The 267,873-nt window shown below is 40.5% G+C and overlaps 5 protein-coding genes and 1 long non-coding RNA gene across 11 annotated transcripts in view; 3 read left to right on the top strand and 3 right to left on the bottom strand.

The window, feature by feature from the left end:
• Positions 1–312: 312 nt before the first annotated feature.
• On the bottom strand, positions 313–60,408 carry DNAJB6 (DnaJ heat shock protein family (Hsp40) member B6). Of its 5 annotated transcripts, XM_032688074.1 has the most exons (10): positions 60,313–60,408; positions 50,456–50,564; positions 49,614–49,723; positions 46,863–46,922; positions 46,442–46,552; positions 34,733–34,864; positions 33,713–33,857; positions 31,618–31,688; positions 9,911–10,117; positions 313–1,914 (listed from the first exon to the last, which is right to left on the bottom strand). In XM_032688074.1, exons 2-10 carry the CDS (start codon positions 50,518–50,520, stop codon positions 1,832–1,834), a joined length of 984 nt encoding a protein of 327 aa, XP_032543965.1. In that variant the 5' UTR covers positions 50,521–50,564; positions 60,313–60,408; the 3' UTR covers positions 313–1,831. The 5 variants fall into 5 exon arrangements, with proteins under 5 accessions (XP_032543965.1, XP_032543627.1, XP_032543792.1 ...); XM_032687736.1 differs by lacking the exon at positions 313–1,914 and having other exon boundaries at positions 7,632–10,117; XM_032687901.1 differs by lacking the exon at positions 313–1,914 and having other exon boundaries at positions 7,632–10,117; positions 60,259–60,369.
• A 10,986-nt stretch (positions 60,409–71,394) lies between these two features.
• Positions 71,395–145,273, bottom strand: UBE3C (ubiquitin protein ligase E3C). Its single transcript, XM_032687100.1, has 23 exons — positions 145,135–145,273; positions 134,936–134,989; positions 132,750–132,824; positions 131,903–132,049; positions 131,036–131,151; positions 129,424–129,581; positions 127,186–127,339; positions 126,196–126,416; positions 125,761–125,915; positions 123,552–123,739; positions 116,458–116,544; positions 115,660–115,817; positions 114,858–115,090; positions 109,746–109,850; positions 108,603–108,690; positions 105,092–105,189; positions 101,755–101,887; positions 100,305–100,552; positions 87,414–87,626; positions 79,315–79,503; positions 79,147–79,213; positions 78,175–78,305; positions 71,395–75,270 (listed from the first exon to the last, which is right to left on the bottom strand). The coding sequence occupies exons 1-23, from the start codon at positions 145,198–145,200 to the stop codon at positions 75,100–75,102; spliced, it is 3,255 nt and encodes a 1,084-aa protein (XP_032542991.1). The 5' UTR covers positions 145,201–145,273; the 3' UTR covers positions 71,395–75,099.
• A 42,507-nt stretch (positions 145,274–187,780) lies between these two features.
• On the top strand, positions 187,781–191,066 carry MNX1 (motor neuron and pancreas homeobox 1). Its single transcript, XM_032704921.1, has 3 exons — positions 187,781–188,393; positions 190,394–190,554; positions 190,652–191,066. Exons 1-3 carry the CDS (start codon positions 187,781–187,783, stop codon positions 190,985–190,987), a joined length of 1,110 nt encoding a protein of 369 aa, XP_032560812.1. The 3' UTR covers positions 190,988–191,066.
• An 11,070-nt stretch (positions 191,067–202,136) lies between these two features.
• Positions 202,137–217,311, bottom strand: NOM1 (nucleolar protein with MIF4G domain 1). The gene is made up of 11 exons (XM_032690339.1): positions 216,115–217,311; positions 215,217–215,341; positions 214,083–214,278; positions 211,753–212,076; positions 211,135–211,245; positions 209,867–210,034; positions 209,161–209,282; positions 205,248–205,380; positions 204,747–204,878; positions 203,934–204,043; positions 202,137–203,094 (listed from the first exon to the last, which is right to left on the bottom strand). The coding sequence occupies exons 1-11, from the start codon at positions 217,309–217,311 to the stop codon at positions 202,917–202,919; spliced, it is 2,796 nt and encodes a 931-aa protein (XP_032546230.1). The 3' UTR covers positions 202,137–202,916.
• Positions 217,312–226,694: 9,383 nt separating this feature from the next.
• On the top strand, positions 226,695–233,497 carry LOC116790946. The gene is made up of 3 exons (XR_004358563.1): positions 226,695–226,804; positions 228,481–228,605; positions 232,235–233,497. It is a non-coding gene; the product is annotated as an uncharacterized LOC116790946 (long non-coding RNA).
• Positions 233,498–238,469: 4,972 nt separating this feature from the next.
• Positions 238,470–267,873, top strand: part of LMBR1 (limb development membrane protein 1) — a 68,303-nt gene continuing 38,899 nt past the window's right edge. Inside the window, exons 1-5 of one of the 2 annotated variants that reach the window (XM_032688286.1) lie at positions 238,470–238,662; positions 254,142–254,214; positions 256,642–256,681; positions 259,061–259,200; positions 264,333–264,436. In XM_032688286.1, coding sequence (XP_032544177.1) covers positions 238,600–238,662; positions 254,142–254,214; positions 256,642–256,681; positions 259,061–259,200; positions 264,333–264,436 — 420 coding nt within the window. In that variant the 5' untranslated portion in view covers positions 238,470–238,599. The remainder of the gene's footprint in view (positions 238,663–254,141; positions 254,215–256,641; positions 256,682–259,060; positions 259,201–264,332; positions 264,437–267,873) is intronic. The other variant, XM_032688293.1, reaches the window with a different exon arrangement.

Below are 267,873 nucleotides of genomic sequence, written 5' to 3' on the forward strand. Positions count from 1 at the left end.
AGTTCACTGTTGTGCATTATTAGGGATGAATATTCCTTGCATGCCAAATGTGCAAGCTCTGATTGAAGTATATGCTCCTCATAGTGATGTTTCCAGCCAGAAAGAACCCTCATTTTCCAGTATCAGCCATTTGATGCAGAGAATGGAACGAGCTGCTCGTGGATTTAACAAAAGGAATTACCTGGAATGCTTGTGGGCATTGTGTAAATATGGACTCTCCCCCTTGTGCTTACAGCCTAAACTTTAATGGAAATCAAACACAGACAACTGATGCCAGCTGCAGTCTACAATACAGTGCAAGAGGACAAAGTATAAAGGCAGATTTTCTTTATTTTTAAATATTAGTAACACTGCACAAAAAAAGTGGTACTTAAGTGACAGAAAACTGGTACTCAGTCGTATTTGATAGTAACCGTAATTTACATCCCCTAACAGAGTTCACAAACTCTAAGCTTGCAGAGGGTTACATGGGGTAATTGAAGCTAAACCATTCAGATACCAGAGACACCAGAATTTGTTATATCAAACCATGCTAAAATGCAGACTTGACTTTCTGTTTAGCTTCTCTCTTACACCATTATGTGCATTCCTACATCTTTCAAATGTTAGGACGAGTGAGTTTCTCCAGGAATTGTGGACTTTCAATATTGCCAGGTTTAAGGCTGTTACATCAACAACGTATTGGCAAGAGGAAGACAAAAGGAACAAAACAAAACCATAAGCTGCTAACTCCTACCTGGAGGTTAAAAAGAGGAGACAACATACTGACAAGAAACATGCAGGTAAATGCTAAAGGCAACAGAAGGGCTCTGTACACACTGAAAGGTTAAGAGAAGCAATGTGTCATGCACATGAGACAAGCATGGGAAGCAAGGAAGTCATCTTGCCAGAAAATACGTATTTCTTTTAAATCTAAGATATCTTTTCAAGCTAAAAAAAAATTAGTCCTGCAATAAAACTGATGTAAAATGTTTTCATACATAAAAGTATAAGTTCTTTGCAGAAACAACTGGATAAAATCTTATATGGATGCTGAAAAAATGTTTATTATCTAAAGCCTACTCAGCAGAAACAAAGAGCAGTTTTAAAGCAGCACTTGGATCACTTGTCTCTAGGTTCTGAAAATAAACTTTTAAAATAAGGAATGATTTCACTAAATTATTCATCAGGAGTCAACTAAGCTTAAAGAAATCAGTAGGAGTACATACAGGAGGCCATCCTTACACTATGCTTCTTAAAATCAGAGGATATAACCTCAGGATACAGCCTAAAATGTAGGAACACTTTAATATCAGGGACAAAACTGCTCAGCCTGGGGGGGGGAAAAACAAAACAAAACCCCAACCATAAAAATCTCTTATTAAGCTTGCATAAATTACCCTATAAGAGCTCATGTCTCAGTCCCATTCCCAATGACATGACTGAACAGGACTCCTCTTTTAACAGGCCTGATGTTGATGCCACCGACCAAACAAAGAGGCATTTGCACAACCCTTTATCTCCCACAAGACAAATAACAAGCACTAGAACAGAGTCGTTTTAGTCCCAGGGAAGGAAGAGGCAAGAAATTCTGTAACGCCTTCCAATCTTCAAACATAAAACACCCCTAACCTCGACCAGCCTCGTCCGAATTCCCTAACCTGACTGGCAAGAAAGCCACTCCGTGAAACTAAAAGGAATAACATAGTGCAATTTTAGTACAGTTTTAAACATGAGTCACTTCCTTGCTAGCAGTGTGAACAATCAAAAAATATACACAAAAGAGGTGCGCTCAAAGGTAACATGAAGTTGTCATTATTATAAAGGTATTGCCATAGCAGAGAAGTCCATTTTAGTAACTCCCTTTGGTTGACTTCTTCTTCTTCTGTTCCTCTCTCTGCTTCTGCTTCCTCCTCTTGCTGACTTCTTTGTATCCTGAGGAAACATGGCTTGTAAAACACTTTTCACAGCATTCATGGACTTTTCCCTCTAGCAAAAGCACATGTTCTCTGAATGGTTTAAGGAATATTAAAGAAAATGTCTGGCTTCCTAATGTATTGTTTTGGGGTTTTTTTTAACTACCATTTCCACTATATCCCCCGTTCTACTATACCCCTTACATAGGATAGAAAGAAAACACTACCAATCTTTGAAGTTTGAAAAGATCTGGAGAACTTTCAAAATACTTCAAAGCCATTCAGGAAAAGCTTCAAAATTAGAGCACATGCAAAACTAGAATAATTTTCGAAACGGAAGCAATAAATAAGACTTATACAGCAGGAGCTATTTAAGTACTGGCATTTCCTGCTCACAGTAGTCAGAGTTACCAGGATATTTGCATTTCCATTTTCAGACTAGGGAATACCAAGAATCCTGAGTAAATAAGAAGGTGCTCAGTGTTCACTAATATATATTTTCTATGCTGGTCATCAGCCTGCTCATGCTTAACTATGCACCACAGGTTATATTCTACTGCAGCTCCAATGGTGCATGAAAGCATTGAGTTCAAGCAACAATTATTTGCTACAGGTTCAGTAGGCACAAGCTTCCAGCCATGTGATCATCATTCCAATGGTTTATTCCCCCCACAATGATGTGTGAAAAACAGTTCTTGCTGTGCATCACACCTTTTCCTTCAAATTTGCAGTAAAATCCAACTTGCTGGCAGACTTGCACAGGCAGTGAACTGTGTGAACCACCACAATCTACACAGGTGCACTCATAAATCTAAACTGAAAGCCAGTAAACATTTCCCTCAGACAATCCTTCTGTGGTGCTTTCAGACAGCTGGAGGCATATTTTAGCTCAGTGGTGCTCTGCCACTGGGAATCAGCACAGTCCAGTGATTGGGGCCAGCACAGAGAGGATGAGCTGCTGCAAGCCAGCTGAGAGGCAGGGCTGGGAGTGAGAGGAATGACCCTGGAAGGGCACAGCTCTGCCAGTATGGAAATCTCTTTGTTCCCTCCATTTTGTCAGCAGGCAGGCAGAGATGGCCCTGAGGAAGCCGTGTCACCGTTGCACCTGGTTCTCCATCAATTTAGCATCAAGAGCAAAATTAAGATGGGAAAAGGAAGTGGTGGGAGGCTGGAGGAGCACAAAGCCATGCTGTGGCTGCAGTTTGCTCCTCATCAGAGCTCCTCCCAAGCGCAATTAGAGATGTGCCCACGGCAGATCTGCAGTTCTTCAGTTTAAGGTTAAGACTAGGGAAGAACCACGAGATAAGTTTTTTAGGCTAAAACTATTTAAGATGTTATCAAAGGCTTATGCATTAGAGGAAATACACTCCCTTGTAGCAAAGGGAAACTGTTCTAGGTTATCACTCTAGCTCCTACACTGTATCAACAGCATGACTTCACCTTTTGCAATCATCTGAGTCAAGAGGCAGGATACTTATTTAGAAATTCTGCCCTGAGTGATCAGCCTGCACAAAGTTAGAGTGGAAACCAGTTTTCTTGTTTAAGGAAGAGAAAACTGGCAGTGCTTTGCAGAATTGCAGATGACGCTGGGTTTTCCCTGCACCCTGCCACCCCCTGAGCTACAATCCTGTCCCTGGGGACACTGTGTGAACATGCACTCACTTAGAACCCATCCAGGAAGTTTCCTTCCATGTCAGCCCCTCAGTCACCTATACATCACCAAAAATAGGATCCCTTGGCATTCAGTTTACTGAGTAAGGCACCCATCCCAGAAGAGATCAAGCATCTCTCTGCTTTCCGACAGAGGTCAATGGAGGCAGAAGAGACATGCTGACTCCTGAGAATCAGTCATCCAGGGGGTGTTATTCAAAGGATTCTTCCCTTTACTGGAGGGAAAAACAGCGTCATATCAGCTGATCAGAACTAGTTCAAGTAATAGCTATGAAACAATAACACAGATATTTGGGAAAGGGTCATTAAACTCTAGCAGGTTATTAGCTTCATAATTTTTGCATTTTTCATTCTCAAAACACTGTTGGTATTTCTAAAAGGCTTCCACATCCAGGGATGATTGCATTTGATGCTGTTATTTTATAACATAATACTTTTTTTTTTTTGCAACAGTCCATTTTCTTCAAATATTTGAGATTTTGAAAGCAGTTCCTTTGAAAGCAACCCTTCCTTAAAAATACTGTGAGTCAATGTAAATTATGACTTGAAGTGAATGTCACATAATTCATTGTCTTATAAAAGAAACAACTCAAAAGTTAATGTGGTATGAAGATATTTAAGCTTTTGACAACATGGTCTCCTACCAGCCTTCAGAATGATAAGGGTGAAAAGTGGAAGTCTTTCAAGCTTTCTTTTATCACTGACACACAGAAACAGATTGGCCGAAGTAGAAGATAAGAAATACAGAGTATTCCTCAAGAGAAAAGTGCCAGGTCTTTTCTGTTTTGAGCCTGCTGTGATAAATAATTTCACTCTCTACCATTTCCTTTTCTACTCCCAGCTAAGAAGAAAGGATAGGTCAAACTTTGCCAGCCTGTAAGCTCCAGTGATGCTATGCTGGGTGATAACAGCCAAAAACCTGATCCAAACAAGTAAAGCAGCTCCTAACATAAATAAGAACTGCACACTAAAGATGTAACTCTTCGGTGCATATTTCACTCAAATACTTCAACCAGCACTAATTAAAAGCATATTTAGCTGCCTTGGTTACAAGACTAGCCCCAAAGTCATGAAACAACAAAATCTGAATTAGAAAGCAGCAGCCCCACAACTATTTGATCACCTTGCAGTGATCCTGTGTTCTGGCGAGTCGCCAGCATCACAAAGTGTCCATAGAAACTTCCCCTAGTGAGTGCCAGGCTGAACTGGCTTCAGCCAAACAGTCCTGGTCTTGGAGAAGGGCTGTTCAAATTTCCACCCTTAGAAGCAATTGATTGCCATCTCAACTCTAGAAATGCATCACAGGGTGGAGGGAGAACAGGTTGCTGAGAGCTTCCCCAAGCTGTGACGTTCGGAAAACAGATTCACTCAAAAGCAGATAGATATCAGCCTAACTTGGTATTTCTTGCTTTTGTCAGCTGCCAGGAGCAGAGATGGATGGAGAAAGAATCCACACCATCTGGAATTACACCTAGTTTACTACCTGCATAATTCTTGTCTAAAACAAACAGTAACAGCTAACCCACTCTTTCCATTTCATCCCCTTCTCTTCTATTTCCAGAAGAACCATAAGGAGCACAGAAGCTACTCCAGCTTTCATAAAGGTGCTGAAAGCTGAAAACAACTTCCAACAACATTTAGGTGTAAATCCCTCGACCCCCACTCAGCAAGGACCAAAACAAATTGGGAAGCCTCTCCGCTGTGTCCTAGATTGACTTTCCTTCTGGCTTTCTACCTCCCTGCCATCTGCACCTCCCAAAGTCACGAGTTTGTTCAGTCACTGACTGTGAAACTCATCACATTCTTGGGTGGCAACTGCGAGGGAGGCGTGTACATCGGGCGGCCGATCCAAAGGCACAAGTGTCCCAGGGAAAACACTCCTACCCAACACATTTCTGGTATCCTACTTCTTCCTGCCCTGCCTGACATCTGCCTGCTCCACCAGGATGCAGAGAGTAGCCATGGGTCTGCTCCACCTTCCTTCCTTCTGCCAGCACAGAGGAGCACAGGAATTAGCAGAGGGAAACAAGGTGTTCAGTCACAACTCACAATTAACATGCAGTATTGCTGCTTCTTGACCCACATCAGTCAGCAACGAAGGCCATGGCCTGATTTTTACAGAAGACCTGCAAAGGTGAAGACTTTGGAGGAATCTCATTCCACTTTCAGAGTGAAACATTGAGGTTGGAGGTGGGAGGGATTCACGCTTTCTGCTCAGGTCCCAGAGAATGTTTTCCAAGATCTACTAATTTTTTGCTAAGATTGTGGCCAGTCTTTTGCCTTCCTTCAAACCATGGAAGCAGTAATGGCCCCAACACTCACACAGAGCTTTAACAAGGCAGCAAGGCACTTTCAAGGTGGGTTATGTAGTGCTCTTTCTAATTTTCTGCTCTTAGAAATGTCTCTCTATTCAAAACAATAAATTGCAATTTCAAAGGCAGCTAGCTTACTTCTGAGCTGCAGCCACCCTCTGTTATTTCAGACTGACCACACTCACATATGCCATCATAAAAATTCACTCCAGATCACAGCTTCAGTATAACTTCAGACACGTGACTCACTCTGCAATTACAGCTTTGCACCACACTTTCACATCCCCTCCTTTCAGCCTGAGCCACTGCCCAGCACACACCACAACCTGACCTACTAATTCCCTCACCGCATCCGCAGCTCCTGCCCGTGCCACGGAGCATTGTGGAGAGGGAGCCTGCCTTTACGTAATGACCTGAGGTGACAAAACATCCCACCCTGTCTAGGTATGCTGCTCCACTGTTTAATTATCTGCACTGTTAAATCCAAGGGGCGAGTTCTCCAGTTTCACTGGCCAACCCAGTGATGTAATCCCAACTTTGATGTTTCAGGGGACTGAAAACTTCAGCAACTTGCAGGGGCCTTCCTTCATGCTTGCTCACCATGCTGTTTTCATTACCAATTCTGCCTAGAATTGCCTCAAGAACATACCAAGCCAGATACAACCTGCTTGCCTAGTAATAATAGGTAGGTAGTAGTATAGGTAATGCTATTACCGAGTAGATTTCCAAGGTTTTACTCCCAAATGGCAATCAAAAGCTTGCAGGGCTGTGCAGCCACAAAAGCCCTTCCACGTGCAACCCAGCTATCCTCGATGGGAAGCAAATGGGTAACGGGATGATTTCGTACCAGCAGCCAAAACACCATGCGTGAAGGCAGCTCTGGGCTAAGCCAGGGAGCAACCAGCCAGTCTCCAAATCCACCAGCCAGCCTTCCCACCCCCCGCTCCAGAAGAGTTCCCACTCACACACAGTTACAGCCAGGGGATGTGGAGCAAAGGGAGAGGGAACTCCATCTCTGCACCACCAGCATTCCTCACATATTAGATTTCCATAGAAAACAGTGGCTTTGCTTTCCTTTCTCTTTCCATTACATGCCCAAAACTAAGTATGTGATGGAATCATAAAGTAATTAGTTTGGACAACCAAGCAAATTGCTGTTACTAGTTAGTAAAGTGTAATTCAGGAAACCGCATGTTGGTAAAAAGAACAGAGACTGGATTAAAGATGAAATAAAGCACAAATAGCTCAACTTTCCAGAAGAGGAATCCATGCCAGGAAAGGATCAAGATTAGTTAAGCTAGCTCTGTTAGAGTGGTTTCCTCTTCACAGATGCCAGCAGATAAAAATGCAGCAAAAATGAATAATTAATGTTGTAAGTTGTAGGTTAATGCAGGCTATTTCATTCAAAAGGAAGAGCAAACCTTGCAATATTATCTTCCAAGTAATGAGATTTCGTATCATGTATTTTTCAGTATTTTAACAATTAAACTATTTCAGCCATTCTTGCTGGATAAAGGTCAAAACTCTCAAAAATGCAGGGCAGTAGTTTTTTAGGGGAAGTTACCACCACCTCCACCATTAATGGCTACCACCCCCATGTCTCTGCTGGCATTAATGTGACTTGGACACAGCTCAGATCCCCCCCGTCAGCCACGTATCGCACGATCAGGGAGCACTTCACTTGCAGTATCTGAATTATTATTGTAAAAATTCCTTGTTTGGAGCTAAAGAACTGTTGGAGATATGCAGCGACTTCAGAGCACAAGAGGTGAAGTTTTATTCTAAATGGCCATTACAAAACTAGGAACAGCTTCCAGAGCAACTTCCACTAAAACACGAAGTGTTAGATGGAGAATCAAAATAAACTCTAATTTTTTATTAAATACCCACTGTGATGACTGGAATCCTGACTAAGGAGAGGATTCATCTCACCTCTGGATATTGGATGACAGCCTGAACGAGCTGGCCAGACTTTCCTCTTGGGCACTAGAGAGATGCCACTTCCAGAGGGATTCCCCACCGCATTGTCAAAATTAAACCTATCCCCTTCTCCTTCATTTAAATTTCCTACAGACTTACAAATCAAAACTCAAACAGTCCCATTCCTAGGGCTGGGAAAAAAAAAACAAAAAACATTTCACTGTAGGTAAATCATTAATGACTGAGGGTTTGCTTGAGATGCTCCAACTGGGACAACATCTAAAACTGCTGCATGGTCCTGCTGCCAAGGGCCCCACACCAGCGGTGGCAAAACTATCTGATTTGAGGTGGAATAGTGCCTGGTTTGAGGCCATTGGACTTAACAATTTTCCACTGAATTGAGAGGTCTCTGGACCAAGGCAGAAAAAGATGCTGTTCTCCCCCAAAGCTGGCCCGTGTAAGCACGGCAGCTGTCGCAGTGATCGATGAGAAGCCAAGCGGGAGCGAGTCAGTGGTCTCTGTAATTACAGAGCTGTGCTGGTGAAGCCTCCTTTCTGGGCAAGGCAGTCAGCAGAGGTGAACACCCATGAAGGAGAAGGGCGTTACTGGCCAGGGCTCGTGCAAAAACTTCCCAAGGAGGGATTAAGACACTCACGTAGGTTTTTATGACTGACTCGACCAGTTCTTCAGCAGCCCTGTCCATCAGAGGAACAGCAGGCAAAATATTTAAATCAACGGTAAAATCTTAGTCTTACTTCAGTCAAGTTTTCCACCCTGAGTCTTTTATGGCAACTCACAATCTACTGGTAGAAGAGAGGATTTTGTGATTGCACTAATACTTCTGGAAATTAATTTTAATTGCAAACTTGTGCGTCTTGGAGCATAAATAAATTCACAGCAAAAAGTCCTAAGCAATCTTAAAAACTGCTCCAAAAATTGCATGGTGCATGTCAACCTCAGCTGCCCTTCAGAAATCATTGCAGAGTATTGCTATGATTGCAGAGACCCTCACGTCTCCAAAGGCACAGCCAAGGTCTTGTTTTGCCAGCTACAGACACAAGAGACCAAACCTGTAACCCTTGAGTAGGAGATTCAGGACACCAGCTCAGAGGTTACATTCAGGCCTCTGTAACTTCTTTTTTTTTAAGGAAAAGATTCAACTTCACCATCCTTAAAGACATCCTTCCAGCAACTGATCAGGAAGACATTTATCTAAACGTTTCTCTTTTTTCCACCTGTCATCCCACATGGTATTTTTAGGTCTTCCCTACAGAAGGCAGTGTTAGATTTAAAGGCTCATAAACACAGTGGAAGTTGGTGCAGCACTAGGAGTACGTGAGCGCCTGTTTTGGGGGACAGTGCATATTCTTCATGTGCTGTGTTTACCCTGAGGAGCCTCATGTGCTCACACTTCCCAGCACTTTGCCTAATTCCACACTACTGAGAAGGGCCCTTGGATTGGGCATCCAAGCAGAAAGGCATCTTCATGTATCAGAAAAACCTGTCCTGGCAGTCCTGGATGATCTTTGACCACAGGTTCCAATTAAATCAAGTAGTTATGAGGAGTCTGTTGTCCAAGATAGCCTCTGGACTACATTGCCAAAACATTACAGACTGGAAATAAAGGACTAATTACTTCCAAAAATAACCCAGACAATTGCCACGTTGCCACATTTGCCTGAACGGTCTTGGCCTTCTCTATTAAGATTTAGGTGCCTAAAATTGCAGCTTCCAGAAATAGTATCAAGTTGCTGAACTTCTCCTTGGACAAGGAAGCCAAGCACAATTTAAGTAAATGAATGTGCAAAGTACTGTGATGAGTTAACCTCTAAAAGGCCTTCACTTTTAACAACAAAGAGCAGAGGCACTTCGGCAGCACAACAATATTTGCCCTGGATCCTTAAGTATCCCAGGGCGTTAGTGAATCTAGGCTAAATGGAAGATCAGAGCTAAAGCAGGATGAAGGCACATAAGCTGCTGTTTATGATCTATCAAGGAGCTAACATTAAGTCAGTACACAGCACCAACTTCTTGCTTGGCTTTTTGTTTTTGGCTTCTGACTAGCTGATGGATCGTCCTTTGCGTGTTCCTCCCCACCATGCTTGTGCACACCTGATAAATGAAAAGGGGCCTCGAAGCTGCTCATGACCCGGCTTCTATCCTGTTCTTCCACCTCATCACTATTAAAATGAAAGGCATATCGGGGGGAGCTGGTAGGCTTGTGAGACTTCTGCAGGCGAGCGTTGGCCGGCTGGGAAGGCAGCGCGTGTTGTCCTCTCCGTCGGCACTCCTCAGCAAAGGCTTCTTCATCTGCCTCCCCTGAAAAAAGCAAAAAGTGCAAGAGAAGTGAGCTGCACACAAAATGCCCAAGTTTAGCCTGAAAAAAGAGAACCCCTCGGAAATGGGCTGGACATTAGGGATCACAAAACTAGTGTCTTGGCTGCGGTTAGCCACAGATATCTGCAGCTCAGGGAGGGTCTGGAGCAGAAAGCTCCATCAATGGCCTCTCACTACACTGAAGCTACCCAAAAAATCCACTAGATATGACAACCCAGGGGCCACTGTTCCCTTTTTCCCAAAAGACAGCATGAGGGAGCTGAGCACATGGCCCTGGACAATATTTCTGTCCTGTGCAGAGCATGTCATCTCATCCCACCTCACCTGGACTGTCTGCCGAGGGACGGTTGGCCCTGCTCAAGGAAAAGTTAAAGGGAAAGGAGGGATAAATACCCAAGCTGACTACAGGGGTGGTGGGAAACAAAGCCATTGTGGGTTCATTGTTGGACATCACAGCTGGAAGGATGGTGGAGACGTATGAAGGACCACATGAAGATGAGAAATCATGTTGAAGCTGTGAGAGGTAAACACAGTCCAGAGGCAAGGCAGGCACACACAGCACAGGCCAATGAACACAATGGAAATAAAACCCAATGTTTGCACCAACTGATATGAAAGATGAGGTAACTCCAGTCATACTCATGCTGTTTTGCAGATGACACTTTCCTTTGCTGCAGAAACCGTAACAGCACCAGTGCTGCAAAGCAGAGAAATCAGCTCCCGTAACACACATAAAACTCAGCAAAACCACACATTGAAAAGCAAACAGTAAGATACCAAAATGCCAACAAGACATTCAACTTGGAAAATAAGGGGCAAGGGAAAGGAAGAGGAAAAAAAAAGGGGGGGGGGGAAGAGTGAGAACAAAGGTGTGTACCACATTTGTTTCTTAAAGGCTTTTTAAAGTTTCATTAGTTCAATTACTTAAATACTTTTAACAGAGCTGATGAAATATGGCATCATTTTATTTGCATCAAAAGTGGTGTGTCACATTCTGGAAGTTTTTCCTGGGATGTGCCCGGCATCAGCTGCTTAGGGAGGGGTGTGTGCTCTCAGCTAATGCGTGTGCTCTTAGTTCATGGCTGGAAAATGCTTTGAAGATGGAAAAAGCACCACGGACGCAACACGGGACAGAGCAGGAACACCCACTTTGTGTGTGCACCAAACCACCGACACTCTCAAACACAACAGGTTCCATTGTCTTTACCTTGTAATCGTACAGGGGGAGAGGCTTCCAAGCGCATGAGGAAAAGGAGGCAAGGTATGTTTAAGAAGTCATTTCACAGTGCAGCGTGGGCACCCGAGGCCTTGCAGGAGAAGAGGACTCCAGGACGTGCCTCACATTCCCCTACTGTGTGTCTGAGCACCTGATGTGCTTGGGTATTATGCAGAGGATGCTTCTTCCCAGGTGATTAAATGCCCATCCCCGCCTCAGGACTCATGCTTTCGTGCCCTGGGGTCTCCCACACACTTCCAAAGCAAATATGACAAAATCACAAACGACAAGACAAGGATCTCTGGATTTAGACTGCCTGCATCCTGCCAGTGTAAAACCCGGGGTGTGTGGTTCTCCTTGCAGCAGGAGAGGGCTGGCAAAATGGTGATTTTCCCCTCACATGCGGTACAGTACTTCAGCTACGAGAAGAGGAGGTCAAGGAAAAGCTCAGAGAACTCCAGATGCAGAATTGCCATCATTTCCCATAAGAGGCTACAGGATTTTACACACTGTACAAACAGTACTGAAGAATGTATCAGGCTGCTGATACCAGGTCTATGAAGATAAACCAATAAAATTCCAAGAGTAAGGGAAAAAAGCATAGGAAACCCAAGTACATCAGTTGCACATACAAAAACGAGTCAAGAGTATTCACAAATTATAGTGCACCAGAAACAGGAGATCCCTCCCCTCCCACAGAAACACAAACTGCATGGCTCTCTTTTTGATGTGGAAGTCTTGATGTATGTTTAAAATTTATACTGGCAAACAGATGCAGGAATGGGAAACGTGCTGAGGCCATTCTTGAAGCTCTGTGTGTGTGCATCACAGAGACACCCCAGTCAGACACACTAACACAACTCCTCAGTACTGGACACAGGGAACCAGAGTGCCTTTGGAATCCTACAACATTTCCGTTGGAAGGGACCTTTAGAGCTCATCTCCCCCAGAGTCCAACCCCCCTGCAAGTGAGCAGGGACATCTTCAACTAGATGGGGTTGCTCAGAGCCCTGTACAACCTGACCCTGAATGTTTCCATGGATGAGGCATCTACCAACTCCCCGGGCAACCTGTGCCAGTGTTCATCACCCTCACTGTAAAACAATTCTTCTTTGTATCTAAATTGACCCTCCTTCACTTTAAATCCATTACTCCTTGTCCTATCACCACAGGCTCTACTAAAAGGTCTGTCTCCATCTTTCTTATAAGCTCCCTTCAAGTATCTAAACTATTAAATCCATCTTGATCATCCAACAGAGTCATTCAGTTTTCCATCTCCCCAAAGCAAAGACAAGTTTTAGTTACAAAAAGATCCCAAAAAATTGTCCAAACTTTTTCCCCTTTATGAGTTGTGGGACAGCAGGATGGCACCACAAATTAAATGGTGCAACACCATGTCAGCTGAGGTTCAAATACTGAATTGACTCCAGTGCTCCAGCCCCACAGCATCACCACTAAAAAGTGTTTAAACATTGCTAGAGCTTTGTCAGTGGTGATACTTGTCCTGGAAATGGCTTTTAAGAAGACAGCTGCTATGGAGGAGGAGGGGCATACCTAAGTTCAGAGCTGGAATATCCACCCAAGAAGCACCTTTCAGGGGTGCTCAGGCTTTAAACAGCCCTCAGTTCCCCCAACACCTCCTTCTTGCTGTCTACTGTGCCTCCAAGCCAGCACACTCACGTGAGAGCCTGGGCAGACACGCTGTGACCCCAAGCAGGGACTGACCCAGGTTAAAAATAACACTCTTTTTGCAAGCCTATGTTTAACCCAGCTCAGTGCCTGGAGCCAGCTCATCCTGCAGCCACCCCAGCTGGGGCAGGGAAGGGGGCAATTATCAGGGGCAGCTGGAATCAACATCCAGGCATTAAGCAAAAGATCTTATTCCACTAATGCAAATAATAATAATTAAAAACCTTGCAGCTATTTCACTTGCAAAAACAGTTGGGAGAAGTTACATTTCTAAGGGTTAATTCTGAAAATGAAGGATTCAGCATCACTAGTAACATTTAAAACCAATAATTACAGCTTGGTTGTCTGGTGCACCAAATGAACGGCAGCTTCTGAGGAAAAAGAAATGAACCACGAGCTGTGGCATCCTACAAAGCTACATTAGGACTAAAAGCTGCCTTCTGCTACAAGCAAGAAGGGCTGGAAAATAATTTCTCATACCGAAGCTGCTGCACGGAAAGGGGAAAACAGGGATCCTTCGAGTTGTAGCTAACCAGTAGAGGGCAATATTGCCTATCGCGAAGGTATCGTTATCAGAACAGCCGCTGCCAACCTGTATTTATGTGGTAATACAGCGATTTTACACGTCTAACACAAACTGGGAGTGCAATTCTTGGACTAGGTGGGCGCTCTGGGAGAGCTGCCAGCTACACCAATACATACTCCCGAGAAATGGAGAGAACACACAGGAGCAAAAACACTAAGGCAGAGATATCCCAGGTGAGGTGGGACAGGTAAGTCATGGAGCACTACACAGAGAAGCAGCCCTGCACGGGCCAGCATTATTATTTTTGTTTTACTTTTGAGTAACATCCTTGCATGTCCTCGAATTGAACTGAAATCCTACCAGGAATCAGCAGTAATTAATGGCAAGACAGTAATGGCAGAAATATGCAAAACAAACCAGGGTAAACATCCTGAGGATACTGAAACACTGATTTGCATTTGCCAGGTCACTTCCCGCACAGCAGGGAGTGGAGCCTTCATGGTTCCCGCACGGCAGCCCTCCTACTCACATGCTCTGTTCTTACACACCTCACCCAAGAAATAGATATATAATCAGGGTTTTCCCCTGTATTAGGAAAGAATTAGGTGCACTAGAGTTTGCTCCTCTGAAGGAAGACTTCCCGAGGCCACAAACACCACACAGTCCGCCCTGTAACCAGCACCAGGAGATGCAACTGGTGAGGGACATTCGGGTTTGTCTAATGACGGGACAGCTCCAAGCCAAGCTCCAGCCATACAGTTGTGCAAAGGCAGCTTGCAGGAAACTTACTCCATTCTAATCTTTCTTGAATGATGGCCAGCAAACTGTCTAATACTTCAAGGCTTTAAAGTTAAGGGGTAGTGTAAGCTCTGAGGTGTTCCCAATGTGGATTGAGAACATAGAGTGCAGAAGGAAAAAAAAAAGCTTTTCTTGACTTTTTTCCCCCCTTCTATTACAAAGGCTTGGAATTTACCCTGTGCCTATGGAGGGCACTGGAGTTTCTGATGACTCAACTACATCCGCTGCTGCCGTGGAGAGCTGAGCTGTGATGGAAGGTGAAATCAAAAGTGAAAAAAAAAAAAAAACATTTAAATACATTTATCTGAAGTCGATCACACTACGAACTTTGTTACCTGTTGATAAGGTTTTTCTACTGATAAACTTTTCCATTGTTACAGCAGTTCTGGTATTAATATCTACCTTAGCAGAAGATACCAGGGCTCTTCTGAGACTAAAGTCCAACATTTGCTGGGAAATCTCATGTTTTACAGGAACCCATTGGATCTGAGAACTCATTTTACAGACCTGTCTACAGGCCTGGATTATCCTGTGCTGAAAAGATCCTGGAGATTAACTGGATCTTTTATTTCTTCTCTTAAAAGCTCCATATCTAATGTTTTATAGCACAGAGAAAATATCAGGAGACCAAGTAACTCTACTAAAAACACAGAAATAATGGTCTAATTTGGGGGACCACACTCAAAAGCTGTTTTCAGAAAGCTGCCAAATCATCAGCTCTTTCAAATTTCTGTTGGAAATGAGTGATGCTCATTATAAAACACCAAGCCCAGGGTATTTTCTAAAACCACATGTGCACACAAACCCCCCTAATCCCTCCTGAAACTGTAGGCAACATGCTCAGCCAAGAAAATACTCCCTTCACCATTACTGGAGGCTATGTTGAGCAAGTTTTTCTGATTAATTGTTCTTAAACTTGTTTCTAAATGCCAGGAAATACAAATACTGGGACGCTTAACAGCAGGAGTTATAAAACCCTCTTTCAGCCTGTGCTCTCTTGGGTTTGCCAGGCTCGACAGTAACCAAAATTTGCATCAAGTCCTCTTTGGAAAATATCTCTGAGTTTGACAGTGACAGCCTTTAAAAATCTCTCTCCTGCTATTTGATGTGATGCTTACAAGAAAAAGCAGCCATTTTAAAATCCTCTGATTAAAAAAAATGCACATAGTTTTGAAAGCTGAAAGAGCCTGAAATCACTCAGAAACTATCCAGGGAATGCCAGAGCAGCTGCCCCATCTGCACCATCACTTCTAGGGCAGAGCTTTTGTAAACTATAAAGGGAGTTTATTTCAGCAGTGATGTTTATTAGCTAAAGCACAGGATGAAGGATGAGGTTTTGAGTTGGCTCACAGAAATCAGTGGCTTTCACCAACTATTGGCAATCATTTTCCTTCCAGAGAACTGCACATTCCTCAATGATACAGAGAGCATAAGGAGATTCAGGGTTTCTCAGTGTCTGTTTGACAGTTCCTTCCTGCAAAATTCAAGGAAATATTTAGCTGAAGTGGTGCACCCAGAGTGCTGAGCTGGTTAGAAACTGAAGATGCTGGCAGCTCTCGATCTGTACCCTCTGCAGAAACCTGCTGCCATGTCCCACCTCCTCCTCTCCCCATCTCCCATCCTGTGCTGGTTACAACAGCTCAGCTCTGCCAGCACGAACAGCACTGCAACTCAGATGTGCATTATGTCTCCCTGCTCCAACCCAAAAACTCATATTGGTTTTGGGGGGATTTGGGCTGGGCTTTCCCAGGGCAGGACCAGCACTACTATCTCCCCTGTTGTGGGAGGTGGGCATTTCCTGCAGGGAGGGGGGAAAATAAAAAATCCAAAAGTGGCAGGAGACAGTAGGGGAGATGGTGGCAAAGTCCTGGGAAAAAACAAGGGTGTGGGATTTGGGAAAAAGGACAGACTAATGGGGCACCTCTTGCAGTGCTATTTCTGTCCCAGGAGGGCATGGCTGCAGCACGTCCAGTGTCCGGGAAAGGGCAGGGCTCAATGCTTTCTGCTCAACACACACAGCAAACCTCTGCCCTTCTGGCTTTAAAAACTGGCAATGGGACTTGCTCCTTTTATTTCTGCCCTCGTATTCAGCTGCTCCAGTGCCAGCTCACACTGTTCCTGCCCAGCCATACCCGTGTGGCACAGACCCAGGGCAGGGAAAGCCCCGTGTCGGGTTCGCTCACCCTCCCTGCCCTGCAGCAGCTCCCGGAGAAGGCTCAACCTTTTGAGTTCTGTTTTTCTTTTTTATCCATCTGGATTTTACTTGCCACCCCCATACATGCCCGAGAACCCCACTGTATCCCGCGTTCAGCCCAGCGTGTACCAACACGAATCCTGCATTCCTGGCACATCCCAAGCTACCTCAACACAACATTTCACCACAAAGATGCCCCAATCTGCAACGAATTGGGAAAATTAAATGAGTTTTTAGCACATGCTAAATACAACAGTCCTGCAAAGGGGTACTTTGAGAGGAAATGTGATCATGCTCAGTGGCTCCTGGGGATCGATGGCTACAGCCACTCCTGCCCGACCAGGACAGGTGGCACCGATCTCTGGAGCATGGCATAGAGAGAGGAGCTGCTGGGAGAGACTGGAGTTACCTCATTGCTGCCAAAACTTACTCATCAGAAGATCTTTTAAAGCTCAAGGAATGGTCCTACATTATCTCTGAGGCCAGAGAGAAGGACAGGCTGAGCACATCCTGCCTATTGCAGCTATTTTGCTTCTGTGGAAGCACACCAGGGCATCCATACAGATTATACTAATTGCTCTCATCTTAAAGATCTGGGATGTAGGAAATGGCAGGAGGTAATATGAATCCCCATGTTTCCAGCAAGCAGAGAGATGACCCCATTTGCATGCTGACGCTCAAAGTGAATTTAATTAATTTTATAAGGCTTTATCACACAGGGGTGTTTTACTCGTTTCTGCAAGAATTTTGAAAGGAAATAAAGAACGAGGAATAAGCTTCACAGCTTGACACATATAAATACAAATTATGAAGATTTCAAGCTCAGAGTTTAAACAAATGGACCTGATTTTTAAACAGCAATTGAGATTACTTAAAAGATGATGCTTTCTGCATTTTTCAGGGTCATGTCAGAGGTCTACCCCAGTTTCCTGCAAGTCTCGTTGTACACCACTACATTGCAGACCCCCTTAAAAACCTGCACCAGGGGCTCCTACTCTCAGGGCTTCTCTCCCCAACAAATGCCTTTCACAGCATGTAGCTGAGATGGAGCTCAGACCACTGTACCTGTCTCTTACATGGCCCCTCTTCCTCCAGAATTGGTATCATTGACATGAAAATTCTTGATCTGGTTTGATATTTACAAGGGCAGATAGTGATAGGAGAAGGAGGAATGGCTTCAAACTGAAGGAGGGCAGGTTTAGATTAAATATTAGGAAGAAATACTTGACTGTGAGGGTGATGAGGCACTGGAACAGGTTGCCTAGAGAAGATGTGGATGTCCCATCCCTGGGAGTGTTCAAGGCTGGGTGAGACTTCGAGCAACCTGCTCTAGGCAGAAGGTGTCCCTGCCCATGGCAGTGGGTTGGAACTGGATGATCTTTAAGGTCCCTTCCAACTCAAACCATGCTATGATTACATGAAACAGAGGCTTTTTTTTTGCATCTCAATTATATTTCAACCTCAGACAGAAATCCCCGTGCGTTTCGTCTCTACCATGAGGAAGCCACGCAGATCAAGTTTCACTTTGAAATTGTATTTGAAGTGCAAACCAAAATCCTACTGAGGGAAAAAAAAAAAAAGAACTGGCCCTTATAATGAAACTTAATACTCACTACTAGAGGAAAAAATGAATAAACAAAAATTTCACAGCACAACTACATGCAGCCCTGCCAGGCCCTCCACTACGTACCCAGACACAAGGTGCCTTCCACCAGTGCTTCCTCTCTCCTTGTGCCTGAGCAGAGCCCTGGAGACCTTCGCATCTCTCATGCTCATTCTCCAGAACCTCCCAGTGCCAGACAAAACAGCTCCTTCACTGCCCTCAAAGACAAGACTTTGCTTCTTGCTTTCAGCCCTCCTAGAAGTTACCACCACCAGGTCAAGCAAAATTGGCTTCTAATTAGAAAACTCTTCAGGCAGCAAAAGCAGAGAAAAAGTGTTCTTGTACTTTCATAACAAACTCTTTATCTTCATAACTCTTAAAAACTAATGAGTTAAAGTATCAAGACGTCATCTTATATTCCCATTAGTGCTCACTAAAAGAGCATCTTCAAACAGTTCTGAGCAAGCCCTAATTTGTAAATAACACAGTTGTGTTACATATTTTTCCATTGATTTCAAGCTTTAAGCCAGTCTTCAAAATCTTAACGCACAGCAAACCAAGATTACCGTAAAAGAAAGATACGTAAAGAAAAAGCCAGGCAGTTAAATTTAAAACTAGAAGAATCTCATGAGTGACTTCAGAAAAATGTGATGAATGACTTCCCCAGCTGTTTTGTCAACACTTCCATAGTAATTTGGCAAAAGCACAAAATCACCAAGTTTATGTTTTCATCAAATGGCCATTAGTGCCGTTGAAATCTCACAGACCCGAGACAGTAAGAGCAAGCTCCACCTTTTATATTCCACTGTCCACACTTTTCAGGTTAATCACTTGAAAACTATTCTCCCTCCTACCCTGAGCCTTAAATACCACACTAAGGTTCTGGCACTGAGGGTTTCACTTATTAATTACAAAGAAAAAAAAAAAAGAGATACCTGCCCTCTCCAATTACACCCCCCAATGTGCAATTCATTCCTCATCCACCCTCCCTGCATTACTAGGACTAGGGCAAGCAAATCCCATCTCCCAGTGCCTGCACACATCCCTGATTTAAGTTACAGAGCTCCAGAGACCATCATCTTTTAACTGACCCCTAAAACAACATATGTCCATAGAAATAGGACATCTCTTCTGACAGCTCAACAGGTTTCAAAGTATTTCATGAACCTTCACCACAAAACTCAGTCCTGTTTCTGACATCTTCCTGATGACAGGAGCACCAAGTGATTAGTTGCTGTTCAATTTTTGATGCGCTAATGAGAAGTCTGAATTTTTAAAAAATAGTGTTTCAAGTTGACAGTCAATACTAATTTTGACTAAATACTCTAATTATGAACTTGTATAGTGGCCTTAAAGGAGACACAACTCTCAAGCTGCACCATTTTTGTTGTTTGGCATCTCCAATCCATCAGGGAACTCTCAAAGTTTCCAAACACTCTTTCCCACCCACAGTCAAGATCTTCAACCTGTGCCTTAAAACCCACCATAGTTTAGAAATGCAACAACTAATTTTTCAATTCCTATCAATAACTGAATGTTTATAAATGCAAATGTAGGCACACACATAAACACATATTTAAATACACAAAAAGAAATTGTTCTGTGCATGCTGCTCAAACTGAAGTTCTTACCAAAATGGTCAATAATGAGAGCACAGAAATCAACATTTTCTCAATTAAATGAAAACCAAACACCAAACCAGGAACATGACTACCATCCAACACTAACAATACTTACAATTCTCCTTTGTGCCTGGGAACAGTATCGTCAGTCAGTTTATATGCTCCTTCTGCAGAGGAGATCCAGTGGGAGCAGGGAACATTTTACCAAGAGAGCTTTGTGAGTTTTGGAAACAGAAGGAGAGTTTCAGAGGAGACATTAATACCTGCCTGGTGCACCCATTTATCCCGAGGAAGGTCACCCCAGACTTGCCCATGCCCAGAGCAATGGTTGTTCCCATCCTACGATGCTGCAATGGCACCATTCCACCTTCTCCTCTTTTAACACATCTCGAGATCCATGGCATGGAGCACCAAGGACAATAACAACCATTTCCAACCACAACCTCTGGGGCTAAAGCAAAAAAAGGGGGACCAGTATTTAAAAGCTACCACAAGGGCAGAGAAACTGGAGGGTTCTGCATTGCAGAAGGGTGCAAAGCACACCGGAATGTCCACTAGCTCTTGGTGGAGAGGTGGATGAGCCCTTGGAAGGGGTGCACCTACCAAAGCTGCACAACAGAAAAACAACTTGACACTTGAAGTTGCCTTAACGAGCTTTTGCTTAAAATCACCCAGTGTAAGGATGTACCAACATCTCCTGTAATTCTGTAATAGCAGGGAAAGCCTTTCCAAACATTTCAGTGACTGTCAGCCGGCTCATTATACCATGGTATAAATATTTGAAAAACTTTAAAAGCAAATCATCAAACATGCAGGTTTGAGCTGTTTAAACACAGACAACTTTGTACTACTGGCAGCCCATAGAGCAGCACCCAGCAGAGCTACCCCACCTCCTCCTCCCTGAACACCAGCAAACTCGGAACCTTCTCAGAAACACTTGCCAAGAGTTTTACTAAGTTTGAAGATGTCAAAACTTCATTTACACTACAGTGTTTCTCCTTGGCCTTGTGAATAGTAATTGTTCCCTTTGCAGAGTTGAAAATGTCCTGCAGTCAGCACTGTGACAACAAAAGGAAACCCAGAACAGACACACAACAGGTAGGGCTGATGCTCACCTACATTTGTTACCATGCAAGTCAGTGATTGACATGAACAGTCCCAGATTTTGCACATTTGAGAACACTTCATCACTTTCCAGTTAAAATTCTGACCTTGCCTGAACTGTTGGTATTGGACACAGCCTGCTATCCCTACAGAAACAATCTCCTTTTACAGTAATATTTAAAAATACGAAATAAAAGAATCATCAACTGTTTTTCTAAGAAAAAATTTGCTTAGTCAAGACTGAAGACTGGACTGGAAACAGAATTACAGCTGGCAAGGCAGTGACATCACCTTCCAAGAGATGGAATCTGTTTGTAAAAGCCTTCAAAGCACTGAATTTCACTTGAGAAGATACATCTCTAAATAAAACCACACTGTTGTAACACAAATATATGGACATTGATGACAGTTCAGCAAGGACCTGAATGAGTCCACCTCTATCCCAATATCAACTGAAAATATGGAAGGCCTACATTTTAAGGGAAGATTAGCCAGAACTGTCACAAAAATAGAAAACCCAAGAGGCTTTGACCTCTGTTAACAATTTTTCATCTAACCTACATTAAAGCTGCACTTCAAGTTGAGAGCTTGGCCCTGTGCCACTTACAGGTTCGTACTCAACACCAGAGACACCAGCAATTTGGGAAATTTTGCCACCACACCCAGAAAACACAACAGTGAACTGAACTCAGAGCCCAGCACGAACAAAGGGTTGGCTTTTGGTTTCAAGAGAAGCTGGGAGGCGCAAGGCAAAATCCTACTCCCCCTGCAAACAGCGCTTATAAAAGAAGTTTCCACTCTCGGAAACTATTCTGTCCAGGGCAACAAGCACCTCCCCTGCAACAGAGCACCCAGCATGGGCCTGCACTTGGCTGTTGTGATTTATTCTACAAAAAGGGTTACCAGGGATGTAGTCATCATCTCCTATAAACATTTCAGGAGCAAAGAACACACGTGATCTCAGAGCAAGTGCTGGAGGAGGGGGAAGAGTGGAAACCACGTAAGAGTAATCAATTAATCTTATGATCTCGATTTTGTTCATCAAGAAGAGCAAGGAGGTTTAAACACCTGCATCTTCTCAGAAAAAATGTTTTATTTCCCTGAGCTGAGCTTCTTGTTTAAGAAGTGATTACAAGAAGCACCTTCTCGATTAGTCACTGCATTAGAAAGCACTTAAAAGTCACTTTCTGTTCTGTAACACTTTTCAAGACAGAGTTATATATAATAAATAAATTACTAATGGCTACAAAACTGCTATTGGTGGGCTTCAGGACAAATTACACTACTTTCTTTTAACCTTTTTCAACAGGGCATTCTTCCAATTCTTTCGGGCAAATACTTTCAAGAAGGATCAAAAGTAGGGCAATAGCAATGTTTCAAAAATATTTTAGAAATTGTTTAGACACTCCCCCCCTTGCAATAGATCCTGAAATTTATATACCATATAGTAGTAGCTGAAATTGATATAACACCTCAAAAATATGAATATGCATAATAAAATACACATCATTTTCTTCTTACTTATTACTGGTAAAAACAATCACCTACTCATCATTTTCTACCTGCTTCTCAAAAGAAATCACTGTATCTAGCCTAGGAACACCTGGTGATGTCTGTTCCAGTGATGTAACAGGGGACTCGAGTTGTACAGCAAACAACACTGAATTTTCTAACTGAAATAAGTTCCGCACAGAATGCAACTCAAATCTTTGAAGGTTCTCAGAAAATATGGATAAAACTGATAGATTTGGTTTGCTTTGACAAGCTACAGCTCTGATACACTTAAAAAAACAACTAGTTTTGCAGCAGTTTACTGCTAACAAGCAGCCAATACACACAAGGTGTGCACTGGCTACACACTCTGCAAACTACAGAAATATTTCTGTCCGAGCCTTCTTTTAAGCCAGAAAAGGGCAGAGCAGTACAGCACGTACACTTGTTTGCTTTTCCATTAACAAGATTCCTTGTGTCACTACAGCTGGCCATGTCCACACTGGTGACTGGCAAAAGCCTTACAGTTTTCATTACTTGCAGAGAAAGAAGACTGCTCAAAGGCTATTTTAAGATCAGAATACTTAGCTCTCAAAATATGGTTAATTTGACCGTTGAAGAACTAAGACTTTGTTCCAGAGTTCCAGCACTCTCCAAGCAGGATACCTTCCCCAAAAAATTTGGAAGGTCCTTAAGAGATACCAGCACTTTACCATACAATAGCTTACATTTCGGTTTTGTTCCAAACTGTGTTTGACGGTTGTATGACCCAAGTGCTGCTGAGTTGTAATTCTAGGAATCTGCCTTTCCTCAAGTTTCTCTTTGAAATAAACTTAAAAATGCAGGCCTGGGTATATACAACCCCCAAAAAAGCATCCACAGACAGTTTTTTCACACATATAAGCCTTGTGGGACGCTTCTCTGGCTATTCCCTGTAGAACTATTTTTCTGACATACTGCAGTCTTAGGCATTTACCACACTACCAAAATTGATTTAATTAACACAAAAATACAGCTTTTTTCATCATAGTCATTCAAAACTCAAAATGCACATATTGCTACCCACGTAAGATTTAACACACACTAAAAATAAAAACTTTACATCATTAAAATGTTGCCCAGATTTAAGAAAATGAACAGTTAATTCTGTTATGTGAATCTTTGATGTGTCATTAACAAGAGACCTCCTAATCTTCATCTCAGGAGTTGACACTAGGCTGTCTCAAGCTCTGCAGCCTGTTGTTGGTGAGAAGACAGGAGATTTACAAGGGCTCACAGTAATGCAAATTTCAAATCAAATTCCCTGGGACAGTCATCACAGACCTCGCCCTGGTTCCTCCTCTTCACTTAACACACAACTTGTTCACTACAGTCAAGCAACTTACCTGCACAGATCCAGAATGTCTTCTCCCACATGAAGTCCACTCTTGGCACCTACAACATCCCAAACTGGATGCTTTAGGGCAACAGTCATCAAGGCTGCCCCAGGTGCACGTGGTGTTGTCTCCTCTCTTCCCAGCTCCCCTGCTTCCTCGGCACCTCCCGAGACACAAGGCGGTCCCCACATCACCAAAGCGTCCCCCAGTCTCAAAACCACAGTCACAGAATACGACATGTGCATTAACACTGACACATCAGGAAGGAAAGGGAAGAAGCCAAGACACAGACCATGAAGGAAGGCCTGAAGGAGCACTGTGCTCTGTTGCATCTCGGTCTGTGCCCCAGGTTCCCAAGCTTCCACTACTTCTCTGTAAAGCCCAAACACTCCCTCCTCACTAAAAGATATTTTTCAAAAAGCTGGTTTTTTTAAGACGCTGAAAGCCAGAGAAACTACTGCTCTTGGCAGCTTCTTCCAACAGTTAATCATCTATGTGTTAAAAATGTATGTTTATCTTCTCATTTGAATTTGTCTAGCCTGATACAAATATTTATACTCTTCTTCCAAACAAGGAGACCTTTAATATGCACAGTTTTTTCTTTCTGGTGTACACATTTTTTTAGAATCCAAGTGGAATTTGGCACACCATCCTCAGGCTGCAGAAGCACCTCCCCTGCCTGTGCTGGAAGGGAAACAAGACTCCAGAGCAGCCCAGAGCCTGGGCTGGCAGGGAACAGGCAGGGTGAAGAGGAGACAAGGCAAACGCCCACCCCTCCCGCATTCACTGGGACAACTCATGATCATGTTTTCCTGATGAGAAAGGCAAAGACCAATGGAAGAAAAAAGCCCTTGAAATTTATGTCAATAGCACAAAACAGGGTGCATTGTTTTCCTGCTTCTCCAACCCCAGAAAAGATGGTGGTAGCACTAGAGGTGTTTAACAAAAGAAACATTTTGGTGGTTGTCCTAACTCTGAAGGTGAATCTCCCTAAGAAAAAAATCTTCCACCTCTTTGCACTCACTCAGGAGCTCAGTCAAAAAACCGAGGTCAGGAGGTCTGTGAACACTACTCGTGCTTGCACGCAACACCAGGCACACCCAAAACAGCTCTAAGTGAATTTCTAGCCCTGTGCTGCTCTCCTGGACAGCCAGCTCCCAGTTTGTGTAGCACAGATGAATAACAAATGCTCCTCCGTTACTGAAGCGCAGTACATTCGGTGATAAGGACCTGCCCGTATTTCCCATAAGCCCCAGCAGTAAGAAATGTATACGTTGAGATTAGAGATTAATTCGGGGGGAAGGGAAGGGGGGGGAGTGACTACTTAGCAGGGCATGTCCAAATAACTCAAAGCACCAAAGTGCCTTCTGACGAGAGGCAGTGTTACTACAGAAAGCCTGGCCAGGGTCCTCTGAAGACAAAAGGCTCAGTCCTCAGACTGGCTAAGAGCAGCTGCAGGAAAGGCCCAGCCTTGGCCATGGGAGTTTTCTCCCTTTTCCTCCAGAAATACTTTCCTAGAGAAGTTCAAAGCAATTTTGGTCTAGCTTCTCCTGGAAGAATGACAGAGACTGACACTAAAGGTTGTGCTCTTTCACAAAAGCAAGGCTCAGTACACCATTGTTGAGTATGACAGATATCACAACAGGATGAAAAATTCAGATTTAGTTTCTGTAAAGAGTAAAAGGCGGCCTCCAACTACATGTCAAGGAAAGAAGTTTGCCAGAGGTGGCTGTGGTGACAGTTATGCAAATGTGTGATAAATTAGCAAATTAATCTTACTCCATATATCACTTACAAAGATTAACACAGACACGACATTTATTTCTGGAGGGAAACCGAAAGACTGATGGGGCTGCCCAGCCTCTCGACCAGATGTCTCAAAGCCTCTGCAGACCTATGACTGTTGATTTTTTTTCTGGGAGGTAAACTCCCCTCCTGGACCACAATTCAATCAAGCTTGTGACAGTAACCAGTATAGAAGATTCCAGAGCTACTGCTTTGCATCTTCAGGTGGCTCAGTAACACCTTCAAGTAACTCCAATTACAGACACAGCCAAAATAATTCTCTCTTCTGGCCATCACGAATGTGTGTTCCACAAAATGAATTTTATGACCCATCACCTAGGCTGGATTCATCTCCCATACTAGTAACTCAAATAAATTTACAAATAAGAAACAACGTAGAATATTTCACAGTTGACTTTTAACAGTCAAGAAAAGGAGGAACTGAAGTCTTCCGAAGGAACTGTCATTTGTCATATCACTTAACAGACTGGCATCCTTACTTGAGTTGTTACACACCAGGTGTATTTAATCTCAGAATTAACATTCAGGTGTCTGAAAGGATTCAGCCCTATTTCCGCTCCTGGTAAACATGGCACCTACAGGTTTGGTTTTTTCCCCGTTCTTTTATGAAATTCATTTGAAGTTGGCTGCATTGAAAAGAATAGCTGAAAGAGCTCTCATCTGTGATTCAGTAGTAAGGATAAATTATAGGGCAAAGCAAAGTTTTAAGAGTTATTACCGGAAGCCTCTAAAAATCTATTTTCTTGATTGTCAATTTTAAGTCAAGCTCAAAAATGATCTATTTTTAGTGAGTTTAAAATGAACCCAATATGCTGCAAAAGCTGACATTATTGTAAAAGCCAGAAAACTAAAGACACAATTCTACTTAATAGAATCCTTCTATTAGAACGCTTTACTTCTCAATTAAATATACTTTAATCCCCACCATGACATTTCAAAGCTGGTATCTTCTCAGGCAGAAGTCTTCCACTTCCTTTATTTAGAAGGTAATTAGCACTCGGGCCATCAGTGCAATCTATCTCACACCAGGACATCCCAGCTTTCAGAACTGGGCACTATCACATCCAAGCTGCTGCACATCTTTTGGCCATGGTAAGCATGACAGGGCACAGGGTACTCGTGTGGGTTTTTGATTAACTTTCTACCAGCTGTTGTAGGTAAGATAACACCTAACGCAGCACTGAATCTGCCAGAACAGAGTTTTCAGAGAAGTTCCAGTGAGTGTGAATCAGCAGTCAGCTTGCACAGGTTCAGGGTATGGCTCTGATCATCACGGGATTTTAATTATTTAATTATTAATTAATTTAATTATTTGTTAATGATGACAGCATCATCTCAAATGTGAGGTTCACTGTTTTGTGAAGGTATGACCTGTGTAGCAGGTCATCCGCCTTCCGCTCTAACCTTTCAGGAGTGCACTTCACTCAACAACCAACTCTAGCCATTTTTTCCAAAACCAAAGCAGACCAAGCTATAAACCCACTAGAATTATAAACTCAAAAGATATAGTTTGCAATGCTCACAAAGTAAACATGCTTCATTCCAACACTATTGCAACAAACGGACTATTTTAGCATTTCATGAGGAAGCTAAGAAGTTCTGTACCTAAGACAACCACTTGAAGACAAGCAATAACAACAAACCCAAACTGTTTGAGTACTATGTCAAGCAAGGCTGTGGTCACAATTCAGTCCCAAAGTAAACAAGACCAGAGGCAGCAGACAGTACAAACAAGCTTTCTTATGTTACAAAAAAGCAAAGTTTCAAAGTTTGGTTACTGCTGACTGGCAGATTACAGATGTCCATATTGCCACTACCCTGTGAGAACACCATGACTTATAAATAAACCTAAACACCAAGTCATCCAAAAATCACAACCAAAGAGGCAGGTTTTCCAAAAGACCTAAGAAATGCTTCCACAAAAAGGTTAACAAGTATTCTATTACTAAGTTAAAGCATTGCACTAACGCTGAGTACATCTCAAAGATTCTCTGACCATGAGCATCAGACAGCTACAGCATTCACTTTGCAACACAACCACCTTTAGAAACACTATCCTGTTACCACCACAGATTAAACTCAGGCAAAACGGGTAATAAGCTCACTTCTCAAGCGGAACAGAAACAGATTAATTAATAAAACTCACATTTCCAAAAATAAAAAATAAAATATAACTTTTATCACTGGACCATCTCAGAGATGTTCTGAAACGCAGCACAGTTAAATACAAAAGACAAACCTCGTTACACCTGACACCAAAACACTGGAGGCAAAGAAACAAAACAGCCAAACACAAACACTGACAAGAGAAATACAAAATCCTTGGGCTTAGAGATGATGCGTTTTTAAGTCTTTTACAATCTTGTTTTCAGCATTCTCACTCAGTTCATCAATTAATCACAAGTTGATACAACATCCATCTTACAAATGCTATGTACACGTGCTCTGCAGAGCAGCTTTGTCCCCTATACCACAGGACAATGCCTCTGATTCTCAACAAAGAAAGTATTGTGAGAACTGAGAACATCAAGGGCTGCAGCCATTTTAAAATGTGAAGCATTCTAAGGCAAACTCCCAAACTTGTTCAGTAAAGCTGAGTGAAAGGGGTAGGTGCCATGCAATCCAAAGAGAAACTTGAGTTAGTGTAATGCACTGAAATTACTGCCATGCACAAGGGATCAAAAAGAGGCTGCACCAGGAGAAAGCATTACAAAGTTATTGTGTCCAATGAACTTTGAAGCAGAGTATGAAAGAGTAAATGACTTAGCAGGTTCAAAAACTCCATCTTAGTTTTTCCAAACAACTGGAGGAAGCTCAATTTAAATGGGATAGTGTCCCTAAATATTCAAAATTAACCCTTCATGTGTGAAGAAATGGCACTTTTAATCCAACAGCACTTGGTTTTGAAAGCTGCCTCATCCCACCACAGATTTGATGCTTAGCATTTGCTAGAATTAAGAACTTTTTCCTTTATTAAGTAATTTTTCTTTTATTTGTACTATTTTGACCAAAACTGAAGTTTAAGGAAATTTGCTGTCCTTGATGATCCATCACTTCTAGTGAGCAGGTCTTGTATATCCATGCAAATTACATATTAGAAAGGAACAACGTAAAATTTTTTCAAAGCAACATAGTAAGTGGGTTTTCAAGAGAAAATAATTCAGCAGAAGAAATTCTGAATATATAATACATACTAGGAAGAATTTTAAATGACTTGACAGTAAACATAGAATGCAGATTTATTTTGTGTTTTAAAAATGAAGCTGGATGCAATAAGTTGCATCAAAAAAAGGAGTTGGATGTGGTGTTATTTCAAAAAACCAACTTATCTCCTGCATACTGAAAGAGATGGAGACCATTCGGTTTAGGTCAAGTGTAAAGGAGTCTTTTACATCTGGAACTCGAACTGCCAGTCCAACGATATACTTGGACCAAGACCACATAGCCACCCAGATCAACCCCCAGCCTATGCAAAGGCTGGTGTGTGGGTATCTCACTACTGCAGGAATCTCTACTGTCTAATTCTGCCTTCTGCTGACTCATTCCTTGTGTTTTGACAGCTTCTCTTTCTACCAAGAAAGTGCAGCACTGCCATTTTAGTGCCGCGTTTTGTCCAGCTCTGACAACCAGTTTCAGGGATCCAAGGGCAGAACAGATCTTTGCTGTCCAAAAGCACCAGATCTTGAGCACATTTACAGCACTCAAAGATTTCATCCTGGAACCCTGGTGTGACCTGTTTGTGGGTAACACTGTGAGAAGGACCACACTTTTCTAGGCAAGAAGATCTAAGACAAGCACGTGGATACCGATTTAAGACTAGCAGCTGTGCCACCCTAAATGTGTTCTTGAGTGAGGTAATTTAAATGTTAAAGATGATGACCTGGGATTAAACTAGAAGGTGAAGTTTGGCAGTTTAATGTAAAACCTATGGATATCCACAAGAAGGCATTCAAACTCAACTCCAGATTGTCCTAATTTTATTTGACTTGGTTAATCAATTTTGAAGCACTTTTTACAGTTTACATAATTTAAAGGAGCACACTGTGTCCTATAAATATAAATTAACATTTTTAATAACTCAAGACATCACAACAAAGCCAGATTTTAAAATAAATTGCCTGTTTAGTTATCTGGATCAAGAAGTAACATACATGGGGAAGGAAAAAACAGCATTAACAAGAAAACACTATTTAGTTCTAAACTGAGTTTGTGCTTCTACATCAAAAACACAACACTGAAGTAACAGAAACTCTGTAAAGAACTTGGAAAGGTACATAACTTCTTTAGTCCCAAAACCAAATCACATATTTATTTCTTCTTCTACATGTTATTTTGTTTGGTTCTATCAAATTAGCATTAATGGTAGAGGGACAAAAGTACAATATACTAACTTTGCTACAAATACGTATTCTGTTTAGCAGTTTGTTAGCTTGTTGGTTTGGCTTAAGTTGAAATGGTTTTCCTTCATAAAAAACAAGAGCAAATTTTTTCAATGTATTTAATAATCAACACACATTTGTTAGTACAAAGCAGATGGTGTTCAGCATGAAGGCATTAGGTGATCATTTGAAAACACCATGCTTTTTTTTTTTTTGTCTTTTTTAAACACTAAGCCACCCTGAAGAGTTTTGTGAAAGCCAGATGTTCAAAGCTGGTGCACAGATGAAAACTGCACATCAATGATTTATGCACAGAACTACCCAGAGCCTGGCAGCTGTTAACAAGTGCCATTAGTTACTCACATGCTTTCTCAGTGACACACCAAAACCAAGTCATCTTTCACTAAACTTTGAAAATCTGGTTTTAGCTACAAATGAACAATTTGCTTCACTCCATGAATTTAACAAAGGGCATTAATCCATCTCTTGATTTTTGGTTGAGGACTAAAAATAAGAGTGAGATACTATAATGCCAATAATTCAGTACAAATCTTCAAAGTAATTATTATTTGATCACAAAATGACAAAAAATCTTATTCAGAAAGACTCTTTTTGAGGCTTATTATTGATTTCCTGTGTATTTATGTTCAGTATGGATTATTTTTTGAAGCAATCTCAGAACGTAAAACTTTAGGAAAAAGTTTTTAAGCCTAGACCTACAATACTTGCATACTAGGGTAAAAGATGGAGTTAGAGAGTCAGCCCCTGAATGCTTCTAAAAAAATAAGTGCTTCAAATACAGGTTTAGAAAAGAAATTAAAAATCATGTTTTCAGTCACACTGGAGAAAACATCTGCAAAGAAAAAAGGCCCTCATCCTTAAGACTGAAGAAAAAGATGGTAAGGAAAAAAAAGTTTTCCCAAGTTGCCCAAATCACACACAGACACAAGAAGGTTACAAATGCCATTCATGAAAGAATGCACCACAAACATCAGCATTTATTCATTTTGAATTTTTTTTTAGCAAATGACAAAAGACTCAGCTCACTGGCTTCACTTTTGTTTACCTTTTGCTTACATTACACATTTAAACATTTGTCAAAACTTACTAAGTTGTCTGCATTCATGCACAACTAGAAAACATCCTTAATTTATTTAAACCAGAAATGCATTACCAGAAATGTATTAACATTGTTCACTACTAAACATTTAAAAAAAAAAAGAAAAAAAAAGTTGAAATTATTAAAAAGGTTATCCTGGAACTTTTAACTTCACAGCAGACTTAAAACTACTAATTGGCTCACATTTCAAATTGGAAAAAGCAAGATTCATGCTAGTGTTAGTGTACATCTCGCCCTAGCACTACTGAAGGATCATGGTTCACCTTGATCACAGATAAGAAAAGAAAAGTGCATACAGAAGTTTACAACAATTTTAAGGACAAAAAATGGTCCAATTGATGTGGTCCCAACAATTAACTCAAAAGTCTATGACAAATACGAGCTTCCGTGAGCTACTTATACTACTTAAGATTGAGTACCGATATACAGAAAGTTGAATTCGTTTGAAATCTTCAAAAAATGTTCCTGTCAATCCTCAAATGGTGGCTGTTATAGCTTAAAATTTCTGTTAAATGCGTGCGTTGAATTACTTGTTATCCAAGCGTAGCTGCTCCTTACCATTTATTGTTAGCGACCTTAACTGGCCATCTTCTTCAACTTCTACTCTCTCTTGTCCATTCTCAACAATCCTGCAGGACAAAAACACCATCAGCCATTTTAAAGCACTGCAAGCAGTTTCAAATACACACCAGACCTTGGTTTTAGATGAGGAACTATAACAGAGCTATAACTATAACACAACTGCCGTTGTCAAGCTTTTGTATTTACCAAAGCAGGAGCTGCAAAAAGTAACCATCTGCATTTTCCCACCAATATTGCTTATTTACAGCAGGAAAACTGCTTTCTGGAAGCTGGAATCCTCCAGTTTGTAGAGTCCACAGTTACAGCTGCCACCTCATACACTGTCACAGTTGTGCTGACACTATACTCTTATCTAGTACGAAATATTTTGACAGATCAACTGCACAATCTTGACACTGCATTTAGTCCCTACCTGTTTGTTAAATGTATAATATTCTAGATACAATCACAATTTTGCATGATGTAAGGGAAACTAGACAGTCTTTAACCCACTTTTCATTTTATCAGAGCAAGTAATCTGTAGACCTCCTATACGCCAAGTTTATGACCATCGTGTATGGTCCAAAATTCAAGTATCCCTGACTGGAAAAAAGGATTATTAAAGAGCTTTGTGGGTTTGGGATTTTTATCCTTCTTTGTTTTAGAAATGGGAAGACAAGGAATGTTTAAATTATTTTAATCATACTTAATTTATGCCTAAATTTTAGCCATTTGGGAATTCTCCCCTTGTGATTCAAATGAGGAAACCACACAGATGAATACAAAACTTTCTGGAGATCAGACTTGTTGAAGAGAATACACCCATATTAAAAACAGAGGGAACAGCTTCTTGCCTGAAGCAAAATATTACTCAGAGAAGATTTTCATTGGATATGCTGGGATATCAATCTTCTTTAGACTCAGCTGCTTTGTGGGCAGATATTCCACAAAGCAAGAGGACTTCTCAGAGATAGTGTCTTCCTAGACGTGGTTAACCACATTTCTTGCTTCTCCCCTCACTTCCTAGATATGGTAACAAAGATATGACCAGCAGCATACCTGATATAGTCTATTTTTTAATGTTAAAACAAACTTTTGCATAAACACTTTCTTTGGTCTCTCTCACATGGCACAACTCCCTCAAAACTTTTGAGGCAGTTTTCAGATTTTTCTGGAATACACTCACAGAAAAATATCATGACCACACCAGCATGTGATGACAGAGGCTGCTTTGAAGTGGTCAAGATGACGGGATCTCTTCAGTACAACAGGACACAGAAGAGCCTTGCACTTTAAAATATGGGACACAAGTTACTAGACAAAAAAATTTGTCCTTCCTTGCTTTTCCATGACTTTTTATTAAGTACTGAAATTACATTTAACTACTTGTTCAGTACTCCTATAATTTACTGATCATGATGTTCCATTTAGGTTATTCTATAGCTAAAAAGATTCGGGTTTGCCAAATGCAATGATTTCCCCATCACAAGCATGAAATAGTCAGAAGCTACACTGTGTTATTAATACTTGAAAGTTCACTTTCCAACAAACAGGAACACTTTTCTCCAAAGCAAGCTTCAGTTGCTTATTTCACTTAACAGACAGAATAAAATTAATACAAAGACTTCACTCTACCAATGAAAGCAAACTAGAGCAGATGTCAGGAAAAACTCTTTCATAATGCCTGCGAAATTAAAAGTCCTCCCAAACCCCAGTTAAAAGCTTCGCAATCAGCAGAAACCAAGTATATGTTTCCCTTCCAGAAGTTCAAGGTGACTGGGCAGACAGTAGACAGGGACCACAATAAAAGATGCAGCACTACACAGGATGTTCTGAAGGCCTGTAAGACCTCCAGCTACAGCGTTAAGCAACTCAATAACGCCGAAAAGAGTGAGAGAATCCAATACAGCATTTCAAAATGTTTTAAAGCAAAGAAATCCAAGTAATATAATGAACAGAACAACAAAAATAAAAAAAATACATACAGGTATCACTATATGCATGTGTACAAAGATGTAGTATATTTATATGCATGTTATAGCTATTTAAGTCTCTGCATATAGTTTCATAGAAATATATTTATATAACTTACCTCTTTGTAGTAATTTTTCTGCCATTAACTATTTTAGTTGAGGTTGATACTGATTTGAAGTTGCCCATCCCGCCACCACCAAATGACGAAGAGGAGAACGACGAAGTAATGCCCCCATGTCCCAGAGAACCAAACGAAGTAAAACCTGTTGGAAAATAAGGCATTTGACTAAAAATGTATTTTTGCATGACTGTGGGATCCAAATTTCTCATCCCTTCAGACTACATCCTAGCTTCAGGATGCCCTCGGTTGCATCAACACAGCATCAGTGACTAGATGTTATTAAACATCAGTGTGAGAATAAAAACCTGACTCTGGCCCCATCTATTTCTCTCATATGGACCCACAGGTCAAGTTCCAAATGCACAGCACTGTCCAAAAACCATTTGTCAACTCTTCCCCTGAAAAGGCATTCAAGCTTGTCTGCTGAATTCAACCACTCCCCTTTCTCTCCACTCAGGGTAAAGGCAGCAACTCTAATGAATCTGATCATCTGCTTTACTGCAGGTGTTGGGATGCCCTGAGCTGGCAGACAGAACTAGTCTTGTGTCAGTAACACCCCAAATAATCCCCAGAATCTTAACACTTAGATTCATTCTAAAGGATGCTGACTGCCAGCAGCTCTCAGCAACCTCTAGATTCCCAGGTCAGCATTCAAACTGGCCACCCCAGGCTAAGTAGTACCACGGGGTTCAGGCACACATCTTTTCAGGATCTAAAAGCCATCACACTCCCAACACCTAAAAGCAAACAGAACAAAAGCAATTCTAAAGCTATAAAAAACTGTAGCACCAAAATAAACACAGAAAGTATTACTTCTTAGAGGTCTGTTCACTTTCCATGAACTTTCAGGTAGCCCAAATACTGTACCTATAGTTTTATTTACATTTACACCTTACAGAGAGAGCTTAATTTAAAAAAACATGGGCCCAGAATTTCCTGAATGGAGAAGGCAACTTATTATATTGCAATCCTTTGTGAACCAAACCCACATTCCTTCTTAAATGTTGTGATATTTACCTGCGTCGAATGGAGTAAAACCACTTCCAAAAGTAGGGAATCCTCCGAAGGCAGAGAAAAATGATCCACCACCTCTGCTTCTGCTTCCCCTTGGACCCCGTCTGCCCCCAAAGAAGTCCTCAAAAGGGTCTTCTACAAAACAGAAGACAACATTTAAGAGGTTAGCATTACTGAGTGATTCTGTATTTAATCATTAGGGATTCTTTATTAAAAAAAAAAAAACAACAAACAAAACAACAAACCAACACTTCTTGTTACAGATAAAATTTTTTCTTTGAAATATTTGATGCTACTGAACTAACAGTCCCCCAAAGGTAATGCCTATGATCCTTCTGGACTAAATTCTGTTTCACTTTTGGACCTAAAAATAATTTCATATATAAAAAGTAGTTGATGTCCTTATTTTAGCTGTTTGGCATTAAAAACCAGTACACCTAAGGTAAAATATAGCACACAGCTACCTGAATTTTCTCACTTATTTCTATTCAAGATTGTGGATCACCATGATAGGTCTCTGAAAAGTAACTTCCAGATAGGTTATATTAATTATTGAAATATAAAAACAGCAGCCAGGGATTGATGACTCATAATCCTGAAGTGTTCCAAGTGTTAATTTTAGCACTTGCCACATTAGATACTTCAAACACGTATTCTGATGCACATTGAGGCAGCAAAGTACAGAGGTTTACACAAGGTGTCCCAAAGAGGCATTCAGTCCGTACCAAGCAGGAGGAAGAGGGGAAAAAACAGAGAAAGGGGGTCATGGATAAAATGCTATTTCAAATTCAAGTTCCACTGTTATGTCACTCAGAACAGCTGTTGTTCCATCCCCAGCAGGAAGACAATAGTCTCTTTCAAAGAAAAAAAAAATAAAAAAAGGTGGGGGGGTGCTACAGGACACAACATCAGACACCTACACAAGCAATCTTTATTTACTTTATCACATTTTCCTGAAAAAAGGAAAAATAATTATTAATAGAATTATCCGAAAACTGCGTTCTTCTAGTTCTCTTGAGACAAAGAACAACCTAAAAAACTACACTCATGAAACAGATACTCAATAAACATAATACTTGCATTAAAACCAGAGAAGTTTTAGTAACTACAACTACTCTCCTCATCAATCTCAGCTCTCCTAGAATCAGTGTTCTACAGTACCCATGATTTTACCGAGTTCTGCAAGTAGGGACTCAATACTGAAAGGTAAATAGTCTGAAACACTGCTCAGAATAAGCTCAGAAAATGCAGACCCTGGTGATGACAGCAATACCAGTATGAAAACAAGGAAAGATTTGTAGCTGCGTGACTGTTCAGGACCACAACTGACAAAGCAAAGGTCAGAAATGCAGTATTTATTCCACCTCAGGTACCCCCACAAAAATCCAAGCTTATTTATGACAAATCTCCAAGTTAATGCAATATGCATTATGCATCATTAAGTAATCAGTAGATAATAAAAATATATAAGTTACCATCTGGTTTATGTGCAATTACTTAAAGGTGAAACATCACAATGTATTATGTTGAACAAGGGCAGCCACTGAGGGTCAGACATACACACCCATCAGCCAAGACATAACAATGCCTAAACCAGTTAGAAAATAATCCTATCCCTCCCCTAGCTCCCACAGTTATTGAAACAACACAGGACCAAACGTTTCTCTTACATACCCTAGACAAGCAAGTGTAAGATTTTTTTTCTACCTCAGACTTTTTGGTTTGTAGTTTCTTTTTTATTTTTGTCCATGTAAAACATGGACAATATGAAGATGACCCACTAGTACTTTTATAAAAATTAAACCAACAATTTGGCATGGAAATATAGGAATTATTATAATTTCCAAAACAAGCACTATGCCAGATTTAAAAAAAGGCCATTTTGTCAGCCTAGCATATCAACTAGCAAATAAACCCACTGCAGTTAATTGTTTTGTAGTCCAATTTATTCTCATTGGAATGACTCAGAGGTTCACTATGAAGGTCATTCACTCACGTGTACAAATGATCTATATTATATTACTCCCACTGTTAAGCTTTCTATTTATAATCCAAATTTTCCTGTTACCTGGAGTTTGAATAAAAACAAAACAACCTATATCATGTAGGCTTCAAGTTTTTAATCCCCCCAGATATTAGCCTATTCTGCAAGTGAATCTCTCCTCCTCAGCACAACAGCTGCAGAAACACAAAGTTATTTAAGGGAGGATCACAGAAGCTCCCAGAGATCCCTGATATCAACCCAGCTTCCTAATGGATTATTGCCACACCAAAACCTAACCCAGGCCTGGACATGCCTTATTTGCCTCTGGCAACCCTGCACTCCAAAGAGAGAGGCCAGCACTTGGCATCAGCACGTGCTGCAGCCTCAGGTGACTGCTGTCAGCAGCCCTGGAATAACCCTCCAGTGCTCTTCCAGTAATTCTCTCCAGTGAGGTACTCGAACCACTGTCCCACGGTGGACTGCAGAATGCTCAGGGAGATGGATTAGGCAGAGACAGGAAAAGGGGTAGGACTTTTCGGGGAAAATATTTATTATTTTGACAGTCAGACAGGTACAGGAGGTAGAAGAAAAAAAGTGCCAAAAACGCTGAGGAGAGAAGGCAGCAGGAGGCTGCTGCACTATCATTTGTTGTATCAACCATCAAACACACATTAATAGAGCAACCTTACAGCTACTCGGACCCTGTTTATGCTTTTATTCCCTAAATCAGGATGATTAATAGCACCACTCAGTAAAATAATAACATTTCAGCCTTGTAGGTCTATTTTTGTGATTTAGCAGAACTTTTCCATCCCTGATAATCTTTTCACAAAGAAAGCTCTTTCCAAACAGTTCAAATGCAGGCTGTCGGGGTTTTTTAATGACTCATCTTATTATAGTCATTTTGGTGCTCACAATCCATTTTTTATTAAATGCTAGAAGCATATCAGATTAACAAAATTAAGCAATAAAGAAAAAAAACCTACACACACAAAAAAAGTCAAGGCCTTTCTAAAAATTGAAAATACTATATAAATACATCTTAAAAGCTTCACAAAACCAAAATGTTAAACTACTGTCACTTCAGAGTATTAGGAAATACTGTTTGGAGATAAAATCAGTTTACTCTAATCCAGGTACTATCAAAACCTTACGGGAGGACAGAGTTTTAGATTCAGTTTCAATAAAAATGTTGGAGTACATTTCTGAGCAGAACTTGTGGTGCTGTCAGAACAGCAAAGATCGAGAGAGAACAAAAGGCAAGAAATTTCAAAAAAGTCAGTGAGGCAGACTTCTAATCTATCAACAACAGCAGATTACATGAAACTTTTGGGGAAAAAGGTAAATGCTTAAGCAAAGAACTCATGGTAGCCTGTTACCAAAAAAAAAAAAAAAAAAACCAGACAAAAGGAAGGACTTCAGGACTCTTGCTCTTTGTTAGTAGGTAGGAAGACTGCAGTTACAGAAGTCAAAAAGTTAATAGCACTGGAACACAAAACTCCCAGCAACACAAAAGATTGTATACTAACAAACTTGTCTGAAAATAACTGCATTAGTGGTAATGTTTCCAAAAGAATTTACTTTCTTTAGAAAAATCTTCGCTAATTCAAATGCAACAACTGTGTTGTTCTCTGGGTAAAACATTAAAACCTGCTCCCTGCAAACCATGGAATCTTACCTTGCTTTTCTGTAGTCACAGAAAAAGAATTTCACCTCTAAACAGGTCAAATAACAAAAACACCACTGTAATAAATATCTCACTGCAGTTCAAAATAAGGCAGGTCATGATCCCCCCATGCTGAGGAGTCCTCAGCTCTAACACAGAGTCAGGATTTTCTCCCTTACAGTTAATTGCAGAATACTACTTAAAACATGTGATTGGTCTCCTTTCCTGCCTTGTGATCACTGAACCAAATAACAAGTTGCATTAATTCATTGATGCAAAAGAAAACACTGAGTTGTTACTTTCTGTTGCATCCATGAGCTAATCTGATTCACTACTGGCAAGACTGGTGTGTCTGAAATAGAACGGGCAGGAAAGCACCACACAATAGGGGAAGAGAGAGAAGGAGGCAAACCTCAAAACATCTCCATTTGAAGTACTCCACAATGCAGTTAAAACTGATGAAATTCATTATAGCAATCTAAGGCATTAGTTGAAATCACAATACATGATAAACTAGAAGTGTCACATTTCCTAAGGCAGTCACTCCTACCAGGACACTTGTATCCTGGCCCTGGTTTGGGGAGCTAGACACTAACATGCTGAGAAGAACATCTCCAGATGAAAGGAAGTTCAGCCACAACAATTCTTTGCTAGAGTTCACAGTGTGGCTGTAAAAGCAACTATACTGGTTACAAGGTAGGCAGAAGCAGAGGTGCTCAAGGGTCAAAAGCAGCGAGGGAAGATGCTTTCAGTCATAGAACATCACCATCCCTGACCAAAGAATCAAGCACATTCCACTGCAATACCATCATTCACCTCCAGAAAATGAAAAGTGTTGAGATAAACTGTGTGTTGTCAGCAGATGTTCTCACATGCACGTACTGCTGCAGGAGGAGATGCCTATAATCTTATAGGGACAGTATGCAAAGGAACCTTAGCCTGTAAAAACAGGCTGCCTGCTCAGGCACCACTCACTGGGCCACCTCCCCAGCCAGTGACTGTTCTCTCCTCTGTTCTTTGCCACCAGAGCCACGCTGCTGCCTCTGTCAGAACATGACACATGAGCTGAGTGCCTGTACTGCAGATGCAGGAGGGTGGCACTCGCTGCACCACAGAAGGATGTTGAAAGGCTGTTCAGCCACTGCATAAGGACACAGTCCAACTCAACTGTGCTGCGCTGCTGCAGTGTTTCAGTGAGCCACGGCTGCCTGCCCAGCATCCTTTCTTCATATCAAAAGCACACTGTAATGACTTTATAGATCCTGCCAGAAGAGAGTCTTAAATGCAGGTCTGGGCAAGGTGTTCATGCAAATGGCTACAGATACGATACCTACAATACAATAGAATTCTTGGAGTAGGTGTTCTCTATCTTGTCTATTTGAAAAAAATTTCAAAGATGCAGATTTGCAGTAAATACACACGGAAACTACAGCTCTAGAGTATACCCAGGCACTAAAAAAAACATACCATCTGAACTGGATGGGCCACAGAAACCTGTAAGCATTTATGCATGGAAATGTTTTCTTCCTTAACTTCAAAATAAGCATATTGTTGATGTCACTTACTCAGGAGACACTAAGACGCTGCTGCAAGCACTGTTGATTCACCTGCCTAACGTTTCAAGCATGGTCTTCGTAATTGCTCATTTTCATAAATTAGATGTCAAACAGATGTTTACCCCACTTATTAAATAAATTACCAGCAGAAGCATTTGAAAGTCTTTCTAATGATATATAGCAGAGACCTTAGGGTTAGTTATTTTCTAAAAAAATAAATAGGAGACTTAAAACATTACCTTTGAATGCCATCTACACAGTAATTACAAAGATGCTGGAGTTCAGTAATCAGCATTTCATATTTATCAAATGAATGCTCAAATGTTCAGGCATACCTTAAAAATGGAGGAATCTTCCATTACCACTGTATAACCTGCTCTCCTTGTGCTATGTTCAGCATTCTTCCTCTGATCAATTTTATCAGCTAGCTATTCAAGAAAAACAAATCAAACCATTTTCTTGGGGACTAACAACCTGAATGGCTTGGGATGCCCGAGACAACCTCTGGCCAGTGTGTTATCAAACAGCTTCTCAATCTATCTAATGGGACATTAGACAAAGATTAAAGTTTGAAGACAGACATGAAAATTTGGAGCAAGGCCTCCTCCTCTTCAGCAGGAGAAACTATGTATTAGTTTGACCACGGAACCACAGTAATACCTAATCCTGTTTGATAATACTGTCTGAGTGAGACAATATCTGTATTTCAAAAACCCTCTACAAACTTCCCAAGTTATTTCTGAAAAATTTAGAGTGGTAAGATGTGGACCATTCAGGGGATAATTATGATCTAAGACTTGTGGTTATGAAACAAAACTGTACATTCATACCAAAGCAACGTATGCACATGCAAATCTCTAAGTACTTCATAAATTGCACCGAAAGCTGCAAATTTATGTCAACAAAAACATTAATTACCAAGAAGACACTGTTGTGCAACACAGCTTTAACTGAAAGCCACCTCCATTTTCAGTTTTAATAACCCATTTTACTAACAAATACATTTTGCATTAGGACACCTAAACAATCAATTATCAGAAACAGGATTACATGTGAATTAAATCCATGATCCAATTCTTATGCAAATCTTTTGCTACAGCAAGAAAACTTTCTATCCATGAGACAAATAGGTTGATGAAGCTATCCCACTCCTGAAAAACATCCTAAAACACAGATCATGTAGAGGTTGCAATGGTTACTGCACATAGAATTTCCTCTTTCTTGTCTTGTGAAGATTCTTTAGCCTGGATACTCAAAGTAACTCACAGTACTTTTCCTGAACACTCGTGCTTCTTTTTATGCAATCAATATTACAGCACTCAATCTGCAGTAATTCTGTCCTTTGATGGAACCAAACTACATACCAGATAACAAGCTAGTTGACATTCTCTGGGACAAACATTTATATCTAGCTAGCCACATAAAGGTGTTAAGTTTAATTTTACCTTTCGTTTCCAAGACAGTAGATTTTTAAATACCACATTAACCAGGTAACCAGAATTCTCAAGGGAAAATTCCACAGAATGTATAAGGTTTATATGCATTATCTGGTATTAAATTAGTATTAAAATACATCATGAATCCTACTTTACAGTCTAAGAAAAACATTTAAGACATTTATAAATTACTATCTCCAAATGCACATTGAGAATAATAAAATATTTAGGAACTATAGCAAAACTGTCAAGACTACAATCTATGTTGAAGAGAGACTCCACAAACAGACTTATTTTGGACATCAAAGTCTAGAGAGGGCATCCATTGGGACCAATTTATCACATCACATCAGTAACACATTCTACCAGGGAGAAAAGTATGGTTCCTTGTGGGATTCATTTCAGAAGACATACAGGCACCTGAAGCAGTTTGAAATGCCCTGAAACATCATATAAGAGCTTCTACAAACAGCTGCTGGAGGATACTGGTCTGCTGTAGGTCCTGAGTTGTATTTTCTAGCCCATACAGAAACTACTTGGGCATCACAGACATACCTGGTAACAGTTGAGATGGTTTAGGGTGTATGTGAAGCTTAAAAGTCTAGAAGAGGTTAATTGACTCCTTAAGGAGTTGTCTGAAGTACTAAATGGTCTGTTGGGGAGTGTTATGATCTTGTTATCCACCTTCATCTTTCAACGTAATTCCTCACTGATATCTTCCAACATAGAACCCATTCTTGAAGTGAGAACCTGAAAAGCCTCTAAACCAAAACCAAGTCAAATCTTTAACAGCCTAGAAACAGTCAAGCATTTTTGCCTACACCAAATCACATCTATTTCTGTCCCTCACAATCCCTGACACAGCAGGTCTTTATTCAATACACGTCCATTACCAGTGGTGACATTGGGATCCTCCCCTGCTATAAGAACTGGTAAAGTACAGCAGAACATCCTTGAAAAGTTTACAAGTAAAATACGAACAAAATGCTAAATAGAACATAAATAAACCAAAGCAAGGCAAGCACCAAATACAAATGAAGCAGGATATAGTTTCAGTATAAAGCAAGCTTACTGAAAAGAGAAATCAATCCCTACATTAAGAGTAAACAGTCCGTTCTAATGTCAAAGGCCAGTCAGAGAACAGCAGGTGTATGGCACAGACAGCTGAATGCCAGACACTGGTATACCAAGGCAGTACTTTGCAATACAAAAGTAGTACTGCACAGGAAGCATCAACTTTTCTTCCTATCATAAGGATTAGCATCCATCCCTATGTCAAAGGGACTTAAAAACTATCACCAGAAGAGCTCACCAGGAATACAGACTCTGCTGTAACCAGGGGTCACAAAAAACAAGCCCACATGTCTCAAAGTTTAGGAGTTAACCAGCAGTCATAGTATCAGAGCAAGTTTTAAAAAGCACCCCTATTTTTACAAAGAATTTGCCTAAAAAAAAAGAGTGAAGAGAAACTGTGACTGTCTCCAGTGCAATACACAGCACATAACATTAACTCTGCTCCATTTGGAAGTGTTCAGAGCTGTCTTTAACAGTATTATAAATTTTCATTTGAAAAGTCTGAAGGGACTCATCAGTTAAAAATCACCACAGAAGTCTTCATACATTCTCCTCTTTTCTACAGATGAATAAAGATGCCTTTGTTTATAAAGAAAACTTACTGTAACTGCAATATCAGTGCAATACAGCTCAGTGGAGTTTAACAGACTCGATTCATAGCACAATTTTAGAAAACCTTCACATCCATAAATTTACAGGAATTATGCATATGAATGCTGCTCTTTACATACTCAATGGTAATCAGGATAGAGAGTCCCACCTGCATTCTGTGGGTTTCACTATGTGCCACTTCAAACTGCATAAAAAGTACAAATGTTTCAAAGTATTTATTCAATTTCATCTTTGATTCAACCAGTGTACATTTTTAGAAAATATGACCCCAGTCCTTATCCAGTTGCTTAGAATATCAATTATAACCTGAGTAGCTCCTTAAGAAGTCACTACTTCCACAGAAAACTCATCAACAAGTTGAAAACTCCTCATTTTTAGAAGACAAATTCACTTATTCTTCAGGGCAGAACTGTTCCACCAGTGTTTCAACACAGCAGAATCTACAAGGGCTCTAGTTCACCAATACAAATACTCATGCCATACACACAATTCTACTGCTTGTTTTAGGCATTATAAAATGCAATACATCGAGCTGAAAGCACCGATATTTTCATGCGGTACTACCTTAAATATTTCTGTATGTGTAAAGACAATTGCCAACATTTTTTATAAAAATCTGTGAAAAAAATGTTTGGAGTTACAATTTCCCATGTTAGAGAATGCCTTCAGCATCTTAAAGCCAAAAAAAAAAAAAAAAAAAAAGAAAAGGAAAAAGTGCTCATTTTGAAGTCTTATGACTAGAAAAATTTCAAGAGCTTAAGCTCAAAATCCAAAGCTCTACATAGGCTTTTAGGACTCTGGTCACTGACACTGCAACTATCCACATGAAGCAGAGAGACAGCTTAGAAACTATTACAGTTTTCTTTAGCTGGAGTGCACATAACACTGCTGACAGTGCCAGAACCTTACTGGGCAAGAAGCAGAGCCTGTGCCTCACTACTCATATCTTAAAGCTGACGATGACAGTGGTCAATACATGAAGTAGATAACCAGCTTCTGAATAAATAAATAAATTTGAGTATTAAGCAAGGGGGGTATGTTGTTAAGTCCACTGATGCAACAAGGTAAGATGTATCACACAGGAGAGGCTATAGCAGCTGCAACATCCCAGGAAAACTTTGTTAGCCATGGTACCTCCACTTGATAAGCGGGATAACTCTGTGCACTATGCTGTACAGCCTTCCTTCCAAGGAACCCAAAAGGTAAGTCCTCAGGTTTTTTAAGCCCATCACTGTTTTAAAGCAGAATTTAACTTCATGGCTTTAAGGTTAATCATGAACACTGACTTATTCAGAGATAGCAGTTAAATCTCCTGCTAGGGCTGATGAAGTAAATACAATCAAAACCAAGCAGGGTCCATGTCAGTCTCCCACTGGTAGGTAGAATATGCCTCACCTATACAATTTACTATAAAGATATTTGATTGAAAACCAACTATTTTATTTAATAGATCTTAAATGAAAAAGTAAACAGAAGTGCTAAACACGCTCTCCCAGCTCTCCTCTCTAACTTCCTACTCAACATCTTGCTCAGATTCTTCTAGGTTTTCTACCACTCAATCACAAAATGGCTGAGGTTGACAGGGATCTATGGAGTTCATCTGGTCCAATCCCCCGCTCAAACAGGGACACCTAGACTGGGTTGCCCAGGACCACATCCAGAAGCCTTCTGAGTATCTCCAATCATGGAGATTCCACCACCTCTCCAGACAACCTGCTCCAACGCTCAGTCACCCTCACAGTTCAATCATGCTACCTTAAATTCAGACAGAACCTCTGTGCTTCCATTTGTGGTCATTGCCTCTTATCTTGCCACTGGACACCACTGACAACAGCCAAGCTCCACCTTCTTTACATCCTCCCTTCCCAATGCACTGATGAGACTCTCACCCTGAGCCTTCTCTATACTGAACAATTCCAGCAATTCTCTCAAACTTTTCCTCAGGTGAGAGAAGCTCCAGTCCTATAATGATCTTAGTTGCCCTTCACTGGACTCTATCCAGTAACTCTGTTGCTTTTACTTGGGAGACCAGAACTGGACCCAGTACTCCAGATGTGGCCTAACCAGTGCTGAGATCACTCATCTCAACTGAAATCGTGGTTTAGTACTTTTTAAGATTTTTACTGCAGACAGTGAAGAAATTGCATCTTCCCAGATCAGAGCCCATTTCACTCATCAGTATTTTCCTAGATGCTTCCTCCAATCTGCCCTTTCCTACTTCTGCTGATTTCCCATTGGATCCAATTGCCCAAATTCTGCTGCTTATCCTCTACCAGATTCTTCCTCTAGCTACTCATCTAATTCCTCAACTAGCATTCTACTGCATTCAACCCCTTTTCTAATCCTTCATTAGAGTCATCCAACAGCTGATGATCCCTAAATAGCAAACCAGAGAAAGATATAATTAAAATCTGAGCTGGACTATACCCTTAATGCTGCCAAAGGTAAAAAATTACTTTTAAAAATATTGAAACATTTACATACATTATTATAGAAATTAATCAGTATCAGGAAGAACAGGAAGAAAGCTTTGTTTTTCAAGTACCCTTCTTGGAGTTTTCAGTATGGAACCTTCTCACAGTAAATACTGAACACAGGATCTGTTCTGCTTTATAGATCAGCACTTTGATGAGTAGAATATACACAGAGACTATGTAAGAACTCCAGCACCTCTGAAAAGACCTTCATTAGAGCAAGCAACATCACAAGTCAAAGGACCCTCAGCACCAGGGTAAAAAGATTACTTTGACAACTTTATCACATATTGCTTCCTTTAATGAGCACTTCCTAAATGAAGCATTGAGGCCTCAAGAACTATTTAATTTGACTCTTCAGGGGTTCTATACCCCAAGCAAACAAGTGACATGAATTTGGGAGAATGTCTAGATTATGTATGTAGCTGTTCTTATTCTGACACAAGAAAATCACTCCTGCTCTGACACAAGCCCACACTGAGAGCTACACTGTAAGTTATAGGTAACCTGCCCCGTTCAGAAGTTCTCAAAGCTTTATTTTTTTATTTATTTAGAGATCAAAAGAGATGAAACTCAACAGACTAAGTCTGCCCGCTCGAATTCTTGAGAGGAAATTCCAGTATATATTAGTTCCTTCCAATCTACAGAGACACAGCAGCCATGACTTCATGGTTTTGTAAACAAGGCTTTCCAACAAAACATGTATTGGCAAGCCATATCTGTTCTGTACTATAAAATCAGCCAAGAAACATGTATGAAACAAATACTTCAAACAGCATACAAAATACCAGTTGTTTACCTCATTTTCAGAGCTATTTCTAATAAAACTGCATTAGCTGTATTTGTTTTGTAAGCGTAAAGTTTTAGCCACACTTTAGCTGCATGTAACTAAAACCAGGGGATTACTTACCGAAGAAGTCAAATGAAAAGGGGTCCCTTCCACCAAAAAACTCCCTGAAGACATCATCTGGGTTACGGAATGTAAATCCAAAATCAAACGCATTATCGTGATGATTTCCACCTGCAAAAAAAACATTAAGTTTCAATTACTTTCACACATTCTTACTAACAAGAAAGTTCAGTCCTATATGGTATTTGAATCATTTAAAAATATAAACAATTTCTAAAGTTTCCCTTTCAGGTATCATTCGGGTTAAGTACACACAATATTTTTTACAACTGGTTCTCTTTATCTGTTTTTAGAAGATAACAGTAATACCTTTGACAACACAACTAGAAAAAAATGTAAAACAGTTGTAATCTCAATTTTTAAAGGATTGGAAGATTCCATCAGAATAGAGAAAGCAAAGAACTGCTGGTTGTCAACATACCTCCACCTCCATTTATTAGGCCTTCTTTTCCATATCTGTCATAGATGTCACGTTTTTTAGCTACAAGGAGAAGTTGCACATCATGTCAGTAAACAGGTACATTGATTGGGGAGGGGGGGGAAGGACTTAGCTGGTATTCTCAGTTAAAACACCTCCTCAAAGCTCATTTATTTAACAAAGATCTGGCATATAACTGCTGAATGTTTTTAATGAGGACTGCCAAAGCAATTTAGGTTCAGAAAGAACAGGCATTCAACTTCAGACTTACTACCATTTAGTTCTAGAAGCTCCAGTCCTGTCGTATCAGAAGAAGTTTGGTCTAAGGATAAACTTCACAAGGAAGTCTGCCCTTTAAAGGAATACTTTAAAACGAATTCTGCAGTCTTCTTCTTTACACAGGTACAAAGCTTTAAGGCTGTAAAGGACCTCTGGAATTCAACCTGCTACTCCACACAACAAAGCTGGTCAGATCTTGCCTGAATAAAGCCCTGATCTCACCAATCTGCAAGAAAAGACTCTACAGTTTCTCTGAAAAGCAGTTCCAGAGCTCAGGCATTCTCACTGTAAGCACTCTCTTCCTTCTATCCATCTCACAAACCTTGACCAATGCTTTTTTTGCTTTTATTGCACAAGAACACGCCCACAGTAAGAGAGTTATGAGAATGGAAGAATAGTGTTTATATGACTGACTGCAAAACCCCTAAAATTAACTTCTTTCAGCTTAATAATGGAGAATGAAGTGATGTTACAAAATGCCATGGAAGGATGTGATTCAAACTGCTTGCTCTCCATTATTTTAGAAGGCATAAAATGACTATAAATCTCACTCCAGACCACCCTTACAGTATCCACAAGAAAGGGGAGAAAAATGAGCTCTACATTACTGCATAGGATCAGATGGCACTGTTGGTACTGGAAGGGAACCTGAAGAGCTTAAAGAGGCAGATAGTTGGCTTACTTTGTTTGCACTGGTGTTGCAGTATCAGCCAAAAACCAGTCTGGGCATCTGATTTTAGATTCTCAATTTTATCATGCTTTTCCCACTGGAATCTCTTCAGTGAAAGATGTTTTAAAATTTAAATAGCATCACTGAAAGAACATGCAGTTACCTCAAACAGATGCTGGAAACTAAACCACTTCTGACTAACAGGAATTAAAATTTTATATAACGGTCATCATCTCCAACTAACAGAAACTTGCAATAGGTTCACACACACACACAAATCCCCAAAGCTTGTTTAATTACCCATATTGCCTCTCTAGAAAGCAAATTTTAAAGAAAGCAGGTTAACCTACTCATCAATATTAAAAGACGAACGCAGTTAAGACAGATAAACTGTCAGGAGCAGGAAACAGCAACCTGAGGGCTCACAAAGCCCAAAGTTCATCTCAAAATGCTACATTTTTGAAACCACAAGGGAAGTGTGTTCAATGATCACCCAATGTCAGTATTCTTTGCTTAAGTAACCTCTTACAAAACTGTTCTTCTGCCAAAAATCTCTCTTCATTCAAGCCTGTAATGATGTCACAAAATTTCATTGGGTCTGCAGAGGAGCTGACTGCCTCTTGACCACTGGGCTCAGGATTCTGGTATCACTGCTGCACAGATGATTGTTAAGACAGCAATAAGTTAGGATTTGGTCTCAATCCAAAAACTGGCAGCACTTTTAGATGTTCTAAAATTCTAGCAGTGTACTGTTTCCAAAGAACTTAAAGATCTGTATAACAACCAGACCAGTAACCTATTTTTATCTTGCTCAAAAAATTAGTTCAAGAAGGTTAAAGTACTCTAGAAGACAATGAACTAACGATAAATTAAGTTCTGTTTCTCCCATGTCAATTAAGTATCAAAACCAAGCAAAGAAATAGTGTGTACTAGACTGCAGCTCCATAAATCAGGCTGAACCCTGAGAGGTAATCTAGATGCCACTAGTGCTTTAAATATAGCTTTCCCATGCTCACTGTCTCAGGTGAAATCAAGGACACTTCAGAAATAGCATATAGACAGCTGCAGTCAATTACAGAGGAAAATAATCAAAGTAGCTTAAATCACTTTGTTATGATTCAGACTGCTTCTGCCAGAACACTGGCAGAAGTTAATGATACTCTTCGAGCAAACACATGGGTGAACTCTAAACTGCATTCCTGCACCACATGGGTCAGGCTAAGCACCTCTTTCAGAACAATTCAAAATAAACACCATCTTTATCACTATCTGTATCACAGTTGACTGAATTTACAGAACTCACCCAAATGCAATCTGAATTTTCAGCAAGGTTTACAGTATGCTTTAGTTTTGTCAAGACTAGTTTACTGCTACAAGAACTAGAAGCAGTGGGCCCAACAGTAGATACTTCAGGGTTGTTCTAGCCTGACTTATTGGATAAACACAATAATACCCCTACACTGATGGTAACACTGGCTTTCCCTGCTAAGATAAAATTAATCTTGGTATTTGCAGACTTCTCTTCAGAAATTTCTGAAGAGGGCCTGCCAGACACAGAATTTCAATTTTTACAATAAAACTAATTTGGTTACTCATCTAGAGAGATCTTGATATTTTTGTTTCAAAATTTCTGCTTATTCTGTCTTATCTGCCAGCTTCCTTCTCACTCTCTTTTGAAAAGGACGTAGTCAAGTTGGATAATAAACCAAAGCAACAATATCTCTTCATAGCATCATACATCAACATTTTCAGTCTGATACCCAGAATAGAGAAAGGCAATTCAAGAACCCTTTTAAAATACCTACCATCTGACAAAACTTCATAGGCCTCAGCTACTTGTTTAAATTGCCGTTCTGCCTCATCTTTATTGTCTGGATTTTTATCAGGGTGCCATTTTAGTGCCAACTTACGGTACCTAAGTGGAAGGAAAACAAAGGATATTGTACTCTGAAATGATGGAATATGCTATACAGATAAACACAAAATGTTTTAAACAAGTTGTCAGGAATTAAAAGTATTTAGAAATTCCCCAGTGCTTTGTATCTTGCAACCACACTGGTATTAACAGATTCTGCAGGCACACAAAGAACCACCTTCTCAGATATGCTTTTAAGAAAAAAGTGGTCTGATGTGCTTCAGTTATTTTGAAATTATTCCCGCACGTTTCTGATGATCAAAGCATAACATTCCAAAACATGTCTGCTGTGGGATTCTCCTTGAAGCTCTGTAATTATTCACTACTACAGGCAACCATGGGGAGCATCGAGAAGGATCTGGTACATGTGAAGCACCTGGTACAGTCAAAGTTGATAAAGCTTCGAGAACACACCAATACCAGACTGCGGTAGCATCTTATCATTAATGCCTTCTTTGACTGCTACACCTACACACAATTCCTATCCTCAAATGAAACATTTTAGGCAAAGTGTTCATAACTACTTAGAGGGGCAAAGCTAAGCTTGCCCTTAGGTTGGTGTGGAGCATTTCACACAGTCACACGAGATCACAGTTCAAATATCTGAGTTGACAAAGTAGCATGTGCAGGAATCAGCAAAAGAACAAGGGAAGGCAACAAAGTGCAGATCCAGAAACCATGTCATTATATTTGTTCCTTAAAATACATAACACACACACCAGTGACACTTACGCTTTTTTAATATCCTCTGCTGAGGCATGCTTTTGCACTCCCAGAACTTCATAGTAATCCACCATGTTTCAGTTGGTGTCTTGTTAACAACAGCTCAGTCTTTCAAGTCCTGTAACAACAACAACTTGTAAGCAAAGCTTGTCCAGTACTGTTACCTCATAAAAGTCAGGTAGGAGTCAGGTATCTTCTAGTACCAAACCTGATCTGAGAAGGACAAAATTCAAATGTTCCAAACCCCAAAAAATAAAAACGCTTTGTTTTAGGTCGACAGGTCAAACAATTACTTTAATTCTGATTTTTATGTTCTTTAATCCCACTGAAGCACAGTACACAGACACATGGGTAACCAGCAGTTCCTGGAACAAAATAGACTGAAAAGCCTGATTTAATCAATATATTACAAAGAGTATGTGGGTCACGGTTTTGATTATATATTAATAACTCTGAATGCAAAAGAAAGCATATATCATGCTCACCTAATGTCATCTATGACACCTATGTCATGTCTTAAGCATATATGAGCAGAAACAAAGGGTCCTTTCTTCCACATCTGCTCTTCAGAACATTATTTTCACTGAGATGCTCTCTTCAGAAAAGAAACGAATGTGCAGGTCTTGGAAACCTAAAACTCCACCTATTGATTCCAGTAAGCCTTTCTTGTACTCAGACCTCTGACAAAAAATTTGCACGTTGCCAAAGCTACTCAATACCCTTTACTTCCTTTATGTTTACCAACAGAAGTACATTGCCAGGCAAGGTTGTTCCAACTGCAAGGTTAACCAACCAACTCAAGTACAGAGCTACCTCCTGCTTCTTAGTATCAAAGAATAAAGTTTTCCAAAGAGTCCTAAGAAACCTACAAGTTAAAAAAAAATAAATTAAATACTGACAGTTTCTTGTCCATATTAGAGAATAATTACAAGAAACAGTTATATTAACCATTACTCCAACTAAATGAGGACTAAGATGAAAGAATCTTTCTAAAAGTTGCAATAATGTTTTATGTCTTCCTGCAAAGGCTTCTTCTCTCCATCACTGTAACAAGTCTCCATTCTGGCAAAAATTCCAAGCACCTTTCCATCTTACCACTGCTGCTGGTTCATTCCAAGTTTTATGAGCAAGGAAACACCGACATTTTCCACAAGTTATCAACTTGTTGCAGGCAAAGTCACACAAACACACTCAGAACATAACAATACAGCAATGTATTAGTCACATTTTCTTATCTCGTGCATCAAGAACAAAAATTCATTGAAATAACTTTTCCCCCCTCAAGTCATTCAGTGTTTTTCATTTTAGCCCACACAGTCTCATTTTCCTGTTCTTTCACACAAATGCTGAGAGTACCAAGCATGATGTAGCCCAGTGAAATATTCTGAAATTAATTTATTGTACTCATTTTACATATATCTTTCGACATCCTGGGATATAAACAGTAATGAGAGGTTTCCTTTTAAAATAAATTGGTATAGCTTCAAAATATGTTGTTGCTGTAGGTTAAAGCTTAATTAACTTTAATTAGGGATGTGGTTACACACACGTTTCCTCAAATGGCAAAACCAGTTTAAGAGATACCCTGCCATGCTGCCTCCCCACTCCAAACTACTCACAGAAGCAAACGTATTGGAGGAGCTATCTGTGTTTAAACTTGGGTGGTTTTAGCAATCTACTTAACCATACAGTCCCCACAAACACAAAATTAAAGTGCAGCAGGTAAACAGACCTCTCATTGACTTTGCCCTTTGAAGAAATCTCCACACCAAAAAAAATAGCAAGGGTATAGTTAATATTGTGACCAGTGTCAAAGGAAGTCGGGAGACATGAATTAAAATGAACATTAAGGACGCCAATAATAATATACTAATGGCAGGGTTCAATATGTAAACATACAGATTACCAAAAATATCCCAGAATATTTGCCATCAACTGGCCTCGCTAGTTTTGCTCTTTCCCACACAAGGACTAGAACAGCTCATGAACACAGAGGGGAAGAGCAAGGTCAGCGTGGGTTAAGTCTGTTATCAAATCCCACCTTATGAGCAATAGCACATATGGAACATATAGTTACAAAAAAAAAAAATCAGAGTATATCTAATATGAGTCAAGTTCAAGGCTACAGGTCAGAGCCCCTCCTAACAAGGATACCAGCAAACAGCAGGAAGCCACAAGACAGGAGCACAGACCATACCACTACGTATTTTTTCCATATTCTCCTTTTCTTAAATATAACACTTGCATTAGCTATCCTCTCAATTCAGACACCTATCTTAGAGGGAAAATTTAAAACTCAAGCTTCTAGCTAGAATAAGCATGTAGGAAAAGCAACCTACATGTAAAAAAATAAATCACATCTTTTCCTAGAGAACTCTGCGCACACTGGCAGTCCTACTGAATTCATCATATATTTAAATACTTTGCTGTTTGTTTAAAAACAATGCTGCAGTGTTGTTAAGTTCAGACTCAATACAGACATCAGTATATCCTAAATAACAGAAGCCTGAAGTTGGAAGCAAAAACCAATGCCGAGGCAACATGACCACCTCTTAACAGATGACTCTGGCCCTAAAAAGCAAAACCCTTCAAGAATAGAGGAATTATGCGTTCCAAAGAAATGTTTGGGGCTTGCATATTCTGTCTTTAGTGAGCATGTTATTGTTCAGTTTTTACTTGCCACTAATATAGAGTCTGGAATTAAGACAAGCAGCAGCTCTCTAAAGAAAGCAAATTGTTAATATTCTCCTCCTAATGAAACAGTCCTGTGACACTAAAGAGTTCATCTCCGATTTATTGTTATTTCTATCTGCCAATTACCATAAACCAGAAATTATACTGCTGAAAATTTAGTTATCATAGGAACTTTTTTCTTATATGTAAAAAGGTTTTAGCAATATCTACACAAAGAAAATAATCTGCAGCTTTTTTGTTCAGCTTATTTTAAAAAAAAGTGTCAGCTAATATTTAGCCCCCTGAAAAAAACCTGGATTTTTGCTCAACAGCCAACAAGACTGGGGAAAAAAAAAAAAACAACTGAAATCATCTACACTCAAAAAAACCCCCCTCTTCCCCCCCTAAGACCTCAACAATACTTGCAAACTAGAAAAGACCTCTGTCTGCAATCTTTTCAGGACAAAATTATTTAAAATATTTACTCAAGGAAACAGCCACCATGAGCCTTATAATAAAACAGAATATATGACCATCAACTTTGACAACAGAAGATGGCCAATTAAAAAAAAAAAAACAGTATTTTTAAGGCTAGCAGGAATCTGCATGGTGAAAATGCCTAATGTTTCAAAGAGGCAAAAAAACACCCAATTATCCTAACCAAACTGACATGACAAAAATCTTCTTCAACCACCAAATCTGTCAAACAATTCGTCTCCAAATATACAAGCAAGGCTCATTAATTAGGCACTCGGGAGCTTTTTCTGAAGCCAAAAGGAAGCCAGCCCACATTAGCTAATTTCCTGTCTCCATCCACACAAAATCTTCAAAGTCTCAGAAGAAAGATAAGCAAAAAATCTCCAGCTGAAAGAAGTTGTTTCATGGCCTTTGTGTTTGCAGTTGGTAGTTACTTGTGCTGGTAACTGCCCTGCATTTGCAGTGCACTATCAGCTACTCTAACTCCTTCTCTGGAGTATGAAAAGCAAACAGGCAAGTGTTTATGTGAACCAAAAGTTTCCATAGTTTATAGAGTTCTCAGTCACCACAGGAGAAGTCAGCTTTGTTCTGGCTTAGGGAGCAGTGGCCCTGAACACTCACACTGACTCAAGGCAACCGACAGGAGCACATGACCAGGCTGGACCCTCCTCGTACAGCACAGCCCAGAGCTCCACCAGTTATCCTGAAACCCAGCTCATAAACTCTCTTCACAGCACAGTCCTCAGCTACATAAAAGGCATGAGAAGCATTACAGAACACAGATATGTAGAGAGCCGTAAACTTTTATAAGATCAGATGACAAAGAAAAGCAAAGCAAGTGATCAGATGCACAACCAGAAGGGATGACAAAGCAGCACCCCTAACTAAATACGGAAGGGAAGAAAGTATCCAAACAAATTCTTAGAGCAGCCAGGAGGGAATTCAGACAGCAAGGGGCACGCGACCTTTGCAGTCAGCTTAGTCAGAAAACGTTATCTATTTCTGGCCATGAAGCAACAGGCAGCACAGAGAGTCCTGAAAGATGCCAGAATAGCTCAAGCTTTGTGACTAGTGCAGTCACCTGGAGAACCAGATGGAGTTCCAAACTCCTGATTCATGCAGTTCACAGAAGCAGCCAGTCATCAACATCCTGTGCAAGTCCCACAGCCATCCAGTTCCTGGTACCTGCTGCTTTCGATGAACATATGTAAAGGATTGCATCCTGCTGGCAACCCGGAAGGAATAAATACCCTGTTCTGACTCCCACTTCAGCTTGAGCTTGAATCTGACCTACTCAACAGCAACTGAGCAACCTAGAGATATCTCTGGGATGTTAACAGAGGATGCTCACACCCAAAGATCTTTGGGAATTGTAATCTCTGATTAAAAAATATGATTCTTCATATTCCAAGAGTTTTATTAGAAAGCAATATGTGAGCGGGATCTGATGAAATTTTACACTCCTTCAAGTATGCACACTACAGTCATGCTAGTGTTGTTGTGGATCCAAGGCCAGACAAAGAATTCCAACAACACACACACTTTCAAAGTTTTCTAGTATTTCTTCATTTGACTTTTACACAGCTAAGACACTTTTGCTAATCTTTTTATTATTTATAGTCCAGTAAATTCAGACACATATACAAATACTCTGTTTAGAAGTAACAAACTTCAGATGAAGTTCAGTCACTTGATTTGCTCACAAGCTACAGATTTCAAATGCAATCTACAAATTTTATTCACTTGCCTTATCTCTCTATTTTATCTATCCATCTAAAAGAGGGTAAACAAAGATCAACCATAACACTGTTTGCCAAGGCCTCTAGGACACATTTGTACCAGCAGCTCAAGGAGCTCTCATTGGCTTGAAGAAATCACTGTCTTTAAGAAACAGATACTGATTACAGAATCTGACTTCTGGTGCCTCCTATGCCCTGACCAAAGCCAAATCTCACACCATGACTCCTCAGAATGAAATACCGCTCAGGCAACAAACACATTTCACCTAGCACAACTCAGCAACACAGGAAGCCATACAAGTCCCAAAACCTCGGCCAAATCCCAAATAAAATCAAGATATCTATGTCAGTTCTAGCAAGAATATCTGGGATGTGCCATATGTAACTGAACTGAAGCCATGAGCAGTCTCTTGACTAAACTTGCAAAGATCCACCGTGTCAGCACTGTACAAGAGCTAAGACAAAAATGCCCACACTCTTTACCAGAAAATCTTTCTAAGAAGTTTAACAATTCTAAGGAACAAAAAGAAAGTTACTTTAATTCTGATGAGTGCAATAACAGAGCAAGAAAACCTGTATATGTTTTGTGATTAATTAATCTGAAAATACATTTAAACAAGGCATCAACATTAAATTCTTCCCCCCACTGATACCAGCACAGTGCGGTGCAGACTAAGGCATATGAAAAACCTCAGTAGTTTTAACTTGTGCTTACCTGAGCTTAGAAAAGCTGTCAGTTTAACTTCACAGGTTCCTGAAATTTATTGTTTCATGGAAAAATGTAAACTTACCATACAATTAAAATTAGTAAAATGTACTTAAATAGCCATGTTTATACTCATTATTTTAATACTACCACAGCATCCCCAGGAGATGAATCTAATCAAATGAACATTCCAAAAAGCTTAGTTTAAACTCATGCTCAGAACAAACATCCTGCTTCTATGTCAGAAAACAGAGTGGATTTGGTTACAGTTATTATTACACAAGAGCATGCAGTTCATACAGGGAAAAGGAAGCTGCTGCTTTTTTACCTTGAAGTTTATATTCCATTTTAAAAAAGCCAACAACAAGAAAACTCCACCGCAACCAAAAAGGAGACACCCGTACAAGGCTCCCTCACCCCTTAAGGCAAGAAGTTACAAAGAACTCTGTCCATTCCTCTCCTCCCCAAGGGCTGCAAGACACAGCTCTGACAAGAACTACGACTGGTCTGTTTTACTGCCTGGCACAAGGAAAGCCTGCAGAGGGCAACAGGTAAAAAAACATTCAAAACAGTGAACCATAACAGTGGAAAACAGAATAAATCCAAAACCTTCATCTGTGAAAGAAATGTCTAACAAAAACAGGGAAAGGGAGCTGATCAGTGAATAGGTCACCCTCATTCCCCTGGCTGACATTCTCCTGCTTATCCATCTATCTCTGAGCAGGCCCTAAATCGAGGGAGACTTATTCACGAGCTTTCCTTAAAGCAAAGGAACATTTTTCCAAAACACAACAATTCAGGTGTCCAAATTTGGAATTGTGTCACAAACATCTGCAACACTGGCACCCTCCTAAAACTAACCATAAAAGGCTACTTTATACAAAGTAAAAATATTCCTATCTTATTTTAAAAAATATATGATCTGCATTTGATTAAACAACTAAAAACAGTGAAAGCCTCAACCGAAAGATCAGGCCAAGAAAGTTTCAGCCAAATAATCACATGCAGTGAGATGATCCTTTAGAGAAAAGAAAATAGTTAAAAGTTTCTACACGCTTTCCCTGAAGTATTTTTGGAGTCATGATAATTTTATTTCAGACAAACAGAAAAAAAAAGTTTCATTAACGCAAAGAGCAAGTTGTTTTTCAGAGCACTGACAGGCTGTCATAGATTCAGACTACATTTTAAGGTAGAAAAATTCTAATTCTAATCAAAACAAATAAAGTTTTTATTAAAACTGTCTGCAATGTAGACAGGAATGACCTCACAGTTATTATATGAGCTTTAAGATCCTTGTTAGGTACTGAGTCCTCACTAATGTCAGTGGCATTTCGGTATTTTCTCAGAACAAATGGAAAGCATAAATGAAACCTACAACTAGTAACTGGAGGAGTGAAATGCATATGCATGAACTATTTCTTCCCTAGCAGTTAAATAAACAGAAGGAGAATAATGCTTTCGTTAAGCCTAAATGTAAGAAAAATCTAACATCCATTCAAATGTATTTCATTCAAAAGAAAAAATATAACTTAAACCTACTAATATCCTCAGTTTTATTTTAAAGCTATCTTGAAATAAACAATCATCATATGCAAGATCCAACAAGTTTTGACAAAGCTAAGTAATTTCTCACTAATCCTTGAATCCTTATTCCTTGAGTAAGACAAAGGAAAAGCTGTTGACAGAAAATGCTTTCAGGACGTGAGGCTGAGGAGGTTCTTTACAAATGCTATTACAGAAATGGAGCACTTCCTACTTAAGGAGCACAATGCTAGAACATTAAACCTCACACGACTAAGTTGAAAATTAAGGCAATGCATTCCCTTCAAAACATCCCTGTTTACACGGTAAGAAGCAGGAGGTGCTCCAGCCTGGAAGTGCAGTGCCCTGGTAGGACAAGCTGCCCCCCCTTCACAGCCGGCGGCACAGGAGCAGCTCAGGCTCACACGGGTGGCTGCGCTCGGAGCTCAACCCGGTGTGACATTTCAGTCGATTCCAGGCTGGAATTGCGACGCCTCTGGACTTGGGTACAACACAATCACCATCCTCATCCCTCGCAGACCTCACTGCACCAGTGTGTTAAGCACAGATGCAAAACAAACCAAAAACCAGGTATTTCTTTCCCCAGGACAGTCCACGCACTGTTAAGAACTACTACATCCTTGATATCATCATCCGTGAAGATTTAATATAAGTTGTTCCCTCTCTCCATATACATTCCAAAACTTCTAGTGGATGAAAGAAAGAATATAGTAGTAAAGAAATGTGTGTATCTATTAAATAAAAAAAAAAAAAACACAGTAGCAAAACACATTAGCCCTTTAACTAAAACTTCACTGTTACACAGAGGTGAAGCCTTGCATGTTTTCTCCCCATGTCCAGCCAAGATAAATTAGCAAACTGCATCAAACTAGGAAAGACAGGAAAAAATATCAGAGAGAGAGAGAGAAGCTACCTGGATAAGAACATGCTGTAGTCTGAAAGCACAAGTGCTAAAAACGCAGCTCTGATAGAGAACAAGGGGAACCCTGAAGTTTACAGATGGAGAAATTATTATTACTACTGCAATCTAAACAGTGCTGCCAGTAAAAGTAGCAATTTAAATTTCTCCTTCACTATCTGAGATTATTTAAGAAAATTTAATGGTAATTTAGCTTCCATTTCCAACACTCTCTTATTCTCCACTGAGAAGGCAGCACGGGAGCCAAGAGGAGGGAAAAAAGTTAGACCACTGTTCAGCTATAGTTAAAATTTTAAGGAAAAAAAAAGTAACCACAGAGACAAGATCTATAAATACATTTACTCACTGGTCCAAACAAATCTTCTTTGACAACATAATCCATCAAACTAAATGGTATTTTAACTACCAGGATCTTGATCATCAGCTGAACATAAAATCCCTAACTGGAATACAAGGATCTTCAAAGAGTAAACAAAAATTAAGGTCAGCAGGCAGCAGTGACTGCAACCTCTGCTGCAGGACCGGAGAGGCACAGCCTTGCTTCATTCCAGCTGTTCCCTCTGTGTCAACACCTTGTTCGTATCTCTTTTTGACACATTATACCCTGAAAATTCTGGTTTTGATCCCTGATTGACTATGCAATGTCACAAGCCTGGCCACGTGCACACTAGCACTGTTATGAACTTAGCTTTTACGATGTTACTGCACCAGTTTATTACTATCAGAACGCAAAACAAATTTGTTCAGTATTTTGAACAATCTTTGTTAGCACGGCTCAACCCTACAGCACCCAAGGAGAGCTCCGACAGTAACACAGCTCCGAGTGTTGCTGCAAACACGAACGGAGGTCATAAATCACTTCCCAGCCCACTGTCCCCTCTGAAGCCCAGCAAACACTGATGGCAAACCATATTTCTTACCTGCCAGTGTCAACTTTCAACTCGGCTCGGAGCTTGGAAACAGCGAGTTCAAAACAAGCAACCCGCTGCCGACCTCACCCACAACGAACCTCCCTCCTGATCCTGCCCTGAGTAATAAACACTGAGCAGAACTTCACTGAACTGCTTCTATCAGAGAGGAAAACAGTGCGTTTAGCTCGAGAGCATCAAGGCTGGAAAAGACCATCAAGCACTGTATCCCTTAAAACCACCAAACCACATCATCAGTGCCTCTTAAACACCTCCAGGGACGGTGACTCCACCGCCTCCCTGGGCACCCTATTCCAATGCCTGATCATCTCGAACAGGGGGAAACTGTTTCTGATACCTCACGAGCCCGTCCCAGCTCAAGGCCGTTCCCTGTGTCCCCTCACTGCAGGCAGAGCACAGACCGGCCCCCGCAACACAGCCTCCCGCGGGGAGCTGCGGAGAGAAGGAGGGCACGGCAGAGCCGCCCCGGCAGCGCCGGGCGAGGGGAGAGACTCCAAGGAGGTCTGTTTAACGCACCGAGGCTCGCCCTCACCTCCTGGCAGCCGAACCCACCGCCAATGGAAACGCGGGATGTTTCCGCCCTCGCGGCGACCTGGGAGCGAATGTCCCGGGATTCGCAGCCGGAGCTGCCCCGCCGGGCCCCGGGGGGGAGCCCCGCGCAGCCGCTCCCCGCCGCGGTCCCCGCAATCTCCCCAGGGCCGGGCGGAGCCCCCGCGGCTCTCGGGGCCGCTCCGGCACCGCAGCCCCCCCGGGCCTGCGCGGGGCCGCGGCAACAGCGGCGCGGCTGCCGAGCGGCGCGGCCCGGCGGGCGCTGCCCCCGCCCCTACCCCGGGCCGTGTCCGTGTTCCGTATCCCGTGTCCCATTCCCGGTCCCCGCTCACCCGCGGCGCCCTCTCCGCGCGGACCCGCTCGCGCCGCTCCCGCCGGGACCCAACGGCACCGGCCGCAGACAGGAAGCGCCGCCAGCGCGCGCCGTCACTTCCGCCCCGCCGCTTCCGGAAACTTCTGGAAGGGCCCCGCCGGGGCTTCCCCCGGTGAGCGCGCAGCGCCCCCTGCCGGCGGAGCGGGCGTGCCCGGGGGCATCCGAACATCCCAAAGGGATTCTCTGCTCCCTGCTCCAGAGAATCCTGACATCAGGAAGGGAGCCACAAGGATCATCGAGTCCAACCCTTAGCCCTGCCCAGGACAATCCCCAAGAGTCACATCATGTGCCTGAGGGCATTATCCAAACGGTCCTTGAGCTCTCTCAGCTTTGGTGCTGTGACCACTTTCCTGAGGAGCCTATTCAGTGCCCAGCCACCCTCTGGGAGAAGAACCTTTTCCTTACATCCAACCTAAACCTTCCCTGGCACAAGTTCAGGCCGTTCCCTCGGGTCCTGTCCCTGGTCCCCACAGAGCAGAGATCAGTGCCTGCCCATTCTCTCCCCTCCCGAGGAAGTTGTAACCGCAGTGAGGTCTCCCCTCAGTCTCCTCCAGGCAGAACAGACCAAGTACCCTCAGCCTCTCCTCATAAAACTTCCCCTGCAGACCCTTCCCCATCCTCATGGCCCTCCTTTGGACGCCTAATGTCTTTTTTATATTGAGATTCCTTCTGACCACTGCACATACAGGTGCATCTCAAAGCAGTCGTGCTTAATACAAGGGGAGCAAGGGGCTGAACTTCTCGGTTCTGAGCATTCTCCACATGAATGCTGGAGCTGTAATAAAATTTCAGTTCTGCGTAGCAGTGATGAGAAGCTGCCCCACAAAGTGCCCACCCCAGTGCCATCTGCGGGGAGCACTGGAACCAAGCACCAAGAAAACACAAAACCTTCCCTTTTTTTCCAGGTGTTTAGTTTATGGCAAACGACCTTATCACCCAAATAAACGTGATCTGCAATATTGGCTTGAGCCATTGAAATAGCACAGAAATTGAACTGGGAGAAGAATCCTTACCCCCGAATTGGCAGTGGCTCCACTGGCCAAGGGAGCAGCTCCCCCCGGGCACTGCTCCCCCCTCACAGCAGCACCACTGCCCTCGCTCCCAGGGTGAAACCCTGCTGGGTTCCCCAGAGAGAAAACACAAAAAGCAGTGCCTGCTGAGGGAAAAGGAGAAGAAATGACTAATAATTTTAAGAAACACTCTCTGAATACGTGAGTTTGGCTGTTGGAAGTGAGAGGACAAAATTTCTTCCCCCTTTGTGTGTCTTATTTTAGTCTCAAAAATTGGGGGTGCCAAGGGGATGGATCCAGGCTCTTCTCAGTGGTGCCAGCCTCTAGGACAAGAGGCAACGGGCAGGAACTGATGCAAAGAAGTTCCACCTGAACATGAGAAAGAACTTCTTTACTGTGCAGTGACCATGCACTGGGACAGGTTGGCCAGAGAGGGTGTGGAGTCTCCATCACTGGAGGTATTCAAAAACTTCAGGACACAATCCCATACAATGTGCTCTGGGATGACCCTGCTTGAGCTGAGAGGTTGAACAGATGACCCACTGTGGTCCTTTCCAACTTGACCCATCCCCATGAGGGGAAATGCAAAATGTAATGCTCAGGTATGGTGCTGAGGGAAAATTAGTAATTTTAAGAAACACCCTTTGAATAGATGAGTTTGGCTGCTAAACATGAGATGGCAAAATTTCTTCCCCCTTGTGTGTTTAATTGTAACTCTGGCACAGAATTCCTTTGAGGGCAGATTCCTCCCTCTCCAGCTGGCATCTGGACAGAGTCCTGGGCTTGGTCAGTGTATTGGAGCATCCTTTGGGTTATATTCGAGCATGTGGTTTTCTGACTGTCATGGCTGAGAGCAAAGTATAAGCAGCCAAGTTATTATTCTATTTTTAAAACGTGGACTTTGTCCGTGCTTTAAATTGCTGTAAAATTATAATTCTTACCCTTTATTTAAAAAGTGGAGGAGGCATTAATTTACAGATCACCAAAGCAAAGTTGAGGGAGTTTCCACACATAAAATATGTGCTTCCCAAATACAATTAATGGCTACCTATTATTTAGGAGGTGTTTGTGTGGGAGTGCGGTCAGTTCAAAAATACAAAAGCCAGCTTGGAATAAGGCAGAGGGAAACCTAAAACAAATCAAAAAGGCAAGTAGTAGGACAACCCTAAGTATAGGCTTGGTGCTTTGGGGAAATACAAGCTTCAAAAAAAATACTGTTCCATGAGACTTGATGCTAAATTGTGGTCATGGAAACAAGTCTTCAAAATTGGATCAAAGAGACTTGTTTCTCTTTGTTTTTCGCTCCATCATTAGTTTCTCATTAGCAAGTAGCTGTGAAGTCCAAGTTCTTGATCCATTTGGAAAGAAAAAAAACCCAGATGAGTAGTAGGTTAGATGGGCTCTTCCTAACAAGTAAGGTTCAAACCTCAGAGGATTCCCAGCCTAGCAAGTACGAAGGCAAGCAGCAGGTCAGTACTGTGTGGTGCAGGAGGAGGTCATATTAAATTTTGATTTGATGCTTGTAGTGGGTCTCTGTGGCTGGGTTTTGGTAGCAGGGGGGGAGGGGCTACAGGGGTGGCTTCGGTCAGAAGCTACTGGAAGCTTCCCCTGTCCAGTGGAGCCAATACCAGCCAGCTCCAGGACGGGCTTCCTGCTGCTGGCAAAGGCCAAGCCAATCAAGAGTGATAGTAATGCCTCCAAGATAACATATTTAAGAACAGAAGGTTGTTGCGCAGAAGGAATTCCAGCCAGGGAAGAGCAGAGTGAGAATATGAGAATAATAACATAGACACCAAGGTCAGTGCAGAAGGAGAGGCAGGAGGAGCTCCAGGTGCCGGAGCTGAGGCCCTGCAGCCCATGGTGCAGATCATGGTGGGGCAGCTGTGCCCCTGAGCCCATGGGGGACCATCAGGGTGCAGAGACCCCCCTGCAGCCCATGGAGGAGCCCATGCTGGAGCAGGTGGATGCAGGAAGGAGGCTGTAACGCCGTGGGAGGCCCAGGATGGAGCAGGGTCCTGCCAGAGACCTGCAGCCCGTGGAGAGGGAAGCCCACAGTGGAGCAGGTTTTTCCTGGGTGGGACTTGTGGCCCCTGTGGGAGACCCACGTCAGTACAGCTCATTCGTGAAGGACTGCACCCCATGGAGGAGTGACCCACAGGACAGCAGTTTGGGAAGAGCTGCTGCCCAAGGGATGGACTCATGCTGGAGAGGTCCATCAAGGACTGTATCCCGTGGGAGGAACCCCACGGGAGCAGGGGAAGGACTCCAACTCCTCTCTCTGAGCAGCGGCAGAAACAACAGCTGACTGTAACCCCATTCCCAGTCCCCCTGCACCGCTGAGGGGGAGGAGGTAGAGTTTTAGAAGGAAGGAGGGGTGGGGGGAAGATGTTTTTAAGATTATTTTATTTCTCACTCTTTTGCTTTGATCCTGTTAGTAATAAATTTAATATCCCCACTTGGAGTCTGTTTTGCCCATGAAGGTAATCAGTAAGTGACCTCTTCCAGTTCTTAACTCATGAATCCTTCATTGTTTTTTTCCCTCCTCTGTCCAGTTGCAGAGGGGAGTTAGAGAGCAGTTTTAGTGGGTACCTGGCATCTGGCCAGGGTCAACCCACTACAGTGCTTTAAACATTTCTTGATGTGGAAATAAAGAGATTTTTCCTCAACCTTTCGTAACCAATGACAGGGGAGAACATGAAGAGTCCTAAAAACATGACCTGCAGTAAACAAGACAGAAGTAGTGCATGAGGCAGTTACTTTGCTTTGTTTACAGAGCAGGTTTGATATAAAAGGTATGATGAATGCCAACCATTGTACCAAATTTGTTATTTATCCACACAAGCAGAACATGTCAAAGAAGCATGATTCTACATGGAATTACAGGGTTGAAATCAAAACACTGTCTACATCAATGAAACCAGGACCATGGCTCCTTTAACAGAATTGTTAGCATTACATTAATTTGCCCACAGTCTTTCTGACACTGTTCTGACTCTAGACAGTGTAGCTCTGCATTAGCACCTTTCAGATACAGGAATACTATCTGGGAAGGCTTAGAGACCAATTTTGCATTTGGAGAAAGTAAGGCATGAGGAGGTGAAGTACTCACTCACAGCTGAGGGCAGGGTGAGCTGTATGAGATCCAGTTTGGCATTTTCTACAGTAAAACACTGAGAGTGTAAATAAATGTTTCCAAACAAAGTTATAGAGACAAACAAAAAACTTATGTAATAAAGAAAAAAAATCCAAACTATATTTTGATTGATTTCTGCTTGTCTTTGAAGTGGGATATGAAGACATTTCCTGAGACTTTACAGAGCAGGTAGTTTGCAGAGCCACCAATTACAAATATAATTTATTAGGGCACCTCTTTTCTTTAACTTATGATCTTTGAGAGCTCAGATTGTGTCTAACACCGAACAATAACAAGAAGTGTTTAATTTTTAAAAGTTTGTTTATATTGTGCCCATGATATCTAATCTTCTGCTCTCCGTGTTACAAGGAAAGGCAATAACACACGGCAGAGCCCACCAGAAGAGGTACTGCAGGGTAGACTGAAGAGATCCATGTGAGTGTGCAAAGTCACTGTCCCCAAAACTCCTGTAGTAAAACAATGTGACCCCAGCTTGTCCCCAGCTGACCTGAGCCGGATTCTGCAGAGCTGCTTACAGGAATCTCCCCAGTGCCCCAATTCCGAGAGATTTACCACCTTACGCTTGTGAGCACCAGGTTTGGTGAGCTCTGGAACTGCGCCCAGGCACAAGCCAATCCCAGCGTCTCTGCAGGAGGCAGCCTGGGCTGGCACAGAGCGCCATGGGATCCCCATCAACTTGGTGACATTTGGGAACAATGGGACAGAGGGAGCAGATAAGGGATTTCTACTACTTATACCTTGGAGTCTCAGGTGTGGGGAGAAGTCATTCCAGAGACTCCAGGCTGAGGCTCTCTAACTCAGTGTCTATCAGGCTGCTCCTACCAAAGGGAGAAGTTTCTACCTCCCACCTGTGGTTCAAGCTCCCCCTTGATGGGGGTAAATGACCTTGGTAAATGACCAAGCATTCCACCTGAAGTCATCTTGACAAGGTTTAACCCTAAGCATTTTTTTGTGCACAGAAATACTTGTAACATGGGTTACAAGTTAACAGTAATTTGGGAGTACAAGACTAAGAGGATGAATCTGTAAAAACATTAACCGTGACAGATTTCTTATCCCTTTGGTCACCTTCCAGTAGAATTTAACAGAGAAACATAAATTACAGAGTGATTTCAAAACATGGTCTTGTTTTTTTGGCTTCTGTTTGTTTTCTGATCAGAAGAACATTGCTTGCAGGTAAGCAGTGAAGGAAATGCTGCTGTGCCCAGTGCACTCCTTGCCTTAGCCCTGGATGGCAGCACACACATCTCTTACCCCTCCAGATCTTCAGTGGGTCAGCTCAGCTTCTGGGATCTTTTTCAGGCTAACGTATTCTAATCCATATGTGCCCAGGCAAAGTCTCTGCTTCTCCCAGATCACCCAAAGCTCAAAATAGATACAGTGGCTATGATTACTTTGCTTTTAAGAGTAGTACTCTGATAAATGATGTTTGTAACTATAGTCAGGTACTGCTGAACCACCTTTTCCCTCCCTTTCTCTCACTCAAGTCACATAGTTCAAGTACCACAGAACAGGACTGACTAGTTCCCCAAGAATTAATTAAAAGAATCCCACCATGTGCCTGAGAGAATTGTCCAAATGCTTCTTGAGTTCTGTCAGGCTTGGTGCTGTGACCACTGCTCTGAGGAGCCTGTTCAGTGCCCAGCCACCCTCTGGGGGAAAAACCTTTTCCTAATATTCAACCTAAAACCTCCCCTGACACAACTTCAGGCCATTCCCTTAGGTTCTGTCACTGGTCATCGCAGTGCCTGCCCTTCCTCTTCCCCTCACAAGGAAGTTGTAACTGTAATGATGCCTCCCCTCAGTCTCCTCCAGCTGAACAGACCAAGTGCCCTCTTCTGCACCTCATATGGCTTCCACTCAAGGCCCTTCATCATCCTCACTGCCCTCCTTTGGACACTCTCCAGTGGCTTAACATCCTTATATTGTGGTGTCCAAAACTGCACACAACATCCAAGGTGATGCCTCCTCAGTGCAGAGCAGAGAGGGACAATCCCCTCCCATGCATGGCTGGCAATGCTTTGCCTGAGGCACCCCAGACTGGCCCTCCTGGCTGCCAGGGCACTGCTGACTCGTGCCCAACTGGCCACTGACCAGGACCCCCGGTCCCTTTTTGCAGCACTGCTTTCCAGCATCTCATTCCCCCATGTGTATGAACAGCCAGGGTTGCCCCATTCCAGATGAAGAATCCAGCACTTTGCCTTGTTAAACTTCATGTGGTTGGTGATTGCCCAGCCCTCTCACTCATCCAGGTCTCTCTGCAGGGCCTCCCTGCCTCTGAGGGAATCAGCAGCTCCTCCCGACTTAGTATCCTCTCCAGTCCTGCATCCCAGTCATTTATGATGATGTTGAAAGCACAGAGGCTCAGATGGAGCCCTGCAGAATCCCACTAGTGACAGGTCTCCGGTCTGATGTCACCCCATTCATTATTACCCTTTGTGCTCGACCTGTGAGTTAATTGCTCACCCACCACATGATGTGTTTATCCAGCTGTGCGCTGGGCATTTTGTCCAGAAAGGATATGGTGAGAGACAGTATCGAAAGCGTCACTGAAATCCAACAGGATTACATAACTCACTTCATTAACATGCTTAATTAGATCCATTTATAGGACTAATAAAACTGAAAAGCTTTTAGATTCAGAAAACTTTCAAAGGTATTTGCAAAAGTATAAAGTCAAAGTGTTCTATGCTTTTATGGCTAGCTGCTTGCAGCAGAAGTTAAGGAGCATTAAATCTGATGTTGCTGGCAGAGCATCAACATTCCAATAACAAAAGCTGATAAGGTCTAGTGGGTCTGTCAAAGCTGGTATCAAAGATCCAGGCAGATCCGGGCTGGTATCCAAGTGCTGAGTCATGGATCAGAATGAACTCTGTTATCGAAGGATCTTCACTGTTCAAGAACTTTCAACTCTCACCTGGGAACATGAGGGAAAGGTCTGGTTCACTTCTCCCTACTTCAGCTGTCTCAGAGTCAAGTACCTGGTTTAAAGCCACTGACTATGAAGAGGGAGAGGAGGAGGGGGCACCTCCAGGGCACAGTTCATTCCACTCACTTTGGAGATGTGTTTTAGGAAAGAAAGATCTGCCCAGCCCTGTCCCTGGGCTGCCTCTCTTCATCGGAAGTGCCTCGACAGCCTCTTTACAGATGGTTGAAGTTAAATGAGATGAATTCAGGCCTAACTGGTAGCTATAACCTAATGATGGAAATAATGTGGCAGCATTCCAAGAGGTATTAGCAATTCACATAGTTCCCAGATTCTTCTTCTATTATTTATGGAGGTCAATTATGAAAAGCCCATCAGAACACAAGAAATGCTTAAAAATGCTGCATTAGAGAGACATTAATATTAGTCCTTTTGAGGTGGTAATGGCTGTAGCCTTCCCAGCCTGCTGCTCTGCCCTGCTGCTTAATGCATCCAGTTTTTCTATTTACAGATTCTATTTTGGGTTTTAACAAAGATTATGAGCAAATGTATCAAAGACTGTTCTCACGTCATTTAATTACAGTATTGCTGGCAAAGTAATTCTGGAAAGTGCCACAATTAAATATAAGCATTAACTTTTTGCTGATAGCTTATCAGAAACAATTAGACTTGAAATATGGGCAATACACCTAGTGTTTAAAACTTTCAGTAGAAGCGTTAGAAGCACAAAATAACCAATTTTCATTAGCATTCCCCAGTGGTTTTTTTGCTGAGCACCACCTCAATTTTTCTCTGAACAGTGCTTCTTAGGTAATCTAGAGGCTGCAAGTTTATCTGGACTCCACTTTGTAAGCAAAAGCCTGAGCCAAGTGGATGCTTTTGAAAGTGGTTAAAATATTTCAGCATAGCTGGTGTTTTTGCCAATTCCTCCCAAAGCATCAGATGTGTTCTGCTGATTATTTGGGGTCTGCAGACAACAACCCAGGAACTGTTGTGGGCAGTAGGATCTCACAGCTTATGCCAAGTGCTTATTCCTTGCAAGGACAGCTTGATCAGCATTTATGTTCATTAACTTGATCAGGGACATGCTTTCTTATCTATATGCCAATGGCAAATATTAGTTAATTCTATGTAAGTTTCCATCAATAACCAGAGAGATCTACTAGGTAATTAGACCTAAAATATCTCTGCAGAACTTTGAGCTCTGCTGCTGTTTGCCTGAAAGTGCGGAGGAGAAACGCAGTTAAGCAGAGTAATGAAAATAATTATTCTTAATGTAACAAAAAGAATGATTCCTAATTAAAGACACAAGGTCTAGAAGGAAACAATTCCTTCAGAAGGTCTGTTTGACAACATACAGCAAAACTACATAGCAACTGAGGAGAGATGCTTTTCCCAGGTCTAACATTTGGGCAAGGAGCAGTAACAAGATGATCTGAAATAACACCATCTGGTGAATGCCTGTTTCCTTCTTCAGCAATCAAGAACTATGTGTAACTATAAACAAAGAATAAAATAGAAATAATGCAAAACTACTTTTCAGTTAAATGTTACACAGAATGAACAAACAGCTGCTCTGGGAATGCAGAAAAGACTGATGTTAAATATAGTAGGACATTTGAGCATGCTGCTTCTATAAATACATGAACAAACTTTGCAAACAGAATGTGTATTTTCTACAGAGCTGTGGACAGGGGAACTTAGCCCCAGACTGGAGAGCAACTATTCTGGCATTAAATGTAGCAACAGTTTAACCATCATATAGGAAAAGTTCATCCCTTGACAGCATGAAATCAAGCTGCAGGACATCTGTGCCTGCCTTTATGTCCTATTGGTGCCAGTCAGAATTCCCATGTTTCTCCTGTTTGACTGTGTGATGTGCTTTGCTGGATTCTGGGCTACCCAGGCTCCAGAAAACAGCCAAATTACAGAAGTTTGTCCAAGAAGTTGCTCTTCTAGATGTTTGATATTGTTGCTGGCAGAAGAAATGGATACCCATTTAGGTGATTTAGTACCAGTCCTATGTTTTTTGCATCAATGTTTAGCCTTGTATCCATAAAAATTTGTGAAAATAATTCAGAGCTCAGTTTTTACTGAGTCTGCTATTTTGCAGTTGTAAGAGATTTGCAAAATCCTTGAAGAGTCAAAGCAGTGCTGGAAATTGAAAAAGGCCATAAAATCTTAAATTCAACCCTACCTGGTAAGTGCCACTGATTAACAACTACAGGCATCTGATAAGGAAGAAGAGTTAGTGTCATCTACTCACTTCATCAAAGTCCACAAAAGGTATTTAGATGCTACTGTGTTCACTAACAAGCAAGTCAGAAAGATGATTAAGGCTTGGGAGCGTGTGTCATATGAGGAGAGGCTGAGAGAACTGGGGCTGTTCAGCCTGGAGAAGGCTCTGATTCCTTAGTACCACCCAGTGACAGAACAAGAGGCAGTGGATACAAACTGGAATAAAAGAAATGTGTTCAAACTTGATTTAAAAATGTTTTATTGTAAAGTTAATGGAACACTGAAAACAGGTGGCCCAGAGAAATTGAGGATTCTCCATCCACAGAGACATTCCAAACTCCATGGGGCAAGGTCACAGAATCACAGAATGTGCTCAGTTGGAATGGGTCCACAAGGATCATCAAGTGTAACTCCTGGCCCTCCACAGGACCATCCCCAAGAGTCACATCATGTGCCTGACGGTGTCATCCAAATGCTTCTTGAGCTCTGTCAGGCTTGGTGCTGTGACCACTGCCCTGGGGAGCCTGTTCCAGTGCCCAATCACCCTCTGGGGGAAGAACCTTTTCCTAATATCCAACCTAAACCTCCCCTGAGACAGCTCCAGACCATGCCCTCGGGTCCCACCCGTGGTCACCAGAGAGATGAGATCAGGTCTTGAGCAACCTGCTGTAGGTGACCCTGCTTTGAGCAGAGGGGTTGGACAAGGTGATCTCCAGACATTCCTGCTGACTGCAACCATTCTGTTCCTTGAAATGAATTTAACTGGTATAACTTCATAGTCACTTTTTGCCTTGTGTTATCTCTCTATACTTGTGAGAAACTTAATGAGCTTTCCAGACTATCAGATACATACTGAAAGACAGGCAAGACTCCTGGGCATTTGTTTTCTATTAATGCTACAAATTATGAGATGCCCCACACGATGAGTTTTCTGTAATTTTATGTTAACCACATTTTAGTGGCAGATAAGCTGAAGCATTTATGCTGCTACTTCTAAGTATTAAAAAACAAACATGCACGATATTAACTTTATAAATACTACAGTGGAACTAAAAATGTATTTAGCAATGAAAATAAATAAGCAAAGGGAAGCAGAAAATTGTAATTATCAAAGGAGATAAAAATTAAACTGCACCTTCAGAAGAGCCCACATATGTGCTAAAATTCCAGAAGAAGCTGAAAGAGACGTTTTTGTACACGTTTGCTGACAGAGCAGCATTCTTCACTATGAATTACAGCTTCTCAGGTTTCTATCCATGGAGTTTCGTTCTAAGAAGTCTCTTCAAAGCACATCAAGTGATGTTAGCTACGCTGTTTGAAAGACACACTGAAACGAAGCCAAACCTGAGAGCTGCAGCTTGGCTGACAGAGGGGGAACTTCACAGCTCAAAAACTGAAGGCACAAATCATTCTGAAGCAGTAGAATCATAGGACAGTTTAGGTTGTAAAAGACCTCTGAGATCATCGAGTCCAACCAGTAACCCAGCACTGCCAAGCCCACCACTAAACCATGTCCCTGAGGGCCACATCTACACATCTTTTCAATCCCTCCAGGGATGGTGACTCCACCACTGCCCTGGGCAGCCTGTTCCAACAGCAGGAACTTCAAGATCAATGACTAGTTAATATCGGCTTCTTGTGGAACTTATTCAGTATCATCAATCTTTAAAAAGAAAATGCCCAATTTACTGCAAAAAATGAAAGAAAATAGTGTTTCTGCAGAGTTTCAAGAAAACTCAAATTATTTTATTCACAAAAGCATAAGTCCATAAAAATATAGATATCCTGATCAGTTTTACAGACCATGTTCATTTCTTCTCTCCTTCACTGACAGGCAAAGCATTATGAAAAAAAAAGTAACAAGCATTTACATCACAAACCATTATTAACACAGTCATGTATATGAGCAAATGTTGTAGAGTTTTTGCATATAATTATAAATACAAAAAAATCACAGATCCAACAAAATATTCTTCTATTGTTTTTTTCCTTTTATTTTCTGTGCTGTACTATTTTTCAGTGGTGAAAAGAGTATGTGCTGTCTCACTGGCATTTAACAAACAGTTTTTGGTATAAACTGAAATTTATGACCTCACTGCACTCAAAGTGTCTTCTTTGAATTCCTTAGCATCAAATTAGGATGTTTGTGCTGTATTATTCAAGTGGTACCGAAAAAACCGTCCACATTGCTACTAATAGCATCAGGAAGCTCTCCTTTTTTTTAAATTACGGAGCAGCCCACACAAAAATAACTGAAGATATCCTCACTGTTCAAATCAAACTTCTGTCAGCTCAGTGTTTACACAAGAAACTGGAGGAAAACCTTTCCTCTTTTGTAGATATATAAATGCTTCCTAGAAATCATGAAAGAGTTTTATGAAATTTATGCAAGTTTGGCTTTCAGGACAATGATGGAAGACAACTGAGATTAAGGAACAAGGCCCATCATTTCTGTTGTGGTTTGCTGTGGTTTATTTTTTTTTTAATCCAGCTAATAGGACTAAACCCCTATCTGGAAAAATTCTCATTGAGATAAACAGACCAACTGCTAATTTTATTTCTTTATTCCATTTTTAATGCCTGTTAATTCTGTAGAGATGAAAAATTTGTGACCTCTTCCATCATACAGACCTTGACAAAAATGTTTTTTAGAACAGGTTACAAAATTATAAACCTAAATTTATTTGAAAACAAAAACCAATCATAAAATGCTGTCATTTTTCCAAAAACAAGTACTGAACTAGGAGGATGAAACACTGTAGTACAGAAATTTACTGTAAGGGTTATCTTGTACAGAAACCAACCCCAAACCCATAATTATTACTGCCATAATTCTGATGGTCAAATCTACAAGAATATTTCAGGTTACTTGCATGGTGTTTACTGCCTCTGCCTATCTAAACTGTGGGAGCATCACAACTGGGAGACAGTTTGCTCTTCTTCTGAAAAACAGAAAATCCAGTTCCATATAGAAACAATTCTTGCTGTATAAGTGCTGTGAGAGATCATTTCAACCCTCCAGCTCCTCAGGACATGACTAACTACACGCCTATGTTACTTCTCATACCTTGCTCCTTAAAATATCCAGCAACAGATCATGGGAAAGCAGGAACTTGTGCTTCATCCTGACTCTCTGAAAACAGCTGGTAGAAGTGTAAGCACTGGTTGCCAAAGGAAAGCCCCTCACTCCTCTCACTGCAGTCTGAGGGAGGTGAAGCTGTTGCAGCACAGACTTCCAGCTGGGAACCTGCAGAATGAGATCTGGGCTACAACTGTTCTCAGTGACCTGCCAGTGTCAGAATTTCACACTTACTGTACAGAATATACAAACGAGGTCACCGAGTGCTACATACCAAAGAAATAAAATGTCGGAGTATTTTCAGCCAACTCAAGTTCTCTAGGGAAGTTTTCTGCAGCTCTCTGATTCCTGCAGTTACATCTCTCTGCAGCTCACACTTCCCCCAGCCTAAACTCCCTGTGGAACCCGCTGCTTCCCTGCTCACAGACAGGAATAGTGTGCACTGTCTCCTTTTGAAAAGCAGAAAGCAAACGTTACCGGGACTTGGCATGACTCCAATACAATCTTCAAAATACAAATATTTAATAGAAAAATTTAATTTAATTTTACAAAATACAGATACAACACTACCCAATGTAGTAAAATAATGGAACTGAAAAATAATTTTAAAATATTTAAAGCATTAGGTTCTAAAATAAATAATGCTATCTAAAAGAAGTGTTCAGGTTTTGCAATTAGGAGGAGGCAGTTCCACTATTACTGATCTCTTTTTCAACTTCTTTACAAGTTCCATAATTTATGTAGAAAAATATACAAGAAAAGAATCTGGGATAAAGAATAGGTTGGGTACGTAATACTTAACATAAATAAAAAGCCTAAAGCAAAACCAAAAAGAAAACCAATTGTTTTATTTCTGTACATCAAGACTACAAATAGTATTTTAACACTTCATTTATTACCCAAATTAAGAAATTATACATTTTTATATGGTTACTAGTAAACATCTTAAAATCACTCAGTTTTCCCACATTTAAAAGGATATTGCTGGTTACTGCTTATTAAATAGGAAATCCAGCGGAGTTTCCAGTAACAGCAAAATATTTTTTTGCATAAGAGATGAATACAAATTTGATTGTAATTTTTGATGATTTAAAATATAAAACTAAAGTTCAGAGGGATGCAGTTATGAATCTTATAGTCTGAACTATAATGCCTTTTTTAAATTGACTGCAGTTTGCATATGAAACCCTACGATGTGCCTACTACTAGAGGATCAGCTCCTTCCATATGAAAGCACTTTTTCCCCCCGATATCAAATTTTATTAAGCAGCATATTCCCACTTACTTTTCACAGCAGAAATACTGCAGGGAGATGGATATAAAGGTTGTTTAATCACAAAAAAAAATTAATTTGATTAGTTCTACGGCACAGATATGGTATTTAAGATGGAAATAAATGATAGGGAAAAGGAATGTGAACACCACAGGCTTCAAATATAAAAGATAAAGCCTGATAACTTTGGTTCAAATAATTTTAATAATTGTTACATGTATATTTTCCCAAAGTGATGATTTTTGTTTGTACTGTGTATGCAATAGGAGTCTGATTCATTTGAAATAAACCAACCAACCAAAAAACCTGTACGGGCACAAAAGACAGAAACAGGACAGAGAAAACCTGGATACTCACATCCATTCAGAACAGTGTCCAAGTGGTAATGATGCAGCCAGGCTGCCAGGGCACTGCTGACTCATATCCAATTTTCCATGGACAAGGACCCCCGGGTCCCTTTCCACAGCTGGTCTCCAGCCCCTCATTCCCCAGTCTGTACACACAACCAGTTGGTGATTGCCCATCTCTCTATGACTTGTAAACAATTCCACAACGTAAGTAAAGATGTTAGGTTACCAGCAATTAAGCATTTTCATCCTCAGTTCTGGGATATCTGCAAACATCTGCTTCCCTTCCATCTAAAAGATTAATTGCAGGATGTTAGCCCTGTCTCATCCCAATGCACTACACCGTACGCAACTTTATTGCCAGTTTGTAATATTATTTATGTTTGAACAGCACAAAGCCAAAGCTTCATCTTTGGTTAATTTCACTGAGATGTCACTGTTCTTTAAATGTGCTCTTTCTTCACATAAACACAGAAATCAGCCACACTGCACACGGCATTCATTGTTTTGAATCATAAAGCGGTGTCAACATAATATTCAGTAATGAAAGCTAAGAAATCGTGTTTAGAAATGAAACCTATTTGAGGGCATTTGATAAGACACAAGAGCTGCAGAAATCTAGACAGAATTCCCTTAAAACTGCTTGGGTATGGGTGCTGCTTATAGAGTAGGCACTGGTTAGTTCCTCTGCAGATCATCCAAATAAGCATCAGTTCGACTCAGCTTAATTCAAATCCAGCAGCACATTCAATGGCATAAAGAAGTTTGCTTCTCATCAGATTCTCATCATAAAACTCAGGAAGCTTCAGCAAGTTCATGCAGGTACTGGCAGTAGGTAGCCTGTCTAAATCAGATCCTCCATTGTGAATGCAAAATGCAGGATATAACTCCTGGAAAATGCAACAACAACAAAAAAAAACATATCAAAAAAAGATATACAAGCCAAAACCTACTCTGCAGTAGCTGGCACACATTTCTAGGAAGTAAATCACTAGATTAACACCTGTCACAATTACATACTCAAACAGCATTTTCTTTCATTCCTGGTAGCACCAAAACCACTCCTGAATTGGGCAGTACCTCGCTCTACCTTGTCCCCACCAAGATCCACTGATTTGCAAAACACAAGGCAATTTATTTGGCTCTAAGGAGAATATAATGATTTGTTGTTGTTCATACAGTCTATCATACACATTTACAATGCCACAAAACCATAACACAGATATGCAGAGTGAGTCCGTAATGATACAACCTTGTCAAATCCTGATTATTCTTCTGATGTGATAACACACTTTAAAATATTTTGTATGTAATATTTCATTGTTTTAATAATATCCCTTTCTTTTCTTCTGAGAAGGAGTATAGTGAAAAGAAAATATATTTATTTTTTACCTCTAAAGCACTGCTTTTGCTGGCAAGACAGTATTCATCTTATCAAATGCCTCCCTGAGGCAAAAAAGTTCTGATTTTAGAAACTGGAGAAAAATTCCAGCTCCAAAGGCAAAAGGTCAATGAGATTCTAAGCTAAATTATTGTTCAAATGGAGGCCTTAAAAGTATTTCACAGCTAAAATGCTGCATTTTTAGTGTTCCTTTCAAAATGCTAATTGAATTCCCCTACTTTAGCTTTAAAAATGGAAAAATGGAGTCCTAAATTGAAATGTCATGCCAAGGGCACCATTTGTTGCATAATTAAATACTATACAGCAGGAAAATGCAATAGTTTGGAAGTGAAAAGTATCATCAATTTATTATGTGACCCGATTGGAACTTAACAATTTTCAACCACACTTTAATGATTTTTTTTTTTGTCCGTAACAATGACATTTTTTTAAACTTATTAAACTTTGATTAGCTTTAGTAAATGTTATTCTGAGCCTGACTCTGGCAGTGAAAGTTTAAAATTTTAAAATGATGCTAGACTGTGCTATCTATAAGCTATGAATGTCAAGACATTTCCTTATCTTAAATTAATATGCACTAACTTCAAGAAAACATGCCAGTTCCACAATATAAAGCATACAGAAGATTTCAGAGTGATAACCCAGAAATTGTGTTTCCCTCAGAAAAACACAGGACAAATATATTACAAGAGTGCAAACAAATTTTGAAGATCATCTACCATCAACATAAATATGTTGTTATTTGGTCAGTAATACTCAGCACTCCAGTGGCTTCACACTCTTTACCCTCAAAGCATTAAATGACACACTGTCACAGGCTAACAGGACATTACTGCTGATGACAATACCAGTTACCCACTTCCTTTTCTGGCAAACATTTCCTGACAAGCCCCTGGTTTGGTGGTAAATCCCTGTTAACAAGATACTACTGCAGTCAGTTCCATGTTTTCCTAGCCAAATATGTTAAAAGTCAGGTCATGGCCTATCTCCCAAGTGCACACACAGACTTCAGCTTTCCACATTTAGCTGTGTCACTGTCAGCCTTAATATTTTCAGACAGATTCAGACAGACATTTGATTCAAATGTCACACTGGCTACCTCAAAGCTGGGTACCTACATCTGCATTTCCTCCTCTCCCTTTGTAATTAAAGAGGATGACAACAAATGGAGACTTCTGTTTAACTGGTTTCCACACAGCTGTTCCCAGTTCTCCCTCACACTACTGATGTGCACTGTTCTACCTTGGTCTCATCCTACAGTTTTCTAATTGTCCTTCCTGCTGTCCTGTTCATTGCTAGAGTCCTGTACAGTGATATTCACATGGTCTTGGGGAGTTTAGGAGAAATGCTTGCAGGCTTTTAAATAATCAGTCACGTAAATCAGTCAACGAATACCCTAGATAGGATTCACGTGATTAAGCACCCATCTCCATTGTCTCCATATCCAAATCCATGGATGCTCTTTACTGTTATAGGGGATCTAGTTAGTATGTTTTGTGGAGTCTAACATGATTCATTTCATCCTGAAGTTGACACATGGAGCAGCCAGACAAACTGCCAACTAAAAGTGCCAGTTCCTCTCCTAGGTGTGTCTATAAAAGAAGTGCAGCTGAGTTATAGATTATAGATACTGAAGATGGAGGATATGTTGCCATCCTATGGTAACACCACCACACAGCACTGAATGCTCCCACATTTCAGAGGAAATGAAGTCCACGACTGGTTTTTAACCAGAATTTTGCAGTGCAGTGAAACTCATGGGTAGAATATCCCCAGAATTTAGTTTCAAAATGTCTTCACCTTGCCTTGGCCTCTCTTTAGTTTTATCAGCAGCAGACAAAAAGTTTTCTTCGTACTTAAACTTCCCTGTAAATAGCAATCTGGAGATAGCAATAAAATATTTATCTACAGAGGGTACTGAGCTGTGACCTAAAAGCAGGTAAATGTGAATTAGAAGGAAACATAATACATGTCCTGCTTCAAACGGTTAATTTAAGTGGTTCAAATTTAATAGGTGCTTTTATATCCTCATTTCTCTTTCGCCTGACTTAAAAACACTATTCTTAAGTCAACCTGTTCCTTGAAACTGGTAGCAGCAATTCTGCTTCTGCACAGGAACATGAAATGGCAGCAAGGGCCTTCAATGACACACAGCAACTGCTCTGACCAATGGGTTTGTAGGTTTTGCAGTTAAACCAGAAAACAACAGAATAACACTTCATTTAGTATTTTAAAACTATACTTATTACACATGCAAATTCAAACACTGAAGGTATTTCAGTAGTGACACAGGAATACTCTTCTCAAATTGTAGATTCCTACAGATGAGAAAAGCTTGGATCAACATCTGCAGCATTTACAGAAACTTGCCAGGCAGTCAGAGGACATGTACCTTAAATCCCAGAAGAGGGGGTCGAGAGCAGCTTGTTACAAATTTGAGTAGTTTGCGTTTCTCTTCATCAGTGAAGCTTTCAACAACTCTCCAGAATATTTTAATTACAGGATGGTCTGCTGTGTAGCCACCTATAATGAGAGGTAAATGATTTACAGACAGAATAGTTTTATATAACAAATAAATTCTTCAGGAAAACCTAGCACAAATCCTGAAAAGTTTGGGGAAAATATTGTAACCAGCAGGCTCATATTGCTAATTTCCAGTATCTACAGATCTCTGATCACTGCATTTTCAGTTTCATTTCTTATCTATGGCTACTGTATCCCTCAGCTTCTTAACAGAAAATTTCTTCATTGAATCATATTTTGAATTAATTTTATTTAGTTTAGCATTTACCTAATAACTCCAGATTACTCCAAGAGTGTGCAAAATCTACAAGACCCGGGACGTTACTGAATGAATCAACTTACCTTGAGGAAAGCCCAGATGTGAATCAATGATTTAGTAGCTACTTTTTGATTACATTCATGATAAATGCAGGGAAAGAATGAAGTAAGATACCTTGCATTTCTCACAAGGAAAAAATATGAGCTCTCTCTTCAGACTGTCTGAGAAATGATAAGTATCTGAATGTGGTAATAGAAAAACAATCCCGAAGTCATTTGCAGACTTATTTTCAGCTCAACCAGACACAATCATTGACTACCTTTAATTCAGAAAAGGAACACACTCTATAAACTATAAAATTGCATTTAAGTGCGTGAATAAAATAAACTACATATCTCTATTTCCCAGCATTTATAAAACTGGATTGTAAATGTAACCAATCTTCTGAAATTCAGGCCTGTCCACAGAGTTTGGCCACAGGTAACAAGAATGACTTTTTCTTAAAAGCTAGGGTAAAAAGCAAGTTTATTTATTCCCAAGTCAGCCATAATACACGTTTTTATATAAGCAAAATATGCTTACCTGAATAATTTGTGAAAGATTTAAGATCATCCAAACTAATAGGAACTTGGGCACCAGAAGTCAGAACCTAACAGAGAAGGAAATTAGACCATTACATTACAGGCGAAAAAACCCCAGGATTTAGTTCTGTTTAAAGCAATTGTTTTCTGCAGTTTTAAGCAGAAGTACCTGTATTTCCTGCTGATCAAACATTCGAAGCCACTCAAGATTCACGACATTGGCCAGTCCCTGACGGAAAGCCAGGCAATGCTGCCGGATTTGTTTGTTTAACCTGTAGTCTGCCACCAGGTGGATGTAGGCGATGCGGTTGGCGCTGGTAACGGGAATGTCTTTTCCACCTGGCTTCAGCTCCACCACCTATAAACACAGCAACTTTAATTCTGTGTGCTGGAACCATAAAATTGAACTGCAAAACATTCTAGTAAGTCATGTGTATATTTGAGGTCGACTAGAATATACTCAAGAATATTCACCTCAAAATAGGATAAAAGATGACGAGTTATGAAGGCAGGGCTTTGTTTCTGTTTACTCCTAAGAGCACATTCTATGGCATCTGGTTTTTAGACCTAGACCTCCAGCTGCCAATGCAGCTGATCACATGGCCCCATGGTTTATCACCAGAAAGCAGATTTAGCACAGTCAGAGCTCTATAATAGGAACAGTGTGTAATACTAAATTCACCACTGCAAGTAAGACAGAAAATGAGGTGAAAATATGCCCCTTGGGCCATCTCACCCCAGCTTCACTGATGCCACCTAGTGCCCTGGAAGAAAGAGCAACCTGTATAAGCACAGAGCTCACACAGAACATCCTCCTTCCCATTGGATTAGGGAAGCTGTGTGGCACTGGCTGGATTCTTCTCTAACTGTTTCATGCTGGTGGATTCTGCAGGGTCACATTATGGTAAAAGCAATGTCCACTGAGTCAAAATTTAGATTCTGATACAAGCCTGATTTACAGAATGCTCAGCATTCACAACTCCTACTGCTGAAAATCTAAACTACACATGCTCAGTACATTCAACAAAAGTAAAAAACAAGCAAACAAATTTCTTTTTCTACTGAGAAGTTTAACTTTTGTCCTTCAAGTACGCCAAGGTACCTCAGAACGGAAGAGTCTGAAGAAAAACGGAAGAAAAACCCCCAAACCAAAGATAATGTAATTGCATTAAGATCAAAGGATCAAGGGTAGTTGTTATTAAAACACTACAGGCCTTTGCATATTCTAGTCTGTACTGCATGAGGTTAATTTGGTGAAGTAGCAGCCCAATTGGAAGGGATTAATAGAGTACTAACAGGAGAATTAAAAAACCTGAAAAGCTGAGATACTGTCACCTTCTGAACTCTTCCAGAAACTATTTGTTTTTCTACACTCTGGAGTAATTTTTTTAAAACTGTGCATTTCAGTCTGTGGTAATGATGACATCTTTAGAGTACAGGAATCAAACACATGAATAGCTCCTTTGGTAGCATGATACCTAGTAATGTCAGCTGTTCCAGTGCTAAGCAAAATGTGCAAAATGGTAAGATTAAAAATTCATAGTGCTTTTGAGCATTCAGATTTTTACTTGATTCATAGTTCTTTAAGGAGAAAGAGACCATTAAGACCTGTGAATTCTGACCTCCCAGGTAACACAGGCCAGAGGATTCTGTCTAGAGATTCCTGTATTTAAATTCATAAATCCATAGATGAGTTAGAGCACATTTTTTAGAGATGGAGTATCTACCACCTTCTTTGATAAGCTACCACAACCTGAATTACAAAAGGTGTTAAAAATATATCTTACTTCCCACTTTAATCCTTGGACTGCAAACTTCTTGCTTTTGTTAATGCCTACAGTAAAACATCTCATCCATACTCCACCATCTCTGTGTGCAGGTTGTACTGACTATGCTTATACCCTACTCCTGGAAGAATTAAGTAAAAGGAAGGTGCCAGTTTAGCTGTCACTGTTTCATACCCTGCACACATCAGCTTGGTCCCTTCTGAGCAAGTCCCCTTCAGCAAGAACCAGGGACACAGGAGGCAGGAGGGCTCTCCCTGCGAGCCAGTCAGCCACTCCAGGGGTACAGGCCAGTGTCTGGGGCCACTGATGGGCCTGAGAGTGAGGGTATTTTTGCTGGTGAAGTCCATAAGGAGTATTATTATAAGTACAGGACTTGTTCCATACCACAGTGGAAACAGCTGATGAGAAGGGGCCCTGCTTTCTCCTCTGCTACTGCAGGCAACAATGCAGTCTAGAAATGTACTGTGTTTCATCCCACTGCAGTAATTTTACTATCACTGGAATTTCAATACTGTCCTATAGCTTAACCAGCTCCTTCCTTCCTCCTCAATTACATCCATGATGTATTACTTATGGGCAGCAACGTCATTAATCTTCCCAGAGACTTTTTTACTGAACTAAAGTAAGCTAGGTTTCTTTGATTTCCTCCCATAAAATACCCTTTTACAAAGTCTAAGAAGATCAGAAAGCTTTCTCTTACTTATTAAATTCTTGTCCTCTTCACCTTTCCAGTATCAGAGCTACCAATGACGTTCCACATGAACAAATCAGTGTTGAGACCTCAATACCACTAATACTTTGCTTTCTGCCCACTTACAAACCTTCTCTACTTGTTTTGCCAAACTGCAGAATTCCTTGTTCTTTTGACACTACTGCACCCAATACAATCCCTCTCTCTGAGGTATGGACACACTGAATTGGGCCATATTAAAGCACATTTGTATCACCTAACTCATCAAACTTCTCTTGAGAATAGGGACACCAACAACAGACTGACTAATAAATATTACTACATTTGCAAATTATAATGTCTGTAAGCTCAGTATTTACAAAAAAATATGCTTGAACTAGCCTCTTTCCTAAAACAGCAAAGGGAACTACTTGCAGGGTGATTTAGAAAACTGCTGTATTTTAAGATTCAACCCAGAACTAGGTGAAATAAAACATCTGACCTTCCCTGCAGGTCAGCAAACAAAAATAGGACATAGATTAATTTACATTTGCATTGTAATAGCATTGGCTCCACAGTGCTCTAAGGATGTCAGGAAATTGTATTCATTCTGTAATAAAAGCTATAATGCTCCTCCTAAAATAAGAGAAAAAAAGTGTTGTACTCTTTCTGACCACTAGTTTTAGAAAACAAGACAAAGGGTGTTCTTTTTTAACAAATCCTATTATTCCTTTTATTTTTATATTTTTAATTAGCAAACCTTGATTTCTGATCCAACACTTCTGTACTCCCCTTTCTCCCCACAGCCCTGCATTGCCACACGCAAGAGTACAGCACTCAGTTAACTGCATTTCCTGGGGTTTTCCAGTGATCTGACTATCCTTTTCAGAGTTTGTCAATGTGAGATTAATTTTACCACTCTTTTGTCAAAGTATCATCCAAGACTGAGACAAAATGGATAATGCAGCATGAAGAATAAATATAGTCTGCCATAAAGGCTAAGAGGGATGCAAAACAGAAGACAGAAAACAGTAACACTGGGTGGGAGTAAAGCTACAGTAAATGTCGATGCAGTTCACCTTTCAGTCATTCAATGTTCCATGGTGTTTTAAAGGAACTACTGCACAATACTGCACAATTCACACTTAATTGTAAAAGTCAGGAATGATTGTTGAAGAGTTCCTTTTCAAAAAGCCACAGCACAACTTAATACATCTTAAAAGCTTTATCAGCTTATATCTTCACTTTTATCCATCCAATTTTCGCCACTAGATGGTGCAAGGCAATAACACAGGTTACACGGGGCAGCCCAGACTAGAAAACTACCGACTTGTGTCATCACTTTAGTTTCTGTTTTGTAGATCTAAGTTTAAACAAACAAACAAACAGAAGCATTTTAACTTGGTTCATTATCAAAATCTCACGTATTAAAGGCAATCAAACCATACACATAATTTAGACAAGTATTCAGACCATTCAGACAATACCAGATAACTGAATTTGAATCCCTATTCACAAAGTATGTCTTCAAATTGAAAAGTCAGAATTTTCAAAAATCTGCATTTTTTTAGTACTGTGGACAGAAGTACTGCATCAGGCCTCTGACTCTGAACAACAGTTGCCTGCACTTCAGATTTTCTTGGCTATGAATTCAATTATATGATTCTGCAGGTACACACTAAAAATGTAATCAACTTATATTTATATTCTTATTTAGGAAAACCGCCACAGTTTGTGTAAAAAAAAAAGGTAAATCTCTGTTTTAGATATGACTGCAGTTCAAGTGAACAGTTCAGACAATCATTTTTGAGTTATTATATCTGCTATTTTGAACATTATCATAATAATTAATTAAATACACACCAAAAATCAGCAAAACAGTAAATAACATGTTTGTCAAGCAGAATTCAGGGGATTTGTCTTCTGACAAATTTGTCACAAAAAGTAGAATTGCAATGTGATGATGGGCAGAAAAAGGCAAGTCTCTGTTGGCAGACAAACTTTAAGCTTGTGGCTTCTCACACAGATCTGCCAGCTGCAGCTGCTTCCCAATCCAGTAGACAAAAAGGGAATATTTAGAGGATAAAGTAGGAAATACTTCAGGAAAAAATATTTTTTCCTGTCATCTAAGTATTCCTTCTTTGTGCATGAAGACACTAGACATGAATCTCTTCAGACAATCATAGAACCTCCAGTGCAATTTTACAAAGCTCTCTTACACAGTCAAGAACTCCTACAAACTTGTTTTCTGGACAGATGAAAATATTGTATCTTTTTTTCCTTGGGCTCTGATCACTTTTTTCCTATCACCCCTAAAGTTTCTTCCCCATTCTGAAAATAAGCCAATAAAGGTGGGTTTTTTTTCCTTTCATTCCCTGTCATCTGCTTTCCAGATGTTCAGGCAGGAGTTCCAGGTAGGAGATTGCATATCAGTGTCTAAGAATGCATTTGCTGTAAGTGTTATGAATCTGCCTGAGAAGGATCAGGCTTTGCTTCTGAAAAACCTCCAAAAAAATTCATCTAAGCTGCTGTATCCTGTTACAGAGGTTGCCAAGACAGAAACTTTCAGAACTATTTTTAACACTTCAAAATTTTCTCTCAAAGAAATTTAAAGGCAAAGAACTCCCCTTTACTGAGTCAGCATATTTTCAGTGACAGCAATGGCATTCACACCTGTTTGAAAAGCCCAAGAAGGTGTCCCAGCACCAACTTCCATAAGATATGGATTTCATAGGAACTGCTGCCATGGATATCATAATGCTTTCTTGTGGATTTGTGCTCAACTTCTGATCCATGTAATCTCAAGAATCAATGTTTGAGAAGACTTGCTGGAGTACAGCATCTAATGTTTCTGAGGGAAGAGAAATGCACACTTGCAACCTCCCCTCTTGCCCTGGACAGCCACAAAACTCACCCTCCTCTCACTCAGAGAAAGGGAGGGTGAGAGGTCTGAAAAGAGAAGGTGTTTTCTTGAATTTGTTAACCTTATTCTTATTGCAGATCTTTTATAACCATTTTATTACCATCTAATGTACAAGATAAAGGGAAAAATTAAATCAATATACATTGCTACTTGAAGGCACCTGACATCCTTTTGAGACTTTTTTACTGGCCACCATTTTATGCAGGAGACCCAGGCAGTTGAAATGTATGCTGCTATCACTGCATTAGATAGTTCTTTATCAAAAGCCAAAGCTATTTGGGGTTGGAAGATAAGGTTGATGGCATAGCTCCCCTAATTAGCAGGTCTAATGTGCAAATTATTAAGTACCTTTTTCAACTTCTGGTGAATGCACTTTGACAATAGTTTAATGGGATCTAAAAGCGCATTACAGGATTGGAATCAATACACTGATAATAGAATTTCTACCTTCTATTACTGACAGAGGCAATAGAGTCCCTTTTGAATGTGTCTTTCATTGCAGATAATGCTTTTGTGCCACAGTTGGTGGATGGACACTGCCATGAGGACAGCTATTTACAATGATAAGATTTATGATGCATTTATTGGGCACTAATTTATTAAACACTAAAGTGGCTGTTTAGCTGAAAACTACAGATAATGTACATTCAACATAAGGACTGCAAATTAAGCTCTTTTCCTAAAGTGAATTAGCCTTACCTTGGCACAATCAATTAGTATGCAGTGGTTAAAGTCAAATAGCAGACAAAATATATTTACCCATATGAGGTTTATTAAGGTAATGAAATGAAGTATAAGAAGTAACTTGTTGTACTGAAAGGCAGAAGACAGTGACAAGAAGCAAGGTTTTGTTGAACTACACGAACATGCAGTCAGTGCCATAAAAAGATGGTTATACTTCATGGGTACAGCGTTCTCTCTCCAACTATAAACACAGCAAACCAGCACCAGAATATTTCTATTAACTTACATTTCATTTAGTTGCTCAGTAACTCACTATTATATTTAATCTTCCTTTTAAAATTATGCCAAAAAATTACAAATGAGAAGTCTTGATAATATGCCATAGCCCTCAGAGAATTTTAGCAAACAAACATTCTTGGCAAGAATGCACTTTTTACAATTTTTTGTTGTAGTAGGTAGATCTTGCAATATCTTTTAACTTGGATCTCCCCTTATGTTATTTCTGAGCTATTTCCCCTTTCTATGTCCTTTTATTTAGGTAGGTTCTAATTTGTGTGGCTAATTTTTGAGGACATACTGAGTAGATGGATAAAGTATGGAAACCAAAACCCCTCCAGAAAATATCTGCTACTTTTCATTTTTTATTAGAGACTAAACTGGATTGGTATTAGCTGTGACCAACAAAGTTATTATTTTAAGTGCAGTTAAACAAATGGCTTTAGAATTTCAACTTTCAACTTTCCCCTCCTACTTGAAAATCCCAGGTTATACTGGAAACTACCACCTCGTGTGCTTTGCAACCCAGGACCCAAACTGGGTACTGCAGACCTCAGTACCAGTCACTTAGAGCACAGGGTACAGCAGAGCAGGTGATTTAAGAATGTGCTTTTTGGTGCATTTGTTGCACATGTCTTTCTCTCAAGTTTCTGAGCGTTTCTCTAAAGACAGAGTAGGTCAGATGGTTTCATATAGGGAGTGTAATCCACGAGAGAAAAATACATATGGCACATGTTTAATGTTAAACATTACTTATATCAGGCAACTGTTGACTCTCCCCTGTAGTATGCTGTAGAAACCCCAAATCTGAGATACTATTGTAAAACTTAATGTAATCCAGGTATTAGGATCTTCCAAAATGACAGAAAATGGATGACAAGAGTAAAATGAAGTCCAAGCCTGATACTGTTCAAGCAGAAGTCTTGGCAGTACAGAATTCAACCTAACAACTTCCAGAACTAGTTACTGCATCTCAGTGGTGCTGCTGCATCATAGAAGTTCCCAGCTTCCCTGATCAAAGGGAAATCCCAGGGAACTGCTTAACCCCTTCTAGAGTCTCTGCTTCTTCCTCAAGAGAGGAGGCTCAGTTCATCACTGCTGCACATCACAGTGTGGTCAAGTTTACTTTTTTGAGCCAATTATGTACCATAATCCAGTATAAACAGACCATAAGTAGTACACCATTTTAAATCCTCAAAATTAAAGAGCAAGCATGACAAAACACTTTACCTAAGGAGGTTAACTGCATTAGCACATAAAGACATGCTATTAAAGCTCTAGTGATATTTATTTCCTACTAAGAGTGTAAGTGATCTTTAGCACACACAACAGAGCAAACAAAAGCCATAATCAAATTATTCAGTACAATTGCATTAAAAAAATATACTTAAGCACCTAACTAACTGCTTTTTAGAAGCACTGAACACCATTTATCCCCTCTGACTTATCAGGTGTCTCAACACTTTAAAAAAATGGAGAGGTGTAAAAAGAAAAATGAAGGTCGGTCAAACTTCAGGCTCTCTACCTTGAAAATTAGTATTTAAAACCATTTTGACAGCTAACTCCAACTCCAAAACCAGGTAGTACTTCTATGATTTACGTATCATCTAACTTTTGCAATTATTTCAAGTGCCATTGAAGAACCAACATAAAATATTTTGTTCAAGAAATTATCTCAGGCAATAGAACTTTGTATGTATGACTGTTATAAAATAATCACTGTAGTTTACCACAAGACCTTTAAGTCATCATCAAGTTATTTTTTTCAGTACATGGTTAGTTACTGTCTACTCCAGATCTTGAGTCAGAATCACAGTACCTTTAACAGTTGTTTCCTATCACATTTAAATTAAAAAATTAATTAGCAGGGGTAGTAATGATTCATCAGTCATACATAAAAGAAAAAAAAAATTGAGAGCCATTCTTACCTGTGCTTCTCCAAGGTCATTATTCACCACAGTGAAGTTTAGTCCAAGTTCTTCCACATCCCCCTCGTAGCTCTTGAGAAAAAGCAAATTTTTGTACATTTCTGGATCTAATGAAGCTAAATGATGAATATCAACATCAGCACTTGTCCCAAGCAATTTTGAGAGGAAAAAACTAGCAAATGGCAGCTCCACCAGCATATTTTCATAAAGAGCCTAAAAAAGAAAGCAATTAAAAGCACATTAGATTTTACTGTTGTACATGCAGGAATTCTGAAGGCTATTGTCTAGTTCTTAACTTTTCTGTAATTCCTTCTTAATGTGGTGCCTGAGTAGGTTCTTCTGGTATGGGAATAGCCCAGATATTGCATGAATTTAAGAATATTTAGTCAAAGTTTGAATGTGTATATTCTTGTGAAACACTAAGGCCCCAAATCTCACAAATTAATTATGTGGTGATTTAAAATGTAAGGTCACTGCTTATCTGTCATTAATCTTCTTGTCCAAATCACACAGATTGGCAAGAAAAGCAAAGTTTGCTAAAAGACAATGCAACTGCATCAAGAATGTCTCAGAAAAAAAGTTAACATCTTTACTTCCATCAGCATCATCACAAGCAATATTTTTCCATTCATATAAATTGCTACATGCCCTTAAAAATAACTCTGCAAACCCAGTACATTTTAAACTAATCCAAACTGTTATACAGATTCACTGCTGCACATTTTTGGTGAATTAATGGCACAATCAAACCACCCTCATTTCCAAGCCAAGAGCTTACCAGCTATGACTGTATCATACATCTAACCCTTTCTACACCTGACACTGCTAGACCTGTCAAAAGATTACTGAACTAAAAGTGCACCTGACTCAAATATGCAGCACTCATGAAAAATGTATTTTTATTGTAAACTGAATGCATCCCCAAGAATTTTCAAAAATGCACAGAACTCCAGCAATACCACTCTCAGTCCATCTACTGTATGAGCACATTTTGATGTCATGCAAAGCAACTTTGCAGGTTTTTCATTAAGTCAGTAACAAGTTCTTGACTGGAAGGAAAAAGTACTTATGGTAGCTCTCAAAAGAAGGAGAGATGGAAACTTCAGAGCTATTCTGAATGAAGAACCATTGCTTTAAAAAACCCCAAAATATTCCCAGCACATGCTCTCTGTCCATAGCCATTCCCATTGTCCAGTCTGTTTGCCACATCAGCATCTCTCCCAAGGACAACCAAATCTTTACAGATCATTGCAGCCTGATCAGAAAAGGCAACCCCACCATAACATCACTGTAACATCATTGTTCTTCCCCTTTTGACTCTCCAAGAGTAGCACTCTGGCATTACTTAATTCCTCCATAATTTGCTGCAAACTTAGAAAATTAAGTGGGGGGGGGGGAAGAATAAATGTAGCTCTAATCACTCAATGATATTCCAACAAAGACGTTAACAAAAATATACACAATTCCTTAAACTTTTGAAAGAACATTTCTGTGAGGTGAGTTAGACCTTGCAAAAGAATTAAGAATAACGAGTTCAAAGCCAAAGGGTGCATTATATTTAGAGCCATATGATTTATTCAAGGTGTAGAAGTCGAAATCCTCATTTGTATAGTTGACTTTAAAAGCAAACTAGAGGGATAAATCATTAATTTGCAATGTATAAGGTCAGTGTTTGCTGTTCCTGCATTAGTAACAATAAAGCTATTGTAATTCCTTAAATATATCAAAGCTACCCGAATTTAAAATGGAATTCCATCTATGACTCATAAAATGTAAATGCAGAGGTGTAATTTTTTACACAAGGCAGGTTTAAGCCTTTAGAGCATTTAATATACAAGGACTAATAAATGATAGCACTAAAAACTATGATCACATCAGCTAAATGGATTATAAATTAAATTTCCATAATGTATGCAACTGAAATACAAATGTAGACATAAATCAAGGTATTTTCTAAACACAGGTTAATTACACAAATTCAAAACCTGTCTATTTTTTATGCAAAACAATCCACTTAGCATTTTTCAAACTGGTCTTAAGTCTTCACCACTTGCAACACTTGATCCTAGAAGCCTATCAATAATTCCTTGTCAGGAAAAGCAGCAATAGGTATATTGAAGAAACTTGTATGTTATTTTTCAAGTGTCTGTCTTTTATGAGTGTTTATTGCTAGAAATTGTGCCAAAATGATTTGAAATAAAAAGGATTAATTATGGTAGAAGCTTTTTAATATAAGTGAGTGCAGCTGCAATGCAATTAATGCAAATTGTGACGCTATCAGGAAAATAAATGTGAACAACATCACTGGCTATTTCTGTTTGCTGCCAAATAACTTCAGTAATTTACTACATTAAGAATCAATAAAAAAATAATGCATTTCAAATGCATCACTATTAATCTTCAGGTAGTTCCAAAGTGAACATTTATAACTTCATCTAAAAACTATATAAAGCATTTTTAAATAAACTAAATTGTATAGTTTGAGAATAACTTTAATTACTCCTCCTCTTAGCTAAGTGATTGCAATATTCAAAACAAAGTATTTTTGGAAAGAAGACAAACAGTAGTGTTTTAATTAGTCTGAAAGTCAAGCTGTTCTAACAAAATTTAATAAAAAATGCACTAAAACTCTGGTAAATAAAGTCACAATAAACTTTGGTTTTCCAATTTACCTCCAAAGAGGTAAATTCCACCATTACAGCTCCAGCAGTGTGTACAGACCCTAAGAAATGCTGGGCACAACATGACTAAATAAACTGGAACTTTGTTTTCCAGATTCCATCTAACTTTCCTGTTTCTCAGTCAGCATAAACTGATCAAACTACCTGTTGTTGCCGAAAGATGCGATTCCACCCATTCCTGCCAGAGCAATGAAAACAACCAGGTTTTGCTGATTCATCTGGGCTTGTTTGCAAGTAGAGGTTGTACAGTAGAGGCTACAGGATCATTATAACATGCTGAATTAGTTCAAAATTTGCAGATTATTTGTGTTGTGCTTTGTTTGGGCTGTTGGGTCTGGGGTTCACAAGGTGAGGTGGCTGTTGATGGACACACATGCGACAGTATTTGAAGCTGAGCTTGCTTTCAAATCCAAGTCAGATCCAACTCATAGCCATAGCTGAAACTGGGTAGGAACAGCAAGATCATTTGTTCACCATGAGCACAAACCTAGAGCAGCCAGCAACCTAAACTTGCTCATGGAAGTCCACCCTAATGGGTATTTTTCACTGAAGGTAATCCAACAGCCCAAAGGGAGATTTCACTCCTTCCTTCTTTTTCCTTAGTGAACTGCCTGGGGGAGCTCTAACTTACCCTATTTTAAGCTTAGGGGTTTTTGCCTGTTGAACTCACTGATGTGGCTTTCTGCAACATCACCATAAAGGAGGCAGGAGCCCAGCAGCAGTGACAGGCAAGGGAATGGTGACCACCAGAGAGGTAACCAGGGGTCAGATTAATTAGCTGCAATATGAAACTGCATCTTCAGAATATATTTACATACATATGTAGTGAGTTGACCCTGGCCAGATACCAGGTACCCACTAAAGCCGCTCTCTCACTCTCCCTCTGCTCTTCCCTGGCTGGAATTTCTTCTGTGCAACAACCTTCTATTCTTAAATATGTTATCATGGAGGTGTTACTATTATTCCCAATTGGCTCGACCTTGGCCAGTGGCAGGAATTCCATCCTGGAGCCAGCTGGCATTGGCTCCACGGGACAGGAGAAGCTTCTAGCAGATTCTAAGAGATGCCTCCCTGTAGCCCCCCCCCACTACCAAAACCCAGCCACAGAAACCCACTAGAATGTACTTTAATACAATATAAGCTCATGCTCTTCCCACAGAAGTTGTCCTCTTTTTTCCTCCCACAGCCAATGAGCAACAACACTGGTGGAAGAAACTGGCTTGCTCTTGGAGAGAGATGTCTTCTGTTTGCCTCATGAGAACTTCCTGTTCATACACTGCTCCAAGAGATCAAAGCAGCAAACTTAACAAATTCATACTTTAGAACTAATCTCTTCTCAAACTTCAAGTACTCTCACCCTTTGGCCAGTTTCCTTTAACTCTGATGGGACTGATGCCATTCTATGATGGATTTGAGAGTTCCTGTTCCCAACTTTCCTCTCTGATGAGCCCCTGACTTGACTTCATTGTCTCTATCCTGAAGTCCCATAAACTGCAATTGACTCACATAAGGCAAAAAATCCAGGCAGGAAGTCATGAAAGGAGCAACTGATGGTCAAATATGGCATTAGACTTCTAGTTTCTAACGTTTAGATGTGGGGTCAACACAAACACCTTAATAGAGCCTATACAGAATTCTGCCTCCCTGAAAGGCTGGAATATTAGCATTCCAGCTGGACAGAAGTGCCACATTCCCAGGAGTTAAAAGGTTATGCCTGATGAAAACGGTCACCTGGATTCCCCAGCACTATTTCAAAGTCATGTAGGTTAGGGATGCTCTTTACACAAAGTTATGACATCTCTAGAAAACTAATAAAATAACTTAAAAGATTCTGAAACAACAAAACAAAAAAATCTGGTTTTAGGTAACAACCTATTTTTAGTACTCCCCACCCCTGTCTTCTCCCAGTTATGTCAATCCTTTTTAATTTTCTTACGATATGGTTAAAATAAGCTTTTTTCTGGTCAGAAGGCCAAGAGTAATTATTTCATCATGGAAAAAGCAGTATTCAGTAAAAGGAACTTCATACACCTCTCTGCCCCTTTGTGTGTGAATGCCTGCAGAACACACCAGAATATTAAAAATAAGCAAAATAACAGAAAGCCTACTGTGGTTTTCACTTCACACACAGTCTGAAGCCTATTAATTCTCTTCTAAATAATCTTGGCTACCTGGGATTACAGTACAGTTGGACTGTAACTGATTGCAGCACGGTCTGGCTACAGAAGCCTTTACTCAGTTCAGTGACAAATCACAACGTGGGCATCTATAGTGATGAAAAATACATTCAGATACTTATCAATATACTGAATGCACTCATTGAACATCTGTGATGTGGAGGAACAAGGAATGGTTCTATAAGGCAAGCACCTTTCAGAACCCAGGTATGCCATCAGCTGTAATACATTATGGAATGAGGATCTGGGCTGGAAGGACAGCTGTATCCAGGACACAGTGAGAAAGTGACAGTTCTCTGGTCAAGGAGGACTTCTTATTTCAACATAATAAGAATAATGCCTGACTGAGACTATACATGGTAACTATCATGATATCATTGAAGTACTACATAGTCACATAAGGTTCAGGTCTGACCCCAAGATTTAGGAAATGGCTCTTCAGAATGAAAAGATTTCATGCCACGTTTTAAATATGGACAAAATTTAAGCTACTCCAGTCATTTCAGCCACATGAGCATTACAACATGCTGAATAAGGTTCAAATTGTGTAAACAGACAGCTGAACTAGCTAAATCTCCCTCCCTGTGAGGCAGCTTTAGTGACTTTAGGTCTACACTTTCAGGTCTACAATTAATTCTCTTCATTTATTATTTCAACTAAAATCTTTCTTAAGAAAAATAATCAGTCATTGCTCCTATTTTCCATTAATCCTTTACAACCCAGAACTGTATTTTACAACATAAACAATGCTAAATTCATATGCCTAGAAAGATGCACGGCTTTTGGGCTGAGGCAGTAAATGACTGAGCTTAAATTCAGTTATTTCCATAATCAGCTCCCAAGACCATAACCTCTTCTATTTCAGTAATTTTAAACAGTTACTATTAAATAATACTTAGCACTTACAGAGTGCAATAGATCTTCAAAGTTGTACAGAACCGTTAATAAAAATGATCGAAAAATAGCAAAACCATTAGAACTTCCTTCTACCTTATTATTTATATCCTAGAAATATCACACTCACAAAGCCTTTGGGGACAGCAAAGCCTTTTCAACACTAATGAAAAAGATAAAACTAAAAATTTAAGTTACATTAAAATTAACATGTACTCATATTTTTGAAGCATTTTTAAAGCCAGCATTTAGAATTTTATAGGTAAAATAATTTCTTACAAATATGCTTAATAATGTGCTTTAAAGTGAGCAAAACCAAAATTATATTGTTCCCAATGCCAATATGGTAAAATAAAACTAATTCTCTCAGGTGTGTGTCACAATGCAATGTTTGGGAACTTTAAGTCACTGTTTTCAGCTCCCTGAGCTTTCAAGTAGCAGTCAGTCAGATGTATTTGTATCACCATAGTAATAGAAAATTTGGTACATTATCCTCCCTATATCACTGCAAAAATTCATAGCTCACTTTTTGTTCAAATACCGGATGCCTTTTCTGTCTTTAAAAAAGTAGGAGTCCAAAACTCTGCAGCAAGAAGTCTGTAATTTGGCTTCTGAGAGCTTTATTCATAGCTTCTGCAGCAGTGCCAATATCATCAGATTTCAAAATAATTTTTAAAGGAAAGAATAAAGCCTTTTTTAAATTGCTTTTACTTCAGATTCCCCACTCACTGGGAATTTGAAGGTCAGTGAGTACAAGCTCATGGAAGTTCCAGAGATCTGGGGGTGGCAAGACTCAGGTGTGAAGGACCTGCTGTCAAACCTGCTGCAGTCGCTGCAAATCCCTGAAACACCTGGCAGGCGTGTGACAAGCACAGAACAAACTCCTAAATGACTCTTAAACACACCTGCAGAAAAATGTAAGGATCCATTTCCAAAGGCTCCATTGGAGCGCATTAAGTGTAATGACCTTGAGTTAATTTTTAATTTAAAAACAGAAAGTCACGTTAGTAATTTTATTCTAAGAATTTAGGACATATTTAATTACAGTAATGTTTATTACCTAGAGAGTGCTTCAGACATGCCAGCGTTTGCTGAAAACCACCATTTCATCAGCTTGATACTTTCTTTCTGTTTTAATAAGAACAGTTATCTCTGTAACTTATGATATATAAATGATATAAATTGCTATCGATGTCGTTTTGGGGGTTTTAAGGGATGGGAAAGGGAAGGACTGTAGATACCTGGGGATGCTCTGGATAACTGATAGTTATCATTCATTACTGAAGTTCCAGTAAAGGCTTAATAGATTTTCCTTGCCTCAAATTTAAACATAATTTAGGAAGAACTGAAGATAAAAGGAAGACATCTCCTCCTTATTTAAGTTTAATCTTCTGAAATACTGAAACACTTACTACTCTATAACTAACCTCTGGATATGCTTTTAAGATAAATCTGTATTTTAATAGCAGTGAAACTAGTCATTTTTAAAGACAGTTCAAACAGAATTGAGAATTTCAGTAAATATTCCAAACTTAATTGATTGAAATGGATGTAGGTGTTCCCAAGTGTGAAAAAAGATCAGGATACCATTACCGCACACTCTAACTGTTTATTTATTCCCTGTCTAGGAACCTGATTTAGAGGCAATAAAATGCAATCAGTACACAAACCAGAAGCAGGAATCATCTGCTAATGGAACTTTTAATTGAGGAGTGACCACTGACATGAGGTAATTCTTTCCATACAGAACTCCTTGCAGAGACCTCTATGCACTTTATCACGGTAAACAATCACTAACATATGCATTAAAGAAAATTTAAATACATTATGACCCAATAAATATCACAATCCATCAATACACACTTTTCCTTCCTAAAGATTTAGAGTTAAAATACCACATTTCAGCAGTCTTTTAGCGCTAGACATATATTTACAAGGTTAGTACTAACATAGCTATTTGTAATCAAAAGATAATTGGTTATGTTAAATGCACCAGTACACAAAGGAATTCTCAAGCTGAATAACTGTGTCAGAAAACAGATTCAGATTAGTTTCCATCTGCATTCATAAATCATTAAATAACTTCCCTAAGGTATCAATTTGGTCTCTTATGATTGTGTTTCTGCACACAGTGTATAACTAAAGGACCATGCCAGTTCACATGGCAAATTCCTGCTTTGATTCCATTTCAGATGATTCAGGATTTTCCAAGACAAATGATCATCAGCTAACTTGCTTTTAAGCAAAACGCTGAGTCTATGAAATCATGTGCAGGGTAACTGAAATTAATAAAACAAAGAGTTTATACCAATTACCTCCTCTCTGCATCAGAATCACCAATTTCATATCTACCTTTCTAGGTACCAGTAGTATCAATTGTGGCTGCTGCACAAATCAATTAAGTGTGTACTGATCTAAGCCAAGCCAAAGTGGATCTAATTAAGTGGACAGTAAGAAAAGGGAAAGAGACTGAAAATCATAAGGGAAAAAAACACCTCATCCTTCAACAGTCAGAGAAGTAGCAGCAGTGAAGTGCTCAATGCACCATCCTATCAAATATTCAAGTACACAAAACCCAGGGCTCGTTGTACAGCTTTCTTGCTTTTTCTCTCTATGAGTTTTTGGCGCAGAAAGGGGACTCAAATATGTTGTCAGAAACATTTCCTTGAAAGTTTTAACTCCACAACTGCATCCTACTGATAATTTAAGAGTTTAGGATCTGATCCAGTTCTCGCTGTGAAAAGACTCCCACTGACTCAGTCCATCTTAGATAAGGCCCAAGAATGATTAAGAACTACTTTTGTTTTTCAGGAAAACAGATTCTATAGACACTGCTAGTGTTAGAATTGTACCTCCCAGACAGGCATAATATCTTGTACCACAAACAAGCTATCACAGCTCTATTTAAAGTTACAAACAGGAACCATAAGGCATGCTCTCTAAGACACAGAAAAATAATCTAATCAATAATTAGGTCCCACATCTACTTCTAGGGTAATAAAATCTGTATTTGATCTACTATTACTCTTCTAAAGTTTAATTATACCAAAGGATCTATTTTATAACTCGCTTTTTCAATTACATGTGTTTAACAACATTTAGATATGTGCACAGAACAGTCTGTTGTATCTTAAATCAGTAAAGTAACCTATAAAAAAGTCATACGAAAATCAACAACTTAGACTTTCATCAATATAATATTCACCAGGCCATGGAAATTACTGACCTCCTATATACCATTAAATATTAATGATCAAAGACTAAACCTGGACTGTCTAATCTATCCGTCATCAAAATAATGCTAAAATTCAAAATAAACACATCACTTTTTCTCAGTCTTTACTGCTTCTTCTATGAACATTCTTTATTTGGGTCCACAAAGGAAGGACTCAGTTCAAAACAACTCAAAAGACAATTTGTTCTCCATACTGCTTTCCCAACTGTTTAAGACAAAAGCTGGGGTTTGGCAAAACAAATTTAAATCTTTTCAGAAAACCTTAGTGTACTCTCAGGACTGCATGTTCTATTGCTCAGAAAAGAGGATTTAGTACTATATTTCAAAAAATAGATGTTCTTCAGCAACATGAATGTGTGACTCACACGTGCTGTTCAATATGCTGGAATAAGAGAGTTAGAGATGGCAGAATTCAGTATAACCAAAGATGCTGAGTGCATTAAACAAGAATCTCTGTCAGAAAAAGTCGCTCTTTTTAAGATGCAAAGACAGTCACTGCAAAACAAAATAAATGCAAGAACTAGCAGGTTTATGTCAAAAAGGAAGAAGAGGAAGCCATAAAAATTATCATACTAATCTATGAATTTCCTGCCTTATTCTTAAACTAATGCTGATACTTCAAGAAATTGAAGCAAATTATCTTAAGAATTAGCTGCTTGATGTCAAAGAATTCCAAACACAAAGAATGTCCTTTTCCACAACATCTGTCACAGTAGCATCTTTGAATAAATGCAAATGTAAACTGAAAATGGAGAAAGATAATACAGTATATACAGCACTGAGTTTAGGTCTAAATGCGGTGAAGTTCAGATGTTAATTCTCTGTCACTGGTCTACCAACCACTCTTTCCATGTTTGCAGCAGACCACTCAAGAATCAGTATGGAGAAAATCCTCATTTAATATTCCCAGGTGCTGCTTCCAAATTTCCTTGCTCTGGCTATGTTGCTTGAAATTTTGGCAGCCCATCAAAATAGCAACTTTTGTGTTCTCCCGAGCCAAGACCACTACATTGCCAAACCTGCAGCAGGAAAGTCTGCACATGGAAAGAGTTTTAGTGCTGCCAGAACAACTACTGCATGTGGAAAGGAAGTTAAACCACATCAGGTGCCTCCCCACAGCCCAGAACTACCTAGTGACAGAGGAAAAGGATTAGAACGTCCAGAGCATCCATTCTTCCGGGAGACCACATGGGACAACAAGACTGTACTTTCCAGAGAGGACAAGAAAGAGAATCTGGGGCTAGAACTCCTCTGCCTGAGTGTTCCTGAGAGCCCAAAACACCTTTGGCTCTCAAGCAAAGCCTGGACTCTGGGAGTCACTGCTGGGCTTCCAATTGGTACCAGTGAGAGGTTCAAGTTTCCAACCCCTCCGGTGGTGGGAGACTGTTACCAGGAGGGTGCTCAGTAAGCTGAGCTTTTACTTTTAAGGAAGAGAAAGGAAAATGCTCAAAAGGCACCAATGCTAAGATAATATTTACATTTCAGAGTAAAGTCACTGAAAGTTGAGAAAGGTAAACTTTGGAAGTGTTTGAGTAGCTGTTGTTTAAGCAAACTCATTTCTGCTTCTTTTTTTTAAGAATGATTTCAGACAACATGTGCAATTACACGATCACATGGTATTACTTCTACAAGACCTCATTCAGTGACTATAAAAGTTTCATGAACAAGCCATGCAGTTTACACACAGATTTTAACTTCTTCACTAACTACAAAAATACACCCTAAATAGTCAATAATTTATCTAGGGTTAAAATAATTAAATTTTTTTGATACACTGTCTTTAAAGGCAAATTTTAAATTTTCAGATGTTTCTACTTCTGAACTGACTAATTAAAAGAGAAGATGCCAAGCTGTTAGAAACTTCCTGATAAGAAGAAAAACTGAATTGGATGTAACTCTATGGTACTGAAAGCTAAATGTATTTGGATATTAGGATGAAATGGTTACCAAGAGACAGATAAATTCTATAAATTATTATATTTTAATGTATTTGTTTTCTGATAATATTGAAGCTTCTTAGGTGAGAGTTTCTGGTGGCAGCACTCTTTACATACTGGTTTCCACAAATAAGAAATTGCTGTGGATGCCTGATTGCTTCCTTTGCATTATATCTATTTTGTTTACAAAGGGGCTTTTAATAATCCACTATTGCTTTCAAATCACTCTGTGCAAAGCATTAAATGGACACATTTTTGAAAACGGATGAGTGAGTATTCAATAACCTAACCAAGATCACAATACTGGCAGGTTTTGAATAGTATGGTCGTGCCTTATCTTTCTGTTTAATTCATTAAGTCTCTAAATACACTACTAAAAAGGTGTCGGTGCACCTGGATAGGAGTAATTATTAAGTAACACTGTCAGTTCTTACCTTATCTAAACATACTGCAAAATCAAAAACAATTTATGCTTTCAAACTGTTAAATAATAGATCCTTGTATTTTAAAAAGACAAAAGTAAAACTATACTTGTAGCACTTTGTGAGATAAAACACATATTGCAACTTCTGTCTCTATAGGATTATTTGAAATTCAATTACAGAAGGCAATGTGTTGTTTTGACAGAGGAAACTGAATATGTAAAATTACAATCTTTTTTTTAAATATTGTTTCAAGCCTCGCCTATCAGTTGATCCCTGCCCCATTCACAGATATACACAAAACATTTTTGTGGTCAAGTAACTTCCTTACAATAACAGAGTATTTCCTTCCCCACTCCAAAAATCTATCCATTCAGAAAGAACATAAAGACTTGGATATGTAACATTGGTCATAATTACAAACTACTGTATTAGTACTGAATCCATCTGCCATTAAGAGCAGGAATATAATTCAAAGACTATTTCATCGAAATGGACGATTTGAAATTTCCATTCTTTAGGAAGTTTGGATATGGCAGTAGCTCGGGTGCACGAGCAGAGAATTCGCTTCAAGTGGCAGTTTAATTGAAATCAGTTGACTGGCAACTCTCAAGAACAGCACCGTTTTGACAACTCAAGTTCACCAACAACATCCTATTAAATCACTTCCAGCTACACTACAAGTGAGCAGGATTTTACCCTCCAAAATAATTCAGGCAGATAAATGGGACTTTTACATCTGAAATACCTTCAGTTTTAGATAGTTAAGTAACAGTCAATGTTGTTTTCTTCTTTTTCTGAAATGGAATTTGTATTCCAAACTCTGTTTCACATTTCAAAAATTATTTCAAGGGCTTAGAATGAAATAGCCTCAGTACCAAAAGAAAACTGAATGTAATTAATGTTTGTAATGGTTTCTCACCTTTTTCCTTCCCCCTTTCATTTTTCATCTAGCTCAACAAGTATCTATTAGCCTTTGAACATTCATGTCACCAAAATATCAAACACTAAAACTCAAGAAATACGCAAAATGTACCAAACCCCAAACACATTAAGTGAAAATTAATTTGCATGTGGCTCTTAAGTATGGCAAATGCTGATGGCAGATTTTAAATGCTAGCAAGAATTCTATGCCTTATACAATTAGAAATTGTTTAGAATATTACTTTCATATATTCCAAATGATGAAAACGTAATGGCAGTCATATTCCAAAAAGGTCTAGGTTAAAAATCACCATAAGTAGAGTAGATCTGCTGGCTTCAATCAACTTAACTTTAATCAACAGGATATACACAGAAGCAAACATATGCACATTTTGCTCAACTGGCAGTCAGGATATAGCAAACCCTCTGTACTTCTCAAGTATGTAACTTATTAAAATGAAATGTAGATATAATGTTCAGACACAACATCTCAAAGTTATTTTTCCTCAAGGCTAGGAAAACCATTATTTTCTTCCCATCTACCCAAATCCAAATACAAAAAACCATTACTGAATAATTTCAGTACTGCTATAGCTTTATATTCTACACCACTGTTTTTACCTTTCCAAGCATTCTTCCAAGAAAGTAGTAATGTCGGGCATATGAGTCTCCAACGAGCATCTGTGCGGCAGGATTAGGGTAAAGAAGTCCCTCATTGGTGGTCTTAAAAAATCCCTGGTTAGGGTTAAATCCTGATTTGAGTAGTTCATTCAGAAATTCTCTGAAAATCCCACCACCATCAATCCCAGCTTCATCAAGACCATGGGCATTAAGTAAATGAACACGAATGCGCTTTTTTAGGTCAGGTTCTGCAGAGAAAGGAGAGAGACAAACTCAAATGCAACCATCTGCTTCAGTTTTGTCTGGATAAAAACACATGTAGCTACATATACAAACATATCTAATGTTATATTAAAAACTGAACTAATACATAGTAGCAAAAGTCCATTACTGGCTTGAATTTTGGAATATCCAGTTTGTGAGACTCATTTTGTAGACAAGGTCTTGCTTTAAGAGTCATTGAAAGAAGAAGTGGAAAGACACTAGATGGAGGAAGGAAAAAAATCCTACAAGATACTTAAAAAAAGGCCCAAGAATAATTTGAAAATTGTTTATGTAAAATATTGTGAGTGCAAGATTCAGCTTTTTCCTGCCTGAAGGAGCCATCGATAAGCACTGCATTCCCATGGATTCTACAAACCCTGGCTCTGTGTGAGTACACACTGGACAGCACTGTACATACAGACTCAAGGAATCGTTAAGGCTGAAAAAGACCTTGAAGATCATGAAGTCCAACCATTAACCTACCACCACCACCACCACCACAACTGCCATTAAACCATGCCCTTAAGTGCCATATCCACACATTTTCTGAACACTTCCAGAGATGGTGACTCCACCACTTGCCTGTTCCAATGCTTCACAACCCCTTCTGTGGTGACTTTTCCTAATATCCAATCTAAACATCCCCTGGCATAACTTGAGGCCATTTCCTCTTGCCCTATCACTTCTTCCCCAGGAGAAGAGACGGACCCCCACCTGGCTACAACCTCCTGTCAGGGAGTTGTAGAGAGTGATATGGTCCCACCTGAGCCTCCTTTTCTCCAGACTAAACATCGTAGTTCCCTCAGCCACTCCTCCTCAGACCTGTGCTCCAGACCCTTCACCAGCTCTGTTGTACCTCACAAATCCTGTTCAGTCCATAGGTATATGCTGGCAAAGATCACCAAAGCAGATAATATCTAATGAACTACACAGATAAATATACAAAGTACAGTTATTTGGACAAGTAAATAGGAAGAAAAGCCCCATAAAAGTAGGTTGGAAAGAGAATGAGACTGCAATAATCAGAAGTTACTTATGTAAAAATGAGGAAATTTAGCTTTTTACGAACTTTCACACCTCAGAGCTGATATACCCATAACACACTAGTCAAGTAAGCAAATACGTAACTACAAGGTAAGAACAGTTATGTGTTATAAACAAGCTGATAACTTAATTGTAAACCTACCATTCTCAGGAGAAAGTTTATCATAAGCGTCTTCATAAATATAATTTCTTCTGATAGTGACATTAATTCCATCCAAAAATGGCCCATCTCCTTGAACTTCTTGTTTATCAGCATAGATTAGTCTTTGAAAAATCTGTTGAAATGGGTGAAAAGAGCAATCATGTCACTGTGCAGATCTAAATATTCAATGAGAGATGGTTATTCACTACTGTTACTGTCCTTTGAGCTGCCTCTGGAAGTCACTTTCAAGTGATTTGTCTTCTCTCTCACTGAGCTGCAGAAACTTAATACAGAGCAATGACTGAGGAGAGGAAAGAAGAGTGGACAGATATGCAAAAAATTTCTTTGTGCTAAGATATCATCCTCAGTTCTTTTTACATAAAGAGGCACATCTACAGACATCGTGCCAGTGATTCCACTTTTCTCTCCCTAACTTTCAGAGTTCTGAAATGCAAAGTATTCAAAAATAAAGGGAAAAAGTCATGAGTATTTTGCACACACAGAGCTTATCCTCAATACTAGTAAATAATTTTTTGTTGCCATTTGAAATCCTTAGGAACATTCCCAGTAATAAGAAATTAGGTATCAATTCCCCTCTCACAGGCAGTGAACAAATAATTCAAAGCAAAATCACAGATAGCACTGCCACGTTAAAAAAAGAACCAGAGCATCAGACCAACCAAAAAAAATATGCCAAGTGAAGCACAAATTGAATTTCACGTTGTCCCTCTTCGAGTCTTCACAACAACTTGTTCACCTGAGGAGTACCTGTAGCTGACTGTGCTTCTATGCCAAGATGTAGCACAGGAGGGGGTTATCTAATGCATAATAATATTCCCTCCATTCAGGGAGTGTATGTTTACTGTATTCTCTCTTGGCACCACTACAATACTCAATAAATAGTCTAGTACATTTACCAAGGGATGTAATCTCCCAATAACATCTCAGACAGTTTTTTAACTAAGAAGATAAGGTGAGAGTCTGCAGGGATGTTTCAAACCAACAAATTTACCATGAAAGAGGAAATCTGACCACAGCAGACAAAACTAGAGTAAGGTTCCAAATCTACTGTTTCTATGGGCAATTGCTGTTGGTAGAGAAGATGCTCTCCAACCAGGAAGATTATAATATAGACAAAGTCAGATTCTTCCCTAAGCTACACAGAAGGAAGACAAGAGAAAACAGTCCTAAGCTGCAGAAAGAGAAACAATGAATGGATGTAAAGAAAAAAGTTCATAGTAAGAGTGATTAAGTATTGGAAGAGGTTATATGAGAGTTTGTGAAATCTCCATCTTTGGAAAGAGTCAAAACTCATCTGGACAAGTCCTTGCATACCCTGATCCAACTCTGAAGTTATTCCTCTATGAGGAAGGATGTGGGCTAGAGTATCTCCAGAGGTTCCTGCTGACCTAAATTTGTCTCGTTTTACAGCATGAACACACACATAGCCACGGGCACCTTCTTTCTATGTACAGGACATGAGAATATGCTCACCACCACTCTCCTTCCTGAAGCATGACTAGATACAGTTTATTGTTACCCAACTCTAGATGGAAAGAATCCTTGGAGGTTTCTTATAGCGAAACTCTTCTTGGTACTGAGTCTGACTCCTACATAACCCAGGGTTCATGCAGATGTTAGTTCTGAAAACAAGAATCTTAATCTATAACTGAAGCATTTACAATGATTTTTCATTTACCATGAAAAGTAAGCAATGCTGCCTGAAGCACACAACACAGGAATTAACATCACCACAGGCAAGCTGACCAAAGTATGGCTTAAGTAGGTGAGAACCAATGCACTTGATAGAAATTGGATTCATTACCTCCCACAGGCAAATATCACACTGAAAGGCACAATGTGCCTTAAGGCTAAAGAGGATAATATTCCCTGGGGTCAGAAGGCTGAAGAGCCCACCATGAAACTGGACTCTGTAATTGCTTGTAGGAGTATCTGTTATCTGGTAATCCAAGGTAAAAATCTCATGAAGAAGTCAGAAAATGAAAGGACATATGGAACACTCCTCACACACAAACAGCACTGAGCTGTATTACCACATTAAATTAGAGAGTAATAAATGGCAACTGATTAAAAGAAAAAATAAAACTTATTATGGTCTTGATGTGGTATTTTCTTCCCTTACTGCAAGCTGCTTTGTAGAGGCAGTGGGAGACTCCAAAGGAATGTTGACTCCTATGACACAAAAAGGACCATCCATATTTGGTCCACAACGCAGTATAAAAGTTCAGTCTATACCTTTATCCCTCTCTCCAAGCTCTGATGCAATGGTTATTTCAGTTTTTGTGATAAAACCACACAAGGTTTTATTGCACCAGAGAAAGTTTTATGCATTCCAGAAACAATACATGTGCATCTCAACACAGCTTTGAGACGTCCAGAGGCTGCAGGCAATGACTAAGTCATGGCATAGAGATTCCTGCCCGAGGTCACTTCCAATTGTTTCCCTGTAATCCTAGTGCAATACTACCAGACAGTATTAAGATGTTTGTTGGATAAATTGTTTCATAGAAGCCTGGAAAAATCACTCATTTTCTACCAAAGTTGTCACTATTTTTTTTGAAAAATACAGACTGGCTTTCCCTATGGAATTATTCTTCATTCCCTTGATGGTGTCTTAATGTTTCCAAGACAATTCAGGGAGCAATTTTTAAACAATTGATATTCTTGACAACAAAACCACTTAAAACGTGCATAACAGAGTAAAAGCTTTAAAAATACTTATGAGGCAAAAAGAAATACATAGTAAAACTAACAATTACATGTATAAAAATCTAAAAAACATCCAAAAGCAAATCCAATCAACCAAGTACAAGAATCTTGCAAGTTTTAAGCTACATACTCCACTGAAGTTCAGCTACTCAGCTATGAATGCAGGAACTTAATTTCTAGGCATTATTTTTCCTGAATGAACATCCATAATCTCATTCTGAGCAAACCCACCCATCGCTCAAAAGCCTCCAGTTGTGACCTTGCCATCTGTTCCTTACAGACACACAACTGGTCAGTGCTCTGCAACCACAAGAGGGTGCAATCACTTAGGTCAGTCATTGAATTGAGCCTGCAAACTGCTGCCGTGTATCTCGGAATACATGTTTCTAATTCTAATGTAATCATTATAAAGGGCAATGTAACTAGTAAAATAAGAGGAAAGTTATTAAATGTTCAGCTGCTGTGAGCACTGAAGAAAAACAGTACAGACTGCCATAGCCCTCTGCAGGGAATTGATCCAATTCCTACTTCACTAAGTGCTCTTTTTACACTTACTCAAAACAAAAAGCTAAAAAACAAATTGCATATTAAATTAGAAATTAGGTACCTTTACTCTTTCTTCAAAAGGAACTACAAAAGGTAGCTCTGTCAGAATTGCAAGCTGTCGTTCTTCAGATACAGAAAGAGGTGCTGGTTCCAAACCCACTTAAAACAGAAATAATAATTTTAAAAATTTTGGAAAGAACATTTTTTAAACAGTTTATTTTGTATCAAGTGACTCAATCTACCTTGTATAAAAATACATACATTAAAATAGTTTATTTACTACTTAGTCATACAAAGCCTTACCTTTCTTTAAACATTAGTTGCTACAGGTAAACTGAAATATAAGTAGTGAAAACACACAAAATGCATATAAAAATTAGTACTTCTGTATCTCTTTAGTTTATTGTTTAAAAAAAAATTCTTATTCCTGAATTTTAGATTTTGAATTAAGAAAAAAAAAACGTGATAGAAGACAATTAGGAAGTTGTAATGATTTAGAATTCTCATCACAGGAATACACAATATTCCCATCCTGATGATCAATACAGTTTAAAGTTATTGTGCTTTCAACTACATCATCTAGATTCAATCAAGACATTTTAGGCAAAAAACCTGAGAAATAAACCAAATCTCATGAAACGAACAGAAAGCATTTATTGCAATGAGTTTTCTCTCCCAAGGTCACAGTGATCACATTAAATCCTAGTCACAGCAGAAACAGTGAAAACATCATCAAGAAACTGCATAATGTACTTAAGAAAAAAATACTAGAGAAGAATTCAAGAAGCCACAGCAAGGAGACTCACTCACATGCAGTTCACATGTGCACGTCCTCTGAACCTTCTCATACCCACAGAGGATGTTTTTAGGAAACAACTCAACTTTGGGTGATGTAGTGTAGAAATGATAATTCTGTTTTAACTTCATGGGAGGAAACTCAGCTGCTGAGCACATATCATGCCATGAATTAATTAACTGCAAAAAGTATTGTTCTCTGACTAGACACTGTGTTTAAAGGTCCACCTAGGCTTCAGTCTACAGAGGAAACAACACTCAATGTTGTTTCATTTTCACCTTTAATAACCACCTTTCTGGAAGAAGACTCCAGAGTCTAGATTATTCATAGATCATATTACAAAATAAGTAAATGTTCTGTGTGTCACTACCCAGCCTGCAAGTTCATGATGACAGTTTCAAGTTTTTTCCTTTGGCTCCTACGAGTGGTGACAAGCATCTTGCTGCCCTTCTGTAAGTGGACACCACTTCAATGTTCTTTTGGTTTTTTGTTTTTTTAACTCCTCAAAGCACTTTAAGTAGTGATATTTTAAGCACCAGTTTAATAGGACGTGAATCAAAATATCACTATACTTGATTCATTTGGGTCAGATTTCAACATTGCAACCCGTTGGAATTTCTGATAAAATGCTTATCTGTGATTACCCTTAGTTTACTTAGTAAACATTTTTAATTAAAGTCAACGTATGCAGCCTATTAAGCTAACAGTTAAAAGCACTTTAAATAAAAAGTGCATGTACAGCAAAGGTAAACTACTACATGACTTCGACAGTTCAATTATTTCACTCAATTAGTCAATTTTATCTGCATTTCTCCATCACAGCTTCTTTCTTTAAAGAGAAATATGGGATGGAGTCATCAATACAGAGGGCATTTAGAGCTCAGAGTCTGCCATTTAAGTAAATGAAAAAGCACAAATAAACATGACCATATGTGATTCAGCAGTACTTTCATGCTAATTGGCTTTAACCCATATGGAGTCAAGAGGAATTAAACAAGTCGTGCACATTGTTACCTGCTTGTTTTCACACATTTATGTTGATTGCACTTTTTTTTTTAGCCTGATTTCATATGAAAATGAGGTTTACATGAACACACAGTGTCTGTCATCTTTCTTCACCATCTTGCCTCCAGCACATCTTTTGAGCTAATCAGCTGAACTTTAACTTTGACAGAGAAAGGGATATTCAAAAACACCAAGCATTGTGAAAATTTTCAACTGGACAGAGAAGAGAAATTCCTTTAGTGACCTGAATACAGAAACAGCAAGGAGAGCTCTATTCAGTGTGTCAGCTTGTCTGACAGCCAGCCAGGAAAGTGAGGGCGTGCAGCTGCTCCACTCCAACCACAGCATGTGCATTCCTTATCCACCAACTGCCCAGACCAAGGCAACTAACAAAATGGAGAGAATTGATGCTATTTTGGGAAGGAAGACAAGCGAGATACTGTATACATGAGGGGAAGGAGACTACTAGCAGGAGAATGTGGAAGTATTAAGTGTGGAACAGGTCTGACAGTGGAGAACATCAAGACAGTATATGCAGCTGTCAAGAGTCACGCAGGTCAGTGGAAGAAATACGGATTGCTGATGTGGAGTCTGTAAGCTACACAGAACACAGGCCTGCTGAAGCCTGGCCATTTTTGCTAAAACCACCTGCTTTTAAGACTTCATATTATCAATCAATTAAAATAGGTGATTTATAAAGAAAGACACTAAATTGAAAAAATGTACTATTCAAAATTCTGAGGAATAATTACACCGGACTAACCAGTTGTTATCTGGCAACTACACTAATAAGGTAATCAAAGGAAACTTTTACCATCATAGCTACTCAAATAAAAAGTATCATTATAAGAAGCCCTTAGGTTTCAACCTTGGACAAAGCTTTTCATTCTGTACAACTCTACAGCAGCATTCAAAGGCTGCAGTCTTCTCTACATGATCTACTGTATATGGCTAAGCTAACTCGAGCAGATTACATCATCTTGAAAGAGAGTATGGGCTCTTGCAGATAGATCATTTTGCTGCTTAAAGGCCCCATTTTTAATTCATTATCAAACCTGCACAAGCATTAGTGATTTAATGATTATTTTACCTGAGCACAGCAAGGTAAAATTCTAGAATAGCGTACCTAAAAAGCTCAAAGAAACAGTCTGTCTACATGAGAAAGCATATTGGCACAGCTAAGTTAGTGTACATTTACCCTGATTGCTAAGTTTGTCCAATTCTCTCATCTTTCTCTACAAGTATTCCACAAAACCCAGATATTTTAAATAATTCAGGGGGTAAGGTTTCTTATCTAATTAGAGACAATAATTATAAATAGTAATTAACATTTACCATGTTAAGCTTGTTACAGTTTAACATATAATGAAGATGCTTCTTTATAGTAAACAGTAAAAGCAAAACCTCAATTCTCTACATCTTCAGCAACTGCACTAATTTTCTCTCTTATGCAATTGCATTTTATACATACTAATACATATATTTTTAAAACATATTGTTTGTCCACCTCATCATTTCCCCTCATCCGGGCCAGCAGAAGCTTAGGTAAAGCTGTTATTAAATAACAATAATTATTCTAAAGACATACCCAGGTGTATACAAATACACTATTTTTTAATGTGAAACAAAATTACGAAAGATTGCCTTGCTTTTGACTACCAAGACTTCAATACAAAATACTCAACAGAGCTCTAGAAGAGGTAGATTTTCTTTGCAAAAGGCAAACTTATTTTGACTTAGCAAAGCAAAAATTGCATAGACAGTATCTTACCATCCAAAGTAGACTGCAGTGGTCCTATTCTTCCCATTCTTCTGACTCTCCAGACATGTCTGGCTGATGGCACATACAGCTGTGTAACCTAATAAATTAGCAGTATTTTACAGTTAAACATTATGTAATTACATGTTATAAACTACTATTACATAGTAAATATATACAGCTGTGACATCCAAAAGCGTGTTTGAATGCCTAAATATCTTCATTTCTACTTATTCCTCCTTATACTTGTGCCTTAAAGCTGAGTTGCAAAATTAACAACAGTATAATATAAAGTCCACGTATTTTTTAAAAAACATCAAGTTTTGGTATTTAAGATACTAGAGAAGCTGAGTTTGAATTTTGAGATGTCAAAAAAATTCTGTTTACTTTGTACTGAGAATCAGGTTAGCACCAGAGTTCAAGAGTACTACTACTTTCCCTAAGGTGTGTAGGCACTATTTCCTACAAATTATAAAGAACACAGAGAAATGGGGATCTTAAACACAAGTCAAGTAAATGTGCAACCATCAAAAATAAACAGAAAAGTTCACTTTTAACTATTCCATGCAAAGCTTCCAACTGTTAAGTCATCTAATGTGCAAGGCAACCTGAGGTGTAACTTGACTCCTAAACTCCAGGTTTTCAATGATTCAGAGGATGCACTTGCACTTTCATATCAGCTTTTTCTTTTGCACTCACATACACACTTTTTAAGTCCAATGTCATTTTTTTTAAAAAGCTCTTAGAAAAAAAGTCATTTCTAGGTACAGAAAATGCTAATGAATTTTCTTTTATTTTGGAAGAGAATTTTGAGGGTGTTTTCCCCACTACAGAGCAATTCTTTTATTTAGCATTCTTACTATGAGAAAATGCAATAAAGTGCCACCAGATTTTCAGTTCCTCTCTTACAAATGTAAATTGCTTACACCATTGCATTGTAGAGCAAGTTTTTCTTTATGGATCGGAAATGTGATTTAACGTAGAAGTTTCTTAACAGATCCAAGACTTTTATATTAGAGAAAAGCAACATTACTCTAGGTTTTAAACCACACAATCTGTTCAACATCAACATCAGTGATACTGTCAGGAATCAAACCCTCTACCACTGAAACTTTGGCACCTGTAAGGCTTTGTGGATAAGGACATGGCTCTTACCTTATCTGCTTTAATGTTTTCTTGTTCTGAGAGCCAGTGATTGGGCGGGCAGAAATTTCTCCTCGTATCTCTAGATTTCAACATTTTCACTAAGTTTGTGATGACCTAGGAGTCAGAAACACATCCATTACATTTAGCAATGTGAATGAAATTATACAGTCCACAAGCAAAAACTTTTTAAAAGAAAAACAGTAACATATGAAAATGTTACTTATTTTTAACTTACAAAAACTTGCTCTTAGACTTAATACCTTAGAATGCAAGTAAGTAATCATGGTTCACGTGTAAGTCATCAAAAAGAAAATGGCTTATTAAAGTCTCATTCAAAAGCTAATAACCAGGACTGCATACGACTTAGTAAGACTGTACACCTAAATGTTGCATACCAGTTCAGGGAAGCCTAAACAAATCATTACCAACATTAAATTACTTACTTAAAAACAATAGGTTACACCTAACCAGGTAACTTATACCATGTTCCTTTTTTTTTTTTTTTTGCTGATATATGTTTTCAGTAATTAAATGTGTGAATAGATACATGTTTTGGAAGAGAGAACTATACAGCTATTCTTTCCTACCACTTACTCCAAAACAAGAGATTCTGAACAATATGGCTGATTTTTATGTTTTCTTTGTCCACATGGAGAGAGATTCTTAATTTTTTTTTAGGGAAAATGCTCCACAGAAGAAAGGAACTTCTGCTTCTGTCTCAAAGGTCACATCGATCCTTCCACATTAGGCAAATATGAGGGATCAACTAATAAACAGTGAGTATTTCTGCCCACAGTCAATAAATTTGACTAACTAACCAGCAGAACCTGTGATGCTCTTCTCAGTGACCAAACTGTACAAAAGCAAACACCAACTTCAGAAAGAAGGCAGAAACATTCAACTGCCAATAAAAACAGCAAAAGTTACATCTCTAAAGTAGATGAAAAATGAACTACTACTGGTTGCTGCATTAACAAAATAAAGCATTTCCAGCTAAACGTGCCTTGAAGTAGTCTGAGGAATTTGCTGATGACATCACCTCACCACACACCGAGGTGATCAGCTGTGTGAAAAAACAAGTGCTGATATTCTTAAGAGTAAAGCTCTACATATGAAAATACACTGCAGTTTCTCTTCTTGTCAATGAATAGCTTTTTAGCATTTTCAAAGCTGGCTAAGAGAAATAAATATCATCTCACCCAGAAGCACCTAACAATTTATCAAATGAACTGTACCCTCTAAGTTCTTGTCTCTGTTGAAACAGATCCCAGTGTGACTAGCTCAGTCACAGCCCAAATATGCCTGAAAGTAGACTGCAAGATGACCATTTCCACAAAAAAGGATGGTTACCAAATGGTCTTCTGGTGATTACCATAAGAAGTCCTAAAAATATGTGTAGGGTGGGTTGTTGTAATTTTAGTTTAATATGCACATCTATGGTGTATTATTGTAATGTTATTTTCAAACAAAAATGTGTTAGGTAGAAGCCCCTTAGGTGTGTTATTAAGTTAGTAAGGCCTTTCCCAAAAGAAGGTACAAGCATTTACCTGAAAACCACCTAGTGACAGCAGTTTAACAAATTTTGGTTATCAGCTTAACCACAGGAGGTGATGATGCACACACCTGCACTTCTCCCAACCACAAGCACTAGCATTAGCTGAAACCACTATGTTTGATTAATTTTTATTCATAAGAAATTCAAATTATAAAAGGTAATTCTGTTACTATTATAACCATACAGTCAGGAAATGAGAAAACTGAGCAGATAACTGGTTTATTCATATCTTTCTAACAAAACTGGGTGGCTGAAAAAAATAGTTATCATGGTCACTAGGGTGTCTTTGCAACGTTAGTATTTTTCTTGGCAGTTTCCTCCAATCCAGGACCAAAAATAAAAATAAGTACAGATACCAAGCTAACAACTACTCCACCTCAAGCACAACTGCCATACTTGGTTGCATATGTATGGGGTGGCATACCTGCTGTCCAAAGCTGAACCACATCAGGCCAACACTACATAAACCATAACTAAGTGGAATCAATAGAATATTAAATTACTAGCCTAAAAAGACATTATCACTGCTACAATGAACAGCCTTCTGTTTTGCAACTTGTACAGCACTTGAAAAATTAATAGAAAAAAATGTACACAAAGCTTTTCTGAAACAATCTTGCTAAAAGATAGTCTTAATGGGCTGGTGTCAAGAGTAATAGAGTTTAATGGGCCTTCCAAAGGATTCTGTGTCTAGATGCTACACAATAGACCTTTTAACATTCAGTTTTTAGAGCAACATCTTGAATGAAGACAGAACAAAGAATGCTATTAAGGGAATTGTCTGATTACACAGGAATTTTCATCACCTTGCCCTTATAAAATTCAGTGCAGGTTAGATGAGTCACTGAAACTCTGTGGTCTCATTACCACTTTAAGTAAGATAAACATCTTTAAAAAGGAAAATAAAATCAGAAAAGACTATCCATGTGAAGACTACATGAATAAAATATTTTACAAGCAGCTAAAGAAACCCTAAAGGAAGCTGAATCAAATTAGGTGAGACTGGAGCTACTCCTGCAGAACGCATGGGTACTGAGAACACTTGTTACCTCAACTCAGGACTCCTCTGTAAAAAATTTCTGTAGTATGTATTCTATTGAAAGAGAAGATGCAATGCAATAAATAATATTAAAATGGGGATTTCTTTCCTATAGTGTCAAGTGCAAGTAACATTTAAACTAAAACTCAACGAAATTAGCAACTTGATTTCATAGGATTAACTCAAGATAGTGAAATAATTATTTTATTTGACAAAATTCATTTTCATGTACTCTTATAACTTAAGCCTCTCTATGGAATCTGTAACAATTGACTACACCACTCATTATTACATAAAGCCAAAAATAGGGGATTCTTTTGAATGAAGACATTTGCACATGTAAATTTTACTAATGACCTCCAATTTTTAGCAAATATGCACATTATTGTCAGCAGCCTCCCTGTTATCAGATTTACATTTACCTTGCAGAAGTAAAGCCTGTATTTGTGTGCACACATGTGTGAATATATATAAATATATATGAATACATATATTTCATTCATTTCACATATACACGTGCTTGTTTCACGAGACACCAGAGGCAAGGAAAATACACAAAACAAGTGTGGGGAATTAAAAGAAAAAAGGTAAAAAAGAAATTAAAAGCACAGATAAGGAAGGGATGTGCCTTTTTGTCTGCAGGCAGCTTGCAAAAGCTTTAGCAAAGATAAATTTAATATATTTTATATATATACGTATTTGACATAATGCAAAAGAAAGAAAAAGTATTTTCTACTTAAATTTATAATTAAATACTTTAGCTTTGTTTTAATGATTTTGAAGAAGGCATTTCTACCCGCTTATGGTAAGAAGCTGTTTTGAAGCTGCCCTCAGGAACGACTCCATGCTATGTACAGTAGCACAAGAGATTAACTTTAGCCGTGTTCAATTTTTATCTGTAATGTATCTGAAGAAGTAAACAAGGGAAACTTTTCTATCAGCTTCTTTTGTGGGTAGAAAAGATATATCTTCAAGATTTACATTTCTAATTCAGCTAATGGAAGGCAACCCTGGCTCCTGAAAACAGTTCCACTACAAGTTTAATTCCTGACTGCCAAAGTGGGATAGAACAACTCAGGATTTTACATCTTCCTGAATCACAGCAAAATATGTTCAAATTCACCTGAAATCTATGCAGCCTACACAAAGATTGATTAATGAACTAAAGCAAACAAATAGAAGATGGCATGATATGAACTGCATATGTGAAAATACCCCTGGCATGCCATCTTTCTTAGAAAAGTAGACACTTTGAGGTTTTCACTTGTGACCTTTAAATCGAAAGTTTATTTGCAATTTAAAGACAAGTAATTAAATTAAATTGTGCAAACATATATTAGATCAATCTGTGCAAATTACAAATTCAGTGGTGCATTAGGACTGTATTCCATGCAATCAAAACATTATCAGTTACTCTCACTGCTATTAATGCTTATGCTCATAAGTGAAATGTGTTGTAAAATCAGGCAGAATAGGCTGGATAGAGGCTATCTTAGACTTGTAGAATGAATAAGCATTCCTTAATTAGCCCATCAGGTTAAGTGCAAGCCTTAATGGGCCTTTCCTAAAGTCTAGCATGACATCTTTCTCCAAACATGGCCAAGAAGAAAGTTCCATTAGCAATATTAATACAAGCTTAGTTGATCATTTTCATTCAATTAACTTCTTTCAATTAAATAGATAGCTTGACAAAAGCAGTGATAAAAGACCTGAAGGGACAGCTGATGACTCGAACTGAACATTAGTGTGCGAGAGGTCACCAGTATTAAACAGACTGTAAATCTAGCATTCAATTTGGAAAATGCATTTCTTCTGCTCCCACTTCTTTAATGAGCAATTTTAGCTGACTGGATGTGTTTGCAGCAGAATTTTCATGACAAGTCAAGCACTCCTTTTTTTTTCAGCAACAGTTATATTAGGGGTTTTTTTTCTGCCAACGTTTTCAGCTTCTCTTAACTCATGTATTAGGTAGGATGCCATGGATAAAACCAGCAGAAATACATTGGTAGGTATCCAGAAAAACATACATTAAGTTCACATTTTCTAAGCCAGATTCACCTTCCCGTTAATATTCCAGCAAATCCAAAAGGAGTAGTATCAACAGATTTTAGTGGAACACCAACCAAACCAATACAGCATGGTAGCAATTTAGTGAAGTCTCTAACACAGAAGTTCCTGAGCAATCATAAGATTCTCTTAGAATTTCACACCTCCATAAAGTTATGATGACATGCTTAAGTACCTCGTTGAATGGGAGCCCAAATTAAACCCCATATTTTATACAGTAACTTTTTTATAAACAAGATCAGCAAGAAAATTAAGAGTTGCCAGAAGGAAAAAAATGTGTTAGTTATCACAATTAAGTTACTCAAAGTTTAGCATATATGCCAAACAGAAACCTTCCCAAATCCATATTCCTTGTTACAACAGCATTCAAATTAGAGAGGAAAAAAACAAGTAATCTCCTACCCTTGGCAGAAGCCTGAAAATTGTATCTAAGTATGTTCTGAAAATTGACACAATTTACCTTGAATAACTGAATCCATCTTTTCTGCTCTGTCTGGATACATTGCTGCATTTCTGTATTTTTTGTTACTCCAACACTTCTAAATGCTGCAATATATTCCTCACGGACCTCTGGCTTTGTTTCTGGGTAAGCCAACTTTATGATTCCTAGACATGCATCTCGAAGGCAGCGTGATAATATTACAAGCTCTTCTAACGTAAAAGGCATCATTGATGATTGTCTTTGACCTACAGCTACATAAAACACAAGTTTAAGTTTCCTTAACTGGCTTTCTCTTAATTACTACATTATTTTAAAACAACACTTATTTCATTGTAACTTTAATATTCACACACAAAACCTAAAGGTAGAGAAAAGAAACATCACTCAAAAACAGAATCAGTAAACATTTATAAAGAAGATCAAGTCTTGGAACTCTTTGCAGTCACAATTATTTTACTTACAATACCCTCTTGTTCTCTTTTGTGATTCCTGCCATGTTAAATTTACACATTAGATTACAGGTTCAGTCCGGAAGAAGTTCACTCTCTTCACTAACTCATTAAAAATTATCATGATTAATAACTTCCATATCAGACTCTGTAAAGCTACAGTTCCCAATGTGCAGACCATCAATTTTTTTCTATTTTTTCTAAAGGCAATCACCATGAAAGCCAGCTGACAGCTGAGTGCTCAGGGGACCATCAGCCAGTCAGCCCAGGAGAGCCTTCCTCAGGATGTCAGCAAATTATTGCCCAGGGAACTCCAGCCTCACATTAAAACATTTTGCAAAGCAGTGCTATTTAGTAAGCTTGAAACTCACCTTCTATTGGATCACCAAAGAATTCATTATCATGAATAGAAATGAGTGAATGACTAAACAAAGAACTGAACAGGTAGAAGAGAGGGATAATTCGGCTGGAGTCTTCTAAAGACATTGGAGAGCCTCTTGAAATCACTTGGAGGAGTGGCACCATAGACCTTAAAATATAAAATGCAATATAAAAGAGCTGGTTAATTAAATATGCTAAAAAATATTACCTTCAGCATTCTAGAGTAAAACAACATGGTAGTGGTTCCTACAGCAAAATAACAACAGTGCTTCCAGATAAATAACTACTTCCAATTCTTGCAAAATGAGGTTACTCTTCGCAAGTTCTTGTCACTGAAATCTCAGTGTCTCCATGAGGGATAAACTTTGGCATTATCTGCTACAGACTGCAGACACTTTCGAGGCACAAAGCAAGGAGAGTAACTGGTCTGCATGTCAGCAAACACATCTGCAGGTCCAATACCTCAGCTCCTGGGAACATGCTTCTGCCACCACCAATTTCTGGACAAGTCAAAGTACGCAAAATAAAACTCGCACGCTTGGGATGAAGGACTTGGGGCTTTGCTGTTTGTTACACTGATGCTGGTAAGCACTTCAAAAACTACAAAATGCTCAACTTATTTTAAATAAGTATTTTCTTTATTTACAACTGTCCAATTTCCAAGATTTTGCTCTGTTTTATGAAATCATAGGAGGTAAGTAATCATACCTCTAACTGTCCCATTCCCTTTTCACTAGATATGCTCTATTTTAACAAAGACTCAGTTTCAGAAATGGCACAATACATACCCTGTAATCATTCGTGTAGTCATTGAAGATATCAAATACCAAAGATGCCTCAGGAATCTGGCATTAAAGGCTAAACTATAAAGAAGCCTGCAAGAGGAAGTTCAAATAAATTGTGTCTTCCAAAATACCATATTCACAAAACACAATGCTTCTGTAAGAACTTTTCTGTCACGCATTTTTAAAAAAATTAACAATTTAAATTTATTTTTTCAAGATGGAAGTTCTTATTCTGATCAAATCTGGTGAAATCCCCAGAAGCTGAAAACCAAGCACATAAATCCTAACACTTAAAATACACAGCTTTCATTAATTCAGCAACAAACTATGCAATATGAACCCAAGTATGCAGTCTCCTGCAGAATTCAATGCACGTTAATAAAAATAATACATGCTCCTGAGCCATTTACCTGGGACTTTTTTAATTCTAATATAGAAAATCACACCAAACTAGTTAGCTGATCACTTCTGTGGTTCTTCTGACAGTAACAAACAGCAATTTTTGCAGAAGGTAGATTAAAATACCTTCATTTATGTCAGAACTATTGATTTAAAATTATGTAGCAATTTTACTGATATACTCTGCTTGGCAGATAGAAATAGAACATAATGGAACAACATCTGCCAGGACAGCTACACCTACACTAATCCATCTGTAGACAGAAAATGGTTTATATACCTGTAAAAATAAATATGTAAGTTCACCAGTAAGTTATACACAGGACTGACTTTAACCATATTATGTCAGACATGATTACAGTATGATAAACTTTTCTAAAAAAAATGAGAAAGAAAAAGCTTCCTGGAGTGAAAAACTCTCCCCCACCTGATTTTTTTCCCCTTGCAGGAAGCAACATACAAGACAAAATCATTTGAAACAGTGTCTTCTAGGAAACCAAACAGGATTTCACTGACTAAACAGGCATTTTTTAGGTACTGAAGAACAATATTCAGTTAGTTATTCTAAATTCTACTTTCCTAGGTCTCCTAATTATTATTAGAATAAAGGAAAACAGATACTGAGATCCATGTCTCCTCTCAGTGGTCAATGGCTTTTTAACATCAAAATTCTCTGTGACCAAGCATAGAAGAAGTAGGAGGCTGGAAAATGGGAGCAGAGAGGGGAGACCACCTGCCTGAAAACACAATATTTATTATGGACCAGGTGGATAAAACAAAATTTGCCAGATGGTAAAAGGAAAGGAAGCACACATTTCATTCAGGAAAAAAGTAAAATATCAATAAAGACTTAAAAATGAATGAACTTAAGAATGAATGAATTGCCACTTAAACCAAAGACATTAAATAAAAAAAAAAAAATCCACACAAGAAAACCTCCATCCCACTCACAAACTACTGCACAGTGCCACATCTGCCCAATCCAGCCCCACAGAAAGGAACTGGGCAAGGATGAGGGAACAGGAGGAAGGGCAGAACCCCTCACTAAACTGAAAGGATTATTTCACAGGTACAGGGAGTTCTGGAAATAGAATGGGGACATGCAGAAGAAGGGAAAATGAAACACAAGCAGCCTCTGCTTTGCAGGGTGTCTCTTTGAATTTTAAATGCACTGATCAGGACCTTCAAAAAGAGCTGGAGCTTCATATAATGGTAGAAAAGCTGCACGTTGGTGAGCACTACAAAGTTTGAGTCAAATGTGAAGCAACTGCAGCTAATGCCAGTTTAAGATAAGTTTTATTGCAAAATGAAGTTCTATTTTAATTATGTGGAACTGTTGAAAAAATTCAACCTGAACTTGATACATAGGAATTCTACTTCCTTCTAAAGTCAAATTATTTTGACATTTGGGTGAAAATTATGCATTTTCGTGTAAGGAAGGGCTTATTACACCTAGCTAATTTAAAATAAGGATTTGTATTTTAACGTTTAAATATCTGAATGATAGCTCAGATGTCTTGGTTTCCAAAATGAGAAATTTCCTCAGTGACCTTTAGTTTTCAGCCTCATATTTGAAACGAAAAGTGATTTGGCACAGTGCCATAAGGTCTCATACGGTTTCCAAGTGGAAACTTGTTAATTTGACAATCATCTCTGGAAATTATGTAATAGTTTTAGCAGAAATGAACAAACATTATGGACACTGAACCTATCCTAATGTAATTCATTTTTTCATTCTAGCAATATTCAGCAATAATGAAGGGGGAAAAAGGACAAACCTTAACACCTTATAATAATAACCTTTGCCTAAGTTTTAGCCATTTTTATTCCATATCTGCAGGCAGCCAATTGTAGCAACTGCTCTATTTCATGGCCTGATTCCAGAAATGCTGACTGTATTCAACTTTCACATTTCCCTTTCCTGAAAATCTGGTTAAATACAAAAATGCAAATTTGGTAGAGGATGGTATCATACAGCCTATTTTGTTAAGATGAAGCAGATGAATTCATCGGTTCTAAAGTTTCAATTCTGAATTTTCTGTACTGTGACCAGAAAATAAACATGAAACTGCAAACTAAACACAGAACTGGTGAATTGGGCCTTATGTTACAAAAGTTTTGCATCACTAGATTCACCTGAAATATAATCCACTGCAAAAGTAAAGATGGTAGAAAAAAACTGCTACCTTCCCACTCCAAGTACAGAAATTGGCTTTCAAAGCTGAAGATAACAATTGTAACAACAACAATGGCAAAAAAAAAAGGCAAAACAAAAAAACAAACAAAAAAGAAACCCACCACAAAATGCAAGGATGACTTTGAAAAGCCACATCTCTGAAAAATTTGAAGAAATTGGCCGTACCAAAGTTTCAAAATTTTTGGCTTCACACTGGGGGTGGGGGAAGACGACGGACAAACAAACAAACCAACCAAACCTGAATAAAACCCCAAAACGTTAATTAAAAAGTAAAAAATAAACATTTGAGAATTAAAATAGGTCAAAATGCACCTTACTTGGTCTTTTCCCTTGGCAGAGAAAAACAAGCATCTGCTTAAAAACAGCCTTTCCAGGTAGAACTACAGTAACATAACACAGTGCAACAATTCCTGATAAACTGCAGAACATTACAGGGATGGTTCATATATCCTGAAGACAAAGCCTTATCAATCCACAAAGTTTAGAGATCAGTTAATATAAAACTTGAATGTCCATAGTCTTGACCATCTTTTCTTTTGAAGAAAAAAAATAGAAATAAGAAAGATCAGACAATATTTCTTTTTATGCACATTTTTATAATCCAACTCAGGGGGTTAATTTTCAATATTTGTACTATTCTAAAAATAAACCAAGTGGCCAAAGTTTAAATCCCTCCCTTTTGGGGGTTTTGTATTTTCTTGAAAATCTCACTGAATGTCACCAACTTCTTTATTATGACATGTTTTATGTAACGGATTCATTAATAGATTTTCTGTAAAGTCCAATACTAAGATTTAGCACTGTCATTTGGGAGAAGAACCATTTTTCTGCTACCAGAAAGGATAAACTCCTTCCAAGTGGAAAAATGCACACTGCCTCAGACACGGGCTATGACAGAGTTAAATTCAATCCAGTGATTTCTGTTAAGTATCAATTTTAATCATACCAAATCAAATTATCTGCTCCCAAAAGTAAGTACATAATGATCATTTATTTAGAGCCTTCTTTCTCTCTCTAGGTATCTAATTGTCCACAAAAGCCTCATGATTTATGTGTACTTGCCAGAACAGTATTTTGGGCACCTTTGGTTTAAAAAAAGTGTCAAATTCCTCCTGTGCAATGGGACAGATTAAATGATCCATTAAGCTTAATTTAGCTGAGGCACCACTACGAGTTAATTAGTTAAAGGCAAGATTTTCAGTCTGGGTCATAAATTGGGCCCAGTTTCCCACTGAGACCATTTAAGTTAATGAAGAGAATACACCAGAATGAGAGGAGCTCACACAGCCTGTCAGGTCATTGCTGCCACGGCAGAGGATTTTGTCACTCCAGAACTGCGAGTAGGAGGCAGCAGCAAAGCCATCCTTAAACAAACTACCCTGCTCTTCAGGCTGCTTTATGCTTCAGCCTCTCTTTGTACCGGACCAAGGATGTAGAGCAACGCTTAAAAAATAAGTTAAAACTTCATATACAATGATTCTGGTTTTAAGAAAAACACAACACAGTGTCAGAACATGCCCTAAAGAATTACTCCCATAGCTTCATGTAAAGCCTAAATCTCAGCACACATATGAAGGCAGGCTGCTCAGATTACACCAGAATGTCATTTTCCAAACAATTTTGAACTGCAGGTTTGAGATTAGCAATATTATATTAATTACATAGTAGTGACACACAGCCAGTATGAAACTGCTAAACCCAGATTAGTGATCACTCAGGGGCACTGATCAGACTGACAGCGACTGATGTCCCAGTGCAAGCACAGTTTCCATCACTATTTAATATTCAGCTGTGATGACTTGAAGTCTAAAGTATTACATTACACCCCTAAATCTTTTGCAGAAATAGAATTTACTATTTATTTAAAGTATATTTTGATGAAAAAATGCCTTGCAGGTCTCTCTATAATGTATAACTACGCTCCAAGACTCAAGCTTTTTCTTTTTAGTAACTGTACTCAATAATATCTATCAACTTTACAGTGAAAAGACAAAAGCCCTGTCCCTCTGAAAACAAGGACAATTCCTAATGACTTCTCTACAATCAGGATTTTATTCTACACCTTTCATCTGTGTTACTGAACACAAGCTATAGTTTGGTTATTTCTATAATGGGACCTTTTTCTTTAACTGGGCTTGACTGCGTATTTCCAGAACCTATTCAGAATTTCTGACAACTAACCAAAAGAAATGTGTTTTTACAGTTATCCACCTCTGGATCCCACTGCCCCCTGTAGAAAGTCACAAAAGCACTTTACAGGCTTGCTCCTTTCAAAACTACACTGTACTTTTGGGTACCTTGGCCTATTCTCTCTTGGTCTCTGTTGCAGAATCAAGGAAATACTGAGTTAATTCAACACCAGTGTTCCTAAGACTATACTGTACAATATCATCAATCACCCAAATCACAGATGTACTGAGAAGCCACAAGAAAAAAAACATTCGGCTTTAACAGAGTGACAAAAGTCTATATAATGAGTTTCTTTTTTCAAGAAAGGAAAAAACCTCAGATCTATTAAAAGAATGCAGAGATATTTGTTGTTTTCTTCCTTCCAATGCCTGTGTTAATCTTAGCCTAGTCTTCTTTACAGTTATTGAAAAATTATTTGCAATTATTATTACTCTTTATTTAGCATGTCATTTTGCAGATTTGCAGCCTTTATGTTTTAAATTATCATTGTTTTCTATCACAGCTGTAAATGCTGTTAAATAAACAGTCTTTGTAACAACTCTATCTTTTAAACCATTTGACCCAGTCTGTTCTCAAACAGAAAGTAAAAGAGCATTATGGAGCTCTTGGATGGTATTAAAAGTAATTTGAAATAAATTATTACTACTTAACTATTTCTACATGGTTTAATTAAACAGCTACACATTACTCTGAATATTAAGTAATTTAAAAGTTAGTTTCAAAACAAGTGCAGCATCTTTTAAAAGTCTATAATTAAATTTGATAAAATTATTGGATGATTAAAAAAATCATCAGGCAATTAAAAAAAGTGGAAATTAATGGCAAAAAGTCTTTTAATTGTCTTTTGAAACACCACAATGTTTACTACCTTTAAAACAAGCATCAAATGTCTAGAATAGCTGCTTAGTAACCTAGACTAGGTCTAATATGCACTCAGAATAGGACAAAAGATTGACACCTCCTGAAATGACAATCCCTGGCAAACCCAACACTTATGGCTAACTTGGAACTCAGAACTAGTAACTAAATGCCTACTTCAATTTATCAAATATCTGTGTGAATTAACTTCATTTTGTCCATGGAGGTAATTCCACTGGTATCACTGACACAAATCTTAGCATCTCTACCACTTATTTCTAAAATTCAGCTATTTGGGAGCTATTCAAAAGTTAAAATTTGTAAATTACTTTCCAGTAGAAGATGTTGAGAAGAGCTTTCATAACTCCTGAAAGTATCCAATGTTTTAAATAGCTTTTTATGACAAATAATTGCAAAGACCCAATATGGCTTCTCAGGAAATAGATGCCATACTCATACAATTAAAGTTCTGTGACTTCTTTATTCATTAAACACCCTTTTCCACACAGTTCACCAGCAAATCTCAAGTCAAAGCAGTGATGCATTTAAGCTCAGTAATTACTATCCAAGGCAATGTACTACTGCAACAATAAAGCAGGCACACTAATTCAAGTAGTGCTATGATCTCCAGGTCTCACATCCTGCTCTAATGCAATTAGTCTACAAAGAACTAATTACCCTAATCGAGCAATCACAGTTTCACTGACATCTTACTTCCTCTAACAGCTATAAACACCACTGGGCTAAGATAGCACCTAATTAGTTTTCTGTATCACTGTTTACAATGCAGTTTGAATTATGTTTACAACATTCCCTAAATACTTACTTTACTACCAGCAACTACATACTTACTCAAAACTACTTGCACCAGAACAGTGTTAATACTCATGGGGCTCAGGCTGATAATAAAAAGGTGAAAAATCTCCCATTGTTCTGACATTTGTGGTTTGCAATCTTCGTAAAAGAATACAAGTGAACATGTCCTTTATCTCCATCTCAGGTGCCAAAGCCCTTTCCAAACTACAATGATTTTCAATAGCTAGGAATTGTTTTAATTTGTAGCAAGATATCTGGGCTATAAAGAGCTAAGAGAATAAGTTGGTTTCAGTGCTCAGCAAGATAGAGACTGTGGAATCCACAGCACTGAATGTTTTAAATACAAGCTACACCAATTTCTACTAGAATTACACTCAACACTGTCTCTGACAAGGGAATGGATACTATCCTTCCAAGAATCTTGAGGGGGCACAATGAACAACACGAAAAATAAGAAACAAAGAATCCACTCTTTGGTTTGTGGAGAATTCTGATTTAAATTCCAAAAATCTAATTTATTTCAGCTGGTCATAAAAGAAAACACAGAAAAAGCCCCACAAGGTATTTAAAACAAGTCTATCTAATAAAACCAATTTCAGATGTATTACAGTTCAAGATCACTATTATTTACACTTGCCTGACTTTTGGCACCATCATTCGGTGTTGTACCATTAGTGTGTGGCAGATTGATGCCATCAGGGTAAAGACCTCCTCACTTGCTGAGTCTCTCCAAACCATATTCAGTAGAGTGTTTGTCTGCTGCTTCGTATCCAATTTCTTTAGACACTCCTCAGTTATGTACTGAACTGATATTCTCCCATCACCCTACAAGCACATCAAAGAAAGGTTTGCTTTTAATTTTTTTTAGTGATCAAGTATCCTCTTTTTGATAAAAAAATAATACTTCTAAATTTTACTAGAACATGAAGTTTCCTTGTACAATAAATACAATGGAATCACACATGTACATCCCATTCTTAAAAGTATCAGACCCAAGAGCCATGTTAAACCCCCAGGCAGGTAACTGATGGGTTGTGGTATCCATCTTTCACTTAAGCCACTGGAAATACTGCCTTTAATGTAATTATGTTCTGCAACACTTGGGTACAATAAGGAAAAATCATTTACTGGCATAAAATATGTGAAGAATCATCTCTTCCCACTGACATCAGTTAGCATTGGACATGAAATCCAGAAATGGATGTTGACTGTAAATTCCTTTACAAACAGTACTGCACTTTCATAATCCATGGGTTAACAAACAGCAACAAACTTCAGCATCGTCAACACATGCCTGGGTAGTGTCACAAGTGTGCCAAGAGGAATGTTTTCTGTTGTCATAGAGTTGAGTCAAGCTCAACATTTTCTTTTCCTTATTTCCTATCTTTATCTTGTCCCCAACTGAGCAAAGCAGTCTGGCTTCTTGAAAGACACAAGTTAACTAATTATAAATTTTTAAGAAAGAGGGGTTCCCAACCCAACTATCTTTTTTTTTCTAAGACAAGCATGCATGAAAATACAGAATACATAAAAAATTCACAGGAGAAACATACAAAAACATATTGCAATAAATAGTATTATTTATTCAAAGTACTCCTGAGAGCATATGTTTTTCTAATTTACAAATTAGTGTTAAGTTATCCGTGAAGAGAAATTTATGCTTTGTTTTTACCTTATCAGCTCTTAAACATTACAAATCTCTAAGCCACGAGTAGAATCTGCCAATATTTACATTGCATACAGTGTGTGTATCTGGCAAATTAAGTATTTTATTCTCTCTCATGGTAAAGATTTTGAGGTATCAACAACACACGGCATCTAATAACTCACAACTACCAGGCTGCAAGTGTTCCCCAGCAGCACAGCTCTTCCTTCAAGGTTACTCTCCAAATCAATGTCTTAAAAATGCTGCATCTTTCAGAAATGTACATCACCTTCCATGAAAAGTAAGTGGGCATTATAGGAACAGTATCTCTTAGAAGACCTGGTATGCTTTTGCTTTCAACACATAACCAAGAAGCCTTAGAATGCCTGAGACAAAAATCCAGAATTCCCAGCTTGTTGTGGGGAAGCAAAATAATCTCAACTGGTTTTTTGTTTAATGAACCCTAAATATGGTGAAATTTTACATATTCTACAAGGAAAGCCTGCACCTTGCCCAAGTCCTTTGAATGGCAGCATCTTCTGAAAGATTGTTGAATCTGCATCTAACTTTGGTTGTTCAAAGCCCTGACACAATTATTAGGAGGTTAAAGTTAGAACAGATTTATTCTACTGCAGGAAGTTTAAACTACAGTGAAAAAGTTCTATTTATAGCACAGTCTCTATACATTATTACACAAAGCAGGTGTTTCCCCTTTGAGGGCTTTTGAGTTAGTGGATATACACAGAGCTAAATCCAGAGGGTAAAGCCTATAATTGAACTTGTAGTATTTCCAAGAGAAAAAAAAAAAAAGGAAGAAAATACTAAGTTGGAGTATCAGGTTTGTGTCTTTCCTAATATCTTAGCATCATCATGGAATTAAAGAATAGACAGAGTAAAAATTCTCTGTAAAATACAAATTTAAAGAAGGTAAGTTTAAACCCTTATTTTTTAAATAAAATTCTGTCCTTCAGCAGACACACTATCTGAAGTTTAAGACCTCTTATTATAGTAAAGGGTTTGTTTTTAATGTAAGCAACAAGTTTCATTTGCTTACAGTGAACAGTCATCTATTTTTAAGGAGAAAACATGCTCCCTTCTGCACATAGCTAGAAAAATACAGGACTTAAGAGTGATCATGTTTTTCCCTATCTGTGCTACTCCCATAACACAAATTCTTTCAAAGAAATCCTGTACTGCTTACCGGTGTGGTTGTCATTTTACTGATCTCTTCATCCTCATCTTCAGAATCACTGTTTGCATCCTGACAGTTTGTACCAGCAGCAGACACAGGCAGCTGAGAGAGAAAAGTTTGGAGTACCCTCAAATACACAAGAAGTCCTTCCTCTGAAAGGGATCCTGCAGCATGTACATTGAAAGAAAAGATCATCAGCCAGATCACACCAAACTATAAAACATGTCTTACCAGAAATACCTCACCAAAACAAGTTATGCCAAATCTTATCAAATCAGTGCATTTTTTACCGAAAAAGGTAAGAATAGGAAATAAAACAGATCTCTCCAACACTTTTCTCCATGAGCTGTCCTTTTTACTTGGCAATGAACCATGTCACGGAAATGCATAACATATTAACTCCAATATGAAACAAACAATGAACTGGCCACTCAGCCTGCTCACCCAAATATGTTTCTCCAACTGTTAACACAAAGTAGAAAAGCCATGGGGCTTGATCACTTCGTCTTGAACATCCACTTTCTGTTAATAATAGTGCATTCAGAAAGAGTTCATAAGGGAAAATGGTCTGCACGTCAGCAAGCGCTGGAATGATGAAATGGAATATCTGATCTGTAAAAGGTGCTGCCAGAAACTCCTCTGTGAAGGCTGCAAAAATCTGCTGCCTGAAAAGAAGAAAAATTGTTGTTATGGAAAACATAGGCAAAATTTCCCACAATGATACACATGGAATAATATATCATTTTGCAATTTTGCACACATCCACCAAGAAGGATGCAAAGGTGTGCTCCATTAATCCTGACCTAGTACACCAGATTTCTCAGATTTCTCAAAAACTAAATCCTTTTCCCGATGATCTTACATGTAATTTTAGCCCCTAAATTTTTCATGAACTCACAAAAAACTACTTTGACATTGTTTATAATATCAAAAAAAATCTAAAAAGCATAATTAATCTTTACACAAATTTCTACTTTAACACAAAACACTGTTGTATGCAAAACAACCTGAGTTTGGTTTCTGTTCCTTCTGTCTACATACCTGACTCTTTCTGCTTGTAACCTTAGTTATTTCTCTCCATAAACCTCAGCTCAACTGTCACAAAGTTCCTTTTAACTCTAAAATTCTTTTCACCTGCCCTTAGCTGCATCTCTGCTCTCATGTAAGCTTTTCCACACCTGTGTTCCTACGTATCAAGATACCTGCTATTCTCTGTGCTGTTTATTGTAGCATTCAGCATTTTACTGTATTTTTATTAAACACACCTGAAACTACATTGTTTCACTGATGTACAGCATTACCAAAAAATCATCACTATTGCAAATAAATCAACAAACTGCACTGAAAGAATGGCTAGACACTCAACAACAAGAAAGCACGCACCTCTGACTATAGCAAATAAGTACAGAAATATCTAATATGATATTTATTTACCTTGCACCTTCTGGACAGGAGCTATATGTAAAGTGCAATGGCTTCAGAACATTCTCCAGAAGTATTTTTGCAATAGGGACACGAGAAACATCAGAATACTCAATACTCGAGGGAAGCTTATTGTTAATTAACAAATAAAGCGACTTGTAGTAGCCTGCAAGTAACAAAAATCACTTTTAAAATACAGTATTAGTTTTCTACCTTTCCATATAAAACAACTTAACATTAACTTGAAAAACACTTTACAATTCATTGTATGAAGCTTGACTTAGGAAGACATTTTACAATAGCCTAAGTCATATTCACATAATTAACAGGCTATATCAGCAACCTCTTTGGAAATATTCCATTATAAAATCATTCACAGAGATCAACATTCAGACTCACTTTGATTTTCAAAGACCAATGAACTCTTGCTGATGAAATGAATTATTTGATTTTTTTAAATAATGACCTATGAAAAAGATGTTCTCCTCTCCTTTAAGTGACTGTAGTCACATTTTTTCCAGAAATGACAGATTTTCCCCTCTACTCCGAAGCATGACTGCATCATACAGGTAAGAGTCCTGCTGGCAGAATGTCTCAATTCTATGGCCACCTCACCTTAGCAGACTGAAGAATACAATCATCACTGTTTCCAAAACAGGGCTCTCAGACAGTAATAAAATGCATTATACCACCGATGCCATAAAGACATGTGTAGAGGGTAATTTGCATTTGTCTCACTGAAGTACAAATGGAATCACATGATTTCATTCTTCTTAAAGCAACTTCCCCTTGTTCAATGAACTCCTAAACTAAGACCCAGGTCTCACAACTACAGGAACCACCTGGAAATGCAATAAATAAGTGTCACATCATTGACAGTCCAGTCTAAGACCCTTTGTTGGGGACCACCTAACTTGGCATACAATGCAACAGGCAGGAAGTCCTCATAAAGAAATAACTCAGCAATGCTGACAAGAGACATGCTGAAGACAAATTATATGCAAAAACATATACTAATAAAAGCTGATAACAGATTCTCTTCTCTACAAATTAAGCATAATAAATGATTTGGAGACAGAACATTTGTAGCTGCAAAAAATGCTTCTTTTTGTTTTCATTTGAAGTCATCAAAAAGCTACATTTTAGTAAAAAATTAATGATTCTGTGATCTTAATAACTTTAATGTACCAGTTGTGAGAATTCATATACTAAAAGAACAAATATATGCATTTTGGAAGATATATTTATTATATAACAAGTTAGTGAGACAAACACAAATACTTCTATAGTTTTTGCTATGCCAGGGTGAGTAAAATAAATGTGCTACAATAAGAGTAATTATTTTTCTCATAGTGACTTGAACATATAGCAGTTAAAACCAAATCCTTAGTAACAGGATAAGATAGTCTAGTCTACTGAATGTACTGTAAAACTTACACAGAATTATTCCAACAACTAACAGATGGAAGGTGCTCTTTCTGCATTTTACACCCACAAGGTTGGATCTGAGATATTTATTTCAAAATGTTTTTGTCTTTTCTCCCCATCCACAAGTTTTGCAAACTCTACTGTATCAAAAAGGCAAATTATTTCTTTGGACACTCCCAGAATAATAAAGTTTCTTTGAGACAAAACATAATTTTGGTGCAAACTACACAATTCATTAACTTTCAGTATGTTTGCACAGGTGTAACTCACTGCAGTTTAGCAAACAATATAAATCAAAGCCAGGTCACCATCTCTTTGCTAAGGTGTCTCTGGTGTCGGCAGGATGAAAAGGTAATGCCAATTTAGAATAATAATGAATAGTAATATTTGTGGAGAACAGTACTGCAACACAATGACTAACTTTTACAAAACTAAGGCTTAGATCTGCCACAGTGTGTGCATGTGTCCATGGGAAACTGTGTGTGTGTGTGTGTGTGTGTCTGTAAACAGCTACTGGATTAACACCTTTGTTAGGCAATATCCACCTACTCTCAAAATCTGTTGTAAATGTCTGTATAAGTAACTCGATAGAATATTCAATTTCTGAACAGAATTTCTAAAGAAATCAAGCAGTAATTTCTCAAGCAGTGAGCTCATTACAAGCACAGTGTCCATCTAGTGTACAGGTTAGTGTACACAGCACTTCATTCATCGTGTCTGTGGTTAAAGCAAAAATGTGATTAAACAACATGGTCTTCAGGTGTTACACGTTCTGTTTAATTTCTGAGTATTTCCCAGAACTTCCAGTTCTTATCTACTCACCTTTTTGAACCATGTAGTGCAAAATTTGTTCGATTAATGATGTCACATAGCTGACATCTTGTAAAACTGGCAAATATGTATTCTCAGAAGAAAATACCTCAAGCATTCTCATAGGAAGTGCAACATTCAGACTGTCATCATTGCAATTCTGCAATAGCCTATAAATGAAATTAAATTAAAATTATTCAACAAGATATTTCTCTTATTTCACCACAAGCATATGTACAATGATTTAAAACTAAAATTACAAAAACCCTTTCACATTCACCTTTAATTATCTTATTTCTACATGGTTTCCAACTGTTCTCAGTAGTTTAGCTACATCTTTTTGTTGGCATCTTTATAATAGTAACTCCTGATTTTAGGGTTTCTATGAATATGGCATTCTACCTGTAAATCCTATTAAATCCTACTAAATTCTCTCAATGACTTGCAAGTTTGGAAGTCTACTGCATGAACTAGAAGAGAAGCAAAGGATAATTCATGTTTTTCCATGAAGACATAAAAGCCCCAGAGCAATACGGGCTGGGAACAAACGCTAGGGAACATCATATGCATAACTAACACAATATGATACCCTTGATTACAGACTGAAATACTAAAAATCCCATCCTTTTAACAAGTGTTGCTTACATAACAACTATCAGTGACCACAGAAATGATGAAGATTAAAAGCCTGTTTAGAATTCAAATGATATTTAGTGTGAGATGTGTATAGGCAGAGTCATCCTAACAATGTGTTTTCTTCCCCATCCACATTAATAGCTGCATTTAAAAAAAAACAATTTCAACTGTAGTGAAAATGTACAATTCAGTGCAGTGACACCACAGCTGTGTCCCACTGCACATGGACTTTGAAGCCCACCACTCAAGTCTTCTTTAGTCTCTGGTGTCACTGTTTATCATACAGTATACACACTTACAAGAACACAAGGTTCAGTGACTTAAATGAAACAATTTTCTAAAAAAAATTTATTTTAAGGCTCTGGATAATATAACTAGTTCCTATTATTGATAAGAATAAATACACTGTTTTCTAAACCTAGGGTTTAGGTGCCAGATATTCAAGTCACCTTAACAGATTTACCTTCCTGTGATCCTCCCACTGCAAATAATAAATGCAAAGCTGAAGCCAGTAATGTAACTGATTAATATGCCTTTGTAACTTCCTAATATGCCCTAAATTCCCAAAACAGCGTGAGGAAAGGCATCCTAAATAATATTAGTATTGGAACAACGTGTATCCAAAGCATATCCTCGAAACACAAGTGTACGTCAGATAATAACTTGGAAACGCTATCAGTTCCCAAGAAAACCTGGTTTCCACAAATATTGCTAAGGAAAACAGTTAAAAGCATCCTTAAGCCTATCCTAGGAGAGCATCCCTTAAACACGTGTTGAACTTGAAAGCCAACAGAGCTTAAGAACATTCCACTGTTCAACATAGGGACACATATCTAATGCCATGGCCCACATGCATATTAAACAGTCCTCTCCATAAAATGAAGTTACATTTAATACTTCACCTGCTGCAAAAAGAAACAAAGAAGTGCCCAGCATAATTTCTGAACACTTTTTACATAGGAGAACATAGAAAAAAAAAAGAATTTACCTGCAACACAGCCCCAACAGTCTTTTTATTTGGAATAAGCAAGTGAGTCTGTCTGGACCATCCAACTGCTTAACAAACTGAGAACTCTGTTTAATTAAATTCTGACACATCCATACCTGCAACAAGATATGCACAAATTTACTGTTCTGCCTACTGCAACTCAGACAGTAATATTTCAGTGCTGTTGTAGATACCTTTGGAGGACTTACAAAACACAGACTGAATCATGTTCAGAGGAGAAAAAACTCCACTGTTACACAACATGATCTATATGACTGCTAATACTAAACTTTCAAAGTTAAGACTGAATTACACTTACAAATAACTCTACTCCTAGAATAAAGTTATCTGTTACTTTTTTTTTTTTATAAATAGCCATAATTCTTTAATGCCCATTATCAACAGTCACTATGAATCATACCAACTCATACACTTGGGAAGTTGGTAGTGACCTTGCAATTGATATGCCAGCGTTATTCAAGAGTGAGAAAAAAAAAAAATCACCCAAACACCTTAGGAATGACTAAGGGGCTAAGTGGAAAATATGGTTTAAAAATTAAAATTTAAATATATTATTTTTAAAAAACTAATGTGAATAATATGCACGGGATTTTTCAGGCTTCATTTCACATATTTTGTGCACGTGTATGTGCACGCACTTGTAAAATCCGATTTTATGTTATTGTGCCTAAATGAAAAACAGCAGAGTGCAGACCAGCAAAAGCCTGAACTCAAAAAAAGAACTCTGAAATTAATTTAAGTGGACAAAGGCTTTTTTCCATCCCTACAAAATCTTTTAAGTAAAAGACTACTTTAACAGTGCATGAAACACAAGGACTATGGCTCAGGGTATGTAACAGTACTCACCAAACGCTTCGAATCCTCATTCTGTCTATAGAAGAAGAGTAACTGACGGACCAGAAGAGTCAAATTAGCTCCATTAGCAGTGGAAAAGGTTCCTCCAGACTGGGCCAAATTAGCACAGCGATCAAATTCACCTCTTTGGATGGAGTACTTCAAAATAAAACATGCATCAATATATCAATAATAACGGCTATGATTTAAAAGAGAGATGCAAAATTTTTAAACCTGTGTTTCAGCTTCCCATCCAAAGAGGTTGCAAAGTAATAAAACGGAGAAAACACATATTTATTATGAGATCAAAACATACAGACAGTATCACAGTTCCATTCTGTAACTCAGAAGGTACACATGCAACAAATTTGTTCCTTATCAAGAGCATCACACCAAACATTTTAATCTCATTTACTGAAATTAGAGAATTTAAACAGATAAAGCTCTTACTCAGAAGAATCTACCCAATGGCACCTTAGAAAGAACAACTTTTTGACTCAAACTACCACCTTAGCTATACTGGGAAAAAAAATTAAAAGCTCCACTGGTGTGTGAAAGCTCTTAATATCTAATGTTTTTCATCTGTTTTAATCAGCTAAAAAAACACTGCATGATCCCACTGAGGTCCAGCCACGTCCATGCTTTGAAGAATATACATCCATCTACTAAAATGTTGAGTTTCAAATGAAAATGTCAAGAGGGGAATAAAGAATTTCCACTTCGTGAAATATATACTCAAAAAGATTTTTCAATTAAATTATTTACATTCAAAAAGATTTTTCAGTCAAATTATTACTAGAAAGTCTCATTTTCAGCAAAACTGTTTAACATCTTTCTAAATAAATAAATAAGTACTGACTTGATGTTTTCTGTCTCTGTACCCTCTTACAAATGACTGGATTATTACTGCATTTTTCAGCCTCCGCCTTTCTTCCTGTAAAACAAAGCAAGAAAACCAAAATCAACATTGTGGGGTTGACTCTAATTTCTGCCATTTTACCAAATATATTAGTATTCAAAAGTATTTTTTTTAAATGAAAATTAAGCAGCAATCATTAGTTAAATAAAGCATTTTAATGTTTGTATCCAATACACATAGATCAGTGGGAATGCTTTTTAAGTTTTTAAGGGCAAATTTACCACTGAGATATTGCAAAAGAATTTTTAATACTCAGCATGTAATACTACAAAAATCAAAATAAACATCGTATTATTTTGTATCACTTTATTATTAATGTATAAGACAAAGTTTTAATACTGTGTTGAAAAATGTTGAAGAATTCATCAAATTCTATGACAGCTTTCCTCTTTCTGCATAGATCAGCTAACACTGAAGACCCACTTATTTGTTTTCATTCCAATAATATAAAATTATTATGATGCTGGCACACTTAAGATATGGGGAAAACAAACAAAAAAATCAGTTACTTGGAGACAGTACCTCTGTCAAAAGGAAAATGAGGCTTAAAGCTTTAAGCTCAGGAGCACAATATGGAAATTAATGAAAATTGTTACTCTCTTCTTCAAACCAGACATATCAAATGAGTACTTTTTATGATGTGTCTTCCTCGTTAGCTGGAAAGAGTAGGTAAAATCATTCCTTTACAATGTTTCACTTTCTGAGGAACTGAAAACCAGCTTGCTTGAGGTGCTATGGGAAGAGCACTCGGAGGATTCCCTGACAGCACCCTCAGCACATCCCATCACAGTAAGTATCTGCGGGAAGTGGCTTCTGTAATTATGTTTCTAACAATGCCCATATAGATTCTTAGGGGATAAAAGAGGGAAGTAAATAGTTGCTCATGAACCCAAAGCTACAAAGCAGTGGTTGAGGAAGGAAAAGTACAAGGACTGAGAAGCCTCCTTTAAAACGAGAAATTTTAACCTAATCAATCCTTGAACTACAACAAGCCTTTAATTCTAAGGGACACCAAGCAAAACAAAACACAGAAATATTTTCCTAAATTTCATTAAAATACACTTACGGAAGTTCACACAAACCTTCAACTCACAAAACCTTGATTTCTAATTTATTGTCCCATAAAGACACATCCAACTTAAGAACATAACCTGGAGCGACCGAGAAACACCAGACAAAATTGTTATTCAAGGTCTATTTCACTTTTCTTGGAAACTCTGGTTCCCAAAGCAACTTCTCTGCATAAGCATATACTCAGAGACTGTAATTAAATCTAAAGCATCGACCAAAATCAAAATTTTGATAGGCCAAAGGCTATTTTTCTCTCCGAAGTATCTACAGTAAAAGTGCAATCAGGAGAGAGTTTCAATTACAGCGAGGCAGTGTCTCTTCATAACCATAATGTAAGGTTCAACTAAAACACAGATATGTTCTCCTTTTCTCTAGGTATGGGTTTTATCTCAGAATACATAATTGTCAATTAGCGACCTGTAATTGCAAAGGTTTTAAATCTGAGGTCGCTGCTAAGATTCTGCTACAGGCAGTTTTTAAAAATCTATAACTGATTTTATTCTCAGAGGAGCCGTTCATTTTGTGAGAATGTGCCACAGAAAATCGTTGTGTGCACATGTGTACAAACACAGATGTGAGTAAATTGCCTCTGCACTGGCTTTGCAGAACACAGAATTCAGCAACGGAACGGGTTACTTCGATGTATGGAAAAAAGTCTGTGAACCACAAAGACTTTTTACATACGTTGGTAAGAACTCATTGATCATAAATTTGATGCACAACACAGAATTCTGAACTAGCTGGTGAAATCCTAGTAGTTTCATACTTAAACTTGGTCCATAATTATACACCCATGTTGGGAAGAAAAAAAAAAAAGCAGTTAACTGTGCTGGGAAACTGAGGAGCCATTGCTGAACTTGTGCTTAATCTAGCGAGGGTCAAACACACCTTTAAGGGTTTTGCCAACTGGAGCACACTGGAAGACTACACAGAACTTGCAAACTGAAACAAAACATTCCTGAACTAGGTATGAACTGCAGCAGAAGTACTTTGCACTGCAAATGTTACATCAAATTAAATCCAGTGGGCATGCAAACGCTTACAGGCTACTTTACCTCTCGTTTTCTCCTTTCTTCCTGAGTCCGATGCAGGAGAGAAGCCTTTTCTTCCTGTAAGACACAAACAAAGACACTTTGGCATTTTCATTCAAACACAATTCAGCTGCCTTTGTGACATTTAATGCAGACTTCAGGGATTATTCATAATACATAAAGCAATGGAGAAAAGCAGGTGTTAATAATTTTTCTTGCTTACAAACACGAAATGCAGCCCTCTCAAAAGAACAGTGATGGAGGGAAGCTCTGCCCTTATGAAAAGGGACAGGCAAACAGCAGCAAACTGCACTGATCTCTGTCCAGGTTTGTGTTCTCAGCATCCCAAGAACCTCAGCAAACATCACCTATTTCGAGATGACAAAGTAAGGTCCCAATCCCACCAGACAGTACCAAATGTCTGAGTGTTTTCCTTGCCTGGAGCGCACCCAGGTGCCTACAGCAAGTTGTGGCATGTTCCAAGCAATCACATCCTGTCCCAAGGCCCCATGCTTTTGTCTAACTTGCACAAAAGCACAAAGCTCTTATATTTACTTATCCTATTCCTCGAAACTTGTCCAGGAAAGGTGTCAAGAGAGAAACATAGCATAAGTGGCAGGATTTTTTTCTTTTAAAATTGTGAACTCTTCACCTAAATTAAGGAGAGAAACCGAAACTTTCAGGGCAATGACCTCTCCAACAGTGATAAAGAAAAGAATACTTAACTATTCACGAGGCCTCAAAGAACAATACTATTACAATAGAAAAACCTGTGCATTAGTTTTTAAACCACAATCATAAATCAGTACACATGGATTACAATATATCAACAAAGCTTTATCTGCAAGAATCTCTTACTGGATAGTTCTGTGTAATTTCCAAGAAAATATAAAAAATAATTCAATTTTGATGAAGAGCATTCAGCTTCCACTGCAGGTAAGAGCTGAAAGTACTATGGCACCTTCCCAAATTCAGACTAAAATACACAATAGATTTAAGGAAACTATTTTCTTTTTTTTGCCACTGCTACACATGTAATGACTTCCTTTTTCTCCCTATGCCCTTATTAGCCTAGAGAAGTTGAGAAATAAAACACACTCAAGACGAAAATGTGTTATATTTGAATACATAAAAATCAATTTGAAGTTGGCAAACAAATGTTTATGAAATACTGAACCACATCCGAAACAACTGCGCTGGAATACTTTCAATGTCTACCAGCAGTTACAAAAACTGAGGGCAAAACTCTTCTGCATTTCTTTTTAGCTGATACAGAGGAAGCAAAGTCATGATTCTCTTAGTTTCTTCAGGATAGAAAATACTCATAACACAGACCGCTGAGAGAGTGAAAAAGACATGTAAAAAAAGGAATTTGAAGTTGGTTTTGTATCTCAGATCATTTACTGGAGCAAGCCTAAGGAAAAAAATCCCACAAGAAGGTTAACCATATTTTCCTCTAAAGATGGTATTTCTGGCCAAAGACACCACTAACTGCAGCTACTGCTCTCTAAAGACAGGGTTTTTTCCACGTGTTAAACCCAGTATAAACAAATCATAACAAAATCCATACATGAGATGATTCTCCTCTCAAGCAGTAGGAAAGACACCAAGTCTACTTGCTAACATGAGGCAAGAGGGTCTGACCTCACACACACAAAAAAAGACAAAAATAACGTACTAAACTAAGAAATAGCTTCAGGACTTTTTCAACAGCTAATACCCAAGGCAATAAAGTTGTTAGTAAAGTGCCCCTATTTAGAACTGATCGTTCTGCAGCAGCACCATGTAAAGAGAGAATGGAGAGAAAAGGCAGAACACCACAAAGAAAAAGGAAGACGAATTTCTGCACTTAAGCGGAGAAGAGAGTGGTACAAAACACCCCAAACAAACCCAGTAAATGCAAGTGATTGTTAGATAAAGGAAAATAAGTGGTCAAAGGGTTTATCAGAAACAAGTAATTTTAAAGCACTTAAAGAACAAGGGAGATATAACAGGGGAGGATATCCTTAGTGCATCACCAGCTTTGCACTGATCAGGAATTGGGTCTCTCTGAAGAAAGCACTCTTTAAACCAAACCACACTTAAAAAACTAACAAAATTCAAGTTCTCAGTCAGTCACATATTTGCTTTGAGTACTTGTAAAGAAAAACACCAACTTGTTAAAGTATAAATTAAATACAATAGAGGAACTGTCCTAAGACAACAAAATATTCAGGTAAGTAAATCCCACCTTTAAAGAACTATTATGGGTCAAATAATACTGTTGTTCACAAGACACACACACATCATAACTATGGCTAAAGATTATATTTAAATTAAATCCAAGAGAAATATATCTCCTTCAGAGTTATTAAACCAAACTGGAATACAGTCTCTTCAGAAATTAAAAAGCAACAGTACATGTGCAACAAAAAAAAAAAACCTGCTGTGGGAAAGATATGAGAAGAACTGTGAAACAATCTTCTTCAACTATAAGGGCCATTCTAACAAAATTATTTCTTTTGACAGCTAGATGCACAGTCTTCTCTGAAATCCTCCCTCAATTCCTCCTTAAAAACCAGCACCGTGGAAAAGAGTCAAACTCAGCGGCGGCTGTTGCTCTCTGCTGTTTGTGAGTGACAACAGCATTAAGGTGAGTGGTGCAGTTTGACAACTCCCACCCATCCAGTCACTGACTGCTCCTGGCTACAGCCGCTGCTCCAGCACCTCTTCCTGCCTGTCAACAGCCAGAGCTACTCGTGCAAGGAGATGGTCTGACATAAGCCCCAAAGATCACGCCCAGCTCACTCCTACTCCTCACCTGCCTTGCCTCACTCCTGTGGTGGTCATGCCATCTTCCTTCTTCACCTGCCAGACAGGCAGATGACAGATGTGGAGCCTAACATCAGGTATGGAGCCTAACATCAGGTATGGAGCCTAACATCAGGTATGGAGCCTAACATCAGGTATGGAGCCTAACATCAGGTATGGAGCCTAACATCAGGTATGGAGCCTAACATCAGGTATGGAGCCTAACATCAGGTATGGAGCCTAACATCAGGTATGGAGCCTAACATCAGGTATGGAGCCTAACATCAGGTATGGAGCCTAACATCAGGTATGGAGCCTAACATCAGGTATGGAGCCTAACATCAGGTATCTACCTATCAAGGTAGGCAGACAGATAATTTAGGGTGAACGAAGCATGAGCTTGTCTTGACTCCTTCAACCTTAATTCAAAAGGAGTGAAAAGCCACTTACTAAATCACAGTCCTGACACTTTGTATGATGTCTTCTTCCTTCAGGAGCTTGTCCTCCCCAGTGCAGAGCAGGGAATACACTGTTGGTGACTTTCATGCAACATTTAGTGCCTTTCTAGCAGTCCCTTTCCCACCTGCTGCTTTCTCCAACAGAAGATACTGGTAAAGACAACCAACCTCAGGCACTCCCACGCAAGGTTCAGGACCAGGAAAAGCCCAACCTGAGAAGTTTTCTACACCAAATGTGTGAGGCATCACACAAAGAAACAAGAAAGCAGAGAAACAGCATGTGACAGCAAAACACAATGTGGCATTACAGATGATGACTTGAAAGGTTAAGACAGAAGGGGGAAAGAGGTGAAAACAAGGAGGACAGCATACAGACAGGAAAACTTGAGATGTCACCAAAGAAATGTTAAGTAACATTGAAATGTTGCTCTACACATCAGGACATGTATGTATGTACCCTGCTATTCATCACAGCAAAGTCCAGAGTGGCACCACTGCTGTAACAGAGCAGCTGATGAGAACAGTTACATACAACATAACAATGTCAATGCTACAAAAACACCAATTAAATCCATAATGAAAAAAGATTGAACCATTTTCTTGTCCTCATTTTGCTGAAATATATTCTTTGTTTGCAAAAACATGCCTACAGAACCCCTAGTTTTTACATATCCCAGACAAAGATTGAATAAGGTACACAAATATACAAATTATTCTTTTCGTCCTGCATGTTAACACTTTGCCTCGAGAGTGATAAACTTTCGGCCCTCTTGGCTTAAAATAAAGGTTCAGAAAAACAAAATGTATACATAATTAAATCTTTTTAAACAATTCTAGCATTTGTTGACTCTTTTAAAATCTGAAATTGACCACTTCTGGAAAGCAGTGTAAATCAAGCAAATAAACAGCTCCAAGCAAATAAATTTAAAACCTAAATATGCCAAATACAAAGACGAAACCAAATAATTATTTTCAGGTACTGGCTACCCACTGAGCACATTTAAAAAAATATTAACAATAACACACTGAAGCAAAAAATAAATATTATTAACAAATGGTTGATATTTATTTTTAAACAACCAGGATTTATTTTAGTTAGTTAGTTGAGAATGCTTTCTATTCAACATTACAACAGATCATGCAAAGTACAAGGTATGACTTTTTATGAAATTTACTTGGAAAAACAAATAAGCAGTTGATCTTTTAATTTTTGGGAACAATTATAAAAATTTGTATAGTTTTCATCTACAAAATGAGAAACATGAATTTAGTTTGAACCACATAACGAAAAGTAACAACTCCCAAAGTAAATGAAGTGACTTAAGCAATTTATGGAATAAAATTCCTTTCAGCACAAGTATTTAATAAGTCCAAATTTGCAGAGAACCGATGTGGACACCGGAAGATGTTCCCCACCTTCTCAACAACGTTTCTATTTCCCAAAATTATTTTAGACAAGATGAACTCCAATTGGTTTTTTTCTGAATAGTTAAAAAAACTTGCACTTTAAAAGACTTACAGTGTCTTCAACTGGACCTCAATTTAAACTCCTTTGAACACGTCTGACTAAAACATGCTCTGCTGCTTGAAACATTCTGCTCTGAAACAGTTTGTGACTCTCCTAAATCATGATGTAAATAATCAGATATACGTTTATACATAGAGAAGACCATCTTCCAGAAGAAGATATTTTGAACTACCCCCAGCAGGAGGCATTTGGCCAGGGAAAGCCCGACCTCACTGGAATAAATGTCACAGCGCTTGCTAGAAAACATCTCAGCATTTTGGCCAAAATGTTACTGTAGGATGTCGGGAGGATCTGGAACCACTTCTATCATGGTACCTAAAAAACCACACACAGTGGAACCAGGACTTGACTGGAAACAGGAGGCTCCAGAGGCCAACTGAAATGCAAACAAACTGTTTTTACATTTACACTCAGTCTGTCTCTATTATGGTTTTTAAGGTGTATATTGAACATGTAGTTACACTTGAGCGACTTCTAGTGGGAAGTGTCCCTGTCCATGACAAAGGGGTTGGAACTAGGTGATCTTTAAGGTTCCTCCCAACCCAAACCATTCTATGACTTTTCACTTTCTCAGCAATTAGCAGGGGAAAAAAATGTATTTATAAAAACGGTAACTTTGGTTTTGGATATGAAAAAATAACTCATAACTGAAAATAGCAGCACAATCACTGCTGTCAGCTAACTACAACTGCATCTTTCGTAGCTTCTGTGCAAACGAGGAGAAATTTAAATGTTACAGAGAGGAAAAAAATCCCCAAGAACCTAATATCCATTAACTAGTTTCCTACTGACAGTCATTTTACAACATGATAGTCTCCACATACTTCCACACCACAGATCTGAAATTGGAAAGGTATTTCAAGACTTAGGCTTTCACATTTCAATGTTCTGGGCAAAACACAGTCCTGACTCAGAATGAGGTATGTACCTGTATAAGGATCTACACCATGTGCTTTAAGGGGCAAAGGTTTTAGGGAGCAAAGCAGTGCAATTCTTTCCCACCATTCAAAAATAATCAGTGAATTTATAACTGTAGTCTAGAATTCCTGCACTATAAATCACTGGCATCGTTTCAGTTCCACTGTGACGTGGTGTAGGTTCAAAAAAGTTACTATAAACCACTAATTCTTCCTTCCTGAAATTATTAACAATTTTCCTCAGTCAGTAAGAGAGAAACAAAACTGGTTTTTAACTCTGCCCCATCATTGTTTATATCCTACAGACATCTACCATGATAAGCAATCCCAACCTTGGCAGATCTCTCCCCACCCTGGCAATCTTACAGCCTACTGCCTTTAAAACATTTTTATTCCACAAGAAGCTACTTCATGTGTAGAATACAGACAAGAGAGCAAACAAGGTACTTCTGGAGTTCTACCTCTGCACTTCAGCTAAGAACAAGGAAAAATACACAGGAATCTAATGCTTAGTGTTATGCTACTAGTTTAAGAAAGTGCATCAGTAGCTACTAGAAAAAAATATAAACAATCTTTGTAAATTGAAGATGTCTGTTTATTAAAAATGTTCATATTTTAAAATACAGATGGAGTCATCAGTATTTCCTCATTAGTAAGCTTCCATGTGTTTCACAAGAAAACCCCCAAAATATAAAAAACCCCAAAGTCAATGAAGTTGGTTTCACTTTCACTTTCAAGACAGTGCTAACTCATCTGTATTACAAATTCAGAAAAAGGAAGGTTTTTTTAAAATCATCTCATAATATACTATAATTTAAAAATCCTCTATTTTAAACAGTCTTGGAATTTATAAAACATGATTTAGATATCTCAAGTGATACCATAAATTTGTCTTATTAATACTCTTTAAACCATTTTTTCTGTTAAAGACTTACAAGATGTCATTAAATACATTTCACAACGTAACCAAATGATATGGAATTACAGAGCCTCTTGAACATCCCTTGGGGTTTCCCCTGCACGGATCCACTAAAGGATTGCTACCTTAATGCTAAGAAAATTAATAAAGGAACACTAGGCCTGACTGTACCAAATCAATTGGTTAAACCAATTTTGCGCTACGACAACAAAAGTCCAAGTTCATGCTAAAACCAGTGAAACCTGCCAGCTGCCACCAGAAGGCACAGTGACACTCCCCCTTGCAGAAACATGTTCACTACACCAGACACAAAGGATGGGCTGGGAACCACCCAGGTGAAGGACCATCTGTTCCAGTCCCCTGCACAGTTGGGTTGTGGTTGTGAAACGTGAACTGCACCCCAAGCCAACTCTTCAGGCACAGCTCCCTATTTCCTGCCTCACACACCACAGACACTCAGCAGCCACAGCCTCTCAGGCAACAACTGCTGTCCTGCACAAAAGGTCCAGGAGTAACTCAAGACATTCCCATATTGAGCTCCAATAATAGTATTCACTTTTGGGAACTACTTGACTTCAGAAGTAAAACAATATGTTTTGCCAGTTACAATGGACCTGTCTGAAATTATCTTTTGAAAAGCCTCATAAAGCAGACAACTGTGTTTTGAAGGTGACAATAAGCCACCTCAAAAATGAAAGTAAATAAATAATAAAAGAACCCCTAACATTAACTTATCACATCGTAAATAAAACACTGTATCTACACCCTCAAATATTCATGCAACAGTTCAAATAGTCCAAATGAATCAGCAGATTCAACAACATCCGAACACTGGCAATAACACCTATAGTTTTATGTACAATGCAACATTATAATGCTACAATAATATTCCTAAAGAATCAGTCACAAGGATAGTCATTTTGAGAAAGTTAATTTGCAACCCAGGACAACAACAAAAACAAGCGATACTTAAAAATCACTTTTTTTGGCAGAAGATTTGGGTCGATTGATCCACCATTCAGACCATCACGACACACATGAATACAGGATGCAAACAGTGGAAAACTGACCTGAAGCTCTGGTTTTGTAATCCAAAAATTCCATAAAAGTTAGTGATGAGAAGGCACACTAGATTCAGTACCTCTCTAACTGCCACAGGTCCCTAGTTATATTTTTATCCTTGTGCCTACACTGACAGAACTCACTGACATCAGCCCCATCTGAGGCCTAAGGAAATGTTACAGACACACTTGCGGTGTCAGGCAGATGTCAACACGTGTGAGCCGTGACCAACACAGTTACTGTTTGCAGCTGCAGCTACACCAGCAAAGGCACACCTTTAATGGTCAGTTTTGCTGATCGTTGTTTTGGTGTAGTTGTATTCACATCGCACTCCACTGGCACCTTTAGCACTGACTGGCTCCTCAAAGGGGCATCACTGCTTCGTGCTGGGATGTAGCTGTACCAGTGCAACAACAATCTGGGAAACTTCCCCAAACTGGGCAGAGGGTTCTTCTCAGCATTAAGCAGCCTGCATACAGATGCCACCATTATTTCCGAGTTGTGCTTTATTCCACCAAAGGAACCACAGTAGGCAGCACTAAGTATCCAGCTAACCACCAAAAGCATGGTAGAGGTGCAGCGCTGCAACTATTCACTGTATCTTTCTAAATTTATACCCCATTTGGGAGGGGGTAAGTGCGTTTGTCAAAGATCTGGGGTTTTTTAGCATGTGCACAAAAAGCTGAAAGGAAACATTTTACAATTCGGCCTTCTGTAAAAATGAAGCCTATAGTTATGAGAAACATGATCACAGGGATCCTCTGATGTGAAATAACGAGAAACTCATGGAACCCACATAAACACTACCCACACCAATCTCTGCTGTAGGACGTTTTAATAAAATTGCAGGTAAACTGCACTTTAGAAGTAATTTTTAGTACTGCTTAAATACATTATTCCACTAGTACTGTACACAGTTTCTGAAAATAAGCAGCTATTTCAAGGGCACAATGTCCTTACAGCCATGATGCCCAAAGCTGTGTGTGACTGATTTGCACTGATGCAGCACAAGCACTTCAGTGAACCAATGTAAAATCATGAAGTCTGTGGACCAGTCAGTATCAATCTGATCATGGAATACAATCTCTGTATTGCAGATAAAGGTTATGTATCAATTTCAGTTTCCAATCCTTTACCTTTTAATATTCGCCCTTGGAAATTTATACCTCTATAACATTAATCAATTTGTCCCATACAATTAAAATAGGCTTAATTCTGATGAATTTTCATAATCAATAAGTGTAAAAGATGATGTTATGACAGTTGTTTACTTCTGTAGAAGGCAACGCATTCAGGAAGAAACACTATGAGCAAGTCAAAAGTTGTAAAGTACCTAAAGTGTACAGCTGAGGACCAGGGTGTGTTCTGCCAATTCCTACTTCAGCTAAGGAATATTTATGGCATTTTGACTCATGTAGTGCCACTGTATGTAGTCTAATGAACAGAAATGTCATGAGATAAACAGAAGATGAATCAGAGGAAAAGCTGCACAATTAAAATACAATTTTGTTACACATTCTCTTTGTGTTAAGACAATATACCAAAGTGCAAACTTCACTGTGATTTTAATATCACATAATGTAGTATTTTAGCCCGCTTCCTAACTGTACTGCCAAAAGTTTCCAAGACCCAAACTCGCTTATAGTGCACAATAACGAAAATTTAAGACTTATTTTTACTCCATTAAAACTCAAAAATACTAACGAAAACACTCATTACCTTCCCACGCAGTCATCTCCAATGACAACATGGGGATCTTTATTTTCACACTGAATTAAAGTGACCCCTAGAGATCAGGTCACTTCTAAAAACACTTGGTCCTTTCTCCCGTTCCTCGGTCCTGTGCCCTTCAGTGCTTGACTAAACATCTGACTACCCTGTCCAATCAGCAAGATCTAAATAAACCATCCCGCTCCTTTTCCGTCAATAAATACCAAGAGATCCAATAGTCTGGTACAGCTGACAATTAACTGCTACTCACCCTGCACACGACAAACTGACTGAACGTAAACTTGACGGAGACCAACCCGGCAGCCCTGGCTCACGTGGATGAACCTCCTCCAGCAATTCCAGTGACTCTCGGGTTGTGTGAGGCTCTGTGTGTGTGTGTGTCCCACATCGCTCCAGCCAGGCGGGTGAGCGCCAGACATTCCCTCTGGAGGGAAATGACAGGAGTCCTTGCCCCCGGAAGACCTGGAGACCGGCTGCTCCGGAGGTGCCACCGGCCACGACACCCCAGATCGATCGCCCTGCTGGGGGGACGAGCCAAGGAGGCATTTCCTAGCTTCCCACAATTCTCACCACACTATAAGCCTGCGATGGTGTGTGCGTGTGGCCTGATTATACCAAAAAAAAAACCAGTAACACAGAGCCGGGGAGATCGGAGATAAACACATCATCAGGAGAGAAGGGTTTTTTCCCCCCCTCTATTAAACCTTAGTCATCGCCGCTCCCGTTCCTGAAGGCCCGACGGTAAAAACACCGATAACACAGGGCGGGGAGCGAGGGAACCGACACAGACACAGAGACGGGCGGGCGCCTCTCCTTACCTTCCTACTCGCTCCTCCGAGGGACACCTTGGGCCTTGTTTTGAAATCCCCTTCAAAGCTGAACATGTTTACAGCTTATCCCATGGGGAGCGGGGCCCGGCCGGCCGGCAGGGCCGAGCGGAGGGGCCGCACGAACCCCCCGGGCTGGCAACCCCGCGGCCCGCCCGCCCCCACGGGGCTGCTCCCCCGTCCCCCGCCTTCCCCCCTTCCCCGCGGCCTTCGTTATCCCGGTCGCCCCCTTCCTGACCGGCGGCGGCGGCTGAGCGTAGTGGGAGGAGGGAGCAGGAGGAGGAGGGAGCGGAGGAGGGGGCACTGGGAGCGCTCCCGCCGGCCGTGCAGAGAAGATGGCGGCCGCCCGCCGCCCGCCGGGCGCGCTCCCGACACACGGCCGCGCCCGCCGCCCCGCCCCTGGCCCGCTCGGCCCTCGGCGGGGTCCGGGGTGTCCCGGCTGCGGGTGTTGCACGAAAACTTCCACGTTGCCGCTTTCCACAGGAGCTTTGTGCGGGCGTGCAGGGGTGATTGGAGCCGGGCTGGGCTGCTGTGCCGCATCCTGCCTAGATGGGCCGTGTTGAGGGCGAGGACTGAGCTGAGAGTCCAGCCCGGCTTTGGCCAGGACTGCCTTTCTCAGCGTCAGTGGGCTGTGGTAACGCACTTATTACCCACCCCCCCACACCCCCCCATTTATATGTGTATAGATATAAATATACAATTTATACTTTTCGTAGGGTAAGCATATCACAGAATCACAGAATCAGCTTGGAAAAGACCTCTGAGACCATCGAGTCCAGCCTATGACTGAACACCACCGCATCAACTAGACCATGGCACTGAGTACCACATCCAGTCTTTCCTTAAACACCTCCAGGGACAGTGACTCCACCACCTCCCTGGGCAGCCCATTCCTATGTCTAATCACCCCATCCACGAAGAAATTCCTCCTGACTTCCAACCTGAACATCCCCTGGGCACAGCTTGAGACTAAGTCCTCTCATCCTGTCACTGGTTGCCTGAGAGAAGAGACCGACTCCCACATGGCTACAACCTCCTTCCAGGTAGTTGTGGAGAGTGATAAGGTCACCCCTGAGCCTTCTCTTCTCCAGGAAGAGAGGGACATATGATGGACTTTGCCTCATTGCAAAGATTTCATGACCAGTGTGCAGACTGAACACTTGAACACACCAGTACAGGTTTTTGTGCTTACATCATCATCATCATGGCTGGGCTTCGTGAACGAAGATTTGGGAAGGGCTCTACCCACGTTTGTTGCAAGTGCATTGGTGGCTAAAAAGGCCAATACGAGATAGGCATGTCCGGTTGCAAAAGGCACAGCAGAAAGACTCCTTAGATGGTGTATTCTGCAAGGCACAATTCTTTCTGCGTTGTCTTTTCTCCTCAAGGGTGATCCTGCGTGCTTTCTCAAAAGCATCCACAGCGTTATAGATGGTGTGTCTCCAGGCCTCCCGATTGGAGGCCAGAGTAGACCACTTGTGTTGATCAATATGGCCAAGGCTTGAGATGTTGTTTGAGGGAGTCCTTGTATCTTCTCTTTGGGGCTCCTCTCTTGCGGCAGCTGGTGGCAAGTTCACCATAAAGCAAGATCTCAGGGAGGCGGTGGTCCTTCATCCTGGAGACATGTCCTGCCCAACGCAGCTGTGTTCTCAGCAACATGGCCTCAATACTTGTGACTGCTGCTTGTTCTAGAACAGATATATTAGTCACATAATCTGACCAGTGGATGTTTAGGATTGTACGGAGGCAGCGTTGAGGGAAGCGTTCTAGGAGACGCAGGTGGTGGCGGCAGATGACCCATGATTCAGATCCGTATAAGAGAGTAGACAACACTATGGCTCTGTGCTTACACAAACAGGAAAAATACACTCAAGAAAGTGCAAGTGGGCTCTGCACAGGATTGGGGCCTCAACACCTGATGAAAAGTGGAAAGAGAAAAAAGCTGTAAAGTAAAAGCAGCAGATCTGAATTGTGAAACCACACCTGAGGCTTCTTTACATTTCTTGGCATGTTCTCCATTTTTCAGTGCAGTGACTACATCCTTCCAAATCCAGAGGTGATACAGACAACAGCAATAACAAAAAGTGGTTATTCAGTGTGCCAAATCCAGCTTTCATTTCCCTCAGTGGAAATTCGATTGAGACCTAACTTGTGAATTCTCACATTGGCGTATCACAACAAACAAATGGTAACGATCCATGTCAGGAGAGGATGTATGTGCTTTGCAGCTGTTCATACCGAGGCCATAATAGAGTTTAACCAGTGCCAAGATGACTGACAAATAAAATATTTCTTGAGATTTGGATGATTCAGAAGAGTTTAAATTTTAAAATTTCAGACTTTTCATAAGGGAACAAGTGCTTAGCAAGAGTAAACATTAGCCCAGCATTTCCCCAGACAACATAGTCTCAGTATAAGCAAGCCAGGCCTCCTTAAATACTGTTTACGAATGCAGATGGAGTATAGGGTATTGTGAAATACAACATCAAATGTTTGTTCGTAGTTTCAACACGCTGCATTGCTGATGAAATATCCCCGCCGCTCTATGTGGCAGTGATAACAAGCTTTATTCCAAACGTGACAGAATTCTTTTCGATTGGACTTAAGCCTTGATAAACTTTGTAAGTCTCATACAGAAAAGGACTAGTCGAGGTGTCCCTAGCAGTTAATTTAGTCATTTTCATTAACACAGGAACAACCTGTTAGGTCATGAGTTTGCCGATTTTTGTCAGTAGCAAAGCCAGTCCCTCCTCAGATAAGAAGCCAAAGAAACATGAAACTGCAGAAAGTGGGGTTTCTATTAGATGGGTTTTGACTAATACACATTTGACATGTTTCAGCTCTAATTTCAGCAGGACACAAGACCCTCTGCTGATAAAGACCCTGGCTCTTACCCAGCTAATAAACGTCTGACAAGTCTTGGTGATTTCTGGAGTCCCCAGCACGGGAAGGACATTGGCCTGTTGGAGCGAGTCGAGAGGAGGCCACCAAGATGATCAGAGGGATGGAACACTTTTCCTATGAGGAAAGGCTGAGAGAATTGGGATTGTTCAGCCTGGAGAAGACAAGGCTTTGGAGTGACCTAATTGTGACCTTCCAGTACCTGAAGACAGCCTACACGAAAGATGGAAACAAACTTTTTGCAAGGGCATGGAGTGACAGGACAAAGGGGGATGGCTTCACAATAAAAGAGGGTGGGTTTAGTTAAGATATTAGGAAGAAATTCTTTATGGTGACTGTGGTGAGGCACTGGCACAGGTTGCCCAGAGAAGTTGTGGATGCCCCATCCCTGGGAATGTTCTAGGCCAGGTTGGATGCAACTCTGAGCAACCTGATCTAGTGAAAGGTATCCCTGCCTATGGCAGGGAGTTGGAACTAGATCTTTAAGGTGCCTTTCAACCCAAGCCATTCTATGATTCTATGATTTGCATGTGCCCCTGGAGGCCACTCGAGGTGTAGTTTTATTAAATAAACACTTATATAACAGAATAAACTGAGTGTTTGTATCTTGAATACAGTGAATTTGTGGAAACATAAAAGAAATTGTAAATGTGTTTTATTTTACATATACATATTTTTAGGACAAAAGTCAGAAAACTCAATGCCACTTAGTCAAAAAGTCAGAGCAGAGAATGCTTTGATATCCTCAGGGAACAGCAAGAACAGGGTTGCTCCATGAAGGAAGTTGAGTGGATGCCAAGTATAACCCCAGCACAGGCCATACCCTCCCAGGTCAGAATGTAATTACACCGGATCCAGAGACAGAGGGCAGAGCCTGGCAAGGGTTACACAGGGTCCACTGACAGCCCCAGGCAGGGCGAGGGGATGAGTCCAGAGAGGCCAGACAGTGCTACAGTGTAGGTGTACAGTCCATCCAGGAGGCAGGGCTGGAGACAGGTACACCTGAGCTTAGACGGAACCATGGGCTGAGTGAGTGGGGGTCCCAGCTGAAGTTGTTCAGGGCAATTAAATCCTGTTGGTGCATCAAGGGCCCTGACAGACATATACTCAAGGATCTAGGAATACTGCTTTTGTATGAATGCCATGTTAACATCCACTTGCCTCACCTGCTGCAATGAAGTTAGGTCCATGTGCAGTTTCCTACCTTTCTCATCTCCTTATTGCACATTCCACCAGATTTTTTGTGTTGTCGTAATCATGGTTCTCTGTCCTGTAATTGTACCTTTTTTTGCCTTTACAGACTGATGTACACATTGCTCCCAGGTACAGATGGTCTGCAGTAGTCCCACTGATTATCAGATGCAATCTCTTAAAAAGATGTTGTTACTCAACATTTTCTTCACTCCCTGAAATTAAGTTTTTTATTAAGTGTGTGCAAATACCATCTTTTCCTTGTAAATGCACATCACAGAAATTAAAACAGCAATACAAAAATAGTCAAAAATATATGTAGAGTGTCATTCAATCCACATTAGAGAGAAACTTCTGTAGAGTCTCACCAGGACCTGCCTCTAGGTACCAAAAGACAGTAAAAATTTGTGCTGCCAATATGGCTGTTTTAAGATCTTCTTCCTTTTTCACTTTGAGTGACTCGGAGCAAAGCCATCTTCTAAAAGTCTCTTGTTGACACTTCTAAATGTCTCTTGTTGACACTTCTAAATGTCTCTTGTTAAACAGAAGAAAAAGGAATGAAGATTTGGTGGGTAGCAATAATAACAAGAAAAAAATAATTCCTTCTCAACATTGATGAAGGTCTTGAGTTGTGCTGGGTGCTAAGGATAACATAACTGAGATGACTTATGAAGTTTTAAAACTATGGAGCTCATGGTACCTTAGTGTAAGTAGTAGCACACTCTGCCTCTGTCAGGGAGATTTTATAGTTTTTGTGAATATACATTCTCCCTATTAAAACAAATCAATCACACTTAAATTTTAAAAAGACTGTTTAAAAGGAAAATAAATATTCAGACTATTACACATCTCCTTTGAATGAGCACTATTTTATATCGACAATCTTTTTTTATTCTCAGACTAATCCCCAAACAATTTAACTTCTGATGCATTGTCCTTCTGGCCTCATTCTGTACACACAGTCCTGATTTAGACAGGGTAAGCAATCAAGACTGTATTTGGCAATTGCTCAGTTCTGTAGGGTATGATGGCCAAATTGTCACCATCTTACCATTACTTTCCATTCCCTATGCAATTATAATAAAGTGTCCTAAACTTTTTTGCTGACTTGCTGAACTCAGATGAAAATCTAAGATGCACTGACAGCACTTCATTATGTGCTACATTATTTCCCAAGATACAGAAAGATTTTTTACAGGAGTGCATAATAAATGAACAGTAAATAAGTTAGAAATACTTTAATTTACAGGAGATGAGGCTTGAGATTAGTCCAAATCCTGTGATAGGCCAATATCTGATTTCTAGTAATGCTTTCACTAAGGTTTGCTCTCATATGGACTGACAGTGGGAGGTAATTTTTTTTTTTTAATTTATTTACTCTGGGTAAAACACTGAAAATTAAATCTATTCTATCAGAAAAGATACTGGCAAGACTTTAATCTAAAAAGCACTTCACTTAAGCACTTCCTTTAGTTAAATCTGAGTGCCAACAGACACTGCCAAGGAATGAAAACATTTTATTTAAAATTACACTGGCAAGAGACCATCAAATTATCCTTAACATTTTCATTAAATTGAGATACAGATATAGTTAGGATAGTAAATCTTTTCAATACAAGGAGTTTATTCCTGAGCCAAGGCCAGATTCAGCAGTAATTGTAGGAACTATTAGGACCTAAAGCCTCATCTACATTACCAAAACAACTGTTCAAGGCTTTAGCCCAGTTTTGAAAAATGGACGGGCTCCATCCTGTACTACAGAGCCAATCACATCAGCAAACTACAGTAATACATTTGGATTCCAGTCTGGGGCGATCATTCCATGTTTTCTTGGCTTGGTTCAACGAGATTTTGGGGGGTTCCATTAGAAATCTTCAAATATCTACTGTTTGCATGCCGTCCATGTTCTTAAGGCTGTAAAACAGTCAAACAAGTGGTACCTTTCTCAATATGGACACCATATTCCTCTAAAGGAATGTTGAGCTGAAGAGACTGAGGAACCTTATATGCATAGTTTCTAAGATGAGAATGTTACTGTCCTATTGTGTCAGCTTCTCTATACTATCTACACAGCACAATTTCTCCCCTGAGATGCCTATATTTCATTCACATCTTCTGATTGAGCAAGATATTTATTTTCAGCACCCAGTCTTCTGAGGAGTGTTAGGGCTAAGGGCTTATTATAGTTTTATAGCTATAATTGCAAGACATTATTATGTTATTTGACAAGTGTTAGTTAACCATAAATCCTATTTTGTTTTCTAGGGTTTAAAAAATATAAACATACTACTGCTGCAAAGATGTTCAGCTAAGTAGCAAAGAAAAGATTAGGATGCTCTTTTTCAAGTTTGCCTAAAAAACCCCTGAAGTATCTATTTATTTTAGTAGGAATGGAGCATTCAGGATCCTTAGATGTCTTTGAAAGCCCAATTGTAAAGAATTGCCCTCAAGTGAGAACAAATATAACTTCATATTTACCTTGTTATCTTTGGCTCACCTTTAATATACCTGGAAGATTTCCCTATATATAAGCATTATAAAAATGCTATACCAAGCAAATTCCAACACGTTGATTTTATCCTGACAGAAACGTATGTGCTATGGGCCAGTACACATCCAGCTGTTGTTAAAACATGTTCCATTTCATTTCCTATTTAAATTGCTTGGAGTATTTTCACCCTCCCTTGGTGCCCACGTAAACAAGAACCTTATCAAAGTCAAATCTTTCATGTGGTTTCAGGAAAACCAGACCAGATTATTTCTTTGAATTAGGTCACTTGAGCTTCCTCGTGATCCAGAAAAACACATACACACATGCACACTTACATGGAAGTGTTTTTTTGCAAGAATTCTCAAAAGAATTTAAAGAGGTCCTTCCTGACAAACTACTCATAATTACAAATGCAAATAGTCTTGAATGGCTGAAGAAGATCCCAGTACACCCCAACCTTTGTTCGTTAAGTATGAACACTCGGGTTATTTGTTGTAAAAGGCTTTGGCTCTTGTAACAGTGAAAAAAATGAATGAAAACACAAGCCAATACCATGCCCACTCGGAAAATAAGTTTTCACTGACCAGTTCTTTCGAGATGGAAATTAAAGGCAGCTGGTAAGCTCATATTGTGAAGACTCATTCAAAATGTATTGAAGAGGCACAACTTATGATCTCGTGGAAAATAATTAGAGAAAGCAAGAAAAAACCCACAGAAATCAATTTAGATAACTAAGAGGAAACTATAGTATTCTGGTATTTAAAATTATTCTGGAGAATTTACTATTATTCTATTTAAAGTTACTTAATTTTCTGCACGGGTGTTTTAGCTTAGTCCTATATGAGCTGTATAGGTTCTTCTCTAATCTTAGAGTTTGCATGGCTCAGATCCATTCATTTAGCTTTGCCATTGATAAAAATGAACATGGTTACACTGAATTCAGTAGGAGTAAAGACAGTTTATGATGCCTTAGAATAAAGTTCCTGAATTTTACTCCTACCTACTCATATACTTCTTTTATGACTGAGATCAGTGTAACCTAATTTTAGCTGTCTAAATATTAGGCATCTGGTCTAACCTCTTCATCTAGACCTCTCAACACAGACAGTCACTTCCTTCCTCCTCTGAACTCCTCTCTTGTAACAGGTTCAGGTCACTGGATGTGTTGATTGACTGAAAGTTCATGATGAGAGTACACACTTGCCATGTGTGAGGCTGAAGTTAGCTGGGGTGAGTTCACCCTCCATGTGACTCAAGACAAGCCAGACAATAAAGAAGAAATTTATCCTTCCTCCTTAAAGAAGTAGCAATTTTGCCTAGACACTTCTAAACAGACTTTAACACGTAAATGACAAATGAGCAATAAAATTATTCAAGATTACTATTAGTGTCACAGAAGGATGTTGAGAAAAGTGCCAGAGACTGTTGAATAATTCCTATTTTACTGATTCTAAAGCCTGCAGTTAACATCTACTGTAAAAAAAAGACACAGAAATTACATTTGTCTTTTGATCTCTGCCAGTAAATTTGGATTTTCAAAATACCATTACGAAGAGGTGAAGGTGCCACAGGCAGGATTCAGGAGATGTAGTTTACATTCCCAACACTTCCACTAACCTTCTGTGTAGTCATGATGTAGTAAGCTTGGCTGGAAAACATCTGTGCACAGAAGGACCCGGGATCCACCTAGGCAAGAAGCTGAACATGAGTCACCAGTGCACCCTTGCAGCAAAGAAAACCAACTGTGTAGCAGGTTGTATTTACTGCAGTGTGGCCAGCAGCTCGATGGAAGTGACTCTTCCCTTTGACACTTACGAGACAGCATCTGGAGAGCTCCATACAATTTTGGGCTCCTCAGGGCAAGAAAGACTTTGAAATACTGGAGCAAATCCATCAGAGGATCAACAAGGTGATGAGGGGCTGGACTGTATGATACAAAGAGAGGATGAAAGAATTGGTTTTGTTTGGCCTTGAGACCAGAAGCTGAAGGAAAGACCTTAGTGCAGTTTATAACCATCTAAGGGACATGTACAGAAAAGGTGGAACCAGACTCCTCCTGAGGCAATGGACACAAGTTGCCACAAGGGAAATTAGATTATTTTCAATTAGATATTAGGAAGAAACTTTTCATGCTGATAGTGGTCAAGCACTGGAATGGGATGCAGATAGACACCTTGTGAAACCTCCATCCTGGGGGACATTCAAACCTGCATTGCACAGTGTGCTGAGCAATCTGTTACCCTGCCTTGTGCAGAGGGTTTGAAATAAGTCCACAGGTCCCTTCCAATCTCAACTCCTCTCTGATTATGGTGTGGTTGTTTACATCTGACCTGGTTGCCCTGAGTTCCCTTTGACATCACTGCTGTGACTCATCCAATGCTGACTTTACAAGGAGATGCACAGGTCCATAGTCAGTGTTATTGCTCAATTGCTGAGATATATCTGATGACAAAGGGGAGTCTCCTCTAAGCCACAATGACTTAGTCATATCAGTCACACACTCCTTAGCTCCCTTTCATGTTTGTAAAGCAGAGATACTCCTACCTAAACATTTTTTTGAGGAACACTTTTGTTAATGTTTGAGTCTCACTTGGAGACTGTGATGTTGGCTGCTATGTGTGGAAAGAGGAAAAAGAAATAAAGGCTTCCAGATGATGACAGCACCGTGGCTCCCTCCTCCCCTAAGCAATGCCAACAATAATTTTAAATCAGCCTTTTATCTTCAAATGTATTTCAGAGCCACTTCAGAGTGAGAAGAGCTTCTTAACATATGAACTTTCAGACGGCTGGGTTGAAGAAAATATGGAGCTTTCCTTTAAACGATTAGAGACCATTTTGCTAATCAATTTTTGTCAGGCGCCTAGAAACATTTTTCATTATCAGATTCCTAATTGTCTTGAACACTACGAACTAATGACCTTTTATCAGTCCAGTTTGGGGCACTCTGATACATCCCTGCTCAAATTAAATAAATCACAAACCTTAATTAACAAAAACTGGCGTGGCTGCAAAAGCAATGAATTAGTTTGTACGCTATCTGAGGGATCACAAATGTACAGTAGTTACAATTAATGGATTTAATTTTAAATGCTAGGGCTCCTGCATGAAAGTGCCTGATAAGTCCATCCCAGCATTCTTATTACTCTTTAATTATAATTGATGTACCTGGGAAAGATGTCAGCAGTGTACATTTTAACACAGGTGCTTGTCTCCCTTAAGAACTCACAGTCCTTGCTTGAAATAGTCAATGATACACAACGGGGTTTTGATGAAATCCAAATTTATTAGGGTTATTAAAAGTTATTAATTATTTGGCACTGTAGAGATGTAATCTAGTACTATTTTTTAATAGACAGCTTTATATATTTAAGTTTCAGAATTGAGGTTTATTTTTAGTTTAAAACATTTCTGTACCTCTTGGCCCTGCTCCTGCCATTCCTGTTTCTTGCAGATTTCTCTTTTTTTCCTTCCTTAGCCTGAGCTCTTATCTTCTGAACAGATATTTCCAGCTATTTTCCATGCTTTTTTTCCAGCCTCAAGAGAGGTCTTCACAGCTCCACTGTCACTGTTCCTGTATGAAGCAGCTCCCAGGAGGCTCAACCAGCAATGAACAGTTAGTCAAGTCAAAAGATAAAGTCAGCTAAAAAGATAAACCTGAGCAGAAGATAAATCCATCTTCTGTAAAATGACATAAAGTCCACTGCCATTGTTTGAGGTGTCAAGCTTGAACTGAACAAAAGTGGCCTGATAATTAAATATTTTCCAGAGGTAGTCTTCTGCTTCCCTCCATCCCACATGCAACCCAGCAAGCAGGGGTGACACCAGGCACAGATGAAGTCAACAGCTGCCCAGGGCAGGACAGCAGCTCTGCTCTTGCTTGGAAAACAAGACCAGCAGCTCCTGCCTCTGCAGGAGGACACAGGGCATAAAAAGTGGCAACAACAAGGAAGGAGGCAGACAGTCCCAAAAGGAGAAATCATTGCTTCAACCCATCTCTTTCCTCAGGAGCAAAGCCAAGATCTGCATCCCAGTCTTCTTCCCCAGTTGGTCAGTCAACACAGTCAACACCTTCTCAGAGTTGACTAGACCACACTCCAGCCCTTCATTCCCAGGGCACTCCTGTCCAATTCACAAAATCTCCCTGTGAGACACTACCCTTTCCCTGCAGGATGAGTTTAAAAAAATTATTTGCTCTCCAGTTGACTGGAGACAATTACAGCACAAACCTTATGATAACTCATCCTTCTCTTATTACCTCAACTTCTGGACTTATTAGACTGTAGGAAGACTCCAGCAGTCAGTTAAAGAGGAAAATTAATTCTCTGATTATAGAGACTGGAAATGGCAAGTAAGTGTGGCTCATAAAAAACAAGAGGCAATTAAAATTAATCCCATATGGATTTCATCGTTGACTTTACAAAAGGTTTGTCATTGACTTTAATGCAGTCAGAATTTTCTTAATTCCTTTAAAAAAATATTTTTAAAGATGTATCATGATTATTGGGGTCTCATTCATAATTTATGAATATTCTTACAGAATTCTGTAACACGAGTATGACCATTTGCTAAATTTTGTGTATTCTGCATCTCCGGAACACAAACCTGTAATACAAAAACTAAATTAGATGAATTGAATAATGGATATAACATCTACAAAACTGTATTTTGTATTAATTATATAGTCCCTTTCATCAGTTCCATTTTCTATGCTTACCAATTAGTCTCTACAGCAACTGGAATCAATAACAGTAATGGATGGTGGAGAATAAAAACAAAATACTTTTAACTGAGAAATGGAAACCTGCCTACAAGCTGTGCTTGCTTTGCACCATCTAGTACCCTAGTCTTAAGCAAATAAATATTTTGGCCAGATAATGCGTGTTTGATCTCTTGTGGAATACAGGACACGGATTTTGGTCCATTTGCCTCTGCAGTGATCCTTTGGACCTAGGACTTGAAAAGGCATCGTACATTTTGCATTCTGGTCCCCTGCTATCACGGCTCCATACATATAATCCTTTGCACAAATTTATGGAGCTCCATCCTAGGAACACTTTGGCTGTTTGAAGTAGAAACTGATGGATTTCCCCTTCAGGAGTTTGGCCAATCCCCATTTGAGTCCATTTATCCTTGTGGCCTCTGTAACATCCTCCAGCAGCAGAATCCTGGTGCTGCATACCTATAAATGCTGTGTGGGTGAAAACATAACACCCTTTATTCCAAATTTTTTACTTGAGTATTTATTAGGTGTCCCTCAGTGTTTATGTCTTTTCCATTTTCTTGACTAATCCCATTAGAAGCTGTTGCAGAATCTGGCTGATATGGAGCCTGAAACCATTCTTCTAATTTGCAGCCCAGCTCCCTTCATGGCCAGTTTATATCCATTTATTCTTGCAGCAGCATTGGTCTCTGTCTTATCTGATTTGAGAGTTGATAGACAAAATCTTTTTTCTGCCCCATCAAGTTTTGCTAGGCTGAGCAAGCCTTGCTCTGCTGAGTTAGGTGAGGTTGCCAGAAACAGGCTGAGTCAACTTATCAACCTCTTGGCATTTAAAGGGATGATTCTTAATTTTTTTCTTCTCCTCCTGCTCCTCCTTCTCCTCCTCCTCCCTCTCTTACCCATGTGTATATTACCTGTGGAACTGGTTCTGGCTCGTCTGACCTTTCAATTTAGCTGATTAAATCAACAGAAAAATAACCCAGAAGAAAATATAAAGAGTTTTCTGCTAGTTTGGGGAACTTGATCAGTTCAGAGAGTGGTCAAAACTGGGCTTGTTCAAGCTTGTTCCAAGAACCACTTGTAAGATCAGCTCCCCACTCCTCTCATTGTCTCGTTAACCCTTCTCCACACTTTTTGTAGAGCTGGGTGCTGTGTTGCAGAGCAGGTCTCCCCTGTCATAATGAAACTTTCACTCTTTGAAGTACTTCTGTGAATGTGTTTCCATTTACTTTTCTCATCTCTGTATAACACTGTTGTCTCCTAATAGTCCTGGTATTCTCTGGTACATCCTGATCTTCCTTTGTCTCAGATGTTCCCAGTTCATGAGTTCAATTTGCAGCAGAAGTCCCTCTGATGGCTCTTCTAAGGCAGGACACTTTCCTACAATGAAATTTGGACTCAGTTTTGGATTCCAGCACTTTCAGTTATTCAGTACTTTCTTTCTCATGGATATTCAGATTCATTTCATTATCAACAGTGCCGCTCAACTTTTTTTTTTGTTGAATTCCTCATGTGTGTGTCACAGTCATTGATGGAAACATTGTACAAGACAAGCCCCAGGCTGGGCAGGCACTAGAGAAGATCCCTGGTGACCTCTCAGCTTTGACAATTTCTGATTGACTAAAGTTTTTCTTCAGTAAATGGGGTTTACAGGAATTTTAAGGAAAATATAATGTTGTAAAGCAGACAGATTATGCCAGACAACTTGACCTTGATTTTTTTTCCTCACCGTCCAAAGTAATGTAAAGGCTAAAGAAGAGGAAAAGAAAAAGAAAGAAAGAAAAAAAAAAGAGTAAAAAATATACAGGTTAAATACAATCAACTAGTGTGCTCCTCTTGTTATTTTTGTTAGTTTGTGTGAAGATTTTTTAAATTGGATTTATTTCCAGGGTAGACTATCTTTGAAAGGCTTCCTGGAAAAAGTATATCTTAAAGTTAACTTCAAGTAAATAGAAGGTCATGAATTTGTTTCAAAAGGAGACTAGCCCATATATCTGATCTCTTCATTGCTTACAAATGTCATCAATAATTTTCAGGTGACTATGCTATTTGTTGTTATTTATTTGGCAGACAAGTAAATCCCCTGACTCCACTTAATTATTTTTAAATTACAATGACATGGTATGTTTAACGTGGTTGGGAGTCACCAGGTAATATACCACAGATAACCTTCAGATATTAACTTAACTGACTATAGAGATAGAACAACAAGATTTTGTATATTAGCTAGTTATTAGCTGTAATTAAGTTATTTTTAGAAACAGTTCCTGACTCCACCAAACTGACATAATTCCTAGGTAAAGCTCCTGTCCTCAGAAGCCACACAAGCAAATGAAACACCATGGTATGCAGAAAAATATACAGCCTTTGATACATATTTGTTGGCCCTGCACTGTCCACTATGTATCTAGTATGTAAAACTGGAAAGGGAACCAAATTTTACAGATATGTTTAACTTTTGAACTCAAGAAAATCTGTTTGCTTAGTTTCAGACTGTCGCTGCTCGAGTGACAGTTTGGCAGAGTGGTCTCATGGTACACTCGATATGCTACAGCAATATGTCACTGCTGATTGCTACATAAAGTATCTCTGGTAACAATTTTCCAAGACAGAACATCTTTTTTAGATTTTGATTTTAAGAACATTGATCGCAAGAAGTGCAGCAACGAGGCCTGATGGAAAGTAATGTTTTCCATAGCATAACCTTGGTATCTAGGAAAAAATATGAAGAAAACATAATTATATTCAAAGAGCAGTTACTGCTATATTTGCATTAACCTTGCAATTCTCCTGCCTCCAATGCATATATAATATATTTAACCCTGCATTTGATCATGAAATACGATGAACAGATCACTGTAGCAAAGTGCAAAAGATGATCAGGAAATGCTCGCTGATGGCCAGCACTGATGGAGTGTGGTGCAGGATCAAATGTTGCAATATGAAAACAAGAAGTATAGCTGCAAAAATATACAGCGTGACAGGCAAGGAAAAACAAGGCAAGAGGGAGAAATGTAAAAAATTCAAGTTATTTTGATCATGGTAGATCATCTAGAGACTTCCTGAAGTTGGTGTTTTTGAAGAAGTAGTAAAAAGCAACCATTATTTTTGAGAGTTTGGGTCTAACAGAGAGTGAGGGAAGGCTGAAAGTATTTATTACCCTGAAGAGACAATGCAGGGCCTACCTGGGATCCTAAGATTGGGTAGGAAAGCACTAGGAGAGATCAGCAGAATTTAGTGTGGATCTCCTTGTGTCCTCTTTCCTGTAAACAAGCTGGGCTGCAAAGGTTCACTTCAGCATGGAAGTTTAACCTATAGATGCTGTCAGTAGTTTTGCAGGGAGGTTGCCTGTTTTTCCTGTTCCAATATGGCAAAGTTGTTGGATCCCACATTGACTCTATTTGTCAACATTTCACTCTTCATTGTTAATCCACGATGCTTCAGAAAAGCTCTGATTATTGGTGTTCAGGCAACCAAGTGAAAGATGCTTTTGGAATTAAAAGAAAATACATATGTGGCTGGTATTTACACCAAAGCTAGCTGATGTCACGATTGATATGTAGTTTCTAGTCCTAGTCCAATCCACACACAGAAACTTTTAATCTAGTGAGGTAATGCCTTGGACTCAAGTTGATTAAGCCATTGGGGTAAAAGATGCTGAAGTAACCTGGTCCATGCTTGGTACTTAATGAAATTACCAAGCAGGTTCACTTTTACCACTGCCATTAATTATAAAACTTGTCTTTGTCAGACAAATGAATATATGCAGAACAATAGGGACACAATTTGAAAGTTAGTTCACAGTATAACTCAAGTGAAGCTACCTCAAAAAAACCTACAGGAAGATATACTGTGTTACCTCTGTAGCAATGACACTACTAAGACTAAATTAATTCATAGCAGTTATGGACATGGACCCCTGCTATTATCAGACCATAGTTAGCAAATGGTGCAATTTTCCGTCATCCAAAAGAACTAACATGGTCATCTTCCATATTCGAGCATTAAAACTGGATGAGCTTATTTAACTATTCAAATTTTGCATCATTCCTTTACAGTTAGTAGTCATCTTGTGCTGAAAAAAAATTCAAAGACTTGTCATGTTATTTGTCTTGTACAAATAATTTCCATGACAAGATGACAAATACAGTTTTGGAGGCACCATTTGATGTGAAACCACCAAAATGCTTCTCCATTGAAGGTTGCATTGGGATATGAACTTCAAGCACAAATTTAGATATTTTTGTACTACAGGAAGCTGCAGTTGACTACAGTGTGTTTTGTGAAAATTTTCAAATGCATTCATCTAACAGCTTGTATAATGTAAGAAAATTGACATTTGGGGGTTTCATTGTTTTTCTATTTATTAGTGGATGGTTTTATCTATAAAAATGTCTATAAAAATATAAAAAAAGTACGAGGCTTTGGTCATGTTTACCCTGTACTGATGCCTTCACCTGAAAAGCAGTGTTAAAGGTAAAAAAAGTACATTTCAGAGATTTGCTGCTGTGAAATCTGGCTACTGGACTGTAGCAAAACAAAGACAGAAGGTACATTCCAGTTGTATAAATCTGCTAATGTAGCATCTCTTATGCAGTGGATTTATTGTTCCTTTTTTAATTATGTTCATGGCAAGAGCAGTATACTATTTTTAAATTTTGGCAGTTTAAAAATCATATAAATTTGGAGAAGGACTGAAATTTGGTTTAGTAATATCTTTTTGTGCCTCGCCTCTGCAATCTGCAGATCATCATGTGGGTGTTCTCACTTAATGTTCCACTGATTATTGTTGTAGAAGAAACACTGTCTAATGTGACAAATTAATCTAATCACAAATGGACTTAAAGTTTGGAGTATTCATGGATTAGATGACAAATACTTAAAAGGCAGCCCATCACTTGGGTTTGTGTGGACATTTATTTTTAAAATAGGAATGAAATTGTTTTCTAATATATGAATAATAAGATGTCTCTGTCCCAAAGTCTTAGTCATAGGAAACCAAAGCCATTAGTTGAAAATGTTAGATAAAGCCATTACATTATGTTCTAACAATTTTTAAAGCAGTTCCTTTGGAAAATTTTATTGGCAAATAAAATTCTTTTTTGGACCTGTCTAACAGTAGTTTTTGAAGTCTACAGGTTGAAAAATGACCCATTTGTAGATTATTCTAAAATCTAGGACATGGACTATTTTACTAATGTGTAATTGTTGGCTTTTATAGAGTCACCACAGTTTTATATTCCAGAGCTTGCCATATAACACTCTTCCCAAAATGAATCTGCTGTAAATTACTTTCCAAATATTTTGTCATAAGGTTTGAGGGGTTTTTTGTGGCATGGCAAATACTGCATTATGCAATTGATTTTGTATTCATTACTTGTGAAGAATAAACTATACACTGTATTCCTCCAGGACAAGTCACACAGAACAGCAGAGATAACAGATTTTATCGGAGGAGTAACTTCATCTTTGCCAGTTGAGCAGTTCAGCACTTCACTGAGTTATAAACTCATCTCCTACAGGGTGAGAGCTTCTTGGCCAAAGAAGCCCCTCTCTACAGCCCCATAGCCACAGTCTGAGCCCCAAACTTGCCCTTTTTCTGTCTCCCTGCCATCCTGCCAGCTCCCAGAGCAAGGGGCTCTGTGGGATTCCCAAGTTTCAAAGTTACAGCTTCCACAGCTGTAAAAAAAAGCTTGAAATGCAAATCAACCAAGGATGATCATAAACCAGCAATCAGAAGCACTCAAATATTAATAGATTTTGTTGTAATTTTTAAGTCATGCAAGGTCTTTCAAGAGAGCTTTCAGAGTGACCCAGAGTTACTCTTCCTTCATTCCCATGGAGGGGGAAGTGGGAAGGGATTCTCCCACAGCGATTTAAACCCATCATTGCTGCTTCAATGCACCAACCTCATACAGCAGCTCCAGGGCCATGGTGAAGATGTTCAGCCACAGATTTAATACCAGAGTACCATGAGAAATGGATCTGACAGCATGTGAATAAACCTAAGGAAATCCACCAGCAATCCCACACCTTCCCATGAATGATCACATACTCCACAGTGCAGGGAGGTGGTGCCAGAAGTTCACATAGTCCCATAGTGGCTTCTCCTAGTTAAGCTATTTTAGATGTATATGATTTCTAACTATTGTACAAATCATTCTGTGGATGTGAGTGAGCATCATGTCACATATTGCCACATATAACATGTGTTACCATCCACTCATAGGGGGAAAAAAGGAGGAAATGGAATGAAACAGTCTCAGTAAGGGCCAGGAATTACCCCTTTACAGGACAAAGATTTCCTGAAATTTTCTTCTTTAAACTGGGCCTATATTCTTTTTTTATTTTTTTCATGACATTCAGGGAAGGAAATCTGTTACATTTATGAAGTCTGGGCTTCATGTGAAATTTTTTTAGGGTATGCTATTATTTCTTTTTTTAAGACTACTTCATCCAGCTCCTGGCTGGACCAGCAATCCTTGCAGGTGATGAGTCAGGACATCACAAGAGACAAAGGCTGGCAGCTGTGGAGATGATGTGTCAGGTGGCTTCCTAGGACTGGTGGTTTTGCATTTAACAGTTGTTTCATTTCAGTTGCTGACATTTCCTAGGTAAGACATCAGCTTTTACTCCCACCCTTGCACCTGTCATCATAGAAATCACAGCATGCACCTTCCAAATTACTCAGCCCACCGTGGAAAGAAGAAATGACCAAGGTACAAAATCTCTGCTAGTTTTAAGGCAATAATGAAGTAGAAGAAACCTTTTATTTAAAAACCAAGACAAATTCTTTCAGTGTTCTCTAGCTGTTCTTCAGAGTAATTTTCATGTTGCTTTTAAAGCACAGGATGGAGTAATTGGGTGTTCTGAAAGCAGAGAAAACCCTAAAGAAATTATAGAGGTCATTTTAACAATCAAATCAGTTGTGATTGATACTCCACACTTTTATACTTTCTAATCCTCATAGAGGAAACTTCAAATGACAGAAATGTCTGATGAAAGATGGCCATCAGCTGGGGTTTCCTTCTCATCTGCAAGATTTTACATGGAGGAGATTAAATTGGCTGGCTTCACAGCCCTATTTCCTCTTAGGTTCAATGCTCCATTCACTTGGTCACTGCCCACCATTTGCTAACATTATAGCTGGGAAATTCCTCACAAATTCAAGCACAGATGACATGTGAGAAATCCCCCCAAAACCCTTTCCTAAAAGAAATAAAATAATAAAATACTTTCTAGAAGTGTTAAGTGTATTCTTTACTGATTTAAAAACATTGAAAAATGACAGGAGGTACCAGTGCTCACCCACAGCCCTCTGCCACTCTGGTGCTGACTTGCAGGAGCAGATTTATGCTGCAACAATGCCCTTGTGTTCCAGACAATACTCACACCACGTGGACACCGTGAAGCAGCAAAATGTGGGGCTTTTCCCAGCATGGGGAGGAGCTGTTCTGACCTTCCAGTCCCTCAGGTGTCCCCAGGATGAGAAATGCTCTGCCCTTCAAGGCACGTGTCTGTCCCCATCCCCTGTATTCTCGCTCCCATGTATTTAGAAACACGTACAGCTAATCTGCACCCACAGGTATTTGCCCTGTGTTTGCTGAGAGAAACCTGTGCTAAGAGCTGTGGCCTTCCACTCCTTATTTCCTTCTGCCTTGCCAGTACCTCCCTCCAAAATCCTGCAAAACTGAGCTGCTCCCAGTGTTATGCTCGGGATCACGGGAACATAAAAGGAGCCAAAAGGTATGATGTTGGCTCATGCCAGTTTTTGATCCTTCTGATGGTTTTCTAGTTGTTTTGCATTCTTTTAAGTTTGTGCTAAAAACAGGTTTTCAGCTTTGGAGATTCTCTATTTAAGGCAATAGAGCCACTTACAGTGTAATACTGTCAAATGCAATAAGCAGAGTAAGGTTTACAATGTCTAAAATCAGGGTTACAGTGTTTTGGTGGTCTGGATTTCTTTTCTTCTGTTTCTTTCAGATCACATCTGGTACAGTTTCAAAATTTTTCATCTGAAAACTATATGTGGAATGAGAATGATAATAAAGCTACATCTACAGAACTTGGGCTGATAATGAATAAACCAGAACAGAATCCAAGGATCTGGGATGGAAAGCATTGTGACTTTGTTAGATAGGTTTTATGCTGACTTAGTTCCCAAAAGTTTAGAAGTTGGGCCTCAGCTTAATCCAGCAGGATTTGAGTCTTTTATTATTTTTACTTCATTTTTTTTCTAGGTTTTTACAACTTGAAGCTGCCACTCAAGTTTCTCCGCAGTTTGGATAACTCACACAGGAAGGGTGAGGTATTTTGTCTGCCAGAAAACATCCCCAATTCCCCCGACTTCAAAGAAGGCCTGCCTGGATCCTGATGGTCTGCTTTGCTTCTTTGTCAGAAAACTCTGTTTTTCACTAGGTTAAAGTACTACTTTACAAATCCTGTTTGTACATGATGATAGTACAAGAGGGCTGGATTAGCCAGTCAGGCTGAGCTGTGATCAGCTTAGAGAAGACATAAGGACAAAGGAAACCTGGACACGGTCATCCTAATCCTTGGACCATGAGGCTGTTCCTCATTAATCCCAGCTGCCTGTGGCCTCCAGGATTTATGGTTTGCCATAATGGTGGGATTTTGGCTATATCCCTTTTCCTAGGAATGCATACAAAGGCCAGGCTAAAGCTGACTTCCAGGGTCTTTACAATGTTGAATTGCTAAAAATAATTATACAAATTATAAAATAAAATTAAATGTCTCCTCTCCTCACGAATCCCATTTGCTTTGATGCCTGATGAAAACTTATCAAAAATTCTGATAATCTGGAACTGGTATCTGTTGTGGTGCTTCGTCATCATTTTGTGCCCCAAATCTTCGTTCGCGAAGCCCAGCCATGAAAAATTTCTCTCTTTTCTTCAGCTCTCAGGGTTAGAACTTTCTGTCTCAGTTTGGTAAAACATCCAGCACATTGGGACTCAATGTAGACAATAAATATCATTGCAGCAATAATTAAAATTAGAGGCCAGTGTCCCGTACTGACAGAGAAAAATGTCAGGTTTCCCTATTCAGGTAATTCCTGAGAGAAAGCAAAAGCAAGGTCCCTTTCCCTTCTTGGCACCGAGTCACTGATGTGACTTCAATTAGACATTTCAGGAGCAACAAAGATTATGATATGAATGCAGTTTAATCAGTCATTTTACAGCAGCAACAGTGGCAATTAGAAGTGGTTTAGTACTTTTAGGTCAAGATTAAAAATGATAGAATTTATTACTGCTGATTTAGAGATTAATGTGCCAATTAATCAATTGCTCAGCATAAAAAATTGACAATTCATTGACATTCTTCTTCCAGGCTGGCAAACTACTGTTTAATGGTAGAGGATTTAAAAATATATATATGGAGCTAAAACAACAACTCCTTCAGAAGAAATGCATAGGGGAAAGAACAGGCAAAATAAAAGTACAATGGAGAACCTTGGCAGTTTTCATCAACCCCTGTAGCCATGGGGTTATTGCAAACTGAAAACTCAGACACAGCATTTGATTTTTGTGTAATATATAAACCTACCCTGCAGCAAGCATCCCAGGCTTATTCATAGGCAGTCTTGGAATCACCTCCTCCCAGACCTAGTTTGGTTGTTTCCTTTCTTGAGGAGTTGTCAGCAGGCATCTGGGGAGAGTGGAATGAATGAATGAGTGAATGACAGAACAGGCAATTCCTCCTTAGTTTTCTCATTGGGCTTGACCATTCCTACACTTCTTGTCTCAAAATAATCCAGCCTGCATATTAAACCTGGGCTCCAAAAGCAGCCATTCCCACCTGCTGCCCTGTTTTGATGCCAGCAGTCAGAATAGTCTGGAGAGCTATTTCTGATCTATACAAAATCAGAGTCAAGCTTTGAATGGTGCCTCCAGAGCAGTGTTTGGGCTGGTTCTGGAAGTAGCACTGAAGGATTTATACAGCCAGGAAATCTGTGTGAGAGGGATCTGCCCTGAACTGCCGGCATGATTCCCACCTAGCCCAGGTGGGATAGAGATTATTGTTTCCAAAGTGCTGAGAAATCATTGTGCTGTGGGCTGGTGGACTCACTCTGGTTTCTCTACTCAGAAAATACTGTCTCAGTACATCCAAACAATGTAGCTACTGTGGCTTCCTAGTGCTGTGCTACTCAGCCAGGAACACTTGCATCTGCGCATACCTGCAGAAAGGAGAAAGAAAAAAAAAAAGGAAGTTGAAGATCCAAATTCCTTTTGGTATGAGTATTTATACACACAGACAAATTTTATAAATGTAACATGCTACAGGTTTTTTTGTTATTTGAATTAAATCTACCAGTAGGATATGGAAGAGCAAAAGAGAACTTTTGTATTTAAATATCTTGGTAATGTCTAGAAGCCAAAACAGTCACAGAACAGCAATAAAGAAGCTCTTCAACTCTTGCTGGAGGATGTCCATAAAGAGGATATAATGAAAACGACTGCCCAAATGTGCAAGGATAATATAGTTAATGTATTACTTCTTTTATTATTTTATCATCTTTCATTAATTGCTGGCATCTTTCCTGCAGGAACTGGTTCCATGAAAAGGGCTTTTAGTCAAATGTCCTAAATGAAACAGCCACTTAGAACCCAAGAACAAGGTTGAAACAAGGTTCACCTGACTTCTCTAAATCACACTGGAAGGGCGAAGGTTTTGGTTTTTGGTATCCTTATGTCAGGACTGAAACAGACCCCACAGAACAATGTCCCCAGGAGTACATCTGTGTCTGTATTATGGAGTAAAGACCAGGTCTGAGGGTGCTAAAAGGCAGTTCCATCCACCTTGCTGGCTGTCAGCTCACTTGGGCTTGGGCTTTAACTGTCCTTACTGAATTCAGATAGAACCAAGCCTGGGGTATATGCTGGCCAGGTAGGTTGCAACATTTTTTACCCTTTCTAGCCAAATGGCCAGCCCAACGCTCAGGCACTGAGCAGACTCCCTCCAGGGAATCCTGGGCTCAGTTTTGAAAAACAAGAATGAGGCTTGGTCGGTGCAAACATTTCCCCTCGGAATTGGCTACTGAAGGTCAAACAGCTTCTCCTATGAGCACATTACCAGGACAGGAGAAGCAGCATGGAGGCAATGTCCCTGTGCTCAGACAGCTATAACAGCAGGGAAATGGATCTCCACGTGAAACAACAGGGAGCAAAGGCTGGTGCCCACAATAGGATGAGAGGTCACTCCTCTGCCTCTACTGCTCGCCCATATAAGTAAGAAGGCTGCTGTGTAGGAATGCCCATAATGAGTACAGAGGATCAGGTAACATTTGAGAAGACCTATTTCAGTTCTGTGCCATGAAGTTTCCATGTGTGGGCACTTCAGAAGTGAAGTCCAAGGCCTGCTCTGAACTCTAGGCTAAGTCCAGTGAAGTCCACAGAAACATTCCTGGTCTACCTCAGTGGGCTTTGAATCAAGTGCTTCATGCGGGAGGGTTTGGATAACTTCACTTCAGAAGCAGCAGTGACCACAATGACCCACCATCCTACCACCCACTTAAGAATACTCCTGTCTTCTCTTCCTGACTTACAGGATCCACAAATACACTCCCAAGTCCAATGGTTACCCCCATCTTCCTCACTAAAGAAAGATAATGAACTCAACTATGTCAGGAATATGGAAATCACTGATCACATGCAGATGTCACCATTTTTAACTGACTGATTTTTATTAAAACTCAGGGAGAGTCAGATATTTCCCAGAGTTGAACACAAGTCCTCCCTTAATCACGAGGTGGCCATTTTATGCTCCCATTGCAATTGTTCACTATTCTTCTGTAGCAGAGACCTTTTTTTCCAGCTACCAAACATTCAGCTCACATTAAAAACATAAAACAGCAAGGATATTCTGAAATTTATGGAGAAAATGTCTGGAGAGAAACCCATTTGCTGATACTGGAGTAGGCACCGTAGAGACAACCCAGCAAATCAGAAGCAGCCAGCAACAAAGAAATATTTTCTTTGTCAGACCAAGTTTTATAAAAATCCTGAGCTTTTGACCTTTAGACCATAACAACTGATTTTAGTGAAATTGCTCCCAGGTTGCTTGACAATAGTTGAGAGGAGAATGAATCCATATGTCTTCACTTTATATTAATTTCTAACACTGTCAGGAAGCCTAAGGGGCTGCTTTACCCCAGGCAGTTTGCACAGAATAAAAGAACAATCCCTGCCTCTTGAACAAGTTGTGTTGCAGCTTTTGCTTGACATTTCTAGTTAAAGTATACTTAGTTACCTGGATTTGACTATTTCTAGTTAAACTGATATAATATACAAGGGAAATATAGGGAAGTGTTGATTATGTTCATTAAGACTGTGCCAGTTTGTAACCTTCAGGTTACCTGCAGGTCTCTGAATCCTCCCATGTCTGCTGAGATTTTGGTGTCAGGATGCACCAGAACTGAAGAGAAACTTTTCCAGTTAACAAAATGTTTGGCAGAAACACATCAGTTTAGGAGAAAATGTTTCCTCGCTCTTGGTTGGAGTTTCTGGCCAGAAAAAAGGGACAAAAAAACTGATTTCAGGACTCACCTGCCACAAAGTGAAAGGGAACAGGTCTCATGTACAAGCAAGTGCTGGCAGCTGCCAGGTTTGGTTAACAAGGTCCGTGGAGAAGACTTGGTGCTTATATCAGAGGCAACTGCTGCTCATAAATAACTGCTAAGGCAATTGCAGTGTCACCTGAGGCAACATTAAGACCATCAGGCCTGTCAAGTCCATGGGATCCCATCCAAAGCCTTTGAAACATAAGAAAGTCTCGTTAATCAAAGTAACATCAAATCATGAAGTTAACTGTTGATCTGCAGGTAGGGAAAGTGAGACACAGAGCAGCCATGTCCTGTCACAGTCCCAGTCACAGGTAACATCCACCTGCTTACAGAGGGTATTACTGCACGAGAAAAATAAGAACGTGAAGACAGTTTCTAGCTGGACAAATTTAACTCTTATGTTTTGTTCTTTTGCAAGTCATTCAGAAATTACCTGGGAGCTGTCGCTGCATAGTTGGGTCAGCAGTTCCAGCACATGTTTACAGATTAAAAAGTTATCTTTCATGGAGTATTTGCTGTCTCTGACATGTGCCACATGGATGATAGATTGGCAGGGTGAAAACTCTGAGCATGAGAAAAGTGATGATTCACAAGAAGGGCTGTTCTTGGTAAAGAAAATGAGGTTTCCCACTGGCAAAAGTTGACCATCATGTGGTAACTCGGAACAAGGGCAGAAAACTCACTTCCTCCACAGGCACCATACACCATTCTGTCCCTGAAGAGCAAATTAAAAGTTTCCTTAGGTTGTTGAGATCAGGGATCCAGAGATATGTGCTGTGGTTCCTCTTCCTCATTGACAGCAGCAACTTCCACTGCTAATCACACTAAACTGAGCTTTTTCACTTCATTCTTTAGACTTGGTAAATAGGGTTGAGCAACCATCCTTTTTCCAGGGATTTGATTTCAAAGCTCTTGCATTTTTTTTCTTCCATGCACACTTTCAGTCATTGCCAACTTTTCCTTCTTTTCTTTCCTCTCTTCCCATTTCCAGATCTGCTGGGACATCAGACCTTCTTAAGCTTCTAATTCTTTAAGGGCTTGGCACAGAGATATCATCTTGATCCCTGTGGCCCCAGAGTAAATTCAGTGATTCTTTTCTGCTACGGTTTCCCCTCTTGAGAAGAGGCTCCTTTTCACTGCAACTTTTTGCTGACAGTGTTGCTTGCTTTCTCAAGAGTTTAAGAGTTGTAGGCTTTGATAATTTTTTTTTCCCTGCTTGCCAAAACCCAAAATATTTAAATGTTTACCTTGCCTCGCACAATGAAAAGAACCTAGTGCTTAAATGTGGGTTTGAGAGTTCAACATCTAGGCAAGAGGAGACTGCCAATGTTTTAAAGTCATTCATTTCCAAAACAGAGGGGAAAGCAGTTCTGCCATGATCTGTATTTTATCACCTAGCATGTTAATTTGTAAGCCAGGAGGACAGAAGGGACATTTTCTCTCTCTTTCTCTCTCAGAATAACTCACAGTACTTTTTAAAATCAATTATATCACGTAGCGGGTTTTCAGCGGTTCAGCCTGGAGCTGCTGTCAGATCTTAGAAAACAGCATTGCCAAAGACCTTGGGGAGCCCTTGATCCAGCCCCAGGGTGTGATCAAAAATATCTATGTAAACTCTGACTGATCTTTTGCTACCCTAATTTACTAAAAATTATTTTTCTGCATCAGACTTCAAACCCTTCCTTCTGAATATATCCCTTCATGCTTTACAGGCTGCTCATGCAGGAGAACTGACCTCCCTGATACAACCTCATCCATGGTCAGAGTTTGAATCTGTCCATCACCTTCAGTTCCAACCTTGCTGCTTAGCTGTAGAAGAAGATTTATTCTTAAGACTTTGGTTTCTTTTAATAAAAGTGAAAATCCCCAAAATACGTATATTTGATGCTATGTAGTTGTGTTTTCCCTATGGATCTGTTTTGGTATTGGAGGGTTCTGGAGGTATAAAAACTACAGCTACTCTTAAATATTTTTAAAACTTTTTGTAAACTTTTTTTTAAGTGAGAACAGGTGGTTTTGTAGAATCTGAAAGACTGTACAGGCAGCAAATCAATAACCCTTTCAAAGACAAGACTTCTGGACTCCTGGGTAAGTCTCCAGGTCACAGTAAAACTGCAGATGGAAAGTGGTGCTTGTTTTGCTCCTGTTCTGTGGATGCCTGAGAGCAGATCCACTTCCTAGGGGCTATCTACAGAGGTTATGACTACAGGTCTAAGAAAAGTGCTGGCCTTGGCAATTCCTATCTTTATTGGCCCTTTTTTCATAAAGGTGGGATACAAAAAGATGACATACAAGAAACTGGAGAGGCATTGGCTGTCAGTCCCAAGTGAGGAAATTTATTCCAAGAGAACCATGAAGTCTTAGGAAGTGAGCCCAAAACCAGATTTTTGGAAGGGAGGTAGTATTTCTGTTGGAGTGGGACAAGTGATCTATAACATCTATTAACTAACACCTCCCCTAAATAAAACTTCACCAGAAGCTTTGATGGGCCATGCTTTTTTAATACTCCTGTGTTTATTTAAATAGGTTGATTCAATTCCAGTGGTGAATGGCAGCAAAGGTGAAAACCTCAGCAGTGCCACTAAGTGAAAAACTGTCCTGCTCTAGCAAAGTTGTTCCCTTCAGCAACCCCATCTTTCACTGTCCTACAGAGGCAGCTGCTGACAATATGATAGGGAATTTTGCAGTAGGTGACTCTTCAGCCATATAGACCTATACAACAGAGAATTTGCTCAAGAATAGACTTGGTTACCAAGCCCAAAATACCTGCAGATAGTGACCTGTGTCTATTTGTATGTAAAATTGTCATTGCATTACAGCCAGCAATGTTGATAAAGGTTAATTACTTAGATAAATTGAAAAATCTATGTTCATTTACAAATGGACATAAAATGAAGTCTCAATTATTATAATTTATTTACACTGTCAACTTAGATGAAAGCATGTTTAAAAATATTGCTGAAGGCTGGGGCTCTGGGGCCTGATTCTTCAAACCCTCACCCTTTGAGTGGCACCACTTGAGTCAAGAGCATTAAGAGAGAATAAGGTTTGTGTTTTGCTGAGAAATAAAATGGATCTCATTTAAGAATAGAGCACGTCAGGAATTCTTTCCTTGCCCAGAAGTCATGCATATTTAATTTGGATAGTCTAGAGCATTTTTGTGCTACAGTAAATTCATAGCAAATATAAAGAGACACTTCCATATATTTATTATTCCAGAGAGACTTGTAGATGGATTTCACCTCACTTACCACACCACAAGCAAATTATGTTGAAATCCTTCCAAGATCTGAAATGATATGTTTATAAATTCTCCTTATTGAACTCTTGGCCTCAAGTAACTTTATTATAATAAAACATTTACATGTTCTATTTATTTATTTATTTATTGAAATGCTTTCTGTTTACTGTGAGAGAGGTGGCAGCAGTTTGTAATTTCACATCCATCAGCTGAATTTTATGCTGCAAAACAATCATGAAGCATAAATGCACCAAATAAAAAAAACAACACCCCAGTGTATCAGATATGTAATGAATTTCTGCATGTACTGTTGTTTTCATTATGCTGATTTACAGCCGCTTTAATGTACCCAGTCTTCTTAAACAACTTAGAGTTGATTGTTCTGGAACTAGACTGCAATTCAAGATTACACAGTGGCTCTTTGCCATCTTTTAGGAAAATTCTAAACCCCTCTGGGGGCAAACAGCCTTGGATTAAAGAGTCTGGGTTACTCAACTTACAAATGATGTTCCAGCCACTAAAACTAATTGCTCAAACGTGGTGGAAGCAAAATCAACACCACTGGAGCCGGAGACAAGCAAGCAGTGAGGGATCACAGTGTCCGCAGGCATATCGGTCCCGAAGTCTTAAGAATTCCTGATGCACTCAAAGTAACTGTGCTTGAGGATTTGCCTTTAATGAGCTGATGCAGTTCTGGCATTACTGTGTGTTATTTGTATTCACATGCAATAGCCTGGCACAGTCCTTCTTGACAGTGGCACACTGGCTGGTACGTGCAGGCAGGAAAACACGCAGCGTAAAAGCCTTGCTGCAGGAGGACAGAGCTTTCCAGCAAGGTCAGTATTTCAACCAGTGCCCCAGGTCTTCAGAGGCTGGAGGAAGGAGAACCTCTTTGAAATAGAGTCGATATCTATGTACCTGCTATGCTTCCAGGAAATGTTTGCATCCTTCAAGTAGCAGAGGAAAAAAAGGCAAGTTTATACATCTCAGAGACAAATCAATGTCATTACAACCCCGCAGCCCTGTTAGAGAAAAGCGTCCCCCCAAGCTTTCATTTTCTGTTCACTGCCATAGGTTTAGTCCAAGGATGGCTTTTAATATTGGTTTTCTAGAGTTTCCCATTCACCACACTGCAATGCCCTGTGATGCTGGTAGGTCCACAGCACCCCTGCTATGGATGGGGTGCCCCAGTCCCAGCTCCAGAGCCCGGGAGCTGCCCGGTGGCCGGAGCCTGGGTTCACACAGCTGGGCCCCTCCTGTCCCACCAAGATGCCCCTGCTCAGCCCCCAGTCATGGTAGGGAGTGATACATTTCCAAGTTCCAGAAATGCTTCTTCAGATGTTACTCAGTGGTTCCTTGGCCCAATGAGCATGAGGCTAAGCCAATAACTGTTTGTCATAACTGTGATTAAACCAAATTTGCTCGTTAATAGCAAGGCCTGGAAAGCCAGTTATTAAACTTAACTAGAAAACACCCCACAAAACCTTGTGAACCTCACCCTGGCCACAGACTATACTGGGAAGGGGCTTTGCTTTTTCTTCCTTAAGCATCTGCAAGTATCACTGCTGTTGCAGTCGCTGTCACTGAGTTCCTCTCCATCTCCCTCTTTGTCAAGACAGCTCTGAGCAGCACCTGGGACTAAGCAGCAGCCACTAATGTTGCAGGTGACAAAATCTAGGGAGATTCATTTCCAAATCTGACTTTTCTGCACTGATGTGGCCTCACCTTGAATACTGTGTGCAGTTTTGGTCACTGCACTATAAGGAAGATATTAAGCTCTTAGAGAGCATCCAAAGGAGGGCAATGAAGATGGTGAAGGGCCTTGAGGGGAAGCTGTGTGAGGAGCAGCTGAGGGCATTTGGTTTGTTCAGCCTGGAGGAGACTGAGGGGAGACCTTGTTGCAATTACATCTTCCTCAGGAGGGGAAGAGGAAGGGCAGGCACTGATCACTCTGTGGTGACCAGTGACAGGACCTGAGGGAATGGTCTGAAGTTGTGTCAGGGGAGGTTTAGATTGGATATTAGAAAAGGTTTCTTCCCCCAGAGGGTGGTTGGGCACTGGAACAGCCTCCCCAGGGAAGTGGTCACAGCACCAGCCTGACAGAGCTCAAAAAGTGTTTGGATGATACTCTTGGGCACATGGTGTGACTCTTGGGGATGGTCCTGTGCAAGGCCAGGGGTTGGCCTTGATGTTCCTTGTGGGTCCCTTCCAACTCAACATTTTCTGTGATTCTGTGATTTTCTTGCTCAGCACCCTCTGCTCCTCTTTACTGCCCAGCACCAGCATCCTTGCAGGAGCAGCCCCTGAAGCTACAAAGCCATAAATGCCAGCAGTGACTGTAGCAGGAGTTAAAGCAAGTGCTGCACTAGAACTTGCTGCCAGAAACGTGGCTGAAATTACTACTACTGATCTCTCTTTTAATCTTATCTCTTTTACAGGCTCTCTCATCAGCTTCTCAGTGAGCTGTAAGTATTGTAATAACATTAATTAGGTGTCCATTAGTATCACAGATATCACTTTTCATGCAGCATTACGGAGATACGGATTTATAAAATGTCAATATTTTCTTTCCCTGCAATATGTTAATCGTGCTGCAAGTTGCCACATGAGCAGGCTTCATGGAGGCTGGGATATTTATGCTGATTTAACATTTACAAGCCGCCAGTCTGCCTGGGCACTGCGCTCTGCACAAACACATGTGAAAGGCTAATGGGCTGGACTGAAAAATGTGTCTGACTTAAGTAATTTTATAAACACTTTAAACACATTAGGACACTTACACTGCTCTGCAGACACAGGGCCTGGTCCTATTCGCTGTCAAACTGGTGGCAAAATTCCCACTGCCTTCCCCGAGACCCAGCTCACTGTGCCTTAACTAAACAAATGTGCTATAAATGTGCAATAAATGTATAGTAAATGTGCAATAAATGTAGAAAATGCAGAACCACTTCCACCCATAGTGCAGAATGCCTCAAGTACAAGATACATGGGACCATGCCTGGGCTGGACTGAGAGCCTGTGATGTCAAGGAGCATTTGAAAAAGGGTTTATTGCTCCCCTGTTCTCAGGGTAGGTGCCTGCAGGACCTGTGCCATGTTCAAGCTGCCTCATAGATACTTGTATGTCCTGTGATCCAGTTACACATATTGTGATGCCCTTTTGGGCTTAAGGCTGGACTAAATGGACATGTGACAGAGCTCCTCAGTTGGGCTGCAGTGTTGGACAGACAGGTGGATCAGGGCACAGACAAGAATGTTCCCTAAACTTCACACTGCAAGGGGGTAAGATGATGGGACGTATCAACTAATGCCTCTCAAACATATTGATTATCTTCTTAAACACAAGTCAAGTTAGAAAAGATGTTATGTGGCTTCACCATCAGCTTTTCCTTCCCATCAGCATCACTTTGCCAACTGCCACTCCAGTTCTCCAGCCACCCTACCCTTATTCTCCATGACCCCCTGAGTCCCCAGAGCATCACCCTCCTCATTCTTCACCTCTCTCCTTTGCATACAGAAAATTCAGCAAGGCAGAGGCTGCTGCCCCCACGCTGCTCAAGTTGTCCTCTGGACTCCTCATACTCTGCCACATCCCTTTACAGACATCTGCTCTTCCCCATCTGTGGCAGATTTCTGGGCCAGGAGACATTGTGTAGGTCTGTGCTTGCTCAGGACCAAATGCTGTTGGGATTGATCCACCACAGGAGCTCTCAGATCTGGTGGAGCTCAGCAGTTGCTCCTGCTGCTGATGGAGTTTGTACTGGAGAAGCCTGTTGGTTTCTTTCCATGAGAGCAATTTCTGTAGATACTGGTTAGTCCTAATGTTTGTATCACAGTATCATCCTCATTTTGTAGCACTTATTTCATGTAGTCCTGACATGATAACAATGTCCAGTTAATCTTGCATGGAAATTTCCTTTCAGGGTCCATTGGTCTGCACTGATTTATGCAGACACTGCTTTCTTGTGTCACTGTGAACTGCTCTCCATAGATTTTCTGTGTCATTGATTTGCCATCATCTCCACAATCCAATACAATTTTCCTCCACTTGCATTTGGTATTCTTATGTTGACACCAAAGACCTGCATCACTAATATTGTATTAACATCATTTTGACATGGGAACAAATCCTCATGCTAATAACATTTACTGATAATAACTCACCATAATGCAGTTACCAGTAATTTGCTTTCAGAGGATTAAGTCTTTGGACTTGACGTTCACACATCCTCTTCAAAGTGTTCCTGATGATTGTAACCTGCAATGCACCTTTCTCTCTAAATTGCTACTAATAACTGCAATACCAATAGTTTGATAAATTGGATTTTCAAAGACATTTTCAAGTAAATATTTAATCCTCACAACAACCTAGGCAAGAATTACAGTTCCCATTCCATATAACAATAAGATGGAGAGGTTTTTAAGTTTGCTTTATGAAAAAACAGTAGATAATCCTTGGAGTAAGCAATAGCCCAAGGGCCATGTCAGTTATGTGGGAGACTCACAGCCTGTCCGCTCCTCCACCTGACCCAGACAGGCTCCAGATGGCTGCCCTGACCTGCTGGCCATTCCCCATTCAAGGATCTCATTTTTTGTTATAGTCAGAGATTCTGGCTCAAGCCCTAGCAATCTCTCTCAACAAAATTTAATCAGTACTGATATGTTCCCATGAAAAGTTTCAGTTCTAATAAATCAGCATTTTCCAAGAAAAAAAAAATCTGGTTGGAAAACTCCCAGCCCACTCACATCTCTGCTATTAGCTACAGAGGGTCAATATTATTCTCCATCATCAGGACCACCTCTACAGTCCAATTTTTTAAGAAAGTGAAACTAAGGTCCCGATAAAGGATCTATTTTTTTTTTCAAAAGTGCCCAAATGATGGAAGACCGCAGCAATTTCTTAGGACGCCTGTTCCAAAGTCACTTGTAAGCTTTTGAAAATCCCACCCCAAATCCATCATTTTGAAGTCTACTTGATTTTTAAAGTCTGCAGTTCAAAGATGCAGTAAAAGCTAAACAAAAGCTTATTTGAGATCACACAGCGAGATCATACTGTCCACACTGGGGTGAGAAGAGAAAGTTTTGAGCACTCCTCTCCATCTGTGGGTAGGGCAGCAAATCCCAGCTCTTTGCAAGCCTTGCTGGTGAAGGCAGCTCCTTTTTCCTCTTTACAGCCGTGTATGTCACCAGCCACAGTTCCACTCATTTACCAAAATAACTGGAACTGTGCAAAGCCAGAGCAGGGCTCCTGCCAAGAGGAGATGTCAGGGCCATTACCCAGAGATGCATTTCAGCAAACTTCATTGAGCTCAGCCAGCAGAAGCTGTGGATGAAACCACTCCTTTGTGCTTCGTCCATTGGTAGAATCATGAAATCACAGAACTATAGAATTATTTGGGTTGGAAGGGACCTTAAAGATCATCTGGTTCCAGCCCGTCTGCCATGGGCAGGGATTCTACACGCCGATCAAGTCGCCCAGGGCCTTATCCAACCTGGACTTGAGAACACAAAGTAGCCCAGTGATAACTTCCAATAGCAAACCTGTCGTGCTCTTAGCCAGCTGAGAAAGTTTGGGGAAAACAAAAGGATTTCCCGAGTTGTCCACAACCCCTCTTCTACTTGCTGAACCAACCTACTCAGCCGAGAGCTTTAGGAGAGCTCAGTATTAAATTGTCATTTTGTCAATAAAATGTCATTTCATCAATAGCTCATCCAGGTGGACAAATGTTTCAACATAATTAATTCAACTGATGCATTAAGGAATGTTGTACACAATATTAATCAAAAAGTACTGTCAATATAAGGGCCATATATAAACCCAACTAAGAACACTACGAACCTGTTTGAAAGATAAGCTCTTTTTTCTCAAAATGATCCTTCAGTCTAAGGAGATGTGGATTCTGCTATTGAAAACACCACTGAGAAAATAGCATGATAGACCATGGAAATATATTTAATTCCCCAAACTGCTTCCTTATCAGCAGGGCATTACTGGAATAGGCATTTAAATTGTACCATCTGATATGCAAGGATCTCTGAGACCAGATCCTTAAAGGAAACAGGATTTGTATTTCTTGGGAAATCCTACAATTTTAACATTTTTGTTTGTTCTAAGTAAAAATAATCCTCAAAATGTTGTAAAATTTCCTGAGAAAACAAGGCTTTGAAAACATGCCGTCAAGTCCAGTAAAAGCATTTTCTTGCAGCACGAATTGAAATGCTTCTCCATGTTAAATTTTTACAACGTCAGATCTGCAATGAAAATCAGGTTATTTAATCCTAGGACTGTCAGGAATTCTTCTGTGAGCGACTGTCGAATCGCAGGGCAGTGACCACCGCTGACCTCTCCCTCCCGACGCTGCCGCACTCTTCGCATGGTGCTCTGCAGGTGCTGCTGCCTCGCCCTGCCCCACTAGCCCTCCCCATCCCCACATGACACACTTTGAGTCTTTGCTCGTCCCTCCTCACCTCCCACCACCCTCTCGCCTCTCCCATCTGTCTCTCCGGGGTCTCCCCACCCGCCTCCATCACACCCAGCTCTGAATTTCCCTGCCAGCCCTCGCTGCAGGTGCGGTACCCACGGTGCTCAGTGAGCATCACGCACCCGGCTCTGTGCTGTCACCGGCTCCTTCCTCGGCCCGTTCCCCTCGCTGCGGATATGTCTGACACCTCACTCCTCCGGTACTGGCTGCTGCAGCCCATGGGAGGCGGAAAAAGCAATGGCAGGGAGGGAAATCCTGCTCAGATCCCGACCAGGGTTATCTCCGAAGCAAAGGCAGCTCCCGGGAAATGCAGCACAGGAGGTTCCGTAGCTCACGGAGGAGCCACTCTCGAAAGTTTTATGATTTGCCCAAAGGCTGGGTTTGTGGGATCAATGACAGGAGGTGTGCCCTGCGCCAGGGGGGCCTGATCCCTGCCAGCTGCGGCTGTAAATCGTGGCTCGGTGGGTGTGCAAACACCCTCACTGGAAAGACTTCCAGCAGGGTGAAACAATAACATTATTGCTTAACCTGGGTCTTGGAAATGTCTGAGCCATTTTTGCTGACCTAAAGAAAAAAATAAAAAGCAGGCAGATATTTCAGATATTCAAAAATTTCAGCCCACATTGATCAAATGTGTGAAATCAGAAACAAGTAAACGCAAGTCTTAGGTGTTTCAGGCATATTTATTTACTGACAAAGTCAACAGCTCTGCCAACGGTAACAATAATTCAGACAGGAAAAATACACTATTGCTCTCACTCCTTAGAGAGATACCAGTATGAGGCTCAAGGGGACAATGCAGCAGCATCTACAGGAACTGTACTGGATTTTACATTGACAAGATATACGAATATATTCAGAAATTTTTCAATTCTTTTATTTGCATGATTCATTCCACCACAGAAGTAGTTCCACTGTAATCAGCAGAGCTGCATGAACAAAGCAATTTAGTTCTGCTCTTAAAATTAAGCATTTTATTATGAAGTGAATAGTATGAATTTTAAATTATTTTCTCGCCTTCTATAAACAGCATCCTGTTCTAGAAATTTGCATAAGGTATGTTATTAATTCCATTACCTTCTTATAATTATTTTCCATCCTTAACATGGGATATAATTTGTAGCATCATGCAATTGATAATACAAAGTGTTATCTGTCCCCAGAAAATTATAGGTGCCAAAACAAGTTGTCATATGCCACACAAATAAGCCAGTAAAGCAAAAAAATCCTTAGATTTATCTATTTTATTTGTGTTTGATATTTTCAATGTGTCTGCATTTTAAATGTATTTTAATGTAAAGGTTAATGGAGTTTTAATAAAGGGCAGATGGCTACTTTAATTGCAGAACACCCAGCATACTCTTTTAAAAACCTCTTTAGCTGGCTAGACAGATATTAATAATTCTGAATGCCATTAGAAAAAGCAGAGGTTTGAATCAAATGATTCCTCAAACTTAAATTTATTATTAAACCAAAACTGCAATCATTGCACACATTTTGCAAAGAAAAATTGTATTATCAATATATTTCCCATCAAGTGATCCTGTGAAGTCTCTATTATCTATAGCTAAATTATATATACTAAAGTACTAAATGTTCAAATTCCCATTATATATTGTTTTTCAGCCAGGTGTCAACTTTCAGCCGTTTTTTTTTTTTAATTCTCTAAACATTTTGCCAGTCACTCAGTCTCCTCCCTACTTCTCTAATTTGATTTTTTTTGCAAGAGCATGATTCCTGGATCACATACCATTATGCATGCACATCACAATCCCTGGTATGTGTCTTAAAAACAGAAGGAAAAAAAAAAGGGAAATAAAAAGCATGAGCTATTTTGTACTAGGCCCTGTGCCAGGCAGAGCCTCCAGAAAATACAGTGAAAGCAAACTGTATCTATGAATATCTTCAGAGCAGCCAGTTCACTGGGAGTGGAAGGTGGCCAAATGCTGTGCAGGAATGAAGAAGCCACAGGTATAAATGCTGTGGGGCTTATCACCAAAATAATTTGATTCTTTGAGTATTTAGAGTCAGGCACTTCAAAGTGCTAATTAAATCCTCAGGAGCTCTGATGTGAATCTGAAGGCACAGCAGAATGACCATGTAACACCTGAAATAATTTAAACTGGACAGCAATTTTCTGCCTTGGAAATAATTTCTCTAACCTCTTCCTGCCCCCACTGCAGACCCCTCTGCACAAGCCCATGTACACCATAACCATCCCCATCACCCTCTGAAATTAGCAGTTACATTAACAAGGTTTTGAAATATTGTCTGGAATGTGGTTTGGGGCTCTACAATGGAAGAGAAGTAAGTTTTATATCATTTTATGAATGGACATTAATCAATGCTAAATCACAATGAGAGTCTTATGGAACCACATATTACAGTCTCCTAAATCGCAGGAGGAACTTGCCATGATTAATGTCACTACAAAGACAATTGATACAATCAATAGTGAGAGCAGTTCACATTTAGGTTTTACCATCTTAGGTGCATTTTCGAGCCCACTGTGGATGGGAGAGACCTTTGGAGTCCAGGCCAGGAAACAATAGTATTTGCCACATTATTAATCTGCCCTTATGATTCGTCTTTCATCCTTCCTGGCATTTATGTTGTTCCTCTGACATGCACACTGGAGGCCCAAACAGTCACAGAGCTGAACAGCATGAAGCTGAAGTCTCTCCATGTGTACCCTGGAGAGGTGGCAGGTATCCCACTCTCCATCCATCTGTTGTTTCCCCAAATAATTCCTCTAAAATCAACTGCAAGAAGCTCTGGCTGGCTGGAGAGGGGATCCTATGGAGGCAGGGCTGGAGATGGAGGCTGGAATCACTGGAATATGAAATCAAGGCAGCCTCCAATATCTGTGGACCCAAGGTCCTCCTGGCACACTCCCATTTGGAGGGACCAGTGACACAAGGTGAGTTGGGGACAGCCAAGTGCAACTCTGCCTCCTACAGGGATGATCCTGTGCCTGACTTTCCTTTGCCCAGGCCCACAGCTATCAGGGAGAGGCTCAGCATCACCCCAGACGTGGGTGGGAGGCAACTGCTCTGCCCCAGGTGTTTAAGCACCAGTCAGTGAAGGACCACCCAGAAAGCTCCAGGATGTCCCAGGGACCTGTGCACAGACATGGGGTCAGACATGCAGCCCCCACAGTGGCCCCCAAGCCCTCATGTGTTGAAGGGTAGGATGGGTGGGCTGGACCAGGGAGGAGGCATCAGCAGGGATGAAGAACCTGGAGACTGGGGGTGTTCATGTCCATCTGTGCTACGGGGGAGCCCCAGGGGGGCAGGGGAGCACGAACCAGAGCATATCCCCCACAGTCCCAAACTGTCACAGCCCAGCCATGCTCACCTGCCCCCCTCCCATGGTTTCTGGCAGCCCCCTCCCTGGAGCCAGCCTGCTCCCGGGGTGCTGCTCCCTCAGCCTTGTGCATATTCAGGTACCCCCCATGGGCTTGTGGGGGTACCTGAGCCAGCCCATCTCCTGGAGAAGGTGGGATTGTGTAGAGTCTGTGGCTGCTCAGGGAGGGCGGGGCTGCACCGGGGATGATCCTGGAGAGGAATTAAGCAGGATGATCCACTATACCTAACCTGTCTTTTAGGGAAATTATCAGGGGTCTTTCCTGCGTGGGAGAGGGAAGTAGAGAAGGTGAAAGAGCACTGCTCCCCCCCCCCTCCCCCCCCCCCGCTTCTGATACAGGAGGGACACACACTTCCCCCTCCATCCCCAGCACATCCCTTGGGCAGTGTTTTGGGAGGCCCTGCAGACCGTCCCCGCCAGAAGAGGTCTCGTTATTTAACGCCCCATTACATACACTTAGCACATATTTAACACCCCGTTATTCCCTCTCTAGTGCCCAGCACAGGCTCCTACCCAGGACAGCAGCGGGGGGTGAGGGCGGGTGTGTGTGTGTGTGTGTGGGGGGGTGTCCCTGCACAGCCTCTAGCCCCTTTCTCCGGGGGGGCGTGCGGGGGGGAGCCCCAAAGGCTTTTCGCGGCTCCGGGAACTATACTGGAAAAAGCCAAAGCAAAACAAACCCTCAGCATTTCCCCTAAACGCCCAGGTTTGTCCTTAGCCACCCGGCTCCCGGCAGCGGTGGCAGAAGGAGCAGCGCAAAGCGATTTTCAGAGACTTGCCCCGCGCAGCCACCGCGGCCGCGTTGGGAGCGCGGAGGGGCCGCGGGGCGGCCGGTCCCGATCGCGTAAAATACGCGCGGTGTTTCCCCGTGATGCATTTAGCCAGATGTTTAAGACGTATGAGAGAAGAGTAGTTAAAACCCACATTATATAGTTCTGCCTAGTCTAAAATTGCACGTGCTGACCCATATATTTTAAACTGTAAACGGACTCCAGTCACTTAAAATATTGCAACGTCGATAGCACTAATTAATTGGAAATAAGAAACGAAAGAATACAATTAAACGAGGAGAGAATCATTTTCTAATTTAATAGCGGGACATTTATAAAGATCACAAGCTAAAAGGCATCGAATGATCCTATCGACGGAGTGTTAAATCAGCGCAGCTGGAGGCGGGGCACGGCCCCGGCCCCTCTCCCTCTCCTCCGGGCCGCCGTTCCCACCTCCGCCCCCGCGGAAAGCAGCGCTCCAGCCCGCGCCCGCGGAAGCCCCGCGCGGTGCCCTCAAATACGGTGATATTTTATTAGCCTCCATTTCCTAACAGTAATTTATTGCGATAAAACAGACACCCGAGGTCCTCTTAAATTGTCTTTTCATAATGAATAAATTTAAACTGGCTAATTAATATATAAACTAACCCAATTTGTCAGGTTGATTTGTATTTTAGTTAATTGTGAAAGTAATTACCACATGGGCAAATTAACAGCTTTCTGGAAATGACCAAGGCAAGGTTTTTATTTCCTTCCTGGGTGAAGAAAATTCATTTTTCCCAGCTCTTGATGTGATGAATAAAAGTCATAAATCTGGGTGATTGGTGCAGGCAGAGTCTAAATGGCTTCATATTTCATTTTAGGTTTAATAGAAATATTCATGCTCTCTTTTAATGAAATTAAATTGAAGGGGGGTGGACTGAGAGGCTGTCGGTCGGGGCTTAAAGGGGCAGTGCACATCTGGTGGTGGGCTTTTTGTTGTTTTCTTGTGGATGAGCAAAAACTGTCCGGCCTCCGTTATTCCAGACAAGCCACCCCCGATGCGGGGATTGCAGCAGTAACAGGAAAAAAAAAATAAAATTTTTGTTTAACATTATCTGAAGAGAAAGTCCTAAACAAGCCAGGCAAAAGTTTGGAAATGGCTTGTAGGTAAGGAAAACAAAAAACAAACCAAAAGCATCTTGAAGTATCCTGACCTCCTAATGCAGGCGCAGCTTTTTGCCCAGATAGGGAGGTCTGAGGTGAAGGAAGGCTTTGGGCAGACCGACCCTTCTCTCCAGGGTGGAAGTCTTAGAATGCATAAAATGCCCCTTTCCCGGGAGGGACGTTGTGTAGGCGGTCGTCCCTGAGCCTCCAGCATGGACAAGGTGCTGGTGGAGACCCAGTTGCCTTTGGGACGTGCCCGGAGCCCTCCCGGTATCCTCAATTCCTTTCCCGGGAGAAAGAAAAAAGTTTGATAACACACAGGCATTTTACAACTGCCTGAGGGTGTTTATCGCAGCCGGAGTACCCGGGGGAGCTCGTTTTCCCCCCAGGACAGCCGGTCACACCCGATGTCTGGGGCAGCCCCCCAGCCCAGGAGCGGCCCCGGCGCGGGAGCCGCCGGCAGCCGGGGCTGCTCCGTAATGGACCTGATCTGTGACTTGTTGATTTCCCCTGAGCAAATAAGGCTTTGATGCAGTCCCGGCGAGAGTGGTTAGCTGATGAATTGACAAAAACTAATCAGCTTTATTGGGAAACAGGTTAAGGGCAGCAGAGTGTCAATAATTCTCCGCCTGACCCCCTCATCCATTAGGAGAGGCAGCTGATTAGACCGAGAAGACCCTGTGCTTTTTGCACTGAAATTGCTTTCATAAACTCACCATTATTAGCAGTCAATGCAAGCGGCTAATTTAGAGGAGACATCCCGAGGATGTCACATTTATCAGGGAGGTTTATGTATCATTATCTCATTTACAGAATGTCGCAGTGTAATATGTGTTTTTGGCAATAACGCTGGCCCCGCGCCTGCGGTTTGTAACGGCTTTGGGGACACCGGCCGGCGTGGGGGAGGTTAATTCGGAGAAGTGAGAGACGCCCCCCCCCAACGCAGGGCTCCGGGCGCTCCGCTGTTCCCACCGGGGTTTACCCCAGTGCCCCGCGCCGCCCCCTGCGTGCACCGCCCCGGCTTTTCAAAAGGCGAGATAGGCATCTGTTTGCCCACGGCCGGGGGAGCGGGGGCTCTGCTGAAAAGGACCACCCGGGGGTGTCGGGGGAGCGCGCTCCTTGCGCTATCTCCGCCGAGATAACCGCGCATTGTTGGCTCCCGGGCAATATACTGGATCAACACAGGTGCGGGAGCCGCGGGGAGTTCAGCAGTCCTGGATGCCCCGCGGCACCTGTGGGGACAAACACACGGAACGGAAAGGTGAGGGGGAAGGAAAAAAACCCCTAAAAATAAATTAAAAAAAAAGGAAAAAATAAAAATTAAAAAAAAAAAGGAAAACAAGTAAAAAAATTATACTCATTAAAAACCAAAAAAAGTTCTGAAAATCGAAATCCTTCTCTAAGCACTAAATAACTAAATATCCATCAGCTGAACGATGCCTGCGTGCGGCACCGGGCCGGAGGCGCGGGGTGTCCGGACGGGGTGTCCAGCCTGAGCCCGCCCCGGGGGCGGTGATGGACCGGGGCGGGGGTCATGCGGCCCCGGTCCTTCTCCCCCACCAGACGGCCGCGCATTCCGCCCCGTCGCCGCTTGGAGAATCGTTCACGGCACCGGCCACCCTCGACCGCCGGACCGCGGGCCGCGCAACCCTCCGGCGGTACACGCGCGTCCACCAGTGTCCTGAGCGCAGCCCTGCGCTCACGGCTCTCCGCTGTCACGGGATGGTTTTCCCTGCACCTCCGTCCCTCCTCCCCAAAACTGCACCGAGAAGGGGCCTCACCGCAAAGCAGTCTCCCTACGTGCGGGACCACCCGCACCCGGGACGCGCCCGCGCAGCCGCCGCGCCGGGCACCGGGAGCTGGCACCGGCTCGGCCCGTGACACCGCGGCCAGTGACAGCCGCGTCCCCGTGTCCAGCGGGATGGACATCCCCCCTGCCCACCATGCACTTAAGGGGGTGACCCTCAGCCTTGCCGGGGCCGGGACGCGGGGAAGGAGGACCCCGATGCGAGTCCGCTACACCCCCCCCTTCCTCCGTGGAGTCGGCCACGGGGACGAGCCCCTGTTCCGGACACTCTCTCCCAGCCGTGGGACTGCCCCGCGCGTGGGGCACAAAGTGACGGTCCAGGGGAAGCGTGGGGCCGGCTGCGGGGCCCCGGCGGAAGGCGGCGATGGCCAGGGGACTGCCGAGCTCCCGGGCCCGTTCCCTTAGGCCTCCCCTGGCCCTTCAGAGCGTGCCGGAGGCCCGGCAAAACCGAAGAGGCTAGTGAAAATTATCCGGCTACTCGGTATCCCCCTTTTCTTCCCGGGGACCGGGGTGTACGGGGACTTCGTGCGGCTGCGGGGCTCGGCCCCGGCCCCCGCGGCGTGTGCGGGCTGTGGCCGGTGCGTGTTGGGGTTCCCCGGGCGGGAATGGCTGTTGTTTGGGTCCGGGTGTATCTGCTCTCCCGTTCCTGTGTGCAGGAGTTGCCTGTGTGCGTGTGACTCAGCTGTGCCACGCGTGTGCATCTGCTGTGTGTGGCCGTGCCAGGCCTACGTACAGGTGTGTCTGTGTGCCTGCTGGAATTGTGTCCACACGTCTGTCCTGCTTGTGTGTCTGTGTTGTGTCTGCTGTGCGAGTGTGTCCAGAGGCTCCAGTGAGGTCAAGGGGGAAAAAAAGTGCAGGAGAAAAGGAGAATGCCAGGACACAGAGCAAAGGGTGCATGTCTGTATGTGTGGATGCGTGTGCACACCCCGCAGAGGTGCTCAGTGCCTCCTGCCCACGGAGTAGTGGTGAGAAGGACACCGAGGCAAAGTAGTCGGATATTTTGTTGGTTGTGTTGTACTCCTCATTTTTTGCCCCTTCTCCATTTCTTTTCGCCTATTTATCTCCTCATTGCTTTTACTTTTCTCAGCCCAGGCGCATGGGCCTGGGGGGGCAGCGCACCCTTGTTGAGTGGCCCCGGCAGCCCCTGGGACACAGTCCCACCGCCCCCCCAGTGCGGAGCGGCCCCTCCCGTGGGGGGGCTCACGGCGGCGGAGCCGCGACACGGGCATTTCCCGCTGCCGAGCGCCTTCTCCGCGGGACTGGCAATGGCTTTTTGAAGGAAGAGCGTGTTTACCTTGGCAGCCCTTCATGCTGCAGCCTGACCTTTCGCTCACACCGCCGGTGCGAGGGTCCCGCGGCCCCCCTGAGGAAAACGGGACCCTGGGTAAGGGAGCGACCCCTCGCCCCGCTCTTTCCCTTTTCTGTCCGGGGCTATTTGCTCGAGATAAGCAGGTGTAATAACGCTGTTGACAGACCCGAGATTTGGTGGCGGGGTGACTCCCTGACCCGCAGGTGTTTATTCTTTCCGACTCGTTAAAAAAGCAGCCGGCGGCGCGTTTACGGCAAATATTTGCCGTGCGTGCGGGAACGGTGGAAAACTGTCACCGGACACACAGTCCCGCTGCGGGGAGAGCTCTCTCCGCGGAGAGCAGCCGGTTTGCCGGGACCATCTCCTCTCCTCGTATCCCGATCCCGGAGTCCCCCGGGGGTGTGTGCGGGAGGGGGCGGGCGCTCCGCCGTGACGGGTGGGCGGCGGGGCCAGTGAGGGGCGAGGCCGCGGCGGTGCGGGGCCAATGGGAGCCGCCTGCGGGCCTTGAAGGGGCGCGCCCCGCGGAGCGCGGCCGCAGTGCCGCCCCCGCCGCCGGGAGACGCGGCCGGCCCGGGGCAGCCCAACGGTCCCGCCCGCCCACGGCCGCCTCCCTCCTTCCCTCCCGCCGGCGCTCCTCATGGAAAAATCCAAAAATTTCCGCATCGACGCGCTGCTGGCTGTCGACCCCCCCAAGGCGGCGGCGGCGGGGCAGAGCGCGCCGCTGGCCCTGGTCACCTCGCTGGGAGGCAGCGGGAGCAGCAGCAGCGGGAGCGGCAGCCCGCCGTCCTCGTCCTCCTCCTCTTCCTCGTCGTCCTCTTCGTCCTCCTCCGAGCATCCCGCCGGCGGCCCCGCCGACTGCCTGCGCACCGACAGCCCGTCCCCGCCGCGGCTCCTGGCCGCGCACTGCGCGCTGGTCCCCAAGCCCGGGTTCCTGCCCGGGGCGGGCGCGGGAGCCCACCCGCACCACCACGCCTCGGCGGCCGGCATGGCCCTGGGACTGCACCCCGCGGCGCCCGGCGGACCGGGAATGCCGGCGCAGGCGGCCCTGTACGGGCACCCCGTGTACGGGTACTCGGCGCTGGGCGGGCAGCACCCGGCGCTCTCCTACCCCTACTCGCAGGTGCAGGGAGCGCACCCCTCGCACCCCGCCGCCGACCCCATCAAGCTCAGCGCCGGCACCTTCCAGCTGGACCAGTGGCTCCGGGCCTCCACAGCCGGCATGATCCTGCCCAAGATGCCCGACTTCAACTGTGAGTATTCGCCTCCCTCCGCAGGGCAGCCGCGTCCCTTCCCTCCCCTATCCCGCTGCGGGGGCCTACCGGCAGCTGCCTCCTTCCGAGAGGGGAGAAACCTCCTCCTGCCTCCGCCTAAATAAACTGCAGAGTTAAACCTGAGGCGGTATTCTTATTTTTTGGAAATTTTTTTATTAAAAAAAAAAGAAAGAAATAGTGTTCCACAATGGGAAACGGGGACGTGCGGTCACCTCGCCATTCCCGGCCCTTGGGGAGCCCCGGGCATCCCGGCCTCTCACGGCAGGTTAAACGGGAAGGTGACAAATCTCTCCCTGCCTTTGCAAAACGCCCGTTCCGGAGGGTAAAAGCCTCCGGGGAGGGGGGTGGGGGGTATTGTGGACAGGGCAGAGGCAGGAATCCCCATGGTGTCCCCCAAAATCCCAGTTACAATGTAGTCCTTCCCCTAAAAAGCGGGGTGGCAGATCATATCACTCACCCACCGTTCTTAACTTTATTTATCCTTTATAGGAAATGGGCTTTTAATAATGGTGCCGGGTCCTCTGAGTAGAGGGGTGTAGGGAGGATCTGGGATCGGCCGAAAATGTGGGGTTCTGCGTTTCCTGGGGATAACGAATGGACACATATAATCGGAAGGGTGTAGGTTTGGGCCCAAGGAAGGCTGGGAGCGCTGAATGGAGCCAGGCAATCCCGGAGTCCCAGCAAAGCGCGGAGCTGAGCTCTAGGCCTCGCGGCGATGGGGACCTTGCATGCATCTGGTTTAAGCAAAGATCATTTTCGGAGGTGTGAGCTCTCGGTGGGAATGGCCGGTTTAACAATACCGGAGGTGTAGTTTTACGAAAATCATGCCAGGAAAAGAATTGCGATTTTTTTTTTTCTCCCCCTTCTCCTACTCTGCACACACATTCTCAGACAAAAAAGTCCTTTGTTTTCACTCGAATTGGGTTGTTTAGACTGGAACATTCAGGAAGAAAAAATAATTAGGAGAGCTGTCAGAACCCTGCCTCTCAAACAAGGAGCAGAGGGGAATAAATAACCGAGCGAAACGGGAATGGAGCCTCGAAAATCGCACCGCGGTGAGAAAATCTCCTGGGCGCTGCGGCCGGGAGCGGACACTGTCCTTTTCTTTCTGCCGCTTTAGCGAGCTGCCACCAACTGCGGCCGGGGAGCGGGAGCCACCCCTTCCCAGATTTCTGATTTTTCTAAACCAAATAAACCAAAGTATCAAAAATACTTCCAGACATGGGTCATAGCGCTGCCCCGGGGGTGTCCGAACCCCACGAAGGAGCTCAGTCTCCGTTCGCTCGCCGCTGGATTTTTTTTTTCTCATCTTTTATAAATCCTTAATTTTGCTTATTATTTTTGAACGTGGAAACTACGCCTTTTTTTTTTTGTTTTGTTTTCCTTTCAAAGGTAGTTTTCCACCCCTCGCTGCTGATTTACGCCCCGAGGGGCGGGCGGTGACCGACACTTGCAGGGCGGTGCGGAGCAGGCCCCTGGCTCGGTCCCGGCCCGGCCCGGCGGAGGGACTGCCCGCCGGCAATCCCGCTAATTAAACGGATATGGGCGGGCTGGGATTGCGGCAGGTTTAACTAAAACATTAAATGGAGCAAATTGCCGCTCCCTGGAGAGCCCAATGCCCCTTCGCCGCGATCCCTGGCTTCGGTTTATTGTCTCGCGTTTGTTAGGCTCTTGGGAAATCAAGAGACATATTTTGCTTTATTTAAAAGATTTAATTTTTTTTTTTTTTTTGGTCCCTGTGGGGAATCCCCTGACACTATGAAAGCCGGAAAACCTCGGAGCCGGGGGACTTGGAGGCTGGAGGAAATCCCTGCCTCGGTCCATGCTCCGGTGTATAGCTGTCCATCCTTGCCTCACTCACACACACACACACACAGTCTTTCCTGCCTCCCTCACTTCTCACGGCCCTCCCGGGGGATGCGCGGGCACGGCAGGGCGGCTCCGCGCTCACCTCCGCGCTCCCCCCTGTCCTTTCCCAGCCCAGGCGCAGTCCAACCTGCTGGGGAAGTGCCGCCGGCCTCGCACGGCCTTCACCAGCCAGCAGCTGCTGGAGCTGGAGCACCAGTTCAAGCTCAACAAGTATCTCTCGCGGCCCAAGCGCTTCGAGGTGGCCACGTCGCTCATGCTGACCGAGACACAGGTGGGTTCCCGCGGCGAGGGGCGAGTGGGGGACGCTGCCCTCAGAGGTGGCGGATGAGGTGATGTGTGTGTGTGTGTGTGTGTCTCGTCTCCCGCAGGTGAAGATCTGGTTCCAGAACCGGCGCATGAAGTGGAAACGCAGCAAGAAGGCGAAGGAGCAGGCGGCGCAGGAGGCCGAGAAGCAGAAAGGGGGCGGAGGGGAGGACAAGGGGGATGAGGACCTGCTGCTGCCCGCCCCCGAGAAGAGCGGCGGGAGGAGGATGCGGGAACTGCCCGACAGCGAACCTGAGGACGAGGAAGAGGAGGAGGAGGAAGAGGAGGTGGCGGCGGCGGCCGGGAGGTGCTGCCCGTACCACTCCTCCGACTGCTCCGAGGCGGACGAGGAGGACACGCAGCCCCGGGGCCGGCACGGGGCCCCGTCGCAGTCCCAGTGAGCCCCCCCGCACGCCCCGCTCCCTCCAGCCGTCCTTCCGTAGAGGAGCCCTGCCGCTCGTGGTTGGCACCGGCCCCGCTCCCTCCCTTGTTCCGATTTCTCCCTGCTTGGAGAGGGATGGAGAGGAGGATCCTCCGCATGCCGGGCGGGGAAGAGGATTTACGGTGAATACAGTGTTATTATTGACTGAAAAACAGACAAAACTTGAGCTCCCCACCCCCCCATCCCTGCCCCCTGGAAGCTCGTTCCTTTCGCTAACTATTGGAAGTGTTTTGTTCTTACTATATATCGGGAAAACTGTTTATGTCATGAACGTTAAAACTGCTGGAAATCTCAATACTGTCTTTATTTTTGTATATGGTATTTATAAAAAAAAAATTACGTCTACTTATGCATGCTAAATTATTCCCTAGGCCGTCCCACCCTTGCAATGGGGTGGAAAATAAATGGCGTTTTGTACTAGCGGTGTATGAGCGCTGTGTGAGGGGGGAGATGCTCGGCGCTCTCGAGCCAGGGAATCCCGCTGTTCTGGGAGGTGCCGAAGCGCCCGGGAAGGAGCAGGGAACTCCTTTCTAACCCGAATTTAATCCAGTGTCTCAGCTGTCCTGTAGTGTCTGACAGCGGCGTGGGGTTTTCCTGAGAGCAGCGCACGGGAGATGCGTATTCCAGCCGGGTACCGTCGCGCGATGCTTTCGGGAATCCGGAGGAGCGGCGGGACCAGTCTCCCCCCTCGCGGGAGCAGCACTGTCTTCCAGGGACTGCTCGACTTCCAAAACAATGCGGGCCTCCGGCGGGTGGGAGGGAGCTCAGGGCCCCCGTACCCTCCCCGGGACCGAGGACGGGACCCCCCACCGTCCTCGGCGGCGGAGTGCGGGGTTTTCGATAACTGCGGGGATTTATCTCGCCAATAAATTTGCGGATCAATTAATCCCTGTCACCGCAGCTCTTCCCCAAATCAATTATAGGGAATTTAAATATAATCACTGGCTCATCCCCGCCAGCTCGGGGCCACGTCTGGCAATTCATCCCCGCGAATGAATTACGGGGCGGCTCCGCTCTGCTCCCGCCTAAGGCCGCGCAGGGGAGCGGAGGGACCCGGCCCCTTCATCCCGGGTGTCACCGCCTCGTGGGTCACCGCAGAGCCTCGGAGGCTGAGAACGAGGAGCAATGAAGCATGGAGCGTTCCCACTCTCATGCGTTTTTACAATTAATAATAATAAAAGGTATTTTCTACAAATGCGCGTTAACCTTTCAAATGGGAACAGCATGCCCTCTCTAAACGGCTTCTGTAAAAATCCGGCCCGCGAAACACAGGCTAGTGGATGCATGAGATTATGGGATGAGATTCAGGAAGGAAAAGCTTCAGGTGGGGCGGCTGGAGGTGCTATTCAGGCATTAACGCGGTTAGTTACCAGCTCCCCGGCCCGGCACACACAGCGCCCCAGGGCGACACGCCAAAAATCACGATAAATCATAAAACCGGATGGATCCCATGTGTCAAAATACTTGGTCGGGATAAATTTGATTTGGGCTTGATCGATACGTACGCCCTTGGACGGAAACAATCGCATAGGAGTCTCTCATTTAAATTTGTAAACGATTTTCTTTCGGCCACAGGCTGTAGAGACTTTAAGGCGATAGAAGTATAAAGGCATCAGTATCTCTGTGGTTTTCACGCCGCTTAGCTGCGGCTGCATCTCCGCGGGTGAACAGCCTTGCAGGAGCGCGCAATACCCGCGCAGGGCCGCGGTGGCTCCTCCACCTTAATCCTGGCGACACGTCCGAGTTACTGTCATCAGGATTTACCTCTTGCTCCCACCTTGAAATGCCTAAACCGTATCAGTCTGGAGGACACATCGTTATCCTAAAAAATTATCAGTAAATGAAATATAATGCATAGCGCGCATAATAATAACAACAACAATAACAATAATTATTTTAATTATAATTAATAATTTTCAAGAGCTACCTGGGATCACCTTCCCGAAAAAAGATCCTCCCTCAGTCATTAATTTCCAGTTAAATACTTACTAATTAAACTGGCAGATGTGCCCCACCACACCAGAAATTTTCTGTATGCCCGAGAGGTGTGTGTCCAAACGTGTCCCAGCCCCATGAAAACCAGCCTTGCGGGTACAGGCAGCTATTCACGGACTCGGTATCAAAGTCCTACCGGTGTATTGTGTCTGTCTCAATAAAATTAATCTCTTTAAAGCCCAGCGTCTCACAAGAATACCTTCAGTGTTCCAGACTACAAGGGCAAATATGTTTTTCAGATTCTGTTTTTATGGACGGATTAAAGTTTATTTTCCATAATAGGGCACCTAATAAAACTCATAAAGCTCTGTCAGTCTTACAGCTGGTGGCCTCATTTAACACTTTCACTTCGTAAATCATTTTACAACTTACCAGGTGTTTCCAAAACTGAAAGGAAAGGAGGGGGGAAGAGAGCAAGAGGGGGAAAGAGAAATTAAAGTCACTTAAAATATAGATACAGTCCTTTGGCGGTGGCTGCGTTTGCATTGTCGCTTGGAAGGGCTTCAAAGAAGGTGTCGATCCCAACGGGGGAGAAAAGCCTTTTAATCAGGATTTCCCACGCTCTTTTGAAGTGCGGAGGCTCGTCCCCACGTGCAGGGCAATCAAAGGCTCAGGGGTGATTAGCGGAGCCGGTAACGTGCGCGACACGCTCCGCGCTCCGCGCTCTGCGCCGCGCCCCGCCCGGCCCGGGGGAAGCTCCGCGCCCGCCCCTCGAGCGCCCTGGGCCGGAGGGGTCTCTGCCGGAGGTGCCCCGGGGTTTGCCCAGCCTGTCAGCAGCAAAAGGGCCCGTTGTCACTCGCGCCCCAGGGCAGCCAGAGGCTGGAGACGGAAGGGATGCTCTCTCTGGCTGAGCATCGCTCGGAGTCCCCCTCTCACCCAGCTCTGGGGTGCCCTCCCATCCAGCCTCATCCCTCTGCTCCCGACCCCGGTATCCCTCACCCCAGGGGCCTCGTAATTCCAGCTTACCTCCCCCCAGCCCAAGTTCCCTGAAAAAAATATGGGGCCTCCCTGCACCCATGCCCAGGGTCTTCCCACACCCAAGCCTGGGGTGCCCCGTTGGTGCTGGTGGGGTTGCAGTGCCTCGAGCCCCAGAGCAGGCAAGGCCAGCAAGGCTTTAATCTAAACCCCTGTTTGTAATTTCATTATTCTGTCGGTTCCCTCCCCCAGACACAGTAGGTAACAAGCCTCTTAAAACTTTCATTGCTGTACTTGAGAAGTGGTAAGTATGAACATGGACCTTTGGTAGGCATTTTACTTTAAAAAGCAACATGGGTTTGGGCATGGATGTCATTAACTGGCAATTTCATAAGCATTAAGTGCTAAAACAAAAGAACCAAAATAGGATCCATATGTTCCAGGTAAACCTGCTAAAAGTCTTTCAAATGGGAAACCATAAATATATAATCTCCCTCAAACTCTCCATGAAACTGCTGGGAATGAAATACTCCACTAGCAGAAAGATTATTGATTATTTCTGAAGCCTAAACTGTTATGCTCATCCAAAACTAAGGGATTAATGTTCTATTTCTCTATTTCTCAGCTATTTCTCTAGTTCTCAGTAAGACCCCATCCCACACTTCTTCATCCTCCTCTTACACCCCTTCCCTTTATGCTTGAGGGGCTGGACACAGCAGGGCCGTGGTGGGAGGGATGCATTCTGCATCCCTGCTGCTCCCTGAGTGTGCTGGCGGCTGCATCACTCCTGTGGATCCTTCCTGGCTCTGATTTCTGTTACAGCTCTGATTCCTCTGCTGGGGAGCTATGCTAAGGCTTGGTTTCACCAGAGATGCCCCAGGATGGTGAATCTTGGTGTAGATTCCCTTTCTTTTCCAGCTTTCCCCTTGTGTGCTGTGGATGCTGGGATAACCACACCATCCTTCATTCTTTTTAATTCCTGAGCCACGCGTCGCTCCTGTGATGTGCAGGGTGCTTCTTGGTCAGCTGTTTGAATTCCATGAACATCAACACAGGACAAATAGTGAAAGGGATTAAGCTCCCAGGGGACCTTACTCTCCCTCAGGTGTTGTGTAGTGCCCAAATTACAGTCTTTCTGTCCCCAGAATGGTGGTTCAGGTCTGGCCAGAGTTAAATACCACCTGCACATTACTCTGGAAATTAACAAGTGTGATACGGATCTTTCATTTTTCACTAATACTCACACAACCAGAATAACATCAATGGTGGATTAGGGTTGCCCTACATTAGAAGAGATGGTTTTGTGATTTCTGGGACTTTTTGCATAATTTTTCTTGCCTTGAGGGTTGTGTAATATCTCCTCCAAACAGTCTTCTTCAAGGATAGTGGACCCAGAAGATATTTCCTGTGTTCTTCTCCCTACTCTGAGGACTGAAATATTTTAATTTAACTGAAGTCCTGGGTCAAAACGGAGGCACCTGCAATGGAAATGGGATCACCTACAACATGTAGGTCAGAGTGGTCTTTCTCTGATCACAAGATACTATAAAAAATTTGGTTTTCATGTTTCTCTAGGAAAAGAAACAGGTGTTGCTGAGTTAGTCTAACTGGGACTGGTTTCTAAAATGAGTAGATGAGAATAAAAATGCCCTTTTCCTCTAGTAAAACCCAGCAGAGCCAGTGGCTTGCAATGAATTGTGTAGCTGCAAGGATTAGCTCCATTTTAATGCTTGCAGAAAGGACATTTGCAGGCAGATCACAATTTCCTCTAATTAATCCATTATTTTAAATTATTATTCACAGGACTTCTGTTAATGTTCTTGGCCAATGGTAGCTTTGGGCAGATGGTACCCATGTCTGAGGAAGGAGCACAGATAGGCAATGCAGAAGCCTCTAATTCAGCTACCTCCTCTCTTCCCGCTCAGAGGAGATGGGGACAAAGAATTCCTTTTCCCATCCAGCTCTGCTTGGCTGTGGGTACCGTTTCCATAAATAATGATAAAAAAAAAAAAAAAGGCAACCAGCATGGATTTTAACGTGAGGCTGGGGCAGGGGAGCGATCTGAATTTAGAACCACATCTCAAGGCATGGGGCAGAGTGTCCATCGCTTGCTATCCCTGGATGCCCTTTCTGGAAAGTACGTGGAAGCCAAGCACAAGCCGCCTCCAGCGCTAATTTCTGCAGTGTAATAGCGGCTGGCAAAGCACAGGGGTCTGCGTAGACGATCTAATGATTCTTTCTGGACTTCAACATGATGAATCTATAAAGCATGTATTGCTGTAGCAGCTAGGTGCAATTTTAGAAATGTTAATGAGTAATTACACAAAGGTTGTCCACAGTCATCGATGTTAATCACTGTTCTTTTGCCAGGGATAATTAAGATGACACTTCAGCAGCACCAGCCAGTGCTTCCCTCTGTCTGTGCTGTCTCCTTCTCCTCTCCCAGCTCCTGCTGTGGCTCTCACCCTCCTTCAGGGATCTCTTGACTCCTTTTATTCCACCCACACTCTTAGCCCCCATCTTTTCCGAAGGGCCTGATTGACCATAGATTTTTAAGCTGTTTATGAGCATTTCACGTGGTCTTGTGAGGGTGAGCTGAGGGTGCTGGGAGAAGCAGATTTGGGTGATATGAGGCTGCCTCTACGCTCCTGCTCAGAGCATCACAGCACTCAGCTCTGTTCTGCAGGTCACTCGCTTAGACAATGTGCAAAAGTTATTTCACCTTTCTTCAGCCTCCACCTCATGAAACAGGTGGTCTTCTCACCTTTTTTTGCCATTTTGTGTCTCTCAGAAACCTGAAGAATGGATCATGGCCAGTATAAATGACCATGGAGGAGATGGAATAGCAGCTGTGTGATTTGTTTTAATAAAACTTATAAATTTTATCCATATTTTCACTCTTCAGCCCGTGATCAGATGCTGTTCAGCATAACACAGGTTTCAGGTCACAGAAAGCCCGTGATGGAGGTTTTAGCAGAGGAGAGATACCCCACCTGTGCCACTGTGGGCAGGTGAGGGGCGAGTTCACTCAGGCCTCTCCTGCAGATTTCCCAGGTAAATGAGTGGAACTGCCTGTGTGTTGGCTCCCTGGCTGTAGGACAGTGAGGACACGAGTGTGTGACCTGTTCACCCGCAGGGACCACGGACAGAGTCACACTGAGAATGGGAACGCCAACCCAAGGAGTCTAAAGTTGGATCACTCTCAGGGAGCAGGAGCTCCTGGCAGCTTGCACCATGAAGAAGATCTGTTGTGTTGTCTTTGAAGCTGCCCTGAGGGGACACCACTCCTGTAGTAACTCAGAACCTCATGGGTGCCCTTTGCTTTGGGGATGGGAGGAAGAAATCCCTTTCGTCAGCTAAGGGTGGCAAGATACCTGAAGCCCCCACTCCTTTATTCCTCCAAATCTTCATCTTCAGGAATGATAAATACATATATAGGTTAGATTTAAGGGTCAATTTTAATAACAGAGGAAAATGGGCTAATGTTGAAAAGGCTTAAATGTGCTCTTCTGCAAAACCTGTTGATCCTGTGCCTCTGACAACTCCACATCAGCCCTGTGTAGCCCTGGCTCCTCCCTGGAGGAGCCTATTTCAGGGAAAGTGTTACTCAGCTTCTGTGAGAGTGTCAAAAACTTGGCCAGGAATAAAGATCTGCTTCCCCAGTCCTTAGCAGTGTGAAGGCTCCCTAAACTCACAAACCTGGTGTGAGGTTTCACAGGAACAGGGCAGCCCAGAAGCATGGATGGGTCCAGTGTCTCTCCAGATCTGATTTTCACATTGATTTCAGACCAAAGGTAGGAAACCTGAACTGATTCAAAACCCACAGCAGCTTTTGAGATGACTTAGTGCCTGCTGCTCAAGCTCTGAAGCGCTGGTGAAGAGTTCCCTGGAGCCTCCCTCAACAGCTTTTATCATCACAGGAACCATTTAAGAGTCTCAAATGCCATCCCTATCTTTCTGCAGTGCTTCCTCATCCCTGCCACACGGTACCTGCATAATCCCTGGTGTAATAAAAATCTTCAAGAGACCCACAGACTTAGTTTTAAACCATTTAGGTGGGGAAATTTGGAAAGTAAACACCATCTAGCCAACATTTTAAGGGTGAATTGAACTACAGAATAAGGAAAAAGAAATTCCATTCAGAGTCTAAGGCTTTGGCTGAGGAGGAAGGATGCTTTTGTGAATAAGGTGCAGGCCAAGGAGATGCAATCAAGGTGACTTATTTTTCCCCAAGGTGACACCAAACATAACTTATTGTCTGTATACTAGAAAAACATATTGTTCCATCCCCTGGCTGTAACCAACAGCTGCTCCCCAGTGGCTGCACTGCCTCCAACAATATTCCCTGCTATTTCACACCAGAGCCGTGTTGGCCTGTGCACCCAAGAGGGATTTGAGGGTACTCTTACTGTCTGAATGGTAAAAGGTCCATAATGGAGTTTCTAATGGAAAATGTGTCACAGTTGGAAATCTCTCACTTATGAAAATGAAACAACCATCTCACTGTAACTGACAAAAGACTTTGAAGGAACTATTAAAAAATGGTCTCTATTTAATTTTACTCAGTACCTCTCATTCTAATAACATTAGTTAGGCATTTCCAAATCACTTTGAAGTGAATCCCACTCCATTCACATGAGGTGGGCTGGTTTTGGTGTGTGAATTGCTTTGTCCTAGGACACAAGTTTTAAGGAATTTTTGGTGCCAGCTGGCTCTCCCCAAGCTTATCCTTGATAAATGCTCATTCATTTCCTTAAAGTGTTATTAGGGAAACCACATGGTATCCGATTTGGAATTGTGCATGAATCTAAATTAGCCAAAGGCTTACTGTAATTAGTTTTAAAGCAAGGCTGCAGGTCATACCAGAATTTGGGGATAGCACAGCTGTTTTATATGGGCAGCTGTGATGTCCATCCCTGCAGGCCTCCTGGTAAACTAAGCTTTACTGGAGGGTGAAGGAAAGTTCCTCCAGGAGATGAAATCACAAAAAGTGGCATATGGTAAAAGAGTCATATCTCTACCTACAATTCCTGAAATCAGTCCAACCCAAAAACTCTTCGTTAAAACATGCACTCAGCCTTTTAAAATTGACCCTATGGATCAAATTGTCTCCTGAAAACAAAATTGCTTCACCTACTGCAGGAAAAAAAAAAATCACATACTGACTCTCACACACACATAGCCAGGCACTAAGCTGCAATTACACTCAGTGCAACAAAAATTTGAGTATTGGAGTTACCACTTGCATATTTATTAAGCTGAAATCACTGTCGCACACAATTGGCACCGCGCTGCTCGCGGGTTGTAACTTCTCACGTCCAGAGTTCACCCGCAGAACAATGGGAATCAAACGATCCCAGATGTGCTCTGAGCACAGTATTGGGTTGCACACCTTCCCCAGCACCAGGCAGGGCAGACCCGCCGCGTCTGCGCCTCCCGAGCACGACTGACATCAACCCGTCATCCCCGGGGCGCAGGACAATGGAAAAACGTCAAGTTGGAAAAGCCCTGCAAATACTTGGCCCATTCAGGTGCAGTGTTAAAACCCTGCCAGAAGGACTTGCCTATGATTTATCAGCGTAACACTCCGGCCAAAGCTAAAAACCAGACTTCGCTGCCCCGTTAGTTTTGATACAGAAAACAGAGAAAGTTTAAAACATTGCTGTCCAGCTTTAAAGAAAACAAAAATCCAAACTGCTGTAATGCGTGGATCGTGCTGTTTAAAGGGGGAATTCAAATGTGCTGCTACATAGCTCAAAAATCAAACATCCAGCTTTTAGTTAAATGCATCTAAAGAAAATGACGCCGTGTTTTCCACTGGCTTGTCAGGAGTAAGGATTACTGCTGCAACCGTAGCTTTGGTTTTCCAGCACAGTGTATTTTTACCAACCCAAAGCCCTTTTCCTCCCATTAAGTAGCAACTCCCCTAAACCTCCTGTATGGAAGAATTTTGGACATTTTAAGCGGCATCTCTGTCCCTGGAACCATCAGGGAACGTTTCTCACAGAGGTTTGGCGGTGGCTGACACACCAACACTCAATAGGAAGAAATCTCAGTTTTGGGTATGTGTGTTATTGAGCACTTATTCCGTGGCAGACAAAGCAAAATGTGTCCCAGCTGGGTGTAACTTCCCCAGCAGCCTCTGCTGGCAGGCAGTGCTGAGTGTGCAGTCCTGCAGGAAGCTGCCTGCCAGCATTTTCAGTCTTGCTGCTGTTCCAGAGAGACGTTATAGCACTGACAGCCCTGCTATAAGGAGGAGACACTCCAGCCGGGCCAGCTCCGCTGGGACAAGTTTTTTCTTGTTAAAAGTATATGTAAAAAAAAAAAAAAATCTATATATTTTATATATATAAAAAATACATTTAGGCACACAAGTATACATGTACAATACCCATAAAATATATGTGAATATAAAATAATCTCAGCTTTCCTTTTCACACATGCTTTGTATCCTTTATGTCCTTAGGACGCATCGATGACAGAAGCAACAGCTTGCAGACGCATAGGTACATCAACAGCATTCTGCCAGGCCTTCCACCTTTGGAAAGCTGTGGTAGTCTGACCAGACTGCCATTGTTAAATATGGCAAGATCCAGGACTCAGGAATTCACATTTATCTTGGAATTGTCAAATTTTTGTTGGACAGTTATTCCCTCACCAAAGCACAGCGGGTGGGCAGGACTTATGCAGAATCACCCACAAAAACTGTTCCTGCACCGTGACTATGGCTGGCAGTGTATTTAATCTGCTTTCCTTGAAAAGTCATTTTTTAAAAAAAAATTATGTTTTTACATAAATATGGCAAATATAAAAGCTGCAGGCAGGTAAAAACTGTTTTCCTCAGAAAAAAAAGAATGGCTCTGATAACATTAAGTTTAAACAAAACACACCAGCCTTTGGGATAAATAATAACTAATTCAAGTGTCACTGTAAAAAAAAAAAAAAAAGGCAATTGCAATGTTCGACTGTAAGGTAAAAGCCATCCCCTCTAATTGCACAGCAACACCTGCATCCACTGCCTCAGGCAGCTGCAGCAAGTGAATAGACTCAGACCCATAAAACTCCTGGCAATCCTGCCACTGCAGCAAAGCGTGGTCAGCTCTGATCACCGAGCACAGCACTCACACCAGGGACAGGCAGCCTGTCTTGATCTAAGGAAGATGGTTTGAGATTTATCTCGAGGAGCAAAGTTGCCTCAACCTCCCTGCTAGAGCAGTGTGTTTCCATTTAGGTGTTATTAAACCACAAACATGTTCACACGCTGGGTCTACCTAAACTCCTACAGAAAAGGTAATTAATTAGGTGGCTGCTGCAGTCGAGGGGGACCAATTTTTACTGAGTCCCACGCGTTCCACAGCAGCCCGTTTCTAGGGGCTGGCACAGATTTTCTCCCAAGTCTACACTCCAAAACTTAAATACAAGGTTTGGTGTGGTTGGTTTTAAGGCAGCTCACACTGCCTGAAGTTGTGACTTTTGTAGCCATTAAAATAGTGTCGATTCTGCTGCTGCCCATGTTTCTGTTAATTGGCATGAATTCCAGAAATATTGTAACTTAATTTTTTTTTCTTCTGTCTTGTTGCATCTATGATGCAACTGAGGGGAAATGGACAGTTTTGTACTCTTAAAAGCTGCCAATGATATGAAAGATGAGGAAAAAAGCATCTTGCTTTGTTCTTTTGATAGTAATTCTCTTCTGTGTTAGTTGTTACCTTGCTAGTGCAACCTGGGGTTTTGAAAGTGGGTCTTTCTGCTCCCAGAACACCTTGCTCCCCAAAGAGGAAAGGTGAGGAAAAACAGCTCCCTGGCTCCTGGGGGAAGCACTACTCCCCCTGAAAACATTACTCACATACCCGAGCAAGCAAAGGATTCTACATTCAACAATTGGATTAAAAAATAAATTTTTCCCAACAGGGACAGATCAATTGGTATCAAATGCAATTAGGAGGCACCATAGGTGGCCTATTGAACACCAGAGGCCAGCCTGCCTACAGAAATAGGGCCAACAGCTCCAACATAAGTAGATCATGTAGATACACGTTGCAGACAATAAAGTACTTTCCCCTCCCCACCCAATTTAAGGTCATTCCTTTCCTGCCAGGCCAGCTAGAGTAAAACTAATACAAAAAGCAAAGCATTTAGAAAAATGGCAGTTTAACGTGTAGTGGTAAGGTGACAAAAGAAACAAACCATTAACAGCGTGTTATACAGAAATGTACACCATTTATTTTAAACATCTGATTGGAAGATGTAAGCAAATTCTTAAAGAAGGTGTTCTCTTATTAAATATTCATATTGATGATATTCTTTATCTTTTTTACACAAGTGATTAGGCAACTCCAATTCTAAAGCTGTGGAAAACAGGCTAAAAAATGCAATAAAATTATGCTGTGATGTCTAAACCCAATATAATTGGGCAAAGTCAGATCTTCAAGTCACTTTACGAGAGCTTTGAATCCAACTGAAGATCTTTTTCCTGACCAAGAGTCAGGGAAACAATTCACAGAATTAGCAAATAACTTCCAACACTTTAGGAAAAAAGTTGGTTTCTTCCCAAACCGACTCACCAGTACTTGTGCCATCTAGTGGCCCCTTTCTTTAGGCAAGTGCCTTTAGTTAAGGTTGCTTCTTTATTATTTATGGTGCCATTATTTTACAATTTCAAAAGGTTAGAATGTGCAGTGCAGAACACTGCTGCTGACTGAGAGTATCATGGAAGAGAAATTCATCCTCTTCTCCAGATACCAACTATCAACACAAAGCACTTGTACCAGAAAGGGACATGACAAAAATACATTTTCCCTTTCTTCAAAAAGGCCTTGTATCCCCTTCAATTAAACCTCTCACTGTGTAGAGGTTTTGTGTAGAGCAAAGTAATTATTTACATAAAAAAATGAATCCTTTAGAGTAAAATGGCCCTCCTCATTCGCAATTATTTGAATCTGAAATATTTTTCTGCATGTTTTATCAGAAAAACAGAACTATAGCTTCAATTTGGGTTCTTTTGCCTCCAAAGCCTTGGTTGCTAGTTCAACTCTTTCTTTTATCAAGCTAGCTTCTTCAGCACTCTTTTGGGCCTGTGCATGTTTCAGTAAGAAGTGGGTAAGGAAGAGTTTCAAGCCTTCCCGTAGCATTCCCAGTTTGGGGTTGTCTGATACCCTGTAAAGATATAGATAAAAAATATTATTTACTCTCCTGCCATTTCAGAAGTTTCTTAATTTTCTTCATCTTCTTCAAATAGAGACATAGAAAAAACCCGACCTATAAAAGGAGCTTTATTGAAGAGGCTTTCAAATTACCAAGTCTGGTTTGGCAAACAGCCCAAACACTCAACATACAACTGGCCCTCAACAATAGAATACTGCAGCCTCAGACTTGCTTTATGTAAACAATTACATTACAGCAAAAAATGAGGCAAACACTGTGTTCAAACTTCCTTGTGTTAAAAGATCACCACCTAATTTCTTCTCACTTCATGTGACATTGCAAGAATTATCCACTCAAGTCCTAAGGATGGAGATTTCCCAGCCTCTCCAGGCCACCCAGTCCCATATCAAAAATAAGATTTTTCAGACAGTGTTGATAAAAACCCCATAAAGAAATCCCCCAAACCTTTCCCTCACTAGTACTACTTTATTTTTCCTTCTTAAGATACCTCCTAGCAATGACTGCTGGCAGAGTGAATCCCACTGCACACAGATGGTACAGCAACAGGGGAAGCAGGTAATTACAGAGCTCATGAAAATCCTTTCACCAACATGATACACTGAATATTTGAAAGCTTTAGTTTGTGTAACAGTCGTTATGCTGCATCTCTGTCAGAGCCTGTGCCAACACACAAGTGATACACTTCCTGCACTCACCCAGGAGAGCTGACTTTTAAGGGATGGCTGATGTGTGGAAAAGGTACCGTGTAATTCCAAACAAAATAAGCAAACTTCTTATCTTCCTAATTACTCCCCAACAAGGGTTCTCTGGAGATCTCTCTGATCACTTACCTCATAAAAATGTCAGTAAGTTCTTCAGCATCTGCTTTGATTAACAGTGTGCTTAATACTTGTCGCAAGAAACGGACTTTGGGTTTGTCCAGTTCACTGAATTCAATTACCTGGTAGGTAGAGGGAGAGAATTAGATTAATTCAAGTATTTCAAACAGCTGTCTTCTCTTCTAAGTGAACAGCAAATGAACAGCTCTTAGCACACCAACTGGCCTCTGCACATACTGAGTCTTGACTTTGGCACAGAAGAATTAGTTGAGAATGCTGCCTCCAAAAGCCAGTTAATAAGGAAAGCAGAGAATCTTCTAAGGAACAGAAGTCTACTAGTACCAGAACACCAGATGTAATCTATCGACTAGGTAAATACTTCATAAGTACCTAGGACAATCCATTTAATTGCCTGTTTAATTTCAACTATTCTTATAATAAGATTCTATGGACTTCCCATTCTGAAATCCAGATGCTCTGTAGATTTCCTTTCTTGTCTAATAAAAATCAACATCAGCTAAAAATCATAGCACAAAATCTACTGCTAAAGCCTGTTAATGAAGGAGCCTCAGTTCCAACTCTGGATACTCTAAAGAAAATAATCTTAAAACTGTAGATTTGCTGTATGCCCGGGTCACCACAGGTTCTCCTTTACCCAAATGACAGCATTACTGTAATCAAATACAATAATTTGCTAAGCTTAGAACAAAATTTGTCTTAGCATAATCAGCTAAAGTACCATATAGGTAAGAGAGAAAACACACCTTCCACAGTACTAGAAAAAGGAAGGAAAATGAAGAAAGATTTGGAAAGAGACACACCAACCTTGAGAACTGAAAGTGGCAGTGACTTTGTCCTTATTAAGTGAGCCAACAGTGAAACCAAGTTGGAGATGGCAGCAGCTGACAGGTTTTCTAAGTCTCTGATTTTGTCCCAAATACTGAACTGAAATGTCACCTAGGGGTCAAAGGTAAAAAAAATAATCCTACAAATCAAGCAGCTGTTTAAATGAGTAACAACATAACAAACCTTTTGACCTTCTATTCTTTACGAGCCCTCTGTTAATTAACAGAAATGCTTGATCAGACTGTTCCAATTCTTTTAAAATGCATGAAACAGAAGAAAGCAAACCTTCTGCAGTAGTCATTTTATTTCCTACTCATATCTGACCATGAGTATGCCTTCCTGAATGCACAGCTATACCAGCAGAATTTTTCCCTGGGATCAAGATCCTAACAGGCACACATCCATCCTCAGGTATTTAATAACTGTCTTCCTAACCACAGTCATGACACTAAACCAAAGAAGGAACAGGTTTTTCTTTACCTGAAATCGTCTTTCATATCCACAAAACTTGTTAGCCAAAAATGCATAGAAAGGGTTAAATGTCTTCTCCTGTAAGCAGCAGTACAGGACGACATGAACTATTTCTCTCTCCTGCTGATCTTTCAGTCCAAGCCTAAAATTTAGCAAGAGAATGAGAATCATTTAGTAAGGAAAAAATTACTGATGCAAAGTAAGAGCTACACTCGACATCTGAGAGTAATACTTTAAAAAAAATTTCCAAACATCACATTAAATTTTACTTGTTATAAAGTTCTTATGAAGCCTTTAAAATACTGAATGGACTCAAAAATTTAGGACTGTGAGCTAAACAAATATCCTGGTATGGCAATGTGGAAATGTTACAGTATTATGGGTGTTAAAGGAATGGCTGCAAGAGCAAGACCATAACAGACAGAAGTGGAATGATGCAGTGTAAGCACTCCCTGGGGGAAGGAAAGGTAGCCCACTCCATGTTTGTAGCTCTCCATGAACTAAAATAGAGGAGAGGGCACAGTTACTATGGTTGTGCCTTTGAGCAGAGCAGTAGGACTGCAGCAAATGCTGCTGCACAGATACCACTAACAAAGGTTAAACAGTGGAACAAGAACTGTAGGGCCCTGTTGCTGTTATCTCACACTTGTACCTATGGCCATGGGAGGAAAAACAGCCTTTGGATTCACCGTAAGCCTGTCTGGAGAAACACGTCCAGGGTGCTTCACTTCCGTGGTACTTAGTAGGGATAAGAAAACATTCTAAGGTGTTTTTCCTACTCAGTTGGTGATATGAATTTTTTTAATCTGTATGTCAACTCCATCATACTTGAAATCCATTTTTGTTTGATAGCAGCCTAAGAGGATGCAGTCAGTGATTTCAAAGCACCTTAGAAAAAAGCCTGAAGAAAACAGTATCTATGAGTACTTATGTTGGCTGCCTCTGTATGAAGGCCAAGCACTGAAGAGCCTTCCAGTCTAAAGGAGGGCTGAGACACTTTGGCAGGGAATGGTAACTAACTGGCAATGCACCTGGTCTGTGCATATGATTTAACTTCCAGGGCTGCCAAATGCTTGGCAGCATTAAAACCAATTAAAATGAAAAATGCTTCGTATTATAATCTGAAAAATATCAAACAAAATTCTTCTCATTGCTTCAAGCTCAAGTTTCACAAGGCATTAGTACAACTCAAGTATACTTTCTAACCAGGTTTGACTCCACTGGAACTTGCCTGCAGAGTAGTTTGTCATTGCTTGATTCTATTACCCCTCGTTTGTATACACCTCTAGACATCTGCATTGCATTTGATCACAGACACACCAGATTAACAGAGAAAAATACTGTTTTGGCTCAGCCAAAACTCCACAGAATTTAAGGTTTTACAATAGGAAAATCTGTGATGATTTCTAGGCTGATTGCTAATGAGCAGTGAAAACTTAGAAGTCTGCTTCTCCAAAAGAGACCATCACTGTGAGTGCTGTGTCTGTGATATAACTCACCTGCTCCCTCATCAGCCAAGTTCTGTCTGATTTTAGTACAGAGCAACTAAAAGGGCTTTTTACCAATATACAGGTTTTCAGCCATTGGACATGCTTTTAATAGATGACTCGTGAAGTTACACTGTAATTACTAATTTGGTACACTCTCTTTTTCCTTCTTTATCATCACTTCTATCATAACTTGCTTATTTAGGAAATACTCATGTTGCCAGACAGTTGTAACCAAGTAACAACTCTTGGATATTCAGTTTTGTTCTTACCTTCACTTTTTCATAGAACTAGCAGTATTGTATCTTTTCAGACCTAGCATTCCTGAGTATTTAAATTTTAAGAGTCTGGACTGTCTTTCACTGCTGAGCTTCACCATAAACCTGTACAGATTTCATAAACCCAATAATATCTGATAAAGAATGTGCAACCACCTCACCAATTAAATCATTCATGAGTTACACGGACTTGTATGTGTGGATTGCTTTAAGAATTTCCCACCATTAAATGGGATAACTGCCTCTGAAGTAGGTTATTTACTGCCAGCAGAAGCCAGCCTCTAAGTGGGTTAGTTGTCACCAGCTGAAGTCCAAGACTATCTCTGCCTTCAGATCAAAATTAGCAACTCTCAAACCCACCTTTTAAAAGTCAGCTCAAATTATTTCAGTAGATACAATCACTTTCGTAGATACTCGCTATCCTGAATTACACAGCCCACTACAGCAGGATAAGTGAGCCTCTTAAAAAGTGTTAATATCTTCTGCGATGCAAAGTTTCTCACATTCCTTATCTCTACCAAATAACTTTTAAAACTGCCTCTCCATCCAACTGAAGCAGCATTCACTTCCTCTCCTGAGTGAAACTGTGGGTGTGAAGGAGGCGTGGCCTTTCAAGCTCATGAAGAAGATCAAGTCTCTCTCTCCTCTTTGTCTCCAGTGATTTCCCAACCCTCCCTTTACATTGACTCCTCTGCAATCACAAGCTGAGCCACTTCAGGGAACTGTTCTGGCTTCAAACTAATTACTTTCACTTGCAGTAAGGAGGAGAAGGACTAGCAAAACTATAGCAGCCTGGATTTTAAATAGTTTAAATTATCCTTTAGCCACACCTCAACTCTGCCAGCAGACCTAGCAGAAGGTCAATCAACAAGAACAGTTAAAATACTTCTTTATATGCTCTTCCTCATGAGACTGACATCAAACATATGAATATAAATTCCCATACACTCTGAAACACATGTTCACATTGAAATTAATTCCTTCACTGACAGTTCTGCGTACTTTCCACTATACTCTGCCAGATGTGGGCAGATTAGGGAATTCCCCTCTCAGAGTTTGCTGTACAAAATCCTTACCAACACACACCAGGCAATTTGCAGAGGGTTTTTCTGCCAAGCCTGTATGTATTCAGATTTGTGTACTAGTTTAAATAGTACAGATGAGAGTCAAACCCAATTTGCAAATTGAGCTACCAGGTCTTGGCAAGAGCTGCAGCAGCAGCAGCTAATTTCTTTTAATTGAACAGGCCATATTAAGATATTGGAATGACTCCATCACAGTCTTAAATCCAAGCTGTGTTTTGCAGAAGTGGCATTTAATCAAATATTAGTTGACTTTATTACAAAGTCTGTTTTGGTTTGGTAAGCAAATTAAATAATTGCATGCCACCCTGGCAAAACAATTCCTTTGAATTACAAGCTGTGACAGAAAAGTTCAGACCTGATCTCTCCCTTCGCACTTACTTAATATTCTTACAATTAATATTCTGACAAACACAAAGAATAGGTTAGTTTGAGCTTTTCCCTGATCACATCTTGTTCTAAAGAGCTGTTTGCCAAGTGGTAAGGAAACTGGTCTTAATGTGAAATGTGACCCTGGAGCAAAGCCAAAGCTAATAAATTCTGCAAGGGGGAAGTGGAGGTACTAGAACACTACCAGGTCAAGCAAGTACGGGCAGAGCCCTACAAGATGGCTTAACAAGGTGGCAAGAAGTCAAGGAAGTGGCAGAAGTACAAAACCCATGGAAATCCAGCTACAAAACCAAGAGATGTTCTGCAGGGTCTTTTGGTCTGTCTCTGTAAGGGAATAAGCCTGCAATAGCCTTCCATCCACTGGATTGGGACACAGCTCCAATGCAAAAAGATACAGGCTCCTTATGCCAAAAGATGCTGTAAATCACAGTTATAGCAGTGAGTGACAAGAACAGGGGCTACACCTTTCCTCTGACTGCCAGTCAGTTCTGCCTGCCCCCATTAGCCCTTATAACAGGGTTTTGGTCCCTTCTCCTACCCTTTCACCCTACATGGATCCCTAGCTATTCACTTCTTTTAATTGTATTATCAATTCAATGCTCTTAAGCCCATTTAATGCTATTTTTCCAACCCATTCAATGCTATTTTTAGTTCTGGGCTGTCTTCTGTTCTAGTCTGTACTTACTTGAGCAGCTTTTCAAAGGCATCCATGAAGTCTTCGCTTGTCATCAAGACACAAAAAATACTTCTCCTGATATCAGTGTTCATTCTCTGCTTCCGAGCAAGCTCCATTATCTTTGAACTCACCTGAAAATAAGGTTATATGCTATTATAGTTATGAATTATGCTTGATTTAAGAAAGCTACTTCTGTGCAGCCTTGAATAATACCACTAATGAAGCTCTCCAGTAAACTATGAATCAGCAATCCAAAGGTCCTGAGCTTTTGTCCAGAGGCACGGGCATCATCAGGAGCTTTTTCAAATATGGAAATACATTTTAATCCATTTTAATTGTGCCAATCATTTTTTAAGATGTGCTTCTCTGATGTAAGTCACCATGACCATCTCACCACATTACTTTTAGAATCAGCTTGGATATATGCCCCAGATAGACAACACTACTAGCAAATTCACTTCTAAATCAAGTCTCTTCTTTCACTTTTGCAATTCCACAGGATAAGAAACAGCAAGCTATACCAAAATATTTGTAGTAACAGCTTTTGTGAAGTGCATCAGTACATTTTAAAAAACATAACAGCAGAATTTACAGTCTTATAAGTGCCCGTGAAAGTTTTTTTGGTGGGCTCTGAAATGAACTTATTCACCTGTATGAAGAACCTTCAAAAGATCACAAACACTTGAGACTTGTAACTAGCACTGCCTGGATTTACCTTTCCTAAATGTAGTTTTTGCTGAGTGCTGCTGTTTGTATCACTGATCATTGGTGCTCCACTCCAGGATGACCCCACGATCCACCACCGACCAACCTGGTCGGCACTGAGCAGAGATTCCAGGGAGACGCGGAGCTGAGTGTCTCTTCCCGAACCACTGCTGCGAACCTTGAGTAACAAAACACAAACAAAAACCAACACAAAAGCTTTTATTTGAAACCTTTATTTTTTTTTTAAAGAAAACAACAAATATTTTAATCACTTAAAATTACTCTTAAACAAATACTTTAAACAGGTAAATTAATCTCCATAAAGGTCTTCCCATGTTTCCTGCCCAACCTTTGTTTCATTCAGGAGCCTGAAGAGGATTTACAAGCTTCCCACCTGCTGTAATTTTTGAAATTCAAAAAGCTGGCTAAATCTACATGTAGAAGCTCTTGATATTTTTTTCATTTTAAAAAGGAGATAATAAATGAAAAAGTAGCCATCTTCCAATCACAAAATTTGACTGGAATTCCGACAATGCTGATACCGATGATTTGCAGCATCTTACAATCTGGTCATGATTTTCCTTTTGAATACTTGGGATTAAATAAAATGACACAAGAAACTGCCTTAAATTCTGCACAGTTCAAATAACAAAAATGTTAAACTCTTTGAACAAAATAAGAATTTTCAACAAAAGAGTCTAGAAGTGTATCAGGAGAACCACGAAAATTTAAGAGAGGAAATTATACAAACTAGGTTACCTAGCTTGTTTTTGTCTGGCCCATTATCCTAATATGCACATCCAGCACTTATAAATTACTTTCATCCCTTTTATACTGGGTTGTTCTAGACAAACTGCCCTCTGTCAGAAAAAAAAACCCCAAAAACCAAGAAGAAAGAACATCCAGCTTTTCTGAAGTGTTAGACTTCCAAAATAATTCTGGTGAAGCAAGGAGCAGGTGTGTGCATCCAAAACCAGAATTTGTCATATTGACTCATTTCTTTCACACAATCATTAAACATCTAACAATCCTTTTCATATACCTTTTATAGGACTTTGAGGCAAAGTCTTTAGCTAAGTATTTATGTCCTTTCTCAAACTGTTCTGCCGAAGGCTGGACAAGGAGATAACAGTTAATGATATAAGAAGTGATTTCTGTCCACCAGTTTCAGACTGTTAAATGAATTAAAATATTACAGTCCATCAAGCCAACGTACAATACAGATAATTACTCCTGGTTTAAGGATAACTGGGCTACACATGCCAAGAAAGTTCTCACCAGTGTTCTTTGCAACTTGCGGAGTCTTTCGACTGGCTCAGGATCATATCCAGGGATCTTCCTCATGTCGTTATTCCTTAGTGCCAACATAGTCTCCAGCATAAAACGAACCTATAGGGAAAAGAAATGTTTCTGTGGGTTATGTGCTGTGGGTTTATTAAATACAGTAGAGAGTGTACTTCGAAATTACAACTCTGTGAGAATAAGCAGCTCAGCTGGAAACAAAGGCTTTAGATTACGTGAATAAAAATGGATGTTTACTTCAGCCCCTATTATATTAATTTGTGTACAAGCTTCAACTCAAAGCTTAATCTGTCAAACACCACGTCTCAGTGACCATTTTTTGAAGTGTACGAAGTATCATCAAACAGAAGCCCTGTCCATTGTATAAGACATAAAACAGTCCTGTGTCACCATCACAAGCATTCTGGTGTCTGTGTCCTAACAGAGCAAGACAGAAAAGAAGAATGCAAACAAATGAATGCAACAACCAAACACTAATGGTAATTTAGAACATAAGTAGAACATAGCAGAAAATATTTTTCTAATTTAAGTAACGTATCCAGGTACTTATTAAAGTCTATTGAGATGATAAAATCCTTAAAAACACACACATACCCTAGTCTGATCCTGGAATTTCTTCTCTGCTGTGCTTGCTTTCCTCTGGGCTTCGGTAATCAGTTCCTTCAAAGCCAATGCATCATCTTTTCTTAAGGAAAAGCCCACGTTTTTCAGAAGAAACAAAATCAGCTCAATCTCTTTTTCAGTGAAAGTGCTAACAAGCTTTTTCAGAATATCAAAGATCAGCAGGCAATGAACCACATGGAAGTTATAGAGATGAGCAATCAAGGCAAGCAGATTTTCACATTCTTTCCCTTCAGCATCACTTTTACAGAGTTCATCAAATTTCTTCACCACAGCTTCCAAAAAGTGAGCACCGACCTGGCATCAATTCCATGAAAGGGAGAAAAAAAAAGTCCAGCAGTTAACTGTAAGTAGATTTTACAGACATCTGTAAAACATTTATTTTTGGGTCACTGCCACTGTTAATTTTAAAGAAATATTGTTGCTCCTTTCAACTATTACGGATGTTCTAAATTTGCATGCACAAACATCTAAGTGGTGTGATGTTTTCAAAAAAGTTTATGTTATTTACACCTCATATATGACATCCAGTTGTCTTTTAAAGCCTGTGCAAGAAAAACACGTTATAAACTTACAGTACACATGCATCAGCATTTGTTTACATAATTTTCATGGACAGATATAAGCAACTTTCCAGCTGTCAGGCTTGCACCTGCTACTGCTAGTCATTCATCCAGTAAAAGCTGTATATCAAAAGCCAAACACATCACTGAGTTCAGCATTCCAGAACAAAATCCTTAACAGAAGGATAAAAAAATAATATTGTGAAACAACCCCCAAAATACCAAGTTTTCACAGCTTAGGCTGATTTTGAAGTGGGGATAATTCTTAGCCATTTGTCAATGACACAGTTTAGAAAAGAAATTTTGAAATCTCTGTGTTTCTGAAGAGAGGGTTGATGCTCTAGACTGGAATTAGAAAGCATACCAAAGCATTGCTGCTAAACAAGACTCTACCCATTATTATGGTGCTAAAATCTGCTGACTGTTCTTATGAAAACCAGGAGTCCCAGCAGCAGCACTGACTTGCATTACAAGCCTTGACTAGCTCAGGTTTTAACTATCCAATGACTGCACAAATGTATAAACACAGCTACTGGAATCTCAACTTCTGCATTGCTCAACCTAATCTTCAGTCCAGCTGTACTATCACACTTTCATGTAATGCATATTCTACATTTATTTTACAGAAAAAATAATGGTTTTTAATAGTAAACTGAAATACTTCAGCCTTGGATTGAAAGGTGCTGTGTAACCAAGCCAGTGGTACAGAACATAGTCTGGATATCATCTACCTATTTCTGACACCTATTAGTATATCTGTATCTAAATCTCATCACCAGGTATTTTGTAAAGTTTCAACTTCTGAGATGATTTTGATTCTCTTCTTAATACAGCTTTGTAGTATTATATCATATTTCCAGTCAGAACTGCCATTCAAGTAGAAGAGTGACAAAATAAAAGTTTAGTATCAAGGCTGCACAGAGAAATCTGCTGTAATTGCATCCATCTGATATTTAATATGGTTTCAGAGCCAGTATTCAGGCCACTATATGACAAACCCAAGAACTTGCATCCATACACCTTTTGCATTGAGATGTAGAAAAAAAAAAAAGTGTAATTTGATGGGAACATGGTGCTGAAGCACCTCAGTTCCCTGACAGACATTTCATTGAAATTAGCTAAAATCTTTGACATCAGTAGCTTCAGCATTTCCCTAACAGTAAGCAAGAGAGATTTTATCTCAATTATTCATCAGACTTAAAAACACAAAAGAAAATTCCCCCCAAAACTACCATGCTTTTTGAAGTTTTTTATATTCCGGAGCATTATTATACCTACTTAATTCCACCGATGATTTGGGTTAGAAAAGAACTTTTTTCCACCAATGTAAAAGGGCTTCTGCAACTGTAACACTTTTCTTATCTGGATACACATAATTCAAAATCAATATCCTCACATACCCAAGAGAATAGAAATGGATTAGTGTAATTGAAGGGGGGAGAATTTGAAGTTTAAAAATTTTTGGTTCCTGGATGCAGAAAGATTTTGATGAAAAAATGGTGGTTTTAAAGCTGACCAGTGGTAACTCATGGAGGAAATAAAATCAGATAAAGCAACAGACTTGGACCCTTTCACTTGTGGACACCTTGCAAATAAGCTACAATTATTGACGAAACTCAACTAAAGATGCTTTTTAGTGACACACATCTAAAAACGACACGGAAATCGAAACAAAACATCAAGGAAAACACTCTACATTGTGTATTATTAAACAAAATTAGTGCCAGACACAAGAATTACCTCAATTCCTACATTGTGATGAAGAATGCTAACCAAAAGGACATGCTCCATCAGCAATCTCGTAGGCATGGCAACCGCAGTGACACAGGCGTTCATGAGAATATCTGTCAGAGTGTCATTCATGTCCTTTCTGCTGTTGGCCATGTAGAGCTCCTCCATCTGTCCACTAATGGAGGACAAGTTTGGTTCACTCAACCTATGGAGAAACAAAATCCGCTGTTCACTTTCTCTTCTCTTTACACAGTTCCACAATTTTGAGTTCACCCAGCAAACAGCAATTCTTTTTAGAGGAATTAGAGTGGCTTAAGAAAAGATTGAAGATTGAAAAGATGACTGGAAGGAGCCTTTTGTATTTTTCTGTGCTCACTAAACTAAAAAAGTAATATATTTAATTCTGGTGTAGCGTTTTAAAAAATATTTACATGTAAAAACACATCAGCAGCACTTATAAAGCACTGTCAGTGTGCTTACTGTCACACCAAACAGATTTATTAAGAAAACAGACTGTGCTTAGCAGTTGTAACTATAGTTGTAACTATAGCACATCACAGAAGAAATGAACTACACAAATAATTCCTACTGTAACATATAAGGTGTATCAAATTTCGAATGACTGAACAAACTCTAGTCTGCATATTACAGATAACAGATAAAATGCCATTAGATTTCTTATTTAAAAAATACTCTAAAATTAAAATGAATGTTAATTATTTTTTCTGTTCTGAAGTACTTGAATTTAGGAAGTGTTGCTCCTTCTCAGTCATAGTGTTGGAGAAATTTAATAATTTAAAAAAAGAAAACAGAGGGTTTTTTTGGGAGGGAGTTAAAGCTCACACTGAGGGTTTTTTGTAAGCATATTCCAACTGACAGTGAATTATACCTACCACTTGCAGGCAACTGCTGTGTGGAATTCTGCCCAATCTTAAATTTATTTTCTAGATTTTTCAATGTCTATAATGACTAACTTTGAAGAATTTATATCAACACAGATAATTATTCTTAACAATAGCAGACATGATTGCCAACTTAAAATCAGCTTGTGAAGAGAAAAGTCACATCCTTGTCACTTGGCTTTGACTGATGAGCACTGTCACACTGAACCAGAAAGATTAACAACTTTCCTTATTACATTACCTATTAATGAGGCCATTCACCATTTTCTTCAGTCTTCCCAATTCTTCTCTTTTCTTGTCATCTAGTGTCTCCTGAGCTCTCCTTACTTGAGGGGGAACATACTTTGTAGCACTGTGATTATGACTCTTACCAGGAAAAGAAGAAAATAAGATACCAGATGAAACCAGGATCTTAAATACTTGAACACCAACATACATTTCTATTTAAGATTAATATACCGAACTTAAAGATAAATCTTACTATCTAATAACCAATGCCAAAGGAACAAAATATAGAAAAGAAGCAGGCAAGAAGTTACCCTTTATGACCAACTTGACAGCGGGAAAGCCCCTCTTCCCTATACATGAAATTTTCTTTAAGTTATGGTTACTAAAACCTGACATCCTATGTTTTCCCCAGGTTTTATCAGTGACAGTTTAGGTTAGTGCCATGAGGGCTGTGTGACCTCCTCTCCTCCACTCATGCTACAAGAACTAACACAGGCAGGACCTCTGGGATCATTTATAAGTAACACTTCGGTGTGTGACAGATGCTAATTTTAACACAAGCTGTCTTTGCCCACAGCAGAAGCGCTTAAGGATATTCTCATACTCTAAAGCCAGAGTAGTTCCAGATCCCATGTGCCCTAGGTATTACCTGCCACCGTCCTGACTTGGGGTGGTGTCTGTCAGCTCTCCATGTCTATCAGCTGTCCCTAGGTCTTGGTAGACCTCTCAAGTCAACACTGCTGCTGGGCCAGGTGTGGTTTTGAACCAGGACAACACTTCACGTGGCCCGACTGGACAGCAAACACCTGTGCTTTACAGAGGCGATGTAACCCTGCTCTGTGTTCTGGTCGCCGCATGTCCTTTGAGCAGCAGGTTTGTGTTATCAGAGGCGAACATCCCACCTCTCCTACCTCATCCTCCTCTTCTTTCTCCTCCTGCTCCAGGGGCTCGCTGGCCTCTGGCTCCTCGCCGTCCTCGGGGGATGAGGACGAGCTCTCGCTCTCCCACTGTCCTTCCTCGTCATCCCCCTCGGAGGGGTCTGAGGCGTCTTCCTGATCCTCCTCATCCTCCTTCACTTCCTCCTCCTCCTCATCCTCCTCGTCCTCCTCCGGCTTCGACGGGCGCTCTCGCGGCCTTGGCTTGGTTTCCTTCTCCTTTCCCTCCTCCTCCTCCTCGTCGCTGCTCTCGCACAGCCTGCTGAGCCCGGCCCGGGTGCCCAGGGCTCCCAGCACGTATCCCAGCCCGTCCCGCAGGAAACTCTGCGGTACCCGCTCGGCCGCGGGCCCCTCCTGCTTCCTGCGCCGCTTCCCGAGCCCCAGCTGCCGCTCCAGCCGACGGATCTCCTTCTCCTCCTCCTCGTTGGCCTCCAGCAGGGCCCGTTTCCGCGCCGAGGCAGCGGCGGCGGCCGAGGGGGCCGAAAGGGCTGTCGATGTCGGTGCCGACACCGGACCCGGCCGCTGCTTCCCGGCGGCGGGCGAGGTCGAGGCTGTGGGGCGGGCGGCAGGAACGGGCTTGGCTGGAGCATGTTTAGCCGGAGCGGGCTTGACCGGAGCGGGCTTGGCCGGAGCAGGCTTGGCCGGAGCGGGTTTAGCAGAATACGGCTTGGCAGGAGCAGGCTTGTCCGGGTCGGCGGGAGCCTCCACCAGCTCCCCGCGTTGGAGTCGTCGCCGTCGGCTCCGCTTGAGCCTGCGCTTCTCCTTCCTGGCGTCCCGACGGCTCCTGCGGCTCTGCTTCTCCGAGTCCCTCAGAAGGGCCAGCGGCGGCTGGTCGCCGGCCGCCTGCACGAAGTCGTGCACCGCCTGCCGCAGCCGGTCCAGTTTGCCGCCGCGGCGGGCGCGGGCAGCCCCCGGCCGCCTCATCCCCTTCGCGCCGCCCGCCGCCACGCCGCGCGTGGGCGCCGCCATCTTGGGGCAGGGCCGCACCGCCTCTTCCGCCGCGCGGCCGCCATGGCGGGCACAGCGCCCCCTGTTGGGCGGTGCCTCAGGCAGCCCCAGCTCTGGAGGGGAGAGACTCTTGTGACCCCACACCAGTAGAGATCCCCCCTTTTGTGCATATATATATTTAGGAATTCCAGAGTCAATTAAGTTGGAGAAGACTTTCGAGTTCATCAAGTCCTACCTTTGACCGAACATGACCATGTCAACTAGACTGTGACTCTGAGTGCCACTTCCAGTCTTTTCTTAAACACCTCCAGGGACGGTGATTCCACCACCTCCCTGGACAGCCCGTTCCAGTGTCTAATCACCCTTTCTGTGAAGAAATTCTTCCTAGTGTCCAACCTAAACCTCTCCTGGCACAGCTCGAGACTATGTCCTCTCATCCTGTCGCTGGTTGCCTGAGAGAAGAGACCGACCCCCACCTGGCTACAACCTGTCAGGCAGTTGTTGGATAAGGTCACCCCGAGCCTCTTTTTCTCCACGCTAAACACCCCCAGCTCCCTCAGCTGCTCCTCACAGGACATGTGCTCCAGACCCTTCCCCAGCTCCATTGCCCTTCTCTGGACACGCTCCAGAAAGAAAACGTAAGGCTTGTCTATCTTCTTACACCAGGGACTGAAACAATTTGTCTCTCACAGCCCTGGCTGTGGTCAAAAGGCCCCCACTGGGCACGAGGCTCTTGCTGACGCTGCTCGAGGTGCTGAGACACACCAGAATCCTGGCCTCTCCTCCACCTGCCCAGACCCACATTTTAAGCCCCTTCCAACCCTGCCAGGTGTCTCTTCCTGAGCCAGAGACAACGTCCACGATCTCTGTGGAAGTGCTGGCTGCTCTTGGGACATTTCCATCTGCAGCAGGGTGCAGGACAAGTGTCCCTGCCACAGGGATGTATCCTCCCCGCTCTGCACAGCCAGTGACAACTTGTCTGTCGTCTGTGTGATCAGCAGGAATTAAATGTCCCACAGAGGTTTGCTGCTGTCAGCAGGAAAACCAATTGGTTGGTCTTATTTTTAGTCTCTTTGCTGTGCTCCGGGGTTATGCAGCCTGCTGGGTGTGTGCTGGTTCCAGTCATGTCTGGCAGATGCCTGGAGTTTCTTAAAACACTGAATTTTCCCCAGTTTCATCAAAAACTGGGCAGAGGAAAGAATTTCTTGGCTGAAAAAAGTGCCACCAGATGAGCTTAGACCTCAGCAGACACCAGAAAAACATAACTGAAAGCCAGCACATATGACCCAGTTTCAGAAAAAGGTTTGGTCTTGAAACTCCTGTAGGGACCAAATCCATAGGAAGTCAGGCTTCATTTTGTTTGTTGTTGTTGCAATTCATTTTGTTCGTCCTCTCTTGGACAATGAAGTACTGCACAGGACTTATATTTTACCTGAAAATTTAATATGGCTTTATTACTCTGAAGATTAGTTGTGTCTTTCTATGCATTTTTCCATATTCTCTGATTACATCATATGTCCTAGATGACCCGTGCCTCAGAAATCTAGGCTTCTCAAGGGTGATGCATAATGAATCTTTCACCCTCAGTGACAAGACACGTTGCATTGATTTGTCAAGGCATTCCCTTTGCTACATTTTAAACTATATATTATGCTGTAATTTATTGCCGGGCCACTCTTTATTCATGCACAGATGGCTCCATGCATTTTGCATCTTATTTATAGATTTACTGATAACAGTAATCCAGCAGCATGCCAGAATGCAAGATAAATACAGCTGAATATAATTTGAGAAAATATTAGGTGCTTTTAAAACTTTGAGATTTGCATCTTCCTTCTGTCTCATCGTGTAATTTGTCATTTGGGGCAACAGAGCTTTCCAATAATGCGAAATTTCATGTATCTTCAAAGAGAGAAAATGCCAATATTTGCCTTCTTCAGTGCTTCATGTCACAAAGCAAAATATGAAAAGCATGTATTTTGCTGAGCTCCATAATCCCCAATTTGAGTGAAAATGGACATACTACTTTTACAAAAAAATACACAATTAGAATAATTATTACCTGCTAATAAACTAATCCTGCATTCAAATCTAATGATGCCATATCAAAACAAATACAACAAATATTTTAGAGACTATCTCAGAATATCATGGTTTATTATTTTATATTTACCAATTTGACTTCAAGTACCTGGTAAATACAATCTTCTTAGGATATAAAATGTGAATAAGTTAGAAACTCCTGCCAATGACTCTTCCAAATTTCCTATGTTGTCTAAATATCAGAAAAGGGAGGAAACTCAGTTTCCATTTTACACATTTCACATTTAGGTCTCCGCATCATATGGGCATCACTTACCAAATAGGAATTCAGAATGGAGGGAACATTTTGTAATTGTTCCTTGTTATGACAGTGATCCCACAGCAAAGAACAAGCCACAAGGGCAGGTTTCACATTTACAATTAAATTGAGCATAATGGCACAATTCACTGGAAATGAGAGTTCGTATAGAATTGTTGCTTCCTGCTGAGATAATCTTTGCTAACAGATTTCCTTTCCCATTAAATTATATTCAGGGATTATTATTTCTGACCCCTCAGCAGAATGAGTGGAATACAATTGCTGTCTGCTATTGTCTCCTGGTCACCTCCCACATGCCATGAAAATGTGATTTAGTGACTACATAACGCACATAGGTAGATTCTGGTTCTTTTGTAATTTGCAGCTATTGAGAATGTTCATCACCACAGGAAGTATCAAAGCAGCACCAGAAAGAGCGAGCTCATAAAGGTTGTTCTTTGTTCTTATCAATTGAGAAAATAGCCTGGTTCATGTAAGAATATGGCTTTAAATCCAAAGCCTTTTTTGGCTCTGCAGACTAAAAATTTCATGCCAGAATGAATTTATTCCAGCCAGTGAGAGCCTCAGAACTGTGCAAGTTGCTTGAAGAGTCTACTGTGAGTCTCTAGCACAGCACATACTTGAGGTACTGCTTCCCTCCATGTCATACTGTCACCACTGGGATCAGCAGGACTGAAATTTGGTCTGCTGGGAAAGATTGTCTGTGAAAGGATACTTTTCCTCTGGAAAACATTTTCCAGAGTCTCAAGGCAGTACAAAGTTGTTGGCTCTCAGGTATGCTTCAGTCCTATTTCAGGAGATATTGGTAGATGATGAAAGTGATTTCCTTAGTGTTTTGAAGATACATCCCTGTTGCTTAGAATCTTGGTGGGTTTTTTTGTTTTGGGGTGGTTTGTTCCCCCCCTCGCCCCCCCCCAGGGTCTGAAATCTTGGTCTTTAAACAGCTTAAGTGAGTCAGGATGAAAACCAACTACACAAAGAGTCTAGAAAAATGTCTGGGACTTTCTCCCACAGTTTCCACCGTCTTTGTACCTGATCTTGGGCTGCTCATTTATCTTCTCTATGCTGCTTTTGTAACAACAAAATGAGTTATCTTCCATAATTCTGAGACACAAATATATCCTCCTGTATCTCCAGGTTTGTCTGCTGAAAAGTTGCCACCCACAGCACCTACCCTTGAGGGGCTTATTACTACCTCTTTTCTGGGGCTGCCCCAACAGATTTGCTGACCAAAAGCTGTTTTTTGAGGTTTTCATGTAATTGTTCTCTTTTAGTCCCCTAAATCAATGTCCCTTCAGTCTGTGCTCACTGGTGACACTCATCTATGTTAGTTTAAAATAATTTAGGCTGTTTGATTAGAAAAATTAGGAAGTAACCACATGAATGTCTCAAAAGGGGATGTCTGTAGCTCCCCCCGTCCCCTCCAAAAAAAGAAGCAGCTGAAAGTGGAAACCTCAGATGGCAAAACTCGAGCAGGGAGATGTGTTCACTGATTTTAATCATTAATATCTTTTAGTTCATTGGAAGGAAGGAGTGGGTACTAAAGGTTATTATTTAGATAAATGATCCAAAAGACAAGCATAAAAAAGACAGATATGCTGAGTGAAAGCAGAAACCCATTTCCCCAATCCATTAGCATTTTTAGTTTTAAACTATAAGGAGATTATCTAATACATGACACTGAAAAAATGCAATCTCATTACTTTATTGTTATTAAAAGGAAAAGGTAGGTTGCAACTAAAATGAGCTTTTAAATTAGTGTTTTGTGCACATCACAGTTTAAAAAAAACAATTGTAAATCAAAATAGTACCATTGATCAAAGTCTCACATTACAGCACTTTGCATTTCCTGCATGAAATTCATATAATCAAAGCTTCTGTGCCAAGAAATGTCTCTGGGAGACTTAACTATGTGCTAAGCACTGACCTTATCTAAAGAACACTTTTATTTCCATTTTTAAGGCAGTTTTCATCAAAAAAGCTGTAAACACATACCAAGGGACATTTCCTTTTCTCTCTGTTCCTTCTCCTTTGTTCTTAATTGCTTTGCTTTAATATACCAATTGTAGTTCTGTTCCCTGAAGGTTATTTGTTATTAGCTATTTCTTCAATTCTGCCAAGGCAACTTTAGAAAAAGAATACTTGGAGATAGCAGTGACACTCCAGAGTAAATACTTGTGAATGGTTGAATTCAACAAATTTCCTAAAATAAACAGTTACTGTTACTTTGTTAAAATCACCTTTTACCTGCCCATTTATCTGCAAAAGTGGAAACACTGGCAATAATAAGTGCTGTGCCACTGACACAGGAGCAGTTGCACCAGTAGTGCAGTGCAGTGTTATTGTTCATCCCACTGCTAACACTGTTTTATACAGAATGTAAGGTGATTGCTCTCAGGGACAACTTCCAGCAGGTTTTTCAGTTCAGTGAGGTGCTCGTAGCTGTTAACAAGAGCCTTACTGCTTAAAAAAAAAAGCTTAAAAGTTTTTCCTGAAGGCTTTGTTAAACGGGCAAAAATATGATACATGTCTGAGTCAAATAGAATGCAGTCTTTGTAGGTCTTTCCAGGATGACAGCAAGTTTAAATCTGGTAACTTGTGCTGAAACTATGGTATCAATTTATACATATTGGTTGCCATTCTACATCTTAATCTCACTTCCTGTAATGCATTATGTTATTATGTATAATATAGTATTAATTTCATATACAGTTCCTGTTCAGGAGCTCTACTTACCTGAGCACAAGCAGAGTGCAGCAGTGGAGTGTGCCTGCCCCATTCTAGTTACAGACCATTCTCTCAGAGTACTTTGAAATAGCCACACTGATTTAAGCCTGAGAGACAAGATAGAGATCTTCCTTAGTTTGGGCACATCTACAGCAGAGCCAGTCACCTTGCTCTCTGTTTACAGTCAAATGGAGAGAAACAATGATTTATAGAGGAAAAAAACTCGTCTGGGGCTTCTGAATCAGGATGGTCAGTGCATTATACTCCATAACTCAACGGTTAAAAGGCAGCCTTGCATGACTGGCTCAGCTGCAGGCAATTGCCTTGCAGATACCTGGTTAGGTGACTCCTGTGCAAAGGACAAGGCAGCAAAACAAAACCATGCACACATGACCTTAAGTAACCCCATGTTTACACAACTTCTGCCCAGCACGTATCTGACACCAGATCCCACCCTAATCTACTCCTACGCCTGCTGACATCCCTTTTGAGTAATTGTCATCTTTCCAAACTGCAGTTTTGCAGCTACTTTAGGTCAACCTCAGCCTGCCATGCATTTGTCCAGTAATGCATTTCCTCATCCTTCTTCGTGTTGACAGCAGGACTCTTGTCACAGTCCACTAAATCCAAGATTTTATCCGAATGAAGCTGAGAAGCTTTTTAATTGGACTGGGTTCATTTTTGATTCAGCTACAGAAAGAGGTAGCTAGTTGTGGGAAAGGGAAAAGAACTGTTCTTTCCAGTAGCAGTACAGGCTAAGACCACCCTAAATCAGTTATGAAACCACACCATTAGCAGATTACAGAAATTACTGTGTCAAGATAGCCTGCTGGAAGGACAGTTATTTTCCATGCTGCTTTAAAGGAGAATTCATTATTCAACTACTACAGCTGGTCCTTCTGTTGCCCAATGTGTAAACACTTGCACCTGTGCCCAGTATGAAATAGGTTTTGAAACACAGGTGAAAACAGGAACAATTACTAAAACCCTTTTAGTGTAATTACATTGTTTGTAATGAAACAGTTTGTCTTTTTTGCTCTCCTGAATAATTTTCTAAAAAAAAAAAAAAAAGCATGCTAACAAGTAAGTTGACATTAAGAACTAAGCTCTACACAACTCTATGTGCGTGCCTAGGGAGTTGGTTGGTTTTGTACAGCTTGAATTTTCTTTTTCTCTGAAAATTTCTTCCTTGCTTGCTGGTGGCAAAGGTAAGGTGTCTATTTTTAGGACAACCCACATTTGTCTGGGTGCTTTTCCCGAGTGGCAGTGTTAAGCTTACTGCATCCCATTCCTGTACATAACCATAGGAAAACACACACTTAAAATGAGGTACATGTTAGTATCATTTAGATTTTTATGATTACAGAAATCAGTTGAAGAGACAGTTTTATTCTTCATCCTTTAATTGCAGTTGTAAATTCTTAACTGCAGGTGCCATATTTTCATTAAATGTTTAAATAAATCCTCACAATGTGAGGCCCTGATCCCTAATGGGGGACTCCTGCAGCACCATAATGAAAAGGAAACAACAACTTTGTTGTTGCTTTGTTGCTTTGTTGCTTCTAAGCCATGTCAAGATGTTTGTTTAAATTCCAAGCTCTTTAGTTAGTCCTGAGTCCTGCATGTGAGTGGTTCCACTTCTAAGACCTGTTACCTATGTGCAGATGTTACTGCCTTGGTGAGCTCTGCAGATGAAAGAGGAAGCTGGAATGGAAGAGAAGCATACTGGTAATTTGACCACATATATATATTTATATTTCTTTTCCTAGTAAAGAAGATAATTAATGTATATTAATACGTGACAATAGTGATGATGATACCAGTTTACAGATGAGCTGCCTATTTGCAGGACTCATTTCCTTCTCTGGCATTCACAGAAGTAAAACAACACAGGCTATGTGATCCTAATGCTCCTTTTTTGGTAAATTGATCGTGGATTCTTTCTGTTTCAGTTTCAGTATTGAAAGAAACTTGACCTACACAGGACCAAAGACCAGATGTAACTGAGTTTCAGCCCTGCTGTAGTAACAGTCACCCATTATTTGAATTTTAAAGCTTCAATTTTTGTTATGCAAAATAATTATAAACATGTTGTGGCATTAACCTGAGCCACAGTTGTGGTGGGAGAACTGTTTAGATGTTCTTGGTAAAGGATGGTGAAGAGGAAGTTGTGCCAGGCAAGAAGTGTTACTAGAGATACATCTGAGCAGCAAAATTCAGATACTGAACCTAACCTGGGTGTCCCTAAAGATGAAAGAAGACCAGGATTTGGGGTTCAACATAACACTGACTATTTTTTAATTCACAGGAGCAAGCAGTTGGCCTGTTTTGTTAGAGATTTGGAACTTCACATTCTTCCATAAGTTTCACATGCCCAATTTCAATTGTTTTTTCCCATCAGCAGAAAGGTCATTCTCATTAGGAGACAAATAATGCAAATTGGATGCATTCAATTTGCATATTTGAATATGCAAATGCAAACATGTCTCATTTTTCTTCCCAAAGACTGACCTTTGAGTCAAACAAAATTTATTCTACTGTAAGCTGAAAATGAACTTCTATATAATAAAGATGGCTGAGTGTCACAGGGCATCTGACATATTTTATCTAATTGTGATTCCAGATATTTGATGGCAGACAGAAAACCTGTGGTTGGATTTCATAAGAGTGAAAAATTAGAAGTCAGCCTAGATTCCAGTTTTTGTGTGAAAACAGGGGTGATTAAGTGAAATTATTAGACTTGTTCAAGGCCAACATAAAAAATAGTTTTAAAGACTCGTGCTTAAGATTGATGTTACCAGCAACCCCTTGATGAAGACTGGGAATGTAGCCATGGAACAATCCCAACCTTCAGCAATAAGGAAGCAGATTCAAGGTCACTTGCAAGCTGAGATGCTTTATATAGCACATTCCAATTCTTGCTTACATTCTGGACTGACCAGAGGTTCTTATAGTACCAAGGATTGTCCTTTTATTAGGTAATCACTATGAGTGATTATCAGATGAGGAAAACCTTGCCATCATTATCAGTGATGGACAATACACCATTATTCTGCAATAGAATTTAAAAATATCACCACACTTTATTCTTTAGTAACTAGGTGGAATAAGGGTGTGATCCAGTATTACTCTCCAGTTCCTTCAAAAATAATTACGTGCTAAAAATCGCAATACATCAAAAATTTAATTACACTAAAAGTGCTTACTAATGTTTTGTTATTACTCTGTTTAATCTTGGCATCTGCATGCCATCTATTAATTTACTTCAGTAAAAACTATAGGTCACATTGTGAAGTTCTTATTATATTTCTATGTAGTCAAAACTCCCATTTTTTTTCCAGAGTGTAGCATAAGTGAAGACATTGATTTGGAGTACATGACTTTGTGTAAGCAATGGCACATCTAACAGCGGAAGATAACTAAGATAATGCTTTAGTTTATGTATATTTCAGATTTGTCTGTAATATTTTTTTCAGTTTATAACACTTTAATTTATTTGTTCTTGTATTTAATTCAAGCAGCCATTTAAATATTTCCTCCATTTTAAAATAAAGAGTTTGTTTGGGGCACAAACTGTAATGTTCCTTTTAAGAAAATAAAATATAAACCGCATAATAAAATGATAAGCTGAAGAGGCACTCCAACTGTAATTAAACTATATTTTTCTTTTGTTCATATACATACATATACAAACTCATATGAAAGAATAACATAAGCTGCTGCTTCTTTGTAGAGGCAAAAATACTATTTTCAGAAAACTTAATGAACACTGATTTTGTAAAAAAAAAAGAGAGAAAAGGTAATACCTATACTTTGGTTAAAATTAATTCAGGATACAAATTAGTATATATTCTGTCTCTTGTAAAGAAATTCTATAGAGGACACTATCCAATGCTGTCTTCTGTACAAGCTTATTTTAGTACTATGTCAGGGTAACTATATTTTGGAGAACTTTAAATATAGATAAAATAAGCACGCACACATATAAATAGATATATAAATACATAAATACACAAACATACATTATGGATAAGTATTCATATGATATACAAATTCATTTAATGATTTGAAAATATACACTTTAAAATCTATTGTATGAGTGAACCTCTGAACAAATTCTGCCAAAAAAGTGCAATAAACTTGTCCTGCTGACATTGTACATAAGCATTTCTTATTCCATATCACAGGGCAGGAAGAACTATCTGAAAATTATGGTCTATAGTCATTTCTTGACTCATGAATCCTTTAGGAGGATTGTGTGTGCACAGAGCAAAAGGACAATATAGTTTCTCACATTTTCTATTACTCTCACTACTACAAATGGCATTGGCCAAAGAGAAGAACATATTTGTGATTGCTTTGTGTGTGTGATGTAGCTCACAAGCCTTTCCCTCTTGTAACAGTGGTGGCTGGAACAGCTCCCTCTGCTCAGTTACATCGTTCCTTCTGATGTGTGGACACAGAATGAACTGACTCAGAGGATTCAACGTGATTAAATTTTTTATTTTTGCCAGGTTATTTTCCCCAGGTCTATCTGGCCATGCATTTCTGTGTCCGTGCTGCTGAGGGGTAGCTGGAACAAATGGAACAAGAACAAAGCTGGACAGGATCAGTACTACAGCCTGAGAGGTGCTTGCTTGAGTTCTTCTACAAATTGCTCAGATGAAATACTCACTTGGGTTTTTCAGAGGCTCTGTGGAGATTATCAACCTGCAGTAATACAAAAATCAATTAGATGTAGGGAACTTGGAGTTGCCCGGTGTCTGCTGCAGGATTACTTCACGAGTGCCAAACTATGTGATTAATTTCGGAAATTTAATAGACAAAACAGGTTTTGATTCAGGTATTCTGTAAGGTGCTTTAGGCTACAGAGAAGGAATCTGAGGCTTCCTTCAGAGCTGTTTGACAGGAAAGCTAATGTTCCCTCACACCTGGCATGACTCAAGGTCCGACGAGAAAATATGAAGGCTAGAAGGATGTACCAGTAGATCCTGCTGTGGGGTGATGGAGCTGAATATGGGAGCCAGTGTTGGGGATACAAGACAGAGGAAGGGAAGGAGTATAGCTGGCATTTCAGCCATCAAAGACTGTATTTCACTAGGGTGCTGCCAGTGTTTTGCTGTGCAGTGAAGAGAACTTGGGAAGAGGATGAGGTCACTGTGCTGCTATCCCTGCCACTACAACAGAAAATCCAAATGTCTGCCATAGCCTGTAGTGTTACTTAGGACAAGAGCAATTCTCAGTAATGAATTCCCTCACAGGTTTGCTAACAGCCTGAATGCATTCCAAACTAAATGTGACTTTGGTAACAGAGCTGAGTAGGAAGAAGGCCTATCTGGGAAAGGTTGATTGTTTTCTTACTACACAATGAGACAGCAAATTGGTCTGAAATTATACCCTCATTATGCTAATTCTTTGCTCCATACAAATGGAACAAAGCATGCTGTGGGCTAGGATTTAAAGATGCTGATGTTATCAGGTCAGTGTATGCCCAGAGTAATGGCCCTTGGACACGCCCAGGGATGACAGGACACAGTGTGATGTAGGGAGATGAGCTGTCAGGCTGCAGAAACAATGTTCAGTGCACACGTGGCTTCATAAATAGTCAAACTCTGTCATATGCTGTGCAGCACTACCGGTACTTCAAAGAAAACTACCTCCTGTGCAATACTTCAGCAGTGACTACAAACTGCAGAGTTATTTCCTATGGTTTGTTGTTTTTACTATTCAGGACAAAGTGACCCCTTTGTATCCATGTTATCTCTTGTGCCTTATAATGACTTTTAATCTACTCTTATGGTGTATGTTCAGTTATTGGCAAATTAACAGCAATGCAAAAAATATTGTTTCTGTGAAAGCAAATAAATTTTGAGGTATCAACACACAGGATGCAAAACAGTATGAATATATCCTATGAAGCACTGTTAGCTTTTTATTATCTGTACAGTTTAAATAAGTGATTACTCACAGAATAAGATGATTTAGAAACAAAAAATCATCTGTCTCAAAGAAATGAAATCTTTATAATCCTAGTGGTACTGAAAATAGAAAAACTAGATTCTGTTAGGTTATCAGTAACCAGTTTGTAGGGCATATGCTTCATAGAAGAATGAATGTAGAAATGGTGTACTTACTTTCACATTGGAGAAATTCCTTGTCTCTGTGCTTCTCTAAAAACTCTACAGCCCTCTCTCCTCCTATGTATGATGCAGAGCCAGGATACTGTGGTGAGCTAAGCTTACAATCGTGAACATTGAACTCGTGACATAATGGCCTATAGGGACCTTTATGCTTTTTTTCTTTAGAGGGTGAGAACCATAATTCTGGGAAGGCCTGATTACAGCAGCCATATCAACATGGAACATGTGGAAAATAGAGGAAAACTGGCTAGAGGTAATAAAGCTGAAGGACACCCATAGCAAGGCCAAAGGTATGATCATCTCCTTCAGCCAGGGATAAGATGCACTCCTCTGTCATGTCATAGCTATTACAGATGGAGCCATGCATGACCACACCTTTGATGAGAAATGGGGTCAGTGACCATTATTATACACTCATGGAAATGAAAGGATGACTATTGACACTTTCAACCTTGTGTGAATAAGGCTGGGAGTTGTCCCACTCCTCTCATATCAGCCATTAGCAGCTTGTAGGAGAGCAGGGTGCCCCTGGTCAGGAAAAGAGGACACCTGATGTTCAACAAGTTCAAGATGCAACTTGAAAGCCAGTAATGTGGGCAGACTTTTCTCTCTGCACTCCTCCGTTTAAAAACCAGGAGATCTGTGCCTTTTCTATCTGTAGGGTTCAACTGACACCGAGAGGGCTTGGGAGGACTTAATCCAGGCCATGAATGAGATTTACTGAGGGAAGGGCAAACAGACAGGCCAGGGAATAGAGGCATTGTCATGAAGAATTTTTAGCTATGCTTGCACACCTCTGTCTGGAATATAGGAAAACCTGAGACAGAGTAAGATGGTGGCACTGTGTATACACAGAGGCATGTGCTAAATCCACATCACTGAGGGGGAATTAGGGTCTGCTTTTATAGTTGACTTCTCCTAGATTCAGGTGCCTCCACAAATTCTCAAATCTAGGAAGCAGCCTCAGATATCAGGTTGTTAAGAGACTTTCAGGTATCAATGCTGTTTGACAAGACTGTCTTCTTCCAGGCAGAAGATGGGGCAGAGAGTGTAGCTGAAACATTTCTAACATAGCTGGTGGCATCCCCAGCTTTCTGAGATCAGGGAAAAGGGAAATGCCAGGACATCATAGGAGCTGATTCATGCCCACCTCCCTCACTCTTAAACTGTATCTTGGACTTTTTTTTTGAATGGGATTGTAGACTGATACATCCCTCATTTACAATTACAGTACCTATAGAGATGTACACACAGGAACTTTCTCACAGCTCCAGGATAACTTTGGAACCCTGGTGGATGCTAAACCCAGCCACAGAGGCAGATCACAGCCCTGAAGGCTTCTGCAACTGCCCCATGCCCAGAGTAATTCTTGTTCCCCAGCACGTTCAGTGGGGACCAGGCAGGGTGAGGAGTTTTTTAGTTGGATGTGGCTAATCTCTGCTACCTGCCCAGAGGTCAGCAGGTAGATGTGGCATAGGTGAAGGGTCCCAGTGGAGCTGGTCAGGGCCCTGACAGCCTGCCCCAGGGAACAGGCAAAGTACAATCTCTGCTTGTACTTAGTCTGAATGTACTTTGAGATGTGCCAGGTGTCTCAAGAAACACAGGAAGATAGAACTACGTTTCAGTATCTGATAAGTGTCTGTCTTGTTTGAGCTGGCTTCAGGAAGAAGGACTGACTTTTATGAGATAGTTTCTCCAGTAGTTTTTTCAGTCTTCTTTTTAAGTGTGGCCTGGCTTTCAAGGCACAACAACCTTGGCAACAACCTCTCTACGCAAGTCAGGATTGGTAGAAGTGAAGAAAGTGAATGACAGAGAAGTGTGTAGACAGCAGTCTCGAGACAAACCTTGGATTTGGAAGTTTTGTAGGACAGCCACATGCTTTTCTGTATGTTATGTAGATTGACCTTTCCTCTTGCCCAGGCCGAGGGCTAAAACTCAATAAAATGGGAAAAAAACCCAAACAGGCACAATGTGATAGTGACTGTCAAAGGGGTGCCTTACAGAAGGGAAGGAGACTGTCAGGGGAAGTTCAGATTGGATGCTGGGAAAAGGTTCTTCACTGAGAGGGTGGTTGGTCACTGGAACAGGGTCTCCAGGAAAGTGGTCATGGCACCAAGCCTGTCAGAGTTCTGGGAGCATCTGGACATTGCTCTTAGTCATATGGTTTAGTTTCAGGTACTCCTGCAAGGAGCAGGGAGCTGGACGTGATGATCCTTATTCTGTGATTCTGTGTGACACACCATATATAAAATATGGTCCAATATCACATACATGCCTTGTAACATAGACGTGGATTGAGTATTCAGCATGGAGCATCTCTGCAGTTGCAATCACTGGCAGAGTGGGTCTAATTTGAGTTTAATGTATGGCTTACAGGACCTAAAATTAGGAAGAAAATATTTTAAAGAGTTGGATGATTCACAGCCTATTCCTTGTTCTATCCTCCCACCTTCGAGATAATATGAAATCTCTGGAGTCTTCCGTTCAAATACTTAGATATTCCCATATGTTTAAAGCCACTAGAGATGGCTTTTGCTTTTATATGAGGGCTAGAGGACTATATATCATCCCAAGGATTGAGGAGCCTGCCTTTTTTTTTTTTTTTTTGTTACTTAGAGGTGTAATTACTGTAATGTAATATCTACTTGAGAAAGGAAATTAAACTCTGAAGAACAAATTAGCTAATTTTGCATTGCGGGCATGATTTCTGTTAAAAGGCCTGCTAGAACTGAGTCCAGTTTCTGAAAATAAGTATTGTCTTATGTTATAAAATAACCTGTTCTCATGGTGTCAGCATTTTCTGATAGACCACTGGTGGAATGGATGAGTGCCATGTTCCGTGGATCAAATACTAGTCATTGGAGCTCTATGAGGAGTGTAATCTTTGATGGGACAACTGCATAAAATTCTCCTAGTCAGGAGATCAGAACTGACAGTTGTAGTGGCCCTTTTTGGTCTTCCAGCCTTTGGTGGCTTTTACAATGGCAATAGTCTTATTTGGCAACGAGAAATTTTAGGATGGCAACGGACAGATGCTGTGAAAGTGCATTTTATATCTGACTGTTGCAGGAAAGAATACCTGCTGAAATTTATTTGCTATGTCCTTGAACAACATTGAATCTCCAGATTCGGTGGTGCCTGTGGTACAAACCTATTCATTTTGCTAATGAGACAGAGGAGGAAGATAAAGATTTAAAAAATGCCTGGCATCATATTTTATTAGTCACCCAATATAATTATTGACAGGGATCGAGGATGTTAAGTTCCAGAAAAAGACTACTTATTATCTTAACACTCCTGAGATGCATTAAACACATTTGAATTTAATTAGAAAGGAGTATCCATGATTTAGGAATAAATCTTGCACCTATTAATTTTAGAAATTAAGATGATTAATTTCCTTTAAAATTTCTAGCATTTTGGATAAAAGTCCTTCATAAAAGGTGCATGGCTTACTTTCAAAGACTAAATTTATGCAATGTGATTTTGTCACCGAGATTGAAAAACGGTTGTAGTTTAATACTGGATAGATTTTTGAAATGCCTTCCATGTGGTATTTAACAATACAGTCATCTTAGCCATGATGAGTCAGGTACTGAATTTAAGAGAGAAAAAAAATAAATTATCTAACTACTACCAAAAATGGGGCTTTTTATTCTTTAAGGATTTCACATTGCAACCTATCTTCTCCAAAAACTGTAAAATTCCATTTCTTAAAACTATATAACTAACAAAAAGTAGCTTGAGGATAGTTCAGACTGAGCACAGATGGCCCAGCAGATTAATGACTTAATTTTTTTTTAAAGGACAGTGAGTACAGCCATGTTAAGTAGTCAGGAACTGATAATATGGGTGGATATTTGCAGCTTCGTCGTTTATAATACAGCTAATGCATGGTCATATCTTTTATAATCAATAGGAGATTGGCAGAGGAGGATGTCTAATGAAAGATGTTGACTAGCCTGCAAATCAAAGGATAGATAATATTCCAAAAGGACAGAGAAACAATGGAAGGTAAAGGATCAGCAATGTTTACAGAGAAAGCACAGACATGATGATGGGTGAGATTTTACAGCCTGTGTGGTGTGTTGTGTAGATGTAACACAGTGTCACACACTCAACAAACCAAAGTGGAACAGGGCCTGGAGTCATTTAAAATGGTACCATGTGGGCATGTCAAGAGTGGGAACTAAATAGAGACTGAAAAGAAAGCACAGAAGTGAAGAAAGCATCTGTTCTGGAAGAATAGAAACATCATTTGTGACAATTTGGTTTCAGAGACATATGCTGGTTTTATTATTCAGCCAGTGGTAAAACAACATTAAAGCTTCTAATGATTATTTACTAACAAAAATAATATTGACTTCATGCTCAGATAACTCTTTTGGATCCCATTATGATGTTGCCATGGAACCAACCCGTGATATTGGCAAGCTCATATTCCATAAAGGCAAACATAACAGTTGCAACCAGTAAAGTAATTATTATATGTACTTAGTACATAAGGAAGTTTCCAAAGATGAGAAAAAAATATAAGAAAAACTGATTTTGATTTAAAAAACAAACCAGATATAGAAATTACATTTTTTTAAAGGTTATCTTTATTCTGGGCAACAAACCACTGGTAATGCTACTGACAGATGACACAAAAACATTGGCAAATACTTGAGATAAGAGTGGTAAATTACAAAGATGAGCTAATCATACAGAGCAATCTGAAATGTTTGTGAAACAGAAAACAAAAGAGTCTTGAATTGAGTCAAATTTCATGGATGCACTGGGAACAAGGGGTTGAGGTCCTATCTACAGGACCAGGGCTGTATCTGGAGGACAGTGATTCAGAATAGAAATTACAGATTGGTGCTAGTTGATATGAACGAAGTTCGGAGGTAGCCACTATTTTCTGTCAAGGAAATGATTGCTGTAGCATTTGGATTAAAATGTCCCTAAAACTGGCTTTACTCTGTGTAAGCAAATAAGTGGACATGGCAACCAAAACCACAAGGAAGCCTTTTACCTACAGCCAGACCTCTGATAGCAGGAGGACAAGAGTAGACACAAGTGTCTTCAATGGCACATTCCATTTACTTCTGGGAAGTAACCATGTTTTTCATCTCTGAATCTGTTTTCCTCTGTAACAATTAAAATGGTCTGTAATAAAAATAAAGAGATCATAAAATAACGGAGTGATTTTGTTCTGTTCATAGAATCGCTGAAACTGAGCCTGAAGTAGTTCTCTCACCTGCATTTTAATAAGTGTGTTAAAGTTTGGAGAGTATTCAGGCATGAAAGAAAAAAAATTGAGTTCGCGGTTGAGAAAAATCTTTAAAGAGTAAATTTACTAAGAGTAGATCTTTTTAACTGACTGTGAAGGAGATTTTGAGGTGAATTGTGATTAGCAGGAATTAAATATTGAACACACCATAAAGAGAAGTAGTGAGTTTTCACTCTTTTCACCTATCCACTCTAGTTGAACACCTTTCAGAGACTGATTGAATCTAACACTAATTTCTGGGCTCAAAACAGACATAGACTGATGAAAGGGAGACTTTTGTGTTTGTGTGTGTGTTTGTATTGCTTTTTCTGTTGGTTTGGTTTTTGAGTCCTCAACTCTGTAACAATATTGACCCTGGCAGCAGTTTAGGAGTTTTACCAATAAATATCTACTTGAAGAATCAGCCAAATCAGCCATGGCTTCACAGATGGAGCAGATGTCCTGAACATACCCTTTTACCTCATTCCTAATGCGTTTTTTTTTTTTTCCTGTTGGTTTTTGTTGTTGTTGTTTTGATCTGAGAAGTGCTTTGAATGCTCACAGTAGGGCATGAAAGATGCTTAAAGGTGAATGGAAGCAAAGTGAGCTTTCAGGCACTTCATGCTGCCTAGATATGGAACTGAAACTGTTCTAGCTTCATGACATGACTTATACTTCCTTTATTGACAACACTGAACTCCTGCAGAGTTTATGCCTCTGCCTGTAATAAACTCTGCAGGCTTCCTCTCTCTAGGCTCCTATCAGTGAAGCAAACTTAGGCACTAGAAGGGGTTTTATTCATCACTGAATCCTATTTTATTTTATATATTATGCTGTAATACATTTAGCCGGGTAGTTATTGTTACTGAGTTGACAGTATGAAGGTACAGGCTGGAAGTATTTGGAACAAAAAAAATAAATAATCATACTATTTTGTTCTAAAAAAAGTAAAGAAATAGAAAGTAGAAGTTATGAATAGAAATGAAATGTCAGTCAGCAATATTTCAAGTTGAATCCAAGACTGATTGAGCTGGATTTCTCAAGTTATGATGCAATTCTTGCTATGCTTTAGCTTACAAAATATAAAACACTGAAATAATCACCCAATAAATAATCCTAATTTATAATAAATATCTAACAATTATGATTTATTATTAATTATCATAAATAACTATGATAGCATAAAATTTCTTTTATATCATGATCAAGTTATTTTAACTTTTGCATCTTTCTTTTTGTCTTCCACAACTGGCTTTTGAGTATGTAAAGTGCTGGGTATCATCTGTGGTGTGTGTTTACCCTAAGTTCTCTTTAAAATCAATGGCCATTCTTGGCAACATACTAAACTGGGCTTTGGGCTTCAATCTGGCCAATTCTTAGGCAATATTTTGAATATAAGCATGTAAGTATCATATTAACTGAGAGAATAACTTCCTATTTTCTATTTAGTCCAAGCTGCCCTTGGCTCAATGATGGCTTGAAAAGAAGGCATCACCTATTCAATTGCTGCGAGATGGATTTAGGTTTTAAGGCATGCTGCCAAATTCACATTTACAGTTAAAGAGAGGGATTTAAAATCCATTGGCAAATTCTGAGGGAACCTTCCTAGTGAAACAGTTCCAAATTTAGAAACTTCCATTTTAGACAATTCAACTGAATTGTATTAGCTTGAATATCCCAACTTATTTTTTTAGAGGGTCTCAGAGGTAACACTGCACATAAAACCCTCCTTGGGGAATCAGGGTACCAGACACTTACTGGGTAATCCTGAAGCTGAAAAATGTATTTAAAACTAGACTGAAAAGGAATAAAGTAGCAGAATCCTTAGGGTTACTGAGGTCCTAGGAATGGCTGAGGACAGTCCCTCCAGTACTGTCTTATTTTGTCTTAAATATTGATGAAAAATGTCCAGAGGTCTTTCAAACACTCTCTGATGCAAGGTACTTGATTTGTGAGTTTTTCTTCTGATATGCTTCAAAATACTACTCTCATCAGAAATCAATGGATGCATCAGTCAGTCGGATGCATCTCCTCACTGGTTTGCAAGAGCTGCCCACTCTGCACTGAACTTCCTTTGATACAAATAGATTTTGCTGTGGTTGCTACCATGACCTTCCTTTGTGATGCAAGCACCTCAGAACTGAGCAATAACTTCTGCCCAAGAAAGGGTCGAAGCTATTTACTCCCCTTCCCTGCATTTCCTGCAAATACAAATGTATATCATGTTTCTGATGATTTGTCTGCTAGAAATGGAAGAAAGAACTTGCCAGTTCACAGGATGAGACAAATTATGTCCTGTGTCTCCTCCTCAGGTTTATTTCAAATTCAATAGACTAAAAAGAAAATGTACAGCCCAAGTGGAAGTGGACGGTTCAGTTCTTCCAAATCTTAGTTTTAATTTCTATAACAGCTACAAAATACGGCTAATTTTTTCACAGTCTTCCTGTGTTTAATATCTTTGCATGTAAAGTTAGAAATGCATTAAATTCTTGGTGCCTAGATACAACTCTCAGAGTTCTTTAATAAAATAAACTTAGTTTCAGATTCCATGAGCTGTTCCTGGGCAGTGGGTGAATAATTTCTCAGGTAGCTCAGGAACTGAGACTCACCTCAGGCCTAGATTCCTAACCAACAGGCAGCAGGCATCAGTATGTGCTGGCAGAAGCTCCCTAAGAGCCTACAGGGTCCTGGCCCTGAAATCTTTCCCTGACTCCTAACTATGGCTTTTATTGCCTCTTCTTCCCCAGACTTTTTCACTCTTCCATCTGCTTCTTGTGGGTCATCCCTGTGCATGGATCAGTTTGCTTGCTTGCCTGTGGCCTGAATCTCAACCGTGCTACTCCTTTGTTTTGGTATTAGTATGTATGATTTAACATATTTATAGCTGGCTGAATATCTGACTGTTCTTATTTTCCCAGTTTAATTGGACCTTCTGGTCTCCCCAGTTCTTAGATCTCGTTTATTCTGGCTATGGCACTTCCATCTTCATCATAAATCCACTGAAGGCCTAACACTAGGTTCCCTACACCCTGGTTATAATGCCATTGTAATTTATTGTGTAAGTCTTTTATACAAGATGATGAAAGCTGGGAACCTCTCTACAGCAATATTTCTATAGGCAGCTCTGAGACAATTTGGTTTCCCTGAGATGAGATTCTTGCATACCAGAGTTGTCTGCTCTTGCCAGCTGTGTTTGTTGTTAAAGATATTGCTTCTACCTATAAACCTTGCCTGCAGTTACACTGTTCACTCTGGATCATCTCCTCAGCAGAGAACAACATTAGCTGCTCTCACAAGCCCAGCTCTCATGTCAAATTCCTCTTGGCAGCTATGGATGCTTTCCCCACTTTCAGCATCTAAAGAAGAAAAGGAGATTGAAGATAAGTGGGAATAGGTGAATAAAAAAACCTAGATGAGTAATAATATTGTCTAACAGACAGAATCTAGTGCTGTGCTGGGAATAATAGTAAAGGAGGACAGCTTTCCCCAAGAAACAGCTCAAAGACTGTGCTCCCTGTTCCTTCAGCTCTGCTTTTGATTGTCTTCTGTTGCTCAGCCTCAATGAATACCTAAAGTCTCCCTCCTTGAGCAGTGGGCTTCAGGAGGAGAGAGGGTGGGAGTATTTCTGGCCTCACACCCACGGTGTGATACTGCCTGCAAATACCTCCTCTGTATTTTCACAAGTATCAAAAACAAGGGTGGGACTGTGACCATGCTGAAGCTGTAGGAAGTTCTGCATCCATTCAGAACTACAAGAAATACTTCTGCTAACTCCAAAATTTTCTAAATACCTCACCATCTGTTTTAACCAAGAAGATGGGCCAGAGCCTGGGGAGTGAATATAATCAGAATTATGATTGGCATCGACATAATGGATAATGTATCAATAGACGTAAATAGGCAGATAATGATGATCCTTATTTTTGAAATGTCTTTAGAATAATGTTATGAATTTGGATTGAAAGAAGTGTTTGGTTTGCTAAACCCAATCTATATTTTGTAGTGTGTCCTAGATCAATAATCTTTTGCGTGTATTTAAACAATTGAGCTACTTGCAAACTCGGAAGTGAAGATTGTCCACGTGCGTAGCGGGAACGGGGAAAAGAGGGTGATTGCGCCTTTGCACCACAGCGCTCGGGCAAAGAACAACACAGCAGAAATAACCCAAAGGCAGAAAGCTGCTCCGGGGAAATGGAACTCAAGTTGTAACGCCTTTCCCCTCTCCCATCTCCCCTGCCCCCAGGACGCACAGGGACTCCGCCTGTCCCTGCCCCGCACAGGCACAAACAGGTGACCTGTTTCGACACGACCAGAGGTGATTGGACATTGGAAGGGGCTGCCCGGGGAGATGGTGGAGTCACCGTCCCCGGAGGTGTTTAAAGAAAGAGGAGATGTAGGACTCAGCGCCATGGTCTGGTTGACACGGTGGTGTTCGGTCATTCGGTTGGACTCGATGATCTCAGAGGTCTTTTCCAACCCAATCGACTTCGTGATTCCGTGAAGCGCGCCCTTGCCGCTAAAACCACGAATACTCCAACGCCCGCCCGCTCCTCAAGCCCCGCCCCTTCGCGTCCCGGTTCGCTCTGGCCCCGCCCCCAAGGCCCCTGTCCCGCCTCCCCTTGGCCCCGCCCCCGGGCCGCGTTCGCCTTCCCTTCCCTTCCGGCTAAGCCACGCCCCTTGCTGTGTGATTACGCCCCCACCCCTTAGCCCCGCCCCTCTTGGGGCCGGGGGCGGGGCTGCGGCGCGCGCGGGGTCGCTGCGCGGTGACGCAGCAGGAGGAGCTGAGGCGGCGCTGCCCGCCCTTCCTCCTCCTCCTCCTCCTCCTCCTCCTCCTCCTCCTCCTCCTCCTCCTCCTCCGCCGCGCCCGCCCAGGACGCACCGGCGCAGCCAGAGCCCCTCCGCCGCCGCCGGGGCCCGGGGGAGCAGCCGGGCTGCCGCTGGCCATGGTGGCCCGCCCGCCGCCGGCGGGGCAGGAGCAGGCGCGGCGGCGGCGGCCGCCATTGCGCGCGGGGGCCGCGGGACTATGAAGGATGGAAGCGGACGAGGTGACGATCCGGGAGCAGAATTTCCACAGCCAAGTGCGGGAGTACACGGTAGGACCCTCCGCCGGGCTCTCCGGCTGCGCGATTCCCGCCCGCTCTCCTCCTCCCCGCCCGCCTCCTCCCCGCCCTGTCACTGCGGGACCCCCGCCCGCCGTGCTCGCCGCCCCCAGCCCTGGCCCCGCGCAGCCAGGGAGGGTGTCCCGCTCCCCCCCGCTGTCCTTGCCTGCCCCAGTACCCGGAGGGACTGGGGGGCCCGTCCCGGGTGGGCAGCGCTGTGCGTGCTCCTCCCTCCGGGCCGGCTGGAGGATCCCAGCGCTGACCGACCCCCTGGAGCGTTTTCTTCTCCCCGTGCTTTCAGTAAAAAGGGAGAATGCTGTGTATCCATACAGGACATCGATGAGCTCCATCGGAGTGCTCTCGGAACAGATAACAGCGCAACAACCTCGTGAACAGTGTTCAGCCTCGGGAAGAGAAGACTGAGAGGGGACCTCATTAATCTGTATAAATATCTAAAGGGGGGTGCCAGGGGGATAGATCAGGCTCTCCTTGGTGTGGCCAAGCAATAAGACGAGAGGCAACGGGCATAGGAGATGCACAGGAAGTTCCACTTGAACATGAGGAAGAACTTCTTTACTGTGCAGTGACCGTGCACTGGGACACATTGCCCAGAGAGGATGTGGAGTCTCCCTCACTCGAAATATTCAAGAACTGTCTGGACACAATCCTGTGCCATGTGCTCTAGGATGACCCTGCTTTAGCAGGGAGGTTGGACCAGATGACTCATTGTGAGCCCTTCCAACCTGCTCCATTCTGTGAACACCTCAGCCCTCAGGTGCAGCCTTGTTCCTGTCAGGTGCACATGGGATTTTGTGTTACCACTTGTGTTACCACTGGGATCCTCCTGCCTCGTTGAGCTGTTTTCAGTGGCTGTGTGTAACCATGTTTTTTCCCTGACCCCTCATGCCCAGTGCTCTCTCAATGGAACCATACTGAGCAGGCAGGTGCAGCCCTGCATCCTGCATGCAGACAGAGAGAGCGGTTGTGGTTTCCTCTCTGACTGCCTCGCAATTGTTTTCAAGGCTATTCAAAGCTGGTGGAGGTGTTTTAATGGGGTTCCTGTCTCTCCTGCTTCAATTCCAGGAAGGAAATACATGCTGCTCACAGCAGACATGCAGTGTTGTCTCCTGTGCACGTGCTGTCCCAGCTCAGCAGGGGGATCACGTTCTCTTTGTGGTCACTGTTATCTGAGAAAGAAGGCATTTCTTGAATTAAAACGTGATTTCATAATTTACCTTTAAATATTTTTCAGCTACATTGGGAAACTCTAAAATCCCACTGTTAACTGATTTATGTAGGCCTATGGCTCGGTCATTTGGTAGCAGAGACTTGCTTGGATCCCCAGAGTGTTAATTCCTTTTCTGTATTTTACAAATCGATGTTAAGACTTTCTTTCTTCTAGTGAAGTGTTCTCTTTCTGGGATTTTTTTTTCTGAAGAGTGCAAAACAAGCCTGTATGAAGAGAATTGTTACTTTAGGAGACGTTTTGGACTTTCTCTCTTTTGGGAGGGCATGTAGTGTATGTCCTTGAAGCTGTGACTAGTGAAGGGGCATAAAAAGTAAAATACTGTTTTGTAAGGAAGGCTTTAAGCATTATCTTAATCACCTTTGTGGTATGAAAGCACGGGTGTATGCACAAATCACCTGTCTTCTCCCTCGTGTCTGTTTTTACATTTGTATTTGTGTGCTAATTATCTCCTACTCATTTCCACCAGAGTCTTGTTTTGATAAATCTTATGCTACATATGGTGCTTTTGTATCTGGTAGGATGCATAGATTTTGAGTCTGAAGGAACTGTGTGCAGCCTCTGTGGGTACTGTAACAAGTAGTGAAGGTCTATTAAACTCAAAGAAATGTCTCATCTATACTGCAGCTCCTTTTCTAAAGCTTTTTCAGCCCATTTAGAGCATTTGGTAACTCTTCCTATTGGTGTAGCCATGTAAGAAATCATATAAGACATCAGTAACTCATATTTTAGAGATGCAGTGTTGTTTTGTTTGGACAGTGGAGGCAGAATATTCTTTCTCTTGAAACTTTACTTTGATCTTAACATGGGTCACTAGCCACCTTTGTTATTGTTTAACCAGTGGGAATAATAATAACAATTTTGCCTTTTAAGTCACGCATTGGTACAGTTGTGATCTAGTCTTTAATTTATGTTGGAAGACCCCAGAATTCTAGGAGTGCATAAAGTGCCGCCGCCCCCAGCTGAGTGTGCAGCCTCATAGCTGCAGGAGCATATTACGAGTGCATTTGTGGTTGGTCTGAGCATGATGGAGCACACTGAGTGTGTTCCTTACATGCACAATTATGTTAACATCCTCTCCTACCCATTCCTGTTCTTGCTGCTCATGAAGTTATGTGGTTAATATAATTTCTTAAAATATGCAAATAGACAGCTGTTGTGTGGGTAGTGGGCATAATCATCAGCCCCTCAGCTGGAGGAAGGAGCAGACTCCACTCTGACATATGCACAAAACCTTGATTCCAGCTGCAGGTGGGCCGGGGGCAGTGGAACAGTTAATAGAAGGATTTTGTGGTACAAGGGGTAGCGGCTTTAAATTGTGACAGAGTAGGTTTGGAATAGTTATTAGGAAGAAATACTTTAGTGTGAGGGTGGTGAGACACTGAAACAGGTTGCCCAGAGAAGTTGTGGATGCCCCATCCCTGGAAGTGTTCAAGACCAGGTTGGGCTTTGAGCAACCTCGTATAGTGGAAGGTATCCCTGCCCATGGCAGGGCATTGGAACTAGGTGATCTTGAAAGTCCCTTCCAGCCCAAACTGTTCCATGATTCTGTGTTTGTTGTTTAATATTACAGGGGAGGAAACCTGTATCTGCCTGTAAGGAGCAAGACAAATTTATGTAATCTGGTAGTAGTGTCTTTGGAGAGCTAGTTGCCTGCCACAGTCTTTACTGGAAGCTAAAATGATACATTCATGAGAGAAGAGAAATCAAAGTAAGCTGATGTAGTTGAAAATCCTTTTCACTTTTCCCTTAGAAATTTTCTTTGAACGTGTACAGGATTTTTAGACTGTGCTTTCTGATGGAGTCCTAAGGGCACACTAAACTTAGCTTCAGTGTAATGCTTCATTTCTGTTTCATCTGTTCTCTGAACTGGCAAGCTACAAAGTTTTCCATAAAGTTGTGTAACATAAAAAAATTTGAGGCTTGTTTTCCTTCTGCTGGTGGTGCCTGTCTCTTTCTGCAGGTGCCAACTTCTGCTAATTCCACCTTCAAAAGACAAATATTTCTGACATGTGTTTATAGATTGAGCAAGGGTAGGGAAAGATTTTTTTAAAAAATAAATCCTTCATCTGCTTTTGAGGTGACTCAGTGGTTTAACCTTAATTTAACTCCAGCCCATTCGCTCTTGACCTCATTTGGAGTGTCTGTATGGTACCTGTTTTTTTCAAGAGGGTGCCCGTTGGCAATAAAATCATCTACCCTGTATTTTGTTGCTTCATGAGGATGATCTTTACTACTAGAAGCTGGTTAACTCCCTACTCTAGTTTCAGCATAGCTCTCGTATGTGAATCTTCTATGTAGAGGATCTGTTGTTTCAAACAGTTGTTGAAAACACCCAGACTCTCAGACTCATGTGAACTTTAAAATTCAGATGCAGTGAAGTAAACGTGGAGATAGTGAACCGATGACCCAAGTGTAAAAGAAATGGCACAGCCAGGAGCTTGCTCAAAGTCAGTGAGAGCCTTGACTTAACAAAGCCTGAGTCATACCCAGCTCTGGCTAAAAGAGGCATCTTTCTGAAAAGTGACTGTAGGTGAAGGCAAAGTATAGAAGAAGGTTTGTATTCTGTACTTGATCAGCATTTGTATGAAAGAGTTGTAAGGGCTGGACAATGTTCTGTGCGGGTCTGATATGATCTGTTACTTTGTACACTTAGTTTGCCCTTCTTGATCCTTTAGGTTCATTTTATAATTTGCTGAGATCTCTCACATCCACGGAAGATGTGAGAGATATTTGAGCTTTTAGGGACCTAATTTTCCCTTGTGACATGTTGTTATGTCTGTTTATAAAGTGTTCCATTTTCTGCTGGTGTTGTTGTGAACTGTTTATTTCAAATGTAAATCGAGTAAGTGCAATGGTTCAGTCTCTTTCTGGTCCCCTGGGTTCCCTTTTTAGAATATTCTTACATTCCTTTTTTTCCAGTTTGAGTCCTCTATTCTGCAACATTAGTTTGGACTTTTAAAATTTAGATCTACTTTTTTAATTGTTAGTTTTCCACTTACAAAGTGTAGAATTTTGAGTTTGTAAAAATATACGTGTACACTTAGTTATGAGGTTTCCTCAGCGAAATACATACACCGTACTTGCATTTACAGTGTGGGGAAAACTATGGAAGGATACAATTTTGTGACCATGGAATTATTACTTAGAAAACTTAAGAATACACATAGTATGTTTGGGAAGTAGTTTATTGTATTAAATATGTGATGAAAAAAATCAGTCCTGTTAAAATAAGCTGGAATACAGAAGTGCTGTTATAACTCTGAGTGCTTCAGGCAAGTTCAGGCAGATGTTGAAACTGGTGTAATATGTAGTTTTATATTAAACATGAGATGCTTCCATTTGAAGGTCTAAAAGTTTTCAGGCTTCAGACACTAAATATTCTGAGAAACCTAGTTTCTCTATTTCTTAATGCAATTTCCTCTACGATAAGGCCTTTTTTTTTTAACCATACAGCTTTTTAATATTGTTTCTTTCTTTTTTTTAAGGTGACAAGATTGTTATTTTATGTGCACAAATCTGAATATAAAAATAATTTCTAACAGTTTAGAAAGGCCTTTTTAGGTAGTTGCAACTGTCTCATGTCTTTGATTTTTTGTTTGTTTGTTTGCAATTTCACACTAATACCACTGGTTTTCTTTTCCGATTTCTTTTCATACCTTTTGTCGTGTTGTCCTGTCTTGGGGTAGATGGTGTTCAGGATTCTTCTATGAACTAGTTCAGGATTCTTCTTTGAACTAGTGCAGTGTGGTTACTGCTGGCATTTGTCCCATATAGGGCTGTAAAATGAGAAAGCACCATACTCCTGTTGGGAGTGTGCTCTTGTTCCTGACTGGTTCTGCCTCCTTAAAAAATTGTGATCTTCACAGACCCTTTTTCATGCCAGAAGTGATGATATTCTGCAAGTGGGCCAGGAAGAAAATACTGATTAGAAGGGTGGGTGATTTTTAAGAACAAACTTGCTACAAATACTGAAATTTTTTTAATCCATGCATTGAAAACTTAAAGACTAATTTATACCTTAAATGGCTTCTTGTATCTCAAAAATAAAATTTTCCCAGGTTTCTCAGTATTGCTTCCTTTTATTTTTTCTTAAATATTTTGGAAAAGATTTGTAACTGAATAAAGACTTATTTGTGATAGTGGCATGAGATATAAAGCTGAAAAATTGATGTGCATTGAACATAATTAAGTACATAAAATGTTGGCATAATTCTGTCATCTTAAAAATATACCTTTACTTGTAAACATGGGTGCTGTACTGAACTTTAAGAAGTGATGAGTCATCTTCTGGCTGCTTGTCCTTAGGATCAGCACTGTGGATCCATCTGGAATCAATAGGCATCTCCAAATACTTGGCGTAGACAAGTGGAGAGGGATACTTATTCCCAAAACAGAAACAGCTTTTGGAGAGCTCCACTTTTTCTGTTTACATAAAATAAACATGAAAGGCTGAAGTATACAAAGCTGCAATTAGTTACATTCAAAATAATTCCCTTTGAGTTCCTGGTGTATTTCTTTGGGGTAGCAGTTGACCAGAAGTGACACACTTCATGGAAGGTACAGACACCTGTTTAAAAAAATTTCATGTTAAGGTATAATTAGATTTGAGAAAATCTAATGAAAAGTGGAAGAACTGACAGCAAACAAAACCAGCTGTTCATTGTAGGACCACAAACAAACATATCTGTCTTGGGTTTTGTTTGGGTAGCTGGGCATGGAGTAGAGAGACTGGATAAGATGCAGGATGTAACTGGGAGATTGGAGGGTTGTGATAACATCTCAGTCTTTGCTGTGATGGGAGATGCTGACTGTTACTGAGTTTATTAGCAGAAGATTCTCTGTAAAGAATTGTTTTCAGAGATGTTGAGGAGGATTGAGGGGTGGGTGAGGAGGAGAGCAGAGCAGCAGTGGAGATGGTGGTAATGTCAGAGTGGAGAGAGAATTGAAGCATGTTACCAGTGAGGTTATAAGAAAGTTGGAATTCCATTCTGGTGACATACTTGGCTATTTGGGTTAAGGAAGACTATCTAAAAAAACTATTCCATTCAACATAAGCTTACCACTTTTATTTCAAGGTTAAGCGAGTGATTTTTTTATTTTAAACTGAAGTGCTTTCTCCTTTCCTGTCTTTCACCCTCCCGTATTTAATTTGATATTTATTCTCATTTAGGAGGGCAGTGATAACTCTTGTTAAGAAAGTCTTCTGCCTCACTCTACTCCCTTCATGCTCCCCTTCTTACCTTGAAAACTGCAGACGCTTTCCTATAAATGTGTGCTGTCAAATGACTTCTTGGGAACATTCACATGCAAGAATTTACATAACTGACAACACAGGAAGAGGAGAGAGTTTGAAAGTTGTGACTGCAGTTTGTTTTTATGCCTATAATGTCCAGAAGGTGAGGATACAGCCAGGTAGAGATGACCTGGAATGAGCTACTGCCTCCAACACCCAGATTAGGCATTCACGTGAAAGGGAAATTGCTTCATACTTCCAGCAGCTTTGATCTGTGTTTTCTGGGGCCCAACTGACTCTCTTAAAGGTGGTTTCAAAACTCATGTTGATGTTTCATCAGCTTGGTGTTGAATATGTATGGTAGTGTTGCTCAGCTGCTTCCCACACAGAGGTTTCTAGTCTCTCGATTAATCGGATATGTTAAAAGTTGTTTCTAACTACCAGCAACACGACTGCAAGAGAGAGGCCTGTGCTTTGTACTGTTTTGATATTTGAACACTTCGATAATTTTCGAAAATTTTGATTAACTGGAAAGTATTCTATGGATCTGTGTTTTAGTTCCTCTGTTTCCAAATCACATGTGCTCCACAGCAGGTATCGTTATCGATGGCATTAAAGTCTGTGTACTCTGCATATGACTGAGTTCAATACACAGAGGATAGAAGCACTGTATGTGTGTGATATTTTTTTTTCCCCCTTCACCTTCTTGTCTTACAGTGGTGTGGTTACCAGGATAGGCTTCGTGATTGTCATCAAAACACAGTACTTCACAGTTTTACTATTGATTTTAAGTGTCTGGTTATGCCTCTAGTATCCCATTTTTTCCATTATCTCACTGTAATTTCTGTTTTTCATATATTTATGGGAAGAATTGATACTGATGAGTTTTAGTTGAATTTGACAATAGCAACATGTCTAAAATATTTGCTAAGTTGGACTGTGATTACTTATGTCCAGTAGAGAATTATGAAAACATACAGATATTGCAGTTTAAATATGTTTGTATTTTGGGAGTGCCACTTAAAAAATGCTGCAGATGTATGTGTGAGAAGACAAGGAAGAGTATTTTTATGTGTTAGGATGAGAAAGTTCATTAGCTCTGTCTTCTAAGATATGCATTTTGCCCTGAAAAATTAATATGAACCAAAGAGGCTGTCTTCAACAAATAAATTGTTTACTAAGTCTGTATTAATGAGACTTTCGAGGTTATTTTTTCAGAAATTAATGGAATGACTCTTAATTTTTAATGCAACTGTTATCATAGCCTGGCTGTGCAGTGTTGAGCAGTACCTTCATTCAGGGGCAGAATGGTAGCATGGTCTGGGCTGGTGCTGTTGGTGTTAATTCTAGGGAGTGTTTCTAAATCGTGTACTAATGTTGAAAAGTACTCTTGGCTCTGATTTTAATGGCATTGTTGTAGCCTGTACAGGTCAAACAAAAATGACTTGCTGTTGTTTTCTGAGGGGATTTGAGTATATTACTGGGTATGGGCTACAGAACCCTGAACAAAGGTATCTTGGGCTTGTTACTAATAGTTGTGGAGATGCCATAATATCTTTTTTTTTTTTCTCTCTACCTGGCAATATAAATACATTGCCATTAAGCACCTAAAAGGGAATGTAAAAGCTAACAAATTAATTTATTGATTTGAATTCCTTCATTAGTTTGAAGTGGAGTTTTGCTGTTGGTGAAGTTAATGTGAATGTAGTTTTAGGTGAATGACATATGGAAGCTACCTTCTGAAGGGCTGTAGAAGCTGATTTTTATCTTCAGCAGAATTTCTAGCACATGGAATATATTTTTGGATGTTTTGTATTTTCTGTTGGATCCTGGAATCTTTTCCTAGATGAGCAAGTCTAGGCACCCAGCCTGTGAACCACTTATAATTATGATTTCTTGATGACTTAGGAACCAACAAAAAAAAGTGGGTCAACATCTTGTACATGTTTTAAGCCAGGGAAGAGTCTTGAGAGGAGACCGTATACACGGGGGAATCATAGTTGTGGAGGGTGGTGTTAATGAGGAAAATTAATCTGTAGACATAGGACATATTTGACATCTTCTCCTAAGGTTGAATTTAGTGTGTCATGTCAAGTGTATAGGACTGGCTGATTGAGACTGAACTTAATCTAACCACAGAGTGCAGAGTTTTAAAGAATAAATAGTTAATATCTCATTTTGAGAAAAATAAGATGTCCAAAGCAGATGATATAATGAATGCTGAGGTAAAACTGAGAGCATAGTTAGAAGTTTTAGTTTTCTTTAGTGTACTTAGTTTGTTATAGGTCGCTTACTGTTGACACATCCAAAACAGGTGGAACATCTTGTTTGCTTTTTAGATGTCAGTGGGATAATTGAGTTATTAGAAATAGACCAGGCAGAACTGTTTGTCTCCACCTGAATCTTCTTGCAGTTTATTCCTGTCATCCTTTCTGCAAGTAAACAAAAGCAGTTGCCAAGTGGAACAGTAAGAAGAAGCTATTTAGTTGCCATGTGGCATTTTAATGCACATTAAAATACTTCAGCAGCGTGAGAGCAGTAAGAGATGAGTGGATAGTGCTGTGTTTGGTTGTTTTCTGTTACAGAAATGAAACCCCGGAAGTGCAACACAACTATTTTCTGTATGTAGTAATCACAGGCAGAACACAGACAGTTCTGTTTTGAACGCTTAAATATGTAAATAGACATATTCTAGATGGTGATGTTACCCAGAGTGACTTCTACCTTCTCTTTTTTCTGTGCTGTTTTTTCTACTTAGGGAAAAGGACACAGTCTGTAAAGTAACAACAGGAAGTGGAGATATTCTTTGTTATGTCTGTAGCCTTTTTTTGTGTGTATCATTTGCATAGAAATGCTGGTGGGTGTAATAACAGGAACGATTTTTGATACTGACACAGCCACTTGGTTTTAAAGTTATTTCCTTTCTTCCCTAACTCCTTAGTTTTTTAGAGCTTCTTGATCTTTCGTTTCTTACATAACATAGTAAGATGCTGTTCACTTCTTGTCTGTTTTGCTCTTCCAGATTTTCTTTCCTTATGGTAGCTGCTAGTATGCAATCAAGTGGGAGGAAATGATAACTTTGATGCTTTTCAAGTCAAAATGAACATGTGTTGAACCTGTGTTTTGTGCTTGGAAGTGTTAAGTCAAAGAACATTACTAAGGTGTGTGACTTCTTTCTGTGAATGAGTTCTGTGGTGGTTCCTACTGCTAAAAGTTGTTCTGTAAGATGTCCGGATCTTTGGAGGACACCCCTGACACAGTCCTAGAGGAGCCTGTGCTTACACTAATACTTTTAAACACATTCATAAATGACCTGGAGAAGGGTATAAATTACGAGGTGACTAAGTTTGTAATGGTGCTTATTTATTTAGGACAGTAAAAAAGGCTGACTGGGCTCCAAGCTCCTGCTCAGGGGAGGGTCAGCTGTGGTGTCAGACTAGATTACTTAGGGCTTAAAAACCTCTGGGAATGGAGATTGTACAACCTTCCTGGGCAACTGGTTTCACTGCTTGTCTCTCCTCATGGAGTTGATTTCTTCTTGCCTTCAGTCTCATCTTCCCAGTGACACCATGGTCAAGATCTCAACTCTGTCTCCTTAGTGAGCACCTCATAGGTACTGGCAAGCTACTGTCAGGTCCTCCTGAAGCCTTGTTTGTCTCAGGCTGAACACGCTGAGGTCCTTCAACCTGTCTGCACGAGGCAGGTGTTCCAGCCTCCTGACCATCTTCCTTGCTGCAATTATCTTTCCTGTACTGGAGTCTCAAAACTAGACTCGGCAACTACACGTGACAGGATGAATGGTGCCTGGAGTGAGATAATTACTTCCCATGATTATTGGCTTTGCTTCAGGTGATACAGCCCAGGATGCTCCTTGGAGTGTGTGCTACCAGGGCACAGTGATTGGGAGGTATTGGACAATTATTGGACAAGGCACCTATGTGCTTTCTTCCTTGTGTAAACTACAGCTGTGCTTCCTGCACAACAGTTGGGAATAATTCCATACTACATAAATAGAATCTGTGGATCTTCCTGTACATGAAAACGCAGCTTTTGATGCACACACACATGAATTACAGTTGTAAAAGATGGTTGAATCTTGTTTGTAGGAGGAAAAAAAGGAGAATCTTACGCATTTTGAGCATAGTCTTTCTTATCATGAAAGGGTAGCTCTAGCCCTTGCAACAAAAAATGATGCTTTTTCCAATCTGAGGCATGAATTTCAGTGCCAGAGTTTTAAAGGTCATCCACATGGACAAATTAGTGTCAGCTGATCCTTGGTAATTGTCAGTGGGATAAGTACAACGTAATTTGAATTAGTTCAGGCTGTTATTGCTCGTGTTTAATGTCAGCCCCTTAGAGACACCTAGTTACGAACTGAAATGTATGCAGGTGATCTCCAGCTCCATTCTCACAGGAGCTGTGTGGTACAGATCCAAAAGAATGACTTGGATCATACTTGGATGACTTTGGGTGAGAAATCCAGAATTATGACTCTGTGGAAGAGTTGGATACCAGGTATCTAAGAATGTAGTGCAGGGTGTCTCCAAGTAGCCTCTCTTGGCGTGTCTAGTGTGTAATCTAAGCAGGAGCATAAAGCACTTCCAGGGGAAGACAGGTTTCTTTTACTTGTCCCACCAGAGGTTGTATTTGGTCCATGGGGAGAGATGTGGATGAATTAGGTGCGTGAGGTTTGAAGACTCCTTAATGTGCCCCCTGTTAAAAGGGAGCCCCTCTATGTGACATAGAATCCATGTGTTTTGTTTTCAGTTACTGAGTGGTGTGGAGGGGACACACAAACATTAAAAATGATTAAGAATTACTTTGCTTGACTGTTTGGCTATAACTGTATACATTTCTTGGACTCTTCTTAATTTCCTTTGTGTTCTGATCCATCTTGTCAAACACGGACTGAGTTGTATTTCCCCACAAGGTGAGAACGTGCCATAGTTACATTTAAAGTAGCTCCCAGTCTAACTGTGGCAACAGATCCACAACTACTTTGTCTCTCAAAGTTGGAATGAATTTAAGGAAATAAATTTTAATATTGGAAGGTATTATTTCTTGTGAAGTGTGTTTTTTTTCTCATTTTTTTTTTCAGTTAACACTATCGGGGGCTGTCAGAAATCCTTACTCATCATATTTGAGTACAGTCTTTGCACAGTGTCTTTACTGTCTCTGCAAATCAAACCTTAAAGAGCTTCATTTGAGCTCCAGTGAAAAACTCCTTGCTGAGAACTTGGGGATCTGAGGAATGTAGCTTGTCCTAGATTTGCTGTATTTTAGTATCCTTAACTTTTGTCTGTTCTTACTGTAGAGATGATGGCATGAATCTGCTTTTTGGTTGGAAACAGCTTGCAAAATGATTTAGATTTAGCATTATATTTCAGTGTTGGCTCCAATACAGTCACATATGCTAGTTTTCTGAAGAAAAGATGGAATTTAAAGAATAAAGGCTTTTTTTTTCCACTGAAGATATCGATGTATTTTTTTTTTATGGTGTTCTGTTTTGAGTAGTGCCCTATTTCAGTATGACTACCCGTGCTTTTTAATGAGTGATTAGAAATGAAAGCTGACAGATGATTTAGGGTACTATGAACATATGCATATGAGAATTAGCTCTCTTCCAGGGGTTTTTTGGGAAGGTCAAATCAGGACTTGTTAAGAACTGTGTTTTCTGAAGCCACGTGGCTATTGTTAGAGTGTTCCTTTTGTGGATGCCAAGGGCTGTACCCAGGAAATGCATTGTAAGGTATTTCTTAAACTAGGGTCAGTGTTCCTTAGTGGAAGAGCTGTAAAGTAACTGAGAAACTGGCTGTATTGTACATGACAAAAGGTGGTGTGTTTTGGGAGGAAAAAAAAGCATCAAGGTATCAGCATTAAGAGCAATCTTACTCAACTTGGGTGAAAATGAAGTAAACCACTCTGTTGTTAGCATAAACCTAGTTCTTCAGGAGATGTGGTCAACACAAAAAAGGGTTAGAACATGGTTAGAAAGGACTCAATTACCCCAAAGCCATAGATGTAGTGTGACATTAAGGTGTGTGTGTTTTTTATTTATTTATTTATTTTTAAAAAGATGTGGTGATGAAGTTGAACTCTAAATCCACATTTCTACTGTAACTTGAGAGCTGCTCTGCTGGAAGTGGTTGGAAAAGACCGTGTGGATGGATCCAGTGAATCAGAGGATAATGCTGAGTTGTGATTCTCAGGTGAATATGGGGAAGCACTTTCAGCACAGCAAGAAGGACTTAATGCTGTTCCATTACCTGGAGTGCTGCACACAAACCCAGTCACTCATATGAGAAACATGAACTGAAGCTGAGCAAGTACAAACAAAGCTGGTTTTCTTTTTTCCCAGTACAAAATATCCTGAAACAAACAGCAGCATGAGGAATAAGAACCCAGGATTGCAGCATGTCAGGACAGTGGAGCCTATTCTTCAGCTATCATGGGCAACACATTCCTTTTCCCCAGCTTAACTGAGTTCCACTCTATAAATAGTTAGGATGCTGACTTTAGCTATTCCCTTTAGAAAGCTGTTCAGAATGCATGGTTAGAAACAGTTCAGGATCAGAGGTTTCACCGAGTATAAGTTGAGACTGCAGTAATATTTCTGAGTTTGCTGCTTGACTTGTTTTGGTCAGTATGAGTTTATGAGTTCTCTTTTGCTAAGATCCTACAGCTTTCATTTATCAGAATTTACGTGTTTTCTTGCCCCTCATTTTAAAATTATGTGAATTCTCAATAATAAACAACTTTATCAAACATGTACAAAGTTGTTCTCAATTCTGACAGAAGTAGGGGTATGATTACACCGAGATACATACTTACCCCTTACTGTTGAGTTGCAAAGTAGCTGTTATTTAAAACCAGAAATGCAGCATTTGTTAGTTTGTGTTACTGGACAGCTTTTATCTGCTGTGCCCTTCAAAACATCTCCTTTATCTCAGTGGTACCTTTTAAGCACAGACTCACATTTTCATTGTAACCTCGCTATCACAGATAGAATAAAGGTCATTTGTTTTATTTGAAGGTACAAACAAGATTGCAGTAACTTTTATTCTTGTTTTAAATAAAATTAAACCAAAAATGAACTTAGCTACATCTTTCTTTTACGTCAGTACAGTGTTATTTGGATCTGACAGATTTTTAAAGAATTTGCTGACCCTGTGTACGTGATACCCGATTTTAAAAAGTGGGTGCCTAAAATTAGATGTCTCTGTCTGTAGCCTTGGTCTAGTTTTCAGAGGAACTGGAAGCTTGGAGAAGGATTCTCTTTCAGCACTGCCATTGCATTTTCTGATACTGACAGGATAAGCTGGGTCAGAGTACTGAAAAACCAAGGCTGTTCTCAGTTTCTTTTGTTCTTCCTGATTCAAAAATGTACCAACTTCTTTTATTAAATCTTAATAATATTGTTTATAATTAGAATTATTTATTTAAAGAATTGAATTCTTTATCAAAACCTTTTCCTCTTCGAAGCTTCCTGAGGAGAGTTGGAGTGGTGAGCTCTATTCAGATTAAATATTTTGAGTTCGGAGATCTAGTCATGGAATCTAATTTTCAGCATCTGTATTTTGGGTGTTGCTGCTGTGTATTGCCTGCACAGAGAATGAGCTTGGTTGCCACTTTCAGACCTACAGCACTGTCCTACTTCTGGGAGGCACCTGTAGGGCAGTTCCAGGCACCCAAATGCCTTGCTCAGATACTTGGATATACTTTGGTTTTTTAAATCTGAAATGTCTGACTACACAAGGGAAATAACTTTCTCAGTTTATTTTTATCAGTAGTTTATAAAAAGGCTGTCCTTCCTGAATAATGCATTCTTTCTCCCTCTGATTCTGCTGACTTGGATGCAATATGCTTACTTAGATGCAAATTTTCCAGGGTTATCATCACTACCTTCTCTTTCACTTTTTCCTTTGTCTTAGGGTAACTTTTCTGCTCCTGAGTTTTTTAAGACAGGGAGTTTTTCAAGGCAACAAATCTACAAATGATTGATTAAATAAATAGATCAGCTATTGCCCAGTGAAATTATTTTGCTGCACAGAAGATGCTTCCTTCTTGCTGCATTTCTGACTGAGTCACCTTTTTAATAGTATCAACACCCACGATGAAGGAAACAGTGTTGAGCCACTGATGCCTCATTCAGAAGCAAATAAAATGTGCTGTTTTGGTTTTTTGTTTGTTTGGTTTTTTTTAACCCCACAAAGACTTGGAGGGTTAAAACTGTCCTGCTGTTCGATTCCTTTCCTCCAAGATTTCTGACATATTTGTAGGTGATTTGATCTTACCTTTTTGTGTTGAAATTCCGGTGCTACGTCTTAGAAACAACTTGATGCAAGTCACTCTGGGCTCAAGGTACATCTGACCTAAATAAGCCCCCAACCATATGAAGAGGGAGATTGTGCCCCTGGCTTCTGACTGTGAAGCAAACATCATGTTTGATGAGCTTGAGCTTGGACATCCAGTGTAGGCACATGAGAGTCTCTCTGGAGTGAGTGTTGTCACCTGGAATTAGTTTGATGGAAGTAGAAAACATGTTTCTTTCTTTCCACAGCTTTACAGCTTACTCCAAAATAGATCTTCAGAGAGCCCCTTGTATAAGATAACAATAGGTTACATGTGAAGGGCATATAAGTCTGATAACTTTCACAACTCAAGTGGATTCAAACTTCAAAAAACAACCCACTCCACCCACCCCTCCCCCAGACAAAAAAAATTACACTATAAATAAGGCTTTTTTCTTAATTTTAGAGTAAAACTTGCTGGCCATATAATTGCCCAGTACCTGTTATTCTAATTAAACTGTTCTTATGAGTTTAGCTTTCTATTAATAAGATATAAAATGTAAGAGTCTTGAAATTTACCTAGAATACACTTTTGTTGGTCTGAATTCAGTTTTAAATTGTTGAGACTGGATTTTCTGTTTATTAAAATCCAGACATTTCTTCACAACCTAATAGACGCAGTGTTTTTTTTCTTTTCCAGATCTGTTTTCTCCTGTTTGCTGTTCTCTACATAGTTTCCTACTTCATAATCACAAGATACAAAAGGAAAGCAGGTAAGCACAGAATTTTTAACATATCCAAAAATAATTCTATTTTTGAAGTGAATAGGTGATTTGTCTTCTCTCTGAAAAAAGAAAGCAGAAGAACAAGATCCTTGACTAAAAGTGTTTGCCAGGCTGCTGGTCTGGGGCAGCCTGGACTGACCTGATTGTCTATGCTGCTGTCTATGCTGCTGTCTTGTCCTCTCTCTGCTTCCTCTGTCCCTGAGCCATGAGTTCCCAGATCCTCCCTTGTGCCTACTCTGGCACTCCTCAGGTCCTTCACTGTGCCATGTGGGATCACCAGGCAAGGCAGGGAGAGCACTGAAGTGTCTCAGACAGGGATCAGTGATGTTCTCAGTCTATGACTGAGTGGGAGGGCCACAGTCACTGGTTCTGTTGTTGCGCTGTGGCAGCCTAAATTTTAACTTTTTTGAGAGGGAGAAAAGGGATTAATGTCAAGTAGATGCTTCTACCTCCCTTGCCTTTACATCCTGTTGCTCTCCTTTCACATCAGCTTTTCCAGAATAAGTATCTTCAGCTCTGTTTTAGCACCAAAATCAAGTTTACAGCTTTAGCTGATAAAGTAAAATGTTACCATTGATACAGAAGGAAAGTGCTGTATTTCTTCTAAAAGTCCTGCTTTGCTCAGGTAAAGTTATTTTAGTGATCTTAACCTGTTCCTTATGACTTCCACTGAAGTCTTATTTCTTGAGATAATACTATCATTTTTTTTCCTTTAGAAACATTATCTGTCTGAAACTGGGCTGTAGGAAGCCCCACCATTTTCGTCTATATTTTTTTCTAAAGACAGTAGCATAAAAATCTGTATAAAATGTCAGAATCTTTGACTCTTGGCAGCTTATCTGGGACCTTGGTGCTTGCTAATAGTCAGTCATGCTGTAGAAACAATTCTTGTGCATGATGATCTTGGCACTTTGAGCTTTAATGGAAACTGTTTATTCAGCTATGGTGACCTGTGTTATGATAGAGCTGCTTTCATAGAAGGAATCACATTTTAAAAAGTAAATGCTTCATGAAATTTAATACCTTAAAAAAAAGGTGCATCTCTTTAAACGTAGGAGGTGAGACTGACATTATCCTCTGATCCTAATATGTATTTTGGATACTACAAAGCTGTTATTTGGAGATACAGAAAAACAGGAAGGGGAAACTCGTTTGGCAAATACTGTTGGATGCAAAGACACTTTTACTACCTTTTTCTGGCACTTAGTCTTGGCTCGGAAGAGGAACTGCTCTGCTGCTGTCTTTGTGAAAGCTCTGTGAGTATTTAAGTAGACAAACCTTGTAGGATCTTCCTGATGAGACATTTTTGAAGAGTTAACACAACTGGAACTCTTTAAGGACAAATTGTTCATTCTTTATCCAAAAAGCTCTTTAGCCAAAATGATTCATAAGAGACCTTGCCTTAGTCTCTCAAAATACTTTGAACTTCCCATCAAAAAAAACCCAACAACCCCATGTACTTTCACAGAAGAATTTCAAAATAGCATGATGTTAGTGGTTACATGTTTATTTCAAGTGTGTGCATGACTCTTAAGTACATAAAACACCTGACTTTATTTATGCTTAGATTTTAAAATAGATTTGATTTACCTCTTATGGAAATAACATATGACAAATGCAAGAAAGCTGAATGTAAAATGATTTCAAATTTAAAAATGCTTACATTTGTGTACTGATGTAGAGAAGATTGTAAAGAATAAATGAAGGATGTGTTAGTGATTGATCTCTGAGTTAGATGTTATTATTTCAAATAGTTGTAGTATTAAGCGAGGAATAAATAAACAAAAATTGTCTAAAATGTGAAATACCAGAAAGGAAGCCATGATACCTTAAATCCAAAACAAATAGCAAGAATAACAAGACCCTTCCTTGTTGTCACAAACCCCAGGAGCTGGGAGGAGGGATAAGTAAGGGGAAGCAACTGAGTAGTCATCACTACTACTCTTGGAATGCTTTCTTGTTATGAGAAGACATTAATACTGAAAATGAAACATCTCTTTAGGGATTTCCAGCAGCAGTTAGCTTGGACCCTAAGACTTTACTATAGTTTGCCTGCTCTCCCTGGTTTCAGAGATGCCCAAAGTGACAGTTTCTAGCAGCAGCCATGGCAGTAGTAGTCTGAAGGTGTGTTTGCCACAGAGCCCTCTGGAAGGTGTTTCCAAGAAATTTCGATCTGCATATTTAAGTCAACTGAAATAACTTTGTTGTTGCATTGATTGAAGAGAGTTCAGCTAAGGGAAAAAAAAAAAAGGCAAGAGTATTCATTTTTGGAAGGAACCTTCTTAAAATATTGATGCTAATAAATTGTATGTCTAAATTTTAATTGCAAATTAAAATTATTCCTATGTATATACATTTTAGCCTGAGGAAAGGCATGTAAGTATTGAATATAACCTGCTGTAATTTAATTTTCAGATGAGCAAGAGGATGAAGATGCCATTGTTAACAGAATATCGTATGTATAGCTCTTCTGTGCAGAACTTTTTTTCCTGAATATATTGTTATGATAAGAATCTTATGTGCTTTCAGATAAATAACAACCCTTTTTAGATGTGACAGCAAATAGATTGCTGGAGGACAGAGGACAAAGATTTGGTTACGTGGTACCTTGTGCTATTGAAGTTTGGTCTAGGGCTTTTTCCACCTGTGGTTTTCCTGGTAGGCATGAACATTGCATTAGCCAGAATATTGTGTGAGGACCTGATGCAAGAGGTAGAACTCAGTGCAAGACCTGCACCTAAGTTTAGATCTCTAAAATGCAGGTATTTAAAGTTCCCCCTGTAGTCGATGGAAGCCCTGTCAAGGGAGGCAGTGGATCCTTGGAAGAAAGTTAGCTCCCTCTGAAGTAAACATCTGTATCTGATCATTGTAAAAAAGCTTAAAAAAGAATAACAAGTGGAAGACAAACATTTGCCAGACCTGCTTGTTTGCCAGCAACTCTGTCTTCATCCTGTTCCTTTATGAAGCTGGATATTAATATCTCCTATTTAAATATTGCTCAGGATTTACAGAACATCCGTGAGCTGTTGCTGCCATCTCAATTACATGATTTGCTGAACTGTGTGAACCTGCTACTTGCTTATGACAATGTTCTTAGCTCTTCCCTGGTGGTACTGTCATCCTCTTGGAAGGAGAGCTCTTTGAGTACTTTATTGATTTGTCTTGTACCCTGGGAAGGTGCCGAGTACATTGCAAGCTGTTCACTTTTAGGTGTGCAGTGGTGGCAAGCACAAGATGTAAAACAGATGTACAAAGGAGATGTAAATCTTAGGTGCACTTCTCCCAGTAGTGTGATACTGATGCTTTTTATGAATTCAAAACATTTATTTGCCACAAGGTCTACTTCAGATCTAGAGAACAATACATATTTTTAAATGCCATGAAGCTCTTCCCTCTCAAGTCCAAGAACATCTCTCCTGTGCTTTTAAGACTACAGTGATGGCTCTTCTAGATTGAATTATTTTTATAGCACCTGTGGTCCACCTGTGGTTCTGCATTTTTCATTATTCAAAGGGTAAAATTTGTCTTGTTAACTGTTAACCCCCTGCGTTTGTTTTCTAATTTAGCTTTAAAATACAACAAACATACACTGTGTTTGCATGAAGAACAATTTAAGACAAGCTTAGCACTTCCATCAGAGTAATAGCATTTTGTCAAAAGTGTTGTTATAAATACAAAATGCTGTTTTTCTTTCAGCATAAGCTTTCTTGTTCCTTAGGAGTGTGCATGTTGTTTTTCAAAAAGCAATAACTCTCAAGCATCTGTACACAGATTTTTCTTCACGTGGCGTAATTTTCAGGACTTAAGAGGGGTGTGTGTAGAGAAAACAAAGCCAAACTGCTGTAGCACCTTTCTGTGGTGTGTTAGGTTTCACAATTCTGTCTTAGAATACTTAAACATCCTTAAATCAATGAAAAAAAAAGTCTCAGAAACCACCAACAATAGCATAAGAATATTTTTAAAAATAAAATTAGTCACTCAGACTCTCTTCTCCTGATTAAGTATTGTGTAAATGAAAAATGGATTCGTAGACTGTTAAGGAAAAGTTTCTGTAAGCAAGTTACTGATGCTCCTGTTGTGATGATCTATTTAAGATCATATTTTTTGTCATGCTATTTTTAGAATTATTTCTAATTTTATTGTAGCATTGTATTTGTTCTGTAAGAATGTTTTTGTTTTGTTTTGTTTTTTTCTAAGAACGCAGTTCTTTTTAATGCCACAAGATGGCATTTGCTGTAAGTTGTATTTGAGATCTGCAAAGAATAAGCTTAAATATTTGAAATAATTCTGACAATTTCTGAGTATTGACTTTACAGCTATGAGATGATAACTCAAATAACTACTTTGTGAAAGAAAAGCAAATTTTTTAAAATTTGGTGTTAAAATATTTATGTATAGTTGTACTCTTTAGACATTAGAAAGCTGCTCTGCTTTTAAAAATTGTACTAAGAATATAGAAATGGATTTTTTATTTTCTTGCATATATGTGTATGTGGGAAATGAAAACTAAAAGAGGAGACTTATGAAAAGATATTTCATGAACTCCAGTAATATAACCTTTATATCACATTGGAATTGAATGCATGCAAGTCCCAAGAGAATAATCGTGGTAGTTGGTAAAAACTTTTACTGGATTCTGTAAACTATTTGATAACTTAAATTTGGTTTTTGGAAGTGAAATGTTGTGGAAATCCCAGTTTTTCCTACCCGTTTACAGTGTAAGAATGTGTTGCCTTCAGACACAGATTGACAGGTAGGCTAAGCTAACTAGTTTTTTTTCCCCCCTGTTCAGAGCATGTTGGTGGTAACAGTGGTACATTTCTTTAAATTTCAGGCTGTTCTTGAGCACCTTCACTCTAGCAGTTTCAGCTGGTGCAGTCCTGCTTCTACCTTTCTCAATAATCAGCAATGAGATCCTGCTTTCTTTTCCACAAAACTACTATATTCAGTGGTTAAATGGCTCACTAATTCATGGTTAGTACTCGGCATAATGTAATTAAAATGAATGTCTTCATTATACTTGCACAGATGTGTTCTTATTTTCAAACTGATAACTCCATTTTCATTTAATATGCTAATTGAATTGTTAATGTTCTGTTGGCTCATTGTTTTTGCTGCTGTGTGATATTTCACAAAATCTGTCTTAACTGTTCTGTTGGTTGTTTTTTTTTTAAGAATTAGGCAAACTTGATGGAATTAAACCAAAATATTCACTGCTTTGAATATTAATGTAAATAAGAGCTACTAGAAGCTAACTTGAAACATGCTATTCAAGCTTCTTCCTGTGTGTTAATGCAAGATTCATGTTCCTTTCTCTTTAAGATGATAGCTATTAAATTTATTCTCAATATAAAAAAACATGTTTTAAGAAACTTGCTATGAATATAAGCGTATCATGTGGTAAAGACGTGCAGTAAAATAGTAACTGGTGAAAACAGGATGTTCTTTGGTAGATTTGGCTGGAGAAAGTAGGTTTACTATGTGAAACTATTTAATATGGGACAAATAATTTACAAGTTAACTGTGGTGTCCTTTTAGCTCTCGTGAAGAGAGAGTAATTTGACTTGAGTGGATATTTCTCTGAAAAAATGTATACTTTTGCTAAATGTCTAATAACACAACTAGAAAATTCATGAATTTCCAGATCCCTCTCTTGCAAGGATGAGTTTTGGGTGGTTTTGTTTGTTTGTTTGTTTGCTTTTTTGTGAAATGAGAGGCCAGAAGTGGTGTTTGCAGAACATAAAGGAATAATTCTTCACATTGGGGATGATTGGACAGTGGAAAAGGTTGTCCAGAGACACTGGGAGATCTTGAAAGTTTTCTAAAACTCAGCTGGTTAAAGCCCTGAGCAACCTGATTGCACCTGCTGTTTAGGTTTTTTTAAAGGCAGATTAGACTATGTGACTTTAGAGGTTCTTTCTAGTTGAGTTATTCTATGATTTGTTTTGTCACACATCGTGGGGGATTATTAATTTGTTATGTCTCCTCTATGGGAGGAAAAAAACCCCCAGCTAATTCTCATTTTTCACGTGGCTTTGGCTGCTCAGACCTTTACATGCTTTACTCCCAAACATAATTAAAAAATAAAATAAGTCCTTCCCTCTGTGTCTGAATTGTCTTTGGAAAAAGGACAGTAAAATATTTCAGAGACTGAAAATGATATAATAGCTAATTCAGAATTTTTCCCTTTGTCAGAATTGCTATGCTACAGCAGAAAACTTGGGTTAACAAGAAAGCTGCTGGAGTAAGTAGCTGTCAAATAAGAAGGCTTTTGAATTTTCCAGTGACCATCTTCCTTTGATTTTAATGTGGTAATCTTTGGAAAGCACCACTTTATGCCTGCACAGTGTAATTTGTATTCTGTAAGTCCAATAGCAGTGGCTAGCAGGAAAGTAAATTCAGCATCTTGGTGCTTCCAGGTGTGTGTATTGCAAAGCTTACCGTAGGGGCAGGTATGACTGTGGTAAACCTGGTGTGAGTTAAATTGGTGTGAAGAACTCCAGGAGCATCAGGAGGTTTTGGATCTGTGTGCGGAACGTTTGTTTCCCTGGGGGAAGGGCTCCCTCTTGTGGCACTCGCCGGGTTTGCACACCCGCTTTTCCCGACTCTGAACGCTGTTCGTGTCTGGCAGGACCCCGGCGAGGTCAGCGACAAATACCTGTGCGAGCTGTGAGAGCTCGTAGTGCCATCACAAGCACTGAAGCCCAGCCAAAGTTATGTCTCTGTCCAGCACAACCTTCGTGTACGGCTTGTGTACTGCTTTGCAAGTGTTATCAAATGGAAGAATTTGTATTGCTTGAAAACACTTCATTTTTTTCTAGATTTATCAATTACAACTATAATCTGAGGTTCTTGAACCTGACACTTAAGGAATTTTATACTTCACATAGTTGCTTTATTTGTGGCATATAGAAAAGTAGAAAATGTATGCCTCAAATTTTTGAAACTAGGCAGAAAGGCAGAAAAAACTTCTAAGGCCTGGATCCATTATGAGCACTCTTGCCTAATTAATACATGCTGAACTAAACCCAGAACTAGTTCTGGCAGCTGGTGTTCCCCTGTGCTGCTGTTGGGTACAACCACCAGGTGGGGGTAAAACGTAATGAAACTGCCATGAATAAGAAGAATGAGAAATTGCTCAGGGTGTGATCTGTTTGTCAAAGACTGAGAGATTTTTAATTTCTGTGTTTTATTAACATGTTTTATGGGGGACATTCTTAAGTCACTACAAATGCAAAGGAAAAAAAATAAAATATTCTAATAGACAGCTTGAAGCTTTTTTGTATGTTGATGTCTGCAAGTCTCTTGCAGTTTTATGATGCAGTCAGTGTAGTAGGAAATAATTCTTTTTCTGGGTCTATTTTAATTTGATTTCTGAACTATCAAATTAGGATAAGAAATATGGAGGGCTCTGTATGTTCCTTACTTTGAGGAACGTGCTTTTGTCTGTCAGCAGCAGAACATCATTGTCCTTCCCTCTCAACTTCATGTGCATATTGTAGCTCTGCAATTCAGTATTCTGTAAATGTGGTTGGTATCAACTGGTAATGTGTAAATTTGTGGATTTTAACTTCTTAGAAATCACGCTGGATATGCACCACTCTTCTCTTCCTTAAAATGCTCTACATGCTGTGCAGCACCTAAGCACTGTTTTGTATTGTAAGATACATGTGTAATAGAGCTGCTGAAATTAGGACAAGCAGGTATTCAGCTTTGCATTAGGTGACTGAATGCACTGTCTGTCTTCAGTTAGAGAAAACTGCTGAAATAAGACTCCCACCCCCATCTAGTAGTATTTCTACTCTAACTCTGGTGTCTTACTTGTTAGGGAGGAAAAAAAAAAGCAGACTGCTTGAGTTAATGTCCCCTCCTAAGGGCTGTTAATGACATTCTTGCTGATGTTGCTATGCCTGAATGTTTCTCGAATGGTAACAGGAGCTTCCTGGCTAAGCAAATTCAAAAGGAAAAATCCCCTTCTTTGTTAGCTGGAGTTTAGCCACCTTTAGGCAGTCTGTTTTCCTTAGCAATTGAGTGTTATATTTCACGCATCTATTGGAATTTTCTCGGGTTTTTTTCTGTGGTGTGTTTGGCTAAGTTTAGTTCCTGGTGTCTTGGTGCTGTCAATTGCTGAAGTAGTAGTTCTTTTGGTCCCCTGCCTCCCTCTTCTCCCCTCGTTTTTATTTCTTCTTCAAATTTAAATAATGTCATTTAAGGAGAAAGGAAGTATATGGTGAAAGCATTTTTTAGGAGGGTATAGGTGAAGATCACTGCTAAGTATTTTACATTTGGAACTACGTACAGAAATTCTCTCAATAGTGAATTCCCCACACACCCAGTAAATGTCTCTTTCCTTACCTATTCTTTCCAAAATGAACAGTTTCAAAGAAGAAAAGGAAAAAAACCCTCTACATGGGAAGAAAGGAAACAAACAAAGCTGTTAGTTCAAATTTTCTTATCATGGGGGATATTCTTTTTTCAGTGATATTCAGGTGATACAACATAATCCCACAGAATTGTGGAAACGTGTGCTTTAGGGAAGGTGAGGGACTAAGTCTGTTTTTCTCTACAAAGTAAAAGCTGTTTTTTTCAGGATGCAGAACATGTGACAGTAGTTAGATCTCTTAGCTGCAAAACTGCAGGTAAACTTCTGCTTTTATAAAGAAGAAACACCACATCCTGTACAACTTCTGATAGGATGAGTGATGATGGGTTTATGTTTAGGCACCAGAAACTGGCTGTTCAGAAAGTGTTCAGCTTAGAAAATCTTTATAGAGCAGATACCCTAATGGAGATTAGCTGTCACTTCAGGCTGTTTGCTAAACCTATTCCCTTCCTGCAGATGTCACATGTGTCTTACAGATGTCCTAGTTGTAAGCAGTTGTTGATTTTTCCCGTGGTTGAGAATGGTTGAGGTTGGAAGGAGCTCTGGAAATAACCTGCTCCAAGCAGGGTTGGTTAGAGAAGGCTGCTCAAGGCACTGCCCATTTGGGTTTGAATATGTTGAAGGGTGGAGGTTACAAAACCTATGGGCAACCTGTTGCAGTGTTTGAGTACACTCACAGTGGAAAACATTTGGGATTTTTAGTTTGTTTGTTTTTCTTCTTTCCTCTTATGACGAAGTAGATTTTCCAGTTTTTCAGTTCATGCTCATTACCTCTTCTTCATTCACTGGATACCACTGTGAAGATCTGACTGTTTTCCTTTCCTCCTCCCTCATCAGATATTTTTACACATTGATAAAATCTCCCTGAGTCTGCTCTTCTCTGCTCTCTGTCCATTTGTCCAGCCCGTTGAGGTTCATCGTAGTGGCAGGGGAGGACACTCCTCTTCCCCTTCTTCTCTCTTGAACAGACTTGCTGGGGATGTGGTCTCTGCCATCACCCAGGTCACTGATGAAGATGTTAAACCCATCATGAACTCCCTGAGGTTTATATAGCACTGGTGACTGGCTTCCAGCCTGACTTTGTCCTGCTGGTCGCAACCCTGGGAGCCCAGAAGCTGATCCGATGATCAGAGTCCACTTATCAAGACCTTACTTCTTTAATTAGACTGTGAGGGGATTTATAGGAGATGAGTGAAAGCCTTACTAAAGTTGAGGTAAACAACATCTACTGCTCTCCTCTTGCCTACTGAACCAGTGGAAGGCTGTTGTTGCTGTCTTCTGGTTTGGAGGTGACGATGGCATTTGTGTATTGCTCATGTTAAAATCCATGGTTTGTTGGAGTTTCTCTTGGAAAAAATATGGGAGGAAGTGATTACACAGAACTGATTCTTGTGAGATTCACTGATCATAGTAAAATACTTTTGTCCTGAAAACTTTGAAGACAGTTCTCTAAAGAGCCTTCAGTGAGATTTTGTGGAAGTAGTCTGTGGTTTCAGACATTTGCTTCTGTGTAAGTTGGTATCCAGTTTTTGTTTGAAGATCATTACACAGAGAAATGGATGTTTTTCAACAATGACCTGCCAATAACTGTATCCATAAAAACCTGGCTTCTGTTAGCACTTTTATGTATACTACTTTGTTATATATAAGGGAGGAAAATGTAATATCTTTAACTTTTAAACCTTAGAAACATATAATGTAAACTTTTTCTTGTCTGTTGCAGGTTTGTGGAATCTTGCTTCTCTTTTTTCAAATCTATGTTTGTTTGTGTTGATGCCCTTTGCGTTTTTCTTCCTGGAATCAGAAGGATTTGCTGGCTTAAAAAAGGTAGGAAAACACTGTTAAATATGGAGTAATTACAGTATATATTTCCTTTGCAGTCCTTGTTTCCGGTGAAACTGAAATTATAAATTTGGGAGGATTTGGCTCTGGGATGTGTGTGCTTATGTGAAGGTGTAAATACGGCTGCACACTCTTACACAAGCCACTGTATGGGGGAAAAAGGTATCCTTAAAAGCTACGTGTACCAAGACCAACTCTTTGGGTTGGTTTTTGTTTTGTTTTGTTTGTTTTTGTTTAAATTTAATTATTTAATCAAGATTTTATTTTTTGGAAAATGCGTTTTTTTGGGGGGGGGGGTGGTAAAAGGAGAGAAGATTCAATAAGTACACTAGAAATAACAAGGAAAAGGAACACAGGTTTCTTGCTAATGGGAAGGGTGATTAAATAACAGATGATCCTGTGAAGACAGGCTTCATTTGTGAATGTTAAAATTACAAACATCTCAGAGAGGATTCAAGTATGGTCAGTATTTAAATAGTATGTTAAGAAAACTGTCTTAAATGGGTAAAGAATAACGTAAAATATTCAACTTAGTTGACTATAATTAGGAGAGCCAAGTATTTCAGTGAGGCATGGAACTTGGCAAAGCAATTTTTGAACAATAGAATGATAACGGTTGTGTTAATATGTGAACTAAAGAATTACAGTGAAAAATTACTATAATGGAGGCACATCAAAATTAATTTCAAATCATAAATATCAAATAGATTAAACTGGAATGACTGTCTGGGGACCAATTGTAGCACGTTTCCATTAATCTTTATCATCCAAATGATTACACTTTTGTTTTTAATGATATTACACTTGAGGGAATTCTACTCCCTTCGGATGACAGTTCTCAGAAAGCAAAGGGTCTTGGAAAGTGATCTGAAGTCTGGAAAATGAAAAGAATTAAATATGGATATGAAAGACTATGAATCATTGATGGATGGCGTGTCACGTAAAGCCACGGGGGCATAATTGTGTTTGGAAGGAAAACGTAATTCTTGGTTGCATTGACAGGAACTGGCATGGAGGCAGTGATGTTGCCATTTTTGCTCTTGGTGGAATTAGGGAAAACTCAACTGAAGTGCTGCATTCAGGTTGGGATTTTAGGGCTCATTTAAGAGGGAAAACAGATCCTTCATGCAGTAGTTTCTAAGAAAAATTTTAATTTGAGAGAACAACGTGGAGAAGCGAAAACTGTATTCCGTGGCTGAAGGTACTGGGGGGAGATATTACTTAGACTGAACTGTGGCAGAAAACACCACCCTGACCAGGCCCTGCTGGTGTGTAAATGTTGTTTGGTGTCGCCTGTGCTGAGTTGATGATGCCGCGTCTTTGCCGCGTATTGACCAAACTGCAGATGTGTGTCCAGGGCCCTTCAGCTACGAGTTTGGATGACCAAACTAATGCATTCAACTTTAAAGGAGTTTGATGATGGGCTACTGTGTTTAACTCCTTTTGTCACTCTGGGCTGGAAAACACTCTCCTCTCTTCTCTCTCCACTTCAGGTGTCTACAGGCCGAAGAACTTTTAGCAATTCCACTTGTCTTTCCGGTTTTTGTGTGGAGGCCACCCCATTTTCCTTTAAGTATCTAGCCATTGTTAATATGTATCTTCTAAAAAAATAAGTTAACTGATTTCAGTGAGGTTTGTGTCTCCTGCAATCCAACAAAACCAAGGATTCTCTCCATTAGCATGCCGGGTACCATCATTCTGGTGCGTCCCCTTGACTTGCAGAGTTCTCTTGGCTCCAGCAGATACTTTATGTATCCTGGATACATTGAACTTGCACTTTACATGAAACTTTGATAGTAACAGTGGTAGTGGCTATCAATAAATCCCATTCAGGATAAATAAGATGACCATTACATGTTTAAACTTGGAAGCATCTGTAACTCCAGATAAGATAGAACCATAATCTTTTTCAGATGTCAGGAAAAAGGTGATTGTTGCTGCTTTAGAGTAGTTTGGCTTTTCCATGGGGTAGATGAGATCAGATTTTAGTATTAAGACCCACCTTTTGAAAGGGCAGTGAACTCAATTTTCGAATTTTTTTTTTTTTACTTCTCGATGTTTTTGGAACATCCCGGATGCCAAATGTGATTCCTGGTATAAGTGCTCAAGACCTTTATCCAATCTCTGTTCTACCAGACTGCTCTATTACGAAGTATCCAAAATGGATGCAGACATACTGAATTGTTTGATCAGTTTTGAGTGAGCCTTAAGGCCAATAGTGAAGATGTAGAAATTGTGGTCTATTTTAATATGAACATACCTTGTCTTTGATCACTTTTGTTGGAAAATAAATGTCACTTCTGGACTAAGTTGATAGTTAAAATTGAATGCGCTGTTCTGTTCAGATGCTCATGCAGATAAACAATTCTACTTGTAATAATTACTACATATATTTTAAAATATTGCATCACATAATTGGGTACTTAGAATCTGGGAAAATTTATGATTAATCAAACTCGAGATTACATGTAGGCTTTTCAGTTCTAGAATCTGTGAAGGAAGGGTATTTCCCATCTTATTTTACTTCCTGTAGATTTTTGTTATATTTCTTATCTCTTTTCAGATAATATTTTGAGACCATGATTGCTTTGTAGAATTCTGTTACTTTAATAAATTATTTTGTGTAAATTTAAAAAAATGTTGTATTTTGTCATCCATCACATCAAACTAATGGACCAGAGAGATAAAACATTGTTCGAATGCTATTACTGTTCGCTGGAAAAATCAAGATTTCAGTGGTCTCAATTTAAAAGAACATTTCATACATTTGGCAAAACTTGCAGCATTTAAGAGAAGAGTAAGGTCTAGTGTAAGTGTAAAGACATTCAGTAAAGAGATTTGGCATGGGTATGTAATCTTTAATCTTTCATTTGGGAGTTGTAAAAGCAGTTGATTCTAGATACCCAACTCAGCTCAAAGTTTGGATAAAATGACTGCTGCTATGGAAGCTTTTATGCAAGTCATCTTGAATTTGTCATTGAATTACCTTCGTTATAATGACTACATAGGTCATTTGAGATTTAGGTGTGCACAGTGGAGATGTCTATTTGAACGTGTTCATATCTGAATTACTTGCTGGATTTTGATAAAAGTTCTGAAAATGAATCATTAAAAGAGGTTCATTTCTGAAATGGAACAGATTTTTTTACTTTTTAATGGATATCTTTGTTCAGATTAAATAGCAACAGTAATTTTAGTTATTATCACATATGGACTTAACCCCCAAAGTTTTTAGCCATCTGTTTGAGTGTTTATCATAGACTGTGCTGTAAGAGCTGATTTTATGCACTGACTGTAATGTGACTTTTTTGCAAGCTATGATATTTCAAATAGCTCATAGGTTGCTGTTAAAGCTTTGTATAACCTTTCTTTCCATGTTCCTGTATTGTAGCCTCGCTCCCTTAACTGTTTGAGTTTCCTAA

Source organism: Chiroxiphia lanceolata, chromosome 1 (genome assembly GCF_009829145.1).
Source record: "Chiroxiphia lanceolata isolate bChiLan1 chromosome 1, bChiLan1.pri, whole genome shotgun sequence".
NCBI classification, from domain to species: domain Eukaryota; kingdom Metazoa; phylum Chordata; class Aves; order Passeriformes; family Pipridae; genus Chiroxiphia; species Chiroxiphia lanceolata.

Excerpts from the sequence above, each read along its gene's own strand:
- DNAJB6 (XM_032687736.1), bottom strand. The coding sequence starts at position 50,520 with ATGGTGGATTACTATGAAGTTCTGGGAGTGCAAAAGCATGCCTCAGCA. Across the intron at positions 49,724-50,455 it reads GCAGAGGATATTAAAAAAGC|GTACCGTAAGTTGGCACTAA; the intron begins GTAAGTGTCACT and ends CCTTCCACTTAG. Across the intron at positions 46,553-46,862 it reads CCTAATAAATGGAGGTGGAG|GTGGAAATCATCACGATAAT; the intron begins GTATGTTGACAA and ends TTTTTTTTGCAG.
- UBE3C (XM_032687100.1), bottom strand. The coding sequence starts at position 145,200 with ATGTTCAGCTTTGAAGGGGATTTCAAAACAAGGCCCAAGGTGTCCCTC. Across the intron at positions 125,916-126,195 it reads AGTTGGAGAAACATATTTGG|GATCCCTTTCAGAGGAAGGA; the intron begins GTGAGCAGGCTG and ends TACATGCTGCAG. Across the intron at positions 115,091-115,659 it reads CTTTGGTGATCCAATAGAAG|CTGTAGGTCAAAGACAATCA; the intron begins GTGAGTTTCAAG and ends TGTTTTATGTAG.
- MNX1 (XM_032704921.1), top strand. The coding sequence starts at position 187,781 with ATGGAAAAATCCAAAAATTTCCGCATCGACGCGCTGCTGGCTGTCGAC. Across the intron at positions 188,394-190,393 it reads CAAGATGCCCGACTTCAACT|CCCAGGCGCAGTCCAACCTG; the intron begins GTGAGTATTCGC and ends GTCCTTTCCCAG. Across the intron at positions 190,555-190,651 it reads TCATGCTGACCGAGACACAG|GTGAAGATCTGGTTCCAGAA; the intron begins GTGGGTTCCCGC and ends CGTCTCCCGCAG.
- NOM1 (XM_032690339.1), bottom strand. The coding sequence starts at position 217,311 with ATGAACTCGAAAGTCTTCTCCAACTTAATTGACTCTGGAATTCCTAAA. Across the intron at positions 215,342-216,114 it reads AGAAAGAAGAGGAGGATGAG|AGTCATAATCACAGTGCTAC; the intron begins GTAGGAGAGGTG and ends TTTCCTGGTAAG. Across the intron at positions 214,279-215,216 it reads GTGAATGGCCTCATTAATAG|GTTGAGTGAACCAAACTTGT; the intron begins GTAATGTAATAA and ends GTTTCTCCATAG.